Source organism: Theropithecus gelada, chromosome 1 (genome assembly GCF_003255815.1).
Source record: "Theropithecus gelada isolate Dixy chromosome 1, Tgel_1.0, whole genome shotgun sequence".
Classification (NCBI taxonomy): domain Eukaryota; kingdom Metazoa; phylum Chordata; class Mammalia; order Primates; family Cercopithecidae; genus Theropithecus; species Theropithecus gelada.
The window spans coordinates 41869053-42157410 of record NC_037668.1 but is presented as its reverse complement, the minus strand read 5'-3'; the positions used below and the strand labels follow the sequence as shown (position 1 = coordinate 42157410).

General features: G+C 43.6%; 1 protein-coding gene and 1 non-coding gene across 3 annotated transcripts; one reads left to right on the top strand and one right to left on the bottom strand.

The window, feature by feature from the left end:
• Window positions 1–87780: 87780 nt before the first annotated feature.
• Window positions 87781–214583, bottom strand: PRDM2 (PR/SET domain 2). Of its 2 annotated transcripts, XM_025402686.1 has the most exons (10): window positions 214504–214583; window positions 199569–199642; window positions 184084–184201; window positions 182288–182391; window positions 170242–170394; window positions 162403–162529; window positions 137749–137859; window positions 128146–132535; window positions 94255–94398; window positions 87781–87868 (listed from the first exon to the last, which is right to left on the bottom strand). In XM_025402686.1, exons 2-9 carry the CDS (start codon window positions 199575–199577, stop codon window positions 94278–94280), a joined length of 5133 nt encoding a protein of 1710 aa, XP_025258471.1. In that variant the 5' UTR covers window positions 199578–199642; window positions 214504–214583; the 3' UTR covers window positions 87781–87868; window positions 94255–94277. The 2 variants fall into 2 exon arrangements, with proteins under 2 accessions (XP_025258471.1, XP_025258481.1); XM_025402696.1 differs by lacking the exons at window positions 87781–87868; window positions 94255–94398; window positions 214504–214583 and adding exons at window positions 123196–124757; window positions 209154–210194.
• Window positions 214584–218316: 3733 nt separating this feature from the next.
• LOC112616190 lies at window positions 218317–218462 on the top strand. Its single transcript, XR_003117589.1, has one exon.
• Window positions 218463–288358: the final 69896 nt, after the last annotated feature.

The following is a 288358-nucleotide window of genomic DNA, read 5'->3' as shown; positions in this document are numbered from 1 at the left end:
ACCAAATCAAACTTGTACCCTGACTATTCCTACTGGGATTTGGTTCTCCAGTCCTGTGAGCTTGAAATTCCTTCAGCATGTCTTCAGTTGTTGCAAACCGTAGCACACTGGTTTTCAAGCCTTAGTCAGGACAGAATGTGCTGAAACTCAGATAACCGGGCCTCACCCTCAGAGTCTCTGAGCAGGTCTCGGCTGAGGCCTGAGAATATGCATTTCTAACAAGTTCCCAGGTGATGCTGGTCCAAGGATCCCAGTTCAAGACCCACTGCACTAGTTTAATGATTCTCAAACCACCTGAAGCAGGAGCTCTAGGGGTCCTTGTTGAATAAACAGGCCTGCAGTGAGACCCAGTAATCAGAATTCCTGTGGCGGGGCTGAGAGCCTGTGTTTTAAACCACCTTCCAAAGAATTATGAAACACTGAAGTAAGAAAACCACTTCAAAAAGGATCATCCCCTCCAAGGTTTCTTGTTTGGCCTACAAGAATTGGAAAAGTCTAGGAAATCCTAGCTAAGAGGAGAGCTGAGAGCAGAGCCATGCAACAACATAGCTTTATCTCCCCTGAGGCCTGAAGGAAACCAGATTTGCAAAGATGTAAGAATTGCCTTGCTGGAGAATAAGGAGCCCTTGGGAAGAATGGAGCTGCGTAATCAGTTCCTGACCTTACAGGGCTCAAAACTCTCCCACCATCCAGCCAAGCCCTTTCACGTTGGCAGAGGCAACTCTGGGAGGCAGCCGGTGACTGTCTCTAGCTCCACCACAGGCCTGGAAGCCTGAGATTCCTACCCCAAAATACCAAATCCACAGCGCAAAGTATCTGGAAAGATCCATTGCAAGACCCACCACCTCCCACAAGTCTCCTCTGCTTGACCAGACAGAGGTCACACAGAACATACCACCAGTTTATACCAAAATGATTCCTCTGTAGTTTCTCTCTAACTTGCTGGCATCCTCTACTTCTTCCTGATGTCAGTCTATCTGAGCTGGCAAGGGCTAGACTTCTGCCTCTCCTGTATGCCCTAGAACACCTTGTCTTGGGGGAAATTAGTAGGTGCTTAGTTAAGTGCCTCTTGCAGTTCAGTATTAACATTAGGAGAGGTTCCAGTGCCCCAATCCCAGCCCCATGACCCAGCAAGATGATAAAGGAGAGTTGCAGTTTCATCTAAGCCAGTCTTCTTAGGGGCCATGCAGGATGCAGCTCCTGGTCCCCGCCCAGGTGTTCCTTTGGTTTATTTACACTGTACAGCCAGCAGGTAAATCTTGCACAGAATTATAGAATTTGCATTAGGTCTGAGCAGAGTGGCTCATGCCTGTAATCCCAGCACTTTGGGAGGCCGAAGTGGGTGGATCACCTGAGATCAGGAGTTCAAGACCACCCTGGCCAACACAGTGAAACCCCATCTCTGCAAAAAATTAGCCAGGTGTGGTGATGCACCCCTGTAATCCCAGCTACTTGGGAGGCTGAGGTGGGAGAACTGCTCGAACCTGGGAGGCAGAGGCTGCAGTGAGCCAAGATTGTGCCACTGCACTCCAGCCTGGGCAACAGAGTAAGACCCCATCTCAAAAAAAAAAAAAAAAAAGACTTTGCATTAGGTAGGATTTCATTTTTACAGATATAAAAACTCAATCAACACTTTATCAATTTTATCATCTGATCTATTTTTTAAGTGGGTATCAACACGAGCTCTTCCCCTGGTCTCAGCCTCTTCCTTTAGACCTTGAAGGAAGAGAAGCCCAGCCCTGGTCCTGGGAGTTGAGTGGACTGGAGTATCTTCAATGGCACTTATTGATCCCACCAAGCAGCACACGGTTTCATGTGGCCTTTTATCTTAAGTGTGTGCTCACAAGCAGATCGGACAAATCACCAACTCAGCAGAGGCCAGATAAAGCAGTTTCAGTAAGAAACTGCCGTGGACTCATTAGGCACAGGAGGAAAGACGGGGGTTCTCTTCTGACCTGAACAGACACTCTACAGTGCTTACCAGGAATAAGATTTGACCTGTGTGCTGGGTAAAGGGGGTGACCAAGGCAGCCCAGTGCTCGGCTGGGAAGCTGCCTTTGATCGTGAGCACTGGTCTTTGCGTTACTCCAAGCACATGGTCCTCTAGCATTTTCCATGCATTTTAATATAATCCTTATAGTTCCTACCTTAGAGACTTGCCATCTCCACTTCACATAAAAAGCCGTGGTTCAGACAGATTTAAAACAACGGCAATGGGGAAAAAGAAACTTGTCCAAAGTAACATGACAATAAACAGCCAAGCACAGCCAGAATGCAAATCTGACACCAAACCCATATCCTTCACTTCTAAGAACCACCTAGAAGGGACTTCTGGGGGCCCAAACCCAACTCCAACTTCCAGCAGATAACCGTCCTCATCAATCACATCTTTCCTTTCTGCCAAGCTGCATCGTGCCTTATGACATTTTTTTATTTAAGGACTAAGGATATAATACATTAAGCAGTATCACATAACAAACTCAAACTGCTTCTGTCTGGCCTACCAGGTGATGTATGTTGTGAATGAAAATTTTTAAAGTAGGACAATGTATATAGACCTCAAAGGAAGTGATGTCTTCCTTCGGCATCGGAAAGGAGGAGAATCTCATTTCTTCTGGCTCAATCATGATGGATTATAATAGTTTCTCCTGATATCGTCTGGATACTTGTCCCCACCCAAATCTCATGCTGAATTGCGGTCCCCAGTGCTGAAGGTGGGGCGTGGTGACAGGTGTTTGGGTCATGGGGACAGATTCCTCATGGCTTGGTGCTGACTTCAGGATCCTGACAGTGAGTGGGTTCTCCAAGATCTGGTTGTTTATTAAGTGTGTGGCACCAGCCAGGCGCAGTGGCTCACACTTGTAATCCCAGCACTTTGGGAGGCTGAGGCAGGTGAACTACCTGAGGTCAGGAGTTCAAGATCAGCCTGGCCCACATGGTGAAACCCCGTCTCTACCAAAAATACAAAAATTAGCCATGCATGGTGGTGGGCACCTGTAATTCCAGCTACTTGGGAGGCTGAGGCAGGAGGATTGCTTGAACCTGGGAGGCGGAGGTTACAGTAAGCTGAGATGGCACCATTGCACTCCAGCCTAGGGACAGAGTGAGACTCCATCTCCAAAAAAAACAAAACAAAACAGAAGTGTGTGGCATTTCCTCCACCTCTCTCGTTCTTGTTTTCCCCAGGTGATGCACCTCCTTCCCCTTTGCCTTCCATCATGATTGGAAGCTTTCTGGGGCTTCCCAGAAACAGATGACGCCACGCTTCCTGTACAGCTTGCAGAACCATGAGCCAATAAAACCCCTTTTCTTTATAAATTACCCCATCTCAGGTATTTTTTTGTAGCAGTGCAAGAACAGCTAAATATACCTACATATCTCTTATTATTATGGAAAAGCACCTGGAAATTGGGTGGGAGTTAGGCCCTGTATTAGTCTGTTTTCACATTACTATAAAAAAAAAAAAATCTGAGACTGAGCAATTTATAAAGAAAAGGAGTTTAATTGGCTCATGGTTCTGTAGACTATACAGGAAGCATGATGCTAGCATCTGCTCCACTTCGGGGGAAGCCTCAGGAAACTCACAATTGTGGCGGAAGGCAAACAGGGAGCCAGGCACTTTATATGGTGAGGCAGGAGCAAGAGGCGGTGTGGGGCAAGGGAGGGGGCGTGTCACATAGTTTTTTTTTTTTAGACAGAGTCTCGCTCTGTTGCCAGGCTGGAGTGCGGTGGCACGATCTCGGCTCACTGCAACCTCCGACTCCCTGGTTCAAGCGATTCTCCTGCCTCAGCCTCCCAAGTAGCTGGGATTACAGGCACATGCCACCACGCCCAGCTCATTTTTTGTATTTTTAGTAGAGATGGGGTTTCACCATGTCGGCCAGGATGGTCTCCATCTCCTGACTTCGTGATCTCCCTGCCTCAGCCTCCCAAAGTGCTGGGATTACAGGCATCAGTCACCACGCTGGTCCTGTGTCACATACTTCTAAACAATCAGATCTCATGAGAATTCACTATCGCCACAACAGCATCGAGGAGGATAGTGTTAAACCACCAGAACTTGCCTTCATGATCCGATCACCTCCCACCAGGCCATACTTCCAACATTAGGGATTAGCATGCAACATGAGATTTGGACAGGGACACAGATCCAAACCATACTAGACCCCATTGAAAGTATCCAGTCCAAATGTCAGCTATTGGGAGTGGCATCTGGGCCCTTCCTGATCAGCCTTCTCCACTGAGGGATGAGACTGACCACCATCATCCAGGTTTAAACGAGGCTTCCATGAGCCTCAACATTTGAAGCGGATTCCCTGAAGCCAGCCTAGAAGAAGGGCTAGAGCTGCCTCTGGTCTCCTTTCTACATTTCCAGCCCTGTAAATTACTCATCTTATTCTCAGGGTTCAACTCAGACCAAATCTTTCCATAAGGCTGGCAGGAGGAGGACTCTGCCCTCATAAATGCTTAATTCGTCTCACTACATTTTTAAACCAGGCCTTCATCATAAGCAGCAGCCAAGAAAGACATTTTATCCTAAATAAGCCCAAGCTTATTAATAAATAAGCCCAAATCAATATTCAGTATTGATTTGCAATTCTCTGAAGAAAATGTGGGTGTAGGAACAGGTGGGTGGCAAAGCAGGGTGCAAGAAGACCATTTTGTGGGGGAAACCCTGGCTGAGACAGAACAGATCCAGGCAGATTCCTCCTTATTCACAACCTCCCCCACCTTCCAATGCTAGACGGGAGCTCTCCGCCTCACTACCTGAGAGAGAGATCTGTACCTCCCCCTCCTCACCCTCTCGCCCCTGAAAAAACAGAGTCTGTCATAGGTTTACAGATTTTTTTCTTTATTGTCAGGCATCCCAGGAAGGAGAAAGATCCACACTATTTTATCCCCTAATTGAAATCACCTCTGACGTTATCTGAACTCTGAGCTTGCAGATACATTGTTGTTACCGTGGGTATTTAAGAACCAGTGAAATTAAACGGTGTGTCTGCCGATTCCACAATTCAAGGCTGGACACTAAGACTATCAATAACCTTATATTTCCATAAGAAATGTTTATACCTAAATGCCCCCTGCCAATGCCTATCTTTTCCTCTTGCAGGGATAAGAAAGCACCTACCGACTTTCCCTGAATTGGCGGACTTCGTCTACCTGCAGGTACCAAGAAGAGAGGAGAGGAGGCAAACTTGCAAGGTCTACCTGCTTTGCAAAAACAAAAGGCAGCCCAAGAAGTAGCCTCGTACTTACTCTCTTTGGTCTCATAAAAGATGTGTTTATTTTATGTTCTCCTCCAGCTCACGGAAGTCCTTAACAGCTCTGCCATGATGCTACTTGGGGTGAACACAGGTCTTGCCACCGTGGATTTCTGCACACACAACAATTTTGCAGCTCAGCATCCTTGCTCAGGCCTGTTCCATCACCTGAGAAGTTTATGACCCTTCAAAGGGAAGCACAGGCCCCACCATGCTTTAGTTTACCAAGGGACAAGATAATAGCAAAGGGTTCTTCTGCAATGCTGAGTTCTTTTATCAGTGATCAATGCCTTCCCAAGAAAAGCTATGATGTCTCTGCGGGCTGCCATCTGGCCTCGACAGGGCTCCAAAGTTTCCATTTCCAAGTGCCAGTGTCCACAAAGGAACTTCTGTTTAAATTGGGGACAACCAGGGTGGTACCACCTGACAAACTGGATTTTTAATGAACACTTAGGACCCAGGAGAATTCGCTATTGCAGCTGGAGCTTTCTTGGCCAAAGAGCCGTCAAGGTCAAAGAGCCAAGCTTCAGCCTATAGCAGTCGCTTTGTGCAAGAAAGCCTGGACTGCTTTGAAACCCCCTAGCTTTCTCATGACCTCTCTCATTACCCTCAAAGGCAAGTGGCCGGTCCTTCATGCTAGAGCAGGCAAGAGAGTCTTTCTGAACCACAAGACGGTGTGTTGATGCTGCCCGTTTCTCATGGGCAGGCCAGCTTTCGGAATAACCCCAGCCACAGGCTTTCTGATGTAACTAAAAATAAACCGTGTCTTCAGTATGAAACAAAGTCCAGGAATTCTGTTGCAAGTAGAAAAATGGACCGCCAAAATGTGGCTGGCACTTTCTTTAAATTATTAAGTTCCTGCAGGCCAGCTGACAGCAGATGTTCCCTCTGCCTTGTCATCTATTCCGTCTCCTGCTACCACTGCGAATCGTATTATAAATGTGTGCACCAGTATTGCTGTCTTCAGACCCCAATAATTCTCAGAGAATCAGCTCTTGTTTAGCAGCAGCACGTTCTCTTTTTCTCTAGGAACTACACAGTCTTATAACCTCACCGAACAGGGGCCCAAGAAGTATCAGCCAAGCCAAAAAAAATGTTGCGGTGGGAGAAGTTACTCCCAAACCCATCCAAAAATGTCTCATGGGGAGGCCGAGCTTTCATGAGAAGCCAGTCTGAAGGTTGCCAGACTAATTCAGCCTTATGTTTCCCAGAAAATATTTTGAAACTGGGTACAAATAGCATACATTTGGTTAGGCTGTGGAAGGGCTATTGGACCAGGAGATAACATCAGTGGCTCCAGGGACTGGGTTACCTTTAGAATTTCCCCCCGGATAAGACAGCTTGGACCTGAGAGTAACAGAGACCAGCTAATGCCAGCCTCGCTCATTCCAAGACCACCCCTCCCCCACACCCAACACACACACACACACACACACACACACACACACACACACCCTCATACACACCCCTCAAAGGCCTTGCCTTAAATCCTGTCACTCCTTCTGCCAGGCCTCGGCCCATACCCCTGGGCTGGGGTCTTCTCTACCACTTCCTGCTATTAAACTGAATTTAGGTCCTAGTCCACCCTGCCAAGCATCCTGGCACAGTCCCCAGGGGCCACTCCACCTCACTATAGGGAGACATTCGCCAACCGATCCCGAATACTGCCATGAGAGGAACAAAATGTGCTTCCAGCCTTCAGTGAGACTCTAGTCTTGGAGGGGGTGCCCGGTGGTGCTGGAAGGTTCTATTGCACGGTGGAGATACCTTCTCAGGGGAAATCCAGCTGCAAACACACTTTTCATCAAGGTTTTAGCCATTCACATTAACTGAAGACAGAGACACCACATCAAAAGAGGCAGGAACAAAAATCACCCACGTAGACATTTCTTTTCTCTGAGCTAATGGAACATGAAGTCCACCATAATCACTCCACACATTACCTGGAGACACTGGGTGTTTCACTTTGCAATGGCCTTTCCACAGGCTGGAAGTCTTACTTCCCAAAGAATCCCAACAAGCATGACATAGTCTCGGTCGGTTTGCCTGAATGTTGCTAGGAATGAAGATGTGCCCCAGAATAGAATTTTCGGGAATGTATTCATCTCTCTCCCGTGGTGGCATCTGCAGCATAGCATGCTGTGTAATAAGGGTCAGTTCTGGTCCTGGCCCTGCTCTGGTTTTGGCCACGCCCAGTTGGCACAGAGTGAGTCCCTGGGAGATTCCCGGGTGAATGTCTTGTCCAGTGTCTGAGGCAAAGGGAACAATAAGAAACAGACTCAAGGTCAGTTCTAGCTGTCAGAATGGAAGACACTGACAGCTAGTGGAAGGTCAAAGGAGAGCAGTAAGCCAAAGTCAATCACACGCCTATGGAAGCCAAGAGACAAAGTTAGGCCAGAAGAATGGGAAGAGGCAGACTGGAAACCTGGGCAAGTCCAGCCCAGGCAGCAGCATCTCCTTAGCAGTAGCACAGCCTTTCTGCCCCACAAGGTTTTAGAAGCATCACTTCCTCACACCTGTAAGCACCTACGCCTCAACATCTCCAACTCCTGGCTCTCCAAAAATGAATCCCACCCCCAGGAGGCTGTGCATTTCTCTCTCCAGCCTGGAGGTTGTTTGCTCTGTTTCTTTTTCAGGGAGTTAGTATGGTAGACTGGGGGGAAAGGCTATAAAACATTTGGAAATATACTAGGCATCCTTAGAAACACAAAACTGAACTCTCAAAGTAATAGAAATCTACTGTAATGGGCTGAAAATGCCCCCTGCAAGACATTTACATCCTAATCCCTGGAACTTATAAATGTTATGCTATTTGGGAAAATGGTCTCTTGTTTCAAATAATGTGATTGAAGTTAAGAATCTAGTAATGGGGAGATTATCCCAGATTATCCGAGTGGGCTCTAATTGCCATCACAAGCGTCCTTAGAAGACAGAGTCAGAGGGAGATCACATACATAGATGAGGAGGAGGAGCTGGGTAATCATGGAGAGAGACTGGAGCCCCCGGAAGGAACTCAGGCCTTTTGAGACCTTGATTTCAGTCCAGAGATACTGATTTTGGATTTCTGGCCTCCGGAACAATGAGAGAAAACGTTGCTGTTGTTTTCAGTCACCGAGGTTGTGGTAATTTGTTATAATGGCTATAGGAAACTAATACATCCACAAAACAAACAAACAAAAAAATCACAAAACCGAAAACCAGAGTAATAGCACACACTAAGATTGGCTGTTCAGAGGCAATTGCTGATCTTGTAAAATGAATGCTAGAGTTTTATTGGTCACATAGGATAGATGGCAAGGTTTTAGGTTATGCTGAGATAGAGGAATCAGAACTGCAATACTTTCCACACACATATTCACACGCCAGCTATCTTAGAGGGCTTGTCGTCAGGGAAGATGAGACTTGGATGTGGGTCCTGAACACAGGCACAGGGAGGTAAGAAAGCTTGTCTGTCTCAGTATGAGTCCTGGATTGAGAGGGGTTGAGAGTGATCCCCCTTAATAAGTCATTACTCCAAGCTTATCCTCATATGAGTTGGGGTTCAAATTTATACTACCTGGGAGTATATGGAAGTCTCCAGCCTGGAAATTAACATTACCTATGGTAATAGTATCTCACAGATAAAATTCCAAGAATAAGCTCAAAATCCAATCTTGCAAAGTGCATAAGGTAATAAGCTATCTTAGACATGAGTCAACAGAAAAGCAGAAGAAATGTACTCAGGAGTGCCAGAATTGGATTGTAAAATTCCTTTATCAGATAAGTATTCATTTTAAATGATTAAATAAATTAAACATATGATCAAGAGCAAGAGAGACAAAGAGTACCTTAAAATAATACCTAGGAGATTTGAAAACTATTCAATGAGAACTTCTAGAGGTTAAAAAAAGACATTCAACAAAAAATGAATTGCCTGAGTTCAGCTGAAGATTAGACACAGCTAGAAAGAAAATTAATGAACCAGAAGACAGTTTTTAAAGTCATTATCCAGAATGGAACAGAGAGACAAAGATGGGAAATATGAAAAAGTTCAAATTGAGAAGTCTAACACAAGTCACAAAGGAATTTCTAAGGAAGGGATAGAAATAATGGGAATCAGTGTTCAAAGAAATAAGTAACTGAACATGAGTTACTTGCATAACTGAACATGAGTAACTGAACACGAGTTACATGATCTGCATCTGAGATGCAAATCCTCAGATCTGAGAAGCACAAACCCCAAATAGGATAAATAAAATTAGATCTACCCTAGCCACACTATGGTGAAACTACAGAGCTTCCAGGACAAAGACTTTCAAAGCAAATCCATAGAAAAGAGAGACCACCTACAAAGACATGACCCCAAAATCAAAGACCAACAACAATAGTAGAAGCCAGAAACAGAGGAACATCCTTTCCAAAATGTTGAGAGAAAATAACTCAACTTAGAAATCTATATCCAGCTGACATTATCCAGTAACAGTAGTCAAAATAAAACTAAACATTCTGGAGACCCAGCTGTGAAGGCTTTGCTGTAGCTGGTCCTGGCCTCCAGTTCAGATTGGTCCTGATCATGGATGATCATCTCAGCTGTGACTGGCCCAGTCCCTACAACCCAACTTCTCCAACCTGGGAGTTCTACCTGCAATACTTCCCACTTAACAGGCCATGGGGTATTGCCTATTAATGGAAGGGAGGAGGTGTGAGGGGTTCCCTTCCTGAGATACTATTCCTTTTCACCTGTCTTGGAAGTGGCTATTTCCTCTGGGCTGATGAAGGTGCATGCTGGTCTCCAGCATCCAAGGGCATCTCCTTGCCCTGCCTTCTGCCTCTCCATCCTCTGCTCCGCTGCTCTAGTCCTGCTTCAGATCTCTCTACCCAGCCTTTCAGACAACTGCTCCATGTTAAGCACTGATGACATTGTAGACCCTGCCTCAGTCTCCAAACAGACCTTTCCATGTTTCCTGACACATTTCTGAGTGTACCATGTCTCTGTGCCGAATGGTTCATGCCTCTCTAGAGCTTGCATCCCTTCCTGGAGACCTGGTGCTCCTGAGTGTGGCTGCAGTTACCCAGAGACTAGAGGGACCCACCACGTACATTCCTTTTTAGATTCGCTTCTCATCATGGAATCAAGGTCAAAACTTCTGTCTTTTCAAGTAGTCAAGAGCACTATCCTCTTAGAGCTGCTGCTCAAAATCTCTTTAAATCTCCCCCAGCAGTGACTGTCTTCCTCCTGCCCATCACTCCTCTAATTCCCTCGACCAGCAAAGATGAAAACATCCTCCTCCCTTTTTTCCTTTACTCCTGGTTCCCAAACCAGTTCTTTCTTTAAGTGAGCTAACTCGTCCTCACTATATGTAACTGATAATGGCTTTGGGGAGATCAAAGAGAAGATTTCAAATTTCAGGAAGTCCAGGCAAGTGGAATCTAGCCTGGCCACTCGGCCACCATCATGACATTGTCTTTGTCCTTCGATGGGAGTCCCCCACTGGCTGTCCTGCCTGACTCCATGTCTATTTCATCTAACTCATTCCTTACATCCCTAGAAAGATAGATGTGATCCGAGTTGGTCAAGGAACTAATGTCCAAAAGAAAAATGTGGTCCAAGACCATAAAGCCACAACTAGGTTATTCATCAAGGTCTGAACGTCATCGCCCAGAGAGATGGGGGTAGGGGGGTCGGAATGCCAGTACATCATTAGTATATAATTTTGTATTTTCATAGCATTTTACATCAAGACTTTTGTAATCTTCCCTACTCCAAACATCACATTGTCAGTGTTAAGACTTCAAATAACCCCTGTTGCTCTAGGGTTTCCCACTGACCTATGTGGAAACCCACCTCATTTGCTTCTTGCCTTGTGGTTCCCGTCACAGGCTGAGCCTTACTCACCCGTGGCCATATTATGGGGACCATCATAGAGGTTTTGTTCAAACTACAGTCGTTCCATTTTATTTAGGAAGAATGGGAGGGAAATCTTGTCTGGTTAAGAGCTTTTCCCTCAATTTATTTACGTAGGTATTTCAATTGATAAATAATATTTGTTCATATTTTGAGGGTGTATGCGGTATTTCGTTACATTCATATAATGTGTAATGATCAAATCAGGGTAAAAGGGAGAAACATCCATCATCTCAAACATTTGTCTTTTCTTTATGCCAGGAACATTCACATTCTTCTCCTCTAGCTATTTTGAAATATGCAATTAACTACAGTCACCCTCCAGAGCTATCAAACACTAGATCGTACTCCTTCTACCTACCTATATTTTTGCACCCATTCATCAGTCCCTTTCTATTCTCCCTCTTCCCTCTCTTCCTTCCTGCCTCTGGTAACCACCAGAGTTTGGGAACACAAATGAGAAAAATCAACTCTTAAAGTTGTTCGGAAGCTGGTTTAGGTATCCACATCAGGCCTAACGAAAACAGCCTGTGTGAAGTTAAGCTGGTTGATTACACATATGCAAGAATGAGACCAATCCTAAAGGCTAAGTATATACCCCCTACACCCTGGGAAAGACAAAGCACCTTCATGGTCCCACTCCTTATGGATTTTTGGTATCATGGAAGCCATGAGGAAGCCTTTCCTCAAACGAGGAAACCCACTAGTCATTTAATCCCAGCACTTTCAGAAGAACCAAGGGTAAAGTAGGATCCCCAAGTTATTCTCCCACAAATGGGCCATTTCTCTTCTTTCTCAAAAACACCCCCCATTGTCTCACCAAATCCAGTGACACCCCTCTTGCCCTCTGGTGCCACCATCAAGGGCAGAGAGCTAGCTCTACGGCTGAGCACCCCGGGGCTGCCTGGGGCCATGTGCATCAGCGATTCAGCTAAGGCCTTCCCTTTCTGCACTAGACAATCTCAGGTCCAAAACTGGAATGCCTCAGAGCCTTGTGGCTATGTGTTTCTTATCCACATCCCCCGCCAGGCCTTCAGGAACCCGTGACCAAGGAAAGGGAGTAAACATCAGTAGCATAAGTAAAGCACCTTTATCACAATCCTACCACATACTTCATCATACAACAAGCTAGGCAAGGATGCAAGAAGCTGACAGCTGTAGAGACACGTGTTCACACGTGGCAGAACTCAGATGCCTGTCAAACAGTGGATATCTCACGCACAAGGGTGAAACAAGAGCAAAAGGTAAGAGTATCGCTGATGCCAGAAGCGGCTTTTAAGCCAGCATGGGAGACCTGCTAATTAGAACTGAACGCTTAAACCAGAGCTTGTAACCTCGTGGCCCACTGGCAGGACACAGCTTGAGAGTTTGACCTCTGGAATTTTAAACCTTTCATTGGTAAGGCACATCCACAAATTGGAGGGCTTTATAGGAACATTGGGACTCCAGGTTTCTCTTGGAAAACATGATCTGGCAACACTGGAAATCCTAATAGAATCTCTGAGAAGTGGCATCCAGCTCACCTGACCTGTCCAGCCCACTGTTTCAGACCAAATATCCGCTTCTTCCCGTGACTGTCTTTTTAACCTTAAACTGCTTCCTCTGGGATCAGATGATCCGCATTTTGTTTAAGTAATATTGGAATTTTATTTACTCAGCTGCCTCTTATTAAGGGTGACCGTATGATTTAACATGCAAACAAAGACATGCTTGAGAATGAACGTTGATACTGTTAATTATACCAGGAAGAAACACACAAACCCCAGGCAAACTTGGTCCAATGAGGGCCCTTCTTTAAACATCCTTTTGTGATTGGAGGGGAGGGGGATGGCTGTCTTCATAACCGGTTGGTTCTTGGCCTTGGGAATCAAGAAAAAAAATGTTGAGGTTTGTTGTTTTTTTTTCCAATGATTAGCCAAGGAAAACAAGTAGCAACTTTTTTACTTGTCAGAAAGACATGACCAGAAGAAATGTTTTAATTCTTAGTGTTATTAAACTTCCTCTCATTAAATAAAATACAGCAATTGCACTAATAACAAATAGTGATAGCAAATGTTGATCTATACTAGCATTCTGTGTCAGGCACTGTGAGAAACATTTTACCTGTAGTAACTCATTGTCAAACTCATCACAACCCCATGAAGTAGTAAACTATTATTCTCCTAGTGCAAATGAGAAAAATGTGGCACAGAGAGGTTAAGGTACTTGCCCAAGGTCACACAGCTAGTGAACGGCAGAAGTGGCATTTGAACCCACTTCTGCCGTTAAGAGCCATGGAGCTCTTAAATCCATAGTAAAAATCACATGCCCCTGCCACTGACAAATAGGTCTCTGGAAAGACTGCTTCCGATGTGGGAGGCCTGTGCTGCTCACAAGCTGAGACCACTGTGTACGCTGCTTACTTCAAGGCTATGAGGATCCCACTTCACCCTGATGCTTTTTCCTGAGAAAATAAGCAACTTGTGGGAACTTCTATGAGGTCAAGTAGTGGTCCAAGGGGCATCATTGACAGTAAGTGCTCGCACCACCAGCTGCATGAGTCTCAAGGAAATCTCCAGGGGCTGGTAGGGAATACTCTACCTTGCGGCTGAGGGTGGGGGATTGGGCAGGGAGGGGCTGCTGGAGGAGAGGAATGAGAGGCTGACTCCCACCTCTTTGTCCATTATGCCTAATGTATGTCTCTTTCCCTTTAAGGCCTGGAGTTCAGAGTACTCCATCTGATCAGCCCAAGGGACTACTGGAATAAGTTGTTTTCCCCACTGACCTGGAATCCAGGTCGAGGCAAACTTGAGGACTATCAAGAAGAATTAGTCTTGAGAAAGAGAATGAACATAACTGCAATTTTGCTTTCCCAGATTCCACTAACACCATTTCATCATGCTAACAGCTACTCATAAGGATGACAGCCGCCCTGTAAAACAACTAATGATGTGGTCTAAAACAGATGCATCAATATCTTACTGATGAAAGCTGCTACATTGCCAGCACCATATGAGGCAAAGAGGATCCAAAGAAAACCAAGATAGACTGGGTGCACTTTGGGAGGCCAAGGCCGGTAGATCACCTGAGGTCAGGAGTTCAAGACCAGCCTGGCCAACATGGTGAAACCCCATCTCTACTAAAAATACAAAAATTAGCTGGGCATGGTGGCACATGCTTGTAATCCCAGCTACTCAGGAGGCTGAGGCACAAGAATCACTTGAACCCAAGAGGCGGAGGTTGCAGTGGGCCAGGATCACACCATTGCACTCCAGCCTGGGCAACAGGAGTGAAATTCCAACTCAAAAAAAAAAAAAAAAAAGACAACCAACATAATAGTTGTTGACCTCAGGAAGCTTAGAGTCTAACACAGAAGACATTAATGAACAGAAATCACAACCCAACCTAACATGTTATGAGGAGTGACTGTCACCCCAGTGTTAACAGATTCCACATTCATTCAACAAACATTCCTTTGCTGGCACAGATGTTCAAGCAACATTTCTAGAGATTTAATTTCTGGGAGGAGACAGCAGGAAGGATTCTGGAAGGAAGAACAGGAATAAATAGGGACTTGAATTTGAATCCTGGCCCAACCACTAACTAGTTAAGAGAAATATTTCTCTTTATGGGCCTCAAGTTTCCTCATCTATAAAATGGGGATGATTTCGCTTGCCTTCTGAGGATGCAACAAGGTCAAACAAGGTAATACGTAAAGCACTTAGCACAATAACCATCCCAGAATAAGTACCCAATAAGTGCCACCTATGGTTGTGCCCAATTGCCAGCAGTTCGCCATGGCGAATCTTTGCCTGGAATGTCAGAACACACCATTTCCACTGGAGAAACAGTCAGGCAAGAAACAGGTCCTACATACCACCACCCCTCAGGGACCTACAAGGAAACCTTAAAGCCGTGCTTCCATTCCCATGGACAGAACGACAGCAAGTGTGCGCTTGCTTCTTTGCTCATCTTCATCTGTTTAACTTTTGCAAAAGTCCCCAATGTGCCCAGCTCACTACGGATGCCATAAATGTTGGTTCCCTTGCCTTCTTAGTTATAAATTTGGCAAGTGGCTTCCAAATGTAGATAGGCTTCATATTCAGAAGGACCCCTATATTGTTTAAAAGGCAGGGAAAGGGGTTCAGCTGGCAGCCTTCAGAAGGAACATGATAATAAAGTCAAAAGCTGCCCATACCACAGCTGCAGGTACCAGTCTGACAGACGAGACAGCCAGACAGGCATGGCTTGCACATCTCTGAGTTTCTGCAAGGTGTGGTGCAGGGGACCAATCCCTCACTAATCATGCAAACGAGGAGCCTTGCAGGTGGCACCTGAGCTGCAGCCCAGGAACAGTGCCAAGCAGCGGCAGTCCAGGTGCTGAAGTCCTGTCACCTTCCTGTTCTCATCTCCCTTCCACCCTCCTTGAGCTGGGCCTGGATTCAGGCAGCGTCAGCAGGACATATTGGACAAAATGACTTTGGTTCCGGTGAAGCAAGGTAACTGCAGAAATGCTTTCTGCCCACATGAAATGGGTTGGAAATCAACTTCCGTGACACAGGGGCAACTTAGCAAGTCAGAACTTGGCACAACAGATGAAGTCCCCACCAGCTATGGTCTGCAAGCTGGGGGTCACCCAACCAATAGACTGCCAGGCCAGGGGATAGGGCAATAGCCCTCTGCAGAGACGCAGCCAAATGCCAGGTCAGGGGTTAGGGGGTGTCCAGTTAAATGTTTTGGAAACCCAGGAGAATATGGACAAGGGGACTTGTCCAGCTGCACTGAGGCCACTAGCATACCAGCTTGAGTCTGTACTGCCTATCCCCTCGGAGGTCCCCCCAACATCCTCAGATGTTGGACACAGCCAAACCCCTCTATGATTCTGAATATCACAATGTCAGCAGATACCCCACCTGGGAGTGTGGCCTTAAGCTCCCACCTGAAGGAGGTCAGGCAGCAAGAATGGACAATGGCAGCCTCCATCGGTCATGCCTACCTGACCAGATCAACTTCTTACCTACCATTTTGGGCTATAGCAGGGGCAAAGGCAAGTGAAAGAAATTTGGGTTGGGGGTTAGAAATAGAAGAGGATGAACTTCCTCATAGGACTATTAAGAGTGGGATGAAGGACCTGGAGAGGGAGGAGGGTGGGCAACAGCATCAAAGTCACCCCAAGATCCAGAGTGCTGCTCTCTCCTCTAAATCCTTGAGCGAGACAAGACACATTGTTTAAAACCCTTTGCAGAAGCTGTGGAATTGCCTTTTGTGAGCACAGGCTTTGGGGTTGGGCTGCCTGAAATTTAAATCCCAACTCTGTCAACATGGAAATCTCACCTGTTCACCAGGAAATCCTCCATCCACCCTTCGGGGGGCACAATAACCATCCCAGAATAACTACCCAATAAGTGCCACCTATGGTTGTGCCAAATTGCCAGCAGTCCGCCATGGCAAATCTTTATCTGGAATGTCAGAACACACTGAGGCAGATGTGATCTTGTCCAGCTCAGGTGCTATAGATTTGGGCACATGCTGAGAACTCTCTTCTTGCTAGGACTTTCAGATCTATTCTAAAAGCTCCCTGAAGCAACACCCTACATACACATATGAGGTGGTGTGTGGATGGTGGAAAAGAACATGAGAAAGCCACAGCACCACGTAGCATGAAGGGTACCGGCAAATAAGCATCTTTCAGAGCCACACTCTCAGGCTTGATCCCTTTCACACTGTCCCACACAAATTCTGTCTAACCCCATTCTGTGCTTCCTAGGCTGGTCTAGGGGAGGGGTCAGCAAAGTTTTTGTTTTTTCTGCAAAGAGCCAGATAATAAATATTGTTGGCTTTATGGCTCACATGGTTTCACTCATGACTACTTGACTCTGCCACTGCAGCACAAAAGCAGCCACAGACAAAATGTACATAAATGGGCATGGCTGTGTGTCAATAAAACTTTATGTACAAAAGCAAGTAGTGGGCCAGATTTGGCCCCAGGGCTGTAGTTTGCCAGCCTTTGGTTTGAAGTTCACACAGCCAGCAACAGCCAAACTGGGACTAAATGAGAAAGAACCACATGCTCTTCCCATGGCCCCACCAGACCTTCACGCTCCCACTACTGCTAAATGGGTCAAAGTTTTCACTGGTCTCACCCATGCCCAATTTCACCCTGCCTCCCAGAAACCTATCTCTGCTGCCCCACTAAATCCTAGGCGCCATTTAGTGCACAACCCCCTCCCATCCCCACCTCTTTAAATATCCTTACTGCTCCATTCCTGGAAATCAACTTTTTCTCCTAAGACATGAGATACTTACAGATATAAAAGATTTGCCCCAGTTGCCACTAGGGACCATTCACTTTAGAGGTGAAAGGGACAGGCCTGAGCACCAGACCAAGGCTTTCCTTCCCAAAGGGTGTGAATGTGGGCATGCAGGCAACCTCCGCGTATTTCCTTTGCCTATGGAAATTGGCTAGGGTTTTAAAAAATTACAGGAGCCTAGCATGGTGGCTCACTCCTACAATCCCAGCATTTGGGGAGGCTGAGACAGAAGGATCACTTGAGCCCAGGAGTTCAAGACCAGCCTGGCAACATAACAAGACTTCATCTCTACAAAAAAAAAATTAAAAATTAACCAGGAATGGTGGTACATGCCTGTGGTCCCAGCTACTTGGAGACTGAGATGGGAGGATCATTTGAGCCTAGGTGGTCAAGGCTGCAGTGAGCTATGATCATGCCACTGCACTACAGCCTGGCCCACCATTTGCTTTTGCAAATAAAGTTTTGTTGGCACACAGCCATGCTCATTCATATACACTTTGTCTGTGGCTGCTTTTGTGCTACAATGGCAGAGCCAAGTAGCCATAAACAAAAACATGTGGACTATAAAGCCAACAAGATTTATTATCTGGCTCTTTGCAGAAGAAACAAAACCTCTGTTAACCCCTGCCCTAGACCAGTATAGGCAGCAGGAGACTGAGGCAGGAGGACCACTTGAGCCTAGGAGGCTGAGGTTGCAGTGAGCTATGACCATGCCACTGCACTGTAGCCTGGGCAATAAAGCAAGACCCTATCTCAAAAAATAAAAAATTATAAAAATTACAGGAGCTGGTTTATGTAAAACATATAGGAAGGGTCAGAAAATGGTATCATTGAAAAGTCACATTGTGTGTAATTCTCTTTTCCTCAATATGCTTTATGTTTACACCAGCGAGACCAACATCTCCAGGAGTATCAGCCATAACTTACTCTCCAGATCCTGTGGTTCCTGGCACTGTGCATAGTAGGTACTCAGCGAGTACATGGGATCTGTAGCTACCTCTCACTTGGGACATATGTGATTAACCCAGCTGTAAACCCCTAGAGTCTGTGAATCATTTTCACATACATTTAAGATCTCATTTGTGATACTCACTGGACTGTAAATGGCAGGCTGGAGACGTATCAGTGCTGGTCTCAATCCCTTTCGCATCCTAATTGAGTGAGCTCTTTCAACTTAAGGTTAATGATTCCTCTTTGCCTTTCTTCAGGGAGAGTGTCCTCCCTGGAGACTGCTGGTCATTATTATTCCATGTTGCATTGCTCTCTTGACATAAAGGATGTTTTTTTAAGAAGAGGCAGAGGATTTCATGGCCTGATTTAGGCCTGGGTGCTTCTAAAAGAAAGTGAATGAAGCCGCAGGGGAGGTACTTTAGAAATCCGATGTGCCTTCCCACAGGAGTCTCAGAGAAGTAGAAAGGCAAGGCGAGGGAACCTCAGTCCAGGAAAGCTTCCGAGCCCTCCTACCTAATGCATTCCAGATAAAATATTCCACAGATGTAGAGAGTGGAAGATTTTCAACCTTCTGGACAAACCAAAATCAAGTTAGGAGTGCAGTGGATGGCGGACGGTGTGCATTCAGTGCTTCCATTGTCTATGACCAAAGGCAGCTGTGCCCCTCCCCACAATCCATAGAAGGATGTTTCCACACATTAACTTAATTAATCTTTACAATGACCTTATGAAGGAGTGCCTAGTATCTCCATTTCACAAAAAAGGAAACTGAGGCACAGAGAGGCTAAGTAACTTGCCTGAGATCACACAGTTTTTAATAAGTGAAACTGGGACCCCAACCCAGGCAGTCAGCTCCAGAGCCCTCACTCACCCACTCCACGAGCTGCCTCTCTGTGCAGACACATCCAAGATGTGCTTCTCTGAGCTCACAAAATCTCAGGCCTGGATGGAGCCAGCAGCCCTGAATCCAGTTCTCTTGTTTTGCAGCAGGGGATGGATACCCCAGGAAGGGGGGTGCGCTCTGCAATTTCCAAGGTCATGCAACTACCCAATGAAAGCATCAACACTGACTCAGGCCCCCAGACTCCTGATACAGTGCTCTTCTCACCATCTTCCTGAGACTCAAGCCAAAATGCACAATTAACCCTATAACACCCAGGAAAACATTGGAGGAATGTGTGGTTGTTTTCCCAGTGGGAATTAACTCCAAAAAAGCAGAGAAACAGGCATCCAATATCGTATGTGACTCCAACCCAATCATAAGCATGTCTCAAGTACCACTTGTGAGTTAGAGTACGGTGACTATTTGCACCAAGCCATCCATCCTCACCTTTTTTTTTTTCTATGCGACCACATGTGCATCCTAGCAAGACAGCTAGCATGGGTTATAAAGCCCACAGCCCATGCCAATCTTTCCCTTCCGTATAAAACGCGAGCCATTTGGAAGACAAATTCATGAGCAAAGACTAATGAGGAATCCCCACAACCAAGTCAAAGCCTGGGAGAGGCTGCTCAGAACAGACACTTACATGTACGGAAGTTACTCCAGCAGGGGCTGGTGGGGCATAGATTAAACATAACTCTTAGGAGCAGAGAGAGGCAAGCTGACAAAGGCAACCAAGCTAGGACTGGCACCTGCCCTCAAAAGATGGCCACAGTATGGCATCATCAGATCCATCCTGACGCACCCTTCTTCACCCCTCAGCTAGCCACAGAGAAAATCGATGACGAAGGACAAACAAGGCCCCTCACACATTGCAAAAGCAGCGCGTTATCTCATGGCAAGTCCTAAAAACTTTTATCTCTTACAGTGATAAATGCCAGGCAAACCTGTCACTAGCTAGTTAAGTCTTACATCCCTAATTACATCAAGAAAGAGCCGAGGCAGACAGACACACACACACACACAGACCTCTGTTTTTGGGGACCTGGGATAACGTTCCACTTCCCATTCTCTGGGCACATCACACACGACACAATTCCTACCTGCTTGCATAAGTTGGCACTGCTGACCAAAGACGTGGGAGAAGGTGACGGGGCCTGTGGCAGAACTGGATGTCGCCAACGTGGATTCCATGGCTCTTCTGGGGTCTTTGGTGTTGGTCATGTGGCAGCGTCCAGACCCTTGGAGCGTCAGAGCAAAGGATGCCGTCGCTGGCCCAGGAACTGCAGATCTGAGGCTACCTGTCACTTCCAAGAAAATGTCCACCCCAAAGTTTATAGTGTTTCTTCCTTTCGCCACCCTTTCCTTGCAGTTTTTCTCAAACACCAATCAAGTAAAAAATGAAACCCTATAAGGCTTGGCAAATCTTGCACAGCAGCAGTTCCAAGCAAAACAAAAAGCTAAGTTTCCCCCTAACTAGGAGTCGTTGCTTTTTGGCCCGGAAGGGTGGCTAGAACTTGACCCCCGGGCTGCCTCCCCTGGGGTCACCTGGAAGGGGTAGAGTCCCCAGGAGCGGCTCAGCCCTGGCCGCGTTCCAGCACCAGCTGCCGGCAAAGCGCTGTCCAGGCCCCGCGGCGTCTCCGTCCAGGGAGGCGTGCAGGGCGCAATGCTGCTCCAGGCTCCCTGGGGAGCTGGCCGTGCTGGCGCCGCCCCGCTGCCCGCAGCGCCGGCCCTGGGCTCCTGCGTCCCCGCGCAAGTGCCGCGGTCCCAGGTCCTGCGCGCGCAGAGCGTCCGACTGCTGCCAAAGGCAGAGCGCGGGAGGCGCGGGCGCGGTGCAGCTCCAGACCCGCAGGCGTCCGCCGCTCATCCTCCAGTCCGGACGCGTCGGCCTTGCAGCTCCCCACTCCTCGCGGGGCAGCAGGGAGGGACTGGGACCTGCTGCGGTGGCCCCCAGCCCGCACCGCCACCCCGTGCCGTGATGCAAAGGGGGCCGTTCCTGGGAGATATTCTGGAAGCGGAGGGAAGTGCTAACTCAGCCCAGCAGGCTCCAGGGCTGCTGTAACCTCTTCCTGCCCACAGTCAAGAAGTGCCAGGCACGGGAGACCCGACTGCCTGCGGTAAAATCCAGAGACCAAGAGAAAAGGAGAAAATGCCACACATCCCGTAGGGCGCTCCGGTGATACAGAGATCTGAGTGCTTCATCTTAGCCGACCCAGCCCTGCTGTGTATGAAGAAGGATCTGTCCACTGCTCCAAACCAAAAGGGGCCACTTCTCTGGAAGAGGAGGAGGGGGAGTACTTTTTGCATGATTCCAGCAGCTATTTCTGCCAGTGCTGGGTTTATTTCGCTAAGTTCCACCTGCTAATCATGAAGACGCTAACTCCAGAAAGGCTGCATCATCTCGGGCCAGCATTTGGGGGTACTCTGCTGGAGGATTCTGCTGCGACATTGGCACTGGCAATCACCTTGCTAGGCAGCAACACACGTGCAGGGAGAGAGAGGCTGTGCCACAATCAGCACAGCTGCAGCCGTCAAAGCACCTGCGTCTGTTTCCCTCCGGAGAACTCTGATTTAGAAAAGCCATTTGCCTCTTCTGTATTTAAGTAATGGTAGATAAACTCACAACTGATCTAGGGGCCAGAAAGACTCTCAAACGGAGCCTTTTTCCATTAGCGCCCTTGGCCAGCAAAGACATACAGCTTAGTGATGTTTTGAGGGTTCCTTGGGATGGGTAAGACAAGGCAGAGGAGCCGTGAAGTAGTTCCAAGAGTTCAAATGAAGTCTGACTTTGTTAATGCTTTCGGGTAGTTTAAGTGATTGGCATCCCTTTTCTTGTCATGTAAGAGGCTCTTCTCCACGTCATGAAACTGTAGGACACCAGGGACCATTTCTCTCTAGGGGTCTAAGGTGGTCCAGAGCTAGGGTTAGAAGACCAGATCTCTTGATATCTGCAGAAATCCCACGCAGGAAGAGAAATAGAGTGGTTTCTCAGGTCTGAGTGGAAATGGAAGTTATAATGCATCCCAGCAATGGCCTATTAGCTGCTGTTAAAAAAAGAAAGAAAGAAAAAGAAATCCAAGGTGAACCTTTATATAGTAGTTCAAGCTGCAGATGTCTTCTGTTTGGCAATCTATGTCTTCCCGCATTCTCTGTATACCCAGTCCATTGCTTCTCACTGCTACATGGTGTTTCATATATTAAATGTACCATTTTACTCTATCTGCTCCCTTAGCACCACCGGGCAACTGACTTGCTTCCGAAGCTCTCCTCCTATAAACAGCACAGCACTGGGAGCAGTGGCTCACACCTGTAATCTCAGCACTTTGGGAGGCCGAGGCGGGCGGATCACCTGAGGTTAGGAGTTGAGACCAGCCTGGCCAACATGGTGAAATGCCGTCTCTGCTAAAAATACAAAAAAAAAAAAAATTTAGCTGAGTGTGGTAGTGGGTGCCTATAATCCCAGCTGCTTGGGAGGCTGAGGCAGGAGAATCGCTTGAACCTTGGAGGCAGAGGCTGCAATGAGCCAATATCTCGCCACTGCACTCCAGCCTGGGTGACAGAGCGAGACTCGGTCTCAAAAAAAAAAAAAAAAAAAGAAAAAGAGGAAAGAAAAAAAAAGCAGCACAGTGATGATGCCATCAAGCAGTAACGTCATCAAGCAATATATTGTCCAAATCAGGACACTTTGAAAGTGAGTGGAGGTGCCACTGATAATTATACTGGGATACACGGCATAAATCAGGAGAGATGGAGAACTGCACAAGAATTTCCCTGGCTACACAACCAGGAGTAAAACTGTTCAAGGATAAATGCAAATTTGATTTCATTAAATGCTTCCAAGTACTACTCCAGAATGGCTGTGCTGGTTTACACACCCACTAGGACTACACACGGTGCTCGTACTCCCACTTTCCCACACTTTTGCCAATAACTGTTGTTGGCAGAAATTAGAAAGCTAGGAAATTTAATAGCTACAGTTCATTATAATTCATTGTTTTGATTTGCCTTTCCTTAATTACTAAGTCAAGTACTTCTTGAAAAGCTTACCAGCCATGGAGGCTTCCTCCTCAGGAAATTTCCTGTTCATAGTCTTTGCCCATTTTTTCAGTCATTTTACTATTTTCCAGCATTCTTGTTGATTCATTAGAGTTCATTGGTTTTGCTAGATATTAACCTCTAATCTACTTACATTTTACAAGTTATCTTTTCCCAGTTGGTCATCCAACTGATAACTACCCATGGTGTCTTTCCTTGACTTGAAATAATTAATTTTAGGGTAGCCAGGTCGGTTGCTTTTTGACTTATAGTCTGATCCGGGGGTCTTGCTTAAAACATCCTTCCCTCTTGATTACAAACTTAGCCTTTTTTATAGTTTTACCTTTCATACTCAGGTCTATCTGGAGTTTACTTTTATATCCGGTATTCGGTAGGGTTCACCTTTTTCTCCTCAAGATTCTGAAACAGTTTTCCCGAAACCATCTTTTCCTTATGCAATGGACTGAATGTTTATGTTCCCCGAAAACTGCTATGTAGAAATCCTAACCCTGGATATGATACAATTAGGAGGTAAAGCCTTTGGGGGGTGATTAGATCATGAGGGTGGAGCCATTGTGAATGGGACTGCTGCCCTTATAAAAGGGATCCCAGGGAACTTTCTGTCTTTCCACCAAGTGAGGACACAGAAGCTGGCAGCCTGCAATCTGCAAGTATACCCTCACCAGAACCAGGCCATGCTGGCACCCTGGTCTCAGACTTCCAGCCTCTAGAACTGTGAGAAATACATTCCTGTGGTTTATAAACCACCCAGTCTATGGCATTCTACTATAGCAGCTCGAACTGACCAACGCCCCCTACCTACCTTTTTCCACTGTGGCACCATTAGTATTACCTATCATGTTTCCATACATATGAGTGTATTCTTGAGCGCTCTATCCTATCTACTCAAACTATGCTATCAATGTTCAAATTTTAAAGTTAGTGGCCAACATTTTAAGAAGTTTGGATTCTGACTTTTCAAGACAAGTCAGATTTGATAGGGTTGAGTCTGCATGTCTCACACCACAATAAATTGGAGCAGCAATTGCCCCCTTTATATGGAATATGCTTGCCATCCTGTTACACCCAGCATGGTCTGCGTTCATTTATAATACAAGCCTATTCCTCACAGAGAGGTGTTCAGGTATTGAAATGTCACTGGAGATAGAGGTCAAAAGAAAGTCACACAGGAGAAGTCATTAACTGATGTATAGGACTCTTGTTACATACGCATTAATAAGAATCATTTGTTTAATATCTATTTGATCCCTAACCCTATGCTAACCACAGGTAGATGGGATAGTGGTATGCATGGAAAGTGGTAGAGGGAAGGAATGAAGAGACAGTGGGAAAAGCAACACAAAATATATCTATGTATATATAATAAACACAAACAATGATTAACCACACAAGTGGAAAGACACAAAACCACACTGGGAATTATGGCCATGAAAGGTCTTGTCATTCTAATGCAGGTGACAGCTGGAGCCTTCAGGGAGAGCTTTACAGGAGGCAGTGTTAGACCTGGGTCTAAGAAGAGAAGTAGGATTTGTTTCAGCAGAAGGAAGAGGATTGGGTTGGGGAGGGAATTTGGGCAAGTCATTAGGACAAGGCTAGCACAAATATCTGTTATACTGAAAACACTTTAAGGTCTAGTTCGGGCTTTTTAGATAAGAAACAATATAAATTTGCTCTGGTTCAAATCACTAATTATCTCCTTGTTTTTAAGATTTCCTGTAGGGGATCTGTCAGAGTGGTGGGAAAAACTATAGGGAAAGAACACAAACCTTCTGAAAGGTCAGAAGATTCTACAGAGCCCTGGGGGAGAATAGCTGAAGGCAGCTGTCCTATAACCCTGAGTAGAGGGTAAGGAGTAGGTACAAGGGAGTGTGGGGGAATTTAACTTAAACAGGCTTGTTTACTTATGTTGACCAGGAACTGACCTTTGATCATCTGCCCACGACTTCCCTGAAAGGGGAACAATAAATGTTAATTACCTACAGGTTGTGTTGGCTCAGGTTTCGGCATTGTGCCTGCACTGAATAAAAGTAAGCAGCTCCAGCTTCTTGGGGCTGCTCTCTGGCCACTAGAGCCAGGCAGCCACCTAGCTGCTCTTATACTGCATACCTCTGTCTGAGTACTCATTTCATCCACCAGCCAGGGTCTGAAGGACAGACCCGGCAATCTCCTTGGTATGTTTTCAGTCTGATAGGCTTTCAATTGACTCGCCCCAAAGTGCTTCCTTGACTGTGCTCACACTCTCATACTCTCACAGAAGTTAAGAGCTGCTTGCACACACCAACCCAGGCTCAATACATCAGCTGTTATCACCTACAGTTCCCAAACGGTGCAGAATACCCCAGCCAGCTGTTATAGATAGAGATAAAATGAAGAGCAATTTAGGAAAACATGACACCAAGCTCAGAGCAACTTGTTTTATGATACTGATAATTTATTATGAGAAATAAAGTAAGTGGAGGCTGCTATATGACATGAGCTGTAGGGCATCAGGAGCTCCACAAACGTTCTTATTTAATGATAGATTCTAATGTGCCCTCTTCCGAGATGAGGAAACCTGGGCTTAGAGAAATTCATGTCCTTTGCCCAAGATTACCCAGCAGAAAAGTTACATAGCCATTCACAGTAATCTACAGGATGAATGGGCCTATAGGTTGGTCCTCTGCTTTGAAACTAGCTATTATCTATGTCCTTGAGAAATTGTGCTATTAACTTATATTCCACAAATGTTTCCAGATTGATCCAAGGTTCCTAGCAAGTCACGATGAATGTCTTTATTTTTTTAATGTTTAAGTAGCTTTATTGGAATATAATTCACATGTCATACGGTTCACCCACTTGAAGTGTACAAGTCAGTGATCTTTAGTATATGCAAATACACGCACAACCATCACCACAGTTGATGTTAGAACCCTTTCACCACCTCAGAAAGATACCTGTAACACTCTAGCTCTCACCCCTAACTCCACGACAGCCTCTCAACCCTCAACAACCACTCATCTACTTTCTATATCTATTAATCTCCATCTTCTGGATTTTCCTATGAATAGAATGATGTGATATGTGAACCTCTGTGTCTGGCTCCTTTCAATTAGCATGATCTTCTCAAGGTTTATTCAACTTGTAATATATACCAATATTTCATTTCTTTTAATGACTGAATAATATTTCATTGTATGACTATACCACATTTTGTTTATACATTCATCTGTTGATAGACATCGGGTTGTTTCAACATTTTGGCTATTACGAATAATGCCACTATAACCATTTGTGTATAATTTTTGGTGTGGGCATTTGTTTTATTTTTCTCGAGTATAGGTCAAGGAACAGAATTGCTGGGTCATATGGTAACTATGTTTAATGCTTTGAGGAACTGCCAAAGTGTTTTCCTGTGGCTTTATTATTTTACATTCCTACCAGCTGTGTATGAGGGCGCTAATGTCTTGATGCAGAGCTAAGTCCTATTATTCTCATAACCTTAAAAATGGCAGGTGCTGAAATAGTAACTGGCTCAAAAGGAGCTTCATTAGATTTCTAAAGAGACTTATTTATAAAGTTAACCCTTTCTTTGACTAGAGAAATCACTGATCAATAGATCCAGGCAAGACAGAGCTAACATTGTCTTTTATTCTGTCACAACAGAACCCATAGGAATGAATATAATACTTCTCTGGAGGAATATCATTATCATCACTCATCATTATATCATTATCCCTAAGTCTTATTTTTATAATTTCATAAATACTGTCTAGCACTGAATTTAAAATAACAAGGTATCTACTTTTCTTCCTTCCTTCCTTCCTTCCTCAATAATTCAACTCAATGCAAAACACTGGGCAAGAAAAGTAGAAATCCTTACCAAAGGAGTAGGTGGTGGAGCCCAATACTAACTCAGAAACCCAAGCAAGATAAAGGGGCATTTGTCAGGCAAATGTGATCATCACTGCACTGCAGAAACTTACAACATCTGTGATGTAAGGAGGGATGACAGAAATCCCTTAGGGTCACAGCCCAAGTAAGATAAGTAAGGCATTCACACAAGAAGCAGCAACAGCAACAGGAGATTGGTTATACGGGATGAGATTGAGCAAATAAGTAAACATATTGAGGATAATGGGAGCCAGGTCTCACTCTTAGAGACAAGGGAAAGCTAGAATGAAATCTGTGATGCTGAATAGAAATTATAAACATTGGTGTTTTTAATCTATATATAGTCACATAAATATATCTAGATTTAGATGTAGGTGTGTATCCAGCTGTGTGTATCAGAACATACATACTCTATTCCCTAATTCTGTCCACTGAGAGGGCCTGGGAACAATGATACCCCAATAGCAACGTGCTATCCTAGAAACAAGATCTATGCTCTAAATATCATTCCTCCACTAAAACGAACTAGAGCTGATTGGTCTAGGACTGATGCATGAAAAACACAAAGATATCTTGATATCTTGTTTAGCCAGGAAGTAAGGAATTTCTCCAAGATGGATGGAGACATTCCAAAAAGACATAGTAGCCAGCTTGAAGAAACTCCCACTGGCCAAATCAAGAATAATTTTTATATAAAAGTGATGATAATGAATTATAATTCATTGAATAGAAACCTATAGGTCCATATGGGTGGAAGGATGATGGATGGATGGATACATAAATATATCCACAAATAAATGCACACAGAGAAAAGTTCTTTACAGTCAAATGCCAACCAATAGATGCACAAAATGATGGACTTGGAAAATTGCCATTTGACAGCCTCTCATAGTTATAATTCAGGCAGGAAATGTCAATGAATGCTAAATCTAGTGGGTGAAAGCTTGATGAGAAACAGTAAACTTACAGCTTCAAACTCTGTTCCCACAAAATCTTTATTAATCACAAAAAGTAAAAGGAGTGACTTCACAGCGGGCAAACCTGGAAGACACTATCTTAATCAAAGTTAGTTACAAAGTTAACCTCATTAGTCATAGGATAAATCAAAACCATGTACCACCTAAAAAGGATGCAATAAGAACTCAGCATCACTTCTGCAGTATTCCTGACAAAGATCTATTACTTGCAACTAATCAGGAAAACGTTTTATAAACCCACACTGAAGAACAGCCTACAAAACAACTGTCCTATATTTTTAAGTGGCAACGTCATAAAAGTTAAGGAAAATCTGAGGAACTGTTCCAAATAGAAAGCAAGTAAAAAGGCAACAGGACTAAATGCAGCCTGTGATCCTGAATTGTTCCAATAAAACTTGAATGGAGCTTGCAAATTAGAGAGTAGTGATGGATCAATGTTAATTCCTTGAATTTGATAGTTGTGCTGTGGTAAGTAGGAGAATGTCCTTGATGTGTAGGAAACACACACTAAAACATTTGGGAATGATGGAGCATCGTGTCTACAGCAGACTCAAATGACTTGTAGGAGGAATGTTTACTATTCTTTCAGTTTTCCTACAGTTTAAGAAAAACAATTAGTTGGACAAAGACAATATGGTCAAAAGGCAAGAGAAACAGACAACAAAAAGAAAACCCCCAGGCCAGGCACAGTGTCTCACGCTTGTAATCCCAACACCTTGGGAGGCTGAGATGGATGGATTGCTGGAGCTCAGGAGTTCAAGACCAGCCTGGGCAATAAGGTGAGACCTTGTCTCTACAAAAAAAAATACAAAAATTAGCTGGACATGGTGGTGCACACCTGTAGTCCCAGCTACTGGGGAGGCTGAGGTGGGAGGACAGCTTGAGCCTGAGAGGCAGAGATTGTAGGGAGCCAAGATCACACCACTGCATTCCAGCCTGGGCAACAGAGCAAGACCCTATCAAGAAAAGAAAAAGGAGGAGGAGGGAGGGAGGGAACAAAGGGAGGGAGAGAACGAAGGAAGGAAGGAAGGAAGGAAGGAAGGAAGGAAGGAAGGAAGGAAGGAAGGAAGGAAGGAAGGAAGGAAGGAAGGAAGGAAGGGAGGAAGGGAGGGAGGGAGGGCGGGCGGGACTACTAGCTGTCCAGATATCAGACACAGACCACAGTAAGTTTGCTTAACGTGGTTAGGGAAATGGGGCAAGGTATAGGATTTGGGGGAAAAAAAACTATAAAAATTTACCAAACTGATATTAGACACAGGTGGAAAGAATTAGTGACATGGCAGATCAGTCAGAAGAAAGTCAGAGTGAAGCACAGACAACAGGATAGGAAAGACAGAGGAAAGGACGAGACATTGGGATTCAGTTAAAAGGACTGACACGGGTTTAACTGTCATCCCAGAAAGAGAGAACAAATAAGAAAGAGAGGATGAAGAAAAGTAGTAGGACAAAAGGAGTAGAAGCAATACCAACAGAAAACTGTTAATACCTGGAATGGTGAATTGTATGTGTCAACATGACAGGGTTAACACTACACAGTTCAGCAGGTCCCTTTCTGGCAGGGTTGGCAGGGACTTCGGGAGTGAACACGCATTGTGAACCTGGCACATGGGTGACAGGATTATGATGCTTCTGCAAACTCAGCTGAGCCTTTTTTAAAACATGCTCCATCCAGAGCATCTGCAAGGATGAAGGGGCAATGGGACAGACTCTAGGCAGTATCAGTGCCCTTCAGACAACAAAGGACCCAAAACACAACCCCTTTCAGTAGTCAGATCAAATCTCCTCTTGCAAGAAGCTTTTAATGGGGGGTTAAAGGATACTGAGAGAGCTGGTTACTTCTGGGTGTGTTGGTGAGGGTGGTTCCAGAAGAGGTAAGTGTCTGCATCAGCAACTGAGTAAAGAAGGTCCACCCTCACCTATGTGGGTGAACATCATCCAATATATGTTGAGGCCTGAATAGAACAAAAAAAAAAAAAAAGGAGAGAGAGAGGAAAGTCAACTCCCTCTCTGTCTTCTTGAGGAGCTGGGGCATTCATCTTTGCCTTCTCTTGGATACTGGGGCTACTGGTTCTTGGGTCTTCAGACCCCAGGACTTACACCAGCAGCCCCCACCGCAGCTCTCAGGCCTTCAACCTTGGACTGGGAGGTATAACATTAGCTCCCCTTGTTCTCAGGCCTTTGGACTCAGACTGAATGACATCACCAGCTTTCCTGGGTCCCCAGCTTGCAGACAGCAGATCGTGGAACTACTCAGCTTCTGTAATCATGCAAGCCAACACCCATTATCAATCTCCTCTTCTATGTCTATGTATATCCGATTGGCACTGTTTTTCTGAAGAACTTTGATCAACACAACTTTGCAACGGTGTAAATTAATACTTAAAAAGCTCAATGAGCCCTAAATAGGATAAATAAAAAGAAAATCATACCTAGGCTTATCATAGTAATAAGTTGAAAACCAATAACAGAGAAAGTCTTAAAAGCAGCTGTAGAAGTCAGGATGAGGAGAAAACAAAGAACCTTCGATACAACAACAGACACCCACTTAGATCTGACTTCAACACCAACTAGGGAAACCAGAAGTCAGTGAATGAGACTTTCAAAGTGCTCAAAGATAGTAACTGCCACGCAGAACTCTATACCCATTGAAAATATCCTTCAATAATGTAGGTGAAATGAAGACATTTTCAGACCAAAGAAATCTAGGAAAATTTAACACCAGCAGACACATCAAGAAGACACAAAAGGGAGTTTCTTCAGGGAGGAGAAAAATGAAGCCAAATGGAAGCTCAGAGCCATAGAAAGGAACAAAGAGCTGTGAAAAGGTTAACTGTGACTAAGTCTAAATTAAATATAACGTTGACTATGAATTCATAATTACTAATGGTTAACATTAATTTATCTTATATTAATAGATCAATGATGCACTGTGGGATTTAAAGTATATATAGAAATAAAATACAGAGCAAAAATAGCTTAGAAGTTGAAAGAAGAACAACGGAATTAAAATGTTCTAAGGTCCTTGCATTGTCCAGGGAAAAACAGATTATACCTTAATAAGTCAAGGATACACAATGTAATCTCTTGTATAACCACTGAAAGTTTATAAAAGCATACAAAATTACCATACTAATAAGGGAAAATGAGTATAAAAATAATCAATCCAAAAGATGTCAGGAGAGGAAAAAGAATTCTAAAGAAAGCTAGTATACTATGTTGCTATCAGACAAAGTAGACTTAAAGATAAAAAAACCAGTTCTAGCAACCGAAAACATCCTTCATAATAACAAAATGATCAATTTAACAAGCCTCCAAACATGAGCAAAAAATTGATAAACTGCAAAAAAATAAACTCAGAAGTGAAAAACTAAACAAAAAGCAAACAATATAGAAAAATTGAACATAATTAACATATTGACCAACAGACATATCTAATGGATCAGTTGTGCCTGCCAAGTACAGCGTATACTCTTTTAAAAAAAAAAAACACACACACACACACACACACAGAGAACATTACAAAAATTGTCCCTTTGCCAGACCTTATTCACATCTCAAAAAGTGTCACAGAATAAAGAGAATTGTTTTAATCTGATAAATAATTTGTATTAAAAAGCCTACAGAAAACATCATTCACATTCATGAAATATTGAAGGCTTCCTCTTAAGCTCAGGAATGAGGCAAGAATGCCCACTATCATTTCTATACAACATTATACTGGAAGTAAAAGAGATAAGATTTGAGGTTTGAAACAGAAAAATGGAATTGTCACTATTTGCAGTTGGCATGATTGTGGTAGAAAATCCCAAAAGTATACAGATAAATTATTAGAATAAACTTAGCAGCATTGCCACATAAGCATAAGGTATATGTTAAAATGTAAATTATATTTCTGGATGTGAAACAAAATAAACTTAAATATAACATTAACATCAAAATATATCAAAATAACAAGGAATAAATCTAACAAAAAGCCCTTAAGAGCACTCCACAGAAATCTATGAGATGGGCAGAAAGGAAAGAAACCTGAACAAATGAAGACATGCACCACTGAGTCATAATTTGATGACTCGATGTTGCAAAAACTTCAATCCTCCCAAATTAATCTACACATTTAATCAGATCAAAATTTGAGCAGATTTTCTGTAAATATTGACAAGATGATTCTAGAATATAACTGGAAAGGCAAAGGGCCGAAAGCTATTGGTGAAAGTCACCAGAAATGTAGACTTGCTCCACTAGATCCTCCAGACAGATCATTAAGCTTCAGTAGTTAGGAGAACATGGTACTGGGCTAAGAATACACAGAGAGATCAATAATGAGAATGAAGTGTCCAGAAGCTGACTCACTCATGGCATTAGGACAACACCGTCACTGCAGGGCAGCGGAGACGCTTAATGGCAGTCAATCAAGTAGAAACTCATACGGAGAAAAAGAAGTGAAACTTGACCCCCACTTGACACCATAGATCAAAGTCAGTTACATGCAGATTGTAGATTTCAATGTGAAATCAAAACAAAACTTTTTCTACTTTTCTTTTTCCAGACAGAGTCTTGCTCTGTCATCCGAGCTGGAGTGCAGTGGTACAATCTCGGCTTACTGCAAACTCCGCCTCCTGGGTTAAAGAGATTCTCCTGCCTCAGCCTCCCAAGTAGCAGGGATTACAGGCGCCCACCACCACGCCCACCTAATTTTGTATTTTCAGTAGAGACAGGGTTTCACTGTGTTGGCCAGGCTGGTCTTGAACTCCTGACCTCAAGTGATCCGCCCACCTCAGGCTCCCAAAGTGCTGGGATTACAGGTGTGAGCCACCACACCCGGCCAAAAAAAAAACGTCTTGACAATGATAGAGAATACCTCTATGGCTGTGGTAAAGGTGGGCAGGCAATACTTCTTAAATGAGACACAAAAAGCACCAACAATTAGGGAAAAGATTGATAAATTAGTTATCAAAGTTAAAAACGTCTCCCATTTCTGTGACTAGTCTTTCTACTCTCTTATTATTGTTTCTTGATGAAGGAAAGAAATTTGTAACACCTATAACCAAGAAAAGATTCATATTCTCATTATAGAAAGAACTCCCCCAAATCAATAAGGCAAAAAACTCAATTAAAACATAGACAGGACTGGATGCAGTGGCTCACGCCTGTAATCCCAACACTTTGGGAGGCCGAGGCAGGAAGATTGCTTGAGTCCAGGCGTTCGAGACCAGCCTACACAACACAGTGAAACCCTGTCTCTATAAAAAATATAAAAATTTGCCGGGCATATTGGTGTGTGCCTGTGGTCCCAGCTACTCAGGAGGCTGAAGTGGGCTGATGGCTTGAGCCCAGGAGGCTAAAGTTGCAGTGAGTCGAGATTGTGCCACTGCACTCCAGCCTAAGCAACAGAGCCAGATCCTGTCTCAAAAATCAAAAACAAAACAAACAAAAATAGACAGGAATATTTGGACAAAGCATTTCACAAAAGAAGGTATTTAAAATGGCCAATATAAAAAGATGCTCACCCCCATTATTCACGGGAAAAGCCAATTAAAACCACAATGAAATTCAAACACATACCCACCATAATAGCCAACATTGGATCGACAATTCCAAGTGTTGAAAAAGTTGTGGAACAATAGGAACTCGCAGACCCTACTGATGTAAGCATCAAGTCATGCAAACACTTTGGAAAACTGTCTGCTATGATATTTTAAAGTTGAGCATCCATCTGCTCTATGACCTAGCAATTCTACTCCCAGGTAGCTGGCCGAATGCATTCACAGGTGCACCAACATATTACCAGAATGCTCACAGATGCATTCATTATTCATAATGGCCCCCAAATGCAAATAATCCAAGTTTTCATCAACAGCAGAACAAAATGAAAGGGTATATTCATACAATGGAACCCACCCAGGAATAAAAGTGACCAAAAAATACATACAACATCGATGATTCTCAAGGTTGGAGGAAAAAGCCAGACATAAAATACATGCATAACTATATTTAGTTTTATCTTTTTGGACTTCATAGAATCATTAGCCTGAGGGATCAGGATGGTAGTCCCCTTTAAGGATGGTGGCTGGTAATCGGGAGGACCCCCCAGTGAGGCTCCTGGGGCTTGCAATGTTCTCTGGACACAGCAGCTCCATCTTACCACCATCTGTGTTCTTGCTGTTGTTATACTTCAATAAAATTTACTTTTAAAGGTCTGGGTGGATTCAAATCTAACTTAATAACTCTTACCCTAAAGCAGTAGGACAACTGAGAGCACTGCCATTATTCCCTAGAATTGTCCAAAACAAACTTGTATAGTTGTAATTTTTTAAACAATTAAACATTGAATTGGAGCAGTACATTCGCTTTCACCAAGAAGGTTTTCTATTCCCCAACCACTGTCACTGGAAAAGCCTTCACATTTGAGGAGTGGCCTATGAAATGAAGGTGAGTGCTACTTTCTCTTACTGATGTCTTTGTTTCCCCTTGTTCTACTTAAGCATTTTCCTAAGTACAATGAAAAGTATGATATCGGATCCTAGGAAGTCTTTCTGCCTGGATTTGAGAGCAGTACCTAGCACGGACATGGCCTCAAACATTAACGGATAAAGGGGCACAGTCTGAGATTTGGTGAATTGTTTTTTCGCTAGGGGTGGATTTCTCTTTTTTTTTTTTTTTTTTTTTTTTTTTTGAGACGGAGTCTCGCTCTGTCACCCAGGCTGGAGTGCAGTGGCCGGATCTCTGCTCACTGCAAGCTCCGCCTCCCGGGTTTACGCCATTCTCCTGGCTCAGCCTCCCGAGTAGCTGGGACTACAGGCGCTCGCCACCTCGCCCGGCTAGTTTTTTGTACTTTTTAGTAGAGACGGGGTTTCACCGTGTTAGCCAGGATGGTCTCGATCTCCTGGCCTTGTGATCCGCCCGTCTCGGCCTCCCAAAGTGCTAGGATTACAGGCTTGAGCCGAGCCGGCGGGGAGCTGCTCCATCAAGCATGGGCTTAGCGTTCTCAGTTTTGTGTCACTAAGGTGATCGTGTCATTTATTGCCAAACTGGGACACTAGAAGGTGAAAGGGGGTGCTATTAATAAATATGAGGTATAAACCGGGAGTGTTTTAGGCAAACTGGGATATAAGGCTACACGCCAGCTTGGTACTAAGAACTCACTTGCTACAGAAACCTCAGAATGTAAACCCAGGATCCCCCGGGATTAGAGCTGTGCTATCAACCATGTTATTAAAACAGGGTAATTGTGCTTTCTTACTTTCTACAAAACAGCTAATGCCATTAGCTCTGAAATAGAAACCTGTGCTAAATGCATCTTTTATGAGACGCAGGGCCTTTTGTACTTTTCCTGGCTGATTTGCTGGGTGCCAAATACCATTTCTGGGCAGAAGAGTACCTGGGGCATCCTTTGCCAACGTGACCGAGGCATGCCGAGACCTAACCTTCGTTCCAATTGCCTCTCTTAGGCTTTTCCAAGTCAGTAGGTGGGGGGGAATTCCGGGTTGTTAAAGGCCAGGAGACCCCAGGGCTCACAATAGGAGCTCAATAAATCTTTGTTACAGGGATCACACCACAGTGTTCTCCCCAGGCCCTCTCTTTGCTGCATTCCCTCCAAACATCCAGCTTTTGCTTCTACGTCTCTCTCGGCCTGGGATGCCCCTACCTTTTGTTCACCAGGTTAACTCCTTCCAGCCTTCAGTTCTGTCCTGACATCATGTCCTCACGAAAGGCATCTGTGATTGCCCGAGTAGGTCGACGTCTGTGTCTCACACGAAACGGACCTCCTGGGGGAATCAGGTTTTGATCTGAGATTCAGTGACTTTTGTTTTCTAGGGTAAGAATCGAGGCAGTCCCCCAGGTGCAAAAGGGAAGCGGAGACCAAACAAATCTCAATAGTCAAGAAAAGTAGTATCTTAATTCCAAATATTTCAAATTGAATGCAAAAATCAAAATTTTAAATAAAGGCAGGGTCATGAGGCAGGGCTTCAAGTCCAGATGGCTAAGCCACATCCCCAGGATTTCTGATTCCCAGGTCTGGGGTGGGGCCGGAGGATCTGCGTGTCTAACAGGCTCCCGGGAGACACTGGTGCTGCTGATGCTGACTCCACCTCCCACCCTCTGCATCAAGGTATAGGAAAGTAATTACTTCAACACCAGGAGCAGAAATGGGCAGGAAAGCACCCACTTCTAAGCAGCCATTGCACTATGAGATAAATCAACACATGTGACAGTCTAATTCCCTGTAGTAGGTTAAATAATGCCCCCTTCAAAGATGTCCATGTCCTAATACCCAGAATCTGGGCATATGTTACCTTATGTGGCCAAAGGGACTTTGCAGATGGGACTGTATGAAGGAGCCCGAGGTGGGGAGATGATCCTGCGTGCCCAGGCAGGCCTGGTTCTTCACCAGAGTCTCTGCAAGAGGAAAGGCGATGTGATGATGGAAGCAGAAATCAGAGCAATATGCTTGGAAGACAGAAGACAGGGCCGCCAGCCAGGCAGTGCAGGTGGCTAACAGAAAAGGCAAGGACATCAGTGCCGTTTCATTTCTGTGGTTTCTTCAAACACCCTGAGCTCTTTCCGCCTTCAGGGCCTTTGCATGTGCTGCTGTCTGAGCTGGAATGTCTGTGCAGGGCTTTGGTTCATGGATCTGTCCATGAACATCTCCAACAGCAAGAAAATGAGAGTACAATTCCCAGCAGGGGGCTGGGCATGGAGGCTCATGCCCGTAATCCCAGAACTCTGGGAGGCCGAGGTGGGCAGATCACTTGAGCCTAGGAGTTCAAGATCAGCCTGGGTAACTGGACCAAACCCTGTCTTTACAAAAACAACATAAAACTGGCTGGGCACGGTGGCTCACACCTGTGATCCCGGCACTTTGGGAGGCTGAGGCGGGTGGATCACCTGAAGTCAGGAGTTCAAGTCCAGCCTGGCCAATATGATGAAACCCCGTCTCTACTAAAAAGACAAAAAATTAGCTGGGCGTGGTGGCAGGCACCTACAACCCCAGCTACTCAGGAGGCTGAGGCAGGAGCATCGCTTGAACCAGGAGGTGGAGGTTGCAGTGAGCCAAGATTGTGCCATTGCACTCCACCCTGGGCAACAAGAGCAAAACTTCATCTCAAAACAAAAAAACATAAAACTTAGCCAGGTGTGCTGGTATGTGCCTTTAAGTCCCAGCTATTTGGGAGGCTGAGGTGGGAGGATTACTTGAGGCTAGGAGGCCAAGGCTGCGGTGAGCCAAGATCACGCCACTCCACTCCAGCCTGGGCAACAGAGTAAGAGCCTGTCTCAAAAACAAAAACAAAAACAGAAACAAAGACAAAAACAGTTCCTAGTAGGGCCTGAGGATGAGAAAGGAAACCCATGATGCCAGAGACTAGAACAGGACAGCCCTACGGAGATCTCTTTCAGCAATTCGGGTGTCAGGCAGATGACAGGTAACAAAACCCAACTCAAAAGGCTTGAGCAATAACTGGTCTAAAGACATTAGTCAGGCCTGGTGGAGCACACCTGTAGTCCCAGGTACTCAGAAGGCTGAAGCAAGAGGATCGCTTGAGCCCAGGAGTTGGAGGCTGCAGTGAGCTATGATCACATCACTGCACTCCAGCCTGAGCGACAGAGAAGAGACCTTGTCTCTAAAAAAATAATAATAAATAAATAAAAATAAAAAATAAGGGGATTTGTCACCCCAAAACCAGTCTCAAGGTAGATGTTATGGACTGCACTGTGTCCCCAAAAGTTTCTACGTAGAAGTCCTACCCCCTAGAACTTCAGAATGCAGCCTTGGAGATGAGGTCTCTACAGAGGTCATCAAGTTAAAACGAGGGCATTAGAGTGGCCCTGAGCCAATATGACTGATGTCCTTATTTAAAAAGGGAGATTTGGATACAGGCACACACAGAGGGAAAAAGCCACGTAGAGATGAAGACGGAGACGGGGAATGCTTTTACAGGTAAAGTGAGGCTAATGATTGCCAGAAAACCCCCCGGAAGTTGGAGAGGCATGGAACGGATTCTTCCTCACAGCCTCCAGAAAGAACCCACCCTGCCAGCACCTTGACCTCAGACATCCAGCCTCCAGAATTGAGATTCAGTAAATGTCTGTAGTTTAAGCCATCTCTTTTGTGGTACTTCGTCACCATCACGGCAGCCCTAGCAGAGACCAAGACAGTTCCGTGATGGTTAATGCCATGGCTCCACGGCATCATCTGGGACTCAGGTCCCCTCCACCCTTTGTGTGCTGCCCCCGCCACCCCTGGTGAGTCAGCATTGCCTCATCACCTCCAAATAGCTGCCACACACAGGCATGAGAAAGCCCAGGAAAAGAAGGGCTATTTCTCCCCCATGCATCTCATTAAGGGAAAAGAAACCCTTTTTAGGAGTTCTCTGGGAAACTGCGCCTTGCATCTCACTGGCCAGATAGCATTCCCTGGCTAGGCCAGGTCAGCAGCTGCGGGAATGGTTTTCCCCACTCCCGATATTCCCATGTGGCTGGTGGAAGGTCATCCTTCCCTACAGAAGGTGGTGAAGGGTGGACCCCAGTTTGACTTACCCGTGAAGCAGAGTAGGCACCAGGGCCTAGAGCCAACAACACCTTTAGAAGCCCACAGAAATGGTTTACTTCTCACAATAAGTGAGTGTCTACTTCCAACATCATTTATATAATTTTTTAATGTTTTTTGTAGAGGAATGGAGCCCCCAAGCGCAAAAGTACCCAGGACCCACAAAAGTCATCATGAGGATCCTTCGGCCAACAAAGGAGAGGGGGTAAATAGCTTTTGGGTGGGCAACCAGTGGAGTTTGCTACAACTCAACACAGGGAAGGGAAAACTTACAGCCACCAGTGATAGCAGCTCATCATGGCATCCGTGAGACTAGCTCAGCATGGCAGGGGTTTCTCAAGTAGAAATGGGGTAAGGGATGATTATATAGCTGGAAAAAGTCCTCTCCCATCACCCAACAATTGGTACTTTGTACGGAAATGTCAACAACTTCCCTCACCTTTTTGGAGTGCAAGTTTTCTCATTGTTATGGACTGAATTGTTTTTTCATGTTGAAGCCCTAACCCCCAACGTGACTGTGTTTGGAGAAGGGATCTACAAGAGGGTAAGGAGGGTTAAATGAGATCATAAGGGTGGGGCCCTAACCCAATAGGATTGGTGTCCTCCTGAGACGAGGGAGAGGCATGGGGTTGAGCAAGCAGAGAGAGCTGGAGGGAGGACACGGAGGCAACCACCTGCCCACCAGGAAGAGAGGCCTGGCCAGAAGGCAACCCTGCCTGCACCTCAGTCTTGGACTTCAGCCTGTAGAACTGTGAGAAAATAAATGTGTCACCTAAGCCCCCGCCCTGTCTGTGGCATTCTGTTATGGCAGCCTAGGCAGACTAACACATGTATCTAGTTCAATCCCCTCATTCTACGGGGGACAGTTATATCACAGAGAGCCAGTGACTTGCCCGAGTTAAAGCAGAGCTTGACCAGAATCTGATCAAACCTGGCCAGCTCCAGTCAAGCTGGCTGGGGGAAGAGGGAGGGGTCTGCCTGCCTCCCAAGTGGCACTGAAGAGCACACCCACTGTAGGTCAAGGTGCCATTCAACTCTTTAACCGTAGGCAATAACTCAGCTTCTTTCCATTCTAGGGTTGGCGCTACTGTGGGTTTTGTTTTTTTCATCTCTGGGCTCACTCCGACGGAAGGATCTTGGACTATAATTGCATGACCAAGTGCTCTCTGAATGGAAAGGAGGCCCAAACTCTTCCCCACAGCTCCCACCATCATTAGCATGGAAGGAACAACCTCCTAATGACCGAGGGGAAGGGAGGAAGCAAACTCATCGGCTTAATCAGAGAAATATAGTTTTCAGGAGAGGCGCCAATTCATCAAAGCACAGCCAACAGAGACAGTGGCTCCACTTTCATTAGCCCCATGAACACAAAACAGAAGCAACTGAGCCCAGCCCGCAAAGAACAATGAATCCTTCCAAGGAGCCCCCCGGGTGATTGTGGATTTTTCACAATGAATAAAGAGGAACTGATTAATCAAAGACAGTGAATAAAAGCCGCTGCCTATCTCCCGAGACACAAACAAGATCTAAACTGGGGACAGAGCTTACTGCCCCTTTCCCAGTTGGAGCCCCCTCTTCCGTCAGGATGAAATGTGACAAGAGCAGATGTTTGAGGAGGCAGCTGCTCGGCCATCTCTTCATTTCTTTTTCTAAATAATCGATACACGTGGATTGTGGCTGCTATAAATGTCAAGCCACAATTTGTGACTAAGGCCAGTGCGAATCAGTTCAGGCAGCTCTCAACTGGAGGTCTCCCCCACTGGAGCCAGAGAGGAGCAATAAAAATGCTCAAGGCTGCAGCGGTATTTTTTTTTTCCTATCAAGTCTCAGTGCTGGAGGTTCAAGATTTCATTTAAGCCTGCAGACTCCCTGGGAGAGACAGAGTCACAGCCTGAGGTTTTTCATGAGGCTCAGTTGACCTTGGAAAGCTCAAGGACTCTAGCGGGATGGAGGGAGCATGGACTCTGATCTTTAAAAGTACAAATCTTTGGGCAAAGTGACCCATCACTCCTACAGACCACAGGGAAGAGCTTTTATTTTACAGACAATGGTAATGCCCTTGGCCTCCAGGCCTTTGCACCTGTAATTCTCTTGGCCTGTAATGTTTTATTTCCTTCTTGCCCCTTGCCTTGGTTAACTTGACTTGTCATTCTGGTTTCAGCTTGGTTGTTTCCTCCTCCACGAAGTCTTCCCTGATCTACTAGGCTGGGTAGGGCATCTTCCTCTATGCTTCCATAATGTGTAGGACTTGCATAACCTGGTTTTCCGTGCCCAACAGCACTTACTCCTTTTTCTAACAACACAACCTCATGTCCTTTGGGAAGTCCCCTGCACTCCTGCAACAGCCTTAGCACCCTGTCAATCAAGAGTCCTGTTCTCTTCTAGCCGAAGAAGTGGACACAGGACTGAAGTCAAGCCAGATTCCCATGCTGAGGCAACCTGATATTGATCAAGTTGAGAAAAATGGGGAGAACAAATCTGTCCCAACACCATAGACTCCAGAAGAGACTGACTGTATTTCCTCTCTTTAGGTCCCCAGAGCTGCGTACCCCTGTCCTTTGTGAGCCTGGCTGCTCAGCTTCTCCTGTGAATCATTCCATAGCTTCCCTATGCACAGTCTTTGGCTGAGATCAGCCAGAATCTTCTTCTGTTGCTTACAACCAAAGAATCCTGAGATCCTCTGACATCTCACCCATCACTCTATGTAGTGATGGCCTAAGAACAGTGGCTGTCACTCACCTTCATGCCCTCAGGACCTAGTGCAGGGCTTGGTACATGGCAGCTCTTCACTGGTTTATTGAGTAGAAACTCCTTGTGCTAATCATTAAGTAATGCTGCTTTGATCTGCTGTGGCAAGAGCTGTCAAATTGACAAGCATCCTATACTGACAAAGCTGCTCAGGGGTGCCAGCACTTGGAGAGGAACATGACATAATAGAAACACATCAGGCTTCAAGGCAAGAGCTTGCAGGAAAAGCACTAATTCATCAGAGCACAGCTAACACAGAGACATTCGCTCAAGACCTACTGAAAAGCAAGTACCTGGTTACTGCAAAGAATGTTCCAGAACAATGTATATAAGCATATATACAATTCAATTAATCTGACTTCGTATCCAGCTGCCCTTTGGATCTGCCCCCTAAAAAGTGTCCCATCTCCTCCCACCTCCAGAAGAGCTTAGAAAGTCATTCTTATCTGAGAGATCAAACATTACTCTTCATCTTAGATCAGGAGTCAACGAAATTTTTGTGCAAAGGGCCAGATAGCAAATATTTTGCAAGCCATCCAGTCTCTGTTGCACTCCACTTTGCTGTCATAGCACAAAAGCAGCCATGGATGGCATGTAAACAAATCAGCATGGGTGTGTACCAATAAAACTATTTATGGACACTGAAACTTCAATGTCATGTAATTTTCATGTGTCACAAAGTAGCTTTCTTTTGATGTTTTTCTCAGCCATTTAAAAATGTAAAAACCCAGGAGCTAAATAAGAACTTAGGAACACAAAGAAGGAAAGAACAGATGCTGGGGTCTACTTGAGAGGGGAGGGTAGGAAGAGGGAAAGGAACAAAAAAGGTAACTATTGGGTACTGGGTTTAATACCTGGGTGATGAAATAATATGTACAAAAATATGTAATATGTACAACCCGTGTTTACCTATGTAAGAAACCTTCACATGTACCCCAAACCTAAAATAAAAGTTAAAAATAAATAAATTAATAAAAATGTAAAAACCATTCGAGAGCCATGGCCCATATTTGGCCAATGTGTGCTGGTCCTAGTCTAGTTGGTGGTTTACCTGTTCACCCATGACACACAATGACCATGATGCTCACTCCACCCCTTCCCAGCCAACTCCCCCCAGGAAGCAAACTGCACGTGGTCAGGAGCATGCAGAGGAAGCACAGACAGGAATCCTGTTCTAATAGGAGGTACAGGGAGCAAGGTCAACAGCTGTAGAATCAAGACCCAGGACAGAATTCTATTATTTCCTGCTCTCCATTTGTGTAGCTCCCAGCAATTTGGTGAACTTTTCTAAACCTTGATTTTAATCTTATGAAAAATGGGTGCATCCTGTCTCAGGGGGTTGTGAGGATTCCACGAAATACCCTATGCACTATAAGAAACTTAAACAAATTTACAAGAAAAAAAAACTATAAAAAAGTAAGCAAAGGACATGAACAGACATTTTTCAGAAGAACACATACATGTGGCCAAACAAGCATATGAAAAAAAGCTCAACATCACTGATCATTAGGGAAATGCAAATCAAAACCACACTACAATACCATCTAACACCAGACAAAATGGTGATTATTAAAAAGTCAAAAAATAACAGATGCTGGCAAGGTTGTGGAGAAAAAGGAACACTTACACACTGTTGGTGGGAGTGTAAATTAGTTCAGCCATTGTAGAAGACAGTGTGGTGATTCGTCAAAGACCTAAAGACAGAAATACCATTGGACCCAGCAATCCCATTACTGAGTATATACCCAAAGGAATATAAATAGTTCTGTTATAAAGACACATACACGTGTATGTTCACTGCAGCACTATTCACAATAGCAAAGATGTGGAATCAGCCTAAATGCCCATCAATGATAGACTGGATAAAGAAAATGTATTACATATACACCATGAAATACTATGCAGCCATAAAAAAGAACAAGATAACGTCCTTTGCAGGACATAGACAGAGCTGGAGGCCATTATTCTTAGTAAACTAACACAGGAACAGAAAACCAAATACTGCATGTTCTCACTGAGAAGTGGGAGCTAAATGATGAGAACCCATGGACACGTAGAGGGGAACGACATACACTGGGGCCTTTTTGAAGGGTGGAGGGTAGGAGGCAGGAGAGGATCAGGAAAAGTAGCTAATGGATACTAGGTTTAATACCTGGGTGATGAAATAATCTGTACAACAACCCCCATGACTCAAGTTTACCTATGTAACAAACCTGTACTTGCACGCCTAAACTTAAAAGTTAAAAAAAGAAAGAAAGAAATATCCTATTCAAAGCACTTATTCAGAGCCTGGCACACAGCAGTAGCTTAATGGTGCTGGCTGGTCACGCAGAGAAGGAACGGGACAGTTTCAATTTTTTTAATGCCAATTTAGATGTAACTGTGAAGAATATACGTATGTTCTATAAATGTACATTTACACAATGTACATACAGAACAATATACGTACAAAACAAGTTTGCCGTGCCCTGATATAAATGAAGAACTACGTTTGATTTCCCAGATAAGAATGACTTCTAAGCTCTTCCAGGAGGTGGGAGGAGACAAGAGAAGTTTCCTGTGGCAGATCACCAGGGCAGCTAGAATGTACCGGGTGGCCCCCTGCTGATTTTTTACTTAGCAGAAACTCAGCTGGGTTTTTCTCTTCATGCTCCTTTTCTATTCCTTCTGCTTAACTACTAAGACTTAGCTCTGCATTCAGACTAAGGGGCTCCTACGTTGCAAACAATCCTCTCTAACTTATTCCGTATCTAGAGTCTTGGTTTGCCACCATTCCACAGCCCTCTCTGCCACACTGAGCAGATGGCCCTTGGCTTTGACGGATAAATAAGTCTAAAAGCTTGGGATGATACAGCTGGTTGGGCCAGATTATCCTTGAAATGATCACTAGCAGTTTTTAAAGGATATTTCACTTTCAAGAACTGCAACAATTATCTAAGGTGAGAAAAACTCCACTTACAGATAAGTGGTGGAAAGTTCTAGAATTATCCACAAAAAGAGACTAGGAGGAGAGAATGTAGCAGATGAGATCTCAGATCCCTCCTTCCAGAAAGGGCTGGCTGCCCTGCTGCTAGTGGTACTAAAGGTCCAGCAGGATGGCCTCAGCTGCAGAGAGGCCCAAGGGTACGTCCCTCCTGCTACCACGAACCCTCCACTCCTCATATCTAAAGATGGGCCAGCCATTCTGGCTCAGTGTGGGGCACTCCAACAAGCCATTTCAGCTTCCAAGCAACCTGTGGGGTCAGCCAAGCTGTGGGGCCTGCGTGGAAATGAACTTCTCCATCTGTCCAATCCTGACTCTACCTCCTCCCTAAGGTGGACCCCAAGAGCGCTTCCCTAAAACCTCCCTTAGTATTAATTCTGACTCACAGTCTGCATCCCAGAGAACCCAAACGGTGACAGTGGGGCAGCTAAGAGCGTCATCTCCAGAGTCAAACTCCCTGGCCAGGCGAGGCTGGGCCACACAGTGGGAAACTCCGACCCTTTGCAGGTCTCGATCCCTCACCTAGAAAACAACCAGTGCCTTTTAATAATAGGGCATAAACAAAATCCAGATGCAAGGTGTGTAGGATAGTGCCCACCCTGAGAAGAGTAACTCAGTCATACCAGGATTCCAGAAGGAGGTTCCTGGAGTCATAGCCTGTTCCTCCTGGATCTGTCCCTGGGAGATGAGAAGTCTATGGGCACACTAGGGGCCAAGCAGGAAGGAACCTAAAATGGCACAGAAAAGTAGGCCACAGGGGCCTGTAGCTGCAAGGTGCATGTCCAACGCACGTGTTTTTCTACAGCGTGAGGCCTGCTCCAACCAGCCACAGGACGCTGTATAAAAAGGGAAGAGTTCCAGTACAACACAGAAAGGAGACTGAGTGCCACACATCTATCTTCCCTAGTGCTGCACAAGGTCAAGCACCAAGTGGGCCCTTGAATACCTAATGAGTGAAGAAATAACTGGGGAGATGGGGAGGTGATGGCTAAGATTAATTCCTGCAAGCATCTGTGCCAGATGTTCTTCCAGGTATAAGGGATACAGCTGTGAACAAGGTGACCCATGCCCTCATGGAGCTAATAGTCTAACAGGGTGGACATAGATTAAACAGGCAACCACAGAAGCATAATTGCAAGGGACCAGTGCATCGTCCCCACAAAGGGCATAATGAGATGACAGGGGCACCCCTGTAGACTCAGGGGTCAGAGAAGTGTTTAAATCAAGAAAGTGACATTGAAGCAAATACCTGCATGATTGGTTAATTAGCTGGTAAAGCGGTAGGCATTGGGGGTTGCGGGAGAACAGTGAGGACACGTGCTAACGAAAGGACATGCAAATGTGTCCTGGGAACCGAAAGGTGTCACTGTGGCTGGAGCACAGCCAGAGGGAGAGTGGTAGGAAGTGACGCTAGGAGAGGAGGCAGCAGCTGGACCACATAGAGCCTCACAAGCCGTAAGTCTTTGGGGTTTTCTGTAATGCACAATGGGCAGGCTTTGGAAGGGTCAATCCAAGTAGTGTCCTGATTTAAATTTCAAACAGATACCCCCAGCTGCAGAAGAGAGGATGGGCCATAGTAAGGCAATGGGGGGAGCAATGAAAGTCATTCTGATCGTAGCTCCAGCCAGGGTGGTTGGGAAGAAATGGAAAGACAGATAAATGGGATCAATGTGGGATCTGTTTCAGAGATAGAATAAAGGTGGGGGGGGGGGAAGAATATTAAGAGTGACTTCCAGGTGGTCGGGCGTGGGGGCTCACACCTGTAATCCCAGGACTTTGGGAGGCTGAGGCGGGCAGATCAAGAGGTCAGGAGATCGAGACCATCCTGGCTAACACGGTGAAACCCCGTCTCCACTAGAAATACAAAAAATTAGCCAGGCATGGTGGCGTGCGCCTGTAGTCCCAGCTCCTCAGGAGGCTGAGGCAGAAGAATGGCATGAACCCAGGAGGCGGAGCTTGCAGTGAGCAGAGATGGCGCCACTGCACTCCAGCCGGGGTGACAGAGCGAGACTCCATCTCAAAAAAAAAAAAAAAAAGTGACTTTTAGGCTTTTAAAGCTGGCAAATGAGAGGATACACGAGCTATTTAGTGAAGGGGGAACATTTGAAGGAGCTCATAGACTGGGTTGAACGGTAACCCCCAAAAAAATCCATGTCTGCCTGGAACCTGTGAATGTGACCTTATTTGGAAATAAGGTCTTTGCAGATGTAATCAGGTTAAAATGAGGTCATACTGGATTAGGGCAGGCCACATCCCCCCTACATCCAAATTAGGACGTGATGCTAACTCAATGGCTAGTGCCTTTATAAGAGGAAGGCAATCTGGACACAGGGACACACAGGAGAAAGGCCACGTGCAGATGGAGGCAGAGACTGGAGTTATGTAAGCCAAGGAGCACCAAGGATTGCTGGTCATCAGCAGCAGCTGGAAGGGACAAAGAATGACCCTCCTTTAGAGCTTTTGGAGGGAGTATGGCCCTGCTGATACCTTGATTTAGGACTTTTGACCTCCAGAATTGTGATAGAGTAAGTTTCCGCTGTTTTAAGTCCCCCAGTTTATGAAAAATTTGTCACGGTAGCCCTAGGAAACTAACATAGCCCTTGAATTCCAGAATCTGGAGCCAGCCGTTCTCTAGAGCACAAGTTTCAATGGGGCCCCCGAGCCTCCTCTACCCCATCTCCAGGCAGACCTGGCTCTCACTGATCTCTTCAACGAGGGTAGCTACAAGAGTAGCTACTACCCATGGAGACAGCAGCTGCAGGACTTTTGTGTATAAATAACATAGGGCACTACAGCTTCAAAAAGCCTCCTGCCCACCCAAGCGCACATGGGTGTAAGGAAGTGGCATTACAAATGGCACAGGGTGGTAAAGGAAGTGATGGTAAGAAGCTGGGAGTAGGATACCTAAGCACGCTTCAGAGCCATGGAGGATTCCTGGAAGAGACAATAGCAGGGAAACTTTTAGAGTGGAAAAGAAGAGGAGCTGGCTAGGTGGAAGGGAGTGATCCTGAGGAGCATAAACAAAGCTTCAAAGATGAAAAAAGAGCATGGCGGGCTAGGAGGGGCAAGTGGCGTGGAGCAGGTGGAACAGAGCAATGGGCCAAGGTCAGAGGGCCACCCAGGCCATGGTAACATGCTCAGACTCTATGCAGCTGTGATAGAAGCCTCCCAAGAATTAGCCATGAACAGGATACAGGCAGGCTTGCATTTTTAGGGCTACACACAAGATAGATTTGACTTATGTTTTCTTAATGCTCGCTATGTTGACCCCAATTGCCTGATGTGTTCTGTAGGATCCCAGGAGGGTCCAACATTAATTTTTCTTGTTTTTGTTTCAGTTTGAGGGCAGTAGTCCCCAATATCACTACGTAGCACTTCCCCTGCAAATAATACAAAATATCTTGAGTCTTGATCACTTAACAGGGTGACAGGTACCAGTTGGAGGGAACTGAGGCTCATTAAAGTGAAGGATTTTGGCTAAACTTTCAGTGCACTCATAGCTTCACCCATTACCAGAACTACAACCATTTTTAGGGCAGCAAATGAAATAAGCGCTTTCTTTTACTCATCATAGGATTAGATATGATCCTCGGTCCAGGACTGAAAGCCAATAATTCACTTAGAAGCACCACAAAATGACTGTATTTGGGTTATCGGGCAATGACATCCCAACAAGCTCAATAATACCCAAATTCATTGAGGACCCAAGATAAGCCTATCGTTCAGGCAATCCCCAGCTCAAAAATAGGTTAGTACTGAAGGATTAGTTTTTATTTTTTATTTTTATTTATTTATTTTGAGATAGAGTCTTGCTCTTTTGCCAGGCTGGAGAGTGCAGTGGTGCAATCTTGGCTCACTGAAACCCCCGCCTCCCAGGTTCAAGCAATTCTCCTGCCTCAGCCTCCCGAGTAGCTTGGGACTATAGGCATGCACCACCACACCCAGTTAATTTTTGTATTTTTAATAGAGATGAGGGTTTCACCATGTTGACCAGGATGGTCTCGATCTCTTGACCTCGTGATCCACCCACCTTGGCCTCCCAAACTGCTGGGATTACAGGCATGAGCCATTGCACCTGTCCCAAGGGCTAGTTTTTAAAAGCTTTCTTGAGCTATCATTCATATACCGTGCAAGTTACCCATCTAAACATACAATTCAATGGTTTTTAGTACATTCAGAGTTATGTGGCTATCACCACTTCTTCATTTTTAAGAAGCTCAGAATTCACAACACAATTCAATGGGTATTTTGGTGTATTGCAGACCCCTACTGGTTCCTAAAAACCAGGGACCCTCTCCTCCAAAAAGTTAGCATGCATGCCTACACACAAGAACATTTTACACACAGCTTCCCAGGGGGTTCTGGCTCCCCAGAACTAGATAAATCTCCTTAACCAAATTATAGTAGTGGACGAAGTAGTTTCTTGTTCATGTTTACGTGAAACTGCCTCCCCACCCCCACAATAATGAACTCCTCAGAGAAAAGCGCTCGAGCTTGAATGTGCCCAGTGAGAATGGATTGCCCACACTGACTCATCTTACAGGCCCATCTCCAAGCACCGGCGCCGTGCTCACTGCTGACACTTCAATGCGAACTGCCGGCTCCCGGACCAAGAACGCAGAAAACGCTCTTTGTGGCCAGTCTGCGATAAACGGCTATAAGCAGAAGGTGTACAAGTGATTTTCTCCCCTGAACATTATAATCAAGCTGATGCATCGAGAACAAATTCTCAGCCTAGAATTCAACATTTCCAAAGTTCTAAGATGCACCAATAAACAGAGTTCAGTGGGGACGATGATGCCTACCGCACTGTGGAGGGATCTTTCTGTGTAAGACACAGGCTTCCGGCTAGTGAACAAACAGAAGTTATTGGAAGGAAACTGGGAATCTGCAGAACCCACATGAAGCTAGGGAAACCTGGAGAGGAAACCAGCAGTTTGGTGGGCCTGCCCACTTCTGGCTGCATAGAATTCAAAATCAGTGGGCGGGTATGTGACCCAGTCTTGGCACACCCTCCATCCAGGGACACTTTGAATCTGCAGACAGTGGTAGAGACAAAAGGACAATTAAGGATAATCCCACTCCATTTCTACTAAAAATACAAAAAATTAGCCGGGCATGGTGGCGGGCGCCTGCAGTCCCAGCTACTCGGGAGGCTGAGGCAAGAGAATGGTGTGAACCCAGGAGGCAGAGCTTGCAGTGAGCCAAGATCGCGCCACTGCACTCCAGTCTGGGTGACAGAGACTCCATCTCAAAAAAAATAATAATAATCCCAAGGTAGCTATGGGGGTGGCTTAATGACATAGCAGCATGTGTCAGCAGCTGCAAATTTGTTCTCGTGGACTGTTTCTATTAAAATCTGATTTTCATGCTTCCTACTTCTTAACACTCTAGAGCATGTTTGGTTCATTCCCAGGTTCTAAGTCTGGTCCTTCAGCCTCCCACCAATTTCTAGTTTCCATATCCTTCCAATACATTCCTTGCTCTTACTTGAGAAAGCCACAGTCAGCACTGTAGCTTGCAACCAAAACCCTAATTGGTACAAGAACATCTAAGATACCTCTAGGGATTTGGAAGCAGAGACTGAAGAAGCCAAGTATACTTATAAGGCAGAAGTATCTGATCAGTGAACAACAGCTGAGATGCATGACTGCCAACCATTTTTTTCTGCTGTTGCATCACTCAGAATTCAAAGTCTCAAACAAGGGCATCTGACTGACACAGCTTGGGTCCCCTGCCTACTCCCAGGCTCTATTAGGATGGCATGAGGAAGGAAATGCCCTCTCAGCAACTAAACAGGATGCAAAGAACTGACCTGACTTGTCCTGGCTAAAGCACCCACATAGGGGAAGAAATAATCCCTGAAAATATCAAGAAAATGTTAGGAAGAGAATATGAGTGCTGAGCTAGCAAAATTGCCAGAGTCTATTACACACACTGAAAGTTCACCCTTTGAAAGACTATGAAGCAATTATTCTCCCTATAGTATCCAAGCAAAGACAGGTGCTATATCCTCCAGGTAACTGCGACCTGAAAATATATTTCAATAGCTACAACACATAAAAACTGACCTCACATGCACAGAGGACTCCAGACATTGATTATATCCTATGCCAGAAACAGGTTCCCAGGGGGCTAGGATAGAAAATGGAAAAGCTACAAGAAGTAGAACTCCCTAATCCATACTTGTCTTACCTTTTATGTCTCCCAGATCAGAGTCATTTCTTATCCTTCTTTTACTCTTTTCTAATGTGAAGTGACATCTTCTTCATATAGATGACAAATGACTTGCTATCACATACCAGGTACTGCACAAAGCCACCATTCTTAAATGCTCTGCCTTTCTACTGCGCCTTCTTTCTCAAGAGGTCTTCACCTGCAGGCTCAGGTCTGGATCATTGTCAGGATAGTTTCCCTCTTTTAAAAGTAGTTCTTCAGGCTGGACATGGTGGCTCATGCCTGTAATCCCAGCACTTTGAGAGGCTGAGGTGGGAGGATTGCTTGAAGATAGGAGTTTGAGACCAGCCTGGGCAACATAGCAAGATCTCACCTCTACCAAAAAAAAAAACTTAAAAATTAGCCGGGCATGTTGGCACACACCTGTAGCGACTTGGGAGGCTGAGGTGGGAGGATCGCTTGAGCCTGGGAGGTCGAGGCTGCAGTGAGCCATAATTACTCCATTGCACTCCAGCCTGGATAACACAGCAAGACCCTGTCTCAAAAATAAATAAATAAATAGTTTAAATGTGATAGATTAAACATACATTTATAATAGTCTCTTCCCATAACTCCAATAGAATGATCCATTCTTTGATACAGAGTCTCACTTTGTCACGCAGGCTGTAGTACAATGGCGTGATCTCGGCGTGATGGTGCTCATTGAACACCTCCTGGGTTCAAGCGATTCTCCTGTCTCATCCTCCCAAGTAGCTGGGATTACAGGCACCTGTCATCATGCCCAGCTAATTTTTGTATTTTTGTAGAGACAGGGTTTTACCGTGTTGGCCAGGCTGGTCTTGAACTCCTGACCTCAGGTGATCCGCCTGCCTCAGCCTCCCAAAGTGCTGGGATTACAGGTGTGAGTCACCACACCTGGGCAGAATGATAATTTTTTAAATAAAAAGGTAGAAACCCACTGAGGCAACAAGGAGAAGGGAGATGGGAGAAGCAAAATGTCAATAAACATTGAGAGCTGGAAGGGAGATATCTAAGGGATGATCATCAAAAGGCAGAGAAATATGAAAGTGGAGTTGGATGGCAAGGAGGAGTGAAGGGCAGTCAACAGAAAGCTGCAACACACACCATAGAAATCCAGAAAGACTCAGAACTAGAGGCAGAGGGCATTTCTAAAGGTAGGTATTGGAAGAGGGCTGAAAAATAGGAAGATGAATTGAAAATGTATAAGGAACACTTAGATTGCCCATCCCCCCTTCCCGCAATGTGATTTTTTTTAACGGTAAGGACACTGCAGAGAGTAGCTGAGCCAGGAAGTCCCAGGACTCATGAACGCCAAGCACAGCTAAAGGCAAGAGCAAGGCTGTAATAAAGACAGGGAAATTAAGAAAAATCCTATATATTGTATTTCTCCACTCAGCAATCAGAATGCTAAAGCCAGTTCTTTATCACCCGGATACATCTCCTTTCAGGACACTCCTGAGATACTGACATTTAGGAGTCCCTGCTGAATGTCCAGGTCTCTACCCAAACACCCTGTGAGAGGCTCACCAGTAGACAAGCATCACCCATGCATACAAGGCTTCCTGTCAGCATTGTGTCTCTCAAAGTATGACAAAACAGCCCACTCTGACATGACTGACCCCTGAGAGAAGCATGTAGCTCCTAGTTATTGTGGCTAAGAGCATGGGCTCCAGAGTCAAAGGCCTGGGTTCAAATCCCAGCTCTGCCATCTGCGATCTGTGGGACTTGAACAAATGACTTTGGATCACTTCATAATACCTTCCTCAGAAGTGGTAGATTATAAAATAAGTAAATACTTGTAAAACCACCTAGAATAGTTACTGGAATACAAAAGAACTATATAATTTAAATAAAAGCTGAAACAAGAAGCTCTCTAGAAATAGTCAATGTATTATGTATCAGATGACTGCAAAAAAGATGATTTAGAGATGATTTCGTACCCATGAAATTGTGAGATGCTAATACCAAGGAATAACAAAATAGACATCTTAAAAAGTAAAAATGAGACCAGGCATGGTGGTTCATGCCTGTAATCTCAGCACTCTGGGAGGCCGAGGTGAGTTGATCACTTGAGATCAGGAGTTCGAGACCAGCCCAGCCAACATGGTGAAACCCCATCTCTACTAAAAATACAAAAATTAGCCAGGCATGGTGGCAGATGCCTGTAATTCCAGCTACTGGGGAGGCTGAGGCAGGAAAATAGCTTGAACCCAGGAGATAGAGGTTGCAGTGAGCCGAGATTGCGCCATTACACTCCAGCCTTGGTGACAAGAGTGAAACTCTGTCTCAAAAAACAAAAAAAAAAGGCAAAAATGATTTAATTTTTAAGAGACTTGAAGTGTAATATTGAGAAAGTCTCACAAAAAAATATAGAACAAATGAATCCAGAGCAAAACAAATAGATCATTCCAGGAGCTAAATGTCTAAATAATAAATGTTCCAGAAAGAGAAATGAAATACTTCTTTCATAATATTCAAGAATTATAACATTTCAGAATCCCAGCAGTGCACCCACCAAGTACTGCAAATGTAAAGGCACTCATACCTAGCCATACTGTGAAGTTTCTGTCTGAACATCAGTGATCAAGAGAAGATCCTAAAAGCTTCTGAAGAAAAACAGGTATGGCATCCAGCATACTGGATTTCTTGACAGCAAGAACATTGGAGGCTGAAAAAGGATGAAACAAAGTCCTTAAAAATGTAATTTTCAACTTAGAATTCTACTGGGTTAAGTTATAAAAGAAGCACGAAAGTACAAAAAAAAAAAACCTTCAGATTAGTAGAGACTCAAATTTCATTCCCATGCACCCTTTTCAGGAAGCAACTAAAAGGTAGAATTCAATAAAGAAAGGGAATAAACCAAGAAAGGTGGCCCCATGGAACTCCTGCTTCTGAGATCCTAACACAAGAGGATATGACATGAATCCTTGAAATGATAGTGAAAGGAAGACCAAGGAGAGTGGCAGCTGTTGAGTCACTAAGGGTGACCAGTCTAGTTGATAACAAAAGGATTAGGACTCTAGGGGTAATATCTCAGAGTGTGAGACAGTGAGCAAGAACAAGAAAGCAAGAGAACCAGTTTGACCACATTGAGGTGTTTTACAGCTCTGGCGAACACTCTGGGGATGGGCACAGAAAATAAGGCAAAAAAATAACTAAGCAAATAAAACAAAATGCTGGGGTGGAGAAGTTAAAAAAAAAAGCAATCACAATGTATTACTGGCTCAGCATAGAACATGTTTGCATCATCACAACAAAGACTGACTATTGACTATTAATTCAATGCAAAATTGTAATTTATGGGTTATAGTGGGAGAGGATGGTATGGAAGTTTAATCCTCATTTTCTCTTACAGATGTGTACAGTCAGCCCTCTGTATCCATGATGGATCAGTTCCAGGATTCTCTGTGGATACCAAATTCTGGGGATCCTCCAGTCCCTTATGTAAAATGGTATAGTACAGTCAACCCTTCATATCTGCAGGTTTTTATCTACAGTTGGTTGAATCCACAGATATAAAACCCATGGATATGCAGGACCAACTATAATAGATAATATTCATTGATTTTGCCAATTTTAGGCGACATTAGCATACCATATATAAATGGGTAATACCAGAAGCAACTAAAAATATTAAAAGTGGTTTCTTCTGGAAATGAAAATTTGGGGTAAAAAGGCTGGCAAGAGTTCTGCTATTTTGTTATCAGACACGATGATTTAACTTTTAAACTATGAATGCATATTACTTTATTTTTTTAAAAAATTAAGTTTAATAATGGCAGCCTAGGTAGTAAGAAACAGAACTTTAAGTTTCAAAAAATACAGGTAGAAATTTCTACCAAGAGAAAATAGTAGAGTTACTAAGTATTGAGCACTTACTATGTTCCAGAAAATAGGCTAGAAGCTTTACATGCATTCTCCATTAATCCTTAATCCCACAAAATAATATGCAATCATCATCTACAGTTCAAATACAGAAAGAGGCAATATATAACTCATTCAGGGAAACAGAACTAGATAGCAGAGGAATCAAGATTCAAACATAGGTCTGACTTCAAAAATTGTGTTTGTCCCTACCACTTTTAATTCTGATTCAACACATTTTCTAAACACTAATTTGATGTCTAATCGATTAGACCAGGCTGCATATGGGGTTCTCGTACTGTGTGTACATTACTACCATATTTTCCATTTTTCCTTCCAAGATTCATGATAGGAGTGCATTTCCCCTTATGATTGCATAAGACCAGGCAACTAGTCCTTGCCAATGAGTTAGGAATGGAAGTAAGATGCATTAGTCTATGGTAGAGCATTTAGTTGCAGATGTAAAACCCTCCAGAGTCCCCTTTTTCTCTGCATTAGTGATTAGCAAAATTCAAGATTGTAGCTACATGCCCATTGAAAACACTGATTATAGTCTATTCAACATAGTATTAGAAGTCCTAGGCAGAGTAATCAGGCAATCAGAGAAAGAAATAAAGAACATCCAAATAGGAAGAGAGGAAGTCGAACTATCTCTGTTGCAGACGATATATATTTCTAGATATATAATTCTATATCTAGAAAACTTCATAGTCTTAGCCCAAAATCTCCTTCAGCTGATAAACAACTTCAGCAAAGTTGCAGGATACAAAAATCAATGTACAAAAATCACTAGCATTCCTATACACCAACAACAGTCAAACCAAGAGTCAAATCAGAAAGGTAATCTCATTTATAATTGCCACACACACAAAATACCTAGAAATATAGCTAACCAGGGAAGTAAAATATCTCTACAATGAGAATTACAAAACACTGCTCAAAAAAAATCAGAGATGACACAAATAAAAAAAAAAAAAATTCCAGGCTCATGGATAGCAAAACTCAGTATCATTAAAATGGCTATACTGCCCAAAGCAATTTACAGATTCAATGCTATTCCTGTCAAACTACCAATAACATTTTTCACAGAACTACAAAAAAATATTTTTAAATGTATATGGAACCAAAATAGAGCATGAATAGCCCAGGCAATCCCAAGCAAAAAAAACAAAGCTGTAGGCATCACGTTACCTGACTTCAAACTATACTACAAGGCTACAGTAACCAAAACAGCATGGTAATGGTACAAAAACAGGCACATAGACCAATGGAAAAGAATAGAGAGCCCTGAAATAAGGTTACACATCTATGACCATCTGATCTTTGACAAAGGTGAAAAAAACAATGGGAAAAAGACTCCCTATTCAATAAATGGTGCCAGGATAACTGGTTAACCATATGAAGAAGATTGAAGCTAGACCCTTTTCTTATACCATATACAAAAGTTAACTCATGATGGATTAAATACTTAAATGTAAAACCCAAAACTACAAAAACCCTGGAAGGCAACCTAGGCAACAGCATCCTGGACGTAGGATTTGGCAAAGATTTAATGACAAGAACACCAAAAGCAATTGTAACTAAAGCAAAAATTGACAAGTAGAATCTAAATAAATGTAAGAGCTTCTGCATAGCAAAAGAAACTATCAACAGAGTAAACAGACAACCTACAGAATGGAAGAAAATATTTGCAAACTATGCATCTGACAAAGATCCAATATCCAACATCTATAAGGAACTTGAACAAATGTACAAGAAAAAAACAGTCTCAGTCTCATCTGAGACAAGGCAAGTCCCCATTAAAATGTGGCAAAGGCATGAACAGACATTTCTCAAAGGAAGACATACATGCAGCCAACAAGCATATGACAAAAAGCTCAATATCACTGATTATTAGAGAAATGCAAATCAAAACCACAATGAGATATCATCTCACACCAATCAGAATGCCTGTTATTAAAATGTCAAAAAATAACAGATGCTGATGAAGTTGTAAAGAAAAGGGAACACTTATACTCTGTTGGTGGGAATGTAAAATTAGTTCAACCATTGGGGAAAGCAGTATGGCAAGTCCTCGAAGAGCTAAAAGCAGAACTACCATTTAACCCAGCAATTCCATTACTGGATATTTACCCAGAATATAAAGCATTCTAGCATAAAGATGCATGCACACAAATGTTCACTGCAGCACTATTTACAGTAGCAAAGACATGGAATAACCTAAATACCCATCAATGACAGACTGGATAAAGAAAATGTGGTATATACACACCATGGAATATTATGCAGCCATAAAAGACTGAGATTGTATCTTTTGTGGGAACATGGATGGAGCAGGAGGCTATCACCTTTAGCAAAGTAACTGTATTAGTCCATACACTGCTATAAAGATGCTACCTGAGACTGGGTAAAGAGGCTTAATTGGCTCACAGTTCCACAGAGCTGGGAAGACCTTAGCAAACTTACAATCATGGCAGAAGGCAAAAGAGAAGCAAGCACCTTCTTGCGTGGTGGTGGGGAGAGGGAGAGGGAGAGGGAGAGGGGGAGGGGGAGGGGAAAACTGCCACTTTTAAACAATCAGATCTCATAGGAACTGCCTCACTATCACAAGAATAGCATGGGGAAAACCACCCCCATGATCCAATCACCTCCCGTCAGGTCCCTCTCTCGACATGTGGGCATTACAAGTCGAGATGAGATTTGGGTGGAAACACAAAGCTAAACCATGTCATTCCACCACAGCCCCTCCCAAATCTCATGTCCTTTTCACATTTCAAAACCAATCTTGCCTTCCCAACAGTTCCCCAAAGTCTTCTAGCATTAACTCAAAAGTCCAAGTCCAAAGTCTCACCTGAGACAAGGCATGTCCCTTCTGCCTATAAGCTTATAAAATAAAAAAGAAATTAGTTACTTCCAAGATACAATGCGAGTACAACAAGCATTAGACAAATGTTCCCACGGCAAATGGGAGAAATTGGCCAAATCAAAGGGCCCCAGGCCCCATGCAAGTCCAAAACCCAGCAGGACATTCATTAAATCTTAGAGCTCCAAAATAATCTCCTTTGACTCCATGTCTCACATCCAGGACACACCGATGCAAAGGGTGGGCTCCCAAGGCCAAGGACAGTTCTGCCCCGGTGGCTCTGCAGGGCATAGCTCCCAAGGGTGTTTTCATGGGCTGGCATTGAGTGCCTACAGCTTTTTCAGGTGCACAGTGCAAGCTATCAGTAGATCTACCATTCTGGGGACTGGAGAATTGTGGCCATCTTCTCACAGCTCCATGAGGCAGTCCCCCAGTGGAGACCCTGTGTGGAAGCTCCAACTCCACACTTCCCCTCTGCATTGTCCTAGTAGAGGTTCTCCATGAGGACTCCACCCCTGCAGCAGACTTCTGCCTTGACGTCCAGACATTTCCATAAATCCTCTGAAATCTAGGCAGAGGTTCTCAAACCTCACCTCTTGTCTTCTGCACACTCACAGGCCCAACACCACATGGAAGCCACCTAGCTTGGGGCTTGCACCAACTGCAGCAATGGCCTGAGCTGTACAGTGGCCCCTTTTAGCTATGACTGGAGCCAGAGTGGCTGGGACACAGGGCACCAAGTTCCCAGGCTGCACAGAGAAGCAGGGCCCTGGGACCAGCCCACAAAACCATTTTCTCCTCCTAGGCCTTTCAGCCTGTGATGGGAGGGGCTGCCATGAAGATCTCGGAAATGCCCTGGAGACATTTTCCCCCACTGTCTTGGGGATTAACATTCTGTTCCTCGTACTTATGCACGTTTCTGCAGGTGGCTTGAATTTCTCCGCAGAAAATGGGTTTTTCTTTTCTATCTCATGGTCAGGCTGCAAATTTTTCAGACTTTTATGCTCTGCTTCTCTTTTAAATAAAAGTTCCAGTTTCAGATCATCTCTTTGTGAGCACATATGACTGAATATTTTCTGAATCAGCCAGGTTACCTCTTGAATGCTTTTCTGCTTAGAAATTTCTTCCACCAGATACCCTAAATCATCTCTCTTATGTTCAAAGTTCCACAGATCTCTAGGGCAGGGGCAAAATGCCACCAGTCTTTTTGCTAAAGCATAGTAAGAGTGACATTTGTTCCAGTTTCTAAGAAATTCCTCATCTCCATCTGAGACCACCTAAGCCTGGACTTCACTGTCCATACTACTATCAGCATTTTGATCAAAACTATTCAACAAGTTTCTAGGAACTTTCAAACTTTCACACATCTTTCTGTATTCTTGTGAGTTCTCCAAACTGTTCCAACCTCTGCCCATTACTCAGTTCCAAAGTCACTTCCACATTTTCAGGTTATCTTTAGAGCATACCCCTCTCCTGGTACCAATTTTCTGCATTAGTCTGTTTTCATATTGCTATAGAGACACTACTTGAAACTGTAATTTATAAAGAAAAGTGGCTTAATTGACACACAGTTCCACATGGCTGTGGAGGCCACAGGAAACTTACAATCATGGTGGAAGACTAAGGAGAAGCAAGCACCTTCATACATGGCAGCAGGAGAGAAACAGCATGCAGGGGAAATTGTCACTTTTAAAATATGAGATCTCACAAGAACTCCCTCACTATCACAAGAACAGCATGGGAGAAACCTCCCCCATGATCCAATCACCTCCCACCAAGTCCCTCCCTCAATACATGGGGTTACAATTAAAGATGAAATTTGGGTGGGGAAACAAAGCCAAACAATATCACTAATGCAGGAGCAGAAAACCAATTACTGCATGTTCTCACTTATAAGTGGGAGCTAAATGATAAGAACCTGTGAACACAAAGAAGAAAACAACAGACACTGGGCTTTATTTGAAGGGGGAGGGTGGGAGGAAGAAGAGGAGCCAAAAAGACAACTATTGGGTACTGGGCTTAATACCTGGGTAATGAAATAATATGTACAACAAACCCCTGTGACATGTGTTTACCTATGTAAAAAACCTTTACGTGTACCCCAAAACCTAAAATAAATTCTTTTTTAAAAAATGAACAACAACAACAAAAAAAAAAAAACAGAGAAAACATTGGTTGTATTCCACGCCCAGTGGCAAGGAGCATTCCCTAGTACCCAATTGTCACTGTGAAGCAACATTCCTCATTAGAAGAAACCAGGGTTTCTTGGAGAAATGGCTGATTCCAGGTGTGTCTAGGGCAGAAAATGTACAAAAAGTACCTGGGCACATCAGATAGCAAGGAAACTATACCCAGTGGGGGAAAAGCAATTTGTAAGACAGGGAGTTTTTCATGCAGAAACCATAGATGCCAGAAAGGAGTGACAAAGTTTTCAACCACTGAAAGAAAAGAACTGTCAACTTAGAATCCTACAGCCAATGAAAATATCCTTGAGGAATAAAGGGCAAACCAAGACATTCTCAGATGAAGGAAAAGTAGGAGAATTTGTCACCAGTAATCTACCCTTTCTCTGGTAAAAGTTCTCTAAACAGAAAGGAAATGAAAAAAAGATTACACTTGGAATATCATTGTGGTAAAAAGAATGGCCTCCCAAAGATGTCTGCATCCTAATCCTAGGAACCTGCGAACATGTTACTTTACATAATACAGAGAACTTTTCAGATGTAATTAAATTAAGGACATTGATATAAGATTATCCTGGATTGCCCAGATGGGCTTAACATAATTACAGAGGTCCCTTTAGGAGGGAGGCAGGAGAGAGAGAATAGAAAAGACTGCGACAATGAAAGCAGAAAGAAAGTGGAGGATTTAAAGATGCTACACTGATGGCTTTCAGATGGAAGAAGGGATCATAAACCATGGAATACAGGTGGCCACCAAAAACTAGAAAAGGCAAGAGAACAGATGTGCTCCATTACAACAATCAGCAAAGGAGCAGATACTCTCTTAAATTCTTCAAAAGAAATGTACCCCTGCCAACCCATTTTAGACTTCTGACCTCCAAAACTATAAGATAATAAAAAATTGCTGTGTCTTAAGCCATCAACTTTGGGGTAATCTGTTACAGCAGCAACTAATACAACCAGAAATAAAGAAAAAAAGGGTAAACAAAATTATGAGTAAATATAATAGGCTTTCCTCATTTTGAGTTTTCTAAGCTATATTTGATCGATAAAGCAAACATAACACTGTCGGATCCGGTTCTAAATGTATATAAGGGAAATATCTAATGTAATTATGTTATAAATAGGGAAAGGTAAAGAGCATAAGGTAGGTAAAATTTTGACACTTCACTTGAAGTCATAAAATGATAGTTGTGTAGGTTGTGTATGTAGGCTCTGATAGTTGTGTATGTATAATATAATGCCTAGAGCAACCACTAAAAGACCTGTAAAAAGATACAAAAAGATACACTCAAAAACACTACCAATAGATTAAAATTGAATTTTTAAATGGTCAATTAACTCACAGAAAGGTAAATAAAACAAATAAAAGACGGAAAGAAAAAAAATTTAAATTATGGACTTAACCTCCAACATAACAATTGCATTAAATGTAAATAATCTAATTATATTAATTAAAAGGCATAAATTGGCAAAGTATTTTTTACATGGCCCATAGAAATCCTAAGCATGTATATACCAAATAACAGAACTCCAAATATGTGAAATACAACTGATACAACTGGATAGAGTAATAGATCCATAAAAATAGTTGGAAACTTTAACACCCTTCTTTCAACAACTGATAAAATAACAAGAAATCAGCTAACACATGTAAAATCAAAACACTATTGGTATTAGTCCGTTCTCATATTACTATAAAGAACGGCCTGAGACTGGGTAATTTATAAAGAAAAGAGATTTAATTGACTTACAGTTCCACATTGCTGGGGAGGCTTCAGGAAACTTACAATCATGGTGGAAGGCAAAGGAGAAGCAGGAACATTCTTCACAGAGTGGCAGGACAGAGTGAGTGCAAGCAGGGGAAATGCCAGACACTTATAAACCGTCAGATCTCATGAGAATCACTCATTATCATGAGAACAGCATGAGGGAAACTGCCCCCATGATTCAATCACCTCCTCCTGGTCCTGCCCTTAACAAGTAGAAATTAGGGGGATTTATTAGTCCCTGTTCAGGCTGCTGATAAAGACATACCCAAGACTGGGCAATTTACAAAAGACAGAGGTTTAACTGGCCTCACAGTTCCACATGTCTGGGGAGGCCTCACAATCATGGCAAAAGGCAAGGTGGAGCAAGTCACATCTTATGTGGATGGTGGCAGGCAAAGAGAGAGCCTGTGCAGAGAAACTTCCATTTTTAAAACCACCAGATGTCATAAGACTCATTTACTATCATGAGAACAGTGCAGGAAACACCTGCCCCCCTAGTTCAATCACCTCCCATCAGGTTCCTCCCACAACATGTGGGAATTGTGAAAGTTACAATCAAGATGAACCAAACCGTATCATTCCACCCTGGCCCCTCCCAAATCTCGTATCTTCACATTTCAAAACCAATCATGCCTTCCCAACAGTCCCCCAAAGTCTCATTTCAGCATTAAGTCAAAAGTCCACAGTCCAAAGTCTCATCTGAGACAAGGCATGTCCCTTCTGCGTATGAGCTTGTAAAATTAACCAAGTTAATTACTTCCTAGATAAAATGGAGGTACAGGCATCAGATAAATGCTCCTAGTCCAAATGGGAGAAATTGGCCAAAACAAAGGGGCTACAGGCCCCATGCAAGTCCAAAATTCAACAGGGCAGTCATTAAAGCTTAAAGTTCCAAAATGATCTCCTTTGACTCCATGTCTCACATCCACGTTAAGCTGATGCAAGAGGTGGGCTCCCATGGTCTTGGGCCAGTTCTGCCCCTGTAGCTTTACAGGATACAGCCCCCTCCCATCTACTTTCATGGGCTTGTGTTAAGTGTCTGGCTTTTTCAGGAGTACAGTGCAAACTGTCGGTGGATCTACCATTCTGGGGTCTGGAGGATGGTGGCCCTCTTCTCACAGCTCTGCTAGGCAATACTCTCGTGGGGGTTCTATGTGAGGACCCTGACCCCATATTTCCCTTCCGCATTGCCCTAACAGAGGTTCTCCCTGAGGGCTCTGCCCCTGGAGCAAACATTTGCCTGGACATCCAGGCATTTCCATATACCCTCTGAAAGCTAGGCACAGGTTCCCAAACCTGAATTCTTGACTTCTGTGCACCTGGAGGCCCAACACCACATATAGGCTGCCAAGACTTAGGGCTTGCACCCTCTGAAGCAATGGCCTGAGCTGTATGTCGGCCCTTTTTTAGCCACAGTTGGAATGCAGGGCATCAAGTCCCAAGACTGCACAAAGCATCAAGGCCCTGGGCCTGGTTCATGAAATGATTTTTCCCTTCAAGGCCTCTGGGTCTGTGATGGAAGGGGCTGCCTGAAGACCTCTGACATGCGCTGGAGACATTTTCCCCATTGTCTTGATGATTAACACTTGGCTTCTTATTGCGTATGCAAATTTCAGCAGCTGGCTGGAATTTCTCCCCAGAAAACAGGTTTTTCTTTTCTACATCACAGCCAGGCTGCAAATTTTCCAAACTTTTATGCTTTGCTCCCTCTTGAACGCTTTGCTTCTTAGAAATTTCTTCCACCAGATACCCTAAATCATCTCTATCAAGTTAAAAGTTTCACAGATCTCTAGGGCAGGGGCTAAATGCCACCGGTCTCTTTGTTAAAGCATAGGAAGAGTCATCTTTACTCCCAAGTTTCTCCTCTCCATCTGAGACCACCTCCACCTGAACTTCATTGTCCATATCACTATCAGCATTTTGGTCAAAGCCATTCAACAATTCTCTAGGATGTTCCAAACTTTCCCGCATATTTCTGTCTTCTATTGAGCCCTCCAAACTGTTCCAACCTCTGCCTATTACCCAGTTACAAAGTCACTTATAAGTGGGAGCTATTATCCAGTTACAAAGTCACTTCCACGTTTTCAGATATCTAAGTAGCCAGCACCCCACTCTCTGAAGTAGCAATTTACTGTATTAGTCTGTTTTCCTGCTTCTACAAAGAACTGCCCAAGACTGGATAATTTATAAAGGAAAGAGGTTTAATTGACTCACAGTTCCACATTGCTGGGGAGGCCTGAGGAAACTTACAATCATGGTGGAAGGCAAAGGAGAAATAAGCACCTTCTTCACAGATGGCAGGACACAGTGAGTGCAAGCAGGGAAAATGCCAGATGCTTATAAAACCATCAGATCTCATGAGACTCACTCATTATCACGAGCACAGCACGGGGAAAAACCACCCCCATGATTTAATTACCTTTACCTGGTCATGCCCTTGACAAGCGGGGATTATGGGCATTACAACTGAAGGTGAGATCTGGGTGGGGACACAGAGCCAAATCATATCAACTACAAACAAGTAAGTTCTAACTGACATTTTTACAACACTCACCCCAACAACAGAATACACACTCTTCGCAAGTGCCCACCGAACATACACCAAGATATGCTATGCCCTGCGCCATAAAACAAACCTCAACAGTTTTTAAAAATAAAATCATACAGAATATGTATATGGTCAGAGGAACAAAAACAGAAGATGAGAGGAAAACTTCTAAATACTTAGAAACTAAGCAACATACATCTAAATAATCCATAAACCAAAACGAAAGTCTCAAGAAAAATTAAAAATACATTAAGCTGAATGAAAGTGAAAATACAACATAACAAAATTTCTGGGACTCAGCTAAAACTGAAAAGGAAATTTATAGCACTAAATGCATATATCTGAAGAAAAACTCTCAAGTAAATAACCTTTTATCTCAAGAACCTAGAAAAGGAAGAAGAAACCCAAAGCAAGAGAAGGAGTGAAATAATAAAGATAACATTTTAAAAATCAATGAAATTTAAAACAGAAAATAATATAGACAATTAATGAAAAGAGTTGGTTGGTTCTTTGACAAGATCAGAAAATAGATAAACACAACCAGACTGACAGAACCAGAAACATCAGAAATAATACAGGGGATTGAAAGGAGAATAACAGAATACTGTCAATACATACATACATTTGACAACTTTGAGGAAGTGATCTATTTCATCTAAAAACATGTACTACCACAACTCATCCAATATGAAATAGATTATTTTCAATAGCCCTGTAACTATTAAATAAAATTCATAATGTTAAAAAAAAAAACTCCCAAAAAGAAAATCTCCAGGTCCAACAGTTTTACTTGAGAATTCTACCAAACATTTAAAGAAGAATTAACACTAATTCCAATCTCTTCCAAAAAAACAGAAAAGGAGAGCATACTCCCAATTGAATGTATAAAGATAGTTCACCTTGATACCAAAGCCAAACAGATAGTACAAAAAAAGACAACTGTAGGTTAGTATTCTTTCTGAATATAGACAAAAAAATTAAAAAACCAAATATTAGCAAACATATTAAAATAATTATACAACATAACCAAGTGGGGTTTATCCCAGGAATGCAAGGCAGATTTCTGATTCAAAAATTAATCAATGTGATATACCATATTAACAGGCTAAAAAGTAAGTCACATGATGGTATCAATTGATGCAGGAAAAGGCATTTGACAAAAGTCAACATCCACTTACAACAAAAAACTCTCAGAAAGTAGGAAGAACAGGAACTTCCTCAACTTGATAAAGAACATCTACAAAAGACCTACAGCTGACATTATACTTAATTGCAAAAGACTGAATGCTTTTCCCCTAAGGTTGGAAACAAGGCAAGAATATATGCTCTCACAGCTCTTATTCAACATAGTTCTGGAAGTTCTAGACAGCGCAATAAGGCCAAAAAAAAAAAAGCATATATAAAAGAAAGAAAGAAAGAAAAAGAGAAGAAAAGAAAGAAGAAAAGAAAGGAAGGGAGGAAGGGAGGGAGGGAGGAAGCTGTTTCTATTTGCAGATTAACGTGGTTTCATATAATATATAGAAAATCCAAAAAAAATTAATAAAAACTCTTAGAACTACTGAGTTTATCAAAGTCACAAGATACTAGATCTATACCCCAAAATCACTGCATTTTCTATACTCACACGGAACACATGGACATCAACATTTAAAATATAATACTGAGAGGTGACAGCGTGCTGGCAGCCCTTGCTCGCTCTCAGCGACTCCTCGGCCGCGGCTTCCACTCTGGCCGCGCTTGAGGAGCCCTTCAGTCCGCGGCTACACTGCGCAAGCCCCTCTGTGGGCATGGGCTCCGCGGGCCCATCCCCCTCCCCCTCAGAGCGGCCGGTAGGCGCCGCCAGCCCCGGGGCCCCAGGACAGTGAAGGGCTCAGCACCCGGGCCTGCAGCTGCAGAGGGTGCGCAGGGTCACCCAGGACTGCCGGCCCGCCAACACTGCGCTCAAATTCTCACCGGGCCTCGGCTGCCTCCCCACGGGGCAGGGCTTGGGACGTGGACTCCTGCGCAGCCTGAGCCTCCAGGACGAGCACCGCCCCCTGCTCCGTGGTGCCGGGTCCCATCATCCACCCAAGGGCTGAGGAGTGCAGGCTCCGGGCAGGGCACTGGCCGGCAGCTATGCCCCCGGCCCTGCTGCGGAATCCTGTAGGTGAAGCCAGCTGGGCTCCTGAGTCTAGTGGGGACTTGGAGAATCTTTATGTCTAGCTAAGGGATTGTAAATACACCAATCAGCACTCTGTGTCTAGCTCAAAGTTTGTAAATGCACCAATCAGTGCTCTGTATCTAGCTAATCTAGTGGGGACTTGGAGACCTTTTCCGTCTAGCACGCTGTGTCTAGCTAAAGGATTGTAAATTCACCAATCAGCACTCTGTTTAAATGGACCAATCAGCTCTCTGGAAAACGGACCAATCAGCTCTCTGGAAAATGGACCAATCAGCAGGATGTGGGTGGGGTCAGATAAGGGAACAAAAGCAGGCTGCCAGAGCCTGCAGTGTCAACCCGTTTGGAATGCCTTGCATGCTTTGGAAGTTTTATCTTTACGCTGTCTATGATCAGTCTTGTTGCTGCACACTGTTTGGGTCCATGCTGCCTTTATGAGCTGTAACTCACTGGAAAGGTCTGCAGTTTCACTCCTGAAGCCAGCAAGACCATGAATCCACCTGAAGAAACTCCAAACACATCTGAACATCTGAAGGAACAGATTTGCAACACACCATCTTTAGAAACTGTAACACCCACTGCGAGGGTCCGTGGCTTCATTTTTGAAGTCAGCAAGACCAAGAACTCACTAGTTCCAGACATAATACCCTTTACAATCATTTAGACTTACATGTAAGTATTACATTTTGTGAGTCTATATTGGACTTTTATTCTGAAAACTACACAACATTTATGAAAGAAATCAAAGAATATCTAGATAAATGAAGAGATGCCATGTTCACAGATTGGAAAACTCGACATAGTAAAGATGAAAATTCTTCCTAAGTTGATGTATAGGTTTTTACACGATTTCAGTCAAAACCCCAGCAAGATTCTTTATACATATAAACAAAATTATTCCAAAGTTTTATAGTAATGCAAAGGAACTGTAATAGTTAAAATAATCCTTGGAAAAAAGAATAAAGCTGGAGGAATTAAGACATTGTAGACCAGTGTCAAGATGGTGGACTAGAACCTGTTCTTGTGTGTTGCTGTCATGGAGTGTAAACAAAAGGGTTTGTGAACACTGACCCTACAGGTCAGTGAGAAACCATGGTGGGTTACATCAAAGCAGCAGGGGAACACAAAGCAGCGAAGAATAAAGCTGGGCACCAGTATCTCTGGGCTCAGCACAGAGCCATGAGAACCTATCCATATAGGAAAGGGTGAGTGAGTGAGACCTCTCCCCTCCCCACCCAGGGTCCACGTAGGGGATCAATCAGTGTGGTTGGAAAAAATTATAGATATAGTAATAGGGAATAGACACAAATCTTCTTGGAAGGACGGGGTTTGCATAGCTTCAGTAACAAATTTGGTTGAAGGCAGGTTAATCCTCTTTACCTTTAGTTGATAGCAAAAAAGCAAACAACAAGGGGATGTGGGGAGTTTATCTAAATAGCTTTTTTATTCATGTGGTCTTAAGACCAACCTTTGATCAACCATGGGTGCATAATTGCTCTCTACTCAGGGAGTCAGTAATGTTAATTACCCTCTAATAGTGTTTACTCGAGACCATTGTCATTTAATCTGTACTAAATAAATGCAAACTTTGCCAGCTTATGGAGGCGGATGCTCCAGACGCAGAGCAGAGCCTCTTAGCCAGACTGACAGGCAGAATATCTGTCAATGTACATCTGTCATCCATCGCTGGGTCAGCGTCTGTGGGTTGGACCCCCACAGGTCCAAATGAAAGAAAAAATGTTAAAAGAGACCTAGAGAGAAGGGGCAGGTCACCTACAAAGGGACCCCCAATCAAGCCAACAGTGGCCCTTTCAGCAGAAATTCTATAAGCCAAAAGAGATTGGAGGCCTATATTTAGCATTCTTAAAGAAAAAAAATTCCAGCCAAGAATTTCATATCCAGCTAAACTAAGCATCATAAATGAAAGAAATAAGACCTTTTTATATTTGTTACCACCAGACCTGCCTTACAAGAGGTCCTGAAGGGAACACTAAATATGGAAAGGAAACACCATTACCAGGCACTACAAAACACACTTAAGTACACTGACCAGTGACACACTAAAGGTACCGCACAAAGATATCTGCATAATAACCAGCTAACAACATTGTGACAGGATCAAATTCATACATATCAATACCAACCCTGGATGTAAACAAGCTAAATGCCCCGATTAAGAGGTATAGAATGGCAAGCTGGATAAAGAATCAAGACCCAATGGCATGCTCTCTTCAAGAGGCCCATCTCACATGTTATGAACAATGACATTCATAGGCTCAAAATAAGAAATGGAAAACAACTACCAAGAAAATAGAAAACAGAAAAAGCCGGGGTTACAATCCTAATTTCAGGAAAAAAAAAATGGACTTTACACCAACATAGATTAAAAAAAAGATAAAGAATGGCATTATATAATGGTAAAGTGTTCAATTCATGAGGAAGACCCAACTATCCTAAATATATATACACCCAACACAGAAGCACCCAGATTCATAAAGCAAATTTCTTACAAAGAAACTTAAGAGTCCCACACAATATTAGAGACTTTAACACTCCATTGACAGTATTAGACAGATTATTGAGGCAGAAAATTAACAAGGGTGTTCAGGACCCGAACTCAGCATTTGTTCAAATGGACCTAATAGACATCTACAGAATCCTCCACCCCAAAACAACAGAATATGCATTCTTTTCATTGCCACATGGCACATACTCCAAATCAACTACACAATTGGACATAAAACAGTACTTAGAAAATTCAAAAAAATGAAGTCAGATCAACCACACTATCAGACCACAGCACAATAAAAATAGAAATCAATACTAAGAAAATCACTCAAAACCACACAATTAAGTGAAAATTAAACAACTTGCTCCTGAGTAATTTGGGGGTAAACAATGAAATCAAGGAATTCTTTGAAACTAATGAGCAAAAGATACAACATACAACTAAGGCAGTATTAAGAAGGAGTTTATAGCTCTAAATGCCTATATCAAAAAATTAGAAAGATCTCAAATTAACAACCTAACATCACAACTAGAAGAACTAGAGGAGCAAGAGCAAACCAACTCTAAAGCTAGCAGAAGACAAGAAATAACCAAAATCAGAGCTGAACTGAAGAAAATTGAGACATGAAAAACCATACAAAAGATCAATGAATACAGAAGGTGGTTCTTTGAAAAAGATTAGACTGCTAGCTAGACTAATAAAGAAAAATGAGAGAATATCCAAATAAACACAACTAGAAGCGACAAAGAGGGCACTACCACTGATCCCAGAGGAAACAAAAAATCAGAGACTACTATGAACACCCCTATGCACACAAACTAAAAAATCTAGAAGAAATTGATAATTTCCTAGATAATACAACCTCCCAAGACTGAACCAGGAGGAAACTGAATCCAATAATGAGTTCCAAAATTGAATCAGTAATAAAAAGCTTACCAACTAATAAAAAGTCTGGGACCAAATGGATTCACAGCCAAATTATACCCGATGTACAAAGAAGAGCTGAGACCATTCCTATTGTAACTATTCCAAAAAGTTGAGAAGGAGTGATATGGTTTGTCTCTGTGACCCCAACCAAATCTCATCTCAAACTGTAATCCCCATAATGCCCATATGTCAAGGGAGGGACCTGATGGGAGATGATTGGATCATGGGGGCAGTTTCCCCCATGCTGTTCTCATGTTAGTGAGTGAATTCTCACGAGATCTGAGGGTTGTAGAAATGTTTGACAATTCCTCCTTCACACACTTTCTCTCTCTCTTGCAGCCTTGTGAAGAAGGTGCCTGCTTCCCCTCCCGCCATGACTGTAAATTTCCAGAGGCCTCCCCAGCCACGTAGAACTGTGAGTAAATTAAACCTCCTCCGTTATAAATTACCTAGCCTCAGCTATGTCTATAGCAGTGTGACAATGGACTAATACAAGAAGAGACTCCTCCCCACCTCATTCTATAAGGATAGTGTCATCCCAATACCAATCCCTGGCAGAGACCCAAAAAAAGAAACGTTTAGGCCAATATCCTTGATGAACATAGATGCAAAAGTTCTCAGCAAAACACTACAAACTGAATCCAGCAGCACATGAAAAAGCTTATCCACTATAGTCAAGTAGGCTTTATCTTTGAGATACAAGGTTGGCTCAACATGTGCAAATCAGTAAATGTAATTCACATAAACAGAAGTAAAAACAAAAAACACACAATTAACAGATGCAGAAAAGGCTTTTGATAAAACCCAACATCCCTTCATGTTAAAAACCCTCAATAAACTAAGTATTGAAGGAACATACTTTAAAATATTAAGAACCACCTATCACAAACCAACAGCCAGCATCATACTAAATGGGCATAAGCCAGAAGCACAAGAACCCTTGAAAACCAGCACAAGACAAGGATGCCCTCTCTCACCGCTCCTATTCAAAATAGTATTAGAAGTCGTGGCCAAAGAAATCAGACAAGAGAAAGAAATAAAAAGCATTCAAATAGGAATAGAGAAAGTCAAACTATCTCTGTTTGTAAATGAATGATTCTATATCTAGAAAACTCCATATTCTCTGCCCAAAAGCTCCTTGAGCTGGTAATAACTTCAGCAAGTTTCAGGATACCAAATCAACGTACAAAAATCAGTAGCCTTCCTATACACCAACAACATCCATGCTGAGAGCCAAATCAAGAATGTAATTCCATTCATAATTGTCACAAAAAGAATAAAATACATAGGAATATAGCTAACCAGGGAGTTGAAAAATCTCTACAACAACAATTACAAAACACTTGTCAAAGAAATCAGAGATGACACAAACAAATGAAAAAGCAGTCCATGCTCATCAATAGGAAGAATTGATATCATAAAAATGGTCATACTCCCCAAAGCAATTTACAGGTTGGATGCTATTTCTATCAAACTACCAATGATATTCTTCACAGAATTAGAAAAAAACTATTAAAAAATTCATATGGAGTCAAAAAAGAGCCTGAATAACCAATGCAATCCTAAGCAAAAAGAACGAAGCTGGAGGCATCATGTTACCTGCCTTCAAATTATACTACAGGGCTACAGTAACCAAAACAGCATGGTACTGGTACAAAATAAGACACATAGACCATCGGAAGAGAATATAAAGCCCAGAAATAATGCTGCACACCTACAACCATCTGTTCTTCAACAAAGCTTCAAACACAAGCCATGGGGGAAGGACTCCCCCATCAATAAATGGTGCAGGGATAACTGGCTAGCCATATGCAGAATATTGAAACTGGACACCTACCTAACACCACATACAAAAATCAACTCAAGATGGGTTAAAAACTTAAATATAAAACCTGAAACTATAAGAACCGTGGAAGATAATCTAGGAAATACCATTCTGGACATAGGTCTTGGTGAAGATTTCACAACAAAAATGGCAAAAGCAACTGCAACAAAACACATGTTGACAAATGGATCTAATTAAACTAAAGACTTTCTGTACAGCAAAAGAAACTATCAACAGAGTAAACAGACATCCTATAGGATGGGAGAAAATATTTGCAAACTATGCATCTGGCAAATATCTAATATCCAGAATCTATAAGGAACTTAAACAAATTTATGACAACCCCATTAAAAAGTGGGCAAAGAACATGAACAGACGTTTTTCAAAAGAAGATATACATGTGGCCAATAAGCATATAAAAAATGCTTGACATCACTAATCATTAAAGGAATGCAAATCAAAACCACAATGAGAGACCATCTCTCACAAGCCAGAATGGCTATTGTTAAAACATCAAAAATTAACAGATGCTGGCAAAATTGTGAAGAAAAGAGAACACTTATACACTTCTGGTAAGACTGTAAATTAGTTCAGCTATTGTGAAAAGCAGTGTGGCAATTTCTCAAAGAACTTAAAACAGATCTACCATTCAACCAGCAATCCCATTATTGGGTATATACCCAAAGAAATAGAAATCATTCTGCCATGAAGATACATGCACCTGCATGTTCATTGCAGTACTATCCACAATATCAAAGATATGAAAGTAACCTAGATGCCCATCAACAGTAGGCTGGATAAAGGAAATGTGGTACATATACACCATGGAATACTATGCAGCCACAAAAAAGAACAACATCATGTTCTCTGCAGTAACATAGATAGAGCTGGAGGCCATTATCCTTAGTGAACTAACACAGGAACAGAAAATCAAATACTGCATTTTCTCACTCATAAGTGGGAGCTAAAAAACAGAACATATGGATACTAGGAGTGGAACAACAGATGCTGGGGCCTAGTTGAGGGTAGAAGGTGGTAGGAGGGAGAGGATCAGAAAAAATACCTGTCCAGTGCTATGCTTATTACCCAGATGATGAAATTCAACATCCATTCATGTTAAGGGATCTGTACACCAGACCCTTGTGATAAACAGTTTACTTGTATAACAAACTTGCACATGTATCCATGAACCTAAAATAAAAGTTTTTTTTTAAGAAGGACTTATTGTAAGGCTGGCTGCAGTGGCTCACACCTGTAATCCTAGCACTTTGGGAGGCCAAGGCGGGTGGATCACCTGAGGTCAGGAGTTCGAGACCAGCCTCACCAACATGATGAAACCCCATCTCTACTAAAAATACAAAAAATTAGCCCGGTGTAGTGGCAGGCACCTGTAATCCCAGCTATTCAGGAGGCTGAGGCAGTAGAATCGCTTGAACCCGGAAGGCAGAGGTTGCAGTGAGCTGAGATCATGCCAGTTCACTCCAGCCTGGACAACACAGTGAGATTTCAAAAGAAAAGAAAAGAAAGGAAAGAAAGGAAGAAGGAAGGAAGGAAGGAAGGAAGGAAGGAAGGAAGGAAGGAAGGAAGGAAGGAAGGAAAGAAGGAAAAAAAGAAAAGAATGAAACACTTAATGTATAGCTACGGTAATTAAGACTGATATTAATTACTACGGTAATTAAGCATGATATTGGCATACAGTCAATTTCCAAGTGCCATAAGAAGGCAAAAGAAAAGACAATCTATGAAACAAAATAGGGAATACAGAAATAGACCCACCCACACATATATGCCCAACTGATTTTTGACAAGATGCAAAAGTATTTCAATGGAAGAAACATGGCCTTTTTGACAAATGATGCTGGAGTAAGTGGATATTTATAGGTGGAAAAAAAAAAACAACCTTGACCTAAGTCTTACACATTACACAAAATTAATTCAAAATGGATCATGGGCTTAAATGTAAAACTATAAATCATGTAGGAAAAAAACATAGGAAAACCCTAGGGCTGGAGGGAATGATAGACAACACCAAAAGCATGATCCATAAAAGCATAAATTGATAAATCAGATTTCATCAAAATTCAAAATGCTTGCTTCATGAAAAACCCTGCTAAAAAGATAAAAAGACAGGCTGTAGACTAGAAACGTATATATACAAACCACATATCCAACAAAGAACTGGTATGTAGACTATATAAAGAATTATCAAAACTCAATAGTGAGAAAACAATTCAATCAAAACATGGGCAAAAACATGAGCCAGCATTTTACTGAGAAGGAGATACAGATGACAAATAATCACATGAAAAATAATCACATGGCTATGCACCCTTAGCCATGAGGGAACTGCAAATTAAAACCACAATGGCAAAAAAAAAATAGTGACAACACCAAGTACTGTCAAGAATGCAGAGAAACTGAATCCCTTGCGCATTGCTGATGGGAGCATTAAATGGTACAACCACTCTGAAACAGTTTGGCCATTTCTATAAAGGAAGGAAAGAAGGAAGGGAGGGAGGGAGGGCGGGAGAAGGAGAGAAAGGAAAGAAAGGGGCGGGAGGCGTTATCCAGTCTCCCATTGATGGGCATCTAGGTTAATTTCATGTCTTTACTATTGTAAATAGTGCTGCAATACTGATCATAGCCAAAAACTGGAAATAAATGCCTTTCATCAGGTAAATGGCTAAACAAATTGTGGAACATCTGTAACATGAAACACTACTTAGCAATAAAAAGGAACAAACTATTGATACACACCACAACCTTGAAGAATCCCCAGGGAATGATGCTGAGTTAAAAAGCCAACCCCAGCCGGGCACAGTGGCTCATACCTATAATCTCAACACTTTGGGAGGCTGAGGTGGGAGGATCACTTGAACCCAGGAGTTCAAGACCAGCCTGAGCAACATAGGGAGACACCATCTCTACAAAAAAAAAAAAAATTTAATTAACGAGTGTGGTGGCAGGCACCTGTAGCCCCAGCTACTCAGGAGGCTGAGGTAAGAGGATCAATTGAGCCCAGGAGGGTGAGGCTGCAGTGAGTCATGATCCTGTCACTGCACTTCAGCCTGGGTGACAGAGTAAGACCCTGTCTCAAAAAAAAAAAAAAAAAAAAAAAAACAGCAAACCCAGAAAGGATACATACTGTATGATTAGAGAAATGAAGAATTGATTACTGGTTGTCAGGGGTTCAGGGGAAGGTGGGGTGAGAGGGAAGTTGGTGTGGCCATAAAGGGGCAACATGAGGGATCCTTGTGATGCTGGGAATGTCATGTATCTTGACTTCATCACTGTCAATATCCTGGTTGTAATGTTGGATTATGTCTATCACTGGGGGAAGCTGGACAAAGGTACACAGAACCTCTGCATTATTTCTTAAATTAGATGTGAAAAATTCAATTAGAATATGGGCAAAGAAATGTAAGACATTTCTTGCAACTACATGCAAATCTATTATCATCCTAAAATAAAAAAGTTTAATTTAAAAAATACAAGGAAGTGATCCCCATGAAAGTTAGGACAGCAGTTACTTCTGGAGGGAAAGTGGGAGCTGTGATTGGGAATGAGTAGCTGGTAACATTCCCTTCCTGACCTGGAGGTAGTTACCAGGGAGTTTCTGTAATTTACCAAAGTATACATTTGTTTTGTGTGGTTTTCTGTACCTGTGTTTGGTTTTACAATACGTTTAAAAAAAAAAAAAAAAAGCTACTTCATCTGTCTAGATCCTGAAGTTAGCAAATATGAGAAAGGATTCCTAGTCAGTCCACAATTGACATGTATTATGAGCAAGAACTAAGCATTTATCATCAGCAACTAAGATTCTGTTGTTTGTTACAGCAGCGTAATCAGCACATCCCGACTGATACTTATGCAGTAGGACAGTTTATAGATAAGTTGTCTGAATTCCAGGGCCCATTGGTTCACTTAGAACCAGTGAATCTAGCAAGGAATGGCAGTGTGCCCTTGGCGGTGGCGGGTAGAAAGGACTGTTTGATAATGTTAAGTAAGTAACAACTAAGACAAATTCCCTGCATAGGTTTCAGACTAAATCGTGCCCTACTCCTCCAACTTTATCTGTTGAAATCCCAACTCCCAATACACCTCAGAACATGATCATATTTGGAGATAGGGCCTTTAAAGAAGTAATTAAGGCTATTGATGAGATTGTACAGATGGGTCTTAATCCAATAGGATGGGTCCCCATATGAGAAGAGGGAGAGACACCAGGATGTGTCTTCACACAGAAGAAAGACCATGTCAGGACACAGTGAGAAGGCAGCCATCTGCCAGCCAAGGAGAGAGAACTCAGGAGAGACCATGCCTTCTGACACTTTGATTTTAGGTTTCCAAAACTCCAAGGTATTTCACTGTGGTGACCAGAGCAGACTAGTACACCCCAGGACACAAATTGTCCACTAAAACATCAGATGACGATCTTACACCAATAGGAACAGATCATTTCATTCAGCCGCACCACCCATCCATTGCAGATTGCTGCCTACCTATGCCCAGCACATTACAGAGTGGAGGTGGAGATAAACAGGAAGCCTGGAACCAGCATTGAGCATAAGCATGGTTTCAATAGGGGCAGGACTAGGGATTTCGGTGTGGTGGCAGCTCCATCAGCAGAGAACACACCTCTGCCATCACTGTCTCATCTCCCTGAACCTCTACCCTCACCTGCAAGGGATACGGCCGCTTCCAACAGGGATGATGAGCAGGTGCACAAATCAGCCACTTTGGTCCACGTGGGCAGTGTCAGAGGGTGGCTGGCTGCGTGTGTCTCTTGTCCAGCAGCAGCCTGCATGGTGCTACCACCTTCCAAACAGATGAGATTCCAGGAGAGCGCTCTTCTAGAGTGGGGGTCACCCAGCTTGCTCTGGCAAGTTTCAAGCATTCTTAAATCTACAAGGGACTCTTCAGGTCTACCAAGGTCTGGGGAGGATGGTCCAGGACACAGTCTCCTGCTGTGAACACGGGAAGAACAGTTTTCCCAGCCCGCAAGTGTCCTCCTGGATTCACAAGGGACTCCTCACGTCCCCATCCTATCCCCCAAAGCAATCATCCAGCTCTTGTCATTTGTCTGTATGGAGAATGCAAGCACACCTTTACAAAGAGGTCATTTCACTTTTCATAGGGTTGAATGCATCCCAAATATAAGACATTGGCAACAGACGGTGAAAGAAAAATAAATCTTGGGGCTCCCAAATCACTAGTCTAAAGGGAAAAGTCAAGCTGAGAACTGCTTAGGGCAAACCTGCCTCTCATTCTATTCGAAGTCATCCCTCTGCTCGCTGAGATAAACGCATATCTGATTGCCTCCTTTGAAAACGCTAATCAGAAACGTAAAAGAATACAACCATTTGTCTCTTATCTCCCTATGACCTGGAAACCCCCTCCCCACTTCTAGTTGTCCTGCTCTTGCTTTGAGTTGTCTCGCCTTTCTGGACAAAACCAGCGTTCATCTTACATATATCGATTGATGTCTCATGTCTCCCTAAAATGTACAAAACCAAGCTGTGCCCGGACTACCTTGAGCACGTGTCGTCAGGACCTCCTGAGGCTGTGTCATGGGTGCATGTCCTTAACTTTGGTGAAATAAACTTCCTCAATTGACTGAGACCTGTTTCAGATTTTTGGGGTTCACAAAGCATATGCTAAAGGAGCCCGGTTTAGGAAAAATCGGCAAAACACAAAAGGCTGAAAAGAAAAGCAAAGCTGCTGTTGGATCCCTCCTCGTTGCTGCAGAAAGACCCAGAAAGACTGCAGAAAGACTATAGGCGGCGGCTCACGCCTCTAATCGCAGCACTTTGGGAGGCCAAGGCAGGTGGATCACCTGAGGTCAGGAGTTCGACACCAGCCTGGCCAACATGGTGAAACCCCATCTCTACAAAAAAAAAATACAAAAATTAGCCAGGCATGGTGATGGGTGCCTGTAATCCCAGCTACTGGGGAGGCTGAGGCAGGAGATTCACTTGGGCCTGGAGGTGGAGGTTGCAGTGAGCAGAGATCGTGCCATTGCACTCCAGCCTGGGCGACAGAGAGAGACACACTGTCTCAAAAAAAAAAAAAAAAAAAAAAGTAATCAAGCCTTCACTTAGGCTAATCTGTTCCCTTGTATCTTCCATGCCACAGGTCATCGCTCTGTCCCGAGGCCACACATTGGGGTCCTGAATTGGGAGAAAACATGATAAGCATTTGGGGACAATGACACCCTCATATTGCCCCCTGCCCATCCCCTCTCTTCCTGTGCACACAACCTCACACTCCCCAGGTTAAAAAGATCTTCCTCCTCTTAAGGAAAAGGGCTGCGCACTGGGGCTGCTCCTGCATGGGCCGACGGCATCCACTGGGGACCCAGGGAGGGATGGTGTTCAGAAGAGACAGACATACCAGAGAATAGGCCTCATGTCAAGAAGAGGGGATGGAGCCCCCAAGGAGCTGTACCCAGCCCAGGCCCCATCTAGTTGGCAGGAATGGTGAAACTAGAGTCCCCTCCCAACCACTGGCTCAGCAGGTGCAGTGTGGAGCACATACCTGTTCCCAGCTTGCACACGCGTGGAAAAGCACACACATGCTCCACCAGAAGCAGTGAGTAGGTGTATGATGTTGGAAAGGGCAGGGTAGGGGGAAGCTGGAATAAGCAAACAAAGCTGACCCTGGCCATCCAAGGTACAGCTTTTCAGCAGCGCTGATGGCAACTTCTGCCACTCCCTTCCTTCTTCGCATCCCTCCTGCCTGAGGATCCTGCTCCCTGCAGGTGCCTTCGCAGGAATGCTGTGCCGCAAGATTTAGATTTGACCTTCAGGAGCAGCAGGGGCTGTGCAGAACAGACGTACCCGGAGCTGGTGCTAGATAAGCCCACCTAGAATGCCCGGCTCGGAAGGACCATGTTAAGAAATGATTGGCCCTTTCCCAGCACAATGAATGGGAAATGAGGGGACGGCCCCCGATCGAGTCGCCCAGCATCATCTCTACCTATGTCCTGCTTGGACAACAGCCTCTCCCTCAAGTCCACGGCTTCAGGATGCCGCAGTGGGCAGCACCTAGTCACAGAAATCAGGCTCTTTGGTTTCATATTAGTTGTGCATCATTAAAGATCTAAATACAAAGCAAACAAACAAACCAGAAAGGGAAAGATTGCCCATGCTTGCCCTCTGCCTACAAATCCTCCCCATGCCTCTCTTCCACATGGCTGTGCCCAGAAGACAAAGGGCACATTGGTAAAAATGTAATTTCCACAAGACAGTGGAATCCAGCTGAGCAGGCCTCAGGGTAGCTGGTTTGCACCTGGATCCCTACGTGTGCCGGAAGGGCTTTGCTCTTGGACACTCTCCGAGTTTCTCCTACCCTGCTCTCCAAGCAGGAGCCCTGCAGTGTCTCCTAATTTAGAGGAGATGGACCTGGAGCGGCATCAGGCAAACCACAGAGCCTTAAGAGGCCTTGGACCACAGACGGCTGCAGCCATTGGAGGATGCTCCACTGGGATCTGAGCATGGGGCATCTTCCACCTTCAAGAACCAGACCAGTGGTTTGCTCCACCATTTGTGACCTCAGGGGAGGTCAATCCATTTGAGCCTGTTTCCTCTTCCATAAATATAGGAGCAATAATGGAGCCCACCTCCAAGGGGGTTGCCTAAGGCAAACACGTCCAGTGCAAGGCACATGGTGTGTATCCAGTAAGATTGATCTGTCATTGCTTCTTGACACAGCCATGTCACTCCCTCAGCAAATGATCATACTGTGAGCAAACATGTACCAAACTGTCAGTGTCTGTGTGAAAACAGAAGTAACCTAAATTCTGCCTATATTATGTACCCCCACAAACATCACCATTAAAGGTAATGCAGAAGTAATAATCATCTTAAAGTTTAAAAGCCCAGTGTGATTAACATCATAACTAACACTTTCCAGTTCCGAAGCCAGGCACTAAGTGTTTTGACGTAACAAACAATTTTCCTAATAACCCTATGAGGAAGGAACTATGATCATGCCCACTTTACAGATGAGAAAACTGAGGCATGAGGAGGTTCGACAACTTCTTGAGGTCACACAGCCCGTTGATGTCACAGCCAGTTGCTAATATTTATATCATAAAAACCTGAGGGATTATGCACTAAAGGGTCCATCAGGCCAGGCGTGGTGGCTCACACCTATAATCCCAGCACTTTGGGAGGCCAAGGTGGGTGGATCACCTGAGGTCAGGAGTTCGAGACCAGCCTGGCCAACATGGTGACACCTCGTCTCTACTAAAAATACAAAATTAGCTGGGCATGGTGGCAGGCACCTGTAATCCCAGCTACTTGGGAGGCTGAGGCAGGAGAATTGCTTGAACCTGGGAGGAGGAGGTTGCAGTGAGCCGAGATCGCACCACTGCACTCCAACCTGGGCAACAAGAAGGAAACTCCATCAAAAAAAAAAAAAAAGCCATCAGGGGCAGGATTTCTTTGGATTTTCTCTATTTTTATGGCGTTAATAACCATGTACATTTTCTAATTAGAAAATAAAAAGTTTTGTGTTTAAGCAATCACACGCAAGAATTTCCCCATGCCTCAGTGCTGAGGTAGGACATACATGTTATGAGTTCCTTAGGGCACACCCCAGGCCTAAGAGGTCACAGAGGGAGAGACGGCTTCTAGTGGAGGCCTCCCTGTCCTGGGCTTCAGGGTGGGCATTGGTGTGTGCCAGGCCCCTGCCTCCCCTCCACTCTCAGCCTTAGCCTTCTGCTGCTAGCATCTCATGGCACGTGGGTAAGACAGACATATATAGACCACTCCAGTGCCCAAATTTCCACAACAGCTGGTTTGGAAGTGCTCGCCCAGCATGGCCCTGGGAAGGGGCAGGGGACCAAAGCCGCAGATGCCCAAAAATGATGTTATTTTGCGAAATCCTACCAGTTGATGCCAAAATCAGTCTACTTGTTTGCCTTTCTGTCATGCAATCTTTCACATCTGATGGCAAGAAAGGGAGGCTGCTTGTTTAAAAAATTTTTTTTTGTAATTTTATGCATCATAAGGATCAGAGCCACAATCCCAAGATATAGGCAGGCGCCAGGAGCCACTTGAACACTCTTTAGAGTCCTCAGGGCCCCACTTGACATTTGGCGACCTTCACATCCAAGGCGTGAGCTGCTGTTAAGAGCAGAGGAAGCCGCTGCCTGGCTGCCGGGCAGAGGGCCAGGACTGGCTGAGAGCTTTCAGAGTGACCAGCTGGAACCCCTCAAGATGACCAAGAAGAGAAGGGCATCGCTGAGGGTCCTGGCCCTCTGAATAGGGTTGCCAGATTTAGCAAATAACACAACAGAATTCTCAGTTACATTTGAATTTCAAATAAACAACCTTTTTTATTTTTTATTTTTAGTATACATGTGTCCCATACAATACTGGGGACATATTTGTACTTTAAAAACTGTTTGTTATCTGAAATTCAAATTGAACTGGGCATCCCATACCCCACCTCTGAAGCAGTGATGTTTAAAACAAAATTTCTCTCATTTTTCCCCCTGGCCCTGAAGGTGGACAGGAGAGACCCACAAAGAGAAGCAGGCCATGGTTGAGAATTGGACAGAGTGCTCTGCCCATCCTGGAAGCTGCAAACCAGCTACTTTCATACAACTGTATTGGATCTCCGAGTCAGCAAGGGCTCCTCTGAGGTCGATTTCTCTGAGGGAAGACTCCCAGTGTACCCCATAATGAATCCCGAGGACCTACTGACAGGTAGGTCCCCAGTGACAGGTGCTGGGTGCTGTCACTGGCACCAGATACAGCATTGAACAAGACAGATGTGGTCCCTCTGCTTGCTCTCATGGGATCGACATTCAGGAGAAGCCAGGAGACCAGAAAGTCTCAGGTAATGATAAGTGGGAAGAATAAACCAATAGGCCCAAATGAGACGTGATGAGCTACTTTGGACTCTGTGTTCAGGGAAGGATGCTGAGAAGAGGACATTCAAGCTGAAAGCCACGTGACTAAGCAGGGACAGTCATTGCAGGCAGAGGAATTAGTTTGTGCAAAGGCCCTGTGGCAGAAGAGAGTTTATGTAGCCCAGGAGCAGAAAGATGACTACTGTGACTGCAGTGAAGAGGGTAATGGGGGTGGGGGGAAGGGTGCAGGGTGAGGCTAGGGGTGCATCTAAACCAGAAAGGGCAGTTGAATTTTATTCTAAGTGCATGGGAAGGCTTTGGAGCATCTTTAGAATGACTTGATTGGATTCAGAGATATGCACACAGCCCAAAGAAACACACAGCATCCTAAGCTGCCAGGACCAGAACTGGGGGCAGACAAGTAAGGTGGTCAGGGTGGGAAATGCAAGGAGACCCTCAATCTCAGATCTGTCTATGTGCTGACTTTTACTGGCCCTCAGTCCCCTCTCCCAAACCCTGCACAGAAGCCACCTAATGACTGAATCACACGACCAGTCTCACCCTCTCAGCAAACCCGCCCTCCCTGTCTCACCTGCTTTGGACTAGGAGGAAGGATCGGGAGGGCATGGGAGAACTTTACTCTGCACCCGGCCCATCGGGGACCAGCTGAAGGTCTTGTTTGCTGTGGGTTGGCCCCCTGGCCCCTCCCCACCAGCCTATTGTAACGAAGGAGAGACTCCAGGCCAGGCTCTCATCTTGGGCACAGGCTTCCTAGAGCTGGGGGTCAGCAGTTCTGTCTTCTCAGCCGAGCCATGGCCAGCAAAGCTGTCAGGACAGTTTGAGTTTCTGGTCCTCCAGCCCAGTGGACTCTCACCCTCAGCTGGGCGCCCCACCTCACATCACTGCATCTCGCCCCTTATCTCACGCCAGAGGGGGACCCCAAGCCTGCCTCTTTGAAGCAGGGAGCTCAGGGACTGCTTCCCACCCCCTCGGCTGAGCAGCTTTGTGGCCCCCAAGTCTCCTTATACCTTCAGCCATAACCAGGAGCACTGGGCTCACCTACTTGACCTACCCCTGCCTGGGCAAAAGCCGGATATCCTGGGGCCTGGACTTGAGGGAGGTCCCCATCTGCTGGCGAGAGGTGGCATCACAGCCTCAGGTGAGCTGCCCCGCTCCCACCTGCAGTACCCAAGAAGCCTCTGTCCCAGCCACAGCTGATGTGTTTGGTGAGCTGTGTGTGTGGCCTCCTCGGGTTCCCTTGGTGGACACACGCACAGTCCTGGTCACTCAGCAGGTTGCCAAATCCCAGACCTCACCGAAGTAGTAGATCTCCCATTGCAATCCCCACTGGGTTCCCTCTAACCTGACCCAAGGAAGTCGAGGCTGTCCGCATTCTGCATGCTGCTACCGCAGAGGTCTGTGGGGGCTCCCTGTTTCCCGACCCCTGTCTCAGTACCGCTGTCCTGTTTCTCCACTGGAGACAGGTGGTCAGGTTCAGCAGGCTCTGTGAGGCACCTGGAGGCGTTGCCAGAGCCAGTCCTCCCCTCTCCTAGGAGTAGCCCAGTGCAATGTTCTAAAAAGTCACCAGAGACGCTGTTGAATGCAAACTCCAGAGCCTCTGGCAACCTCGATTTGTTGTTCTGCTGGAGGCTGGAATGCCATTTTCAATCATTGCTATGGCCATAATCCTCAAACAGCGGGCATTCAACTTGGTGGAACATGCCACGCTTGTTGACAACAACCCGAACCCCATTCTGATTCAACACCTGCTGGGGTGGAAACCAAGAATCTCTCTTTTAACAATAGGACCAGGTGATCCCAGAAACAGGTAAGTTTACTTACCCTAAAGAGCCCCAGTAGTAGGTAATTTTATCCTCACTGAAATGTAGGAAGGTGGAAGTGACTACCATCCCCCTGTACAAACAAGGAACCAAGCTGAGACCAATGACCAGCCCAGAGTCATAGCCAGTATGGAGCAGAGCTGAGATTAACCTGGGGATGATGCTCCAACACCTTTTAAACCTGTGCGTCTTGTATGGGTACAAATCTGAGCAAAGCAAAAGCCCAAGGAGCTGATTGCTGTACCCTGGGAGTCAGGGACTGACCTCTGTTATAATGTTTCCACTTTCAAGGTGGCTCGAGATCATGAGGAATTGCTGAAACAGTGGTAAAGGGTGCAGTGAGGGACAAGGATGGGTGAGTAGGACATCTTGGCCTTGGGGCCCTGAAAGTCCTGCGTCCAATACCTGGCCCACATCTACCAGCTATGTGACCCTGGTCAAATCATCAAACATCTCTGAGCCTCACATTTTTCATCTGTGAAACAGCTATCGAGATACTCACACTGCTGGGTTGTGAGATGAGAGGGGATGTGGTAAAGGGCACAGTAAAGGGCAGTAAAGGGCACTACTCAGTAAAGGGCACCTGTATGAGAATAGCAGCCCTGGTCTTGGAGGCAAAGGCTGGCTTGGCTCTGGGTTGATGCTGAGTAGGTGTGACCTGGAAGAGTCACCCAGTTCACTGAGCAACATCAGTGCAGAACACACATTAGACCCGCCCTGCCCACCTTAAAGCCCATTGGAAGAATGGGATGGAATTATGTGTGAGAATATCTAATGAAGCTGAAAAGTAGTCCACTGATGGATGTCATCATTTTCATTTTAATTCCAGGCTACTTGCCATACTAAGAAAACCTCTCTTCCCTTCATGAATCTTTCTAAAGCCTAATGTGGAGGTTAGGTGGGGAGACCTCACTGGGATCTGGGTCCCCTGGGCCCCCTCCTCCTTCAGAAAGCTTTCCCGGATGCCCCGGGCTGGATTTGAGGTCCAATTGCTATGCTCTCAATGCATCCAGGATTGGCCTCCACACTTTCCATTCCCTTAAATTCTTTACTTTCTCCTCCATCTACTCACCCCACCTCCCCCAGCCATCACCACCCCCTGTGAGTTCCCCCTTAGCAAGGCCCGTGTGAAATTCATCTCTGTCTGCCCAGACTAGGGGACCAGCCAGTGCTGATGAGTTGCATGCCTGGATTTCACCTCACTGGGAGTCTACTCTGTTTACTTTCTAGATAACTGTCCTTCAAAGAGTGGATCGTTCATTGTATGTGTCAACTTGAATTGACCCTGGGGTACCCAGATTAAATGTTATTTCTGAGTGTATCTGTGAGGGTGTTTCCAGATGAGATTTGCATTTAAGTCTGCGGACTCAGTAGATGGCCCTCCCCAGTGTGGGTGGCATCGTCCAATCCATTAAGGACCCGGAGAGAGCAAAAAGTGGAAGGAGTAACTCACCCCTTTTCCCCTGCCCCCCTGTCGAGCTGGGACATCTCATCTCATCTTCTGCCCTCAGACGGGGATTTATATCAACTCCCCTGGTTCTCAGACCTTTGGACTTGGACTCAGTTACACCACTGGCTTTCCTGGGTCTCCAGCTTGCAGACAGCAGATCTGGGAACTTCTCAGCCTTTACACATCATGTGAGCCAATTCATCATAATAAATCATATATATATATATCCTTCTGGTTCTGTTTCTCTGGAGAACTCTAACACATTGCCTCTTCTCTTTTTTAGAGGAAGTGTTTAAGTGAAAAGCTAGAACTTTGGGTTCTTCCTCCTACTTTTCTGCAATATTTGGATGTGGACAAAGATCATTTTGGGGTCTCCTTCCACCCAAACCCAAGAATACACTTGTCTTTCACTCCCCATCAGAATCCCCTGTACCCATCCCCATCCTCTTGGGACTCAGATATCTAACTCTGCCAGGATTTGTCATCAGAGGGATGGTTATTCCTTCAAAGAATTCATTTACATTCACACCCAGTAGGGTGGCTAAATTTTTAAAAAGACAGTGCCAAGTGCTGACAAGAATGTGGGGAAACTGGAATCCTTATGGGTGGGGATGTGAAATAGTGCAGCTACTTTGGAAAACAGTTTGGCAGTTCCTCAAAATGTGAAATATAGAGTTGCCATATGACCCAGTTCCCTCCTAGCTATATATCCAAGAAGATCTATGTCCACACAAAAACTGTCACAGGAATGTTCATAGCAGCAACATTCTTAATAGCCAAAAAGCAGAACCAGCACCAAAGTAAATCACCTGAAGAATGAGTGAGCGAAATACGGTCTATTCCTACAACGGAACATTTGGCCATAAACAGGAATGAAGTACTAACATGCGCTGCAACCTAGACAAACCTTGAAAACATTATGCTAAGTAAAAGACGCCAGTCACAAAAGACCACATATTATCTAGTTCAGTTCGACTTCTGTGAAATGTCCAGAATAGATAAATCTACGGGAACACAAAGTAGATCTGTGGTTGCCTAAGGGTAGGGGCTGTGGGAGAAATGGGGAGTAACTGCTAATGGGCCTGTGGTTTCTTTTTAGGGGTGATGGAAATGTTCTGAAATTGATTGTGGAGATGGCTGCATGACACTGAATATACTAAAAGCCACTGATGTGTACGCTTAAGTGGGTAAGTGGTATGATCTGTGGATTAGCTCTCAATCAAGCTGTTTAAAGACGAGAATATATTTGCAATGATGTGGTTCAAGTGACTGGCTGGCAGGTGGCAGAGTAGCCTTGCTTACCAGGCGGGATGTTTCCAGAGCGAGCTTCCTTGAGCCCTTGGTTCCTCCTGTTGCTGGGAGGGAGCATTCAGGGACCCGCACCCCACTCCCACCGAAACCACCACCACAGAAGACAGAGCACAGAAACCAAAATGATCACTCCCACGCTTGTTCCTCACAATCGCTCTTCACACTTTTATTGTTATTTCTCTTCACATGGCAGATACAGAGCTGTCGTCTTGAAGACCACCACTGACCAGGAAACGCCACTTTTACAAAGCCATCCCCCCTTTTCAGGATTGGAACAGTTTTCCTGACCATCTGGGAGCACTGAAGGGTGACCAGCACATTTGCACATGCAAAAAAGGAGTGACCCCAAGGCCTCAGCCACACTTCCCAGCGCTCACCATGGGCTGCAGGTGACTTGCCAGGTTTGGGGTTTGTGAGCTTTCCTCGCTGCTGAAGGGGGAGCCCCTCCAGAACTGAGAGGCCGGGGTATGGCTCATGAGTGTTGACATTTACGGGACAAAAGCGTATCATTAGGATAAGGAACAGCCACAGCACTTCATGCTTGTGAGGGTTAACTGTAGGAGCCAGTGAAAGGATTACAGTTTATGAAAATTTAAAGCGAACAACGGTTTTTAGCGGGGTGGGAAACAGGAAAACTGTGATGTCGGCCAATGATCGCCATTTTTCTGCCCATGTGAGGGTCCGCATGAGACCCTTTTTCTAGATCCTTATCAGACCCCATACTGCAGCCGATTGACTGACTCATTAAATAACACAAGTTATAAAACTTTAAAAATGGGGCATTTACAGTCAGGGACATAAATACGTGCTTTTAAAAGTGTCTACATACATATTTACAGAGTTGCAAGATCAACCATAGTAGCCCTGAAAAAAAAAAAAAAATCCCTTTATTGTGTGACAAATCGTGCTCATCAGAGCTCCCTCCTTCCGCTCTGGGTTTGATAGCTCACTATTGAAATTGGAGCTGAGAAAACAGCACCCAAATGGTTTCAGACATCCTTGTCTGGGGTCTGCCCCAAAGGCACAAAACCCAAGAACCTCACTGAACTGGGTTCAAACGCCAAGCTCAGCTCACCCGTTTCTCCGAGACATGGACTGACTGTCCTCCAGACAGCAGGAGTCAGCCCCGTCCGCCCCTGGCAGGATGGCCTCCGAAATCTCTTCTTCTTCCCCCTGTGCTTTTTAATCTTCCCTTTTTTTTTTTTTTTTTTTCATTTCCCAATTTGTTTGCTTCCTATTGCAGCTAATTTGAGAAGCTCAGACACTAAAGGTGTTCATGGTCCCACCAAGTGTGGCAATGAAGGGCACAGGAGATCCCTCCCCTCCATACACCATCCCCATTCCCTGCCCTTCCCAAGGGAGGAAATAGATCTGTAAGTGGGGACAAAGTCTTTCTCCCAGGTGCACCTGATTTGAGGTTCTCTGCAAAGACTCAAGAGCAATGGACTGATGAGAATTTCAAGTCTGGAAATGACTCAAGAGCCAGAAACTCAAGACACCTTAGGCAAGGAAGGGGATTTTCCATGTGCCGGGGCCAAGGGGAATGTTCGGGCTTGGCTCCAACGTGTCAATATGCTATTGATTCCCAGAGATGTTGCGGGGAGAGGGAAGGTGGGGAGACAGGGGTGGTACTGAAGGGGAACTCGGCCTCCTCCTGAAGGCCTTCCTAAGGCTGACCCCTGGGTCAGACAAAAGTCCCCATAATGGCAAAAGACAACTCAAGAAGCTAAAAGCAGGGTCAAGGAGCTCTTGAAAAATTGCATAGTAGGAGAGGCCCCACCCCAACAGGAAGGCTGAGCTGCAAAACACGGTCCCAAGAGCTGCATCCAAGTATCATCCCAAAGGACAGCGTGGAGTCGGCCGCCTTCCTGCCGCCTCGGGGTTCAGGACCCTTGTTTGAAGACCACTCGCGCACCCGCACGAGAACACGTGAACACACACGCACGCACACATGCACACACGCACACATGCACGCACGCACACATGCACGCACGCACATGCACTCCCTTTCTCTCGCAGGCTCACACAACTGGGATAGGTCGGTACTCCCTGCAGGGCAGACTGCCAGTCCCTTTGGCTTCACTGATTCCAGGTCACTTCAGGTGCTGAGGAGAAAAAGAAAATAAAAATAATAACGGTGAGCGCATATTCAGTGCCGATCACGGTGGTCCACGCGTTATTGCGCTTAATTTTGTAATTAAACTGTTTATTGAAACATACCGTACATACAGCAAAAAGCGCAGCTTGATGAATTTTCACAGTGAATACATCTGCAGAGCTGGCACCCAGATGAAGAACCAGAACATGACAGTTGTTCATCAGCCCCCAAACCGTGACCCATACATGAACCCTCCTGCCCTCCGGAAGAACCACTGTCCTCACCTCTAACACCGTAGACTGATTTCACCCATTTTTTAAGTTAAATAAATAGGGTCAATCAGTACATCTCCTCCTGTGTCTGGCTTTTTCCACTGAGTGTTTGTGAGAGTCACCCATTCTGCACGTGTGGTTGATGTTTTCAACCTTGTTGTTGTGTAGTGTGCTACTATAGAAATACACCACCTCTATCCATCTACTACTCTGCTGATCCACTACTGGGAACTTCCAGTTTGGTGCCATGTGAGTCATGCTGCTAGAACATTCTTGTATGTGTCTAGAAGACACGTATGGTACATATATGTATGCATTTCTGCTGAGCGGAAGTGCTGGGTCATAGGACGTTCATAGATAATATATCAGCATTCTTGTAGGTGTTTCCTGGTGCACGTGGGTACATATCTGCTGAATGTGTCCCCAGCAGTGGGACTGCTGGGTCCTGAGGCACCCACGTGTTCAGCATCAGTTGGCACTGCCAAACAGTCTTCCAAAGTGATGGTACTCCTGCTTAATTTCCTTTGGATGTTCACAACAACCCTCATGCCAGGCAACACAGATCCCCATTTTATATGAAAGAAATGGAGGCTCAGAGAGGAGAAATAACTTGTACAAGTCTGCCGATGATGAGCAGCAGAGGTGAGGCTTGAACCCAGGTCAGGCTCATTCACTCCAGCATCTGTGTGCTCTTCCAGTCGGGAGGGGATGGCTGTTCCCGCATGGTTCCTCCGCAGAAACCACATTTACAGTGCTTAGTCCAGAGCTGAAAATATGGGTGAACCTTTAGTAATGTTCACTAAAGACCAGGTGCAGTGGCTCATGCCTGTAATCCTAGCACTTTGGGAGGCTGAGGTGGGCAGATCATTGGAGGTCAGGAGTTTGAGACCAGCCTGGCCAACATGGTGAAACCCCAACTCTACTAAAAATACAAAACTTAGCCAGGTGTGGTGGTGGGCGCCTGTAATCCCAGCTACTCAGGAGGCTGAGGCAGGAGAACCCCTTGAACCCGGGAGGCAGAGGTTGCAGTGAGCCAAGACTGCACCACTGCACTCCAGCCTGGGCGACAGAATGAGACCCTGTCTCAAAATAAATAAACAAATAATGTTCACTGCATTGGGTTGAATTGGCTGGGCCAAGTTCAGGGATACAGTTCTCTTGCCCAGTGGACCTGGTCACTACTGCTAAAAATAACTACTGCTATTATTGTTACTACAGTTAATAATGTAACATTTCAATAATAATAAAACCAGTTTTTTATGGAAGGCTTATTGCATACCAGGCACTTTGCTAAGGGCTTTTCATTCACTAAGCTATGCAATCCTCTCAACAAACCCATGACAGAGGTATTATTATTATTAACCCATTTCGCAGATGCGTGAATTGAAACACAAAGGAGTGAAGTAGCCACTGAACGCATAGCTCCAGACACTGTGCACCTAACCACTACGCTATGTTCATTTCAATTCCCCAAAATGTCTCGATGGGGCTGGAAAGGGCTGTTTGCAGGGAGTGGGACACTGTGCACCGAACCACTACGCTATGTTCATTTCAATTCCTTGAAATGTCTCCATGGGACTGGAAAGGGTTGTTTGTGGGGAGTGGGATGTCTTCAAGAGAGGGCGTGTCCCTTCCCAGAGGACGCCCGCTTATGCAGCAGACTGGCCTGTCTGCCTGTGCCTATGAGCCAGGGCAGGGGGAAGAAAAGGAAGCAGAGGCGGGGCCAGCTATGGAGTGGCTGCATTCCCTTGGCCTGGCGTAGCCAGCAAGTGTGGGTCTCCCCTGGGTCATGTGGGATCCATTAAAGAAGCTATCTTGCCAGTCCCCCACCGAGAGGGCAGCCCTCTGGGGAGGTCACAGCCACAGGAGCTGGGGGCTGGACCTGAGGTGGAGGGGAGCTCTCATACCAGGGAGATGGGCCAGGATGGCCAACCTCCACATACCCCACTCCCAGGACCCCAGGAGAGAGCCCCGGTCAGAAATCCTGCCCACAGAGGGCCCTGAGGCTGCCGGTCTTAGCCAAAGGAGCAGCAACAGCCGAGAGAAGGATCACAATGGTGGCCAGACAGGTGAGAGGCTGTCCCTTCCCTGGGCCTCTCGCTGAACCCCTGGGGTGGGAAAGACGCAGGGTGAAGACAGGATGTGCAAAGGAAGCCTCCCTACAGACGAGGCAGTGCGGCACTTTTCTGCACTTAAAAGTGAACAGAAACCTCTTGGCTTTGTGTGAGCCACAGTAAAGGGGGTGCCGCAGAGACTGGTGAAAGGCAGTGCTGGCCAGAGATCACGCTTCTCCGTGTTCATTCTTCCTGCATTCAGACCGTCCGGGAGACGGGTGACGAAGCCTTGAATTCGGAATGGGCAAGAGCAGGCAAAGCAGCCAAGGCCGTGAGTCCTTCAAGAAGGTCAATCTTTTCTCTGAACAAAACCCACACGCACACACAGTTTTGCATGAAGGAGGCACGGTCCACTTAAAGGTCCAGGATCCGTCCAGGGAATCAGGAGACCAGAGTGTTGATACCAGTTCTGCCACACGCTCCTTCATGTCAGTTTCCGTCTCTGTAAAATGAGGGCTTGACCTGCACACCTTCCTGAGCTAAAAGACTTGGCTGTGGCATTTTGATAAATCTGGAACTGTGTTAAACAGTGCTATGGACTGAACTGTGTCCCCCTAAAACCCTGATGCTGAAGCCCCAACCCCGCCATGTGATGGTATTTGGAGGTGGGGCCTTTGGGAGGTGATTAGGGTTAGATGAGATCATGAAGCAGGGCTCATGATGAGATGAGTGGACTTCGAAGAAGAGACACCAGAGAGCTTGCTCTCCCCCAGGCCCCGGCCACGTGAGGACACCACAGTAAGGTGGCCGTCTGCAAGCCAGGAAGCAGGCCCTCACCAGAACCGGGCTATAGTGGCACCCTGACCTGGTACTTCCAGCCTCAAGAACCATCAGGAAATAAATTTCTGTTTAATATTTAAAGCCACGCAGTCAGTGGTATTTTGTGATGGCAGCCTGAGCTAACTAAGGCAAACAGTATAAAGAAGATTTTTTTTTAAATTATTTTAAAAATAATAAAAGTAGCACATGCTTGGTGTAAGTACCAATTTATAAAATGGAAAAAAAGCTACCTAAGATTTTAAGGAGCAAGTTTCAGTCACTTAGACATGAAACTGCTCAGTTTGGAGCCTTCGTTGTTGGTGAGCAAACAGAGACTGTAAGATGCAGGGGCAAACGACGTTAGGTCTCTCTTCATTTGATTGCTTAGCTTGGGAAACTGTATGCGTTTTTAGAGAAGGAAAAAGAAGGCCACCACCTAGGACAGTGCCTGGCCCTGGGGCACAGCCTAAATTCATAAGGCTTGGCAAATGCTACATACATTTCATCTTCGTCATGGCCAAGCCTGCAGTGGCCAACAGAAATGGCCCAGTCTGTTTCGGAAGGAAGCCAGCCCAGTTGCACCTGGCTCTCCCTCCAGCTGCAGAGAACACCTGCTCTGGGGTGGAAGCAATTCCCCGGTGCCCATCAACATAGAAGGTTCATGCAGCAGCCTTGGCCACAAAGAGGATGCTGGACACAAATGGTTCCCAGAGTTGGAATTGCTCATCCTGGCATGGTCTCTCATTTTCCAGAAGACTCTAGCCACGTCCTATGTCTCTTCTCTTGGGGCATCAATTTTTCCATCTATAAAATGGGAGGTTCATCTCCCAGGGCCTCCGAGTTCTGTACTATCTTAGAGACCATTTCAACGCTGTTCCATGAGACTCCAGCTCAGGGTCTAGTCTCCAGGTTCCCCTGTCAGGGAGCAGCTGGCCCCAGAGAGACAGGTTCAGTTCCAGCAGCAGACAACAGACTCTCTGGGGAAGAGTGGATTTTATTTTTGCTCCCCTCCCCAAACCCCAGAGGAATAAAGCCAAGCCAGAAACTCCAACTGCTTTAGAAAGAGAGAAGTAAACAGCCAGGCGCAGTGGTTCATGCCTGTAATCCCAACACTTTGGGAGGCAGAGGCGGGCAGATCACAAGGTCAGGAGATCAAGACCATCCTGGCCAACATGGTGAAACCCCGTCTCTACTAAAATACAAAAAAAAAAAAAAATTAGCCGGGCGTAGTTGCGGGTGCTTGTAGTTCCAGCTACTCAGGAGGCTGAGGCAGGGGAATCTCTTGAACCTGAGAGGTGGAGGTTGCAGTGAGCCAAGATCGTGCCACTGCGCTCCAGCCTGGCAACAGAGCGAGACTCCATCTCAAAAAAAAAAAAAAAAGTGAGGTCTTGGGGAGGGAGGGCAGGGAGAAGGAAGAAAGGGTCTTCTCTTCCTGGCATAACACAAAAGACCTCAGAGTTTCAGAATTCAGCCCATTCTTGCCTTGAACTACACTCATTCCAAACGACCCTGGCTTGTTTTAACCCCTGCCTTGTGTTAAGCAGGCATCCCCAAACCTAAGTGTGTCCCAGAACCCAGGGGGTCATCTGCTAGTGCACGTTCCCTGGTCACACCCACTAGGATGGGCCCGTGAAAACAATACCCACCCACAAATACAAGCAGGGCTGTGGGGGGTGGTGGCCAGTCCCCTCTCCCATTAACCCTGTATTCAGCGTCTGTGCTGTGCCAACCACTTCCATGCTGGGTATCTCACCGGGCTGATGTGACTTCCCACAGAGATGTGAACTCGGGATTTTTTTTTTTTTTTTTTTTTTTTTGAGATGAAGTCTCGCTCTGTCACCCAGGCTGGAGTCCAGTGGTGTAATCTTGGCTCACTGCAAGCTCCACCTCCCGGGTTCAAGCCATTCTCCTGCCTCAGCCTCCCACGTAGCTGGGACTACAGGCGCCAGCCACCACGCCTGGCTAATTTTTTTGTATTTTTAGTAGAGACGGGGGTTTCACTGTGTTAGCCAGGATGGTCTCCATCTCCTGGCCTCGTGATCCGCCCACCTCGGCCTCCCAAAGTGCTGAGATTACAGGCGTGAGCCACCGCGCCTGGCCGAATTCGGGATTTTTTAACGGGGTTTGGCTCTACTCATACTATAGTCCAGTAATTGGGATTTGAGCCTTTTTGGCCATTTTGTATACTTGGAACTGGACTCTGAGATCTGTATTTATAACAGCATCTTAGATCTTCTGATGTGTGAGGTCCTCTGATCACACTTTGAGATGCTGGCCTTGGAGACACAATGAATGCAGTCGTGTGGTGTCACCAACAGGGAGGGCCAAGCCTGCTCATCGGTCACCAGCAGAACCCAGGTACTCCACAAATGAAAAGTCTGGTTTCCACGTTTTTATCCAACAGAAATCTTAGAGTGACTCCACGCTTTTACTATCAGAAAACCTAGGAAGAGATGGTTTTGGTCCAAAAGAAATCTGAGTTTTCTATTTCATGGATTAGGACAGATTACATATCCCTTATCTGAAATGCTTGAGACCCAAAATTTTTTGGATTTGGGATTTTTTTTGGATTTTGGAATATTTGCATATACACTTACTGGTTCAGCATCCCTAATCCAAAAATCTGAAATCTGAAATGCTCCAATGAGCATTTCCTTCGAGTGTCATGTCCTTACTCCAGTTTCAGATTTTGGGGCACTCCAGATTTTGGATTTTTGGATTAGGGTTACTCAGCCTGTATTATTTTTACTTTCAAATACACTGTGAGAATAGGAACTCTGCCATCTTTTCTGGGCATAAGGCCTCTGAGGCAATTGAGATCTGAGTATAATTAGTATTTTTATCATTATTACTCCAGTAATGACTTACCTAGTGCTTACTATGTGGCTGGCACTCTTCTAGGTGCTTTGCACATTTGACACTGGTAATTCTCACAAACACCCTATAAAGTAGGTACTATTGTAGTGCCCACTGTACAAATGTGGAAACTGAGGCTCAGAAAGACTAAGTAATTCGCTTGAAGTTCGCAGCCAGGAAGTGGCAGAGCTGGGATATGAAACAGGTGGTCCAGAGTCGGCACTCAGCCACGTGCCCTCCTGGAGGGAGACCCTGCACCGTGCCTGGTACACACAAGCAATCACGCCCACCCCTTTCTCTCCTTCCCTCCCCACCCAAGACTCAAGTCCACACCCCCTCGACACCCAGACCCACCCACACAGTGCCAGAAGCTGTTCCGTCCTGCCTCGTACCTGTCAGGGAGCAGGCAGAGTGTCTACTCTTTGAAGAATGGTCCCTGGAACTGGGCTGCAGCCGGGGCTTTGGCCTTCCTACACTGCCTGGTGATGTACGGGGCCGCTGGTGGAGAGCATCGGGATGCCAAGCGGAGGCTGTAGCTGTGTAGGAAGAGGAACAACACACATTGTCATCAGGAGCCCAGCCCAGTGCCCTAGACATTGCTGGGGGGCTTCCTTAGTGCTGGTCACCACTTCCCAGGCCTGGGCAGGACTGCACTTCCTGGACGCCTTGAGGCCAGGTGCCTGGCGTCAGCTAACAGGACATGGGCTTAAACCACCAATGTGTACTTCTCCATGTCCGATCCACCAATTCTCTCCCCTCGGAGGTGACTGCAGAAGCACGGGCAAGAGGAGTGCCCACTGGGCTGGTTCTGAGACACCATGTTGGGCAGCGCCGTCTGGTGACCCCCAGTGGATATGCAGGTGAGCCAGAATGATTCCGATTGCATCAGAACAACGGCTTTGCCCTTCTCTGATTCTATTTCCCCATGGGCCTCCCTGTTCTCCCCTCCTGCCAGGCCCCAACACCCATAAGGCAGAAAGCATCTGGGGAGGTTACTGTTATCAAAGTACAAACACACCTGCACATGGGCTGGGTTGTGGGGGATGGAGGCAGGTTCCCTCCCTGCCCTTAACCCCACCCTCCACATCTATCCTGTGCCAAGCACTTCCATGCTGAGTATCTCACGGGGGTGACGTGGCTTCCCAAAGAGGTGAATCTAGGATTTTGGGGGGGCATGGTTTTGCCCTATTTGTACAAAAAAAGCTCCCCCACCCCACCCCAATAAATGGGATTTGATTTTTTCAGAAGGGCCTTTAAAAAATTTATTTGAAAGATAGATGATTCACACCATTATTCCTCTCCTTTCCTCACTCAGCTAACTCGTCCTTCTGTCCCATATCCCAACTGGGATGTTACCTCCTCCAGGAAGCTTTCCTTCTTTAACTCCTGGGTGGGGTGTTCCTCCAACAGGCCCCTTACGTGTCCCCATCCCAGCACTTGTTACACTGAATTAAAAGCCCAGAATAAGGTGTCTGCCTTTCTCATGAGCCCTGAGATCCCAAGGTCAGGATCTTTGTCTCGTTCATTGTTGTATCCCCAGCTTGGCACAATAAAAATAAACATCCGGCCAGGTGCGGTGGCTCATGCCTGTAATCCCAGCACTTTGAGAGGCTGAGGTGGGTGGATCACCTGAGGTCAGGGGTTCAAGACCAGCCTGGCCAACATGGTGAAACCCTGTCTCTACTAAAAATACAAAAATTAGCCAGGCGTGGTGGTGGATGCCTGTAATCACAGCTACTTGGGAAGCGGAGACAGGAGAATCGCTTGAACCCAGGAGGCAGAGGCTTCAGTGAGCTGAAATTGTTCCATTGTACTCCAGCCTGGGCAACAGAGCAAGACTCCATCTCAAATAAATAAATAAACAAACAAACATCCACTGAGTAAGAGTGATACATACAGGCTCACTGCGTGTCCAGAACTGTGCTAGGCATTTTCCACAGACAAACAATCTAACTCTTCACACAACCTACCCAGGTGGATACTGTTATTATCCTTCATTTACAGATGAGGAAACTGAGGCACAGAGAGCCTGTCACCTGTCTGCCTCTCTAGATGGAAGAATGGAAAGTGAGGGGGGCCTCTGGACAAGGCGGCCCAGGTCAGAGGAGGTGGGAGGCCAGGCAGGTAGGAAAGCAGGAGGGACAAACACGCCCAGAACCCCACCTGCTCTGGTTGTTTGCAGAGCCAGCTCTGCCTGAGGGAACAGGAGATGGGAATGGAGTCCAGCTCAAAGCTGGCACATGGTAGAGCTCACATCAGTGGCTCCCAATCAGGGCACACACTTGGTAATGTCTGGAGACACTGTTGGCTTTCACACCTGAGAGAAGGGTGCTGCTACTGACATCTGGAGGGTAAGGCCAGGGGTGCTGCTAAACCTCCTACAGTGACCAGGACAGGCCCCCGCAACAAAGATTTAACCAGCCCCAAATGCTGATAGTGCCAATGTTGGCAAGGGAGCCCTCAATCAATATTAAAATACGCAAATGTATCAACAGATGAGCAAATGTAGAAGGTGCCGGAGAAAAGCCTTAGACAAGACGAAGAGACCTGCTGTGACGGGGGAGACGAGTGAGCCTCCCCCGAGGGCCTGGCTCTCCGTCAAGGTCAGGGCTGCCCCTGTTTGAATTCCTCCCCCGTGCTGTGCAGCCAAGGCCCACGGTCAGCTCAGTCTACTCGCCTGTGCAGGAGTTAAGGAAGAAACGGAGGCCCCACGCTTCATGCAACTGTGCTCCTGACGGGCCACCAAGGCCCATGAGGGGGCCTGAGGTGGGGGGCTGTCTCTGCAGCTAGTGGCCACCCCCCACCCCCATTCTAGCTGGCTGTGCCCCAGGAGACCCAACCTGGGAGAAGACAGCCAGCTGGGAGGCTGCTGGAGACATGGACTCCTATGTCCTGTTGGGGAATAAGAAACAGAGCTGGCAAAGAGCAGGTCCCCTCCCTACGACGTCACCCTTCCTAGGGAAATGTCTACAGTGGTGTAGCAAGACCAGCAGAAGCTTTGGAGGCAGACATGCCCTGCACCATCAGCACCCAGCTTCTCCTTCTCTCTGTTATTAAATATCCAAAAGCCAATCACACAAAAATAACACCCCGACCTCCCAGGCCTCTCTAGCCAGCCAGTGCGTCTCCGCTCCCTTTGGCTCCTGCGAATGCAGCAACCACAGTGTCTCCACCAGGGGGCGCGCCTCCTCCCCCGGCTCATGGCGTCCACCTGGGTGGAGGGAGTGGGTCGGGGCAAAACCCCTGAAGGCAGAGGCCCCTCTGCCACCCCTCATCCACTGCCTGCCCTAATGGAGGACCACGCCAGCCAACATGAACATGGCCTCCATGACTCCTAAGGACTTTCTCAGCTTTCTCTCTGAACCCTCCCAGCAGCCCAGGAAATAGGAAGAACAAGTGCTTTTATACCCCTTTCACGGATGAGAAAACTGAGGCTTAGACGGATATGGAGACTTTCCCAGGGGAGCAGAGCGCAGGCCTTTCAGCTCCCGGGGCCACAATTTCGAGGAAACACCAGGTCACCAATTGGGTGTTTCCTATTAGGATGGGGACAGGATGTCCTGGGGGATTGTCCTTCCTGATCAAGAAGCACTTCACTGTCAAAGAACTCATGAGAGCACAGCACCCCAAGCCTGGAGATGTTAAATACCGAGGACCAAAGCTCCGGAGTTGGGTGCTTCTCCAAGGCACAGGAGCAGTTAGCGCAGAGCCTCATGATTCTTGGTTACCACCCACTAGCTGTGTGACCTCAGCAAGTCGTGGACCTGTCTGAGCTCCAGGTTGATCTTCTGCAAAGCAGGAAGACCAATTTGGGGTTACAGTAATGATTAACTTTGGAGAAGGGTCTCCGTGCAGGGCACCCTGGCCCTCCAGTAAGTATCAGCACAGTGTTGTGACTGTGGCAGTTGCGGGTGGTGGACACATATGGAGAAGTCATCATCCCAGGAGGATGCAGTATGGCCACCTGGGGGTGGCCTCCGATCCTCATTCTCATTGACTGTATGGCTCAGGGTAAGCCCCTCCCTGTCTCTCGGCCTCGGAGCCTCAGTTTCCCCCTCTGTAAAATGGAGACAGTCCCTGCCAGTCTGCCAACAGAGAGCAGGGCTGGAAGCATTTTGGTGACCAGGATTGGGAGCATTTTGCTTTCTGGTAAGAATCCGGCACATGTGAGATGCTGCTACTGGGCATGACCCCAGGAAGCATCGGAGCAGGAGGTGAGCCAAGGTCCTGACCGGTCCTTAAAGACTGAATGTCAAGTAAGACCTCTGTGTCAATGCTTTAGTCAGACTTTTGGCTCAAACTCCTGTGCAGGACTCCACACTGGCACATCCACTGCCTGCTCGGCCCCTCGACTTGGATGTCTAATGAGTGTCTCACTTTAACACGGCAAAGTGGCACATCCTAGGGTCCCACCTTGCTCGCGCCCCTACTAGGCTCCAGCCACACTGGACGCTTGTCACTCTTCTCAGGAAATGGCAATGCCAAACGTGTTGTTGTTACAACTAAAGCCCGGTAGCCCTTTTCTTCCTCTTCTATTCATTTTGCTGCTCCGGATTGGCCATAGACCTAGAAACCACACTCATTTGAAGCAGGTGCACTGTCAGGGCAGTGTGCTGTGATCATGGGGCCTGTGAGACCCCCGCTGTGCCCACCCCCAAGCTGATCCATCTCCGGGTTCCTTAACTCTGCCTCCAAGTCCACACCACCTCTCTCCACTCCCACTGCCACCACCCAGCTCAACCTGTGGCATCAGCGCCTTCCACGGAGACTGTGGCAATTGCCACTGCACTGTCCCCACTTTGATGCTGCCTCCCCCCGCCCACCAATCCATTCGCCACTAAGCAACAAGAGAAGCCTTTATAAGGACCATTGGACGTGACCACAACACTGGACCACGTCACTGCCCAGTGCAAAAGTGGCCCAAGCCTTCCCACACTATTAGTGCACTGTGTGCCTGCCCGCCACCCTCCCGGTCCCCTCACGCACTCTGTGTTTGCCCTGTGCACTGGTCTCTCAGCCAGGCCAAGCTCTTCTTACCTGGTTGCTCCCCACTTGACTTTGCCCTGCCCTGCCCTCCTCTGCCTGCAGCTCCCTCCCTCCCACCTTTTGGGTCTCAGCTTAAGTGTCTTCTGAAAGAGGCCTTCTTTGACCTCCCCGTGTTAGCGGCCACCCCAGCCCTGTTCTCATAGCCTCTGGAGTTTCCTTTCTGTCTTCCTTCTGTCCTTCTGTGACTTTTGCTCACAGCTCTTCCCACAGCAATCCCCTTGCCTGTCGAGTTGCTGATTCCTTCACCACTAAAAGAGGATGTCTTTGAGGGCAGGGACTGAGTCTTGCTGACAGTGGAATCCCCTGTGTCGCCAGGCACGGGACCTGGCACAGGAAATGTTGAGTGGTGGGTAGAGGCAGCCATGAGGGATGCCCCTGGTTTGCAGGTGGAGGAAACATGGTCTCAGGACCACACACCCTCCCCCGGCCCGGCCCCTGCCCAGGGACAGCAGAGCCCAGAGTCTCCAGCACAAGGACAGCCTGTGCGCTCCCAGCACTGCCTCCAGTTACAAGGGGATGCCCCGTCAGCCAGCAGGGGGCGAGCACAATGTCACAGGATGCTTCCTGTAGGTTATGGTGATGGCATCGTCGCTGTGCAAGTAAGTGTTCACGAGTCAGTGCCTGCCTTATCCAGAGGCCCGTGAACCTTCACAATCCCAAGAACAGCCTAGAACGTTGTGGAAAGTCTGAGTCGTCCACAACCAGTGCCCACTGATCTGTAAACTCTTTTTTTTTTTCTTTTGAAATGGAGTCTCACTCTGTCACTCAGGCTGGAATGCAGTGGAGCTTTCTTGGTTCACTGCAATCTCCGCCTCCCAGATTCAAGCGATTCTCCCGCCTCAGCCTCCTGAGCACCTAGGACTACAGGCACCCGCCACCACGCCCGGATAATTTTTGTATTTTTAGTAGAGACAGGGTTTCACCATGTTGGCCAGGTTGGCCTCAACTCCTGACAGCGGGTGATCCACCCACCTCAGCCTCCCAAAGTGCTGGGATTATAAGCGTGAGCTACCACGCCCGGCCCCTGATCTGTAAACTTTGACAGAAGCTCACTGCATGCAGGCACTAAGATTCACACCTGGGCCTGCAGCCTGTCCCTAAGGAGCAAAGTCACACAGAACTCAAGCTTTTGGCCGGGCGCGGTGGCTCACGCCTATAATCCCAGCTCTTTGGGAGACTGAGGCGGGCGGATCACAAGGTCAGGAGATCGAGACCTTGGCTAACATGGTGAAACCCCATCTCTACTAAAAATACAAAAAATTAGCTGGGCGTGGTGGCCGGCGCCTGTAGTCCCAGCTACTCCGGAGGCTGAGGAAGGAGAATGGCATGAACCCGGGAGGCGGAGCTTACAGTGAGCCAAGAAAGCGCTACTGCACTCCAACTGGGGCGACAGAGGGAGTGTAATCCCAGCACTTTGGGAGGCCGAGATGGGCGGATCACGAGGTCAGGAGATCGAGACCATCCTGGCTAACACGGTGAAACCCCGTCTCTACTAAGAAATACAAAAAATAGCCGGGCGAGGTGGCGGGCGCCTGTAGTCCCAGCTACTCGGGAGGCTGAGGCCGGAGAATGGCGTGAACCCGGGAGGCGGAGCTTGCAGTGAGCTGAGATCCGGCCACTGCACTCCAGCCTGGGCTACAGAGCGAGACTCCGTCTCAAAAAAAAAAAAAAAAAAAAAAAAAAGAAGAGCCCAAGCTTTCATGTTCAGTGCATGCTGCTCTTACTGTACACACAATCCAAACGAATATGGCCGATGGCTTCCAAGTCCACGGCCAATCAGAAGCAGCAAAATGAATAGAAGAGGAAGAAAAGAGCCATTAGATTGAAGCAAATACAGAGTCTGTAGCAGACAGCAGTCACTTCCCTGGAAGCGGGAAACGAGGGCAAGTTCAAGGGCAGGGAAAAACGATGTGCTAGGCCATGTATGTGCCGTGATGCTCCAGGTCCATGCACGCTTAATTTTGTCCTTGGGGAACCTGAGAGGTCAACAGACTTGAGAGAGGTTAACTAATGTTACAGATGGAACGTTTGTGTCGCCTGCATCCCATTCATGTGCTGAAGCCCTAACCCCCAGTGTGATCGTATTTAGAGGTGGGACCTTCGGGAAGTGACTGGGCTTAATGAGGCATGAGGATGGGACATTCATGACGCAATTAGTGCATGTGCCTTGTAAGAAGATGCGTGTGCCCGAGAAAGGTCAGGAGAGGACACAGACAGAAGGTGGCAGTCTGTGAACCAGGAAGAGAGCCCCGACCAGAACCAAAGCATGCGGCACCCTAATCTTGAACTTCCAGTCTCCAGAACTGTGAAAAAAATAAATTTCTGTCATTTAAGCCACCTAGTCCATGGTATTTTGTTATGGCAGCCCAAATTTTGTTAAGACAACTTGCCCAGAGTCATGCTTGGTGAGATTAGGGTCTGGACCACAGCCTGTCATCTCTGCACACGACTCCCTGCCTAGGGGATGCATCCATGGCTTTGGCGTGCATGGCCAGCCTCACACAGATGACCCACCGGCGCCCACGCCCAGCCCACATCTGGCCTTTGAACTCCATTCATGCGTTGACATGACATCTCTTGGACATCTAGAAGGCCCCTTAAATCAGGTCCTGAATTATGACCCTGCCTCACACCTGCCACCCCACCCTGCTCTGTTCTTGGTGAATAGCACTGCATTTGTGTCCTGAAAGCCAGAGACCTGGGAGTCAACGTGGTCCCTCTGTCACCCTGTCCTGCTACACATCACCTGCCACTGGCTCCATCTAGTCCGCCTTCCTTCCTCTTCTACCACTATCGGGGACCACCTCTAGCCTGGAGTCCTGCAAGGTGCCTTCCTCACTGGACTTCTCCCTTCCACATGGCTCCCCTCCCATCTGTTCCACAGAAGCGTGACCATCTTCCCAAAAGGCAAAATGGACCACGACACGCCTGTGCTGCAACCTATCAAAACTCCATGATTCCCAGGACACAGTCCAAGTTCCTTAATACATCAAGTCCAGCCTGCACTGCCCTGCCAGCCCATCTCTCCCCTTCCGTTCTTGTTACTCCAGCTAATCTGGGTAGAACCCATTTCCCGGTGGCCTCTAGTCCCGGTTCCTCACTAGATTCACCCAGAGAGGCCTGGGCTGCACGCCAGGCCATGACATCAGGATCTCTGGGGCAGGATTGGGCAGTGGTATTTTTAAGCTCTTTAGTGATTCCAACATGCAGCTGGGTTGAGAATCACTGCTCTAGAAATGCTTCTGGGCCACCCTCTTGAGGCAACATGGCCCTGGTCAGGTTCCCACGGCACCTGCCCCCTCACGGGCAGTTTCTCAGGCATCTGTGACTGTCTGATAAATGCAGGTATCCCCAGGGACCGTAAGGTCTCTGATGGCAGAGCTTGGCTGAGTTTTGCTCATCATTGTATTCTTAGTACCTAATTGTGAGTGAGTGAATAATAGACCCTCAACATGTAAGGAAAGAAGAGGCCGGGCGCGGTGGCTCAAGCCTGTAATCCCAGCACTTTGGGAGGCCGAGACGGGCGGATCACGAGGTCAGGAGATCGAGACCATCCTGGCTAACACGGTGAAACCCCGTCTCTATTAAATACAAAAAAAAAAAAACTAGCCGGGCGAGGTGGCGGGCGCCTGTAGAGTCCCAGCTACTTGGGAGGCTGAGGCCGGAGAATGGCGTGAACCCGGGAGGCGGAGCTTGCAGTGAGCTGAGATCCGGCCACTGCACTCCAGCCTGGGTGACAGAGCGAGACTCCGTCTCAAAAAAAAAAAACAAAGAAGAAATGAGCGATTCAAGACTCCGTGATATTCCCACTGCACAGCTGTTCTCAGACACCAAGAAATCTGCACCCATTCAGTGCAGGGGAGGGAAAATGGACTTACTATGCTCCCAAAGATGTTCCTCCATAAAATCCTGGCAAAATGAATGAGATACGTAGTCCTAAATTCCAGACATCAAGAAAGGGTTGAAGAAGTTCAGCATTAAGTTTTTTTTTTTTTTTTTTTTTTTTTGGAGAAGGAGTCTCACTCTGTTGCCAGGCTGGAGTGCAGTGGCACGATCTCCGCTCACTGCAAGCTCTGCCTCCTGGGTTCACACCATTCTCTTGCCTCAGCCCCCTGAGTAGCTGGGACTATAGGTGAGTGCCACCACACCCAGCTAATTTGTTGTATTTTTAGTAGAGACGGGGTTTCACCATGTTAGCCAGGATGGTCTTGATCTCCTGACCTCGTGATCCGCCTGCCTCGGCCTCCCAAAGTGTTGGGATTACACATGAGCTACCACGTCCGGCCCAGCATCAACTGTTTTTAGAAAGCAGGGCGGTGTAGCATTACCTTGGTAAGATTTTCAAACACAGTGGTTGAACATTTTAAACATAGTGGCAGGGTTGGGAGGAACCTGCTGTGTGTCCCACACAGACTTTGCCCGGAAGTGTCTTGCCCCTGGCAAAGTGCTCCACTGCCTACCCTAGGAGGGAAATTTCTGGACATTTTACTTAGAACAAAAACTAATGGACTTTGAAAGCACAAGGGGATGTCATACGCTATCCAATCTGTACAGTCGGGGAAGGATTGGGCAGAGGACAGATCTCAGACACCTGGGCCACTCCTGGCTCATAGGAAGGCTCAGAAATGGTGCTTCAGAGCATCGTCTCCTGTGGATCCTAATTTCTTACTTGTCAGAATCCCATGCTAGTCTGAAGACAAAGCAAGGGCATTGTCTATACAATAGAACGTATAATAGAACATGTCTAGAAATAGAACATCTGTTCCATTCCTGGCCTCAAGGACACATTCATTCTTTCAATCAGTCATTCAGATTTCCAGTGGCCCATTCTTGCATCAGGGACTCGGCACAGGCTGTTCCTGGAACGCTGTTCCCCCAGGTGGTCTTGTGGCTCACCCCCGAGCCCCCTTTCAGGTTTCTGTTCAAATGTCTCCTTCCCAGTGAGCCTCACTTAACAACTCTGAAATCGCAAATCCCCCTGACACTCCCCATCTCGACTCCCTTTTACTTTCTCAGTTGTGCTTATCCCCATCAACCTACGTTTACTGGTTATTGTTCACTGTCTGTCTAGTAGGCTCCATGAGGGGGTGCACTGGAGGCTGGTTTGTCACAGAGGCACCCCGAGTACCCCGGCCACTGGCTGGCACACAGTAGGCGTTCATCCACTATTTGTCGGGCGAGCCGTGTGTCTATTCTGTGCCAGGTGCTTTGCCAGTGCGAGTTTTGGTGAATAAAACAAGTCAAGTTCTCTACATATAGCGTAGTTTTACGTGTCACTTAGCGTAGCCTAGAGAGGAAACGTACTCATTTCAGAAGGAGTTTGATCCCCGTACGAGGCCGAGACTCAGGCCTCCTGGCTCCCAAATGAGCACGTTTTTATTCAGCCTTCAGTGGTTTTGGATAAGGGAGAAATCCAGACACACTGAAGTATACAAGAGAAACTGAAGAAACAGAGGTGAAGGTGAGAGTGGAGCAGAAGACAGGGAAAGGTGACATGGGAAACGGCAGCGCATGGGCTACGACCTGGGGTGGGGGGATCAATCCGCCCGGATACCTGCGCCTTGTGCGTTCCAGGAAGTGGGGACAGGAAGTGCAAAGGCCCTGAGGTGAGACCCACCAGGAATGCCAGAGGTGATGTGGGCAGAGGGGAGGGTCTCATAGGCCTTCAAGTGAGGTGGCAGCCAGCCTGTCCTTCTGGGCAGAGGAATGTCAGGACCCAAAGTGGCTGCTGTGCTGGGCACAGACCGTGGTTGACAGGGAAGGAATCGGGGACACCAGCAAGGAGGTGGCTGCCACCACCCAGGGAGATGATGGTGGCCTGGACCTCAGGGCAGCTGAGGAGGCCGAGCTGGGAGAAGCTGTGGATTCCGGGTGCATTTGGGGATGTGGGGATGGAGGAAGAGGTTTGAGTCTAGCTGGTAGCTGGACTCCAAGCAGGACCGTTTCCATTCAGCCCACACAGGGAGGACGGCAGGGGAGGGAGGCTTCATGGAGAGACAGTTTCATTTTGGAAAGATTCAATTTAAATCGAGACACTCAAGGGAGATGTCAGGTGGGCGGCTGATTGGAGATTCTAATGAGAGTGGAAACCTGGGATTGGTCAGCATCCGGGTGGTATTTAACACGTGTGACTGGATGAGATCACCAAGGGAGAGCAGAGATGGAGCGAGGGGACAGAGCCTAGGGACAGAGGCAGGATGAGGGGGAGCAGCCAGTAATGCGCGGAGACCAGGAAAGGGTGGTGTCCAGGTGGAGAGCATTTCAAGGAAGAGGAGGATTAACAGCGTCCACCGCCGCAGATGGGCCAAGGGGGATGGGACTGGAAACCAACCACGGCATTGAGCATCCTGGGGGCTGCTGGTAACCTTGGTTTGATGGCTCCTGAAGAAGAGCCAAATCCCTGAAAGTGCGTTCGAGAGAGAGGGGGAGGAGAGACACTGGAGGCAGGGACCCAGAGGATGCTTCAAGAAGGATGGAGGGAAAGGAATTTGGGAAGGAAGGAGCTGCCGGCTTTTGGAGGACATGGGCGCTGCAGGGCTCCAGGGTCCCCATCTGGCCACGGTGCTCTTCCAAGCTCCCTGCCAGACTTCCGTGGGCATCCTGGGTTGGGACTCCTGCCTGCCCTGGTCCCTCCTTGTACCTTTTTCTTGCAGTCTTCAGGAGGGATCTCTTGGGACAACCATATAGAAAGCTGGTTAGGCCACATCGCTGGCCACAGAAGTCTTACACAACTCTCTCTAAATTCTCAGAGTGCAATTCATTTGAAGTCAGTGTCTGATGTTCTGCACTTTTGCTGAAGGTAGGGGAGAGGCAGAGGGTGGGGAGATGGTGCAAAGGCAAGACAAGCCTGTGATCATGCTGATTCTCCCTGGAGGCCGGGTGAGGGCCCACAGGTGGGACCTGTGGGAGCCACCGGCCCTCAACCACTTCCGGGAACAGTCGACATCCACTATAGGACCCACCTTCCCCAAGTGGGAAGGCCCACGTGCTCCAGGGGGCCCCCGCCCATTCAAATGAAGCCCCCAGCCTGGGGGAGGGACTGAGAAGACAGAAAAGAAAGAAGCAGGGCAGGAACCCAAAGGAGGATGGGGTGGGGATTCTAGAGCCCAGAGCTGGAATCCTAGCTCCATGACTGACTTGCTGTGTGGCCACTGGAAAATGCCTCGACCTCGCTGAGCCACAGGAGTATTGCCTGTAAAGTGAGGATGTCAAGCAAGAGGAAAAAAAAAAAAAACATAACCGCATCATCCACTGAGCACTTTCTATGCACCAGGAGCTACTTTGGGTAGCTTTTGGGAGCTCCTCAAATTCCCAGCAGTCCTGTAAGGCTGGGCCTGTGATGGTCCCGGTTTACAGAGGAGGGTGCTGAGGCTCAGAGAAATAAAGAAGCTGGACACTCAAGTTCCCTCGGCTAATTAGAGAAGCAGCCAAGATTTGAATCCAGGACCATTAGATACCAAAGCCCATGCCCCACTCCCTGACACAGTTCCCACAGTAGTGACGATTGAAGAATTGTTTCCAATATCCCAAAGCCAGGTGTGGGTGAGCCTTTGCCCACAGAGCAGCTGCACTGACCACCTACGACTCTGGCAGTCTGTTTCGGGCTGGACCCACCTTCGCTCAGAGGGCACCGGAACAAAGAACCTCAACCTCTGGTGCTCGCTGCAGTCCCCGGGGATACCAAACCGATCCTGATGCCTGCTTTCTATCCCAACAAGTTCTGATTTCGTTGGTTTCAGGTACAGCCCAGGCATCAGGAATGTTAAAAGGTGCCTTTGCAGGCCACTGGTCTAGATCCCTGTACTCACAGTGTGGTCCCCAGACCAGCGGCATCATTTTCCCACGGGAGCTTGTCGGTAATGCAGACTCTCAGCTCCCACCCACTCCGAGTCAGAATCTGCAGTTTAAGAAGATCCCTGGGAGAGGCATCCGCATGCGGGCACCACAGGATCACGGGGCTGGAGAACTCCTTCGGCGGAGTCTCGAGTGTGGGCAGCCTGCTAGGCTGCAGTGGGCAGCAGGGGCCCGTTCTGAACCCTGGTGAGGAGCTGCTGCTTGGTGAAGTTCTGTAGACAAAGTCTCCAAATGAGGGGGCCGAAGGGGAGAGAACGAAAGTAGGCCTTGGGAGGCAGTGGTAAAGGTGTGACGCCACGGGCCCAACGAGTCGCTGGGGTGCCTTCAGGTGAGACAGAGCCCTTGAGTACCACCGGTGGGGATGGTGGGGACACCAGAGCTGACCGTGAGGAATTAGTACACGCCTGCCCATGCGCTGTCTTCATGTCATCCTCCCTTTAGCCCCGGGAGATGGGCTGTTATACCCTTTTTATGGCAGAGGGGACGGCAACACAGAGAGGTTAAGTAACTCGTGTACTTAAGAAGTGTGAATAGAAGGACAAAGGGAAGATTCATACCCAGATCTGATTCCAGGGCTGGAGTCAGCCTCAGCAGACACATTTTTCTTCCTTCTCATCAGCCCACCGCTGAGCCCCCAATGTGGCCTCCACGCTCCCAAAAGATCGATCACGCCCCTGCTTTGTGGAGCTTCTAAGCCAGGTTCTGAGGTCTTCATGAATTCCCCAAACCTGTTTGGGTTGAACTCTAAATACCCAGCATGTGACAAGCTCGTAACACCTGACCCAGCTGACAGGGAGGCTGGCCCGCCCTGGCCTGAGGTGACCTCGGCCCGGGAAACCTGCCGGCGGGGGAAAGCCCGGCTGTGGCTGCCTCCTTTGTTGCCAAGACCCAAGAAGTGCAGGGGACCCCAGAGGCCGCAGGGAGCAGCCCTTCCCTTCCAGATGAGGAAACCGAGGAGAGCGAGCAAGGCACTCGCTCACAGTCACACGCCAGGTTGTTCCTTGGGAGCGGTGAGGGGACAGGACTAGGCTCACTGCTTATTTGGGGGCATTGATGATGGGAAGAAGGGTAGTTGAAGCCCCTGAGGACTCGCTGAGGGCACTCAGATCTCTATAACTGGCTCTACCTGCCTGGCTCCCCCACTGGACTGGGAGCACCAGGAGAGCATGGTTGGAGTCTATTCACTTCTCACCCATTGAACCTGCCATGGGGCCTAGTACAGGTAGGTGCTCAGAGAACGTTTGCTGAGCAAACGGATGGCAAAGCCAGGCTCCTGGTGCAGTTCAACCCTGAAATGTGCCCTCCATGCTGCTCAAAAACCAAACCCTCCCAGAATGGCTTCCCATAAGGTTTCTCTCATTGCCAAGCTCCTGCCCGAACCCTGGGCAGGACAAGTTCTCCATTTTTATGACAGTTCTGTGAACCTAACCCTACAGCCCTCAGGCCTCCCCAGCCCACCTTCCCCACTCCATTCAGCGCAGGGGTTCAAGTCTGGAGAATGTCACCTCAGCTGGAAACACCGTCACTGCCTGTGACATGACCAGCCCGGGTGAGAGAAGCCCAGCAGGGTGGAGGAGCGGCTCCTCCAGCTTCACAGTTTCCTCCCTCCTCTGCCTTCACACCTCCTAACACATGCTCCCCTGCAGCCACCCAGCTCTAGGCTGCCCCAAATCCTGTCCCTTCTTTCCTCTCCAGTGGAGCTGAAACAGATTGCTTTCTTCAAAAGGCAGCTTCTAAGAGTAGGAGGGAAGCCAAAAAGAAAACACGAGCGCAAAGTGCGTGAAGACTGATGAACATAGAAAAAGCAGATTCCCAACTTGGGAAGCAAGAGATGATGGTCCCTTATGAGATCCAGCAGAAGAGCCCTTTTTAGACGGTAAGATTCTGTAAGGACACTAAGACTCCGTTACTGTCACCACTCCGTCTTTTAAAGATGATCTAGGTCAAAGAAGTCAAAAGGATCACATAAACCCCAAGGATGAAGAAAAGAAGAGCTCACCCTGTGTGTGGTTTGGAGTTGCTGGGGCTGAGAGTCTCAGAAGCCTCATGTGGCATCTGCCCTGGACCGAGAATTTCTAGAACATGATGATGATGCCTGCACCGGACCCGGAGCCGGTCCAGGGATGCTAACAATGAGAGGCAGCTGCCCCCTGCGGTGCTCTCTGCTCCTGCCTCGATGCTCAAGAAGCCTGTGGGAGCTGGGGGTTCTTGGCTACCCAAGAGGTCAAAACCAGCTTGTCTCGGGGCGCCTGGGTGTGCCTGGCTGGCAGGGCGTCCCAGATGCAGGGCTGGCACTGTCACGGGAAAGCCACACTCACTTGGTGTCTGAACGGGTGTTGGTCAACATGGGGATGACGCTGCCCGAAGGGCAAGGGCACCGTGGGCTGTGGGGCTGGAGGTCTCATCCTCAGAATGTGCCCAGGGTGCAGGGTTGAATAGTAAAGTCAGCTCTCGTGCCTTCTCCCTTTCTGTTCGTGATCCCCAAAGTCCTCAAACAGGCTGGAAGGTGGCCAGGACAGGACAACTCAATCTCCCTTACACCTGAGGAGCCTATGGGGGCCTGCAGGTGTCAGATGACTCTGATCCCGGCCGTCTGGCCCCACCCTGGACTGCTCAGACCTTCCCAGGATCCTGCACTCCACTCAGGTTGAGAACTGCTCCAACGGACACCCAGCCCAGCCAGGCACTATTTGGGGAGACCACGGAATGATGGCCAGGTGGCGCATGTGGAATGAAAAGTCTCCCAATGTTTCTTACACGTTACCAGCATTTCCCAAAACCAGGTTCAGTGGAACTGGTTCCCACAGACGCTGTATGTGTCCTCATAATCATTTGCGTAATTGCAGCTAACATTTCCTGCTTACTGTGTGCCAAGAACTGTGCCAAGTGTTTGATACGGAATAATGACTTTAATCTTCCCAAGAACCTTATGAGACGGGCACTACTGCATTTTACGGATGAGGAACTAAGGCACAGAGAAGTTAGGCAACTTGCCCAAGAACACACAGCTGGCAGGCAGCAGAACTGGGATGGAAGCCCGAGCCATTTACCTCCAGAGCACAGGCTTGTGAAACCAAATGGGCGTGTCTCTGCAGAATTTCTGGGCCTTTCATGTCCTGACAGGCAGTGTAAATTCCTAAGAAGAGGAGACATGTTGTCATCTACCCCAAACTTACTTCCTGTAGTTATCTGATAGCCACTGACCGCTCACTCTGCCAGTTACTGTGGGTTACAGTGCTGAGTCAAGCAAACACACGCTCTGAACGCACAAGGGGAATTCTGCAAGGGATGGCTTTGTCAAAGCCTATCCCTACTCAGTTCCAGGAGAGTGGCTTCCCATACACAAGGGCCCTGGCCCGAACCGTCCCCTTGCCCCCTCCATAGGATGTCACTTCAGTCCTCGCTCACGTCGATGCCCGTGCCTGCAGTGCCCTCCCCAGCATGGCCTCCTCTCCAGCCCCAGGGGGGCACTACGGGAACACTAGGCACATGGAGCCTTTTGACCCATCTGGTTTGATCTGGTGCTCCTGGAGAGGCAGAGACCATGAGGTAAGTCTGACAGTCCTAACTCCGCCACCAGCAGCCTGAGCGGGTCACCTGCCCCCTCAGTACAGTTTCCTTTATGAAATGAGCCTAATGCCAACTTTGTACGGCTGGGGAAGCTTTCCCAACTCTGCCTGCATGGTGCCTGGAACAGAGCAGGAGCTCAATGGACCTCAATCCAGAGAGGCTCTTACAAGAGGAGACCCCTCCAACCCTCCTTCAGAGAGAGCTGGCCCAGCAGACCAAAGCAGGGAATCAGTAAATCAGCATGGGTACGTTCCTTAAGCATTTCTTAATTAGAAATAGAGGGATGTGTGTGTGTTCACCAACCTTTTTGATGGAGAAAAACACACAAACATGCTGCCTGACCACATTTTAAATTCATGACCGCAAAACTCCGGTGGGCTCCCAGCGCATATGCCTCCTGGCAGCCCTTGTCTGTTCCCTGGTGCCGTTCCCTTGATTACCCACATGGCTGCTGTTCACCGTCTCCCCTCTTCCTCCACATCTCCCCATCCTCACTCACCTCCAACGATTTCGCTCCCTATGGCACACACTGATGGTGGAACAAGACTCCCACAGTTTGTGCCCTGCCTCCCTTCCCAGCTGCCTTCTTCCTTGTAAGGTGGGATGCCCTCTCCTGAGCCCCACTCCTCCCAAGGGTGCCAGGCCCCATCCTCTTTCAGGCAGTCAAGGCACTCCCCATTTCCACTCCAGAAGTCTCTAGTCCCGCATCCATGTTTTATTTCTCTCCCTAGCATTTATCATCTGACATGCTATTTACTTGCTTTCCTGTCTCCACCAACTATAACATAAATTACATGGAGTAGGACATTGTGTCAGTTTTGTTCACTGCTATATCCCCTGGTACCTAGAACAGTGCCAGGCATGTAACAGCAGGTGTAGGCCCCACATTTATGAATGAATGAATGAATGAATGAATGGCCAAGATCTGCACTAACTTTCTGGACTAAATCACACCCACATTACATCATCTGTAACTTCCAGTTTTTGTTAAAAGTGAGGAGAGAACCTAAAACACTTATAAAGGGAATCTGAGTACAAAATCTTCCTATGCCTTTATGATCTCTGTCCTGGTCCCTGCACATTTTTAATTTTCTCACCCATACCTAGCTGGACCGCAATTTTTAAGCGAATTCCTATGAGCCTTTCTAAGCATTCAACTTGTTTTTCATAAAGAGCTCTATGCTATTCATCGGCTTGTATAATATTTAATTCGATTGTGCAAGTGTGATAATAAATACAAGTGGCATAAACAGGTTTGGGAACCAATGCAACTGACCTTTGGCATGCATTTCACTTGGCTGCTGGGAATGGAAGCACATGGACTCTCTCCATGAGCGGTAGTCAGGATTTCCAGAGGCAATGAAGAGCATGCATTAATATGGTGGGTTGGTCAAACTAAAGTCAGTTGGGCTTCAACTGTATGTTTTATCCACAGTTGGCGTTCCAACAAAAGTTCAGAAGGATTTCTCGTCCCATTCCATTCTCCAAGGCCCTGTGCTTTGCAAAATGTTCTTTTTTTTTTTTTTTTTTTTTAATAGATGGAATTTCGCTCTTGTTGCCCAGGCTGGAGTGCAATGGTGCGATCTCAGCTCACTGCAACCTCCGCCTCCCGGGTTCAAAGACAGGATTATCCTGTCTCAATCTCCTGAGTAGCTGGGAGTACCGATGCCCGCCACTACACCCAGCTAATTTTTGGTGTTTTTAGTAGAGACGGAGTTTCACCATGTTGGCCAGGCTGGTCTCGAACTCCTGACCTCAGGTGATCTGCCTGCCTTGGCCTCCCAAAGTGATAGGATTACAGGCATGAGCCACCGCGCCGCCCTCACAATTCTTAATTCTCTGTTCTTCGTTAGGCAAGGGTGAACATGCTCGACTTGGTGACTAAGTAAGTGGAGGAGACCTCTGTGTTTGCTTGGAGTGTTTGTGACTCATGAGGGTGAAGGAGAAATGTCCAAGGCAAGCGATACTGTGTTGCAGATCCGGTTTTTGGAACAGCTTTGTTAACACAGCCCATTCAAATGCATATGGCACCATGAAACCCGTCAGTGTTTAAACCCTAAGAAGATGATTCATTATTTTGAGCAAAAGTCAGAAAATGTGCAAGGAAAGTCATCCATGGCTATGTATTTTGGGAGGCTCTACTACGGAAGGATCTCCCCATTCCCATCCCTTAGGAGGTCAAGTGTCAGGAGATGGAAATTCAAGCTTGGTACCACAGAAAGGGTCACCCTATCTTCTGGTCCAAAAACAGGAATAAAAGAACCTAGAAATCTGAAGGAACAGTTGAATAGTTTACCCCCATGAAGTTCAGGATGTTCAGTTATCGTCAAACATAGCCTGTGAGGACTTGTATCGTTGGTGTGTGTACCAGTGTAGACTGGGAGGGGAGACTATAATTCCACCAGTTCCTTTGAATTAATAAACTGTGCTGTCCTGGGTTTCTAGCAGTTTTTTGCTGGTCTCTATGGGTTACTGATTGGCTTTCATCATGCATTTTTAACCTTAAGGACTATGCCCAGAGACAGTAACACTAATTTTAATTAGCTATCACCAGCCATTTTTTTCGGCTTGATTTTAATGGATCATTTACCCATGAACGGGACATTCTCTGTTCAATCACCAGCAGTTAGTTGCCCCAACATTCACATTTTAAACCAAGAGGTCACAAGTTAGGGTCACATAAGTAGGTCAGTGAAGCGGAGCGGTAGCTTTGACTCTATTACCCTTGAGGATTTTTCTTCTTCTTCCACAAATACTGAGTTCCTACCACATGCTCAGGGCTATGGTGGGTGGAGGTGAACACACACACGCAGGGCGCTGTGTTGGCAAACCCCCAATTCTCTCTTACCTACGACACTCAGAAACGTCCCCAGCTCCTGAGCTGCCCCTGACGCATCTATTACGGGGTTGTTGTAAGAATTAAGGAAAAACATAATTGAAAGTGTTCTGAGAGTTGAAACGCGCTGTAAGTATATCAGAGATGGTAAACAAGCAAAGGAAAAGAATTTAAAATTAAAATCAGAAGAAATTCAGTGATGAGGGATACCATGCCATTAAAAATTTAAAAATTTTAAAAAAAAAGAAAAACTTTAAAAGCCCTCTGAAGTCCGGGTAAGACTCATTTGACAAGCTGATAAAAATGAAGATTTCAAAGTCCCACCCCCAGAGATTATGGTTTAGTAGGTCTGAAACTTTAATCACCCAGGTGATTTTTTAATGTAGGTGGTCCACTGAGCAAACATCCTGGGCAGATAATCCAAACTAGTGCTCCATCACACACCCAGGAACACAGGCAGGAAACAGCACTTAGAGCTGTAATTAACAATGCAAACCAAACCACAAAATGCTCTTACCTCGCCATGTGCCACACACAACTCGGAACAACACCTTAATAAAACACCTGCTGTTAGCTGGCACTCACAGGCTGTGTCTGTAATTTAAAAAAAATACTTTCAAAGGATATAAACCTATCATTAATTACAGGGTTGAAATAACCTGGCACGGCATATATTTCAACTACAATATCTGACACCAGTTCATTGAGGCCTATCAAATGCTTGGCTCCTACATGAAGTTTGTAAAGTTAACACAGATTTGTTTTCACTAAACTCACTTGTAAAATTCAATCACAGGAGCCTAACATAAGCATGAAGACATTAAGAGTATAAAACTCACACCTGTTAACATATACACTGGCTATGAGAGAAATTCCAAAACAATTCCAGAGAAACATCCTGAATCCATAAGAGAAATCCGTTTCATGGGCAGGTCCATCAGTCTCTGCTAAAGGTAGTGAACTACAGGTACTTCCATGAGTTTGTAAGGACCAGCTCTTTAAAACTATCAAGATTCGACCACTTGGCACCAAATAGATTATTTATTGTAAACATAAATTAAAGGACACAGGATGGTAAAGAGAAGGAAACTCTTGTTTCACCTGGCAACAAATATTTGCTGAGAAAGGAACTGACTGCACTTTTACCCAAACTTTTGTTTCATTCTCTCCACAAATCATTTCTTTAACTCATGTGTTTTGGGAGCTTAAAAGGAAAAAAGCAGTCCATTATATGTGTGTTATACGTAATACTCTCCTATCTAGGTCACTTGTCCCAGCAACATCACTTACCAGCACAGATCAAAAGCCAAAGTCTATTATGTTTTGGTTTTTGGCTTTTTTGGAGACAGGGTCTCGCTCTGTTGCCCAGGCAAGAACATAGTGGTGCAATCAGAGCTCACTGTAGCCTTGGCTTCCTGGGCTTAAACACTCCTCCCATCTCAGCCTCCTGAGTAGCTAGGACTACAGGTGTGTGCCACTGTACCTGGCTTTTTTATTTTTTGTAGAGATGGGGGTCTCACTGTGTTGCCCAGGCTGGTCTTGAACTCCTGAGTTCAAATGATCCTCCTGCCTCAGCCTCCCAAAGAGCTGGGATTACAGGTGTGAGCCTCCGCATCTGGTCAAGACCTATTGTTAATGAGTGAGCAAACTGTGTCCAAAAATCCATGTTCTGGAATTAATGCACTTGTAAGGGAGGTCCTTGGGAGATCTCTCAGGGCCTACCATCTCTTTGTTGACATATGATAATTAACAGGACCACAATCTAGCTTCCCAGCCCACAGTTAACAGAAGCATAACTAAAGGATGCCAGGAAGCACAGATAATATCCATGAGTGACAGATGGAAAAGGAGATCTTGAGGAGTACGCTCTTCTCAAAAGTCACATCTCAAGCTTCTGGATCCTCTAGTGTGGGGTCAGGATCTCCTATATGCCAGAATCATCTTTTCTACAACAAAGTACTAATTGATGGTTACCTTGAACCCTCAAAGAAGGGTGAAATTGAGTCCGGTGTAGTTTTAAAAAACAGCAAAGTAGCAGACACGAGATCACAGGCAGCAAATACGTGGCACTCCAGAATCACTTCACCTTTGTGCATACAAGGCAGACACGGGTCACTTAGCCAGCCCTCTTCCCCTGAGTGTGAACCCAGCGTCAGAATCCAGTTCTATGCAGCACCCTGGGCAACTGCTCCCCCTACACAAATGGAAACCTGCTTGTCAACTGTGGCTTGGAAAGACTTCTGTGAAAATAGAAGGGGGAGAAGTTGACCCCAGAGAGTAGGCTCATCCATCCTCTGGGCTGGTCAGTATCTAAATCTGCTTCTTCTCTAACAGAGCTGGAGGGATGAGGCTCCATCCCTGGAAAACAAGCAAACGAGGCCTGGCCAAAACGTCAGACATGCTGGTTTCCCAAGAACATACAAAATGGGTTCATCCCGGGAAGAACTAAGACATCCATTCACCTGCAACACACTTTTAAGCTCCTTCAAATCTGCTGGTGCTTCTTGTCCTGCAGACAAGGTGCTTACTAAGTCACATTGTCTGCTGCTTGATGGCGATGCCACTAAAAGGCGGCACAGGGGCGTGACCAGGGGCCCCCTTCTGCCTCCTCACTCCCAGACCCACAGACGAGAGGTAGAACAGACTCGCGATTAAAAAACGAGCCGGACTGCCTGGACTTGACTCCTGGCTCACCTCCTACCATCTGTGACTTCAGGCAAATTGCTTGACTTCTCCGTGCTTCAGTTCCCCCATTTGTAAAATGGGAGAACATAAAAGTATTCACAGGGCTCTTTTGAAGATTAAATGAGGTAATACATGGAAAGCCCTTAATATCGTGGCCAGCAAGCATTGGTGATCATCCTTACATTATTATTGTTTCAGCAAATCGAGGTTATTTGGCTTTCATGGTTTTACAGAGCTAATGAAATGCTTTCTTCTGAACTTACCTTTTAAAAACTGACATTTGGTTTTGAAATTCAAAACCAAGAGAAATAGAAAGTTACAGGGAGGAGGTGATAGAATAAGAATGAATCATCTTTTTTTCTCACTTTGAATTGAAAAATGATTTCCTGTCTTACAGCTCAAGTCTCTTTAGTTCTGATGGGTAGGAGAACCTGCTATAAAAAGGAAGTGGCTCTGGTCCACACAGGAACTCCTCTGGCCTGGCAAAGACTCAGCTAAGGTCCTCGGTGTCACTGGTGGCCAAACCAGGAGTTACAGGCCACTTGAGAGCTTTCTCTCTGGGCAGATGCAGGAGATGAGGGAATGTTCTGGCTACTACAACTCACGCTGTCATGAAATCTTATACATGGCATGCCAGGCTCAACTTTTCATCAGATTCAAACTGAGATTAGAGAGGACATCATTCAGTCATAATAGTGATGCTGACAGCAGCTGACGTTGACAGCACTCACTGGGGTGAACAGCATCTGTGGTCCTTCCAGGCTGCTCTCAAGTTGTCTTCGCAGCAATTCTTTGTGGTCAGATTGATTACCTCCCTTCCACAGAAAGGAAAACTGGGGCTCAGAGAGGTTGAGTGACTTGCATAGATGAAGCTTACAGAACTATACGTGATAAAGCCAGAATTCAAATATTTTATTCAACAAATATTTATTGAACAGCTACTACATGCCAGGCTCCGTTCTATTAATAGATGCTGGGAATGCAGCAGTGAAGAAAACGAAGTTCCTGCCTGGGTAGAACGCTCATCTAAGAAGGGGAGACATAGAGTAAACAAACATAATGAGTCCATAAACAGAATGTACAGAAGGCTTAAGGGTCTTGAACAGTAAAGCACAGCAAGGAAAGGGATGAGGGACCAGGTAGTGTGACAGATCGATGGTCAGGAAAGGCTTCTTGGAGGAGGTGCCAGCTGAGCAGCCTTCCAGGTCCAGAGCCAATGCCTGTACCTACATTCCGCTGCCTGTCATGAAAACAGTAGAACCTCAACCCTGGCTAGCGCTGGCCTGCACCTCACCATCTTTTGTGGAATGCAAGTGGCCTTCAGGAAATTCTGAACTTTGAATTTCCATTTCTATGTAATCACGGCAGACCAGGCTGAACTGAAGCTCTGTCTCAACTTGCATTGCTCCCACGAGGGGCCCTGGTCTCAGACTGAGAAAGGCTCCGGCGATCCTAGGAGACTGAATGTCCAGAGCTCCCCAGGTACCAAGCTTGTCCGACCTGCAGCCCACAAGCCACATACAGCCCAACACAAATTCATACACTTTCTTAAAACATTATGAGGGTTTGTGGTATTTTTTTTTTTTTTTTTAGTTCATCAGCTATCATGTTACTGTATTTTATGTGTGACCTTTCTTCCAACGTGGGCCAGGAAAGGCAAAAGATTGGACATCCCTGCTCTCTACTCTCCATGAACCCCATGGCTCAATCGCTCCGCACTTACCTAGACAGAGAAGAACACATCATTCTAGGAGCCTTTAGGAGTGTTTTAAAAATTCTGACAAAGCTCTAGCCTCACCAAAGGATAGAACCACCTACTCATGAAATTAATAGAAACTTATGCTTCTCAGTTTCCACGAAGGACTTTTTTTCTCTTTCAGGGCTTTTGAAAAGTGAGTCGTTCTGGCAACAGCCTCTTCCTCAAGTTCTTTAGTGATCACCATCATCGAAGGTCCCCACATGCTGCCCCTTTCCACCCGGGGCCGGCTACTAAGACCTGGCAGTTTCCTTAGCAGTGCCTCCCTAGGTCTGTTTTTGTGAGGACTTGGGCACCTGGCGCCGATTAAGCGTCCGCTGTCATCACCAGCACCACCACAGCCATCAGCCACTGGATCCTCACTGGGAGCACACACTGCCTTCTGTAATGTGCACGGCACATGGTAGGTGGGGGGCACAGAGCTCCACCGCAGGCCAGGACGCTGGGATGCCGCTGGCAGCGTGCCCTGCCTTTCAGTAACTACCAACACCCAGGTAAGGAACACCCAGATGGGTAGGCATTCAACGTCCATGTTTTTCCCATGATCCTATACACTCTCTCTGTGGTAGAACTGCTCTCTGGCCATCAGCATCTCATATGGGGCACACAACAGCTATGTACCTGCAAGTCTCTCCAAAACCCAAAGGCACAGTGATTAGGTGGTTTCAAATTGTAGTTGAACTTGGCCCTGGAACCAGATGGCTGGGTTTGGAGTCCCCACTTGTAGCTATGGGAAATATTTCAAGTGACGTTGCCTATCTCAGACTCGGTTGATCTATCTGTAAATGAGAATACCATCTCCGTCAGGTGTGAGAGAGCTCAAAATGTAAAGAACTCAGAAAACTGCCCCCAAGCATTGGAAAGGCCAGTGATACTCCAGGTGCATCCTCACCTGCCTCCATGGTGGTTAGCTACACCCTGAGGGTGCTCTTAGAGTCCTAGGACAAAGTCCTCCAGGTCTATAGCCTGAGACCTTGATGATTCAGATTGGCTGTTGAAAGATGTTTTCTGAATGGCTGGCTGACTGAATCACAACAGGAGAATGTGCCTGAATTCACAAGTCCAATAATAGCCTGGAAATAGAAGCCATCTGAAAATGTTCTAAACTTTAGCTGGGTTGGCAAGGACTGGATGCGATTATAAAAAGCAAGTGAGAAGAGAATGTTACTGCAAGGAAAATTGAATCCATGAGTTTTAAATAACTTCATTCCAATAAAAAAATATTAAAATACATTTTGGGCCAATAATTATTGCTATGACAAATGCAACCACTGTACATTGAAATTCTGTTAAGTTAAAAAATTAAAATAGCCACAACTGTCTCCTAAGGCCTAAATGCCCTTTTGTTAACTTACCTGTGTAACAAATTCCAGATTTTTTAAAAGTGAGTCCTATTTTAAATGTACATTTACATTTAATGCTAAGACTCAGGAGATACGTAAGCAGGATTCCAGATTATATCATAGGCTCCTGTTTAAACATGAATAAGGAAATATTTTTAGCTTAGGTATGTTCTGAATCAGAACACAAACCTGGGCTTTAAAATCCACCTGTAGCTTTCTGTGGTTGCTGAAATGACACTCCAGTTCTCTCCCCTCACTGAGTAACTCAGGTGGTACCTATGAAAAGATGTTCAGAAACATGGCTTGTTCTGTTGACTTCCTGTCATGGTTTATTAGCTGGACATGGGAAGGCACATTTAGGCACCAGTCTTCCGTAAAATGTTTATGGTTTCCAGAATGTCCACCTGAATTTCTATTGTAAAAAAGTGTTGAAAAGAAATCCAGCTGGCATAAAGGAGGCAGAAATGCAAGCATGTGCAAATCCTATTACCCGCAACAGGTCGACAAGTTTACTCTAATAAGTATTTCTGGGTTACCTTTTAATGATTCACAATTGAATGTGATTTTTGCAACTGCAAGTAATTTAATGCAGAGTCATGATGGTTTTCTCAATTCTTAATGTAGAAAACTAAATGAAATCTACATACCCGCTCCAGGTTGTAATCCTGTACTTTAAAAATAACCTATCAGCAGAACGCAAATACCTATTTGTTTTGCATGTAACGCACTATTTGCTGAAGTTGGGAGGCAGCCTAGACCAACTTTCTTTTTGGGTTAATGGCCAGCAGCTCAAGGTTCTCCGCTGGTATCTGAGGAGATGCTTGAGGATCCCTGGGCCTTGAGAATCATCTCCAAAATCAAAGGGTATTACTATAATGAGCTTGGCTTCTGTTAAACAGTCACATTGCCGTTGATGAAGCAGATGGCTCTATAAAGCCAGCTTGATTGACCTGAACTAATTGGTCTGTGATGGGGGTAGAAGTTTATTCCACAGTGAGAGGGAAACTAAAAGCAAATGGGGCCAGGAGCAACTCCTGACTAAAAGTCTTGGTGCACCAGGAAGATTTCCTTACCCACAAATGACTGTTCTACTTGCTCACTAATGCTTCCAAAAGCTTTTACGGAGAAGGGACTGCATCCTGTTTTCTACATTTAGATGAAATAAAATTCCTTAAAAAACAAACCAAAAAAAGAAACCTACCTATAAAAATGATGGACTGCACACTGCAGCTTGGAGTTCAAATCCCAACTTGTCACCTTAGAGTTGTGTGCCCTTGGAACAACATCACTTTCCCCAAATCTATTTCTCCATCGGTAAATGACACCAACCTCAGGCTGTCATTGCCAAGACTTGTTTTGTACATGCTCAGCAGAGTACCCAGCGCACAGCAAGCGTTGGAAAGCCACGCTAAGTCCACCCTAAAGCTTCTCAGATCATTCCACCACCACTCAGAGGAAGTGGCACAAGGGCAGAAGGCGGGGAGGGAGGAAGTGACGTGACCCTGTGTAGATGGCAACAAGGATCGGGCCTGGGGCCTGGGGCTGCAGCACAGAGATCCATGGCACCACCAAGGAGCAGTTTCGCACTTTTTTCCCTACATGCCACCCACTCAAACCTCAAACTGTATTCAATTTCTATTTTGACATTAGATGTTTGGTCTAAAATCTTAATGTCCACATGTCACCATTCTCACCAATCTGGACCTTTATTTTTCTTATCCCATAATACTGCGTATTCAAGGTTCTGCTTGTGAGGCAAACCCTTCAGGAAAGGTCAAGCCACCAGAAGGGCAGGGCCCAATGGGGCTTGGGCCTTGGAATCAACATAAGCCAGAGAGAAACTATACATTAGGCCCGTGGTTCCTTCACCCTCAAGGCCTACCACCTCCTCTTTCCACCGAGTGGACACGGCTCAGGATTGGCTTCAGAATAACCAATGCAATAATGCCAGCTGCACGCCCCCGCCAGCCTGAGGAAGAATGGGAAAACAACACTGCCCACTTTGCAGGATGATTATAAGGATGACACGTGGCACTGCAAGGCCTAAAGCGCACACAATTCTCTAGCAATTGAGAGCTACCCTCATCTTATTTCTTCCCATATTAAATTCAGAAATTCTCCTGTGCCCTTAATTTACCTGGGGTCTTTAAAGTACATATTACCCAGGTAGGTCCCAGACCTAAATGGACTCATTGGAAAGTCCACTTGTAGGGCCTTGGAACTAGTAGTTTTGACAAGCTCCCCAGGTGAAGTGTGGAACCCACAGTGTTGAAGGGCAGGGCTTGTGGCTCCCCATTTTGTTAAGTCTAGCAGAATGGCCCATCCACACCTCCAACGCCCTCGAACATACGCTCAACAGCAGTGCTTTACCAGCACCTTCACTGAGGCTGCCCGAAGCGGCAGCTGCAGGGGTGGTGCCATCAGGCAGGAAAGAGGCCATGACAGCTGGGCCTGTAAAGACTGATGGGGAATGACAAACCATTTTCTGTAGCTATCAGCCTGGTCTTTGAAGCACTTTAAATGTGGCCTTTATATCCGAGTCAACCCTTTTCTCATCCGCCTGTGCTCTAATCCACTTTCAAGGTAAATTGCCCTTTATGATTTTTTTTTATGGATTCATGTCAATATATTCAAAGCGAGGTTCAATATCAAATCAAAATCCACATGAATAAAATATCAAATGCATTAAGTGAGCGATAATTTTAGTAGAGTCATTTTAACGTAAGTATTAAAAGCCGGGAGTCATCTAGATTATCGGCACTCAGATATTAAGCCAGAAGCATCTCCTTGACCACCTAGCCTTTGGGGAATTGTGACAGCGACGAGGTCTGGAATGTGAAGTATAAAGTGGGGAAAAAAGCCACTATGACCCACAGAGGTCAGGATTTTTGTCCATTTTGTTCAGTGATGTATCCTAAGCACCTAGAACACAGCCAGGCATACACTAAGTACTCAATAAATTAAGTTGATTTTGTAAAATATCTTGCTAGAAAGTACTTGTAACAACTGAGACGAGACAGCCAGCCTAGCAAGGCATTTACCAGAAACACTGTGAAATGCTTCAATGGTAACAGGGACGGAAGGCTTTAATTAGCTTTTGATTTTTTAAAAAATGTTTAACTCTATCATAAAAGAGTCAAAGCAACCCAAACAAGGCAGCTTCGCCCTTGGTGAGATGGATGTGACGTGGTTCCTTGGTGACTCCTCCAGTAAACATCTGAGTCCCTGTCGTGTTCCAGGCAGAGCCAGGGACACCGTGGAGACCAAACCATCACCCCACCCTTTCAGTCCAGTGCTTGTGTCTGACAGCATCCAGATCCAGGAAAAAATATCTCCTCCTCAAAGGCACACTCAGAAACCAGCCAGTCCACTCCCCACTTTTTGCAGGCTGGGAACTATGATCCAGAATGTAAAGGAACTTGCCCAAGGCTAAAACACCAAAGACACAGCCATGGAGGGCGCTTGTTGGAGGCCCGTTTACTGAAGGTACAGGAAGGGATGAACGGCCGGCAGATGGGTTCGGATGGAAACCCAGTTCTCCCCCAAGACCATGCTCTTTCTCACAACGTTCAGCTCCTCACAGGGCACTGCTGCGTGTTCAATCCTCATTTGTTTACAACTCCTAATATCAAAGACCACTTCTAGATTCCCACCAACCTCTCTCCTCCTCCGTGTTTTTCTAAGGGAGATATATCGTATGCCAGAAACGTGAGCATCTGGCCAAGGGAAGCTGGCTATCCCTTCACCACCTTTCCCTGAGGAGTGACAGACAGATGTGGTTAGCAAACTGCTATGATGATAAACTATAGGAAATCGCTTATAGTCAGCCATTTTTAATCTTAAAAAACCCCGGCAATTTCATATAAACTGAGTATGTCACAATTTTTTGGTTGCATTCCTTGGAAATCCATAGAAATAAACATCAATCTACAAATTAAACTGTCAGGAAGCACAGAGACCCCACAGATGAAATTATTTTATATTTTACTCTTACCCGAGTGAGTTCACAAGGTACTTCTTGGCATCGTTGCCTGACTACATGTCCACCCTCTACAAAGAATTCCAGCTGGAATGAGCACATGTTCAGTTACTGTCAAATAGAAACAAGTGAACAGACGCCAGGTGCACTGAGCAGACGCCGCACTTTTAAATTAGAGCGCGGCCTTTGAATAGTCCTCCACACACCTTGTTTTATCCCCTAACTGCTCCCAATTACGTACAAAATGCAGTCCTTTCACAGATGTTTAGAAAGTTTTTTATTGGTTACAATAATATAAAATGCGTTGTTTAAATTCTCCTCTAGTTATTAAGTGTTTGCAGCAATAGCACAAAAAAATCTTTTTTTAATACATCTGACGAGCCCCAGTGATTTCAATGCTGGAGGGAAAAACAGCAAACAGCACTCTTGTCTATCTATAATTAACCTCTCTCTCTCTCAATGCTACATTGGTTAAAATCAATGGACAACCCCTTTTGGTATGTCAAATTGTAAATTTTAATGTTTTCATTAGAATAGTCTTTTATAGCACTCTCCAAAAAGAAGCAATAAAATAACTAACAGCAAAGTTCAATACAGGAGCACTCTCCGGGTTAACAACGCCAACAAAAAAAGTGAAATGTAAATCACATATAATACAATTGAAGCGTCCAAAACAATTTAAATAATTTTAAATATTTTATTTTTAAACTGCTACAAATGCTTTATACAATATTTCAACATAAAGTCCCCATAACAGAAATGTAACAAAATGGGAATGATAGTGGAAGGATTAAAGTGGCACAAATTCACCAAACAAATATTAAACTACAAATTTTTAAGAGGTAGATTACTTTTGAAGTCGAGAACAAAAAACAGTATGAATAAAACCTAGCCGCTTTCCACCAACTCAGTCATTAATTTAGGGGGAGGCATAAAATGCAAGGACAAATGGTATTAATATACTTAGGAAGAGGCCAATTTGTTGTTTTTAATCTCTATTAGAGATGCAAGTGTAAAACCTGGTATGCAAATTCATTTATACTTACGTGTAGACATACATCTGTACAGGCCTGGGATGCGCCTGTGCATTGATATATTGCTAAATAGTCTCTGATAATATAATAGTTATAAATTAGTGCCAGATAAGAATCTGAGAGGATAATGTCCATTTGGATACACAAACGCAACACCAGAATAGGCATAAAAAAGAGTCCATATCCAATCTGGTTTCCTCTCCATTAAGCTGGCAATCTACTTCTGATTTAAAAAAACAAAAACAACAAAAAAACAAGAAATACCAGGGTAAGAGATCAGCTAAATGCCTCTCTCTGTCTATAATTAATTTAAAAGAAAGGCATCAAGAGCTGATATGTGACCAAAACGTTTTAAATGAGTGCATCCAAATTTGTCATCCCTGAAACCTACAACAAACTACTGCTAAAACAGAGAACTTGCTTTGCAAGGTTAAGTTCAAATCATTCCTTTCTCCACTACGTGCCAAAAACAAGGGTCATGCTCACATCTGAGGTACCAGTCCCATGACGAGGAGCCAGTTCATCTGGCCCGTCTTAGAGTGCCCTTCTCTTTGGATCTCAATCACCTGGGCGCCCAGCATGCGCGTTGGGCCCCACCGAAGCAGCAGATGCCTGACTCTAAGCCTGCCGGCAATCAGTTGAATGTTAGGATTTTTGAGTCAGCTTCAACTGGTCTTGCAAGCTTGGTAGATTTCGTATCCTTTGCCGTAGTGCTTATCCTAAGTTGAGCATGCAATACCTTTTAGTCAATTAAGGTTTGTTTTGTTTGGGGGGCTTTTCTACAGGAAGTTCCTAGAAAATAAGAAAACTGAAGATAAATGACAACATAACATAACCTTACATGAATTGACCATGTTAAAGAAAAAGGTGAATAGACCGTAAGACAAATGTTATTAAGACGACAACACACACATGACTGAAGGTATTTAGGAACGAGCGTCCTACCCAGAAGATACACCCTGCAAGGAACTACACGCATTTATTTCCAAGGGGTGTAGCAGAGATGGAGGAGAAATTAGCACTTTATTTTTTTTAATCAATTCCTGGTAAATGGAAAAACTTGGTCTAGAATTTCATTTTGCTTCTCTACCTTTAAGTTTTCTTGACTGACTGCGACAGGAACTCAGTTTGAAAAGAAAAAAGTAGCTCTAAAAGAAGTATTAAAGAACCCAAAAACACCACGGGGTTCACAAAGGTGAAAGATGGGTAGGAGGTGAGTAGAGAATGTACCTCTTTCCTTCCCTTTCTGTTTTATTGGAGCCCCTGGAAATGATCCCTTAGCAACAGATTTAAACTCGGCACTACAGAAAGCCATGGTGACGGGTGGGGGGTAGGTCACTGTAGTAAGAGCTGCAGCAGGAGAACCTGAATGACTGTGGCATGCCTGCTTTCCTGTGTTTTGTCCTAAGAAAAATATTTGGAGCACATGGCTTTTTGACACCTTGTCTGGCACCATGGCTTATGTTCCAGGAAATGACTCTCAGTGTTAAGTAGAAAACTCATGGAAAAATCACATGGCTGATTGCAAGCATATACTTGAAAAACTGTGGAATCCTAAAGTGGCATTGAAATGTAAAATATCTGAGTATCGAAAACTAGCTCTTAATCACAGCTTGTTGTAAAGATATACACAGGACAAGGATGTGCTGCCTGTTCTATAAGTCATCCCTGTGTATCCAACAGGGTAAGTAAAGCAAGCTGCAAACAGAGTGAAAGTGAGTATTCCTAGACATGTAATAGATGTGATGATTCCTTGTGTCAGGAATCATCCCTACACAAAACTTACAAGTAGAACTATACTTAAACAGGAAGACGACTGTAGTTCAAACAACTCCTTATTAGTGTAATGCAACAAATATGCACTGAGGCTGAGGCCGCCTCTGTAAGAGCCCTGGGCGACACGTTAATGACAATCATCATATTACCCAGGTCTAAGTTTACGAATTCCAGTTTTGTGCTAAACTAACTACAAAGTACTAAGACCAAAACAAACACTTCAAAGAAATGCCCACTTTTGTGTCCAGATAGTCAAAATATATCTTGATGAATATTTGTTTTCTAATTCCCAAGAACACTTCTCAGGTTTATGGTGAGTTGGTAAGTGGACCCTTGGATCACATTCCTGACCTACAGATGTGTCCACAGCACAGTTCCAGCACCTCACACAGAGCTGCCACCAATGCCTGTCATTACCGTCCACGGTTAGGACCATACAATGTTTTCTTATCTGATTCTTCTGTGCTTCCTTTTAGGCCAAATTTCACTCCAGCAAGGTAACCCACTGTTAACTATCAAACAAAGCAAAATAATGAAAATTAACTGGAGCAAAGAAGAGACATGATTTTTAAGGCACTTTAGTCCTCTGTAGTCTTAAAGGTTACTCAAAAGACACTGGGTAGAGGCTATTTGAATAGACTTGATAAATTTATAGTCACTCTGACAGCTATTCTTTGCAGAAATTAATTTTTCCAAATCAACTTTAACCCTGAACTGTGTAAGTGGGGCCCAGTACAAAACAAGCACTTCTTTTAGATAACACTGAAGACAAAAAGGATAGAAACAGTACATTCTAAAGCATCAACCACCTGAGAGGTGTTTTATAGTACAATCTGTGAAAATGAAGGCACATTCTGTCTGTTGAAGATATAAGCAACTGGAAAAGGATTCAATTTGATCATGTCCTATTGGTGTGGCACCTCCAGAACACAGACTGAGCGCAAACAGGTGCACAATTCAATTACTAATGGCAAGCAGTTTTGACAACTGATAACACAGGTGCTTATTTTCAGCAGAGCTAACCTCCAAGATGCTACCTATGTATGTGCCGTGGCCAGAGACCAAGTGTTGGTCAGACCTATGGCAACTAAATATTTAACACATTTATGAAGTAGTTTTTTAAAAATCTGATCCATTAATCCTACAGTAAATCATTCAAATCAGCCTGAGTTAATGATTCTTCTCTATCTTTAGCTGTGATTTAAGGCACACCAGCATTAAAAATTCTACCTGATCAATTATGCAGAGCTAATGGCACCTGTGTCCTCGTGACCTCTACAGAATGGCAGTCGCGTCCACACTTAGGATCCCTAATTCCGCTTGCTTAAAACACCAAAGAATGTTCAGATACCAAAAGCTATAGCATGAAGGCCTAGAGTCAGGTGGCATACCGTGAAAAGACAAGATTTACAAGTATTTTGCAGAAATGCTATCTGATGAGTAATTTTCACAAGACTGAACTATTCAGAAAGAAACAGCAGGAATTCCAATACACATCCACTTCGGACAAAGGACTTAGAAAGTCTGAGAATCCAATGTAACAAATTCAACCACTGCCCTCTCTCTTCATCTGTCACTGAGAACAGTTCTTAATATAGGAAGCACAGGCAATAAAGCAGTAAAGTCACTTCAAATCTAAGACAAATCCTTCTATCATTAATGAGGAGACAAAGGTACTGACAAACGAGGCTGCCATGCCCTGGGTATCACACCGGCCTGAAAGAGCCGCCAAGGGTCCTGCTTGGAGTTTCAAGCACGTCTCTCCTACTCTGCTTCCCAACCAGAACCTGACTTGTTTACTGTCCTATGGCTGAGCTCAGGAGGTGGCGGACAGGACTAAGGCCTTTTTAAAGGACTATGTTTTGTTTTGACCGATGCAATCAGTTGTTAATATTTAAGCATTGGCAATGAAAGAAAGTCTCAGGTACTAGATCTATACTGAAGTCACAGAAATATTAAACAAGATTGTAACAAGGTTTACTAATGAACTTAGTGACCCGTCTTAACCTAAGAAATGGCCTATGATCGGGAAATAAGACACGTGACACTGAGCTATTACCCAAGACATAAAGGAAGTTTGAGAGGATTTCATATTTTCTTAAGAGTACTTTTGAGAGCTTTTCTATAGTTTCGAATTCAATTTACAACTGGCCATATTAAAGAAGTGGCACCACTTTGTGAGTCCTAAGTCTGAAATTAAAACTATTTATTCATCTCTAAAAGCAGCCAAAGCAGTGACCCTTCATGCCTTTAACTTATGCAACAGCTATTTCCTTTCAGTGTTTAGGTCGAAATTTTACAGGGAGGGGAAAAAAAAAAAAAGCAACAAGAAACCAAAAACCGCCCATAGGCAAGGATACTGTCGCCTTCCCAGTCTTTCCCTCCCACCAGCTCCTGGGCTTACCTGAAGTCCTTCAGCTCCTGCTTGGCGCTGCCGTCCTCTCTCTTGTTCTCACTCAAGTCAGCAGCAGCTGCCAGCTGAAGGCTTCGGGTGACTGGCCCCCCGCTCCGCTCTCTAGATTTTATATTGAACCGGTCTGTTCTTCTCTTACTCGCCAAGGTGGATTTGCTTTGTAAAACGGCTTTGCTTTTCTGTACCCTCACGTGCAGGCTCCGCGATGTTTTGCTGGAAAGCTGAGCAGAATGATTTTTGGCCACAGCTTTAGGTTTCTTCCCCTCAACATGAGTTATTTTGGCCATTCTTATCGGGCTGGAGTTCCTTAAAGAGGAGGAGCTTGGTTTTTTGGATTTCACCGAAGCTGCAAACTTGACGTTCTGCTTGGACCTGAAGGAGGAGGAGGGGAGCGGGACTTGGGTGGGGCCTGAGCTGCGGGCTCTGGTCTTGCCCAACGGAGTCTGCATGCTTTGCATTTTAATCTCCGCATCCGCTGTCCGTCTGCGGTGGTTGCTGTTGCTGTTTTTGTCACTACTTGCAGGTGATGAGTGTCCACCTTTCTTAGATGAATGAGAAACTTTTTTTTTGGGAGGGGAAAGGGGTTTCTTGGGACAGCTGAAAGCGGCATGTTTATTCAGGCTTCCAATGTAAGTGAACTCTCGATTACAGTAAGGGCAGATGTGAGAGGATGACTCACAAGCATTTTTCAAGTCAGCCTTCTGCTTTGCAGATTTGTTTTTCTGAAGAATTGCTTTCTGTACAAGCTGATTTTTTTTCTTCAATGCATTTAATTTGAGCTTATTCGAGGACATTTTGCTGAGCTCAACACTAAAGTTTAGCCTTTTGGGCTGTCCCATTCGTCGGAAGGCATTTTTCCCAGAGTTATCTAAAACCACCACGCCATTTTTGGGTTGCACAGTTTGTTTTAATGGTACTGGGTTCTTCTTAGGCGTGTACCTCTTCTTGTCACTTGCAGAAGCACACGCCAGGATATGTTTGTGCAACTCCGGCATGTTGTCGACACCTTTTCCACACTTGGTGCAGCGAATGGCAGTAGTAAAAGTCTGTGGAATATTGTGTGTAGTGAAATTTGTGGCTGTCACACCAATCCCCATGGGGTTACGGTGATGGTACTGAAATGGAGGTGGTTTAAAGCTTGGGTAATGCTGATTGAGGCCTAATCGAACATCTGGATCTTTTGTCTTTATTCCAGAAGCCATTATTTTTATAGTCGTGTAAAGCTCTTCAGAGGAATCATTTAACTCCTCTTCTTCTTTCGAAGTTTCTAAAGGATCTTCTGGCAAGCTCTGCATATGCTCTACATGGGCCTTGCTGGGATCTGTAAAGTTTTGGGGCCTCAGAGTCCCGCTTTCAAACTGGTGATGTGTGCACACCTTATCTGGGTGGAGATCTCGCTGGTGCTGCTGCAAATTGCACAAAAAAGCAAATTCTTTTTTACAAACAGAACACACAAAGATATTCCCAACTCCATGAAGCAAAAAGCGATGTTCTGACAAGTCCGTTTTATCCTTAAAAAGCTGCACACAAAATTCACATTTGAAGGGCCATTCTTCAGCATGAATAGATAAATGTTTGGTTAGATCTTTAATGGAAAGAAAAGGTGATTCACAGACATTGCAAACAAAGTTTTTGTTGAATGTTTCCTGAACAACATCCTGTTCAGCAGCAGACTGGGGCTCTTCCCTGGGTTTCAGACCTTCATTCTCCAATTCCTCCTGTTTGAAAGATATCATGGGGAGAGAAGCCTCCAGATTATCACCAGAGGAAACAACAGATGAGATCGCGGAGAGAGGAGGTGGAGAAGGAGAAGAGGAGGAAGATGAAGAAGAAAATGAAGAGGAGGAGGAAGATGAAGAGGAGGAAGAAGAAAGTGTTGGAGGCCCGGGTGATGCGGCAGACATCAGGGACTCCACAGGAGGAATGGGAGAGGGAGAGGGGGACACTGTTGGGGACAGAATTGGAAGTGGGGACTGTGCAGTGGCATTTGAGAGTGGAGAAGGGCATGGATGTGGAGATGCACTGGAAGAGGGGGCTGGAAGAGGTACGGTAGGAAGGAGGGGAGGGGGCGGAGTGGCAACAGTTAATACCGGGGGACAGGGTGGAGGGGAAGAGGGATCTGTGGGGATCAAGAGAGGAGGCAGCTGACCAGATGAAAGGGAGGGTGTCTGCAGGGCAGGTGATGAAGGACAAACATCAGGTGGGGACTCAACAGTAGGGGCAGGGAAACCAGAGTCCGGACCGAGGTCAGGATCTGGCTGAGCTTCTAGGGATTTACAAGGACTTGGGCTCCTGGTCATATCTGCAGGGTTTTCTACAGGTAAATCGATGCCATTATATTCATTGAGAAGAACCTTCTGCAGCATGCAGGTGGTTGGTTTCCTTTTCTTTACAGCACTACATGTAGGCTGCACTGAATGATTCTCTTTGAATTCCTTGCCTTCAGAGTCACTACAAGGCTTTTTATGCACACTGAGATCTAAGACAGATTCCCACTGGACTGGAGTCTTGCCTGTACCCTCAGTCTTCTGTTTGACACCGCTGGATAAATCCAGTGGCTGCTGGTTGCACACACTGCTAAAAGCAGAACTGGCTGTCCACTCTTTAGACATTTTATATTCATCAAAGCATGGAGGGCTCACAGTTTCTCTCTCATCTCTCCCAGACAAACTCCATGCTGGTGAGTCACTATGACTTTCTAATTTGGATTTTTTGGAAGTCAGCACTGCATCGGTCCACGCTGCTTTCCCATCACTTGGCTTTCCAAAGTCTCGAACGGCAGGACTGTGCTGTGGAGAACTGGGAGGAGAGCTGGTCCGCCTCTTAAACCTACTTGAGGTCACAGGCAACATTGATGCAGGAGCAGACACACAAACAGGACCTAATTTAGCTATTTCAGTTGCTGAAATCCCTGCAGGAGGAGTTAGTTTATCTTGGGTTTGAAGAAGTTGCTTGAGCTTTGATGACAAATAAACACTTTTCTCTTTATGGAAAGACACCGCCTCCGTTGTTGATATGCTAAGAGGAAGACTTAAGGAGCAGGAGGGGGCCATGGGGTCAGAATCTGCTTCGGCCTTAATTTTGGGCAGTGCAGGCGGGCTCGCCGTTCTCCGTTTCTTGGCCTCACTATTTGTGCTGCCCGAAGGCTCTTTAGGAAGATCTTCTGTTACAGGGACCTGTGTGGTCTTTATATTTTGAGTAATTTCCACCGTAACTGGAGTAAGCAGACAATTTATACCATACAAATCTGCCGAAGCAGACTCCATCTCAATCACATCACAGTTACTAGTGTTGTTATTAGTTTGAATTTTACCATCAATATAGTAATTTAAGTTTTCAGAGATATTGCTAGAAATGTCCATGATGTACACGTCATCTGCTTCCCCTTCCTCCTCTGGCTCTGTGCTTGGTACATAGACGTTCTGGGTGGCCTGGGCCTGTTCTGCTGGAGGCTGGGGCTCTTCAAGGCCTCCTTTTCGCCGTACACCTTTGGGAATCAGATGGCGTTCGTGAACTCTACGCTGATGCCGTCTCATATTAGTATGAGTTCCAAAAACCTTTTTACAATATTTGCACGGATGAAGTTCTTTAACTTCCCCATTCTCTTCTACAACAGAAGAATTTACTGTGTCTTGGGAAGCCTTCTCTGAATTCATGATCAGACAGTCTGGCCCAAGACTGGGAGGACTCAACTCATCTTTTGAAGTAACGTTTTCTCCAGATGCTTTGCCATCAGCCAGGTCCTCTGACGGCTGTAGTGTTTGGCTGGGTTTCCGCTTTAACCCTGCTTCGTGGCGCCGCTCATGCCGCCGCCGGTTAATCTGTGTGCCAAAGGCTTTCCCACAGTACTTACATTTGAAAGCATGATTGATGGTGGATATATGGATATGCATGTGACGCTCAAGCCCCTGTTTGGTTGTAAACTTCCTTTCACAATGCTGACATGGAAACATAAACGTTTCAAATACATCACCATTGGCCTCTTCTTTAGTTCTGGGGATTTGCATGGCAGGTGCTACCTCTGAGAAGTCTTCAAGAGTTTCTTCTGAAGTTGTTTTTGGTTCCTCTAATAAATCTTCTGGCTTCTCATCACACCGTATTTCTGGCTCTTTCACAGAACTTTCATTTGGCATGCTGGCTTCTTCTTCCCCCTCTTCTTCCAACTCATCATCATCTTCTTCTTCTTCATCCTCCTCCTCTTCCTCCTCCTCCTCTTCCCCCAAATCATTCACCTCACAATCTGCTGCTTCTAATCGCTCGTCTGGTTCTGGCTGTGGCTCCCAGGCAGGGGCAGGGGTTGCTAGTTCTGGAGGAATCTCCTGGAGGGTGGCCGGCTGCTCAAGTGCTGAGGCTGAAGGCTTCTCTTCGTCTTCTTTAGGACCTAGAAAGCACATGGAAGCAGAAGCATGGGAAACCAGCTACTTGGTGAATAATTTATATGATTCAAGTGATTTCTCTTACCACCTAAAACATGAGGGAGATGATGAGGAACAATAAATTACTTCTATTTTATATACTTAATTGATAAAGTTGTATTGGATATGAATCCATTTCATTCATCCATTCATTCAACAAGTATTCAGAGTACCAGCTACATACCAGGCAATATTCCCAGCAGTGAGGATACATACACGAACGCAATAGACAAGGATGTCCATGTGGAGCTGGGGTTTTGTGTTTAGTTGCACATACACACAACTCTGTTTACAGAAACTGCAGTGTTTAAAATTGTGTTGGAGTAAACTACATTTTAGGAGAGTAGTTGTAAATTCTAATTTCTCATGATTCCAAACTGGAAATAGTTCATTACCAGACATATCACCAGGTTAGATCCTTGTGAGTCTGTCTGGAGTAAATGATCCTCTCTCCTTCTTAACTAAAACGTTATATTCAGAAGCTAGCACATTTTCCAGAATCATGTAATCAGAAGTTTTTCAAGCTAGATAATCTTTGGAGATCATCTCTTCTAAGCCTAGCCAAGTTATTAAGAACTCAGGAGCATCTCACTGAAGGGAACAGAAATCTGCAGTCACTTTGGAGTCCCCAGGCCAAGCCCACCTGAGGTGGGTGGTAGAAGGCGGTCATGGAAGGACTTGCTTAGAAGGTGACAGTGGAGGAGAGACCTAAGGAAAATGAGGCATGCAAATACTGGGGCGGGGGGGGGGGGAGCCCTACTCGATAGAGGAACCCTCAAAATGCATAAGCACTGAGTCAAGAACATACTAGATGCGTTCAAAGAACAGCAAAGACGTCAGTGAGGTGAGGTGGGGAAGCTGGGGAAAGTGAGGGCAGGAGATAAGACTGGAGATGCAAACAGGGGCCTACTTACACAAGCCCCTGCAGGCTGCTGGCCTTTACTCTGAGTGAAAACGGCAGGCTACCAGATAGAAATATATAATCTGATTTGTATTCAAGAGAATCACTCTGGTTACTACAAGGAAGATAGTGAACCCTAGGTGACAAGGGTGGAGGCAGATGGACAAGACGGGGCCCACTGCATCCTCCAGGAGAGGCAGGATGGTGGCACAGGGGTGGCAGCAGGGCGGGACTACAAGTGCTCTGGATATACTTTGGTGATGAAGTTGACAATGCGCCTGCTGACTGGTCGTGGTGACAGAGAAGACAACATTCCACAGAACTGCGATAATCCTGGCTAATAAAATGTTGAAGACCACAAGAGAAGCAACTATGGTCTGTGTGCATGTGCATGTGCATGTTGTGGGGGAAATCAAGAGCTTACTTCAGACGTGCTAGAGTTTAAGGTACCTGAATACATTAAGTAGACAGCTTTATATGAATCTGGAATTCAATAAAGAGGCTGGCCTAGAAATTTCAAAATCCTAGAGAAGGCCAGAGAAGGTATCGGACTGGATGAGGTCACCTGGCAAGTGAACACAGGCAGAAGAGGGATGAGACGACTGCGTCCCAGATGACTCCACAACTGAGGCTGGGGGAAAGGCCAGTGAGGTAACTGGAGAAGCAAGAGAGTGGTGGCCCTTCGGCTAAGTAAACAAACTGCTTCACGGAGGGAATGATCAGCTGTGTTCAGAACTCCTGCTGGGTTGGATAAGGACTGAGAATGGAACATTCCATCTGCCAAGGCAGAGGTCTGGTGATTGCGACAGCAAGTGGAGTGGTGGGGACAAATGCCTAACAGAGTTCCTAGGAGAATGGAAGGAGACAGGAGAGACAGGGAAACTATTAGCAACTCTTTCAAATTTAGCTGTAAAGAAAAAGAAATGCAGAAGAGACTGGAAGAAAACACAGGGACAACAGGATTCTTAAAGACAGAAGCTATAATCATGGTTTCGTGCTAGTAGGAATGGTCCCCAATGCTGCTGTCGTGACAGTCCCACTTCCTGCACTGCAGAACCGGGCCCCTCTACTGCAGGCACTAGGAGAGTTAAGAAAGGCTCCGTGGAGCAGGCAGAGCTATTCTGACTTCTTCTCCAGGCTACATTACCTGGCTGTTCCCCCAGGCACTTGCAAATACTGACTTAGCACCCACTATCTGCCAGTACTAGGTAAACAAGACTGTCAAGATCCTTACCCACAAACAGCTTCACTTTCATAGAAGCCACACACAAGCAGGAAGGCAACGAAACTATAGAACATTAATGGCTGTGTTTATGGAAGTAAGTGTGGTACGGAAGCATGTCACACGGGCTTGATTAATCAGGAAAGGATTCTTAGAGAAAGGGCTAAGCAGACTGAACCTGAAGGATACAAGAATTAAGGACAGAACAGGAAAAGCAAGCAGAGAAGAATCAAAACATAGAGAACATTATAAATTAATGTGGACTTATCTGGGGACAGTGGGGAGCCGCTGAAGGTATTTGAAAGCAGGAGAGTGCCATCTGGGAGATTCAGCTGCAGGGTGGGTGAAAGGATGGGGGAAGGTCATCACTGGAGGCTGAGGAGCAAGACTGGCCGAGCGGAATGAGAATGGAGATGCTGGCTGCTGTGCTAAGAAGGAAAGGCAAAGAAGCAGTGGAGGCAGAAAAGAGCAGCCAGACCCTCATGATCCGAGAGGCCTGCTACTGGACACGTGGACTGTGTGGACACAGTGGGGAAGAGGTCAATGCCAGGTACTATTCATACAAGCTCACTTATTCAGTCCTAGCCCCCTTGCTGTTTCCCAGGAATATGGGGAACTAATTTTTCCCATCTGCTACTACATTTACTAGCAATGAGGTTTCTGTTTCCAAACAGAAACAGCCTTCTCTCCCCCTAGACTAATTTCATAAATTCCATGAGCTTTCCACAAACTGGGCAACCAGTCATTCGATGGTAGTAATGTATTTCAAATTAGGAGCTACCTCTCTTTTCAAAGACATTTTCAATAGAGACCCAGAATACTGCCAAAAGAGTTGAAATGAGACAACAGAAAATGCAATTCTAAGGCTCAGAAATTTCCTAATACACTTCATTTTCAGTCAAAATCTATGGCTTCTTTTGATGGGGAAAAAATGTCTTTCCCCATGACTGGTAAACAATCCCAGATTTAAAACTGTCCAAAGTAATATAAACCAAAGACCAACCAGCTCTATTAACAAGTACGGCCCATGCCAGAGTGGGTCCACGCACTTGATGTGATCTGTGGAGTTTTAACATAAAGGGAGGTTTGGGAGCACAAAGAAGAGTCTGAACTGTTGGCTCATGATACAGACCATTAGCTGAGGACAATGCAGAACATTCAGGGGAAGCCTACGACCCCACTTTGACCAGCTGTGCCACATACTGGGGGATAAAGAGCAAGTGTCATTTTTCTTTTCTTTTCTTTTCTTTTTTTTTTTTTTTGAGACGGAGTCTCGCTCTGTCTCCCAGGCTGGATTGCAGGGACGCGATCTCAGCTCACTGCAAGCTCCACCTCCCAGGTTCACGCTATTCTCCTGTCTCAGCCTCCCAAGTAGCTGGGACTACAGGCGCCCACCACCACGCCCGGCTAATTTTTTGTATTTTTAGTAGAGACGGGATTTCACCGTGTTAGCCAGGATGGTCTCGAGCTCCTGACCTTGTGATCCACCTGCCTCAGCCTCCCAAAGTGCTAGGATTACAGGCGTGAGCCACCGCGCCGGGCCAGCAAGTGTCATTTTTCATGGGACCTGATGTTGCATCAGGAGAAAAATAATTGTCTTGAATTACTCAAGGGGAGTAGACGACTGTTGAACCTGTTTTCTAATTCTGCCACCAAAGGTAGTAAGGTTCCTTTCTAATTTTTGTTGTTCAAAAAAAACTCTCGGCAAATCTGCAATAAGGAGGCAGAACTTAGTTTTAAGACTCTGGGAAATGAATTTGACTATTCTTGCTTCATAAAATGGCACAGAAAATTATAATCTTTTATGAATGTTATCATCACAAACAGTGCTTAAAAATGGTTATGAAAGGCATCCAAAATATTTTGGTTATTTTCCTCTACAAATATTTCTTAAAGAGTCACAAATCTGTCTTCTGAAATTTGCCTACTTGGGTCACTATAAACAACTCGAGTAAGCTCCGATCTGCGAAAATTTGCCCATGGCAAATTAAGACACACCTCCTTCCCTTCTGTATTAATAGTCTCAATATGGTGGCCCAACTGCAATGAGCACAGGGCAAGCTGTCTTTCTGACTTTCATTCCATGCCTCTTGGTTGGATTCTTACGTCACAGCAGGCCTAGAATATTAATCAGCAGAGGGACTATAAAGGAGAAAATTTTAAGGGGAGAAACACGAAGAGAGAAAATAAGAATTTAAATTCTAACAAAAAACAGAAACACACTTCATTCTGTACACTTTTTGTTCTGTTATACAAAAATCAAAGATCTTTGATATTTTAAGTAAATGCTTAATTTGCAGTATAAAACATCCATGTATTAAAGTGTACAAATAGTTAAGTATATATACAGCAAGATAAAATGTTCACTAAATATATATACCCATGTGACCATTCCACAGATGAGTAACAGAAAACAACAAGCACCTCAGGAGCCTCCTCATGTCCTTTTGCTATCACTATTTTTTGATGGTTTTGAACTTTATGCTATTTTTAAATGCAATCATATGTTTCATTTTATTATCATTTTTATTTTTTTTAGAGACAGAGTCTCACTCTGTTACCCAGGCTGGAGTACAGTGAGGGGGATCACAGCTCAATAGCCTCAAACTCCTGGGCACCAGTGATCCCCCCGCCTGTAGCCAGGACTACAGGCACATGCCATCATCTTAGTGAATGTTCTTATTTCATTTTCTTTTCTAGAAACAGGGTCTCACTATGTTGCCCAAGCTGGTCTCAAACTCCTGGCCTCAAGAGATTCTTCTGGCTCAGCCTCCCAAAGAGCTGGGATTACAGGCGTAAGCCACCACACTTGGTCTCATTTTATTTTAACAAGGGAACAAGTTCATTTTTAAGAAGAAAAGTCTTTCATAATTGTTTGAAGGGAAGGTAGCATATAGAAGGCTCAGCTTACCATATTAAATTTAGGCAGCTTTTTTGCTGTTTAACCTCGTAAAGATCCTAAATGATTCTCAGAAGGACAACACAAGGAGACACAAAGTTAAATTCACTGGGTACATATATACTCAATTCAGACCAGGCCAATATCACAAGCTTACCTTCTGCAGAATCTCTCATATTTGCAGAGGTGAAATCTGGCTCACTTGTCTTCAGTTGTATGTCTTGGATTTTGTTTCCTTTGTTTTTATTTTCCTGGGATTTTTTCTTCCCTGAAACACAATTTTTATTTATTTATTCATTTATTCTTTCATTCGCTCATGTGTTATTCTGAATTACTGAAGAAGACAATTATTAATCCAATCAAGCACACTGTATATTCCTGGGCAATTATCACTTTGGATTCCTAAAGAAAGGAATGAATCATGACTATAAATACTATGTTATACAGGTAAATGATGACAGAGGGGAAAAGAAAGAAACCCATCAATCTTGTATTTTTGAGAATCTTGGGCATTAGTTCCCTTCATAGCTATAATGACCATCAAATTATGAGGTAAGGTATTCTCAAAAAGTTACTATTGATGTCAAAGGAAAATTAGTAATAGCATTGAATTTCAATGCCACATAGTTAATAGGGACTGACTATTTGTAAGAAGCATATTAGAGAAAAACAATGTTATAACCTGGGGCCCTTTTAACTAAGACATGATTACCCATAATTGTTGGAAGCAAAACAAGAGAAGCAGAGATTCTGCTGAATTTCAAAAGATACACATTCACAATGGCTTAAATACCAAATTCAGAGTAATTATGAATAATTCACCGTCCACCAGCATGGCACTCTGAGAGCCCTGAGGGATCTGACTAGGTCCAGCCCAGGTCAATATTTCATTAACAATTCAGAGGATGGAATTCAGAAACACTGACTGCATTCCAAGTGATACCATACGTTTAGAAGGTAAGATTAAATTGCAACATCATTCTGATAAGCTGGAACAACGAACTCAAGTCATGAAGATAAGAAACAATTATCTATAGGAGTAATTATACTGAAGAAGTCAGAAGCCCAGTTTCTTTAGGATTTAACCAGAATTTTTAACCTTTCTTTTACATTTTTTAATTACCAGATTTCTATTTTTCTGGAAGCTGGTGTTTCACAGTCTTCAGATCCAGACAGATCCCCATTCTTCCCTAACAATCCTTTTTCTCCACTGCTCTCCCCCAGACAAACCTCCACCAGCTTCCAAAACTACAAGCCTCTGACACTTTTTATCTCTGCATCAGTAAAATCAAACTAAAAACGACTTAAAGCTGCTATACACACATAAAGTTATATTCTCCATAACAGAGAATCACTACCAGGAAGCATAATTAGCTAAAACTGTAAACAAACAAAAATGAGGTCAGAGACATAAAACAGCATCATTGAAAACATCTAGATTAAAAGTAGACACATCAAGTACAATACAAAGTAAAAACAAACCCTAAAAAACACCACCAGATTTTGATAAAAAATTTGAAAAATAACCTTAACAGTCATTTTGCTTGTTAGTCTTAAAACGCAAATTCTAAAACACCATTTTAAACACATATTTTTTTTTTTTTTGAGACGGAGTCTTACTCTGTCGCCCAGGCTGGAGTGCAGTGGTACGATCTCAGCTCACTGCAAGCTCCACCTCGCAAGTTCACGCCATTCTCCTGCCTCAGCCTCCCGAGTAGCTGGGAACTACAGGCACCTGCCACTACACCCGGCTAATTTTCTGTATTATTAATAGAGACGAGGTTTCACCGTGTTAGCCAGGATGGTCTCAATCTCCTGGCCTCATGATCTGCCTGCTTCGGCCTCCCAAAGCGCTGGGATTACAGGCGTGAGCCACCGCGCTCGGCCTAAACACCTAATTCTTCAGCCCATAGGAAATCCGATTTTTTTGCCACTACATTTATAAGGGTTTGAGCAAATACATTCCTGATAGCCTGTCTATCCATTCACTTCCAAAGGCACTTAAAATGGAACGCAAGAAACAAACACACACTTTACTGGGACCACACTCCCGTGGTAACAAGAGTGAAGGATCTGCACAGAGCTGACTAACACGTGTCTCCAGGTGAGGAATTATAAGCCAATCTCCCTCCATAAGGGGCACAAACATCTAAGCACCTTTCCACAGGCATAACCTCCTCTTGTGATTCTTTCTCCCTCTGTCAACTTAACAGCACTTTGTCTAAATCAGATAATGACAAAGGTTCTTCAGGGATCCAGTTTTAAGGGAATTTGGATTCTACCTCCTTTCCATCAGTTCTCTTACACTTATGACATAAGCTAGTTCTGTCTGTGTGTAATGCTCAGCCCATATTAGATTACTGATAGCAAACAAAATGCTCATTGCCCAAACACATCCATAATACAAATATAAATGACTACTGACATAACTTCTCTGTGCTGCAACTGATGTGTGAGGAAATCCATGGCTTCTTTTATGACCATGTGAAGAAAGAGTTCCTGGCGTAGCCCACAGATTCAAAAATCATATTCAGAAACTTTTTCCCTGAATCCAATGACATTTTTATAAGACATACCCCCTCAGGCGCCCCAAACAGGCCAAGGAATGTGCCCTTTTTTTTACTGATCATTTCCTTAGTACTTAGTATGAGCTTTTACAATAAATTAAAAGAGAGGTGTAATGTAAACCTTCACTCCTCGCATAAACCTTACACACATTTAAAGAAGGGCCACACTGTAAAATTTAATAGAAAAACAGATGTCAATTTGCTGTAATACAATCACTTGCAAAAGAAATGCAAAGATTTTTCCACAACCTCCCAAGTGCTGTACAAACCCAGTCTGTAGGTCATATAAACAGCAAAGTACACTGTTCTATATGTAAACAGAGTATTAAATAAGTAAAATGTCTAGATGAAATCTTAACAAAAGGAAGTACAATCTTAATACCATTAAGATGCACTCGAAATCACATACTATCTAAAAGGTAAAGTGCTATTTTAAGTTTTATAACAAGAACGTTAGAGCACCTAGCTGACTCTAAATGTCAAATTCCTTTTTTGGACAACCAAAACTAATCAGTGAGAACTCCCTTTTCTCTCCCCAGGTGTCCTCTTTAAAAGTCATGACCCTGGAAACCTAATCCACTATGAGTAGAAGCCATTTGTAGTAGGTACATCTCCTGTATCCTATCAGAGGACTAAGGAAGGTATCCCGCCACAGACCGCTACGGGTGCCTCAACCACACCACGAACGACATCTGGGCCAGATAATCAATCCTTGGCTGTGGGGTGGGCTGTCTGATGCACTGGAAGATGTTTAACAGCACCTGTAGCCTCTATTTAGTAGATGCTAGTGGTACCCCGCTTCTAATTGTGACAATCCAAAGTCTCTAGACATGGCCAGATGTCCCCTGGGGAGATTTCCTCAGGTTAAGAACCACTGGGCTAGACCAATGCATTTCTGTGTCACTAAAGACCTGTGAAACTTAACAGTCTATATACGTATTAAAAATTACAAAAAGTGCTTGAATAACACTAATAAGCCAATTCTAAAATGAAGCAATAAAGATCTAAATTTACCACCAAACTAAATTTGGTGAACACCAACAGACTTAGTTTATCAAGGAACTGAGTGTATCACGAGTCTATCATGGAATTGAGATTATCTGACACCTGAAACAATGTTCTCAATCTTCATGAGAACCATCTGTTAAGTTACTTCTCGTCATGACAGCCTTAGACTAGGATAAAGGAACTATGGAAATCACCTGTCCTGCCTTCAATTTCGTGGGAGAAAGTGAAGGCCAGGGCCAGAGGGGGACTAATTAGTCTATGGCAGAACAGAAAGCAGAACCAGGGGTCCTGCCCACACATACACATGCTTGGTGTCCCTCACAACCTCCAAATATTGCAGCAACAGGTGGTGGAACCTGCCACATTTCCTTAAACCAGTACTGATTTCTTCTGACACCTGATTTCTGTCCTATATGTCATCAAATTAAAAGAAAAAAACTAAACCCATAAGGACATTTACAAAGAGGAGATGGAATTTGTGAGCTTCTCTCTGTGAAGCAGAGGAGCAGGAGCCACTGGGAGCCTGGCAAGCACACAAGTGCACTTACCATCGGGTCCTGGGGGTCCTACAGGGTGCTACTGCCAGCTGGCTGCTCCGCTTGTTCTAGACAAGAAAGACAGAGGAATGAAACACAAGGAAAGTGAAATGGAAATGATGACAAGAACAGCAGAGGGACAGAACACCACCATGTGCATGAGGAAAAGAAAGGAATACATCAAGATGAGAGACTGAATGCAACAGAAGGAAAACAGCAGTTACCTACTGCATCAAGTTGCTCACATACCAAAATTAATGTTTAACTGTGTACTTAGTTGCTGAGAGTAAGACCAATGTAGTGTATTCATTCTTGGGCCTGTACTGTGCCCTTATTCTAAAACTGATGCCCCTACCACTTAATGGATCCATTTTGCTAGAAGCCCCCAAAGTCCCAATGCATAAATCACTTTACAAGGGAGACACCCAAAGAGCAGAGATGTGAAATAATCTGCCCAATGCCACACGACTACAGTAGCTGTAAAGCCAGAATGAAAACTCAAGGGCCGGGAGCAGTGGGTCACACCTGTAATCCTAGCACTTTGGGAGGCCGAGGCAGGCAGATCACCTGAGGTTAGGAGTTCGAGACCAGCCTAGCCAACACAGTGGGTGAAACCCCATCTCTACTAAAAATACAAAAATTAGCCAGCCATGGTGGAGGGCACCTGTAATCCCAGCTACTTGGGAGGCTGAGGCAGGAGAATCACTTGAACCCGGGAGGTGGAGGTTGCGGTGAGCCAAGATAATGCCACTGCATTCCAGCCTGAATGACAAGAGCAAAACTCCATCTTAACAAAAAAAAAAAGAAGGCCAGGCATGGTGGCTCACGCCTGTAATCCCAGCACTTTGGGAGGCCGAGGCAGGTGGATCACAAAGTCAGGAGATCAAGACCATCCCGGCTAATGCAGTGAAACCCATTCTCTACTAAAACTACAAAAAACCAGCCAGGTGTGGTGGCGGGTGCCCGCAGTCTAGTCCCAGCTACTTGGGAGGCCGAGGCAGGAGAATGGCGTGAACCTGGGAGGTGGAGCTTGCAGTGAGCCAAGATGGCGCCACTGGACTCCAGCCTGGGCAACAGAGTGAGACTCCGTCTAAAACAAACAAACAAACAAACAAAAAACTCAAGGACAAAATGTTAAAAATGATCTTTCTCTTACAGTTAATTCTTAATATCAATAATGACTTAATATGCATACTTTTTTTTTTCTTTTGAGACAGGGTCTTACTCTGTCTCTCACTCTGTCATCCAGGCTAGAGTGCAATGGCACAATCTCGATTCACTGCAGCCTCGACTTCCTGGGCTCAGGTGCTCCTTCCTGCCTCAAGCCTCCTATGTAGCTGAAACTACAGGAATGTGATACCATGCCTGCCTAAATTTTGTTTCTTTTTTGCAGAGACAAGAACTTGCTGTGTTGCCCAGGCTGGTCTCGAACTCCTGGACGTAGCAATCCTCTTGCCTTGGCCTCTCAAAGTGCTGGGATTACAGGTGTAGCCACAGCATCCAGCAGCATACCTTACTTTACAAAGCATTTTACATCCATTATTTCACTGGTTTCAAGGGCAAGTGAAAAAAGTTGCATGAAGACTTGCTTGGCCAGGCACAGTGGCTCATGCCTGTAATCCTAGCACTTTGGGAGGCCAAGGTAGGCAGATTGCTTAAGCTTAGGGGCTCAAGACCAGCCTGGGCAACACTGTGAGACTCCCGTATCTATCAAAAAAGAAAAAATTAGCTGTGCATGGTGGTGTATGCCTATGGTGCCAGCTACTTGGGAGGCTGAGGTGGGAGGATCACTTGAGCCCAGAAGGTCAAGGCTGCAGTTAGCCATGATCATGCCACTGCACTCCAGCATGGGCGACAGAGATTGTCTCAAAAACAAAACGAAGATTTAAACTGCATTTATAGTTGTTTTTTGTTTTGTTTTGTTTTTTTTTAAGCAACAATCAAATTGGAACGCTTTTTTTTTTTTTAAATTTCTATTTTATCTTGTGCCAGAAACAAGTCAATAGCATGGAACCCTGATCTGAACAAGTATGATTCACCACTGAATAGTATCAACAAAACTGGATTTTGTAATGAAATAGCTACCAAAGACATTCAACAGCCATAATGACTATTTTCTAAGACAATGTATAGCATTATACTGCTGATGCCTGTGATATGAGTTATAAAACCAAAATTGCCTAAAGCATCGCATGCAAAATTTAACCTAGGTCTGGACTATGTTCTACTATCCTAATAAACTGGACAGACACACTAGGAAATTCTAGAGAATAACGTTTCACTTTAAAATGTTCAGGCAGTAGAGAGAATGCAAAATTCTGGGAGGCCTGCTCAAGTTACAAGAAAAATTAATCACAACAGTGAAGGCTCATGCATTTGGTGATTTAAATGAATTAAATTTAAAACTATATGTAACTCTACATGTGCTGCCTCCTCACTGGGGAGCTATCCAACTCTGAAGGATAAAATCAGAATTAAGTATCTGTGCACAGAAGCTAGGTCCATCCAATCTTCACTCGGGGAGCTCATCCTCTTACTCAGACACACAGTTGGTTCCAAATCAGATAAGACTCCAACTGGGAGATTTCCACAGCTGTACCATGAATGGTCATCAAGGACATGGGCTTCCCAACAGTGCTGATACCAACTCACCAAGGTGGGCTGTGCCTGCTGCCTCCAGTTCCTCTGCCCTCCATCAGTCCTTCATCCTTGCAACTGAACTTCCACCCTCTCTACAGGAATCCAATTCCCATGGTTACCACTAATACCATAATTACAAAACCCAACAGTTCTTCGGGCTTTATTTGCCCCAAGTTTCTCCTTCACATTTGACAACTTGGTATTCTTTCGTTCTTAGAATTCCTCCTTCCAGCCTTAAGACACTACCATCTAGAATCTCACCCTTTTGCAGAGTCTTAACCTCTTCTTCCTCCCCCGGGATAAGACGGCCCTTCCTAGGAAACTGAAGACTGGAACCATGCTTTCACATTAGGTTGAAGAAAGGCTTTGATGAAAGCATATGACTAAGTTGAGGGCACAGACCCTAGGCAACAGGGTAAATGTTGAACTCACTATGCTCAAGGCTCAGAGAAGAACCAGAACACTCTGGAGCAAAAAAAGCCTTGAAGGTCATCTCCGTCACCTGCATTTCAGTAAGAATGAGCAATACATTATAATATCCAGCCTCTCAAATTTTTCAAAGTCAAAAGTGTCTTCTGTGACAGCAGGCCAGCTGTGGCACTAGTATCACTTAGGATACATCTGGTTTGGAGAAAAGTTAGAGTTCTCAAAGCAAGTTGAAAAGGCTTAACTGGGAGGAGAAAAGTATAAAGTACATGTGAAATGACTCCTATAAAAGTTTTAAAAATCACAATCTGTAATAGATTGTGTTGGTAAGGAAGGGAAATCGATGGATAATGGCAAAGTTGTTATCTTAAGAATGGCCAAGTGCCGACCAGGCACAGTGGCTCATGCCTGTAATCCCAACACTTTGGGAGGCCGAGGCAGGCAGATCACAAGGTCAGGAGTTCGAGACCAGCCTGACCAACATGGTGAAACCCCATCTCTACTAAAAATACAAAAATTAGCCAGGCTCGGTGGCATGCCTGTAATCCCAGCTACTCAGGAGGCTGAGACAGGATAATCACATGAACCCAGGAGGCGGAGGCTGCAGTGAGCCTAGATCATGCCACTGCACTCCAGTCAGGGCGACAGAGCAAGACTCCATCTCAAAAAAAAAAAAAAGAACAGCCAAGTGATGCTATGTGTGAGATGGGGAAGGTCGACTGGAATTAGACCTGAGCTCTGCTGCATATGTGCCTAGTAGTTTAACATTCTGCAGTTGGGTTGATGACAGGAAGAGAGAAGCTGGAAATGGATACCTAAAACTAAGCTTTCCATAAGGAATTAACAGTTCATTTCAATATTCTTAATGCATGCTTTAATGTAAGAGAATGACTTGGTACTCTGGAAGTCATCAAATGTCATTAACAAAAGAACTAGGAGACTTGGGCAGAAGGACTGATGGGGGCCAGTGTGCCTCAACCAGAAATGCTTTCAGAAAGGTCAGCAGGGGGGTGGGGGTGGTTATCAGAGGATCACAAGTGGCTGTTACAACTGGTCACTGTGCGATCAGTGGCACAGCAAGCCCCATAGATCTGAAGTAGTAAGATGCTGCAACAGTTAGTTTTTATAAAAGTAACATGCCATGCATTTTCTATAGTTTCCTTTTTCACTTAAAATAACTTTGAAACTTATCTGACAGTAAAAAATTCTGTTAAGCTCCTTTGGCATAATTTCAAGTCTTTTTCTGCAATTAAACTCACCAAGAACTATCTGTAATCCTGGAGGCAAATTATAAAAATAAAACCTCTCTGATTTTAAGTAGCTCATGGTATTAAAACACAACTCTAGGTTTTGCTTCCAACAGAAACAATGGAAAAGTTTTAGATTTTGCAGTTCTGCAGACTGCAGTATAAATTCCTGAAATGCTTGCTTCCCACCGGGGGGCTGCTGCACAGCCTCTGCAGCTGTGGAGGCCGCGGGCTCCCCTAACTCTTCCAAATGTCAGGCTGATGGGAGAACAGCAAAGATCCATCGGAAGGGAGTCGGAGCTTTTATGTTGTTAGAAAAAGGCTTTCAGTGGTTTTGACTGGATAATTCCAAATCTTAAGAAAGGGCTTCCCAAATAAACTACACCAAATTCAAGATAAGAAAGCATTAAGTGTCCTCACCTTCTTTGGAGCCTCAAAAAGTGTTGTGGCATGAACAAAACGATGTGGGAGAATAATTAAATATAAACAAGCTGCTGACCTATTCTACTTTATAATCAATTTCTAGGTTTCTTTCTCATGTTTTTTTAGTAGCCTGAAAAATGTACCTAAAATCTGAAAACCTTAAATAATGAAGAGGCAACTACAAAATAAAGAACCTAATTCAAGTTACGGACTCAGCCCCCTGTGGCTGAAAAAAACCAAAGCAGGAGGTGTTGTAGAAGAGGTGTGTTTCCAGTGCCTGGCAACCCTGAAAACCGAGGAGAAGGCCACACCCTCGAGAACTGCTTACTCTCAGCTAAGAAGAAAATCATGTTTCCCCCTTTAAAGCCCATGACAAATTTTACAATACTGCATCCTGATGAAGTAACTACAACATCATTTTAAAATATTTTCAAGGAGTAAAAATCTGACATAAATATGCAACAAGATACAATGAAAACACTCAAAATTCATTCTTCACATTTGGTTACAGAAATGCCCATACGAACAATGGCCAAGCCACATGACTAATTAATCAAACCAGGCTATGCTGTACCCACAGAGATACATTTAAGGAACATCAAGAGGATATACATTCAGATTTTGGCAGGTGGCTCCCAGTGAGACAGTACTGATAAGAGTATGGTATCTCTACCTGCTAGTATTCTGTCAGATGAGCACTTGGTTATATTACACAAAAAAATAAAAACACATGAGTTTTCATAAAGAAAATACCAACAGAAGTAAAATTAATGAGATAACTGAAAATGTTTTTATTGGTTGAGATAAAATATAACATTTAAAAATTTTGTAAAATTTGCAGTTTTACAAGTGCTATTTGGAAAAAGCCTCTACTTGGCCTGGATGGCAAAAAGTACTGCTCAAGTGTTGTCTACTGCCTACCCATACGACTCAGGAAAACCATTCAAGAAAAAACCACGATCCCCAGTAACATCAAACCCACAATGGACACACAGTTATAAAGACTTTAAAGGGATTAAAAATACAACAGATACTATTAAATAGCCATAAATGCTCAGCATTCAAATTACCCCTGTTAACCTTTTGGTAGACATCTTTTAACTGTATGCAACACATCACTTCAAACAAAAAAATAAATGTTTCCTCTTTCCAAACAGTCACATACCCCATATTCTTTTTTTCCTGTTCACTGCACTTGGTTATTATACCCATCATTATTTAAATCAAATATCTAATTTAAACAATCATGTTGAGTGCCTGCCGGTATTAACCTAAGGGTGGATGTCTTGGCAGTTGGCTGGGATAATCATTCTTTATTTCCGCTTTATATTTTACTTCTCTTAAAAATGCAAAGACTAAGCAACGGCATTTGAATATGCCACATTTTAGCAGAGGTTTATAAAAACAAGAGCATTTACGGAGGTATTAAGCTACCTAATCACTCGGCCTACCATGAAATGAGGCACTTTTATTCCAGCACAGGTTTTCAGACTCAGCCCCATTGTAGCTGATCAACCAGATCCCACCACTGTGGAAGATCTCAACTGTGCCCAGCCACCTCCCGCCGGCAGCTGAGCCTCTATCAGCACTTACGGACCGACACACCATCCACATAATCGCTCCAAGGAAAAAGACCTGGGACCTCTTCAGGCTTCCGCATGCACACTGGCTGGCACAAACCGTTCCCCTCTGGTAAACTCAGAGCTGCCAAGGCTGTCCTTCAGATTGAAGAGCAGGATGAAACTAAAACATACTCTCCTCATAAACTCTTTTAAATCACAAGTTACATTTAAATTCAAATCTAGATTTTTTTTTTTTGGAGACAGAGTCTTGCTCTGTCACTCAGGCTGGGGTGCAGCGGTGCAATCTCAGCTGACTGCAACCTCTGCCTCCCGGGCTCAGGCGATTCTCCTGCCTCAGCCTCCCAAGATGCTGGGATTACAGGCATGAGCCACCATGGCCCGGCTAATTTTGTATTTTTAATAGAGCGGGTTTCACCATGTTGGTCAGGAGTTTGCTGACCCCAGGTGATCTGCCCACCTGGACCTCCCAAAGTGCTGGGATTATAGACGTGAGCCACCACACCCAGCTTAAATCCAGATTTTTAAAATAGATCTCCACCTAAATACAAAATTCTACTAGCCTATTCAGCAACATGTATCTCATTCTCAGATGTGCTAGCTATTCAGGCTATATCAGACTACTATTCAAATTTAGCCCAAACTTATTATTCTTGATAGATTTTTTAAAAATTTCTTGAGTACTCTGTAAAGTTTCTGGAATTATGGTAAAGAAGTATTCTGATAATTTTCTTTGGCTGCTTATTAGCTATACAACACTCATGAGCTAAAGGGAATACAAATATGTATTACTACAAAGATGTCTATAATGAAAGAATTTAAAATTGGTGTTACATACCTGTTTAACTTTGCAAAAAACAAGCCCCTCTGCAGAAACGCCCTACTAATGTTAACAAGAAGCAAATTTTGAGTGGAAAAGATCTTCCAGAGAATCTGTATTTCATTAAAAATAGAGAAAAAAGAAGGGAGGGACAGTGAAAGCAGCAAGGAGTCAGGAGAGAAAGAGAAGGAGAAGAGAGGGAGGAGGGGAGGATGAAAAGTACTATCCACCAAGGGAGCCAGGTAAAGCTGGGAAGCCTGAGGAGCACATGCTGTGGACCTGGCCTTGATAACAGGCTCTGGCACTGAGAATGGAGCCTTTCAGAAGCACACAATCTTCCCTGGTGCTGGTCTCCAAGGATTATCCCACATTGTCCCCGAGCTGATGCTTTTCTATTTTTTGCCAATATAGGCGTAAAATAATGCCCACAGGGAACAAATTGAGCCTGGGAGGAAGGCTCACAGAGGACCACGGCCTGAATCAGACTTGAGTCCTTCCTAGACCAGTATCCATGGCTGGTGGAAAGAGTCTCTCAACCTACACACTCATTTCACCTGCTCCCAGCAGGTTCCTGTGTCTCCAAGGTTACCCGTGCTCCCTGCAAAGAGCTGACCCTAACTGAGGTGAGACAGTGGCTAGGCTCTTGTCCCCTTCCCCAGTGTGGTGGTGGCACTCAGAATAAAGTAGGTCCTCAAGATAAGTTTGGTCTTCATAAACAGAAACCCATAAAAGTGAAATAGCATGAAATGCTGCTCCGCAGCCCTTGGACCATGACTTGCTTAACGAGAAATAATCCCATTCGAAGCAAATGGGAACCAGCTCTAATATATACTGGTAATACCGATCTGATACTGTCGTCAAAGAGAAGTAAATGAGGTAATGCACAAAATGACTGCCACATAGTGCCTGGCACAGACTCAATAAATGGAATCGATTATAAGGAGTATCCACAGATTCTACTAAACAAATCACAGAAAGTGCACGCCTACAAATCTAAATTGTCGGCATATGTTCCTTCATATGAAGACAATGGCATTCTGCTTCCACTAACAAATCCTAATTCATCCATTTGTTTTGTTCATTTGTTCTCCACTGATTCACATGATCCCACCCAGGTATTATTATAAAAATGTACAAGTCCAATGCGGACAGAAGTTTGAGAGAATTCTGTCACTCACTCACTCATGTCCACATCAGTATATATTAATGCTCTAACAGTGTAAGCTGTGAGTGTATTTCGTTTTTAAAGTCTGTAACCTACTGATTGTATTGCTTCTGTCTCTGCTTGAATTTGAAAAGTGAACATACAGGTTCACTGTGGTGGTTCTTAATCTTTCGGAAAGGAGACTTCAGACCCCTCTGAGTATCAAGTAACACCTAAGGCCCTTCTCCCCAGACATTCACAAATGGACGTAAACACAACATTTGGTAGACAACATCGGGGGTCAGGGACTCCTATGTTATTACAAAGTTAAGCTGTGAGTTTGTACAAGCATTGTGTATTAATAGAAAGAATGTACCTGTGTGATCCCTGAAAAAGAACTCCAACTCTTCAGAATACCCAGTCAAGATGCTGCTCAGATCATCAGGGCATTTCTTGCCAGAAAACTGATTATCATCAAATTAATTAGCACCTTCTAAGAAAATGGTTATTTCACCCATTTGGTTTTTTCCTGATTTCACCCCCAGAAAGACTATTTAAAAAATCTGGCATATACAGTCCTGAAACTGCTCCCACACAATTACTTTCAGGGCTGTCTGATAATTTAATACCTAAGAAAATGTTAAGAAAAATTCATTCACATAAAATCCTCTTATAACTGTCATGAGTGCTTTGGACCACAGAAAGGTAAGACAAGCAAACAGTGAGATGTGTTTGCTTCTGCCCAGGCAAATGGAACAAAATAAATTCCAAGAGTTACCTAATGCACCAACCTATGTCACCACAGATGTCCTCATTTGGGTAACAGTGAAACAAGACAGCTTTTAAGAGACAAGCGGGTTTCTTGCACATAAAGAATTCCTTAATGCCACGATGTATCTAGTTGCGGATCCAAAGAGGCCCTTTACTCTTATCTAATTTGAAATCAACTGAATTCACTCCACGATCCGAAAGGAAAACGTACGGATTTTAAGAGAACATGTTACACAAGATGGCAAAACTGTTCATTTTTTTGTTTTAGAAGTGTGCCAACCGGCCAGAGAACGGCAGTTACCACGGAATGAATTTTGCTGGTGCCCACCATTACAACGGGATGAACCAAAGGTCAGTGTGCCAGGAATATTCCTGTAACGTTCTCGCTTAATGCTCACAGCAACCCTGTAGGGTAGGTAGCTCATATTCCCGTTTTATAGACAGGCAAATTAAAGACCCAAATTAAAGACCCAAACATTGTAACCCACCTGAAGTCACAATGCTATTAACTGGTGGAGCTGGTGCTTGAATCTGGTCTCTTAATTCCAAGGCTAGGTTCTGGTGTATCACAATAAATTCTGCATACTGCACATCTCCTAACACTCAAGGTATACCCGGTATACCTGGGTCAGCAATTTTTCCCCTTTTCCCTCCACCCAACATACACGCACACTTCTGGCTCATTTTAAACAAGCTATCCATTTTCAAAGTACTGATCAATCTGCATCTAATGCAAAAGCAACAGTGAAGGCCAAGCAGTATATTCCCACCCACTAAAAAAAAATTTTAGGTAGGTTTTTTTTTTCTTTAATGTGCTTAACATAGAAACTGAAGAGTAGGGGGAAGCACAAGAATAATTCGCTATGAAAACAAAGTTCACCAATTCCATGTCTTTTTGACAATCACCCATGAGATTTATAAGACCCTGTCTTTAAAACTTAAAAGGATCAGACAGAAATTCAAGTATCACTTTTTCTTGATTTAGTGTTTTCTGCACTCTACTACAACCCCAAATTTTATCTTGGCATACAGACAGTAATTTACATTCTCTTCTATCCTGAATTCCTGGATTTATAGTAACTAAAAATAGATATTATGCTTACCAAAGTCGATCTTATTATCAAACACGCCCATGACCCATCTAACAAGGGAAGGACACTGTGGATCACACCTTCAGCAATTAACAAAATTCCTAAAATCAAGTAGATTTGGAATCTTCAACCCCTGGTCCAAAAGTCCAAGATTGAGACTACTGACAACATATGATATTTATTATTATTATTATTGATACTTTTTACTTATTTTCTTGGATACCAGAGGGAAATTGTAATTTCAACATTAGCGCTAATCCTACAAAAATTACAGTCCATCGTGTGTAAATAGTCTAGGAGATTGTTCCACGTGTAAAAGATCAAAACTACAACTATTATCACCATGGTGCTGCTCACAGCGTAAACCTGCCATAGAAGGTTAGAAGACTTAGGACCCAGCTATTACCAACATTAACATCCTCACAGCAAAAGTAGCAAGGCAAGAGGTGGACAGCAGGAACCCTGATTTCTCATAGGCCCTTAGACATTCTGCTTATGGCCAGTAATCTCTTTATTCCAGAGAAGCAGGCTCTGATAATCCCATACATGAAAGACGAAAATGTAGTCAACAGAACCAGAAAGGCATATCCTACATCTCAAACTGGCAAGAGAATGAGAACTGAACCTGAGAGGCCAAATGGTAAAAAGAATAACAAAAGGCTCAGAAATTGCATTGTTGCCCATTCTGAATGGCAGTGCAACTTCAAACATTGCACATATTCCGTTTTGGGGTTCTAAACATGGGTGAACAAACCAGTTTGCCTTCATTTTTGTGGCATGTGGTGTCTCAGGAAATCTACAAAAGACTGCCCCAAGAGGTAGGATTATAAATACAAGAAAAAAGATTGCTTATCGCTGTAGTTTTAATTAAAAAAAAAAAAAAGAGTGCAGGCGAATTTTAGCCTAAGCAATGCTGTATTAGTTTTCTTTTTAACTGGTCAATCCTTTGCTACTGTCCATAACTGGTAACAGACAGCTAATTCATTGAGAGTGCAATTAGTTTTTCATCTTTCAGACACTGATTAATAAGAACATATAAAACTGAAAGTTATCTAAGTATCAAACTAGCAGTATTTTAGATGTTATATTTTTATCTTATAAACTGTGTTATTTTTTATACCACACACACAATTATCTTATTCATTAGAATAAATCTCTTGCCTCTGAAACTATTCAAATATTCTCATATTAAAAATAAAAATAGTATGTACTTTTAATATATAAGCATCTAAAATAACTACACATTGACTAGATTATTAAAACTTTCATCGAAATATTTTTAAATTTCAGGATCATGGCCACAGAAGCAGGAAATAGCAAGCAGCTACAATAAATGCTCCAGAACACAGAATTTTCTAGTCTCTTACCCAGAATCCCTCAGAATACTTTAATACACGCACCAAGTTTTAACCTTTTAAACAAAGTTACCTTCTCCTGTTTTTCAAAGAACAGGTTAGAACAGAAAGAAAAATGCTAAAGAACTTTGAAAAATGAAAGTATAGATTACAAACTGCAGTTTTGCCTTGCCTACAGTATGTTTGGGGGGTTGGGGAGGTGTTAACTACTTACTACGTCTTTTTTTTTTTGAGACAAAGTCTCACTCTGTCGCCCAGGCTGGAGTGCAGTGGTGCAATCTCAGCTCACGGCAACCTCCGCCTCCCAAGTTCAAGCGATTCTCGTGCCTCAGCCTCCAGAGTAGCTAGGATTACAGGTACCAGCCACCACCACGCCCAGCTAATTTTTGTATTTTTAGTAGAGACGGGGTTTCACCATGTTGTCCAGGATGTTCTCTTACTCCTGACCTCAGGTGATCCACCTACCTCCGCCTCCCAAAGTGCTGGGATTACAGGTGTGAGCCAACGCGCCTGGCCACTACTTACGAAGTCTTTAAGGAACGATCGAATAAAGTACTCTCAGTAAAAGTTCCAAGTAGAAAAAGCCATATTACGTTTGGCTACAAACTCAAGCAGCTTTAAAAATTTTATATAGACACACATATTCTAAGAATCTATTGTGTGATAAAGACAATGAGGAAATCCACGCGTGCCCCTTCTTAGGAAAATTCAGGAGTACACACGGATAGGTTATAGGGTGACTGTTCTCACCTTCTGGTCTCCTTTAATGGTTCTCCTCTGGAATGAGTCAAGCAGCTAGAACAGGAAAGCTTTATCAGCAAACAAAACCTCTGAAGAAGGTACTGCTTCAAATAGTTCATGTGCATTTCTCTTAAATGAAAAAGTAAAAAAAAAAAAAAAAAAAAATTCTACCCCCCTCTGCAAATAAACATTTTGGCAAAACAAATAAACAAAATGTCACCACCCAAAACTGAAAAACAAGCAGGATATAACTCAATTATATCCACAAACAAATCAGAATTGCACTTACAGTTTCTGTAATTAATCTTTAGAGTACACGTTAATTAAAGCATGTTCATCATCTGTTAACATTCAACTTAAGAAAACTTTAAAATGTGTATTTTTATTGGTGGAACAGTCAGACTGTTAAGCCAGTCTCAACACAAGGCCAGTGCTGCAGAGCTGGAAGCTGAAGCTTCTCATCAATAAGACAAAATGAAAGAGCTCTAGAATCCTAGACTCTGCACTGCAGAGGGAGTTAGGCAAAAGCAATGTCTCACTGTGCTCTTTTGGTTTCAAAACTAATGCCAAAATAACATAAAACCCAAGAGAAAGAAAATATTCATTAGAAACTTAAACCAACAAATATGTCATTTAAAAAATACTTGATAGACAACAGCTGGAAAGGGGTGAAAATGCAATCTGTGTTTTAAAAAACTGTTTATTTGGGGTGCTCAAAATACAATATACCTCTGCAATCCATAAATCTCCAAAGCAAAAACATCTGAAGGTGTCGCCATGACTGGGCTTTCCTACACCAAACACTTCACTTAACCATAGTCTTGGTATTTAGGATTAAAGTGGGCACTTCTTACAGTGAGCAGTGAAAATACACCTTGGCCAGTTAGTAAAGCAAATAAAACATGGCAACTTACACAGTATAACTGTCCTACTTACAAACGTTATGCATAAAAACTGGATTTAGAGAGACAGAGCCTTTTATTTAGGACCCTGTGTGAACTTGGCCGAAGTATGAAGCCCCACGAAGCATCGGTTTCCTCTTCTACAAATAAGGATACGGATCTTAACTTTGCAGGGTTATTGGGAGGATTAGCTATGGTATACACAGGGCAACCAGCACAATACTAGAAACAAGTGTAATTGTCACCATGATGGTGAAACAAGTGTCATTGTCACCATCAATAGAAATGAGTGATTCACAGCATAATGACATGATGTGCAAATAAGTGTCAAGTCATGACATATGTCCATATCAAAATACACTGTAATAAATGAATTCAGCCAAGAACTCTTGTATGAAAACTGGTTTAATCTGAGTGGCAAAAAAAAAACAGCTACTTTCAGTATTTCTCTTTTCCACTTAGAGAAACAATAGCATTTTCAAGTAACTTTTGCTTCTCCAGGTCATTCAGCTCCTCTAAACTATTTCAACCAAATTATGAACACTAATGAAACACTCTGAGCCAGATGGATGGCCAAAATAAAACTTTAGGCCTGTACTTGGCAGCACGTGAAATATAAACAAGCCATCTGAATGCCAACAAAGTACCACGCCAGTCCACCTGAAACTTCAACTTCAGTTCTCCATACAACCTTTAACTAAAAGAAATGTCTATTTTTAACCTCGACAATGGTGTTCTTGGGATATTTATCCAATTTCTCAATTCTTTTTTGAGAATGAGTCTCTCTCTGTCGCCTGGGCTGCAGTGCAGTGGAGCGATCTCAGCTCACTGCAAGCTCCGCCTCCCGGGTTCATGCCCTTCTCCTGCCTCAGCCTCCCAAGTAGCTGGGACTACAGGGGCCCGCCACCATGCTTGGCTCATTTTTTTGTATTTTTTTTTTTTAGTAGAGATGGGGTTTCACCATGTTAGCCAGGATCGTCTTGATCTCCTGACCTTGTGATCCACCCGCCTCGGCCCCCCAAAGTGCTGGGATTACAGGCATGAGCCACCGCGCCCGGCCTCCAATTCCTCAATTCTTTAGAGGCAACTTTAAATACAAAGCTACACCGTGTGCATGCCTGTAATACCAACTATTAGGGAGGCTAAGGTAGGAAGACAGCTTGAGCTCAGGGGTTCGAGTCCAACCTGAGTAACACAGAAAGACTGTCTCTACAAAATAAATAAATAAACTTTAAAAGTTATTTTATTTAAAAATAAAGTAACTACACCCTCCTCTCTATAATGCTCCCACGAATATTAAGTTTGAATATCGTAACAGCTATCTGTAAACTGGAACATGAAATTGCCTAGGGAAAAAAAAAACACTTCAAGAATTTAAAAAAAAATAAAAATTCATCATTTAGAAAAATAACCTAGTGTTCATATTTAAGGAAAACACAGGAAACTGAGTTTTTTACTTTCAAATTATAAGTGGATTTGTTAAAATCAACTAAACTATTTTGAACCAACTATAAGGGTCTTGTTACCTCTTTTATATTGTTTAGAAAATTTAATCATAATCAAACCTTTTTTCTGTATTAGGCAAGTCTCACCTTCCAATTTACATATGGACAAGAGAACCAAAATAACAATCTAAAAATAGGGCACAGCATGGTTCCCAATACACTCAATTATGATATTTAAAACTTTTAAATCATGGATGTTAGGATTTTTGCAAATTCACCCACTAAAATACAGTTGAAAAATTTGCAAAATGCTTTGAAAAATTTAAGTTAATCCACATAATTTCCCTGTAAACAAGGATAGACATAAGAATCAAAGGCACGAAACGAAAATACTGACCAACATTTTCATCTAAATTTGGAGCAATTTAGTAGCAGCAGCAGAACTGCAAATTTTTTTACAATTCCCTAACTCCTACTGTTGAAAAAGTACTAATTAAAACCATACTGAGCTCTTAAAAACAGACCACAACAGCAGCAGAGAGCTCATCCTGGCAGACAACCACTAGAGATGGAACATTCAATGCTCAGCAAAAGGCACCCTCAGCTAGGAGGCAGCCAGAAAGCTACAGCAGAGACAGGCCCCTCTAAGACTGACCAACCCGGAAACAGCTCATTTGTGTCTAATGCCACAAGCTTGCCAGCATAAAGCCGGACACAGGAACACACTGCCATGTCCAAGCACTCCACATCCTGCTCCAGCACCTGCAAACAGGAACTACAGGCCAGTGCCCTGTAAGTCAGCGGGCACAGGACCTGCCCACCAGGCACCCAGTAGGCATAGGGCCCATCTATCATCATCCTCAGACACCAGAGTCAGGCCTCTGTCATTCAGCTTGGAGCCTGAAACACAGCTGCTGGCTGCTACGAAAGGTTAGGAGATCAAACTCCACAGAAGCCCGTCCACTCTCTGCGTTTATTAAATGTATTCTCTAATTTCAACTTTAAATGGAACCAATGTTGTCACTTCTGTAGTTGTCAACTGCATGTAGAAGTGGACAAAAAGCTCCATATCATATAGAAGAAAAGGCATGGGAAACCTGGTTCAAATTCCGACTGTGACACTCATTGGTAGGGCGATCTTGGACAAGTTATCCAATTTTGCAAAGTGTCCATTTCCTTCTCTCCCACATCAACCAGAACACCTACTAAGTCTGACCTGCGCATGGCTGTCATGAAACAGACTGGAGACTCCGCACTGGAGGAGGATGGTGCCTGCCGTAGTCATCTCTCTCATCTCCCCCAACAACCAACCCAGCCACTTGGTGCGGCGCCTGGCAGAAAAAGGGCCAATATATGTCCATTTGCAGAACTGAGTTTCATAATCCAAAAATACTCATGTAGGCTTCTATGTGAGTAGAACTGCTAAAAGAACTGGGTCCCTCTTCCCGGAGCCCTCAGCCCCTAGAATGCCTGTGTCATTTATGTCACAACCTCAGAATGGTCACCCCTGACCTCCCACCTCCAGTCAGGCCATACCTCCCCCACCCACCCTACAAAACACTATTGACAAGGTTTACCTACTTCATCTGTTGGCCTGTACTCCCCACTCTCCAGAATGTGATTCCATGTGAACAGGGACCCTTGTCATTTTAGTTCTTTGCTGAAACTCCAGCACCCAGAATAGTGCCTGACACAGACACAGGAATACTTGTTAAATAACAGAGAGGAAGACCATCCAGACAGTTACAACTTCTCAGGCCCCAAGGTTCCTCCTGATGTCCTTCTCCTTCCTCTCTCTGTTTTGAAATGTCCCCATCCTGCCACCCTTTCTACATAAAGGCTCCCTGGCCAGCCCAGCTCAGCATCCCTTTTTCCTTCTCTTAGGGAGGGCCAATAGTCCTTACTGCCTATACAATCCGTGTTGCACTTTTTTTTAGACTACCTTAGACTGAGTTATCTTTGCATGTGGCTCTCTTACCTCCCTATATTTTAAGTTTCTAAAGACTTGTTATTTAGCACCTTTACAGAAGAATTTCAAATATATACAATTTCAAAAAACTTGAGTGTTCTTCACAGTACCAAGATTTTTAATTTAAATTCTGATCGTAGAGACAGATAAAATATTACTTTGCTAAGCTGATTATAATAACTGTTCTGTGGTGACTAAACGTCGCTGAGACAAATACTTATAAACTAGTTGATATTCTCAGGTACTACTTATGGTTTTTAGGAAGGACTATCTGAACCTACTAACTGACCTTAAGGAACTTGTTCTTTATAATTCATTACTGATTTTGTTATAAACCTTCTGTCTTCTTCTCTGTCCAGCTTTCAGGTATAAAACTTCTTGCTGCTATAAATATAAACTCTTCTCTCTCAATCTGCTGTGAACAGCGAGGTCAATAGGTTAGAACCTAGGCCTAAAACAAGGGTGAATCAGCACAGAATAGGGCTGTGACGTAGGAAGGAAGAGGGAAAGAAGAGACCCAGTGCTTATTTTGAGCTTACACAGGTGCTCCATAAATCCCCATTGATTAAATGAGTCACCAACTCAGTCGTTCCTCCACAAGTAGCAGGGAAGTAAACGCCAGCCATGTTGGGAGAGTTGGTACTTACAGTTCCCAAGAGCCCACAGCTTCACAGAGCATGTTTCTATTATCTCACTTGCTCTTGACAACTTTGTGAGGTTAGGTGGCACAAGCATCATCGATATGATGATATTCCTTTTTCAGGCTAGGGAAACTTCATCTCAGAAAGGTGACATGAGTTGTCCAAAGTCGCACACCTGGTAAATGCCCAGGCATCCCGTCTTTTTCATTCCTTCCACCAAGCCCATTTGTAGAAAGCCACTGTTGTTTCTCCAGGTAAAAGAACTTCAGGTAAGGCTCTTATGTAACTGATAGAGCAAACACTGCTATTATAATCTACACTCTGGAAGAGCATTTGCCAACAGTCATTGCTTACTGCTAACAAGCAAATTCAATTTCTCATTTGTCTCCAAAACAAACAGGGGACAGAGATCAAGAAGATGAGAAATACTTCTAAATTTGGCTGTTTCAATGCTATTTTATAATTGTAATTTTTCTGTGGTTCACATTAAAATAGCCTGAAACACTGGACACTAAAAACCCTCCTTGCTTTCTACCTGAAAGCTTAATCTATTCCATCTAAGGAACTTATTTTTCATTGCATAGAGGCTGCTCAGATGTGTAAACAGTGAAGAAGCTCAATTACAAAACTGGGAATCCAAATTAAACTCCAGTTTAAAATGCCTGATGTATATCCATCTTTGGCCCATGGTAAAATTGCATGCTCCATGGTCGGAGCCAATATGAACTGTGTTCTCACCGCACTGCATTCTTTTCCTTTCTAAAACATTTGTGTGAGTCCTTGTCAATCAATTAATATTTATTGAGGGCCTACTACATGCCAACCATCAGCTATTTACTGATTTAATGTTTGTCTTCCCCACTAGACTACAGGCACCATGAGAAGAGTTACCACTGCTTTTTCGCTCATCACTGTGTGCTACAACCCAGCAGGGAGCCTAATACACAGCAGGGGCTCAATAAACATTAGATGAATGAATGAATATGGGGAGGGGAGGGAAGGAGAAAGGAGACGTGGGGAGGGGAGGAGAAAGGAGACGTGGGGAGGGGAGAGAGGAGAGGCCACTACTTTGTATGTAAAGAAACCAGGGCTTTGCTCTGCCCAAACACGCCTTATGATCCACCAGCGATCTGATGAATTCTGAAAGGCACCACATGCAATGCACAGCTGTAAGTACAGCAGCTGTCATGCAAAGGAGCTGAAGTCCAGAACTATGAAGAATTCAACCCTTTGTTTTTCTCTCTGTCTCATAATGAAAATGAAGTCAAGCCCACTGTCAATCTACCTGTCGGCTCTATGTATTCAACATGCGGCTTTCAGCAATACTAAGTTAACATTGCCTCTGAATGACATTTATGTTGATTCGCTCTCTGACATCACTGCCTGAAAAGATACTACTTAAATGTTTGAGGTCACACATAAGACCTAAATAGAACTGAGTTAATACTTAAAAAAAAAAAAAAAAAAAGACTCCATTTCAGGTCTTTGAAAGCTATAAATTGGTTTTAACTGAGTATTTAAAAGTAAAAAAGGTTTGACTCATTATTTAAACTGTCCAAAGCTTAAGTCTTAGAGAGCAAGCAGATCTCTTTACCAGCAAGCTGTTAAACACAGACTGTAAGTTCCAAGAGAGAGCTTTGCAAAAGCGTAAGTCTTTTAATTAATTAAAACCTAGGATTCTGGGTTATAGGCTGCCCAGAGTAGTACAAAATAATAGGATAATAATAAATATGAACTATTTAAGTCAATACGAAACACCAACAGTCTACGCAGGTATAAAAATGCAGATATTAAGTTCATATATCACTAATAAAACAGAAAGTATATGTTCAAGTTTTCCCCCAAATCCGACTAAGAGAAAAATAAACAGATAAAAAAGCAAAAGAGTAATAACATATGTTCTAAACATGCACACCAAAGTATGCCAAACAGAGAAAAGCGTTAAAGTAAGGTTGCTATTAAACTACAAATCTATTTAAGTATAGTAGTTAGTTATGATTAGTGGCACAGTAAAGAGAGTCCTGTCCTCCCCATCTGCAGCCCCCTACAAATAACAACTTACCTGGAAGGCTGGTAACATTAGTTGTAAACAAAAGGAATACTAAATAAAGGAACAAGTTGAATTACATAAAAAGTTTTCACTGCAAACAATTAAGCACTAAGCCCAATATTAACAAAATCCCAGAACTCAGTTAAAAGTTAAAAAAAATAAATAAAATTAAAAACCTGGGAATTTTCTAGACTCTGATCATCTGATTCAGGATCAAAAGCATTGAACGCTCTAAAGCAGTGACTAAATCACATTCAATAAATAGACAATGCATATTCAGTAAAAGGCCTACTAACTGTCTCACGGGGAAATTAATTGTATTTCCATTTTGTGGTGATACACAAAGAATACATACTTGAAAAATCAGAACCGACTTCTTGCCTACATTCCTTAAAGTCGATTTTAACATTTTCCTAAATCGAGTTTACGACATGATTTTATTTACAGTATGACTTCCACAACTCGCTTTGCAATGTTCTGGGTAAAGAATAGACTCGTTCGTTCAGATGACTAAAAAAATCTACTCAACACCTCAGGCGAGCAAAAAAAAAAAAAAAAAAAACCCACAAATCTGTATTTGTATCAATAAGAAACTATCATACTGTGCTTTGGCATATTTTCAAACTGGGAATCTATGAACGATTCCTGAATTCACATTAAAATTCTTCATTAAAAAAAAAAATCCCAACGTGTCAGTATGCCAGCTGGAAATATGATACAGCCAACCAAACTATTTTCCTACCCAGAAACTATCCCCTTCCTTTTTAAGTGTGACTACACTTTTACCTTTTGTTCGAAATCATCAGAAGTCGTAAAACTATGAGAATTGAGTCAAAACGACAAAACCACACGCTCTCTAACTTCCACATCCCCCTGGGCATCCTTTCGGAAGCCCACCGCGCCCGCTGTCTCCCTGCCCTCCCCGCCGCCTCCTGTCTCTGTCTCTCTCTGTCTCTGCCTCCCCCACTCCCCCACCCCGACTCCGCCGCCGACGCGGCCCGCGTCCTGCGCGGCGGGCCCGAGTCTGCGGAGCCGGGGCTGTCACGCCAGCCGCGAGAGGACTAGAGCGCCCGCCGTGAGCGCAACTGCGGAGCGCGGCTCGGGGTGCCAGCGGGAGAATGTCCGGCCCCGGAGCGGCGTCCGCGCACTTTCCGCCGCCCGGGAGCTAAGTCACAAGTTAGGAAACAGCCGGAGCGCGCGGCGGCCGTGATTCAGCAGCGGGGCCGGTCGGCAGGGCGGGACGGCGGCGATCGCAGGGCCTGAGCGGGACCGCGGGGCGGGAGCGGGGCCGGGGCCCGGCCGAGTCCGGAAAAGGTCACCGAGACGCCGCGGGCGCCGCCGCCCGAGCCCGCGACCCGCCTCGCGGTCGGGCCAGCAGCGGCGGGGGCGGCAGGGCGGCGTCCCAGACGGGCGTGGCGCCGGGACCGGGCGGGCGGGCGGGCCGGGGGCTCCTACCTTTCCGGCTCTTGGGGGAGCTCCGCTTGCTCCGGGCGCTGGCTCGCTCTTCCTCAATCGCAGCTGCTATCTCAGGGTTGTCTTCCCCATTGTACCAGACCAGGAGCTCCTCGCCCGGCGCGATTGGCTGCGGGGAGAAAAGAGACAAGCGCCGGGCCAATCAGAGCGGCGGTTGTTGGCGGGGGCGGGGCGCGCACCGGGACGCGGGCGGGAGCGGCGCCGATGGCAAACAGCTGTCGGCGGCGTCGCGCGCACCCGGCCGGCAGGAAGGGCTCCCGGCCCCGTGCGGGCCGCGCCGGCGCCCGGAACCCTCTGCTGGAGGGAGGACCGCACCCGCGGCGCGGAGCGAGGGGCGCGGAAGGCCAGGTGACGAGCAGCGGAGCCCGGGTGCTGTCACAGCTTCCTCTTTAAAGCCTCACGACGGCCCACGCACGAGAAAAAATAAAACATGGGACTATTTTAAAAGCTAACGAAATCTAAGTCGAGGAGAAATATAAAGCATAACTGAAAAGCGTGCGGCGTGGAAAGCGGAGTGCTGAAAGATAACGACCAGCGCGCATTCCAAACCAAGAGCAACTTTAACAGGACAACGAGGAGGAACCACGCGCAAGCACTTACAAATGCGCCGCGGTTTCTATCCCAGAGCCGCCAACGGGAGGCCTCCCGGGGCCACCAACCTGCTCGGGTCCAGGGAGGTCAGTGCCTCGCCCTTCGGACCGGACATCAAACTTCCACATTTTAACTTTTAAATACAGCAGGAAGTATTTCCCATGTATTGTACTCCTAAACCATCACATTCTTAAGCCACGTATGGCTGGAAGCAGTGAGGGCCACCATCAAATTGATTCCACCCAGAACAAGATCCCGAAGATCCACTGAGTGCAAAGTTCACACCCCTAGAATTTGGGGAAACAGCTTATTGGTTTCTCTCACAGCGATTGATCTGTGAGAAAAGTTTCAAGGCTATCAATACAAGTAAAATTCTATCTAAAATCCACTGAATACAGTAAGAATCCATGAGTCCAGCCTGATGTGAATGAATGCAGGAATGACCAAGTAAATAAAAAGGAAAGCTCTTCCTTAAAGGAGATCCCAACTGATCAGTAAAAAAGAAATGTTGGAATTAGAAAATCGTCATTTGGCAATCATCACAGTAATGATTAATTCAGGCAAGAATCATAAATGGATGCTAAAAGTAGGTAAAAGTTTGAGGAGTAACAAAATACATAGCCTCAGAATATCTCCCCATAAAATATTACAAAAGAAAAAAACAACACTTTTGTAGTAAGACATATCAACATCATATGTCTCCTGATATAATGCACAGAAAACAGAGCATCACTTCTGGTAGATTTCTGCCCAAAATGCATACATCGAATAAGAGAAGCTCAAACTTTGGGACATTCTACAAAATAACCAACCAGTTCTCAAAACTGAAAGGTTGTCAAAAAACAAAGACTAAGGTACCAGCCAAACACATGAGACATGACAATCCAATGTGAAAACGTTTTCTTTTCCTACAAAGAGATGACTGGAACAATTGACAGAATTTGAGTCAGGTGTACATATTACCTAATAAAACAATGTGTTGCTGTTAGCTTCCTGATTTGGATCTTTGCACAATGGTTATCTAAGAGAGTGATCCTGCTTTTTTTTTTTTCTTTTTTTTTGCCGGGAGGGAAATTCCACCTACAGTTTAGAAACAAAATAGTTCCTCACTTCAACATACCTTCTAGTCTAGATAAAGCCCCTAGAAGTAAATATTACTTGGTTTAATTCACTGCAGAACTGTTTCTATAGTCCAAATTTTAAAATATTCTAAATTATTTAAAAGAAAAGGCAGCTGTTTCCTTGGCTCTCCCCCACCCCTAAGAAGGCTAAAATCTGCCTTTTTCTTACTTTTGAACCAATACATGATTTCCCTTCTTGAATCAGTTAAATCTAACCAAAAAACTTACTTTAATATATAAGATATTAATGAGTTAAAACAGCCATCACAAACACCGTTTGGCATTCTGATGAGCTAATCTGTTGAAACAGCAGGCTTATGTTAAAGTAAACTGTTTCTAGATTATATAAATTCCAAATGTACAGTTTCTCTATTTTTTGTTATAAGTCACATATTTAAGAAATGGTGCTGTCAACTAATACTTGAAATGACTAGAGTTCTCAGAAATATGTAAAGTCTTAAAACCAATGCAAAAAAGAATATGGGAAGGAGTGAAAACAAATGCACTCCCCATTAATTCCCCACTGAAATGACATAACCAGAGAACTGGCTAGAAGATACCACCGGACATTTTCAAGATACCTCTAAGAATAAGAACTTAAGTTTCCCTGTTCACTCCACTGCAGTTGTCAGTGAAGTGATAACTGAACTAGCAACTTGGTGAGGGCGCTCATAAACTCTACTTGGGAGGGCACTCATGTCCTAAGATACTCTTGTTGCTGCAAAACACACAAAGTAAAAACACACCAGAATCTGTATCACAAATCAAATATAAAATTTCTAGCACTGGTGAAGTGTTAGATCAAGAGGAACATATTTGTTAGCTGCTAAACAGCCTTCAAAATTATTAGTGGGCATAGTGGCTCAGGGCTGCAATTCCAGAACTTTGGGAGGCCACGGTGGGCAAACTGCTTGAGCACAGGAGTTTGAGACCAGCCTGGGCAACATGGCGAAACTCTGTCTCTACTAAAAATACAAAAACTAGCCAGGCATGGTGGTGTGTGCCTGCAGTCACAGCAATTCGGGAGGCTGAAGTGGGAGATCACTTGAGCTTGGGAGGCGGAGGCTGCGTAAGCCAAGATTGTGTCACTGCACTCCAGCCTAGGAGACAGAGCGAGACCCTATCTTAAAAATAAATAAATAAAAATAAACAAGTAGTAGAAAACAAAACACCACAAAAATTATTAGTAACTTCAAATGGTTATATTACGGAGCTATATATGCTTCGCAACTTTATATTAAAACAGCTACACCAATAGACCCTATGAAGAGGAAAATAATAATTTTTTTTTAAACCAAGGCTTGTTTTCTTCCATACTATATTGTGTTTTTTTCTTCTTCTGTACAGGTTAGCATTTTTAAGTCAAATTCAGAAGAAAAGAAAAATTAATCCCTTCAACAATGGAACTATAAATCCACATTAAAAAAATAAAGTCAAAAGACCAAACAACCTCTTTTTAAATATATTTTGATATTAAAGAAAAAATTAACAACAACAAAGATTTTAAACTCTTCCCACTTTCTCTTTGGGTTCAGATAGGTATAAAACCAAGAATCTGCTCTATATTCTCTTGTTTAAACATCAGCATATATAAATAAACTTGAAAGTTTACCAAACAAATTGGGAAGAAGCAAGGGTTCTAATATTCCTTATACTGGATAAGGAATAATAGAAAAATGTGTCAGAAATATTAGAAAATTAGAGAAGTATTCCAGAATCACTCAAAAACACAAAGTGCATCCAGTCATACCCACCTACAATCCAGTCCCCAGCTCGGTCTTTTAAAAAGTCATCGGTCAGCTCTCGGCCTCAACTCTCCAATGGGTGAACAGCACTTACGCCTAAAACTCACCCATAGCCGGGCGTGGTGGCTCATGCCTGTAATCCCAGCACTTTGGGAGGCCGAGGCGGGCGGATCACCTGAGGTCGGGAGTTCGAGACCAGCCTGACCAACATGGAGAAACCCTGTCTCTACTAAAAAAATACAAAATTAGCCGGGCATGGTGGTGCATGCCTGTAATCCCAACTACTTGGGAGGCTGAGGCAGGAGAATCGCTTGAGCTGAGGAAGCAGAGGTTGCTGGGAGCTGAGATCGTGCCATTGCACTCCAGCCTGGGCAACAAGAGAGAAACTCCGTCTCAAAAAAAAAAAAAAAAAAAAAAAACCTCACACATCCCTGTGGACCTCACCAGCCTCATCTCCTAAGATTCCTCTCCTCCTCCCTCCAGCCACATGGGCTTTTGTTCTTTCCTTTAAAATAAAAAACAAAAGCGGTGGCTCACGCCTGTAGTCCCAGCACTTTGGGAGGCCAAGGTGGGCAGATCACGAGGTCAGGAGTTGGAGACCAGCCTGACCAATGTGGTGAAACTCCGTCTCTACTGAAAATACAAAAATTAGCTGGGTGTGGTGGCACACGCCCGTAGTCCCACCTACTCAGGAGGCTGGGGCAGAAGAATCGCTTGAACCCAGGAGGCGGAGGTTGCAATGAGCCGAGATTGCGCCATTGCACTCCAGCCTGGGTGACAGAGCACGACTACATCTCAAAAAAAAAAAAAAAAAAAACCATTAGCTTATACTTACTCCAAAGCCTTTGCTCCTACCACTCCTCTTCCTGGATTGCTCTTCCAGCAGACCTTTGCGTAGCCAGCTCCTTCCTATCCAAGGAGTGGGGTTCAAACGTCTTTCCTCAGGAAGGCCTTCCCTGACTCACTGGAGACAAAGCAGCCCTCTCCTACCTAGCTAGTCTCTTATCACATTTTACTGTCTTAACACACTAATCGCTACCGGAAATTACTTTCTTATTTACTTACTATCTGCCCCTTCCCCTGTAACACGGAACATCCACCAGACCAGAAACTTTGTCTGTCCTGTTCACTACCATAGGAGAGAACTCGGTACACGGCAGACTCTCAATAAATATTCACCAAACTAACGAACAGAGGAATGAATAGATAGCAGACTTAACAGCTAACTTTCAGGAATTTTAAATCGTTTTTAATCATATTACAAACAAAACCAGTGCTGAGATTTCCCAATTATCTGGGTGTAACAATAAGCTGAGAAGATACAGAGCCCACAGAGCATCACATGGAATTTCTTTAGAAAACCTAACCCACGGAACACTTAATCTAGAAGAATAGAGTTAAGATAATCACTAGTAAAAAATCTGAGAGGCCGTGTACATACTTGAGCAAATATCAAAGATCAAGACTGGGGGAGGTCTTCAAAAATCAGAACTATGTTATTTCGGACAAAGGTAAAAATAATAGTACTAGTATAGCTAGTTAACACTTGAGGACTTACACTGAACTAACAACTGTTCACAGAACCTTATATATATATTGGCTTGTTTAACCTTCACAACAAACCATGAAGCAGTTTTATTATTACCTCCATTTTATGGATGAGAAAACTAAGACACAGAGAGATCCTTCGCATGGTCACATATCTAGAAGCCAAAATTTGCTCACAAGACAGTCTGCTCCAGAGTCCCCACTCCTGACCGTGACACCATACCACCTTGTGAAAAATAACAGCAATCATTTATTAGCACTTACTAGGTGCTGGAGCTCTATCTGTATTCACCCATGCAATCATCACAACAACCCTATGAGGTCAATACCGTAATTACCGGTATCTTACAATGAGGGAATTGAGGCACAAAGAGGGACTTAGCTAAGGTTACAAAGCTAGTCAGGTCACACCTGCTTGCCTTGGGTCACTGCAAGTCAAGATCTAAAACAGGCAGTCTGGCCTCAGAGTTCACTCTCCCAACCACTATTCTATCTTGCTTCTCAGTGTTTCTGTGAATTTGCATCAGAGATGAACACATTTTAACTTGAAGTATAATGAAGGAATTGCAGTGTCCTAATATCCACATGAGCTTGCATGCCTTCAAAACTTCCTTCCTGCCGGGTACGGTGGCTCAAGGCTGTAATCCCAGCACTTTGGGAGGCCAAGGCGGATGGATCACGAGGTCAGGAGATTGAGACCATCCTGGCTAACATGGTGAAACCCCATCTCTACTAAAAATACAAAAAATTAGCCGGGCGTGGTGGCGGGCGCCTGTAGTCCCAGCTACTTGGGAGGCTGAGGCAGGGGAATGGCGTGAACCCAGGAGGTAGAGCTTGTAGTGAGCCAAGATCATGCCACTGCACTCCAGCCTGGGTGACACAGCGACACTCGTGTAAAAAAAAAAAAAAAAAATCTTCCTTCCTATTACCTTGTTGTCTCATATTCATCCCCTAGTGAGTATTTCTTCTCCACTAAGATTCTACCTCACTGATTCAACTATATGTATTTCTCACTTTAAATACTTTTGAGAAACAGAATGCATTCTTGAATCCAACTTCAAACTCCAATATAAGAAAATTGTAGAGTAATACCTACTAGAAAAGCATGCTACTATGATCTAGCAGAATAAAAATTGAAAACAGGTTTTTAAAGTCCTAAATAAGAAAGTGTAACAAAAAATCTGCAGGGATTGGACACAAGGACCTGGGTATAAACGTGGTAAAAGTCAGTCTAGTTGGCTAACAATGTCAGGAAAGATGCAGCAAAATTAAACAGCTACAGGTTAACTAAACTTCCAGAAGGCCTGCTGCCACTCCACTAACAAAACACAGCACACTGCAAAGCTGGCCACAATTTGAAATATGTGCTCATCAGAAGTGTTCAACTCCATGGAGATCATTTTTCTCGTAGACTATTCTCCAACGTATGACATTTTTAATGGAAGTGAATAAAGAGAAATTTGCCTTATAGCAATTTTGCCTATCTCATGCAAAAAGCAACAACCATCCATCTTAACAGGCTTGAAATTTTGCCTTAGAACATCTCCATGTATAATGTGAGGATCTGTCTTCTTTTTTTTTTTTTGAGACGGAGTCTTGCTCTGTCACCCAGGCTAGACTGCAGTGGCATGATCTCGGCTCACTGCAACCTCTGCCTCCCGGGTTCACGCCCTTCTCCTGCCTCAGCCTCCCGAGAAGCTGGGACTACAGGCGCCCGCCACCATGCCTGGCTTATTTTTTGTTTTTAGTAGAGATGGGGTTTCACCGTATTAGCCAGGATGGTCTTGATCTCCTGACCTCATAATCTGCCCACCTGGGCCTCCCAAAAGTGCTGGGATTACAGGCGTGAGCCACCAAGTCTGGCCAGATTTGTCTTCTTAAAGAATGTGACCCATGAAAATGAGGGAGACATGGCCTTTGCTCCACGAAGAAATGCAGCAACACTCCACGTTTCCTCACATTCATGTCCCTGAATGTACTCCATAACCTCATTACCAATCCTAAAACATGACTTTCTTCTTTTCAACAATTAATATCTCCAAGGAAAAATTTGGCAGAAGGAAGAAACATGTTCTGTTCAATTTCTATTCTCAGTAAAATTTAGGGAAAAGAAAAGCTAATCCAAGGCTGCATTAATATCAAAGACTAACAATGTGTATTCAGTTAACACAGACCCACCATATCTACTGATAGTTTCTTACAGTTGGATAAATCTGCCAGACAGTTCCCAATGCCTCTGTGTCATCGGAGGAGGGAAGCAGCTGCCACATGCTTAACTCATCAGTATCTTTAAAGATGCACTGTGTAATTACTTAACACGATCTTCATGCTTTAGCTCCCTGACACACACAGCAACCATATATTAAAACACAGAATATTGAGAGTGTGGATGAAGCACTTCCAAATATAATCCTTTCCAGGTCTGCAAAATCATTGTCAGTCACAACTAAGGACAGCATTAGAAAAACATAAGCAAGCCCAGGCATTGTGGCTTGTGCCAGTAATCCCAGCACTTTGGGAGGCTAAGGCAGGTAAATCGCTGAGCCCAGCAGTTTGAGACCAGCCTGGATAACATAGCAAAGCTCTGTCTTTACAAAAAATTCAAAACTTAGCCAGGTGTGGTGGCATGTGCCCATAGTCCTGGCTACTCAGGAGGTTGAAGTCCGAGGATCACCCAAGCCTGGGGAGGCTTAGGCTGCAGTGAGCTGTGATGGAGCCCCTGCACTCCAGCCTGGGCAACAGAATGAGACTGTCTCAAAAAAAAAAGGAAAACATAAGCAGTGAAACTAACAGTAAATTAATTCTAACACTGTTACCTTTAAAGTTTTATAGTAAATGGCTCTGTTGATTTCCAGTGGGAATAAATTTTGCTCTTCTCCTGAGCAAGCCCAATTCACATATCGCAGCCAGTTTCCCTTCTCTGGATCAGTGGCATCAATGCACATCCATCCCAAATTTGGGTAATATACCTTGAAAATGGAGAAAAATAAAAAACTTTTGTTAACATAGGAGTATCTTTAAAATGTTTCCATTTTTAACTTTTAAGGATAATTCTTTTTCATTATATGCAAGTACTCTATATAAAGCATTTCATAAAAACAAAACAAGCGACAGAGAAAAGACAAATTCAAGGTGAAAACTGGAATTCAAAAGTGTAATTCTCACTATTTTTCTACTTAGGCTTGTTTCCACCCGCCCCACCACCCCTGCACACACACACACACTCTTAAAGGGCTACAGTTAACATGCTTGGTATCTCCAAATGCTTTACAAATATGTACACAGAGACAAATGACAACCATGCTCCGTAAAGTGTGACTTAGAAAGGAAAACAGCTTGCAGTGGTGTTCAGCAGCACAAAGATCCCAAGCTTTCTGGGCTGCTCCGCTAATCGAGTATGGCACCTGGCCCCGCCACGCTATACAATTCAGCAGGTCCCTTTCTGGCAGGGTTGACAGGGACTTCAGGAGTGAACAAGCACTGTGAACCAGGCACATGGGTGACAGGATATGATGCTTCTGCAAACTCAGCTGACCCTTAAAATAGACTCCATCCAAAGCATCTGCAAGGACGAAGGGGCAATGGAACAGACTCTGGGAAATATCAGTGGCCTTCAAAAAGAAAAGGACCAAAACTTCAACCCCTTTCAGGAGTCAAATCAAATCTCCTCTTGCAAGAAGCCTTCCCTTCTCACCCACACCAATTCCTCCCACAGAGGCTTCCAGCACTTATTTATCATCCTTCATTTTAAAAGAACATCTATTTGGCAACTATTTTTAACTTTAATTTTGTGTATACATGCATATATATATATACACATTTTCCCAAAACCAGTCTACAAAACACTCGAGTAGGCACTGAAACAGAACTGCAGAATCAACTGGCTGACAGACGTGCTGGGCAAAAGAAATGAGTCTTTTACTTTATTTTTAGGAAGAAAGGATATAATCTAGATGTTTCCATTTTTTCCTCATTATTCCCATCATTCATGCCTTCATCCCTCCCCTCCCCACATTAATCACCTTTCTTCACTGCACCTTTCCTTCTGGAACAAAGTTCCCACTCTGCCCACTGATAGTGAGGATGCTGCTCTTCTGGGCATGCCTGGGTGTCTAGGCCTGTGATTGCCAAGCGGCAGCATCCACCTTACCAGGCCCTAACACTGCCTTCTTCCTCTGGAAAGTCAAACATCAGGCATAATGCTACATGCCTGACATATTATCTCATTTAACCCTATGTAGCAGGCTTATTAGCTCTCCTTTCAACATGTGAAAATTGAGGCTCAAAAGTTAAATAACTTTCCCAAAGTCACCTGTTTAACTGTCATAAAGAAGGGCTTCAACTCAGATCTGCTTGTCTTCTATTTATCACTGCCTTCCTTGACCACCCTGGTTAACTGAACTACCAACATCTAATGAGCATCTACTGTGTAACAGGTACCATGCTACAAGGTGCATTGTAGTTACTTTAATCACCATAGGCACCAAGGAGAGTATCTGTACACAGTAACTTACACAGACATTATTCCCCCATCTGCAATATCAGCTGCCCCTGGGCTCAGGGATAGTAAGTTTCACTTTAATTTACTGCAGTGATGACAGAGTCCCACTCACTCCTCACCCGAATACTGGCACAGCTACCAAGACTGATGAGACTGCAGAGACAAACACAGAGAGAGTTGCCAAGAAAACCACACAGTTCACAAGGTAGCTGGAGTCTATCTACCTGCCTCGGGATAAAAATACAGGTTGTGCCAGAACTTCCTGGCTCTCAGGTCAATACAGCCATATGCAAAAAGCAAAGTGTTACAGTTGAGTAAATTTTTTATTCATACGTAACTCATTTTGTTTCAGAGGAGACTAAGGCATCTTCTAAGTCATACTGACTGATGTACAAAAAGGGAATAGTTGTTTTTGTAGAAAAAGATGACACTTCAATTTTTAGAAATAGGCCAAGAAGTAATTCACAAACGAATACACGTAGCCAAAACCTCGTAATAGTAAACTCAGTTAATAAAAAATAACTTGAAAGTTAAAACAGTTTTAACCTTTTAAATGGGCACACACAAAAAATTTTTCTTAAAGATAGGAAAGGGTGTGGAAAAAAACAGATATTCCCCCAAACACTGCTGATCAGAAAACACATTGATTTTGGAAAGAATTTAGCAGTACCTGACCAAAAAAAAAAAAAAAAATCTTTAAAATATACACACACTAACCAGCACATACACTTGTAGGAATTCATTCTAATGAGATCATTGGACAACTGTACCCAGATGTATATACAAAAATGTTCACAGCAGTGTGGTTTAGTGTAAATTGCTTCTAATTCATGGCTAAATGGAAAACAATATGGAATTAACTCAGTAAATTATGGTCCATCCATATAGCTGAAACCTAAGACACTAAAAAGTACTGTGGTACAAATGATTAATTAGATTATATGGCAAGATTTATTTCCTATTAGATATACCGATATACTTGAAAACTTTTTCCAATAAACATGCATTATTTCTGTAATTAGAAGAGAGCAAAGATAACCAGATGTTGTGGAAATACATTTATCAGCATAAAGGCATTCACAATACATTTGATTGAATAAAGCATTTATAGGCCAGTCATGGTGGCTCATGCCTTTAATCCCAGCACTTTGGGAGGCCGAGACAGGTGGATTATGAGGTCAGGAGATCGAAACCATCCTGGCTAACACGGCGAAACCCCGTCTCTACTAAAAATACAAAAAAATTAGCCAGGTGTGGTGGCAGGCACCTGTAGTCCCAGCTACTTGGGAGACTGAGGCAGGAGAATGGCGTGAACCCGGGGGGTGGAGCTTGCAGTGAACCGAGATCTCGCCACTGCACTCCAGCCTGGGCAACAGAGTGAAACTCTGTCTCAAAAAAAATAAATAAATAAAAAATAAATAAAAAAGCATTTATAAAAAGTATTTTTAAAGTATGTCATTTTTGTTTTAAGTATATGAACACATGAATATGAAAAGAAAAATAATCTGAAACTAAATACATTAAAATGTCAGCAATGGTTTTCTCTGAGAAGGGGGATAATCCGTAATTTTTATTTTCTTTAATTTTCTACCTTTCCCCCACTGATTTGGTATATTCTACATGGTAAAAATGGGAGGAAGGTGGGAAAAGCAAGTTAGTCTTCTGAATGAAAACCTAAGTTTGAATGAAGGTAGCCAAAGGTCTGAATGGTCTGCTGAATGCTAAGCTAAAATCCTCCTCATCTTCCTCTTCCTCCACAGATATTTCTAAAAATCTTATAGCTTTCACATTTTTATTGAGAGTTCAACTTATGTTTAAGAAACTGAGATTAAAATGTGTTTTCATACAATTCCCATCTTACTTGGTCAAACCTTTGTTTCCAATCAAATTAATTTCAGTGATTGACACACTGACCCTATCTCCAAAATGTGACATAATTTTGCTTCCTCTAACTATCAATGAATAACTAATTTCCAGATCTTTATAAGGGCCAACAAATATTCAACTGACTTGATCCCAGAGAAATACTACCTTATAATCAATTATCTTTTTATTGATTTAGTCTATAAAACAGTCCTTTTTAAAAAGGCAAAGGTATCTAATTATGTACCATGAAAAATGAATTTTGACAAGTTAACTAACTTTCAAATTCAAACTCCCTACTTCGAAAGAACGAAGAAAGAGAGGGACCACTGAACCAAGCAGTGGGCTAGATGACTTACACGTTATTTAACTCTTTTAAGAATTTATAAAATAGGCCTGGCGTGATGCCTATAATCCCAGCACTTTGGGAGGCCGAGGCGGGTCGATCACCTGAGGTCAAGAGTTCGAGACCAGCCTGGCCAACATGGTGAAATCCTGTCTCTACTAAAAATACAAAAAAGTAGCTGGGCATGGTGACAGGCACCTGTAATCCCAGCTACGCAGGAGGCTGATGCAGGACAATAGCTTGAACCTAGGAGGCGGGGGTTGCAGTGAGCTGAGATCGCCCCATTGCACTACAGCCTGGGCAACAAGAGCAAAAGCTCCGTCTCAAAAAAAAAAAAAAAAAAAAAATTTATAAAATAACTATGAAATATCACTAAGCTCCTTTATAAGTAAACAAACTTATGGAAGGTTGGTAACTTCAACAGGACAATTAAGTCACTAAAAATCACAGCCAGGATTCAAACCTGATCCCCTCATTTCTTCCTATGCCAAAATAAAACAGATATGCAGACAGGCAAGGAGTTCTCAGCTTGCCTTTCTATTTTCCCTCTTTCCAGACCCTTCTTTCCATCCCTAATCTCCCACAAGTTAGTCAAGCCCTACCTCCTTTCTGCCTCTACCACCTAACAGAGACTGAGTAGTAATTCTTGTCAAGCAGAATGTAATTTTCATACCACTCAATTTCCATTCCATTTAATCCAGTTATAAAATAGCTATAAAATAATCTAAATTCAAATTTTAGTGCACGTGCCAATTTAAATACACATTCAAAATTAAATATTTTATGCTATATAGAGAAAGGTTTGCAAAGAACAAACCAAATTATTAGTTACCTCAGGGGATAGGAGTGAGGGTTATAACTTATAGCCTTCCTTATCATCTACCTATTACATGTATTAACTCAAATTTATAAATTAAAAAAAATTTCTGATTCAACTATTGCAAACATACCATCATTGGAATCCTCAACTGTTCACCTATAAGCACCTCACTCAATCAAAACTTACAGTAACCAGCTTATTTTGATAGAAACCACTCAGGAATTAGGACAAGGCAATGAAGAAACCTCCTCATACTATAGCAACTCCCATGTTGAGAGAAAATTTCTCTTCACTCAAACCAGCTCTCCAAAGTTAGAGTCTACAGCAATAAAACCGTTTCTGCTGGCTGTTCTCTGGATTTCCCTTCCACTGCACGTAACCTGGGGCTCTAACACATGGAGACATAATCTCTCTTGGAGACCTGAGCTCCCATTTCAGTGGGCCTTTGTCCACACCTCCTGAGGCTCCTTTTCACATTTTCATTTTTCTGGGGATCTAGCTTGTTGAATTTCCAATGTTATAATCTACACCCTGCTTTGCACTTCCCTTGTCTGTTCCCAAAAGATAGGCAGGAGATTCACATTTAACCTCCAATGAGTGCCCGTCGGTAAACCTTGACTCGGAGAACTTTTGGATGTCAGTTCTGGAATCTACACCCTTACCCATTATTATTCTCATTTTCTTGGTTCAAAATACAGCCCATATCCTCTAACATTAGGGGAAAAAGCGATTCTAGGCAATAATTAAGAGATTACTGAATTGGTAATCTTTTTCTATTTCAACTCATATTTGTTAATGAGGAAAATATCTATAGCATCTATTTTAAAAAATCATTGATATGCAATAATTGTACTTACGGAGTACATGTGTTATTCTGATACATGCATAGCATGTGTAATAATCAAATTAGGGTATTTAAGGATATTCATCACCTCATTTAATGGGTACAAACATCCAGGTAGATAGAAGGAATAAGGTCTACTTGGTTATATTTTTAAAAGAACTCTACAAAAAAAAAAAATCATCATCATCCAATCCAAGTGTTTTTCTTTGGTGTTCAGGTTCAACTAACATTAACTGAGCCAGAGACGTCTATATCAACTAATTTCATATATATTATCTAATTTGTAGTAAAACAAATCTGGTAGGAACTTACCCTCATTTAAAAGTAGGAATAAAGAAAAAAAAGATAATCTCACTTTGGTAAAAAAGTGTTTCAATGAAAGCCTTTTTTAAATAAAGGATTTTATTGACATTGCTAGCTAGAAAATACTATACCTTCTTGGTATGTTCAAATTCCAGTTGTTTTTCAGTTACAGAATTAGACACCTGAAGGGTTTGCTGAAGATTATAAAACTGACATCCTACAAAATTAACTTCCTGGTGACCACAGACAAAAATGGGTCTTCAGTATCAACTACTTCACTGCTCAGATGACTGTAGGAGATCCGAGAGTTATTTTAAGAACTATTCTAATACATCATTGTATTCTAAAATGTTCTGAAAATTCTAGAATAAGGGAAATAAAAGAGAATCTAACAGGTGACAGCACATTTTATTTCAATAAGCACACTTGTCAGAGCACATTTCCCAATATACAAGTGACTTTTATAGAGATCCTAAAACACAAATTTAAAAAATAAATAGCTTGGCCTCTCAAGCCCTTGAAGCCGCACTAACAGAGCCTCTCTTTTAAAATTAGACTGACTAGATTTTATACTACAAGTAGACAAATATTCTGGAAAATCTCCCGACAACAAATGCACAATGAATGTTAACTGGTTCACAGTAGGCACCCAATGAACAGCCACTGGACAAATAATTTATTTTCACTCTTAAATCAGAAGTTCTATCTATGAACCATAGATGTTTAAGAATCCCATATAATCCGATAGGTAACATGCAAAATTTTGTGTACATATGTGCATTTGTGTGTTTTCTGGGGAGATTCTCAAAAGGGTCCACAACACAAAAAAGTGTAAGTCTCTGGGCTTTGCTAACAGGAAGAAGACTGAATAATCAACCAAGAAACGGGCTCCTGGCCTGATTCCAGGACTAATATTCTAAGAATATTATTTTTAAAAAGGCCTTTATTTTAAAAAGGCTTTCACTGAAACACTTTTTTACCAAAGTGAGATCATCTTTTTAAAATTTATTCCTACTTTTAAATGACAGTAAGTTCCTAACAGATTTGTTAGGAACTTCATGAAGGCACGTAGAACTCAGATTTCTCTCCTGTGGAAAGATCTAGGTCATTTCTAGTATTCCTTTATTCCACAAATAAAAATTTCCGTGAGGTATTACCAGTAGTTTATAACACCACAAACATTTTATGCCCAGCATGGTGTTGAAGAACTTAGGACAGTGCCTGGTAAGTGCTAAAAGTTTAATAGGGGTTAAATGAATGAATAAACAAACTCTCAAAGAGAATTTTTTTTTTTTTTGCACCAGACCAAGCTGCCAATCTGAGTACAAGTTAACCTGTTCAAAAAGATCACTTAATTCTCTGTACTTCAATGTCCTCATCTGTCCTGCAGTTCCTGAGAGAAGAGGAATGTAATTGACTCATCTGTTTCTATGACAACCAATTCTACAGCCATCCCACCTTTAATTACTTTGTTCAAAACCTATGCACTGCTATTAACCACTCAGCTTCTCAGCAAACCTGAAACCAGACATCACCACATTCACTCCTACTGCTACTCTTTCCGACACATCAAGACCAAGGCTGAGCAAACTTTCTGTAAAGGGCCACACACAAATATCTGCAGTTTTGCAGGCCATTTGGTTTCCATCACCACTGCTCAACTCTGCAATTATGGGGCAAAAGAAGCCGTACGTAATATTTAGATGAATGACCATAGCTGTGTTCCAATAAAACTTTACTCATGAACTGAAATTTGAATTTCATATAATTTTCATATGTCACAAAACGTTTTTATTTTTCCAACCATTTAAAAATGTAAAAACCATTCTTAGCTCCAGCGCTGAAATAAACAGGTGGCAGGTTGGATTTCCTTAGTGATCCAAACCTTTCCCCACTGCTAGAAAGCAGCACTGAGAGCTGAAAAGTACTTTCTGAGAAAAGGTTCTGCAGAATCAGCTGGCTGACTTCTCTCTCTTCTTCTTGCTTGCAATTTTAACTTACAAATAATTTGAAATCAGAAGAACTGAGATAGCGAGGACTATAAAACTCACCTGTTAATATTTAATCATAGCAGCGCTGACTGATAAAAAATGTTTACATATCTTTTAAAAATTACATTAAAGTCTTCTCATTATACAGAGACAATTTCTCTATCAATCTTAACTGACATGCAATTTTACTTTCTTCCCTCTATCCTCCTGACCTCAAAATTTGTTGCCTGAATGAATAAAATGCAAATATTAATAGAAGCAGTGACCACTGGTCTTCCTCTATAAAAATTGATATTTTTAACTATATAATATTAAAAAGATTAACAATACTGGATTTTAAAAGGCTGGCAAGAAACATATACCCTTGGTGGTTGTATAAATAATTAATAGTACAATCCTTCTGGAGGGAAAACGTTTGGCAAAATTTATAAAAAGTTAAAATGTATATAACTTTTTGACAACATTTATACTTCTAGAAATTTAAGAAAACAGACAAGTAAACACATATTTATATACAGTGAGTTTTATACTTTGAAGAATTATTTATAATCATAAAAACATTAAAATAATTTAAACGTCCAACATAAGGCTTGGTTAAATAAATCATGAATGGTATACAATGAAATTCTGGGTAGGCGTAGGAATAATGATGTAAATAAGCCAGGTGCAGTGGCTCGCACCTGTAATCCCAGCACTTTGGAAGGCTGAGACGGGCAGATCGCTTGAGCCCATGAGCCCGTGAGTTCAAGAACAGCCTGGGCAATATGGTGAAACCCCATCTCTACCAAAAATACAAAAATTAGCTGAGCATAGTGGCACAGGCCTGTCCCAGCTACTCAGGAGGCTGAGGCAGAAAGACCACTTGAGCCCAGGAGGTAGAGGATGAGCTGTGAACATGCCACTGCATTTCAGCCTGGGCAACAGAGCAAGACCCTGTCTCAAAAAAAAAAAAAGGAAGGAAGGAAGGGAGGGAGGGAGGGAGAGAGGGAAAGAAACAATAACGTAAATAAGTAGTCCACATAGATATGTCCACAAGATACTGAAAGCAAAAAAAGCATTATAAACTGCATGTACTGTTTGATCTCAATTGTAAAAATTTCTACATACGGGTTGTAAATGTACCAGTGTATATGTGAGGCTGAAAACAGAGAAGCAGCGAAGCAAGGAGTTAAAAGAACGTTCAGGAAGATGTTCACAGTGGTTGCGCCTGGATGGTAGGCGTTTCAATGATTTTTATGTTCTTGTATATATTTTTCTGTATTGTTTCTATTATGTTGCAGTGAGCATGTATTAATTTTAAATTTTAAAAGATTTATTAGAACATATAACACAAAGAGTGACCGCTAATGTAAACTGTGGACTTTGGGTAATAACGACGTGTCAATGCGGGTTCATAGGCTGACAAAGGCCCCACTCTGCCGCAGGAGGTTGATAGTGGGGAAGGCAGTGCATGTGTGGGGACAGCGGGTATTTGGGAACTATCTGTACTGTTTGCTCAATTTTGCCGTGAACCTAAAACTGCACCAAAAAAAAAGAAGTGTATTTAAAAAAAAAACAAAGCTTACTAAAATAATTCTTATCCAAGCAATTCTAAAGTTCTGTTAATTAGAAGCAATTTGAGTCCCATAAAAGTACATCTAAAAGGCTTTTATCAGAGGTGGTTTTAAAATACGGCAGATTCCTCGGCACGGATGGGGAGAGTCAAGAGAACGAAAACACCAAGTCCCGAGCGCCAGCTAGCTGGTGGCTCCCTGCCAGAAACCCATCGAAGAACGCGCTCTCCTTGTGAGAACCTATTTTGTGCATTCACCCTGAGGATACTCTACTGTTCCTCTCCTGTTATTTCTGATTTAACAGAATGTTTTCAGTGAAAGCTTAGAGAACTTAAGACTGGGTTAGATAATCAAGGGCTCAAGGAGAGCAATTTAACACTTTGTCTTAGATTAGCTTTAAGATGGAATTCTGGCTGGGGTCTAAGACCCTGCTGCTAAAAGATAAGATGGTCTTAGGGGATTTGATGGAAGAACAAATACCCAAGATGAGATTCTGATGATAAGCCATTCCTGTTACATTAATACAAGGCATTCTGATGCAGGTCTGAGGGTAAGAGCAGAGATGGAATAAATTAATGGGAAACTACTAAGTCTTACCTCAATGTTCATTTTATTCTTTCTAAGAAATATTTACATTATAATTTATACTTCCTTTGCCATATACACACTTACACATGTATGTCACATCTATTGACTTTTATTTTAACAGAGCAAAAGGCTTACAGGTTTCTATAGCAAATGTATACTTTGTAGTCAGAACTACTTGAATGAGTTTTTTTTTAATTGCAGGAAGACAAAAGCCACCCTTGATAAGAACTAGGATTCTTATCAAGGATTTGCAAACTCTAGTAGTAGAGTATATAAGAAGTATCTTACATTAACAATGGGATGTTAACAGGTTTATAGAAGAAATTCTAATAAGTCATGGTTCCAAATTCTCAGCAACTATCAAGTCATACTATGTATGAATCTCAATGCAAATGAAGCTTAATTTACAAAAAGGACTATTAATAAATGATACGATATGCCCAACAATATCAAGTTGTTACATGGGATAAAACAGGTACTACTAACTTAAGTTTAATATTGATGGCACTTGTTCAAGATCAGCGTTATAAACACAGCACTAGAGTAAGCAGTTTCTGGTTCCTTGACATTATTCTCACTAAACGTAGTGCTAAACCTGGTGAGCAAATTTGTTACTTTCCCTTGGGAAACATCTAAAATTTAAAATGCAGTTTATTTGGGAGAATAATTTTGTGTTCAAGACATTTTTAATCACGCAGGCATTATCTTAACATTTTTTGGCCAGGCAGCTTTTCTACAAACACAGAACTCTTACACCTCAAAAGTGGTGAAATAACAGAATGCAATGACTCTTGTGGTAAATCCTCATTTCCTAAGACACTCCCCTTTAAGAGTCAGAAGATACATTATAACAAATTCATAAGAAACAAAGAACTCAAAATTATTGGGAGAAACTGTCGGATTTTTTGAGTTGGAAACAGCTTAGAGCATGAAGAAAAATAGCAGCGTACCTCAACCATACAAATGCCACAGAACTTCTTGATGAAAAGTGTCCACACATTTCCTAGCCATATTTTATTTTTAGGCTTTTATATGTTAATGTGTAAAAAACAGATGTGATTCCATTTCAGACAATCTAATAGGAATGCTTTTCCTCACCAGCCAAAAACTTAACTTGTTTTGAAAAGGAGTCACACCATGGAGCTCCTTTAAGAATTCAGGGGGCTTCCAGGGGGCACTGACTTGAACTAAATTCATCACAAATGCTGAATTCCTATGCAATACCCCAGGGAACAACAAAAGCAACAATGACAAATTTGATCTTCACAACTATCCTAGGAGATATCTTTTATCTCTGTTTTTTAAATTGAGGGTTTTCTAGCCCAGAGGTTATATACCCTGCTCCAAGTCACGAAGCTAGAGGCAGGATTTGAACTCAGGCAATGCAATGAAAACCTTAACTGCCTCCAGTGAGGCAGGGAGAGATGCATTCTAGTTCTGCATCTACAGGCCTCTCGAGTGGAGCCCCACAGAGAAGGAGAGCTCAGCTCTGTCTCCTGACTGCTTCCCCTCTCAAAGGAGCGTGCAGATGCCCTGCTGTCTTCCAGGATTGCTCAGAAAACATGAAATTAATAGATGAAAAACTCCTGAAAAATTACAAGCGCTATATATGAGCCATATGCTAAATATATCCAACTCTGAATCTCCTAGCAACACCGAAATTACTTTCTAAAATATAGAGAAGAACCTAACAGTGCTTTCTTTGCAGCCACCATAGTGTCTTTTATGGGGTTTATCTGGAAGCCTGTGAAGTGACAAACCATCGAACAGGAAGTCAAAGTCTTAGTTGCAAAGCAAAACACCTTGGACACGGCAATATAAAACATGGATTTGACATTTATTGTTGAGGACAGCCAAGCAGTTTCAAAATACAAAAGCATATATAAATAGCAGTCTGTATCCAGGGAAACACATTTTCTCTTTAATAAAAATATTCTTGATTTTAAAGAACACATTAAAATGATTGTTTTAATTTCAAAATGTCAAATTCTGAGAGAACAGAATAATTATTTCATAAAACTCTGAAAAACAAAGAATCAGAATTACTTCTTACCTCCCACATGTATACATTATTCTTAACCTGAGATCTTTTTTTCTTATCACCAACAAATGGCCCAAATTTTTTGCCTTTTAAAATTGGTTTAGTGGCCCAGACACCTAGAAAATAAAATCAGTATTTTTATAATGTATCATGGTTATTTTAAAGATTGAAACCATTAAAATCAATTAAGTTTCACAAAATAGGTAAAAGGCCAGACTGCCTAAATCAAGCTAATGTTAAATAGCCTGAGATCAACTTAAATTAAGTCAAGTCCTCAATGGGGATTTTTATTTTTCTTCTTTATACTCTTCTGTTCTATAAAGAACCTACATTGTTTTATAATTAGAAAAAAATGTTGTATATATTTTTAAACGTTTTACATGTAACACTACCCATACAGTAGGATCACAAATACTTGAATAACAGTCACAACAACTGAAGAGAAAAAATATTGGAATGGAGTGAAACTACAACTGATTTTTAAACTCCTCTGTCTGCTTGTCTGTAAAGTTCAAATTGTCCCTAATGAACATGACTTGTTCTTTTAAAGGGTTAGAAATATAGTTTTATGAATAAATATTTTTGAAGTTCATTTGCTTAAAGTGGAAAACGCTTTCCTGCCTAACTAAGCTTCCTGAAAACTTAGCTACTGGAACGGCTCACTTTTCAGTTTCTAACAGCCAAAATAGCTGTTCATCCACAGTATTCTTAGGGTGATTTCTATTTACTATGCACTGACCATAACAGAAAGAGATTTAATGAGCAAGCAGGCAGTGAAATGGCAGGAGTCTGGCCCAGCAGTCAACAAACTGGCACACAGCAGCACCTCAGATCGGTTCCCTCACCTTTTGGCTTCAGTTTCCTCATGTACGGAATGGGGGGTAAAGGCTGGGCCGGTCCTATCCTGCTAGGATGTACAAATCCCACTTTTCTGTAAGTCTGCTATGAACTGCATTTGACAACAACACTAACAATCAATTAGTTGAGCTATAAAATCAACCACTTTCATTTGAACAATATATTCAAACTGCTCAATGAATAAGTTTCCAATGAGAATTTTTAAAAGCATGTGTTAAAATTTTTTCACACACGTGTACATATAAATTGGAGTATCGGAAGTACATCTAAAAAAAAGAAACAGGGATATAAATATGATGTATTCCAAGACTGTATTTTGACTAAAGTTTTACAATTCACTTCCTTAGCCTTCTGTCTAAAGATTAGGCCACAAAAAGACCAAACACACACAAGCTTGGTTTGTGTTCAAGGAGAAATCCCAGCCAGAAGAATTTAGATACACTCACAGCATGTCATTCATTCAAGTATCTACTGAGGGTCCACAAAGTGTCTGGTACTGGAGGCACAAAGATACATAAGAAATAAAGGCACAAGAAACAACAGGGCCAAGTGTAAAAATAATTACAAAACAATGAAGTGAATATAATGGCACAATCACGCTCATCATGGTGAAATCAGAGAGAAGGGAACAACACATTCTGTGGGGCGAGGTTCAGCAACGAGACTCATAGGAGGAGGACACTTGGGCAAGTAAGGATGGGACGTGTGTGTGTGTGTGTGTGTGTGTGTGTGTGGGCGCGTGTGTGTGTGTTTTCCCAGTTTTATTTTTACAACCCATGTCCAACCTGGATTCTTGACTGGAAAATGCATCAACACCATAAAATCTTCTAAGTCAAGGGTAAATCCGCTGCTTTTATGGTGTGCTCCCTACCTGACATGCCCCTGCAGGAAGCCGCACTGCCACCTGCTCTTTACTGCCTGACTTGCTCCGGGACAGGAGGAGTACTCACCAATCCGGGTCTTGTCAACAGCAGAAGGGAAAAGCCTCACTTCCTCCGGAAGTCCTCGCAGCACATGTTCGGGTACCTCAGCCAGGGTCTCGGTGGCCACCGCAGGCTCAGTAGTGTTCTGCAAGTCAAGAAATAGAAGGATCATAGCAAAAGAAAGAAAACCCAAATCGTGGGGTTGTTTTTTTTTCTGGTTCAATAAGCAAATATGCAAAAATGTAATCGAAACCTGAAGCTGGCAAGCCAGACCAAAACGATGATGTCAAGCATTTGAGGAGCTGCTTTGATGCTTGTTTGTAACTGTCCAAAGGAAACCACTGCAGCCTTCAAGCATGTCTGTGTTACTCTATTTTGTTCCAGCCACCTGTGGCCATTTGCAAAACATGATAATCTCTGGCACCATACTGCTTTAAACTCAAATAGAATCTGGCAGCAAAATATAGCATAAGCTTACTTCTAAATCAAAGGCTACCATCAGTACCTTAGCACATTTAAAAAATAAAAACCAACACTGCCCACTTCAATGAATGCTTTCAGCACACACCACAAAGGCTACTGGGGCCCTCCAACCCTGCCCCATCCATGTTGCCCTCCAGCAACAACCCCTAACTGGATGGGGCCTGAATATTCCATTCCAGAACACGACAACTTATTGTGGTCCCTCACTGCAAGTGCCACCTCTCCAGGAAACAGTAATTTACCGCTGTTCACCAAGTCACTAAACAGCAAAATCACCAGGATATCACCGAGTTGCTAAGAAACAGAGAATTTTTTTAAATTACTTTTCAAAGTTTATGCTGGAATTCATAATCTTAAGAAAAGATTACTATTAGGTATCTATGTAAGGGAGGGAGAGATTTGAGCCAACTGGTAGAATATGACTGTTATTTTTTGATAACTTTCAAATCAAAGGAACACCAAGGGTCTAGTAACCAGTACATTATATATCCTACGGAGCTGATGTGCTTATCCAGTCTAACTGATGTGCGTATCACGGCACTGCTAAGAATGATAGGCTTTGTAGTCCGAGTGTGTTTCATTTCACTGCACAGGGAAACATTTCTCCAGGACTTTTAAAGGAATCAACACAAGCAAAAGTAAACCCCCAAACAAAAAAGATCAATTTTTCCCACAACAATGAAGCTCTTGTCATCCTCAAGAATATATGTACAAAGAAAAGAATAGCATCCAAACTGGTATACTCTCAGCATTTCAATTTTTGGTTTATTAATTATCAACAGTCTACTTCAAGAGAAATAAATCTCACAGTCACAACCATGGTCATCTACTTTCTGGCCTGCTTCAAGCTGGAGAGCCCAAGACAGGGCAGCTAGAGACAGGTTCGTCTCTCGTGCAGAGCCGAGCCAAATGAGCCTACATTTCAGACACATAAATGCTTTGTTCCTGCTTGATTTACACCTTTGTCCCAACAATATCCCCGAAACATTTTCAAAACATAAGATAGCCAATTAGCCCCAGAAAATGGTCTTACTGGTACTTCCAATTAGCTAAAGTGTGAATAAATTAACTACAGACATTTTTCACTTCTAAATATAGTGTCCCCGTTTTTAAATTCTTAATCTATTAGCTGGATTTTTGGAAATGTGAACAATTTATTTCCAAAGAGGGAAAAGGTATTACATTGGTAGTTGCCATTGGCATCCTAAGCTACATAATGATTATTTCCTAACACTGATAAAGTAAGTGACATTAACAAATATTAGCCAGAGTGATGTCCTATCAGTACTGGCCATTTAGTAAAGTAAAAGGGGGTCTTCTTCTTCCGTCTCAGTTGGGACCCTAGGCAAACACGCAGCACCATTTATTCTCCCCAGAAGCACAGCCGATTTCAAAAGTCACCGTGTCTGCTAACCTAAACGGATACTTCCAGGCACTTTCACAGTGATTCTAACGACAACTTCGTATTTACTGAGAACTTCCTTGCTCAAGGCACTGTGCTGTCTTACGTGCTGGGGAGAATTTACTCCAAATAGCCCAAGAAACAGGTGTTATCAGTGTCTCCCCCTCTCCACACAGAGCAGGGAATTGGAGCTTACGGACGTTGCTTAAATGGCTCAAAGCCTGGATCTGAACCCGTATCTGTCCGATCTGAGTGCCTATGGTCAGTCCTAACCATCATGGAGTTTTCACTTAAGATTCTGCTGGAATATCATCTAAGAACCTCTGCCCTAAAACTTCCAGATTTCCATGGAAATGTCAGCAGGAGATGGTGCTTAAGGCAGGAATGGTCATTCCCATAGGAAATGTGTAACTTCAAGTTGGAGAGCACGTGTATTAAAATTTCTGAAGCACCCGAGAACATAAAGGACCTCAGCAGAGAGGCCATGGGAAAAAGAAATACCAAAAAATCCTATGCATTTGTTTATCTGTTTTAAGTCAACCCATTATTTTTTGTCTTTTTTTTTCTTTTAAATTACTCTTTTATTCCACATCTTGTCCCAGTAGACCCATTGGTTTTCCTTTTGGACTCATACACCCAGTAGAGGAAAGCTTTTTCTGTTATTGTCATATCCTTCACACTACAAAAGGACCGAACTACAAGAGGAGCACCTCAGCTCACAGCAGCACAACCCAGACACTGGGCAGCCCCAGGGCCGGCCCTCCCTTCCGCCCACACCCCCACTGGGCTTTCCATGGCCGTGGCTATGGCTGCAAACTGTCTAGAACATTTCTAGAAAATCAATGATTTGAGGAGTAGAAAGTACACTGGACTTCCTGAATAGTCCAGTCTACTAGTAAATAGTCCAGTCTACTAGAAAGTAGGCTGGACTTCCTAAATAGAACCACCCTCTTTTCTTGCTTGGTTCTCCTTCATAGCTCTTACCACAGTTTTAAATGCTTATTTGTATAGCTCTGTGTTTACTGTGTGCCTCCTCTGTGAGACTGCAGTGAAGACAGATGGTGTCTATCTTATTCAATGTTGTGTTCCCCCAGCTTAGCAGTAGATTTCAAATGTTTGTTGTCACTTAAATACTTGAATGAGTGCATGGCTCTTTGTAAGCTAACTTAAAGCTTTTTCTAAAAAGGAGGGATAGAAATAAATAAAAGAGCAGGGTCATCTATCAGGAAGTATCTTCTCCACATGAGCCTGAATTTCTTGAATTTGAGGTAGGTATTCTTCTGAATCAATATAAGAACCCTTTTTTAGAAAATGTGGTATGCCATTAATTCCAAGCAATCAATGTACAAGTAAACCTTAGGAACAAAGGAATGTTTTCAAAAAGTTCTCTCCCCTACATACTCATAAACTGGGATCTCTTCTTGGTATATATCCTGATAGGATTAGATGTAATATTATATCTAAATGGGTTCATCTTGATTCTTACACTAAAGAATCACAATTTGATCCTGGCACTATTTCCCAGATTGATCTTGTCTAAAATAAATTGCAACATCTACTCTATATATTTATTTATATATTTCCGAATCCCTGCTATGGGCCAGGCAATGTTCTAGGCAGCACACTTGTCTCAACAAGGCATCACTCTGGTGAGAAATAGAGACAAAATTAAACACATACATACAACGGCTGATGCCCTGTAGAAAACTCAAGCACAAAAGAGGGGACACATGCCTTCTGATCAATGGCGAATAAAAAAAAGAGGGGAATGTCAGGTGCAATGGCTCACGCCTGTGATCCCAACACTTTGGAAGGCCAAGGCAGGCAGATTACCTGAGGTCAGGAGTTCGAGACCAGCCTGGCCAACATGGTGAAACCCTGTCTCTACTAAAAATACAAAAATTAGCTAGGCGTGGTGGTGGGCGCCTGTAATCCCAGCTACTCAGAAGGCTGAGGCAAGAGAACTGCTTGAGCCCGGGAGGCAGAGGTTGCAGTGAGCCGAGATCGTGCCACTGCACTCTAGCCTGGCTGACAGAGCGAGACTGTCTCAAAAAAAAAAAAAAAAAAAAAAAAAAAAACAGGAAACACAGTCACGGAGTCATGGAATAGGGATGGGGATGCCTTTTCAGACAGACAGGTGAGGCCTCTCCAGAATTAGAAAGGAAATCTGTGACAATATCGGGGAAACATGCCAGGAAAAGAAAACAGCCAGGACCAAATCTCAAATTAAGAGGAAAAGCAGTATCTGGGCAAAAAGACCAATGTGTCCAGAGCAGAGAAGTTGGGAGAAGCAGCTAGAACTGAGGCAGGAGGGGCAGGCAGGGGTACGGCCTCTGAGAAACACTCATCGCCATTCACTCGTCTACCCATTCGTGGAGTAGAAGTCATCAAGCAGAGAGCAGAGAGCAGATCGCAAGCTCTGCAAGGCACCCCAACTGCTGGCGTTCCCAGCACACCCCATCCTTGCTGCCCCTGAATAGAAGTATGTTCCTGTCTTATGGGTTTTTAACACTGATTACTGTGATATGAAAGAAACTAAAGGACTTCTCTGCTTCCCTGTTAGTTGACCTCAATGAGGACTCATTATTTGACTGCTTAATGAAGTACAGTCTTTAAACATGTATCAGTGAACAGATCTGGAACAATAAGTATTAAATTTAACATGTTAAATTTAAGTCAATTTAATGTCATTTAGTTATTAACTATTAATTGATCTCATTAATCCGATGTTTCCAACTTCCTACCTCAAACTCAAAGAAAGTCACTACTCGCTTCTCTTCCCCCAATTAATTGCCAAAGCCTCCCTCCTTCATTCAGCCCATTCGTCAGACACTAACACATACTCCCTGAGTGTCTGCTCAGAGCTAGCACCATGCTAGGTGGTAAGGATCAAGGACCCCCTCCTCATGAAGTCCACTGGCTAGAGAAAGAACTTCTCTGTTCCTGCTCCCTGAGATAAGAAACCTTAGAGAGATTTTGATTCATGAGGTTTGACCTTGCTAGGGAGCCTCTGAAGGGCCTTTCTACTGCTTTCCTGATACATTTCCTCTGACCCAGGATGACCTTCCCATGCTGGACGGGGTGAGGAGCTTAGGGAGTACAACATGTATTCCATCCTCCGGGCCAAGATCTGTGCTAAGCACTTTACATGCATTACCTCATTTAATCCTCACAACAATAACAATCACAACTAACACAGATGGAGCGTTGGAGATACGTCAGACACAATTCCAAGCACTTATCACCTCACTTAATCTGCACACTACCAATTGCTATAGGTACTTTTATGATCCCCATGTTACAGATGAAACTAAACCTTGCCCATAGTCACAGCCAGCAGGTGGCAGAGCTAGGTAATTTCAATCCAGACAATCTGGCTTCAGGGTCTGGATTCTCAAATACCATGCCACAGAGCAGCCCTGCTGAGTAACTTTCCCAAGCTACATAGTTTTAAAGTAGTGGAGCCAAGATAAAATCCAGACAGATTCCAGAGTCTACATTCTAACCACCAACCCAGTGGTGTCTCATACCTCACAGTCCGTGGACACCTGAGAATTCCCTTTCTGGGGCCCACAAGGTCAGAGCTATTGCTATAACAACACTAAAATGCTGTCTGCCTTTTTCACTGTCAGGTGTGTAGAGTGGAGTTTTCTGGAGGCTATTGTATGTGAAAATGTCATCATTCTGGTGGTTCATGAGATGTGTGATTGCTTAATCTTATGTTTTAATTTTTTCTGATTTATCAATAAGGCCTGTAGTCTAACTAGCATTATTATACCAAATCAATTCCCCAGCTTTCATATTGTCCTAAAGCTTTGTAAGATGTTACTGCTAGAAACAGCTGGGTAAAGAGTACACAGGACTTGGGCCGGGCGCGGTGGCTCATGCCTGTAATCCCAGCACTTTGGGAGGCCGAGGCGGGCAGATCACTTGAGGTCAGGAGTTCGAGACCAGCCTGGCCAACATGGTGAAACCCTATCTCTACTAAAAAAACAAAAACTAGCCGAGCGTGGTGGCACACGCCTGTAATCCCAGCTAATCAGGAGGCTGAGGCAGGAGAATCACTTGAACCTGGGAGGCGGAAGTTGCAGTGAGCTGAGGTTATGCCACTGCACTCCAGCCTGGGGGATAGAGCAAGACTCCTCAAAAATAAATAAGAGTACACAGGACTCTCTACACTATTCTTACAACTTCATGTGGATCTATAACGATTTCAAAATAATTTATTATAATTTCCAATATGGTAAACATCCATAGATACAACAAACATCATCAAAAAGCTCGAGCTGCTGCTGCACTAAGACCGCCTCCAGTCTTCCATCGTACCTCCCCTCTCAGGGCTGAGAAGCAGAAGCTAGGACCGATTCCTAGAGACCAAACCTACAAGAGTGGAGGGAGGCAGCGGGGGCTTAATCCACACATTCACGTTCTACGTTCTCCCCTTCCTGGGCACCTCCCCCACTTCCTGAGTACAACTGTTAACATTAAAAACTACAAGAGTTACAACTATAAGCTTTCTCCCCTCTTTCTCCTCGTTCCTTTTTCTCCCTCTATGCCCTGCAATATCTTTTTCTTCCATACTTTGTTATACGTATTTTCCCTCAAAAATAAGCCATGAACTTTGGAAGGTAGAGGCGGGTGGATCACGAGGTCAGGAGATCGAGATCATCCTGGCCAACATGGTGAAACCCCGTCTCTACTAAAAATACAAAATTTAGCGGAGCATGGTGGTGCACGCCTGTAGTCTCAGCTACTCGGGGGGCTGAGGCAGGAGAATCGCTTGAACCCAGGAGGCGGAGGTTGCAGTGAGCCGAGATCGCGCCACTGCACTTCAACCTGGGCGACAGAGCGAGACTGTCTAAAAAATAAAAATAATAATTTTAAAAAAGCCATGAAAAGGAATTTCTATAACTTTCTACATCAATGCACATTTGAAAAGAGAGTGAGCAGTGTCAAGTATGCAAAGTTGGGGACAAGACATGGCTGTGACATTTGCTCTCTCCAAACAGGCACAAGAGTCTTTTCCATTTGAAGGGTTTCACTGCTAATCTCTAAAGGAGAAAAAGCAAAACATACCAGAATAAACTGAGATAAGTTGCAATATCTTCAGAGTATTAAACACAACAACTTACTGTGAATGCCCATTTGGGCTCCTGCAGGGAATGGAGGAAAAAGCAGAAGAAAGTTCCAGATGCTTTAAACCCCAGGGTGGTGAAGCTGAGACCCCAGCAAGGTGAGGTTACCAAAAGGGGCCAATTTGCATTTGTATTCCAGGCCTCGGGCTCTACCCAGAGTACACTTTGGCCTCCTAGAAGCCAGTCCCCACTATCCTAACCTAGTAGGATTTCCCCTATGGCTCAGTTACAACACTCTCCACAACTTGCAACAGTGTGCCCTGTGTATTGTGAAAGCCCTTCCTGGTTGGCTTGTTAATCACCTCTCCAGAGAGGCAAATTTAGGGGTGTAGACAGGCAGGCTCTGCTTCACTCACCTCGATAAAACCTGGCACAGAGTACCCAGCTCAGAGCAGTGGTCACTGCAAACAAGCAAACAAATGCCTGGCAATCAACTGCCCAGAGGTTTGGGCACAGAGAGATGGCTGTAAGAGCAGTAGGGCCCAGCTGGCCATGGAGTGCACGGAAGTGGATGAGAGGCCTCCATGGAAAGCAGAGAAGGAGAGACTAGCCAAAAACAAAGCCCTCAGAATGCCCTTATCAAAGAATGAAACGGAAGAAAAAGTGCAGCAAATGAGTCCCAGTCCTAGAAGTCATCGCAGAGCCAAAGAGGCACCAAGCGCACAGCATCACCAAAGCCGGGGAAGACTCCGGGACATGAGGTGGTCAACAGAGCCAAACCCTGCTGCTGATCCTTCAAAATCTGTCACGTCCGATCCCTTTCTCCAGTTCCCATTGCCACTGACATCTTCCAACCTGAAGCTATTCAGGAATCTCCAATCGTCCTGCACATATTGGCAGCAAGTGTCCGTGTGCTGGAGCAGTGCTACCTGGGGAACGCAGCAACCAAGAGAAGGGCAGGTCCTGCCCACCTGCACCCCAAGCTAATGTGGCAGACTAGGGGTGCTCAATGTCTCAGTGACCTAAAGAGTGATGTAAGAGAGATGAGGAGGGGACAGTGCCTTGCTTTAGTTAGGATGGCAGGGGGAGGTCTCTCAGAGATGTCACACAGGGACTTGGACTTGAGAGATGAAAATGAGTCATGTATTAAGAACTGAGGAGTTGAGGAGAGAAGGGCCTTGGGCTGTTCAGGAACAAAAAGAGGCCACTGTGGCTGCACCAGAGTAGAGCCAGGAAAAAAGCAGAGGCGGCCGCCACTGGAACCTGCAAAACCAAGGCAGGAAACAGAGCTGGACTGCATTCAGAAAGCAGTGGGATGACACAAGAGGGTTTGGGCAGGAGAGTGACGAGATGGGGTGAGGCTTTCTGGCTTCTAGTCTACTCTATATTCAACTTCTCTGAACCTTTTGTCTTCTTGAATAAGCAATCTACAAAGCATCTGATTCAAACCGCTTTTTAAACTTTCTAAATAAAATCTAGTAGTTCATCTGCTGGCTTTAGAGACTGTCAATGTTCAAGAGAAGCAAAGAAAATAAGACACCTGAGGGCTCATCCCCTCCTCTTGTCCAGACGATTCTAATACAGAATAGGAATAGGCGAGAGTGGGGACAGGTAGTCGGTAAGCAGGAGAAGGAGCTTTCTACTGCCTCCCATTGAGGCTGTTACTGATGAGACTGAGTTTCAACTTCTCAAACTATCTTCATCCAAAGCAGCAAACTGTGGGCTACAGCCTTTCATCTCAGATGCGGTTTGTTTGGTCTATCCATGGATTTAAAAAAAAAAAAAAATCTATTGGAAGAAATCACAGAAAAATCCCCATTTTACTCTTAGAGGTCATCCCTGGCCCCTACAGGCATCTGGGTTCCTGGCACACCCTCTGGCCCCTCCTACCTTCACCATACTAGGTCCCCTTCCTACTCTGGGCCTTTCTCAATTTAGGCTTTCACCTGGCCCTCAATTCTTCTGATGGTCAATATCCTCCACACCCTTCCAGGTCAAGTGCAAATCCCAGCTCCTCCACGAAAGCGTTCCCAACAACTCACGATGACTGCTGGCTTTTCTGATTTCCCAGACGGTGAGCTGCACGTTCTGTAAGGCCTGCGGAGAATGGTCCCGCAGGAAGGAAAACTGCTGGTGAGGAAATCAATCAGGAGCTTTCGTAATAGCCCAGACAAGGGATGGCTGGGTCTGAATTCAAGCAGTAATAGTAATCAAACTATTTTACAGGACAGAATCAGCACGTGGTTACCGGCTGAAAAATAACAGTAATAAATAACAACTTACGGTGTTTCCTATATGTCAGACACTAGCCTAAGGGCTTTATGTCCAGTAACTCATTTACTATTGACTGCAACCACATGGCACATGGGGTGGGCACCATTACTGTCCCCACTGAACAGATAAGAAAGCGAACACAAATAAGCCGAGGACTTGCCCAAGGTCACACAGCTGGAATGGCATTGCCAGAACTGACCAAGGAGAGTGAGTTAGAGGGTATCAAAGGAGAGGCAGAGAAAACCAGTCCCACAGCTTCCTTCTCTGCCAAAGTGTTACCATCCTAATGTAAAAGAAAAGGCTTCTTGCCACAAGCTTGTTCCAGTGACTTAAGGAAATGCTATTCAGGTTGTTAATTTTTTTCTGAATTTCAGAAATAATATTTTCATTCAGAAAGACAAGGTCCCAGATTTTCTAAAAATTGCTAATTTACCTAGTAGAATACACGATTCAAAATGAGATTTCAAGTGCCACCATTATTCATTCAGCATGCTAATTTCCGAAACTACACATTTATTAATTGAGGTTTAAGTCAAAACATAGGAACCACCTTACTTAGAAGTCTTTTTTAAAAGTGAAAAAGTCAGATTCATATTTATAATTATCTACAAAAAATATACTTCTATATTAATAATGATAAAACAGTGAAAGTGGTTTCAACTTTTTATATCCTATGTATTTTTAGAATTAGAAAAAAGGGGGAGATATAACTAAGATGAAAAGATAGAAAGCTATCCCAGGGTTTCACTCTTTGGAATTAAGATTATGATAGACCTATCTAGATGGTCAGATGGTCTCCCATAAAACAGCTCCTGTAAAGAAATGAACTACTGGCCGGGCGCGGTGGCTCAAACCTGTAATCCCAGCACTTTGGGAGGCCGAGACGGGCGAATCATGAGGTCAGGAGATCGAGACCATCCTGGCTAACATGGTGAAACCCCGTCTCTACTAAAAATACAAAAAAATAAGCCGGGCGAGGTGGCGGCGCCTGTAGTCCCAGCTGCTCGGGAGGCTGAGGCAGCAGAATTGCGTGAACCCGGGAGGCAGAGCTTGCAGTGAGCGGAGATCTGGCCACTGCACTGCAGCCTGGGCGACAGAGCGAGACTCCGTCTCAAAAAAAAAAAAAAAAAGAAAAGAAATGAACTACTGATACATGCAACAATATGGCTGAATCTCAGAAACAGTATGCAGACCAAAACAAGACAAACGCCAAAAGGCAAGGGCTGTATGATTCCACTCCCATGAAACCCCAGAAGAGGAAAAACCAGTGTGTAGAACAGAAAGTCGATCAGTAGTGACCTTGGGCAGGGAAAGACTAACTTCAGAGCAGCAGAAAAGAACTTTTTGGGGTGACGGACATGTCCTATGACTCGACAGCGGTTAAGAGTTACACGGGTGTGAAACTTGTACTATACAGTTAAAGCAGTTACCTTTTACTGTATGCAGATTGTACCTCAGAGTTGATTTTTAAAGTCAAATAACTAAACAGGTCAATAAATCCTAAATTCCCATCTTTAAATCATGTTAAAATGAAACTTTAATGCACCAAGAAAATATTTTCAATTGTGTTCACTTTCTTATCTGTCAAATAGGGATAGTAATGGTGCCCACCTCATGCAGCTGCAGTCAATAGTAAACTTACTGAACTTCTGTAAAGCATTTAGGCTAGTGCCTGACATATAGGAAACACTGTAAGTTAATATTTTTTATTATTATTATTTTCAACCAAGTCCTGGTTCTGCCCTGTAGAATAGTTTCATTATTTGTATTTATAAGAATTTTTTAACTCAACTCTAACAGTCCTCTACTCAAAACCCCCCGAAGTTTCCCCACCTCACTGGCAAAGTCTACTCTGGTCCTTCTGGCGACCCAAGAGCTGAGCCCACACTTCTTTGACCATTTACTCCACCCTCCTCAGGTCTGCTCCAGGTACATGAACCACAGAACCAACCTCCTCCACTCTCCCTGCCCAGCCCTTCTCTCCATACTCTTTAGACAAATGTGGACTGTAATCAGCAAGGTAACTCTGCTCTAGGGCATAACACTGGCATTGGCTGCTGTTACATAAAGCTGCATGCACCATCTCACATGGTCAACACGTACTAATGTTTTTATTTTTAAAAATATATAAGAATAAGCAAATTTTATTGGTGTTTCATTTAAATTTATATAAGTAACTCCTTTTATATGCTTTGCCCAGAGAATTATCAGCAATTATGCTATCAGTTTAATCCATTTAAAGCACCTAGTTTCTTAAATACTGACTTGATCAAAACTAACTGGAAAGTGACAGCAATACGTGATGGAATACATTAGACCCAATTTTCCTTAATATTAAGGACAATTCATAATATATTCATACTAAAATATGTATTACTGCTACAATAGACTAATCATCATCATCAAAGTAATTGTTACAAGCAAAAAACAGCTTAGAATCACACAGTATTAAAATTTCTAAAATTCTATGAACAACCCATTTTTGTATAGATTTGCAAACAAGAATCTAAGCTACTATGCTGGAACAAACGATGCGAAAAAAAAATCAAACAAGCTTCAGTTTACTGAAATGGCATTAAATTATATTTGGTTAAGAAATGAGCAGGACTGCTATAACAATAAACAGATGAAAACACAAACCAAGAAACACTTATACACCACTTTTGAAAAAGAACAGGAGTCAAATTAGCTCTGAAATACAAAAAAGTACCCTCTTTCAAAAAGCTGTCAGGTCCACTAAGTTGTCCAACTGAAGAAACTGTCCTAAAGCCTGGTGCTAATCTCAGTAGTGAACACACATTATCACCACACTCCTGCTCCCTTACAATCCGGTTTCCCTAGCATAGTGGGGAGGATATCCTAAAAATGGAAATCAGCTTGTGTCACTGTCCAGTAGCCCTACAGGCCCTATAAACCTTAGCTCTCACACCAATGTCCTCTTATCCCAGAGCCCCTGATGGGGCCAAGCTCCAGACCATGGCTTGCTCTCTGTTCTGTGAACTACCACGCTCATTTCCACTCCAGGGCCTTTGTACTACTATGGGTTCACTCTGCCTGGAATTTTCTTTTTCCAGATCTTCATATGTCTATGTGGCTCCCGGTTATTACCTAAGTTTCAGTTCTACTAGCAATCACCTCCACAGAATAGTCTTCTCTGACCATGTAATCCAAAGACCACCTTTCACCTCCAGCCATCATCCTTTATAACAAGATCTTGTTTAATTGTCTTCACAGCACTGTTCACTATCTGAAATTACCTTGCTTGTCTTCCTGCTTTTTTAACCGTCTCCCTCTTGGAGTATGTTACTGGCAGAGCCCTTGCCCACCTAGTTCACTGTAGAACCCATAACATACTGGGGTACAGTCTGTGCCTGATGAAAGAGGGAAGGAATGAATGAATGTTAGGGACAACTGAGATAATGGACCCATTCCCGAGATAAAGCCATTCCTAGATAAGTCTAGGAAAATAAGAAGGAAAACAGTGGAACATCTCAAAAGTTAAGTATCAGGATGGGTGTGCAATTGAAGCAAGTAGGATACCGATGATCTGAGAATGCTGCCTCAATAGTTAGTGCTGAAAATACTGGCAGGCTGTGGACTCTATTGCTTCTTCTAAAGGAATCAATAACAAACAATATGATATGCCCATGACGAGGATCCCGCAGTCCCTGAAACTCAACTGTCAGGCATATATAAACAAATTATTCTATGCTATTGTCTTCAAGACCATACACATCATAAGAAACAGAACTGACAACTAAAATCCATCAAAGCAATGCTGATCCGTTCCCAGAGAATAACCTAACCCTAAAATAACCGTCAGGATTGTATGTATAAGTATTTATAAGTCAATCTTGTTCAAGTTCAAACTTTTTTATATTTGAATTTTGTTGTGTGGTTATTTCTCAGTTTTTCGAGCACTTACTGCTCATTTTCACTGTCTGAAAATGAGAGCAATAAATACGAGAAGGGAAAACTGTAAATTATCCTGAAATAAGTCTTAATCCTTAAAAATTACTGGGGTGATTGTTGAAAAACACTGATAGATTTCATGCCATAACAATAAGGTCTAAACAGCATATAACTAATATTCTTCTAATAATGAAAATACAACAAAAGATGCTAAAAATTTTTCTCATAAAAAGTGGGCAATTTTTATAATACAAGTAAAAGTTTCATTACTACCAGACCATTTAAATTACACCCAAATCAGAAATGTGTTAACCATTAGAAACATAAGAGGAGCCGGCCGGGCGCGGTGGCTCAAGCCTGTAATCCCAGCACTTTGGGAGGCCGAGACGGGCGAATCACAAGGTCAGGAGATCGAGACCATCCTGGCTAACCCGGTGAAACCCCGTCTCTACTAAAAAGTACAGAAAACCAGCCGGGCGAGGTGGCGGGCGCCTGTAGTCCCAGCTACTCGGGAGACTGAGGCAGGAGAATGGCGTAAACCCGGGAGGCGGAGCTTGTAGTGAGCTGAGATCTGGCCACTGCACTCCAACCTGGGCAACAGAGCGAGACTCCGTCTCAAAAAAAAAAAAAAAAAAAAAAAGAAACATAAGAGGACACTTTTCCACTGATACTTGGCATTTAGGATCAAAGGCAGTCTTCTGCAAATCTGATATTAAAACTTGTCAAAAGCAAAATCAAATTGTAAAAGAGCCCCAAAAAAAAAAAAAAAGAAGTAGTTATTGCTACCACTTTTTGACTGGCATGCAGACTTTTTTAAACACAAGTTTGATATAATTGAAATATAAAGCAAAAGTTTGAAGTGTCAAGTCTAATACACTAGAAATATTACAAGCCTAATACTGTACAAGAATTAAGGCATAATTAATCATAAGGTTAAAGCTGTAGACACATCAAATAAATGATTCTGAATAGCAATGCAACAAGAACAGTATCAACATTTAGATTCCACTTTGGAAGAACTCACAACCATTCTAGCACTGGATCAAGACTCCTCCAACAAAACAGTTCCTAGACGATAGAAAACTGAGCTCCTTTGAGTGACCAGGTTCATATTAAGAATCAATCTTAAAATAGGAAAATAAATGAAATCTATGAAATATATATGAGCATAACTTTGATGGACGATGACTGTGAAATCCACTTTGTTCTCTTTTCCCTCCCCCACCTCACCATTTCAAAAATAATTTGCCTTCAAAAGCATGTCAATAAATCTGCAAGTTTTAAAATAATAGAAAGCATGTGCCCCATGTGTTGGCCAGATTCATTTTTTATGATATACGTCCTCTGCATTAAAATAAACATTTCTGATAAAGAAAGTAATGAAAAGAAATCAAAAGGATCCATTTCAAAAATTTTACATCTCTCAATGCAACACAGGACTGAATTTATTAAACTTGGCCCCGCTAATTAAATTGAACTTGTGATCTCTAGTTAGAATCACCTGTAAATGATAAAAAGGTGTCCGAAGTTTCAGTTGATGAGGGATACAAAATGTTCTCAAGTCTGAGAGTTTTAAGCTAAGGACTTAAAAAAAAATTACATACTTCATATTTTTGGTTTTGTCCTTCTTATTTTAAAAATAAGTGCTTATGAAGATTTTAAAAAGAGAACATTTCTGACACCCACGAATTTCTATAACTACAAGTGAGATGATATTGAAACCAGAAAATAAGAATCCTACTCTAGAATATATTATTAGATCCACATAACTGGTTCTACTTATCAGAACACCCTTGAGGCTATGAAAATATCCATAGCAGAATAATTTAATCACCAGGTAATCCCACATCTCCTGTAAAGAGAAACACATCTTACATTTCAATATCTGCCCTCTTGTTTTTATTCTGAGAACAGGTTTTTCAAGGACAAAATGCTTAAAGTTTCTTCTTTGAACATTTGCGGTCTCTATAAATAACTTTTAATCCTCTCTTTTCAACCAACAGATAATCACAAAATAAAAAATGCCAAAAATGAAAGCTTAATAAGCTTCAAAACAAACACACACAAAAAACTCACACTAGAGTGTGGAAAGGGAGAATTCAAAAAGAAAGTCTTAATGAAAATCCCTAAGAATGAGTCCTCTACTCAGGGAACCACAGAAACGCCATCCCACGCCCCAACAACGCACATTCCATCCACTGCACGAACAAATGCACAGTATGAACGCAATGAACTAATTAATGGTATTAAGAAACAAAAATGAGAATCCAGGAGAAATGAATGTGTGTGCTACTATCTTGTAAAAATCAAGAGCTGGTCTAACATCTAGGTCATGTATTTGTATAAATTCTGATTTTTAAACTCACCTGATTCATTTTCAATTCCTGTTGTGTTCTGTAAAGATACACACAACAAAGAAACTTCTTTGATTACATGAACCCTAAAAAGAAAAACAGACAATTGTAATATGTACCTGCCTACAAATTTACAGGGATTTAAAACCACATACAGAACTGTAGAGTTTGCTCAAAGGGCTATTTATAAAGCAACTCTATGCCAAATCAACTTCAATCTATGCTGAGAGCTTCCTTGTCAGATTTATTATCTCCAGTAAAATAGATTTCTTACTCCTCTTTACTAGGGCTTCACTGTACTCTACAACTGAAAGCAGACTCATTAGGATGACATCAAATCTTTACTTTGGAACTGCATCATTCCTAAGAAGAAATAAATTAGCTTTGTTAATAGAAATACAAAGCATTATTGAGTACCTTATTATGCAATATAAGTGTCCTTCTTTTTCTTTTACCAATACTGTGTTGAATGTAAACACCATTAGACCCCATTACATTATTCTGTTTTTCAAGTTCCTGAATTAGAAAGGTGAATTTACTAACATTGGCCACCGGGAGGTCTCTCTGAGGAAAAGAACAAAAAACTGGCAGTAAAATGCAAATGTTTTAATAAAAGATGTTTGGAAACAGCTACACTGTCCCTTTTAAAACCCGTGTTCAATGTATTCATAGTACAGTAAATTAAGAAGACAAAATTATTTCTTGTAAGTGCATATGACATGTTTGTTTCTAAATAATAATCTCTGAAAATGGTCCTTTCTACAATGTATGCCTTAAGAGTCATATGATGTAATTCAAAATATATTAAATCACGACACTTTAAGTAGAACTTCCACTGTAAGGTTCTAAACATTTCCCACAAGTTTATATACATACACCATTAGGCATAATTCTCCTATTTCTTTATGTACTTGTTTATAACCTATCTTTCCTTCCTTGACTCACAAGCCTCTGCTTACATTGTAACATTATGTTCTAATTGTTAATAACCCAAAGAATACATTCTTCCTACTGCCTACCCACTGTTTTGATATTTTACCCTTGTTTTTTAATAAGGTAGTTGGATTTTTCTTTCCTTTTCTTGATCTATTTAACCACTCACCTGATCACCCTTAACCACCAAAAGCACTATATTTAAGTTAGGGCCTGGCCGTCTGAACTACTTTTATTCATCATTGGCATAAGGATATATTCCATGAGATTGCATCTTGTTAGTGAGCGCACTGCTAGCCAAACCAATATAAACTCTTGGTAAGCAAGTACTCAGAAGAAAAAAAAAAAAAAAAAAAAAGCCAGAGAATTGAAAGTTAAACCATGAAGTCCATTCCTTTACATTTTAATACTGAGCATCTTTCTCATCTGTATTTACATGTCCTGCCTTAGTAAACATCATATATTGAACATAATCAACCCTCTTCTCTAAGACTTAAGATTGTTATCAAGCTAAAAATGTGTATTTTGGTATTAAATAGTGATGAGGTTAGTCATCTCTCAGATGTGCACACCTGACCCTTGACCAGAAATGCCTACTGACTACTATCCAATTCCATGTGGTGGCCCTGCATGACACCTTATTCCCCCAGGTGAATAAGATGTTAGGGGTTTCACTTGTCCTCTTACAAAGCTTTTATGGGTAGATGTATTAACACTGGCTCAGGGGAGTTCTCTTTGAGGAACAGAACAAAATACCTCTGCGGTAAAATGCAAATGTTTTAATAAAAGATGTTTGGAAAGAGCTATAATGCTTTACCATTTCCCTTTGTTTGCCTTTTCCCTCTCACAAGAATCATCAGTATTATGATCACACTATCATTTACGAAGCTTCTTCCAAGGACCAGCAGGCACTGTGCTGCCTTCAGTGAACCAGCTCAGGTCCCCTTCACCAAAATAAGCACAGCACCAGCATCCTCAATTAACAGGAGCTTAAGATAATTCGGTCAAGGTCTCATAATTTTGGTTTCTGCTAAAGCACCTAAACTACATTTCACCCATTTTTTACTCCTGCCTCCCAATGAGCACCCACTATGTGTCAAGCACTGCCCTTGAGCAGTGGAAAGGAGGAAGATCCCTGCCCTTTTGGGGAAGACAGCTACAGTAAATACATAAGTAAAATATGTGGCATGCCAGAAAATGAAAGTGCTTTAGAAAAAAATAAAGAGTTACGGAGAGGGAGATAGTTATCACAATCTGTCTCTACCTCTATGTGTGCAAATTCAACAATGTGGTCAGAGAAGGACTCAGAAGGGGCAGTCTACATAAAAGCCAGGAAAGGGACGAGCTTCGAATAGGAAAGTATGGGGAGAAATGTTATATGGAGGTGGAGGTGGAAGTGAAAGCGAGAAGCCTCACAAGGCTGCGAGCCTGGGGAAGCAGAGAGGGAGCCACGATGTTGGTGTGGCTGGTACACAGTCGGTGAGGGGCACATGAAGAAGCAATGTGGGAGGCTGATGCCCAATCTAACCAAGAGACGATGGGGGCATGGCTCAGGCAGTAGAAGAGATATGAGAAGTAACTGGATCCTGGATGGACGGACGGAGGGAGGGATGGATAGAATTTTTATTTTATTTTATTTATTTTTTTGAGATGGAGTCTCGTTCTGTCACCAGGCTAGAGTGCAGTGGTGTGATCTCGGTTCACTGCAAGCTCCGCCTCCCGGGTTCAAGCAACTCTCCTGCCTCAGCCTCCCAAGTAGCTAGTACTACAGGTGTGCGCCACCATGCCCAGTCAATATTTTTGTATTCTTAGTAGAGACAGAGTTTCACCATGTTGACCATGATGGTCTCGAGCACCCAAGATGTACTGCAGTTTTAGATCTTAGGCATGAAAGAAAGAAAGGAAGTCAGGGATGGCACTGAGGTTTTTGTCCTGAGGGCATGGGAGGATGGAGCTGCTGTTTTGAGACGCTGCCTTCTTCTCACCATCTGCTTTTCATGTTTTCCCTCTTTAACACTTCTTTTCCTCACCTTTTGTCATTGCTAGCTCATAGGCACAATTCAGACAGCTGAGATATCCTAACATCTGATACTGAATAACTAAAATAGTACTTAAAACATTGTATTCTTTATTATCTCAATGAATCTCATGTTTTTCTTTTTTTCTGGAGACGGGGTAGTACTCTGTCACCCAGGTTGGAATGCAGTGACACAATCACAGCTCAGTGCAGCCTCGAACTCCTGGGCTCAAATGATCCTCCCACCTCAGCCTCCTAAGTAACTAAGACAACAGGCTTGCACCACCATGCCCGGCTGATTTTTTTTTTTTTTTTTTTTTTTTTTTTGGCAAAGACGGAGTCTCACCTTGTTGCCCAGGCTATCATCTTTTTCTTTTCTTTTCTTTTCTTTTTTTTTTTTTTTGTTGAAACAGAGTCTTGCTCTGTCACCCAGGCTGGAGTGCAGTGGCGCAATCTCAGCTCACTGCAAGCTCCGCCTCCCGGGTTCATGCCATTCTCCTGTCTCAGCCTCCTGAGTAGCTGGGACTACAGGTACCCGCCACTACGTCCGGCTAATTTCTTTTTGTATTTTTAGTAGAGACAGGGTTTCACCTTGTCAGCCAGGATGGTCTCGATCTCCTGACCTCGTGATCCGCCCGCCTAGGTTTCCCAAAGTGCTGGGATTACAGGCGTGAGCAGCCAGCCTGCCCAGGCTATCATCTTTTCTTAATTAAAAAAAGGTTAGAATATAATTCAGATTGTTACATAATTAATAATCTTTTCTTTCTACACTACCTGTTTCCTCTCTGTCCAAATGAGAATGCACTTATTATTTCTTTCAGAGAAAAGAAAAATCATAACATCTTTTTCTTAAAGATTCACTATATATCTGTGTGGGGAGAGCCTCCTCCCTATTACTTCCAATAGCTAATTGCTAAAAACCAGACCCTCATTTTTTCCTCTCTGCCTCTTGGACTCACAAAATTGTCAATCTATATACATAAAATACTGTACAACAACAAAAACACTGTAAATCTGACAGTGAATTCTCAAATGTTATTTTAAAAACTTAATTCTTTATTCAACTATATCAGAAACAAGGGGTATTAAAGGCAAAGAAGACCTGGGCAGAGTCTCTCAACAGAAGAACCCTGCATTTTGGACTGGCCAACTCCTTGAGCAAGACAGTCCCTTTCCTTATGGGCATTTAACATTGCTCTGAGCAATCAACACTAGCAGTGCCTCCAATAATTCTGACAATCGAAAATACCTACACACATTCTCAAATACCCTTCCAACTGAGAACTTCTGAATGTGGTAACCATGTGATGAGCTGCAACAGGATAATAATGTATTTTAAGGCAACTACAGCATCTAAAAATGTTTGGAATAACTTCCTTAAGATTTCTCCAGCACTGCTCAAAACCCCCATGGAAGTGTCATGGCAATCCTACATAACTTTCATATTCAGTGTTGACTTCAACAGTCCTGTCTTTACACGCCCATGTAACTAACACACGGTGTCTCCAGGCCAAGGTTTTATCAAATGTGAGAACCTGAATGATCAATCCAGCAGTGCAGAGGCAGAGAGAAATCTTTCCAAGTGTATCACCGAAACCTTAACAATTCTGCCAAACACTCTTTTTTAAAGCGCTAAACAATTAAGTGCCTCTGCTTTGCTAACGGCAGATACTGAAAATCTTTAAATCCCTAGGACTTCTCCAACCTTGGCTTATGCCTTAGTTTCTTTTCTGGATTTCCATGTCTGATCAAACCTTCTTGAATATTTCTACAGCACCCCTTGAATAAGTCTAACATATCCCTTCTATCCCACCTTAATATTTATCAGTCCTATAAGAGCATACACTCTTAGAAAATAAGAGTTTGATCTCTATTTTACATATCTAAGATTTTAATATGAGTAGATGCACTTAACTTTTCAAGATATCGCTTTCGAGTTCTAGACAAATCAGTCTTAGAAACATTTATTAATAGCATAAAGATGATTTGATCATTAATGATCAGTATCAATATAACAACAATAAAATAATTTGAGTCATTTTTAAGATACTAGTCCCATAAAGTGTCAACACAACCTCGACAACTGTTAAGCTGCTGTCTTCTGACATGGAAGTCCAGAGACCAGAAAATCTAGACACATGTGGGACAGCCCTTTCCCTGGGTCATACCAGCCCTGCAGCCCCAGCACTCTCTATTACCAATCCTCTGAAATTAAGCAGGTTTATCTAAACAAAGACACCAACTAGCATTAATATAATACATGTTACACTTAAACTGTCTTCATATCTGCCCTTTACGGACTTCTAAAAATCTACAAATCTATATGAAAGGCAAAGTAGGAGCAACAGATTTTTTTTTAATTAGTTTAAGTCTGTGGGGGAAGGGACAGAATTGGGAAAATACATATTTGATTTGTACATTCACCTTTAAATCACTGATATAATTTTTTACAATTTTCTTTAGGATCACTTTAGATCTCTGGCAGGGAGGGAAGAGTATCTGGAAAATAATTAACTTTGCAATAGTCACATAGAAGTCACTGATATTATTTTACAATTATTTTAAGTTACAAAAAATTCTACATTGTGACATCAAGAATCAGAAAAAAACTAACTTTTATGATTCAGGAAGTTTATGGATAAAGAGTAAAACAGAAATAAGTAAGAGAATATGTTTTTATCGAATTTAAAAGACCAGAATGAAAACATGGACTAGACACAAGAAAAAAAGTTGCCATTTTGGGAAAGGAGTCTTAGAAAGTTCACGGCCAACATAAAAAAAAATTCTAAAGCTAATCACCACATAAAGAAGATCTCAAGGCAAATAAATACTGTAGCAAATACAGAGATGATTCAGCTTTTAGCAGACTAGATTTGTAGTGTCGTCTAACACTGACCTTAACTTACTCTGACCAAAAGATTCTTGCAATCCTGAAACTTCTAGAAAAATAATAAAAATGTCTGAAATACGCCTTCTCAAAAACAGTTTTTACTGATTTCAAAATGCTATTAAAGTATTCACTGTCATAGAAAACTACCACGTATAACTCCTAAATTACAATCTTTGAACTTTTCTTTCTTCAGAAAATCTCCACAACTAGAATCTGTAAACTTCAGATATCAATATGAAAACACGTAGCACCCACTTGTTAGATTAAACAAAAGCACAGATATTGAATCTGCCCAGGAATTTGGTAAATGAAAATTCATCAGTTTTCCTTTTCTAAAACAATACAATTTCACAAGAGTAATCATCTAGCTTCATACTAAAAAATATAGCCCCAACCTTGGTATTAAAATGCAGACTATATTACCAAATTAAATAAAGTGAAAAATCAAATCTGATACTTTAAGAATGAGGAGATTCCATGTGTGTGGAGAGAGAGAGACTGCGCAGACAGGAAAGGTGTGGCAAGCTGCTGAACCAGAGGCAATGAATTCCTTCTGCTTGAAACCACTCACGCCTCTCACCCCGGGAAGGATTTCTCCCAAGACCAAAAGACAATGGTTAACACAGAGTATACCACATACAGCAATTTCCCTACCTACAAATATATAAGAAGAGATACAAGAATAGAATGTTCACAAATAAACCAGTCATTTCTCCCATTTCACTGATCAGTTTCCTCAGTGAGGCCCAGAAAATGCAGACAACTATCGCAGGCCCCAATTCCCCGAATGCATAGAGCAGAGAAACCTAAATAGCCAAGCGGAGTGTAGCGGCTTTACTCCTGGTGGGACGATCTGATACTAATAACACAGATTCCATGGAACAGATCAGAAAAAAGCAAGGGTCTGCTCTTCTCAGTGGCTTTAGAGCCGCAGAGCTCCAATGAGAAAATGAGGCTGATTCAAGCTTTTGTTTGAAATATCTAAGTTTATAGAGCTCTGAGGTCAACAGCCCTCCGGCTCCAATGGGCCCCAAGCAATTAAATAACACCATATCAAAATGTCAAATAAGGGACCTGCTGATATGCTAGGAAAGGACTATAAATCCACATTTAGATTGTGGCATTCCAGGGTTTTTTCCCTGTCAGAATATCTCTTCCTTTACTTGGGGAAAAAAAAAAAAGATTAAAGGGGAAATTTTCAAAAGCTACTGCTCCAAGCATCCATTAATAATGAGCCAGCTCGGAAGCAAACGTATGGCAGTTGCTGATTATTTATTCTTTATTATTGATTGCTGTTATTGACAGCTATTAATATATGCTCTCCCTCATACTTTTGATTAAATTTATACACCTAAGTCATATTCCACTGAACATGTAATTTATTACATCACAAATCTCAAGCTTTGTTTAGGGTTCCTACAATAATTCCCTATAACCCCCTTATTAAAAATACCCAGTTTCTCTAAAGAAATTAAAACATATTATCTTAGCTCTCACTATAGGATATTCCTCCCCTCCAATGGTACAAAAAAAAAACAAAAAACAAAGAATTATTGTCAATTTTCCTGCATGAAGTAACTCCATCCAATCAAAGCACTCTTGAATTAAAATGTTAATTTCCTTTCCTTATTTTCAAGACTAATTGCCAAGAAACACAAATGTAAAAATCTGGGGGCAGGTCAGAATACAAGTTTTCCAATCAGTCCCTGCTCTCTGATGAGAACTATGCTGCAGATTCAAGGCCATTATTACCTCCTGCAAAACAGTATTAAAGTAACAGAAGCTTCCATGAAAGATTCTTTTCTGACATTTTCCCTACATTAGATGTATAAAAACTTTAACTTAGAAAAGGAAAATTAAATCAATTCTTTACTAACGTTCAAATGCCAAGCTTCTAACTCAAGACAAAATTTCTAAAGCAAGATGCCATATGATAGCTCATTTCACAACTCCCAAAACAAAATGAATCCTCAGTTGACCCCTGTGAGTTACCGTTTTTCCACTGGAGTTGCCAATGCAGATGTTACTTTTCAAATTAAGAGATGTCTAGGAATCCTGCAAAATACTTGTGAATTTCCTGAAAAGCGAAAGAACGCTATAGCAGCACGGACAGGGTAGTGGTCCTTGCACCCAGGTCTTCATTTCTCACATGAAGACTCTCTAAGCAATACAGACATCTTACAAGGAGCTGCTCGGAGCTCTCTTCATCTTCCATACAACCTGCACATAAATGATGGGGAGGCTTCCTGAATCCACAGGTGAATAACCTAAAGCAAAATCAGAAGTCATAACAGATACAATGACAACTTAAACTCTTTTGCTACAGTGTCAGGCACACTTATATTACTACAAGATTCTATAGGTCTTCTCCCAAGATTTTACTAAGTTGTTTTTTTCTTTCTTTCTTTTTTTTTTTTTTTGGTAGAAAGTGACTCTTTTATTTTAAATAATTTGAGCTTTGGGGTTTATTCTCTAAATATGTTACTACTTCTCTAGAGTATTTAAAAATAATGGCAATGCCTGCTGTTTGCAGAGCAAAGTGTGTGCACTGTTCTACAGTTTAAGAGGTCCTTAAAACTACACACATGAGCTTTTTTTGGGGGAAAAAAAGTATATTTCCTCAAAATAAATCGTTAGTAGTTCTTGTTTCAAGGTGAAGATAAATAAATGCCTAACCATTTATGATAAAAAAAAAAAAAAAAGATGAAAGACTGTCTTTTTATGTTTGTCTGCTTTAGTCCGCAAAACAGTGCAACTCAAGTGGGCATCAGTGCAGAGCAAGGACAGAAGAGATGGGCGGTTCTAGGGGGCTCTGAGTTCCATGCTAAATCGAAACTTGACCTTGTGGTAGAGTTCCCAGATACCGTGTGAGGGGTTACTATCCTATTCCACACCCTATTCCAAAAGGTCTGCGGAGAAGGATGGAAGAGGAATGACTGAGAAGCAGAGCCTACGATCACCTGTAAGAGGAGCCTGGTTTCATGGCAGCCCATCAGGAAGGCAGCGTTGGCACCTGGGATGGGCAAAGAGGAGTTCTGGACTAGAAGGCACCATCGACAAGACAAAATTGAATATTTCAGGAAGATAAAGTTGACAGAAAAGAATGAGGAAGTAGCTGAGGAGAGGGCAGCCAGAAAGACTGGGGCCAGGCAAGTCGGTTCAGAATCCAAGAGAACAGGCAATTAGGGTTTGAACTGCAGTCAAGAGCTGAAACAAAAAATATGATTGACACTGCAGAGGGAAGGAATGGGCAGAATGTTAGCTAACTGAACAGGAGGTAAAAAAGAAATGGCAAAGATGAATCCCAAAATTGGAATGTGAGTGACTGCAGGAATGGTGGTTTGAATATATTTTAAAGAGCAGTCAGGAGTAGGAACAATATTTAAGTGAAAGGTGGTGAGCTCCATTTTTTTTTTTTTTTTGAGACGGAGTCTCACTTTGTCTCCCAGGCTGGAGTGCAGTGGCGCAATCTCGGCTCACTGCAACCTCCGCCTCCCAGGTTCAAGCAATTCTCCTGCCTCAGCCTCCTGAGTAGCTGGATTACAGGTGTCCACCACCACACCCAGCTAATTTTTGTGTTTTCAGTAGAGATGGGGTTTCACCATGTTGGCCAGGCTGGTCTTGAACTCCTGACCTCGTGATCCACCAGCCTCGGCCTCCCAAAGTGCTGGGATTACAGGCATGAGCCACCGCACCTGGCCAGTGAGCTCCATTTTACTAACTCTAAGGAGATGCCCAACCTTCCCAGGAAGTGTACATCAGTCTCAAGTGGAAGAACAGGTCGAAGCACAAACAGGCCATCAACATCGGGATGGAGATTCAGAAGTCCCAAGTGGGTGCCTCAGGAAAGGAAATTGCCAAGCGGAAAAATATCCACAAAGAAGGGCAGACGGTGAAGGATGTGGCTTTGTGAAAGGCACGGAAGGAGCTAGAAAAAATAGTGGCCCCTTCCACCAAGTTCTGTAAGAGTGGGAGGGAAGGTCAAAACGCCTAAGGACCCAATAGATAACTGGGAAGGTTTTTCTCTCAACAATAACTGCCATGTTATTTCACAACACTCATTGTATTAGGAGAAATATCTAAGAAAAAATGTTACTAATGTTCATGAAAAACCTGAAGTATCTCAAATTGCCTGCCTATTCTTTATTCATCTCAAAACATTCTGATGAGAAAGAAAGGTAATCACAGTCTTCACCTTACAAATAGGAAGAGATAACAGGGGACAAGTGACCCACCTACCCCCACCACAGCCGAAAATCACTTGTACTCCATGCTTGATCTGCGATACTGTCATTCTGTACATTGAGGTAGGGCTCCATTAAATTACTCGAGAGTTGCATTCATACATTTATCTCCCCAAGCAGGTGAGCTGACCTGCCTTCTAACAAGTGGTAACAGAGCTTCACAATTAAGAATCTAAATTTATCCCAAGAGCCATCCTTTTGAAAACTCCTACTTTCAGATGTACTGTAAAACTAAGTCTTTCAGAATTATAGCAAAGTCCCTAAAAAATAAGTCTCACAGCATGAGGAACATTTAGAATGTCACTTTTACACTGATACTCCAGATTATATTTAATTTATATTCTCTTAACAAGGTCTTGGGCAATGTACAGGATTCATAGTGAAGTATACTAGGGTTTAGTGAATCTTACAATTTAAATTTTGATGGCATCATTTAAATTATTTGAAAGTGCCACAGAATTATCCCACTAGAGTTTAACATAGGTCTCAGAACTACACATAAGCACATATAAAATGTGTGGGTTTTACCAATTTCCAGACAGACTGCCCCTATAATCAAACTAACAGTTGCACTTAGCTTTACATATTTCAGACAAGCTGTTCCAAGAAGTAATTCAGCTCTTTCAAAGCAAAACCCAGAGTATGATTTATTGCAAGAGCTACAAAATATTCTTTTCACCAAAATGGCTGGAAAATAATAACTATTCAGTAAAATCTCCTTTATTGCATGTTCCAAAGGACTAATAAATGAAAACACAGTATAGGCATGACATGAATCAAGACTCTAAGAATAAATACTACACAGTACTAAGAAAAATATTGTAAGTATATTTCATTCCAAATGAGCCAGATTTACTACATACAATAATTCTAATTCATGCCTCAGGAAGGTGGGGGTGGGGAATGAAAGGCATTCTCTTTAAGAAAGAATATTTAAACGACACATGCATTCATTCCAGTGAAATTATACAGATGTTCTGTAATTCAGAAAACCACCCCTACCAAATGTGGCTCCAAAAGCACATCTCTTTTCATATGTTTTATTTATCAATACATTCTGATTAAAGATGACGTATGCCACAATAAAACTTCAATCAATACTATCTATACTTAAAAGATTACAAATAAGGATTTGGCAACTTATACTTTTCCTCCTAGAGGAAAGCTGCCTTAATGCTACATGTTTTCCACAAAGATCAATGAACTATCTTTAAATTATAAAATATTAAGTTAAAGTTAGGTAAGCACTTCAAAAGTAAGCCTTACTGCCTCAGGGCAAATTCACCATTTCTGTGCATAACCTCAAATTGGTTGTTTTAAAAAAAACAGGTTTCGGAAAAACTACAGCATAACCTCTACCAATCTTCAAGGGGTTGCTGGACCAAGTTGTTTTTCTAGAAGACAACTGTTTCTGCGCTGTTCAGCATAATGGTCTACGTGCTTAAATTATTTACCACGCATCAACTCTATGCAAATTTATTCAAATTCATAATTGAATCTGTATACTAAGACTGCTGATTCCATGTCATAAAAACTCCTTCATGATCTCCAGGACACCTCACATTGCTTTACCTTATGCCACAAAACTGACGCCGAAGCGAAAGTGCTGAAACTGACCATTTAATGAAGTCAAAAAACCAAAGGTGGAAAGGAACGTGGACAGACCTGGAAGTCCATTTCTTGGCTTCAAGGTGTAAACCATCTAGTCTATCCTTACAGTTCTTAAAGAGATTCAATAATCTGTTTCAATAATTCAACCATACAGTTAGATGAGCCTTCCTTCACTGCAGCGGTTCAAATGGTATTTGGAAATGTCTGGAGATTTTATTGGCTGTCACACTGGAAGGAGGTGCTACTGGCATCTCCTTGATAGAGGACAGGGATGCTGCTAAACATCCTACAATGTACAGGACAGTCCTCCACAACAGAGAATTATCCAACCCAGATGTCAGTACGTGCAGAAGTTGAGAAACCCTGCTTTAATGGAGGCTAAGTATTGTTTTCAGTAATGGAGTCCACAGCTTTCAGACACTCCATGATGGTGGTTTTTACAGCTCTAACTAGAAACTTGTAGCTTCAAAAATAGAGAGATGGACTACCACCCCAGGCCTCTAACCAAATGTTGTCACCATAGGTGACAGCATAGCTGATGATCAGCGCACAAACCATGAAGCCCTAGACACAGGGCGGCAGTTATCTGTGGTAAGGATGGTCAGGTGATGTCCCTTATCATCTGGAAACTCCCTTAGCTACCCATCGTCATGCAAGTTTGACGATTTTCCCCCATCCATCAACCTACTCCTCTTCCAATCCCCATTATGGAGTTTTCCAGTAGAAGTCCACTGTTTTGGTTTTTTTTCTGTATGGGTATTAAAAGTAACATGAAAAGCTACTCAGAAGACACGAAAATAGTAAATAACCTAAGGTGCTTTCCATCCTGGAAAGTCTATGATTTAACAGGACTTAAAAAGGGTTTGTAAATCAGATTTGGAACTTGAAAAGAGACAGCCTGCTTAAAGAAACAGTCCCATGAATAAATAAACATCTAACGTAAAATAATCATCAAAAGAATGTGTGCAGATATATATACATAACTGCACAGCCACAGCCGAGAAGGGAAGAAAGGAAGCTGAAATTGTTACTTCTTATGAATGCACCAGCAAGAAAAATGCGTATTTAGATGCTAAAAAGCAGAATTTACATTTTTCACTGTAATCTCAAAAGATTACAGAACTTTAAAACTCACAATTTGAAAAAAACACTTTCAAACAAATCTTACTGAAAAGAAAACTCAGGCTTGGGAAACCTTACAGATCAATATGGACTTGATTGATAACTTACAGCCCATCCACTATTAAATAGCCATTAAACATAATATTGACTAGTTAGTGGCATGGATACATGCTCACCATATCATAAGGCAAGACGGGTTACAAACAATATATACACTATATTATCGATCCTGTATAAAATGTAAATATATATACGTGAATGAATTGTAAAATAAGGAAAGAAATACGCATATCCACACCAAGAGAGACAGGAAGATCTGCCAAATGTTAACAATGGTTATCTGAAGAGGGGAAGGCTATGCCCAATTTCTCTTTCTTCTTTGTGCTTTTCTCTACTTTCCAATTTTCTACAGTGAGAATCTTTTGTTATGTTTTGTGCTTACAAAACTAATACATTCTTACAGATTTAAACTGTACTGTTTCAGACCCTGTCCACAAAATAAGGAAAAAACAAATCTGAACACATCAACCTTTCAATTAAAGAAACCACCTTCAGAATCAACAAAAGCAAACATTTACTGAGCAGTATTATCATGTTCTGGCACTTTTCTAAGCACTTAAAATGTATTGACTTATTTCAATCAAACCAAAACAGATGTGTTGAGCTCTTTTTAGAGCCCTGGAATCACAGAAAATGTAAATGAGTTTTAGTTCCACTATGAATTTTGATTTGTTTCCATAGCTCGAAATGAGAGGGTTTAATAAAAATGACCTTTAAAGGTCATCTCAAGGCTAAACTAAGATTCTACATGTAAAAATTTGGCCAATAAGTGTTAGTCTGGAAGCCTCTAGAGTGATGGGGCAGCTTGGACCATCTCAAAAACACAGAACCCTACTAAAAAAGAACGTATGACTATATGTCTCAGTTCCTCCTTCTTAATATATGTAAATTTCCTATCATGTTTTTTTTTTTTAAAGGCCTACATTTTTCTGATAATTGGACACAACCGATCAAACCGAGGCGAAGTCTGTACCATTGTAAAAGAAATCATTGAAGGCTTCCATTTGTTGTTAAAAGTTTCGGTCACTTTTAATAAACCTGGAGTAAACAAAAACTTAAAGAAATATTTTAGTCGAGTTCTGGGGTAAAAATGATTGTTCTGGTATCTGGTTAAAGGGATCTAAGGACTTCCTGGGATTCAGCAAAAGACGTTCCACGTCTCAAACACACCCAAAATCTCAATACAACACTGAAAGAAAAGTGAGGGGCCAACACGAAATTTCTATTAGGGGAAATTTCAGCTGCGTAGTTCAGGAAATCAGGACTTCCCGGTTAACTGTGGGGTCGTTGCCGCAGCTCACAACCCGACACAAGGCTACAAGACTGGAGGGTCGGTGGCTCACGCGTGGATCGAAGGAACCACGAAGGTCTGGGGAATAACACTGACCTGTTAGGTTTACTTCATGTCTCACTTGCCACCATCAAAAGAGGTTCATTGATAGCTTTATTAGCAAAATTAGTAACATAGAGTTGCAAGTCTGTAACACACACACGCACACACACACACACACACCCGTGGGTCTGTGGGAACACTGAGGGAGACAATCTCCAGGTTAAAACCACACAAAAACTATTTGGGAAACACAAAGACGCAAGACAAAAAACAAATTAGGAGTGCAAATGTGCAAGACACACTCAGTAGGAACACAAAAGAGAAAAGCACAGCGTCCTGACAATTGGGACGGCGCCCGGCCCCACGTGGGGTCCCAGGTGGCCCCGCCGCCGTCGACACCCGGCCAGTCTCTGCAGCCCGCACGCGTCCCCCGCGGGGCGCGCGGCTCTTCAGAGCGACAAAGCGAATCCCGAACTTCGCCGCGGGGACCCCACGGCCGACAGGGAGTGGCCCTGCGCCGCCACCCACCCGCGGGACCACCGACCCGGAGGCCCGCGCCTCGTCCCGGGGTCCCCGGCGCGCCCGGGACCTCTGAGGGGGCGCGTCCGCCGGCCCGGACATCCCTACGGCGCCGGGTCCCCAGCGTATCGCCGCCGCCGTCGCCGCCGCGCTCCTCGCGGGGAGGGACCAGCATCCCGGCGCCAGCCCAGAGGCCGCCCACCCGCGCCGCTCCTTACCCGCGCCCGCCGCGCCCGCGCCTCAGAGCGCCGAGGGCCGCCGCCGCCACTGCTGTTCCGCCGGCCCCGGCGCCCGCGGCAGCGCCGCCGCCATCTTGGCTCCAGTCGGAAGTGACGTCGGGCGGCGCGGCAGTGGCCTGCGGGGCTGCGGGGCTGCGGGGCTCCGGGACCCCCGGCCTCGCCACGACCCCCGGAGCCCGGGCCTTGACCCTGCGCCTTCGCCCAACGGCCACCAGCCGGCCGCCGCCCCTCGTAGGTCACCGCGGATCCCATGGCGGCGCCTCGGGAAGGATCCCCGGCGGCTGGCGTCGCGGCAGGTCCGACCGCACCCTAGGGCTAGGATCCTGCGTGGTTCAAAGGTTCTCAAAGAATTAAAAACACTGGAGGAGGTGTTGGGGGGGCACGTCTGTCATTGAAGGGCATTAAGTATCTGACAAGTACATAAACGTAGACCTTATACTTCGCTGGTGTCAGAAGGACCAGTACACCCTCGCCCAAAAGGTTCAACTCCAGGCAGGCAGACGCAGCTGCTGGGTTTATCTGCTGCCCTGGTACCCAGGAGGAGTGACCGACGCTCCCCTGTGCCCGCGCTGTTCCAGTGCAGCGCCTCTGACAGCGTGGTAGTAGCCCTGCCCTTAAGGAGTTTACTGTTCCCAAGCAGGCAAACAAATGGACTGCAGAGACGACTACTCATAGATGCTCTGATGAAGATGAACTGGGTGGAACTGGAGATGGCTCTTCGACATCCAAGGATGGAGGCCTAGCACGTGGTTGAAAATGAGTTGAGTCAGGGAGAAGCACAGCCTGGAGATGAGCTGGAAAGTTGGGAGTTGTCGTTATAGATGGTGCCTGGAGCCTTGAGCACTTCAAGATAAAGTAATCCTCTGAGAATGAAGTCAGGAAGAATCCGAATGTGATGGCAACTTTGGCCCTCTGCAGAAAGCACCCAATCCAAAGACAGGATATTAAAGGCAGATGTGCTTCCAAAAATTATGAACGATCATTTATGTAATGGGTTTGATCTTAAGAAAATGTGTTGGCCAGGAGCGGTGGCTCACACCTATAATCCCAACACTTTGGGAGGCCGAGGCGGGTGGATCACGAGGTCAGGAGTTCGAGACCAGCCTGGCTAACACGGTGAAACCCCGTCTCTACTAAAAATACAAAAAATTAGCCAGGCGAGGTGGTGGGCGCCTGTAGTCCCAGCTACACGGGAAGGTGAGGCAGGAGAATGGCATGAACCTGGGAGGCGGAGCTTGCAGTGAGCCCAGATAGGGCCACTGCACTCCAACCTGGGCCACAGAGACAGACTCTGTCTCAAAAAAAAAAAAAAGAAGAAGAAGAAAACGTGTTGTATCAACATATATAATGTTATCTTACTGTAAAAGAATGAAGCTATAGCTGATGATCTAGTCAGTTATAGTAAACAAATGAAGATCACCTCGTCAGAGTAAATTTTATTAAGGCCTTGAGAAGTGACAGAGCATAAGAAAATAAGGAAAAAAAGGAAATCAAAGCTCAAGGTTTTGCTTATTTCCTCCGCTATTCAAGGAAAAGAGATCCTAGATCTGGGAGATAACCACATGCATATCATCAAAGTAGTATTCTTTGTTGTGGAGCAAAGTCATCAGACTTCTGCACCCCTTACCTAGATTAATACCTTCCAACTGGATCCATGCATCAAAATTATCTGGGGTATCTATGAAGAAAATAGGGAGACGCCACTGTTCCATCCACCATCAAAACACTGACATAGAAATCAACATTTTAAGAGAAAAGCTACGGGCTACCTGGCACTTAATAGAAGGCAAAAGGAAAATAAAGGACGTTAAATCCAAAGTGGCATGGTGAACCAGAATGTATACTAGATGGTTGGTTAAGAGAGTAGCCATTGTCTTTCCGGTCATTAATTCGTTAATCCAAAGAGACTGGCTATGTTAGTTTCTTGTGGCTGCTGTAACAAATTATCCCAAACCTGACAGCTTAAAACAACAAAAGTTTATTCTCTCACAACTCTAGAGGCTAGTAGTCCAAAATCAGTATCACTAGGCCAAAATTAAGGTGGCAGCAGGGCCAGGCTCTCTCTGGAGTCTCTAGCAGAGAATTCCTCCTTCCCTTTTCCAGCTTCTGGTGGCTGCCAGCATGCCTTGGCTTGTGACTGCATCACTCTATCTTCAAAGCCAGTATCTTCAAATCTCCGTCTGCATCTTCATATCATCTTCTCTGTATGTGGTCAAATTCCCTCTGCCTCCCTCTTACAATGACACATGTGATTGCATTTAGGACCCACCCGGATAACCTGGCCATCTCAAGATCCTTCACTTAATCACATCTGCAAGACTACACATGAAGTAGCATTTGCAGATTCTGGACGTTAGGGATGTGGACTTAGCTATGGGGTCATTATTTAGCCTACCACACTGGGTGTCTCCTCAGCGTTTCTGAGGTCACCCCACTGTTAATCTGCAGTTGTGTGTTTTTTATATGTGTATTTCTTGAACATATGTCTATTTGTCAACCTGTGCTATTTCTCAGGGTAAATAATTTGTTTAATCCAAAAAAGATCAGAGCCATCAAGAATACAGTAGTTTAATGAGCACTTATTATCCATGTGATATGTTAAATATCACTCTTTTGCCTCTTTGAAAAGGTGAAATGTATTGTTTAGCCTACCACACTGAGTGTCTCCTCAGCGTTTCTGAGATCCCCCCACCCTTAATCAGCCATTGTGTGGTTTTTGTCTGTGTATTTCTTGAACATATGTCTGTTTTTCAACCTGTGCTATTTCTCAGGGTAAATAATTATGTATAATTTATGTAATCCAAAAAAGATGAGAGCTATCAAGAATACAATTTAATGAGCACTTACTATCCATGTGATATGTTAAATATCAATCTTTTGCCCCTTTGAAAAGGTGAAATGTATTGCAGGCCGTTTCTGTATGGGGATGGAAGTATAAAAATATACTCTTTGTCCAAATTGACAACATGAATGAAACTCCACTCTACCCCCGTACACCTGGTACCGGTTCTGGCCGGTTTTGTACCTTGCCGCGGCAGTACCGTGATGGAAGACATGATGGAAGACAGCATCCCACTACCCATAAGAGTGTCTGGCACACGATAAGTGCTAAATAGATATTTTTAATTGGGAAAAAGTCTTCTCCATGGCCCTCTCAATGTGGAGGTATTACAGCAAATATGTTGTAGACCACAGCCTGTGATGTAAATGACAGCATATTATTCACATTGTTATAATAGAAACCACAGCACTCCTGCCCTGCATAGCAGCTGGAATACCTGTAGCACAGCCTCCAAAACGATTACAGATCTTACAGCTGAGATCTAAGAGTTTATAATACATTGCCAATGAGAATGTAAGTGGACTTCAAATTCCCCAAATGATAACAATACTTATTCTCTGCTGGGCTCTGTTCTAGGTATTTAACATGCACTCTCTCACTCATCCTCATAACCTGTGTGATAAGCACTATCCTCATTTACAGTTGAGGATTCTGAAGCTAGGAAGGATTCAAGAACTTGCCTTGGCCGGGCACAGTGGCTCATGCCTATAATCCCAGCACTTTGGGAGGCCAAGGTGGGTGGATCACTTGAGGTCAGGAGTTGGAGACCAGCCTGGCCAACATGGTGAAACCCTGTCTCTACTAAAAATACAAAAAATTAGCCGGGTGTGGTGGTGCACACCTGTAATCCCAGTTACGAGGCTGAGACAGGAGAATTGCTGGACCACGGGAGGTGGAGGTTGCAGTGAGCTGAGATTGTGCCATTGCACTCCAGCCTGGGTGACAGAGCGAGGCTTTGTCTCAAAAAGGACTTGCCTCATTAGTAATACAAACAAGCTAATAAGGTAGTTTGGCAGGACACACAGCCATCTCCCTTTCAGCTTAGGAAGGCCGTCGTAAGAATAGGACTAGCTCTGCAAGGCAAGAGAAGGACAATTTAAGATGGAAAAAAAAATAATAGAACCAGGTTTTGAACCTAGACCATTTAGCTCCCTAATAAGCAACCTCCCCACCCCCAGAGCATGCATGCACACAGACATGCAGACACACATGCCTGAGCGCTAGACCAGGAAATGGTACACACACCCAGGCTACTACATGTGCCTAACTAGTCATTCCTCCACCGACATACTCGGGGTAGGGGCTGGGAAGAATTTTTTTTACAATGTTTTTAATTCATTGCCAGAATTATTAGAAAACATTGGATGCATAAAACCGCCATTCTAAATTCTGTCCCTGGACTGTCAGGCAAGAACAGCTATTAAAAGATCATAGACATGGGCAGAGGAAGAGAATCTAGTGCAGCTGAATCAAATGAACTCACCTTTTGTTCAGATAACACATCGCTTACCTTTAACAACAAAAAAAAAAAGTCCCTTTTCTTGTGACTGCAAATCGTGTTCCATGAGATCCAGCGTCTCTTCTCTGTTACATCACCTCACTCTCCCCACCCGCCATCCCTCTGCCACGTCATTTACCTGAGCAAGGAATGACATCCAAGCAAGCACGCCAGCAACCAAAAGATCTGAAGCTTGCATGCTTCACGCATGAAGTCCAGACATAGCAACTCTGGAGGCTAAAGATACATCTTATCGCGTCATAGGCACTTTTGGCTGTGTAGTTTCTGTGAGAAAAACCCCACAGCCTCAAACATATAGGCAGATCTTGGCAGTGGTGAAATGTAGTTATGTGAGAAAGGGAAAGGGGGTGACCTTTACTGAGCCCCGAGTCTGAGTCGGCACTTTATACTATGTTGTCTTTTCATCCTCTCGACAGCGACAACAGCTGCTAATTTTGCAGATGAAGAAACTGAAGCTCAGATTGTTGAGAGACACAGCTGGCCGGTATGAGAGGCAGGATTCAAGGACTTATCTGATGTCAAAGTCCATGATGAGTCACTGTTCATTCTGTTTCTGGTCATCAAGATGCTCTTAGGCACTAGAGGCAAAGATGCCCCCCTGTCCTCCCAAGAACTTAGGATCCAGTGGAGGAGACAGGACTTAAAAAGCATGCTAGCCCTAGTGTGAAGCGGGAACCACATTCCTGTGCTCCCAGCGTGCTCCGTGATGGCTCGCTCCCCAAACCTTTTTCCTTTTCGGTATTACTCTTTTTTTTTTTTTTTTTTTTTTTGAGACGGAGTCTTGCTCTGTGCCCCAGGCTGGAGTGCAGAGGCGCGATCTCGGCTCACTGCAAGCTCCGCCCCCCCGGGTTCACGCCATTCTCCTGCCTCAGCCTCCCGAGTAGCTGGGACTACAGGCGCCCACCACCTCGCCCGGCTAATTTTCTTGTATTTTTAGTAGAGACGGGGTTTCACCCTGTTAGCCAGGATGGTCTCGATCTCCTGACCTCGTGATCCGCCCGTCTCGGCCTCCCAAAGTGCTGGGATTACAGGCTTGAGCCACCGCGCCCGGCCCCTTTTCGGTATTACTCTTAAGAAAAAAAAAAAAAAGGCCAGGCACGGTGGCTCACGCCTGTAATCTCAGCACTTTGGGAGGTCAAGGCAGGAGGATCATGAGGTCAGGAGATAGAGACCATCCTGGCTAATACAGTGAAAACCCATCTCTACTAAAAAATACAAAAAAATTAGCCAGACGTGGTGGCGAGCGCCTGTAGTCCCAGCTACTCGGGAGGCTGAGGCAGGAGAATGGCATGAACCCAGGAGGTGGAGCTTGCAGTGAGCTGAGATCACGCCACTGCACTCCAGCCTGGGCGACAGAGTGAGACTCCGTCTCAAAAAAAAAAAAAAGAAAGAAAAAGAAAAAAAGAAAGAAAGAAAAGAAAACTGACTCGAAGATGTTAACATTTCTTTTTTTCTCTTTTTTGAGACAGAGTCTCATTCTGTCATTCTGTCACACATGCTGGAGTGTAGGAGTGCAGTAGTGCAATCACAGCTCACTGCAGCCTTGACCTCGTAGGCTCAAGCAGTCCTCCTGCCTACAGAGTAGCTGGGACCACAGGCACGTGCCACCACGCCCGGCTAATTTTTGAATTTTTAGTAGAGATGAGTTTTTGCCATGTTGCCCAAGCTGGTCTCAAACTCCTGGACTCAAGTGATCCGCCTGCCTCGGCCTCCCGAAGTGCTGGAATTACAGGCATGAGCCACCACACTTGGCCTATGATGCTAAAATTTCTGACCAATTCAAATATGTGACTCTAGAGATAACTTCATTCTGCAAAAATAATCCAGAGTACTGTTTCTAGGTTTTTCTATTACATTTCTTATATCACATTTTTTAGAACCAAACATGTTAATAAATCAGTTGAAAAGTTCAGAATTTCCCAAACAGATGTCACTCCTTTCAAAACTTTTAGTGTAACAAGCTCAAAGGCCCATGTAGTTTGTTCCAGAGAATACAAAGGGAAGTTTAAGTCTTCCTTGAAGGCAGAATGAATTCACTAATACACCACCCTGAGAGCATGAATAAAACATAAACATTGACAGCAAAGACATAAAGTGAAAATATTTTTCATCTGGAAATAGCAAGCAGCATGAGAAGGAATAGAAAATAAATCAGGTCCAGAAATGAGCAGATTGCACGGAGATAGTAAAATCCTAAGCCTGGATTTCTTTCCCCAGATTCGAAGCTGTGGTGTGTTGCCTTACAGGGGCATCTGTAGATGAGATGACCCATCCTACCTACTCAGTCAGTGCTCACTCATCACCAAGGCGAACCATCTCTTACGCTGGATCTGTGCTTCTCACCATCCCTATCTGCATTCTAGAAATGTCATGCTCTTCATTTTTCTTCACCCCGCTTTTTGTCTAAGATTCACTTCTCACCCCTTCTCTCCTGCATCCAAATTTTGCCTTTCCTCAGAAGCCAGCTTTTTTATGAAATCTTCCCATAGTTGCAGTAGTTTCCTAGGGCTGCTGTAACCAAGTGCCGCAAAACAAATTTAATGGTTTGAAACAGGGGTCCTCAACCCCCAGGCCACAAACCAATACCCTGTTAGAAACTGGGCAACACAGCAAGATGTGGGCAGTGGGCGAGTCAGGGAAGCTTCATCTGTATTTATGAAGCCGCTCCCCATCGCTGGTATTACCGCCTGAGCTCCGCCTCCTGTCAGATCAGTGGCAGCATTAGATTCTCATAGGACCGTGAACCCTATTGTGAACTGTGCATACAAGGGATCTAGGTTGTGAGCTCCTTATGAGAATCTAATGCCTGATGATCTGTCACTGTCTCCCATCACCCCTAGATGGGACCATCTAGTTACAGGAAAACAAGCTCAGGGCTCCCACACATTCTTTTATGTTGGTGCAAAAGTAACTGTGGTTTTTGCTATCTTTTTAATGGCAAAAACCACAATGACTTTTGCACCAGCCTAATACATTATGGTGAGTTGTATAATTATTTCATTATATATTGTCATGTAATAATAGAAATAAAGTACACAATAAATGTAATGTGCTTGAATCATCCCAAAACCATCCCTCCATCCCTGCCACCTCACCCCTCCCCAGCATTCGGTGGAGAAATTTTTTTCCATGAAACCAGTCCCTGTTGCCCAAAAGGTTGAGGACCTCTGGTTTAAAACAACAGAAATGTGTTCTTTTACAGGCTCAGAGGTGTCTCAGGGTTGGTTCCTTCTGCAGAGTCTGAGGGACAATCTGTTTCATGCCTCTCTCCCAGATTCTGGTGGTTGCCTTGACATTCTGTGACTTGTAGATAAATTATTCCAATTTGCCCCTGTCTTCATCTGGCCATCTTCTCTCTGTGTCTCTCTGTCTTCACATGGCTTTCTTTATAAGAATATTTAGTCATTAGATTTAAGGCCCACCGTAGTCCAGTATGACCTCATCTTTTATGTTGTTGTTTTTTTAAATAGAGACAGGGTTTTGCCATGTCGCCCAGGCTGGCCTCAAACTCCTGGGCTCAGGAGATCTACCCACCTTGGCATCCCAAAGTGCTGAGAGTATAGGCATGAGCCACTGCGACCACAGCTCATTCTCATCTTAACTAATAACATCGCAAAGACACTATTTCTGAATAAGTTCACATTCTGAGACTCCAGGAGGACATGGATTTTGGGAGGACAGTGTTCAATCCAGTACAGGAGTGGAGCCCACATCCATTCTTTCCTCATTTTAGGAATCCAAGTATAACCTCCGTCAGCAATTGTCCATATACTGTGTCCCCTTGGAGTCTGATTGCTGTGTATGTGTATCTTTTTTAATTTTTCTTCTTTTTTTATTTTTTTATTTTTGGACAGGATCTCACTCTGTCGCCCAGGCTGGAGTACAGTGGTGCCATCTTGGCTCACTGCAGCCTCAACCTTCCAGGCACAAGCCATTCTCCCACCTCCGCCTCCCAAGTAGCTAGGATTACAAACATACACCACCATGCCCACATAATTTTTGTATTTTTTGTAGAGACAAGGTTTCGCCATGTTGCCCAGGCTGATCTCAAACTCCTGAGCTCAAGCGATCCCCCCACCTCGAATCGACCTCCCAAAGTGTGGGATTTCAGGCCTGAGCCACCAAGCCCAGTCTGTATGTGTGTATCTTAAGTCCCAAACAGAACTTAAGCCCCTGAGAGTGTGAACAGAATTGTGCACATCTCCGCTATCCAAACAGTGGTAAGTACAAGTCTTTCCTCCATCAATAATGCTGATTGATAACAACCATTTTATAATTTAAATATGATCTCTGAAATTGAAACACATTAGCCATAGCTAAGTAAGAACTCAGGGCCTGCATTTTGAATTCATTTTTCTTCCAATTTAACTTGACTAAGTGTTTCCCTCCTCCACCCCTCCCTAAGAATTCAAACTGTATTGTCATTATAAGATGTTTTGGCTAACAGTAGAATAACAGTACCTTTCCAAAGCTGCACAAACAGGGTCAAAAACGCATGGCATTCCTCTGTCACATTTAAGTCATCATTTAAACAACATAAGGGAACCATGCAGGTGTCACAACCAAGACAAACACCTGCCAACACCTGCCAGGGCTGAGACACCTGAGCTAGGTTCATAAGCCTGCTAACCAACCTATATGAGCCTCTACTTGAAACTCATTCATTGGCCAAGTTGTGGTTAACTTTAACTGGAGAGCAGTGGCCCCCAAGGGAACATTCTGAACTATCTGGAGAGCGCTGGGCACGGTGGCTCACGCGTGTAATCCCAGCACTTTGTGTGGCCAAGGCAGGTGGATCACAAGGTCAGGAGTTCGAGAGCAGCCTGGCCAATATGGTAAAACCCCGTCTCTACTAAAAATACAAAAATTAGTTGGGTGTGGTGGCAGACTCCTGTAGTCCCTGCTACTCTGGAAGCTGAGGCTGGAGAATTGCTTGAACCCAAGAGGCAGAGTTTGCAGTGAGCCGAGATCATGCCATTGCACTCCAGCCTGGGTGACAGAGTGAGACTTTGTCTCAAAAACAAAAACAAAAACAAAAAAATCTGGAGATAGTCTGAGTGGTCCTAATTGGGTGGGGGCTACTACTAGCCTCTGGCAGATAGAGACCAGAAATGCCACTGAATATTCTAGAATACACAGGACAGTCCCTTTCCACAACACAAAATTATTCAACCCCAGATATCAAAAATGTCTTTTTTTTTTTTTTTTTTTTTTTGAGGTGGAAGTGCTGCTTCCAAATAATCCCAGCTCCCAAAGTGCTGGGATTACAGGCGTGAGCCACCACACCCGACCAAAAATGTCTTTTTTAAAACCCTGCTATCGATTATTCAGTATGTGACTTTCAAGTCTCACCTTTAGACATTTGTGTACTCAGTTGGAGTACGGACTGCAGACTCATCAAGGAAAGGAAGTATATCTCTCTTCTTCCCTTCCCTTCCCTCCCCAGGAACTTCTTTAGACAGTTTTTCCCTAATTGCTCCTCCTGCTGCCATGAACTTTGAGTATCATAGATGTACTGTATATCTGTTTATGTACTGTATAAATATCTGATATGGTTTGGCTGTGTTCCCACTCAGATGTCATCTTGAATTGTAGCTCCACAATTCCCCCATGTTGTGGGAGGGACCCTGTGGGAGGTCATTAAATAATGGGGGCTGGTCTTTCCCGTGCTATTCTTGTGATAGTGAATAAGTCTCATGAGATCTGATGGTTTTATAAAGGCGAGTTTCCCTGCACAAGTTCTCTTCTCTCGTCTGCTGCCATGTGGAACATGCCTTTCACCTTCTGCCGTGATTGTGAGGTCTCCCCAGCCATGTAGAACTGTGAGCCCATAAACCTCTTTCTTTTGTAAATTGCCCAGTATCAGGTATGTCTTTATCAGCAGCATGAAAACAGACCAATAGAATATCTGTGCTTTAGACACCTTAGTGAGGTATAATGGCTACAGTTACTGGAGAGCAAACATATTGTAGCAGGCAACAAGCTAATCTTTTATGTAAGATTATAAAGAGCTTTTTTAAAAAAAAAAATTATGGCAAAAATACATGTCATGTAAAGTTTACAGTCTAAGTCATTTTTAAGTGTACAGTTTAGTGGCATTTAAGTACAGCCACATTGTTGTACAACCATCCCACCATCCATCTCTAGAATTCTTTTCATCTTCCAAAACCGAACTTTTTTTGAGACGCAGTCTTGCTCTGTCGCCTGAGTTGGAGTGCAGTGGCATGATCTCAGTTCACTGCAGCTTCGACCTCCCAGGCTCAAGTGATCCTCTCACTTTAGCCTCCCAAGTATCTGGGACTACAGGAGCGTGCCACCATACCCAGCTAATTTTTGTTTATTTTTTGTAGAGACAGGGTCTCACTATGTTGCCCAGGCTGGTCTCAAACTCCTGGACTCAAGCAATCCTACTATCTTGGCCTCCTAAAATGTTGGGATTACAAGCGTGAGCCCCCGTATCCAGCCCAAAACTGAAAATGTATACCCATTAAACAATAGTTTCCCATTCCCCCTTCCCTCGATCCCTGCCAACCATCATTCTACTTTCTATTTCCATGAATTTGATGAGTTACCTCATATAAGTGGAATTATATAGTAGTTGTCTCTTTGGGACTGGCTTATTTCACCTAGCATAGTGCCTTCAAGGTTCATCTGTGCTGTAGCATGTGTCAGAATTTTCTTCCTTTTAAAGACTGAATAGCATTACATTGCATGTATACTCCATAGTTTATTTATCCATTCATTGGCCCATGGACACTGGAGTTGCTTCCACCTTTTTGCTATTGTAAATAATGCTGCTGTGCACATGAGTGTACAAATAATACCTTCAAGACCCTGCTTTCAATGTTTTGGGATATATACCCAGGTGTGGAATTGATGAATCGTATGATAATTATATTTTTAATTTTTTGAGAAACTGCCATACTATTTTCTGTAGTGACTGCACCTTATTTATTTATTTATTTATTTATTTATTTATTTATTTTAGAGATGGGGGTCTCGCTCTGTTTCCTGGGCTGGACTCAAACTACTAGACTGAAGTGATCCTCACACTTCAGGCTTCCAGTAGCTGGGACTACAGGTATGTGCCACCATGCCTGGGTTTGCACCATTTTTACATTCTTACCAAAAGTGCACAAAGGTTCCGGTTTCTCCATATCCTCGATAATGCTTATTTTCTGGTTTTGATGGTAGCCATCCTAATAGGTGTGAGATGCGATTGCATTGTGGTTTTGATTTTCATTTCCCTAATGGTCTGTAATGTTGAGTATCTTTTTATGTGCTTACTGGTCATTTGTATATATTCTTTGAGACAGGTCTATTCAAGTCTGTTGCTCATTTTTTAATCGGGTTGTTTTTGTTATTGTTGGATTGTAGGATTCTTTATTAATCCTTTATCAGATATATGATTTGCAAATATTTTCTCCTATTCTGTGGGCTGCCTTTTCACTCTGGTGATTGTGTCCTTTGATGCACAGAAGATTTTAACTTTGATCTGGACCAGTGTATCTATAATTTCTTTTGTTGCCAGTGATTTTATTCTTATATCCAAGAGATTATTGCCAAATCTAGTGCCATGAAGTTTTTAAGAGTTTTGTACTTTTGGCTGGGTGCGGTGGCTCACGCCTGTAATCCCAGTGCTTTGGGAAGCTGAGGTGGGCAGATCACAGGGTCAGGAGACTAAGACCATCCTGGCTAACATGGTGAAATCCCGTCTCTACTAAAAATACAAAAAAAAATTAGCTGGGTGTGGTGGCAGGCGCCTGTAGCCCCAGTTACTTGGGAGGCTGAGGCAGGAGAATGGTGTGAACTCAGGAGGCGGAGCTTGCAGTGAGCTGAGATCGCGCCACTGCACTCCAGCCTGGGCGACAGAGACAGATTCCGTCTCAAAAAAAAAGAAAAAAAGAATTTAGTTAACTTTGGTTTATGATGTAAGGTAAGAGTCCAGCTTCATTCCTTTACAGGTGGATATCCAGTTTTCCCAACCGCATCTGTCGAAAAAACGGTCTTTTCCCCATTGAATGATCCTGATATCCTTGTTGAACATCATTTGATCATATATAGGTGGGTTTACTTCTGGACTTATAAACAGTTTTAAAATATAAATTTAGCTCCTATGCTTCTGGTTAAAATATCTTTTTCAGGCGTTGACAACTTTTTGGTGTTTGGTTTTTTTTTTTTTTTTTTTGAGACGGAGTCTGGCTCTGTCGCCCAGGCTGGAGTGCAGTGGCCGGATCTCAGCTCACTGCAAGCTCCACCTCCTGGGTTCACTCCGTTCTCCTGCCTCAGCCTCCCGAGTAGCTGGGACTACAGGCGCCCGCCACCTCGCCCGGCTAAGTTTTCGTATTTTTTAGTAGAGACGGGGTTTCACTGTGTCAGCCAGGATAGTCTCGATCTCCTGACCTCGTGATCCGCCCGTCTCGGCCTCCCAAAGTGCTGGGATTACAGGCTTGAGCCACCGCGCCCGGCCTTGGTTTTTATTATGAGAATTTATGGCCAGGAATTTTTTACTGTTTTATGGTTAAGATTTTGTGCCCCTCAAGAACCAGTTTTTGCCCCCGTTGAAAGTGCATGACCTCTAATCAATAACATTCTGATTAAGGGAGGAAACAGCTGATAAGTGCAAAGGTTAAATACATTTGTCAAAATGGGGATGTTGTAGTTTATTTTCCTGTATTATATCATTTTCTCATTATTCTTAATAATGAATGTTCTTCATGCCACCTGGCTCCTCATTATAAAATCCGTGAAGACTGTGCTTAGCAGAGCCAAAGAGGCAGCATGCCCGGCAACCAACTAAAACCCCCTTACAATGAGAAAACCAGAGCTTCACTTCCGCATACTGCGGGTACCTGATCTAAAAATATCGACAAACTCATGCTCCAAGCAGACTGGAGAGGGACCTTGTCTCCTTCTAGATTGATTTCACAATGCAATGCATAATAATGGCACTATGGAAAGCTAAATATTAATAATACTCTTTTTATGCATGCTATTCTGAGAGCAAATGTCAAAAAAATTTACTAGCAAGACTGAAGCATCATTAACATTCTCTTATGCCAGTCAGGATTATGTCTACTTTCAGAGAGAGAAACCAGCGCCAGAGGAAGCCACACTCCCTGGACAATGTTGTTAAACTTTCCTTCTTCTGACATGATTAAAATTAGCAATAGGCATTCTTATGAATTTTTTCTTATATCCCACATGACTTGACAAATCACAATACCTCAACTGCTTTTTATAGTTGACCATGGTGAAACGTTATGGCTATAGTGAGATGAGAGCAAACAAATATTTTAGCAAGGAATAAACCCATCTTTGATGTAACATTATAAATGACTCTTACCTGTAAAATGGACTCCTGTGTTTCTTTTTAAAACATTTTTTTCAGCCTCTAAAAACTTTTTTAGTGTTTTTTGTTTTTAAGAATTTTGTGGTTTAAGAATTTGTATGGGCTGGGCTCGGTGGCTCACGCCTGTAATCCCAGCACTTTGGGAGGCCGAGGCGGGTGGATCATGAGGTCAGGAGATCGAGACCATCCTGGCTAACACAGTGAAACCCCGTCTCTACTAAAAAAAATACAAAAAATTAGCCGGGCGAGGTGGCGGGCGCCTGTAGTCCCAGCTACTCGGGAGGCTGAGGCAGGAGAATGGCGTGAACCCGGGAGGCGGAGCTTGCAGTGAGCGGAGATCCGGCCACCGCACTCCAGCCTGGGTGACAGAGCGAGACTCCGTCTCAAAAAAAAAAAAAAAAAAGAATTTGTATGATTTTAATTATCATACCTAACATCTCTGGGCCTGATTTTTATATGTGACAAATTAAGAAGCTAGACTAGGCTGGGCGCGGTGGCTCAAGCCTGTAATCCCAGCACTTTGGGAGGCCGAGACGGGCGGATCACGAGGTCAGGAGATCGAGACCATGCTGGCTAACACGGTGAAACCCCGTCTCTACTAAAAAAAATACAAAAAACTAGCCGGGCGAGGTGGCGAGCGCCTGTAGTCCCAGCTACTTGGGAGGCTGAGGCAGGAGAACGGCGTGAACCCGGGAGGCGGAGCTTGCAGTGAGCTGAGATCCGGCCACTGCACTCCAGCCCGGGCGACAGAGCAAGACTCCGTCTCAAAAAAAAAAAAAAAAAAAAAAGAAGAAGCTAGACTAAACCCCTATGATCCCTTCCAGTTCTAAAATCTATTATTCTGGTTGTATTTATATAAATTACCCCAGGACTGTTTTATAATTGAAAACTAAACCAGCAATATTTGACAATGAGAGGCATTTTGAGTTAGAAATAGAATAGTAGTTAGGCTGTCTCTTTCATTATGAGAAACACTCTAAAATACACATTTTATACACATTTCTGAAAACTTTTGGTAATTTTCAACAAAACTACTAAAGTAGAAATCACATGTAATTCAGCTTTATCACAGGTGACATATGGGGGACGATGCAAAATGAAGAAAACCACAATTATATAACTTGAGACTTCATGTTGAATCCTCTTAAGATGTCTCTATGAAATTTTAACTACATTTGCAGTTAAATGAGGATGTTCTTTCAATGACAAAAAAACAAAATTAATTACTTTATATGTATAGGGATATAAAAAAATATATATATATAAATACGTATTATGTAAAATACAAAATAAAAGCATATAAATATAATATGAAAGTATATGAAATAGGCAACTATATTTATATAATGTAAAATATATAGTTATATATGTCACTATTTTGAATCATAGTTCAAAAGTACTGTCACTTATAACATCCTTTTTAATTCAAAAAATTCATATTCTCTCCCCGACTTGGAAGATTACTAAATAATAGAACAAAAGTTGACTTGAAAACAGAAAAAAAAAATCTTCTGTAGATCTGTAATGTATATTTAACAAGCAGTTACAATACAGAAAGCCTGAATATAATTATAAGAATGGTATGTATGAGGCTAGTCAATATCATAATGGTGTCAATCAATTTTGCTAGTTTCACTGAAAATTTTCTGCTAAGATTTCTGAACCTAATGTATAAAGGAAAAGTCATTAATACATTCATTTGGGTTTTTTTTCCTATTCCACCTAATTCCTAAAATAACCTGGCTGGCTGACACACATACATACAGTATGATAGGGTAAAAATAGGTAAAGAAAGCAAAATGGAAGAAAAAAAGAAGTGAATACAACAGATGTTTCTATACCATTGTCTGCATATACTGTGTGTCCTACACCTGATTTTTGTAACCTCCCCCAGCTGGAGCATAACAACAGAGTTAAGATCAGAGAACGCAGTTCTGCCAAGGGCTACCATTAAAATCACATCAACATTGCTACTCAATGATATTGTGGGATGGAGAAGAGCCATTCCTGGTTCTTCCTCATCCCACAGTGTGGAGAAATTCCTCCCAGCTCTAAACTCTCTGTTCTTCCTAGAGCTCATCAGTCCTCTTTGATCACATTTAGAACTTTCTGCCTTATAATTTCATGACCGATGCTCCTTGACTTATCATGAGGTTACATCCTGCTAAACCCATTTTAAGTTGAAAGTATCATAAATACAAAATGCATTTAATGCACCTACCTACTGAACATTAGAGCTTAGCCTAGCCTTCTTTAAACATGTTCAAATAAATAAAAATTAAAAAGATTGTATTAGCGCTTTCCAGAGAAACAGAATCAATGGGATAATATATATGTATATATGCTAATTGCACACAGGCTCATGCGATTGTGGAGGCTGCCAAGTCCAAAATCTGCAGTATGGGCTGGGAGTTTGAAATCTAGGAAAGCTGATAGTCCAGTTCCAGTCCAAAGGCTGGCAGACTGGAGACCCAGGAGAGCTGAGGGTGCAGGTGAAGTCTGAAAACAGTGTGCTGGAGAATGCTCTCTTGCTTGTGGAAGCCATTTGTTGTTTGTTTGTTTGTTCTAGTCAGGCCTTCAACTGACTGGATGAGGCCCACACACATTATGGAAGACGATCTGCTTTACCCTAAATTTGTCAATTTAGGTGTTGATTTCATGCAAAAACACCCTCCAAGTTGATACATAAAATAAACCAACACAGGCTGGGCACAGTGGCTCACGCTTGTAATCCCAGCACTTTGAGAGGCCGAGGTGGGCGGATCACCTGAGGTCAGAAGTTCGAGACCAGCCTGGCCAACGTGACGAAACCCTGTCTCTATTAAAAATACAAAAATTAGCCTGGTGTGGTGGTGCGCACCTGTAATTCCAGCTACTTGGGAGGCTGAGGCAGGAGAATAGCTTGAACCCAGGAGACAAGGTTGCAGTAAGCCGAGATCATGCCACTGCACTCCAGCCTGGGCAACAGAAAAAGACTCCATCTCAAAATAAATAAATAAATATATAAACCAAAACAAAGATAGAGTAATACTAAATGACATCTGATATATACCTGCTATCAATGATTTCTGTATTAGAGGCCATGCTTGTGGATAAAGTTGGTTTTACAGATCTACAATATTTCATCTGAAAGGGTAGCACTACATACTTGCTGTCAAATCTGCATTTGGTTGTACTTTGTTCTTTTCCTGTGTGTGTAAAATTTCCAGTAAAGATTCTTACTATGAAACAAAATTCATTACTGTGAAGACAAGTGTGATCATGTTTACAGATATTTTAGTATTTTCATGTCTTTAGCTGCAGATTACTGTGTGGCATTCAGATGAGTCTTTTTCTTTCTTTTTTTTTTTTTTTTTGAGACAGAGTTTCACTGTTGTTGCCTGAGCTGGTGTGCAATGGTGCGATCTCAGCTCACTGCAACCTCTGCCTCCTGGGTTCAAGCAATTCTCCTGCCTCAGCCTCCCAAGTAGCTGAGATTACAGGGGCCCGCCACCACGCCTGGCTAATTTTTGTATTTTTAGTAGAGACAGGGTTTCACCATGTTGGCCAGGCTGGTCTCAAACCCCTGATGTCAGGTGATTCACCTGCCTTAGCCTCCCAAAGGGTTGGAATTACAGGCGTGAGTCACCATGCCCGGCCTCAGATGAGTCTTGACATGAGGTCTAGTGAAATTTTTGTTAATGCTTCAGTACTATAACATATTTATTTTTAATATAAACACCTTTTAAAACATTATCAACCAATAGACAGAAATGTATTTGTATATACAAATACATTTACAAATGTAAATGTAATTACATATACTAATGTAAATATATTTACATATACAAATATGCACATACATTTCTTATTGGTTGATAATGTTTTTAAAGGATATACATATTTGTGTTAGAAATATGTATAAGTATATTTCTCACACAAAATATGCTTATGTTCTAGTGCACACACACGTACACACACATGGCATTTATTGGAAAAAATTTATAATGATGTTACTAAAAGCAAAAAGAAGAATGCAAATGTAACATCATCAAGTGTCAAAATTATTATTTCTCCTAAATAACCTTTTTCTCTTGAGGTTTCTAGAGGAACAGAATCTGCTGCTTTCCTTCCACCTTGCATCCTTTACCTATTTTTACCTCACTGTTCAGGTTTAGATGAATTGAGCCAGAGTTGTGAAAAAACATTGCTGTGGGTATCACTAAATTAACTAGGTGTCAAAGTGAGATTCAATTATTCCAGATTCATTCATTCATTCAGCATAGATTTATTGAGCACCGTGCAAGGTTTGGGAGATTTACTGTGAGCAAGACAGACCTTGGCCCTGCCTTTATGGGACTGGGATTTACAATCTGCTGATTAAGGCGGTGTATTCCGCCTGGAAGTCAAGGCCTTGCACGCCATCACATTAACTTACCTTTCAGCTCCATCTGCCTTTATTCCCTTCAGTCATCCCCGCGTCTGGCATATGACTTCTCTTCCTAACTCCCTGTTTCCAGGGAAGCCCTTCTCCTTGTCTATGAGTTCACATTCTCTTCACTCTTCAAGACCCTGCCCACCTGCCTCTTTGTGAGCCATTCCTTGTTCTTCCTCACCCCACAGTGTGGAGAAATGCGCCCCTCCCCCCATTTCTAAACTGTCTGTTCTTCTTAGAGCTCATCAGCCCTCTGTGATCACATTTAGAACTTTCTGCCTTATAATTTCATTATGAATGCTCCTTAACTCATCATGGGGTTACATGCTGATAAGCCCATTTTAAGCTGAAAATACGATAAATAGAAAATGCATTTAATGCACCTAACCTACAGAACATCAGAACTTGGCCTAGCCTAGCTTAAACAGGTTCAGCACACACTTTAGTCTGCAGTTGGGCAAAATCATCTAACACAAAGTTTATTTTATAATGAAGTGAATAAAGTGAAACATAGTGATAGCCTGGGAAAATATAAAAATTCAAAATTTGAAATATGGTTTCTACTAAATGCTTATTGCTTTTGCACCATTATAAAGTCAAAAATCATAAATCGCACCACTGTAAGTGGGGGACCAGCTGTATTTGCATGCCTGACTTACCTCCACCACTAGACGGTTAATTCCCTTAAGACAGGATCCAAGGCTATTTATTCCTGTAACTGTACCTGTCACAGCACCCTGCATGTGATAGATGCTTATGGGACAAATACATTAATGAATGGGTATGGGCAAATCACTTAACCTCATTTAGTCTGATTTGAAAAGTGAGCTGGGGCGCAAACATCAACATTCCAGTTCTAGAAACATTTGCAATGACAACTTTCCATCCTACTTCCCCTTAAATATTGAAGGATATGATTAATATCTCAACCTTATATAGAAATCTGGATCCATAACCTTGATTTTAAAGGGTGTAGAGAAACCTTTTCTGGCCCTCAGTCCCTGCCTTCTTCAGACCCAACGGATCTTCAGTCAGACAATATCAGACTTGACAGTCATCTTCCTCTTGAGCAAAAATCTGTTCCTCCCATTTCCCTTCCCTCACATCTCAAATCACCCCTCTGATGCTTTCCTAATCCTTTTGTGATCTCTCCACAGATCTATTTTGCCTCTCGGTTAAGACTTAATGCCTTACACATCCAGATGCATCAAGTTCCAGTTCACACTTTTCCTGTAACCCATCACAAACTTGCATAACTTTGCTCAAAATATGCTCCTAAGAATGTATTTTCCTCTATTTCTGCTTCCTAAATATGTTCTCAGCCTTTACAATTCAATTTACTGCCTTTTGCTTTGAGAAACCTTTCCTGACCTCCCAGGTGGAAGCCCTCCTTCTTGGGTCTCCTGCAATGGGCATCTCTTTAAAGCACTTTTTAATTAGTACCTTATATAGTTTGGCTGTGTCCCCACCCAAATCTCATCTTGAATTGTAGTTCATGTGTCATAGGAGGGACCCGGTGGGCAGTAATTGGATCATGGGGGCAGTTTCCCCCTTGCTGGTCTCGTGATAGTGAATTAATTCTCATGAAAGCTGATGGTTTTATAGGGGGCTTTTCCCCTTTTGTTTGGCACTCCTCTCTCCTGCCGTCTTGTGAAGAAGGATGTGTTTGCTTCCCCTTCCACCATGATTGTAAATTTCCTAAGGCCTCACCGGCCATGCAGAACTGTGAGTCAATTAAATCTCTTTCCTTTATAAATTACCCAGTCTTGGATATTTCTCCATAGCAGTGTGAAAATCAGCTTTACACTCTGCACTTAGTAGTCTTGGGTTTAAATTCTGCCTCCACCACTTGCTAACTGTGTGACCTTGGACAAGTCACTAAACATTTCTAGCTCTCCATGAATAACAATGATAATGCCAATGGTTTAATAATAATAGTAATAATATTATTATTGTAAATAATTATTAACTTGCCTCAGTGGGAAGTTATGAAGTTAGAGACAATGCATATAAAAATAAGCCATTTATGATGAAATCTCTGTCACATAGTAGGACATGGTGGTATGTGTTCATTAAAGAGGGATATTGCCTCTACCTCTGCCACAGTGCCTTACTCATAGCGGGTACTCAACATGTTTGTGGATTGAATACGTGACGGGTAAGTTTATGAGTTCAGTGTGCTGTAAAAATTGTATCTCCTTGGCAGGGCGCGGTGGCTCACTCCTGTAATCCCAGTGCTTTGGGAGGCCGAGGCGGGGGGTCACGAGGTCAGGAAATCGAGACCATCCTGGCTAACACGGTGAAACACTGTCTCTACTAAAAATATAAAAAAGTAGCTGGGCAGGATGGTGCACGCCTGTAGTCCCAGTTACTAGGGAGGCTGAGACAGGAGAATGGCGTGAACCCAGGAGGTGGAGCTTGCATTGAGCCGAGATCGCACCACCATACTCCAGCCTGGGTGACAGAGCGAGACTCCATCTTAAAAAAAAAAAAAAAAATTGTGTCTCCTTGAATATGAAAGTGAAGAGTGCCCCTCACTTTGGCACAGAGCCAGAAGCCAGAACAAGGTTGAAGCTGAGCTGAATCTTGCCAAGATAATAAAAATACATGAAAGTATCTCACGTTATTACTTCTCTCAGCATTTCAGAGATAAAACTATGTTAAAGGTAAAAAAAAAAAAAAAAAAAAAAAAACTCCATTGCCCAAGCTGGAGTACAGTGGCATAATCATGGCTCACTGCAGCCTTGATTTTCCAGGCTCAAGCAATCCTCCCACCTCAGCCGCCTGGGTAGCTGAGACCACAAGCACACGCCTGGCTGATTTGTTCTATTTTTTGTAGAGATGGGTTTTTGCCATGTTGCCCAGTCTGGTCTCAAACTCCTGAGCTTAAGACATCCTCCCATATCGGCCTCCCAAAGTGCTGGGATTCAGGCATAAACCACCATGCTTGGACTAAAATTCTTTAAAAAGGAAAAAAATTTTTAAAAATCAAAATCAAAGGCCAGGCGCGGTGGCTCACATCTGTAATCCCAGCACTTTGGGAGGCCAAGGCAGGTGGATCAAGAGGTCAAGAGATCAAGACCATCCTGGCCAATGTGGTGAAACCCTGTCTCTACTAAAATACAAAAAATTAGCTGGGCATGGTGGTGGGCGCCTATAATCCCAGCTACTCAGAAAGCTGAGGCAGGGGAATCACTTGAACCTAGAAGGCAGAGATTGCAGTGAGCCAAGATCGCACCATTGCACTCCAGCCTGGCAACAAAGTGAGACGCCGTCTTAAAAAAAAAAAAAAAAAAAAAAAATCAACATCAAATTGCCAGTGTTCCCAATACCATGACTCTCTTTTCCATTTAGAAATCAGGCAGGAAAATTCCATGCAACACTGGCAATTTATGAATGATACTGAAAGTCAGACTAGAAAGTGGAGTTTTGTTTTTGCAAGGATCAAGTTATATCCAAGAGCTCTGAGGTACTGATGCTGGAAGAGACTGAGATGAGAGGTTAAACCATTTGTAATTCAAACAAACCCATGGAAAGTATGCAGGAAAATGAAACTGACGCCATCCTTGGCAGAGAAAATGATTTCCGCAGAAGCTGTTTTTCCAATTAGAAGAAAATGAATTTGGTGGCAATAAAGTTGGGAAGAAAGCAGTCACCGTAATATGGCTATGGGGTAGAGAGGGACCAGTCTGTGGGAAGATATGGTGTCACATGCCGGCAGAATGAACTAGAGATGGAGAAGTTGGTTATCAAAGCTAAACTCTGTGCCTAACCTTAGTAAGATCTAGAAAGCAAGCTATACCTGCCATCAACTTTTTACTAAGGAACCAGGGTCTGTATGAACTTACAGATTAATGATATAACGTTAAATCACAGATCCAGTTAGAAACACCAAAAAAAGATACAATGTGGAGACACTTTAGCTCTGGCCCCTTGATTCTATTTTCTTGTCTGCATTAGAAGTTACATTCCAACATAACCACTGCAGGAAACCTGAGAAAGAAGTTAGGATCTTCAGTTATATGAGATCTGCCTGTTGTCCATGGGAACCCCAAAACTCATCAATGAAGCTTTGTTACCACCAGTCAGATGACCTCCACCATCATGAGTTCTGTGTTAGCCGCTAGGGATATGAAGATGAATTGAATGAATAACCCTGCTTCTATAAGTAGAGAAACACCAACAGAAAGAAGTTTGGAATTAGATGGAGCAGACTCTGTTGTTTGTCTGCCCAGGGTGCCTTCACTTTTTTCGCTTACATAACAGAAGCCATATTTTGTTCAGTTGTCCTCCCCAAGAGGATATCCAGACTTGGAGGTGGAGCTGGAGTAGGCTAATCTAATCATGATAATCACATTCCTTTTTCTATAATAGATGGGAAAATCAGAATGCAGCCAATCAGTGTGTGCCTCATACGGCTTTGCTGTGTCCCCACCCAAATCTCATCTTGAATTGTAGCTCCCATAATTCCCACGTGTTGTGGGAGGGACCTGGTGGGATGTAATTGAATCATGGGGTGGGTCTTTCCTGTGCTGTTCTCATGATAGTGAATAAGTCTCATGAGATCTGATGGTTTTATAAAGGGCAGTTCCCCTACACACGCTGTCTCTTGCCTGCCACCATGTAAGATGTGACTTTGCTCCTACTTTGCCTTCCACCATGATTGTGAGGCCTCCCCAGCCATTTGGAACTGTGAGTCCATTAAACCTCTTTCCTTTATAAATTACCCAGTCTCAGGTATGTCTTTATTAGCAGTATGAGAACAGACTAATACAGTGCCATTCTCCTGGAAGCTGTTATTGGACTGGGATTGGACGTATGATTATTTCTGGAGACAATTCAAGGGAAGAGCTGAAATCCCATAGTCAATAGTCTCTTTTTCTCTCTTCCTCTTTCCTGTTAGACATGAACAAAAAATCTTGTTGCCCCAATTTTACCTGCATTGTGACATTACATGAAAAGGCTTGAGCATAACACTTACACAGAAAAGAGAGAAGGGCCGAGAGAATCACAAAAGATCCCAGCCCTGAACATCCAATCCCAGGAATCTGCCCTACCTCAGATCAGTGCTGTCCAATCAAAATAGAATGTGAGCCATATACATAATCTTAAATTTTCTAGTGGTAATTACTAAAAGAGTAAAACGAAACAGATATCATTGTAATCCATGCTGTCTGCATGAAATATTCAAATATCAAATATTGATGCAACAATCTCAAAAAAGAAGAACAAAGGTACAGGATTCATACTTGGTTACTTAGTTTCAAAAGTTACTTGGTTGCTTGGTTTTAAAAGTTACTACAAAGCTACAGCAATCAAGAGTGCAGTATTGGAAACAACCTAAGTGTCCATTGATGGATGACTGGATAATGATTTGTGGCATATATAGGCAATGGAATATTATTCAACCATAAGAAGGAGATCCTGCCATTTGTAATAACATGGATGAAACTGGAAGACATTATGTTAAGTGAAATAAGCCAGATACAGAGAGAAAAATATTGTATGGTCTCTCACATATGTGGAACCTTTTTTTAAAAAGTCAAACACGTAGAAACAGTAAAACAGTGGTTACCAAAGGTGGAATTTGAGGGAAAGAATGGAGAGATACAAGTCAAAGGACACACAGCTGCAGTTATGAATATAAGTCTAGAGATCTAATGTATACCATGAGTACTACAGTAAATATTTTTGTATTATATATACTGAGAATTTGCTAAGAGAGACAATTTTAGGTGCTCTTACCATAAAAAGAAAGTTAACTATGTGAGATGATGGATATGTTAATTGGCTTGATTGTAGTAATCCTTTCTTGACTATAGTGATCATTTTACTATGTATATGTATATCAAAACATCATATTGTACACCTTAAATATATACAATTTGAAAATAAAAGCTGGGCACAGTGGTGCATACTTGTAGTCTCAACCACTTAGGAGGCTGAGGTGGGAAAGTTACTTGGATCCAGGAGTTCGATTCCAGCCTGGGCAATATAGTAAGACCCAATCTCAAAAAGAAACTGTGATGGTGGCATAGGAACAGACATACATCAATGGAATAGAATCCAGAGACCAGAAATAAACCCATACAGTTATGGTCAATTGATTTTTGACAACATTGCCAAGAAAATTCAAGGGAGAAAGAATAGTTTTTCTGACACATGGTGCTAGAACAACTGCATAGCCACATGCAAAAAGTGAGGTTGGACCCCCAACTGATATGGTTTGGATGCTTGTCCCCTCCAAATCTCATGTTAAAATGTAATCCCCAGTGTCGGAGGTGGGGCTGGTGGGAGGTGTTGTGTCTTGGGGGTGGATCCCTCATGAATGGCTTGGTGCCATCCTTATGGTAGTGTGTGAGTTCTTGCTCTGAGTTCACAGGAGATCTGGCTGTTTAAGAGTGGGGCACTATCCTCCAACAACCGCCTTCTCTTGCCCTGTGATGCACCTGCTCCCTCTTCACCTTCCACCATGAGTGGAAGCTTTCTGAACTCCTCACCAGAAGCAGATGCTGGTGCCATGCTTCCTATACAGCCTGCAGAACCATGAGCCAAATAAACCTCTTTTCTTGATAAATTACCCAGCCTCAGGTATTCCTTTATAGTAATGCAAAATGGAACAACACACCTACTTTTCACACTGGGATCAACATGGAGAAACCTTGTCTCTACTAAAAATACAAAATTAGCTGGGGGTAGTGCCGCATGCCTGTAATCCCAGCTATGCAGGAGGCTGAGGCAGAAGAACTGCTTGAACCCAGAAGGCAGAGGCTGCAGTGATCACGCCATTGTACTCCACACTCTAGCCTGGGCTACAAGAGCAAAACTCCATCTCAAAAAAAAAAAAAAAAAAATTAAAATACTTAAATGTAAAAGATAATACCATCAAACTTGTAGAAGAAAACAGAGGAGTAAATCTCTATAGCATTTGGTAGGCAATGGTGTCTTAGATGTGATAACAAAAGCAAAAACAACTAAAGAAAAAAAAAATAACTCGAACTTCATCAAAATTAAAAACTCTTGTCTGGGAGCAGTGGCTCAGGCCTGTAATCCCAGCAGTTTTGAGGGCTGAGGCAGGTGGATTGCTTGAGCTCAGGAGTTCAAACCTGGGCAACATGGCAAAACCCCATCTTCACAAAAAATACAAAAATTAGCCAGGCATGGTGGTGGGTGCCTACAGTCCCAGCTACTCGGGAGGCTGAGGTAGGAGGATCAATTGAGCCTGGGAGGCAGAGGTTGCAGTGGGCCGAGATTGCACCACTGCACTTCAACCTGGGCAACAGAGCGAGACCCTAGTCCAAAAAAGAAATGAAAACTCCTGTGCATCAAAGGACATTATTAAGAAAGTACAAAGCAACCCAGACAATGGGAGAAAATATTTATAAATCATATATCTGATAAGGGTCCAATATCCAGAATATATAAAGAACTGTTACAAATCAACAATAAAAAGAATAATAGCCCCATTTTATTTTATTTATTTATTTTTTGAGACGGAGTCTCGCTCTGTCTCCCAGGCTGGAGTGCAGTGGCGTGATCTCGGCTCATTGCAAGCTCCACCTCCTGGGTTCACGCCATTCTCCTGCCTCAGCCTCCCGAGTAGCTGGGACTACAGGCACCCACCACCATGCCTGGCTAATTTTTTTTTTTTTTTTTGTATTTTTAGTAGAGACGGGGTTTCACCATGTTAGCCAGCATGGGACTTGATCTCCTGACCTTGTGATCCTCCAGCCTCAGCCTCCCAAAGTGCTGGGATTACAGGCGTGAGCCTCTGCGTCCGGCCAATAGCCCCATTTTTAAAAGGGCCAAGGATTTGTATAGACATTTCTCCAAAGAAGATATACAAATGACTAATAAACACATGAAAAAATGTTCAATTTCATTTGTCTTTAGGGATATGCAAATCAAAACCGCTGTAAGATACCGCTGCACACCACTGACATGGCTATCATCAAAAAGGCAGACAATAGCAAATGTCGACAACGATGTGGGAAATTGGAGCCTTCACTCATTGCTGATGGGAATGTAAAATAACGCAGCTGCTTCGGAAAATAGTCTGGCAGGTCCTCAAAAAGTTAAACATAGAGTTTCTGTGTGACCCAGCAATTCCACTTCTAGATACATATCCAAGAAAATTGAAAACATGTGCTCACACAAAAATTTGCACACAAAGATTCAGTACAGCATCATTTCTAATAGCCCAAAAATGCAAATTATTTAGTTGTAAAACAGAATGAAGCACCAATAGTCAGTAAGAATGAATCTTGAAAACATTATACTAGTGAAAGAAGCCAGACACAAAAGGCCACATATTGTATGATTTCATGTATACAAATTAGCCAAAATACCAAATCAAATCCATAGAGACAGAAAATAGACTTGTGATTGCCAGGGCTGAGGACAGAAAGAAATGACTGCAAATGGAGTGATGAACATTTTCTGCAATTCTTTTGGGGTGATGAAAATTTTCTGCAATTTGGTGATGGCTGTCCAACTTTGTGCATATGCTCAAGATCACTGGATTGTATAGCTTAATGGAGTGATTTTATGATATGCCAACTCTACCTTCATTTTAAAAATGGCAAAGATAATCAAATCTCTATCACTGAATTACATATTTTGAGCATGTGGTGCAATAAAATAAGCTGTAAGTACAGTTTGAATACGTAGGCTGAGAAGGAAAGCACCGCAGATGACTGAAGGAAAAACTAAGTGAACACTTTTTTTTTTTTTTTTTTTGGATGCACAGGTAATTTTTCTGATTTGTGTCAAAATGGCAAACCAGTGCTGGTTGCAGTTTCCTTCGCCCCAAAATCAACCTTAGAGAAATGATTATTTTTTCTATTTTTTTAAAATCTGTGTGTGTGTGTGTGTGAGATGGAGTTTCACTCTTATTGCCCAGGCTGGAGTGCAAGGGCACCATCTCAGCTCACCGCAATCTCCACCTCCCAAGTTCAAGCGATTCTCCTGCCTCAGCCTCCTGCGAGAAATGATTTTTTTAAAAACAGAGACTATGGTCTCCAAAAACAAACAAAAACAGGAACTGAAGTTAGACGTCCTAACTGAAGCTGCCCAGGAGGGCTTGTGGGATATTGGTGATTCCAGCTGGGGCAGAGGCAGCTGGCGGGTGGCATGAAGAGCTCAGACTGGGGGAAAGATCTTAAGTCCTGCTCTTGCTTCTTCCCCCAAGTGACTTTGGCACCATTATTAGCTCCCTCTTCACCGCAGAAATCCCAGGTCACTGGTGTCTGAGGGCAGTGCAAATGTCTGCTGGGCAGAGGACTTGATGAAACAGATGTGGGCCAACTGGCTACTTTCTGGTCATCTCAACAGTACCCTCTGCCTCCAGATTCCCAGGGTTCATGGGTCTCAGCCCAGAGACACTGCCTCCTCTTCATCCTGCTTCTCACTGAGAGTGTACAGTTGTAAGCATACATGCTGCTAACTCTATGGCTCAAACATTTATCAAGCAATGAGTAATGAGTTTTAAAACATAGATGAATCAAGAGGCATCATTAGAGATGTCAACAAACCTTCATAGAAACTCATAGGACAAGGAGATAAAAAATACAGATAAAAGCTGGGCATGGTGGTGCCCACCTCTAGTCCCAGCTACTCTGGAGACTGAGGCAGGAGGATCATTTGAGTTCAGGAGTTTGAGTCCAGCAAGACCCATAGTCTCTTCAAAAGAAAAACAAAAACTTCTCTTTGGGAAAAAAACACAGATAGCAAAGATCTAAAAAATATAATTAATAAATTCAAGCTACATAAATATGCATATACAAACATATGTACTCATGCATATGTTTATCTAGAACACATATTACTTATATTAATATACGTTTGTATATATAATATGTATGTATACTTTTGTGAGAGGGAGAAGAAACTCTATATACGAAAGAACAGAATATACCTTTTTTTTTTTTTCCTGAGACGGAGTCTCACACTGTTACCCAGGCTGAAGTGCAGTGGTGTGATCTCAGCTCACCGCAACCTCTGCCTCTGCCTCCTAGGCTCAAGCCATCTTCCCACCTCAGCCTCCTGAGTAGCTGGGACCACAGGCACGTGCCACCAAGCCTGGCTAATTTTTTTATGAATACTTTTTGTAGAGATGGGATTTTGCTGTTACCCAGGCTGGTCTTGAACTCCGGAGCTCAAGCAATCCTCCTGCCTTGACCTCCCGAAGTGCTGGGATTACAGGCATGAGCCACCGTGCCTGGCCAGAATACATCATCTTTTTCGGCACATTTTTGAGTACATATGGAAAAAATATTAGTGAAAAATAGACCATAAATTAGGCCATAAAAGAAACCTCAATAAATTCCAAGGGAACAGGATCATACACACCATATTGACCAGGTTTTTCAGCTACAATGCAATAAAATTAGGATTTAATAACAAAAGATGACCACAGAAATACCACATGTCTGGAAAACTAAATAACTTTAAGGAACAACTTGGCCGGATGCGGTGGCTCATTCCTGTAATCCCAGCACTTTGGGAGGCCGAGGCAGGCAGATCACCTGAGGTCGGGAGTTCGACCAGCCAGACCAATATGGAGAAACCCCGTCTCTACTAAAAATACAAAATTAACCGGGCATGGTGGCACATGCCTGTAATCCCAGCTACTCGGGAGGGTGAGGCAGGAGAATCGCTTGAACCCAGGAGGTGGTGGAGGTTACAGTGAGCCAAGATCGTGCTGTTGCACTCCAGCCTGGGCAGCAAGAGCGAAACTCCATCTCAAAAAAAAAAAAAAGAAAAGAAGAAAGAAACAACTCATAGATTGTAGAGGAAACAAAAAGGAAACTAAAAAATTCTCAACACTGAATGATAATAAAAGTATTTCTTTCTTGCTCTGATAATGCAATCAGAACGACTTCTATCAAGACTGGTGCTGTGTGTGTTAAGTTTCACAGCCAACCTGAGCCTCCTACTCAAGGGATCACACTGCATGATTTTAGCACTGAAGCTATAAGAAGTTCAGATTTACTTTGGGAGGCTGAGACGGGTGGATCACGAGGTCAGGAGATCGAGACCATCCTGGCTAACACGGGGAAACCCCGTCTCTACTAAAAAATACAAAAAACTAGCCGGGCATGGTGGCGGGTGCCTGCAGTCCCAGCTACTCGGGAGGCTGAGGCAGGAGAATGGTGTGAACCCAGGAGGCGGAGCTTGAGGTGAGCCGAGATCCGACCACTGCACTCCAGCCTGGGTGACAGAGCGAGACTCCGTCTCAAAAAAAAAAAAAAGAAGTTCAGATTTTTTTTTTCTTTTTTTTCCGAGATGGAGTCTCGCTCTGTCGCCCAGACTGGAGTGCAGTGGTGTGATCTCGGCCTCCCAGGTTCACGCCACTTGCTCACTGCAAGCTCCGCCTCTCAGGTTCACACCATTTTCCTGCCTAAGCCTCCCAAGTAACTGGGACTACAGGCGCCCACCACCATGCCGGGCTAAGTTTTTGTATTTTTAGTGGAGATGGGGTTTCACCGTGTTAACCAGGATGGTCTCGATTTCCTGACCTTGTGATCCACCTGCCTCGGCCTCCCAAAGTGCTGGGATTACAGGCATGAGCCACTGCACCCTGCCAAGAGGTTCAGATTTTTAAGATCAAACTGTGATGCACCTGGTCATAAAGAGTCTGATTTCTTCTTCCTTCAAAATCAGTAATGTTCGGGCTGGGTGCAGTGGCTCACACCTGTAATCCCAGCACTTTGGAAGACTAAGGCAGGCAGATCACCTGAGCTCAGGAGTTCGAGAGCAGCCTGGCCAACATGATGAAACCCTGTCTCTCCCAAAAATACAAAAATTAGCTGGGTGCAGTGGCATGCATCTGTAGTCCCAGCTACCTGGGAGGCTGAGGTAGAAGAATTGCTTGAACCTGGGAGGCGGAGGTTGCAGTGAGCTGAGGTCGCACCACTGCACTACAGCCTGGGCGACAAAACGAGACACTGTCTCACAAAAACAAACAAACAAACAAACAAACAAAAACAAACAAACAAAAAACAAACAAAAACACAGCAATGTTCTATACTCCATGAAGAAATAACTCAATGAAGTATTGTTGGAAATAATCTTAGTAACACATTCAAATGCAACACACCAAAAAGGAATGCTTACCTGACAATGGCAGCCAAAGAGGAGAGAGGAATTCACAGTCGACTACCTCCCAAATGGACACAGAATCTTCCAGCTTCAAATGGACTTGCTGATTGGGTAAGCCTGGGAAGGAGCTGACTTTCCCGAAAGATCTGTCTGTGATTTCTAGTCCTTGTTCTAGCTGCATCTTCAGAACTGCCTGGGAGAGCCACCAAATGCTTGCTGCCATTCTCAGTGTCACAAATTATGAATTAGGAACTTTTAAGTTAGTATATGAAGTAGACAAGTGTTGTTTTTCACTTACCAGGCATTATGTCCCACTTTTTTTTTTTTTTTTTTTGAGATGGAGTCTTGCTCTGTTGCCCAGGCTGGAGTGCAATGGCACGATCTCTGCTCACTACAACCTCTGCCTCCCGAGTTCAAGCCATTCTCCTGCTTCATCCTCCCAAGTAGCTGGGATTACAGGCGCCCATCACCACACCTGGCTAATTTTTGTATTTTCAGTAGAGACAGAGTTTCACCATGTTGGCCAGGCTGGTCTCAAACTCCTGACCTCAGGAGATCCGCCCACCTTGGCCTCCCAAAGTGTGGGGATTGCAGGCATGACCCACCACGCCCAGACATGCCCCACTTTTTTGATAGCAGCATCCTACATTTTTCTTGGGAAATCACCCCTCCCTGCTTCCAGGCTGTGTGGTCCATGTAGACACCTTCCCGTGCTTGAGGAATGGCTACCTGTCAGATGAGACCAGCATTTCTAGGGCACGGCGATGGCTTTACATCTGGGAAGATGGATCAGTGATTCATCTGCCCCGTGGGAGATTTTTGCAGGGTTGTTTTTTGTTGTTGTTGTTGTTTTGAGAAGGGGTTTCGCTCTTGTTGTGCAGGCTGGAGGGCAATGGTGCGACCTCGGCTCACTGCAAATTCCGCCTGCTGGGTTCAAGCGATTCTCTTGCCTCAGCCTCTCAAGTAGCTGGGATTACAGGCATGCACCACCACGCCCGGCTAATTTTGTATTTTTAGTAGAGATGGGGTTTCTCCATATGGGTCGGGCTGGTCTCGAACTCCCCATCTCAGATGATCTGCCCACTTTGGCCTCCCAAAGTGCTGGGATTACAGGCGTGAGCCACCACGCCCGGCTGCAGGGGTTTTTGTGAAAGGAACACTCTTTGTTGTTTTCAGAGCATAGGCAGTAGGGCAAGTAAGTCTGGAGCAGTTTGGGGTCATCTTTGCCATCACGTGAACAGAGGCCTACAATAAAGGCAACACCGAAAACAAAAACAAAAACAGGAAGTCAAGAGATGAAGAGGGAGCCTTTCTTGATGACATCGTGCCTGAAGTTAGATGTTTGCCTTAACTTTCTGATTACACGAGTCAATGAATTCCTTTTTTAAAAATTAAGCTAATTTGAGGTTTATCACTTGCAACAGAAAGCAGACTGACCAATATAGCAACTAGTAAGAAATACTAGACAAAACCAATTGGATTTGGAACGAGATTTTGGTTCAACCTATCCATCATCAATGAAAGATGTAGGCCTTCTTGATTATTAAAAATTAGGAAACAACAGATGCTGGCGAGGCTGTGGAGAAATAGGAATGCTTTTACACTGTTGGTGGGAGTGTAAATTAGTTCAACCATTGTGGAAGACAGACAGTGTGGGGATTCCTCAAGAATCAGAACCAGAAATACCATTTGACCTAACAATCCCATTCCTAGGTATATACCCAGAGGATTATAAATCATTCTACTATAAAGACACATGCACACGTATGTTTATTGCAGTACTATTCACAATAGCAAAGACTTGGAACCAGCCCAAATGCCCATCAATGAGAGACAGGATAAAGAAAATGTGGCACATATACACCATGGAATACTACACAGCCATAAAAAAGAATGAGTTCATGTCCTTTGCAGGGACAGGATGAAGCTAGAAATCGTCATTCTCAGCAAACTAACACAGGAACAGAAAACCCAACACCGCATGTTCTCACTCATAAGTGGGAGTTGAACAATGAGAACACATGGACACAGGGAGGGGAACATCATCCACCAGGGCCTGTCAGGGGGTGGGGGGCAAAGGGAAGAAAAGCATTAGGACAAATACCTAATGCATGTGGGACTTAAAACCTAGATGACGGGTCGATAGGTGCAGCAAACCACCACGACACGTGTATACCTACGTAACAAACCTGCACGTTCTGCACGTGTATTCTAGAACTTAAAGTAAAACTTAACAATAAATAAATAAAATAAACTTTATGTTTTAACTAGAAAGCAAAAAACAAACAAAAAGATGGATGCCTTCTTAAAAGAGAAGAGACAATATTATCCTGGTCACTAATATAAACAAGTATTATTCTTAATTTTAAAATGCACCTTTGTTATAGTGCTTGAATATCAAAGAACTATAATGAAGTTTAAAATATGTTGACCAAAATGCAGACAGCGGGCTGTACAGCAAAACTCCATTGAGTACTCTACAGATGCAGCTAATTTGAGAAACGCTGATCAAGGTTTTCGTGTTGCCACCCTTCTGTCCGTGGTGGCTTCACAACATTCCCTCCGTTTCTATATGGAAGTGTGTGTGTTAGACATCGGTATGTTCAACTCTGTTTTTTCACAAGTCTGGTGAAAAAAACTTTAACCAGACAGAAAAACAATGAGATCTTCACTGATGTAAACATATTGGCTCTTTCATTGATTTATCGGCAAGTTTTTGGGGTGCTCTTTAGAGTTGCCTTCTTGAAATTAGCCACAATGCACACCCTCTGCCTTCCCAGGAGGGCATTATAAAGAAAAGAGGCCAGGAACAGTGGCACGTGCCTGTAATCCCAGCTATGTGGGAGGTTGAGGCAGGAAGATGACTTGAACTTGGAAGTTTGAGACCAGCCTGGGCCACAAAGTGAGACCCCATCTCAAAACAGAAAGAAAAGAATACAGGGTCTACCTAGGAAAGGAACCAAGATCATATGTATAAAAACCTGACCATGGGTCGGGTACAGTGGCTCACTCCTGTAATCCCAGCACTTTGGGAGGCCGAGGTGGGTGGATCACGAGGTCAGGAGTTAGAGACCGCCTGACCAACATGGTGAAACCCCGTCTCTACTAAAAATACAAAAAATTAGCCAGGCGTGGTGGCGGGTGCCTGTAGTCCCAGCTACTCGGGAGGCTGAGGCAGGAGAATGGTGTGAACCCTGGAGGCGGAGCTTGCAGTGAGCCAAGATCGTGCCACTGCATGCCAGCCTGGGTGACAGAGTGAGACTCCATCTCAAAAACAAACAAACAAACAAAAAAAACCTAAGCATGAGTCAAGTGCAGTGGCTCACTCCTGTAATCCCAGCACTTTGGGAGGCCGAGGCGGGTTGATCACAAGGTCAGGAGTTAGAGACCAGCCTGACCAACATGGTGAAACACCGTCTTTACTAAAAATACAAAAATTAGCCAGGCGTGGTGGTGCACACCTGTAGTCCCAGCTACTCGGGAGGCTGAGGCAGGAGAATCACTTGAACCCGGGAGGTAGAGGTTGCAGTGAGCTGAGATCATGCCACTGCACTCCAGCCTGGGTAACAGAGCAAGACTCTGTCTCAAAAAAACAAAACAGGCCAGGCGCGGTGGCTCGAGCCTGTAATCCCAGCACTCTGGGAGGCCGAGACGGGCGGATCTCGAGGTCAGGAGATCGAGACCATCCTGGCTAACCCGGTGAAACCCCGTCTTTACTAAAAAATACAAAAAACTAGCCGGGCGAGGTAGTGGGCACCTGTAGTCCCAGCTACTCGGGAGGCTGAGGCAGGAGAATGGCGTAAACCCGGGAGGCGGAGCTTGCAGTGAGCCGAGATCCGGCCACTGCACTCCAGCCTGGTCGACAGAGGGAGACTCCATCTCAAAAAAACAAAAACAAAAACAAAACAAAACAAAACAAAAAAACCTGAGCATGTTTGTATGCATCAATGCTTTTTGACAGGGCAAACCCAGATTACATACCAATATTTACATTAAAAGAGCAAAAGTGCCCTCCAACCCAATGAGAATTTTAAACCTCTTCTTGCTGTCACTCTCATTTGCACTTGAAAAGAACTGTCAGTCAAATAACTTTTTTTTTTCTTACTGGAGAGATGGTTCTCTTGGAAGACTATGTTTTTCTTTTTTAGGCTACAACATGCTTCATGACTTAGAAGTGCTCATCTTCTTGAAATCACGTGGGCTTTCTTTTTCTTTTTCTTTTTCTTTTTAAGATGGAGTCTCGCTCTGTCACCCAGGCTGGAGTGCAGTGGCACGATCTCGGCTCACTGCAAGCTCTGCCTCCCGGGTTCATGCCATTCTCCTGCCTCAGCCTCCCGAGTAGCTGGGATTACAGGCGCCCGCCACCACGCCCGGCTAATTTTTTGTATTTTTAGTGGAGACGGGGTTTCACCGTGTTAGCCAGGATGGTCTTGATCTCCTGACCTCGTGATCCGCCTGCCTCAGCCTCCCAAAGTGCTGGGATTACAGGCGTGAGCCACCACACCCGGCCTATTTTTCAAGTCTTGAATTAGAGAGATGTTATCTGGATAAAAATACGCCCATGGGGAAAGCATTGTTTGCAACTCAGAAATGATAACCTCGTTCATTTGGTGGCGGCCCAGCAAGCGAGGGCTGATACAGTGATCCAACGTATAGGTTGTTTTGTTTTGTTTTTTTGAGACAGAGTCTCACTCTGTCGCTCAGACTGGAGTGCAGTGGCATGATCTCGGCTCACTGCAACCTCTGCCTCCCGGGTTCAAGCGATTCTCCTGCCTCAGGCTCCCAAGTAGGTGGGACTACAGGCGCCCACCACCACGTTCAGCTAATTTTTGTAATTTTAGTAGAGGCGGGGTTTCACCATGTTGGCCAGGCTGGTCTTGAACTCCCGACCTCAAGCGATCCACCCCCGACCTTGGCCTCCCAAAGTCCTGGGATTACAGGCATGAGCCACCAGACCCGGCCGGCCTAACTATGGTTTAAAAACCATAGTTGTTTTGGTTAAAGTAATACAGAAAGGAGTCCTTTTCCTGACAGTTCAGCAGGGCTTCCAAGTGTGATTGTCAAAATGGTAGGGACTGACTAAAAAACCAACCAAACAAACAAACAAACAAAAAGAAAAAAAAAAAAATTCTATGTCATAAAGTGAAACCCAATGCTGAACTTTTCTCCAAAAAAGAAGAAAGTGAGAACAAGCAAACCCCAGGGCTGCTGGGCCCACCTGTAAGGTGTGAAAAGCAGCAGAGGAGTCTAAATCAAACTGAATTTCAAGATTTCGGTTCTAAGAGAAGTTCCCCACTCAATTATCCCAACCCTTTCTAGAATGTTGTGTGTTCTCTGCACTGACCCCAGGGTGAACACATATCATGGCTCATTCATAGAATTACCATGTTCCTCCTTTTTCTTTGCTTTAACAACAACTGGCAGTACCCTTTCTTTTTATGGGTACTCTTGGCACTTTGGTTCTTAATTTAGTTAGGGCTGATTCTGTCCATTTCTTTTGGCAGGTGGCAGTTACAGGTGGCCTGGAGCCTGGGGCACACACAGTCCCACCTGTTTCCCTTAAGGACTCCCTGGTTAGTGCTGAGGCCTAATAGCCTTGAACTCTCTGCCTGCATCCCATCTGCTGTGTGCTCTGAGCTCCCTGAGATGGGGCAGCCATGGTGGCCGCTGCTGTCAGCTGTCTTAGAGTTGGGAATTTACAAGGGCTGGTCGTCCCTGCCTCCCCATTACTCTCTTGCTCCTGTTGATGTCCACACTGAGAAGAGATGCCCTTGCACGCCCACCCCCATTCCTGCTCTTTATCGTGGCTGTTGACCAAATTCCCCTTCAGGCATTGGGTCCACATCCACCCTCCCTTGCCCACACCTACAGCCCTAAGCCCGGGGAACAGCTTGTAACGCTCTCATTTCACTGTTCTTTGAAATAACGAGGTGATGTGGTACAGTGGAAAGACTGCGGTCTTTGAAGTTTGATGGTTTTGTGACCTTAGGCCACTCACCAGCGGTTCCCACTTTGCAAGGTTCTGGTGAGGATCTGGAATAAAGGCTATTCCTGGAACATGAATGGAGAACCCATTTCATAAGCAATGTTTTCTGTTTGTTAACAGAGGCAGAAGTGACATTGATGTAGCCATCTTCTTTTACTTCTGCTGTGAGGCAGTGACCGTCAGAGCTGTCTTGATTGCTCCTAATCCGGAATGTTCTGTTCCTTTGGGCACAGCAGGGCTGTTTATGTGGAAGAAGGAGCCCTCTGCTGGTCATCAGGAAGCATTGCAGTTAATTTGCAATTTGCTTGTCTCATTCAAGTGGTTTGCTCTGTTTTTTTGGTTTTAAGACGCACAATCACTTGTTGACCTGGATGCTGGGAGGTGTGTTCAGAGAGCGTTGAGGCTACAAGAGATGAGATATGGAGGTGGCTTTCAGGGAGTTAAGGTATCCCACTCCTTCGTTTTGCTGAGGACCAAAAGATTGCCTGGGACCTCCTTCAGTGCTAAAATCCAGGTCTTGGACCAATCTAGACAAGTTGGTTTAGGGCTATCCCATTCACTGTGATGCTGGGCAGAAACCAGGCCTCTAAGGGTTGAAGCTCGGGGCTGACGGTTTAAATGGGAGCAAGGGGCCGCGTTCGGTGGCTCATGCCTGTAATCCCAGCACTTTGGGAGGCCGAGGCGGGTGGATCACCTGAGATCAGGAGTTCAAGACCAGCCTGGTCAACATGGCGTAACCCCGTCACTACTAAAAATACAGAAATTATCGGGGTGTGGTGGCAGGCACCTGTAATCCCAGCTACTCAGGAGGCTGAGGCAGGAGAATCACTTGAACCCGGGAGGTGGAGGTTGCAGTGAGCCGAGATCATACCACTGCACTTCAGCCTGGGTGACACAGTGAGACTCCATCTCAAAATAAACAAACAAAATAAATGGTAGCAAGGATTGAGCAAAGGCTGGAAGGCGAATCAATTTCCTGCAAGGATGGCGTGTACGGTGCCCATCAGATTAGAGACATGGGTGGGAGGGGAAATGGGGAACACTGCGTTCTTCAACTGTGTCTAAATTCTGTGATCAAGCTTCATCTCCATTCCTCTAGGAATTGGTCTTCATCAAAAGAAAGCCCTATGCTTTCAAATTTATGAAATATCGGCTAATCCGTTTTTCTCTTTTGGCAAGATAATTTCAAGGAGGTTTCTCTCTCCACCAAGGATTTGACGGGTGCACTGTTACATCCCTTGGGGAAGAAAAGGGAAACCCAAGTTGTCCTTTGCTTCCCCTAGTGCTTTGCTGATTTAAAATTAATATTTCCTAACTAATCACTAGAAGAGACTAACGATGGCTTAGTCATCAGGTATGAAACAGGAAGTAAAGAAAAGCACCATGCCCTACAGAAATTGGAGGGAAGACTAACAACAGAAGACTGCAATCACCTGGGCTGGAAATTGGCCAGGACCACACAGCTAACTCTTACCACTTAGGCGCAGATGTTTTCATGAGCGGAACACAGCAGCCTTCCAACCTGCTTAATATCGCTTTCCAAATAACTCAAATGCCACCATTATTGCTCCTTGGAAGTTGCCTTTGCAAAGACTTGCCCAGTTCAGTCCCTGCCCAGTGATTCAAAGCTGATCATATTCCATGGTAAAAAGGTCCTACTATTTACTCCAAGACTTTTGACTCTCCTTTCTGTGGTAATGCTGTGCAGAGGAAATTTCTCAGGTTATTGTTAGAGAACAGTGGTTTTCAACTGGGGGTGATTTTACTCCCCCTTGCTGCTTCCAGGGATATGCGGCAATGTCTGGAGACATTTTGGTTTTCACAACTTGGTGAGCGCTACTGGCATCACTGCCCGTAATGGGTAGAAGCCAGGGAGACTGCTCACCATCCTGCATTGACAGGATAGCCCCACAAGGAAGTGTCCAGCCCCAAACGTCAGTCGTGCTGAGGTTGAGAAATCCCGCAGGAAGCCGTGGATCTTTTAGTAGGGTTGTGCAATCATCACTGCAGTCTAATTTAGAACATTTTTATCCCCCTAAGAGAAACTTTTTACTCGTTAGTAGTCAGTCCTTATTTCCATATTCTCATCTCCCCCCCAGCACCATCCCTTGGCCCTAAAAAACCACTAATCCACTTTCCATACATTAAAATTTCCATACCTTAAAGGATGGTACAGGTTCTTACTTCATAGAGTAGTATCACCCCTATTTACAGATAGGGCAACTGAGACCCAGAGAGGTGAATGTCTTACCGCTATTAAAAAGTGGACTCTATTACTCCATCTAAGGCAAGAACAGAGGTGACAACAAACTTTTTCTGTAAAGAGTCAGATAGCAAATATTTTAAGCTTTATGGACCATATAGTCTCCATTGCAGCTACTCATTTCTGCTGTTGTAGAGGGAGTGTCGGGATAGACAGTACGTAAACAAATTGATGTGTCTGTGTTCAAATAAAACTTTGTTTATCGCCTGTAATCCCAGCACTTTGGGAGGCCGAGTTGGGTGGATCACGAGGTCAGGAGTTCAAGACCAGCCTCACCAAAGAGACCAGCCTGGCCAACATGATGAAACCCTGTCCCTACTATAAATACAAAAATTAGCCGGGCATGGTGGAGGGTGTCTGTAACCCCAGCCACTTGGGAGGCTGAGGCAGAAGAATTGCTTGAACCTGGGAGGTGGAGGTTGCAGTGAGGTGAGATCACACCATTGCACTCCAGCCTGGGCAACAGAGCGAGAATCCAGGTCAAACAAAACAAACAAACAAAAAAAAACCCACTTTATTTACAAAAACAGTTGAAGGGCCAGATTTGGCCTGCAGGCTCTAGCTTGTCAATCCTGGAATTAAACCATTACCGAAAGTCTCACATTTACCTGGACAACCCCCACCCCTAATTCCTTCTTCTGCTTCCCTAGATCCATCCCCGGAGATGGTCATTACCCTGAAGTTTGTCTTTATTGCTCTCTGACTTAAAAAAATTTTTTTTGCTTACCTAAGCTGTGTGTTGTCAAAACAATGTGTAATCTTCTTTTACTGGGTTTGAGCTTTCAAAATATCATCATACGGTGTGTGGTCTTGGGCTTTTAAAAATCCAGTCTTGGCTGGGCACGGTGGCTCATGCCTGTAATCCCAGCACTTTGGGAGGCCAAGGCGAGTGGATCATGAGGTCAAGAGATCAAGACCATCCTTGCCAACATGGTGAAACTCCGTCTCTACTAAAAATACAAAAAATTAGCTGGGCGTGGTGGTAGGCGCCTGTAATCCCAGCTACTTGGGAGGCTGAGGAAGGAGAATCGCTTGAACCCATGAGGCAGAGGTTGCAGTGAGCCAAGATCGTGCCACTGCACTCCAGACTGAGCAAAAAAACCGAAACTCCATCTCAAAAAAAAAAAAAATCAGTCTTATGTTTCTAACATTTATGAATGTGGCCATCGTGCTTCATTTTCATCACTGTGTGTAAAATACTTCACGCGGTGAGTATACTACAATCCTGTAAACACTCTCTCCTTGATGGACATGTAGGACAATTTATTTGCCATTATAAACAATTATAAACAATTCCTCTAGAAGCAGAATTGCTAGGTTAGAGGATTAAAAAGCTTTTTATTTATTTATTTATTTATTTTCGAGACGGGATTGCCTAGGCTGGTCTCGAACTCCTGGGCTCAAGCAATCCTCCCACTGAGACCTCTCAAAATGCTGGGATTACAGACATGAGACACTGGCACCTGGCCTTTTTTTTTTTTCTTTTAAAGATGCCTGAGACATGTAAGTTACACAGAGTCTGGAGTGAGCATGACTTCCTGGTAATTTTCACCATTTCTAGCTTTGTCATCTTGGGCAAATTGCTATGTCTGTTGCTGAATCCTCTTTTCTTTGCGGGGGTGGGGTGCCTATGTGAAATGAAGATAATAATGGTATCCACCTCCTCATGTTGTTGTGAGGATTAAATGAGATAATCCCTATAAATCTGTTATTAGCACATTGGTAGCGCAGTTTAGGAATTTAAGGAGTTTTTTCCTCACTCTGTATTTGTCACGTGACTTCTCCCCACTAGGGCTGCAAAGTCAGTAACGGCAGTGCTAAAAGAAAAACCTGGGAGGGGGGAGGGATTGCATTGGGAGTTATACCTGATGTAAATGATGAGTTGATGGGTGCTGACGAGTTGATGGGTGCAGCATGCCAACATGGTGCAAGTATACATATGTAACAAACCTGCACGTTATGCACAGGTACCCTAGAACTTAAAGTATAATAATAATTAAAGAAAAAAAAGAAAAAAGAAAAACTTAAGCCGAATTAATTTAAAATGAGTTTAATTGAACAATGCATGATTCGCCACTCAGGCAGCCCCCAGAATCACAGCAGATTTAGAGGGACTCTGGGGATGCCCCCTGGTCAGAACAAATGTATAGACAAAGAAAGGGAAGTGCCGTACAGAAATCAGCAGTGAGGTACAGAAACAGCTGGATTGGTTACAGGCTGGTGTTTGCCTTATTTGAACACAGTTTGAACACTTAGCAGTCTCTGAGTGGTTGAAGTATGGCCACTGGGATTGGCCAAGACTCAACTATGGTAATTGTTACAGGTGCATGCTCCTAAATTAGGTTTTCAACCTTGTCTGCCTGTTAAGCTAGGTTACAGTTGGTCCACAGGGACTCAAATATAGAAGTATGGAGTCCTTCTCAGGCCGTATTTAGTTTGCATTAACAACAAACTGGGTACTTTATCTCAGAAACATCAGTATCCACCATATGTCAGTTTTCAAATAAGGGTATACGAATGAATGAAATGATGAATGAAGGAATTGGGTGAATGTGATCAGAACTGTGGCCCTGCCAGCTGCAGACACAGGTGTCAATGACCTGGGTATCATGGTTTTGAGCATCAGGGTGAGGAAGGTGGGGAGGCAGCAGCCACCGTAGGCCTCCCTCTGATTGGGTGGAGTGACTGCTTTGGGTCTGACCACATTAGTCATAAGTAATTCCCTGGACTTCTGCCTTGGAGGAAGCCATGCAGGTTTGCTGAGGGAGGCCCTGACAGTCTGACTCTTGGATATGGAGAGTCTGTGAGCTGCTTCTTTCCACTTGTGAGTAGCAGGTGAGCTGCAGAAGAACTAACCTGTATTAGTCCGTTCTCACACTGCTATGAGAAATACCCAAGACTGGTAATTTATAAAGGAAAGAGGTTTAATTGACTCACAGTTCCACATTTCTGGGGACGCCTCAGGAAACTTATAATCACGGCAGAAGGCAAAGGAGAAGCAGGCACCTTCTTCACAGGGTGACCGGATGGAGTGAGTGCCAGATGATTATGTAACCATCAGATCTCGTGAAAAACCATTATCACGAGAATAGCATGGGGGAAAGCACTCCCATGATCCAATTACCTCCACCTGGTCCCCTTGACACGTAGTGATTATGGGAATCATGTGGATTACAACTCAAGATGATATTTTGGGTGGGGATACAACCAAACTGTATCACTCACTATCACAAAGGAACACAGCAAGACACCTGCTACTCACTTGCAGGTCACATAAGCCACTATCATTAAAGTACATTGTCACTAAAGGCCAATTACCATTGAGTCAATTACTTTTCAGAGGCCACAGCACATCAGTAGGAACTTCGTTGTGTCTTGGGATTTTATAAACGTATCCAGATAGACACACGTATATAATTTCTTGATACAAACACATTACTCTGTGGGTTTGTATGTCTCTTTTTAAAATTTATGTCCGATCTTAGAAATACTATAGAACAAAATGTTCTACCAGTAAAGTTTTAATATTTTGATAATGACCTTTTAAAATGCAGGTTTTAACTTTAACAAGATAATTCTGTTTCCTGGGATTTTCGTTTTAAAAGTACAACCAGCCGGCTGGGCGCAGTGACTCACGCCTGTAATCCCAGCACTTTGGGAGGCTGAGGCGGGAGGATCACAAGGTCAGGAGATCGAGACCATCCTGGCTAACACGGTGAAACCCCATCTCTACTAAAAATACAAAAAATTAGCCGGGCATGGTGGCGGGCGCCTGTAGTCCCAGCTACTTGGAAGGCTGAGGCAGAAGAATGGCGTGAACCTGGGAGGCGGAGCTTGCAGTGAACCGAGATCACACCACTGCGCTCCAGCCTGGGCAACAGAGAGAGACTCCGTCTCAAAAAGTAAATAAATAAAAGTGCAACCAGCCTAGGAGGAAACTGTACACCATGGTCTTCCAGATGGGTGACTGATGACTTTGTATAGCTGGTGCATGCTTTAATATTTGCCTATAGCCCGGCAGCAAGGCAGTTGGGGTGGGGAGTACTTTTTTTACCCTGCCAGTTATAGCATTATGATTCTTTCTGGGCACTGGCATTTTGTGAAACTCTCAAGGGAAGGTGATGCAGGGGAGAAAATGTGAATTAAATTACATAGATGAGTGTTTTTATGTATTCTACCCCTTTCCTAGAACTAGTCCAACTCTTAACTGTGCCAGGCCCCAGTTCACCAGCTTTGTATCCAGTCGTCATCTCATTCAAGTATGGCTTTACTTAGTGACACTGGCCATAGCTAAGTTACTTGGCATGTTTGACTTTTGACAATAACAAAAATGGTTTTGGATTTTGTTTTTTTCCAAAAAATGGATACAATGTCAGAACTTCACATTTTATAGACTAGTATCTGGCTATTAGTATTTTACAGGAACCATAATTCTTGGTGACTATATATATATATATTTTTTTTTTCTGTAAACTAAGTGCCATTTCAATGTTGCAATTATTTTTAGAGTTATTGTAATCAATGTGAATATCATGTTTTTTCAAATCTGTTCTGAGCTTATAGTGTTTGCTTTCTGAATGTAAGTGTATTGTATATATTCTGTATAGTTATATTGTACTGAAATATGAGCTTGTTTGATATAAGGAAAGTATGTATTGAGTACCTTTTTGCTAACCTGATTGCTTAATTTTTTTAAAAAAAGGTTTACACTTTTTAAAAAATCTTCAAACTGGCCTTTATTACATAGTCACAAAGTTGCAGCTAGGAGAGGGATGGGCAGGAAAGAAACTAGTTTTGAGTGTCTTTAGTTAGAAACATGAGCCTAAGGTTTGGTTTTGTTGGGGTGATCAGACCCAACACCAGGTCGTGGGGGCAAGGAAGTCCAAAGGGGTCAAAGGAATGAGAAAAAGACAGTTTGAGAGAGAAAGTGGGACGAAGGGGCCATCGCGAGTGTGGATGCCGCCTGAAGGCCCAGAGCTCTGGGAGCCCACACAATTTATTGGTGATCAAACAAAGAAACAGGTGGTGAGGATGCGGGCATTGAAAGGAAACAGTGTATCAAGTGAATGAGAAACATATGGCTGCTTGAGATAATGGGCGTGCTAGAAGCAAGGAGCCTTGTTGGCAGACATGCAAGCCCTGCCTCAGTTTCTCTCCCAACCCTCAGCTTTTCTCCCAACAGGTTTCGTTTTTGTTTTCTCATTAAAATATCTTAAGCTTTATGGAATAAAACTTACTGCTGTTGTTAAAAAATAAAAATAAACCTTTCTTGGATAATAAGTGCATTTTCCAATCCTTTTCTTTATAGCCACAAAAAATAGCTATTGATATTGCATCCAGTTTAATCCTACCTCATAATCATCATGAACTAATAATGCTGGGTGTACTTGTCTCAACTCATTAGATATCCTGGGTGTGTAAACAGTAACAATGGCAAAGCAGGTTAGCTACCAACATAGCCACCAATGTCAACTACACCATAGAAGTCCTTAATTTTCTGTCTGTATAGAGCCAGCAAGACGTTGTCAGAGCTGGCTCATAGACTGTGATTGGTGAGTCTGTTTGAAATTCCAGCTTTTCCATCATAGTATTAGATGTGATAAATGGGCTGGGGTCTGATGGTTAATAGCAGCCACCAAGGACAGCTAGAGTATCCTTCAGGCTGAATTAGGGTGAAATACTGAGAAACTGCAATGTGCTAACAAGATCTGTGAAAGCTACACAGATTAAAGGGCAGTTTTTTTGTTTGTTTGTTTATTTCTTTCTTTCCAAATACGAGGACCTTTTATTTCCTTCGTTACCCACCCCATCCTCAACTATCCTCCCAGGATTCTGACAACCGTGCCACTCAAGTTGCTCATTGGTTTTTCAGGTGAACAGCATCCTTCACCATTTTAAATGACGATGTCTGTATTATTTAGTCAAGAGGGTAAAAATTATGTACTGTGAAAGGCACCTAAAAAGAGGTTAAGGCATTGAGATACAAGATTTCCCTAAGACAAATGTTCTCTTTATTTTTCCTGGCAAATAATATCTTCATTAATTCTCGCTACTAGCTGGTGCTAGGCTACCATTTAGTAAGCATGCAGTGACATTGAACTGGCCACGATTTGTCAACCTGCGTGGGTCGTTCCTCTTTGTTTGGCATAATGCCCTTAAATCATGTCCACGGTCTGGCTTATCAATAGAGAGGCAGCAGTTCTCACATTCCTGCCCAGGTGTTTGCAGCCTGTAGCTTCACTTACAAACACCGAAGAGAGGTCGTTTTGAATGGGATGCTCTTTAAACTCTCTTTCGACACTAGAATTTTCTGTTTTTCCTATCGTTTCCACCTCGAATACATAAACTTATTTTTTTATTAGTCTTGAATTTTATAATATAAATGGTACCTATTTTTGACTAGAGAGTTTAAAGACAAAGGTATCTGAATAAAAATACTAACCCTCCCCCACAAAACAAAATAAATAAATAAATAACAAAAATACTAATCCCCAAATTTGTGCTGTTAAATTCCTCCCTAAAAAAAGTAACAGAACTGGCTGGGCACGGTGGCTCACACCTCTAATCCCAGCAGTTGGGGAGGCTGAGGTGGGCAGATCACGAGGTCAGGAAATCGAGACCATCCTGGCCAACATGGTGAAACCCCGTCTCTACTAAAAATACAAAACTTAGCTGAGCGTGGCAGGGCATGCCTGTAATCCCAGCTACTCGGGAGGCTGAGGCAGAAGAATCGCTTGAACCCGGGAGGCGGAGGTTGCAGTGAGCCAAGACCGCACCATAGAAACTCCAGCCTGACGACAGAGCTAGACTCTGTCAAAAAACAAAACAAAACAACAGAACTAGCTAGCCAGAGCTCTCTTTTACTGCTTACTATTCACCACTATTTATTATTTTGCATTGTGATATTTACATGATACATTTTCTGATAAATGTATTATTACACCCTCAGGTAGATACAAGTTCTTCTCTTCCTCTGTTGCCTATTTATATTTTCCAAAATAAAAAACTTTGTTTTATTTTTCTTATCTTACTGTATTTTCTTGGCCTCCTTTACAATGATGAATGTGATGGTGATAGACAGCAGCGATCTTTGTCCTGTTCCAGATAGCAAAGGAAGTGTTTTTGCCACTAATGTGTTTGGTGTAGGTTTTTATTTTGCTAAGCTTTCTCGTAAATGTGGGTGAAATTTCATCAAATACTTCTTTTGCCTCTATTGAAGCAAGCATATGATATCTTTCCTTTAATTTCTGAATATTGTGAATAACATTAACGAAATTTTTAAATGATAAAACAATCTGGCATTCCTGGTATAAACCCAACACATAGCTTATCCATTTTATTTAATGCTGGATCTGATTTGTTAATTTTTCTATCAGGACTTTTGACGCCATGTTCACAAGTGAGATTGACTGCTTATTTTTTCTTTCTTGGCTATCTTGTTTTGGTATAGAATTGAGGTTATGCTAACTTCACAAAAAGAGTTGAGAAATCTCTTTTCTGTGAAACACTATGTGTGACACTAGAATAACGTCTCGTACGAATGTTTGGTGAAAACCACCGGTAAAGTCATCTAGATCTGGATTTCTTTCTTTCTCTCTCTCATTTTCTCTCTTAGTTTCTTTCTCTTTTTTTTTCTTTTGAGGCAGGATTTCGCTTGGCTACCCATGTGAGAGTGCAGTGGTACTATCACTGCGCATTGCAGCCTCTATTTCCCACGCTCAAGCGATCCTCCCACTTCATTTTTAAAAAATTGGGCTGGGCACGGTGGTTCACATCTCTAGTCCCAGCACTCTGGGAGGCCGAGGCGGGCAGATCACAAAGTCAGGAGATCAAGACTGTCCTGGCTAACACGGTGAAACCCCATCTCTACTAAAAATACAAAAAAAAATTACCCGGGCATGGTGGTGGATGCCTATAGTCCCAGCTACTCGGGAGGCTGAGACAGGAGAATTGCTTGAACCCAGGAGGCAGAAGTTGCAGTGAGCTGAGATCACACCACTGCACTCCAGCCTGGGCTACAGAGCAAGACTCCATTTCAAAAAAAAAAAAAATGTGGGTGGGCGTGGTGGCTCACGCCTATAATCTCAGCACTTTGAGAGGCGGAGGCTGGTGGATCACCTGAGGTCAGGAGTTCGAGACCAGCCTGACCAACATGGAGAAACCCTGTCTCTACTAAAAATACAAAATTAGCAAGACGTGATGGTGCATGCCTGTAATCCCAGCTACTCGGGAGGCTGATGCAGCAGACTCACTTGAACCTGGGAGGTGGAGGTTGCGGTGAGCTGAGATCACACCATTGCACTCCAGCCTAGGCAACAAGAGTAAAATTCCGTATCAAAAAAAAAAAAAATTTTTTTTTAGAGATGAGGTCTCACTATATTGCCCAGGCTGGTCTTGAACTCCTGGGCTCAAGTGATCCTCCTGCCTTGGCCTCCTAAAATGCTGGGATCATAGGTGTGAGCCACCATGTGGAGGTTGGCTGGAATTTTAATGGAAATCTTTTGAAATTACTGATTCAGTTTCTTCAATAGGGTTAGACTTAGACTTACCCTACTGATGAAACCTTAGAATTTTTAGATGTTTTATTTCTTCTGAAATCAGTTTTGCTAAGTCATTTTTTTCGTGAGAATTTGTCCATTTGGTTTAAATTTTCAAATTCATTATCATACAGTTGTCGATAATATTTTATTTTCTTTTGAATGACTGTGGCACCTATAATGATACTCCTTTTTTCATTCCTGGCGTTAATGACTTGTGAATTCTCTCTCTGATTTGAATCACAGCAGTTTGTCAATGTTATAATGTCAAAGACCTAACTTTTTGGCTTTATTGATTCTCTCTAGTGTATAGTTATTTCCTCTTATTTCTGTTCTTTATTATTATTTTCTTCTGCATGATTTTTTTGTGTGGTTATCTTTCTACCTCATCACTAATGCCTACTTACGATTTGATTGACATTTAAATAGTGATCAGTTTCCTGGTAATAGATAATAGTTGCTTAACTGTAATTCTAGTTAGAATACAGCTGGTTTGGTTGACTAGAGTATACCACTAATTAGGCTAAAGTCAAAATTTTGATTCTTTCTTGGTCTGGTGCAGTTCCTTTGAGCCTAAGGCTACAGTCAGCCACTTTACAGAGGTCAAAGAAAATACTGCTATAGCTTTGGAGCATTGTAAGTATTTCACCATTACTGAAGAGAAAAAAATACAGAAGTTTACATTCTACTACCTTTTGGCCACTTCTGTTATCTTCAACAAGTGAAAGACAGAAGATTTTATAATCAAAAATCACAGAAGAAAAGGTTTATCTGTTGGTAAAAATATCCTGATAATTCTATTTCTGTTTGAGCTTCATATGTATTATTACCCATCAAAATACTTAAGAATTTTTCAAAAATTGAGTTTTGTTTTATTATACTATTGTGATTATACATTCTGCTTTAAAAATTATTAAAATAGGTCAGAGATATCACTATTTGCAATGTGCGTAATTAATTCACCTAAAGTGTCAGCAATGGCATTTCTAAGAGTTACTTAGAGTGGTTCGCTTTGGTAGCGATCAGAGACAGAACGTGTTCCCATGGGCAATGTTTTGTGATGCATGTGAGTTATTGTTTTTGGTCAATAGCAAGTGTTAGATTCTCCTATCCCTCATGGTATCTGGTATATAATATGCATCAGAAATGGAGAGGGCAGCTGGGCGTGGTGGCTCATACCTGTAATCCCAGCACTTTGGGAGGCCGAGGCAGGCGGATCACGACGTCAGGAATTCGAGACCAGCCTGGTCAATATGGTGAAACTCTGTTTCTACTAAAACTACAAAAATTAGCTGAGCGGGGCGACGGGTGCCTATAATCCCAGCTACTCGGGAGGCTGAGGCAGGAGAATTGATTGAATGCGGGAGGCAGAGGTTGCCGTGAGCTGAGATTGCGCCATTGCACTCCAGCCTGGGCGACAGAGTGAGACTCCTACTCAAAAAATAAAATTAAATTAAAAAAGAAATGGAGCTTGACTTGTCAGCTTGACTCACTATTTAAATGTCAATCATATCATAAGTAGGCATTAGTGGTGGGGTAGAAAGATAACCACACAAGAAAATCATGAATATACTCTTCCTAGTTTCCTGTATAACATTACATACCACACTGATATGGAGAGAGGAATGTGAGTGGTGTAGTTAAGAGAACTCCAAAACAACAGGGCTGAAAGAAAGTAACAACAATTTCCTATGATGTTGACTTGTGACCTTTAGAAAATTCTTCAGTGTTAGCCTGTCAATCATAATGTGCTGAAAATTTGAAAAAGATAATATTTTACTTTCACTAAAGATATTAATGATGTGAATATCAATCCTTTTAATTATCTGATCCAAAAGCACAATCATAGATTTTTAGAAAAAAGGAAAAAAATTATCTGTCAATCACACAGCAAGTCAAGATGATTTTCAGACCAAAGATCTAAATGTTATTAATTAAATTACATAATAGCAGAAAAAAGGTCATTTGTAGTCTAGGAGTGGGAAAAAATCTTATAATGACTTGAAATCTAGAAGGAATTTTTTAAAAGATTGTAAATTGAACTACCAAACAATAACAACAATGTCTTCCGAATAGTCAAAATACTATAGGCAAAGACAAAAGGCAAATAACAAACGGGGAAAAATATTTGCCACATATGTTAAAGAATTTATAGAGAGGGTTCCTAAAAGTTGAGAAAAGACTGATTTTTTACAAAAGGGATGGAGGTTGTAATTCACAGAAAATGGAAAGCAAATTGTCTTTAAAGATATGAAAAGGTACTCAGCCTCACTCACAGGAGAAATGAAGAAATTACATTAAGACACTCTTTCAGACTCTAATAGACTGACAAAAATTCAAAACTTTGACGTCAAATGCCTGGAGTGAGGCTGTGGAGGAAACAGGAACCCTCATAAATTGTTACTGGTCATACAAAATAATATAAACTCTTTAGAGGAGAATTTGGCAATATCTGGCAAAACTCCATATGCATTTATCCTTTGATCTGGCAATTCTATTTCTAGGACTGTAATCCGGTGATACATTTACAAACAAACAAAAACCACAAGAAAATGACATATTTGTGTTATACATTCCAACATTATTTGTAGTGACAAAAGATTAGAAACCACCCAAACATCCATCAGTAAGAAATGGTTGACTAAAGTATAAAATAATTTACATAATGGAGCACAATGAAACTGTAAAAAAAAAAAAAAAAAAAAAAAAAAAGAAGAAGAAATCTGCATAGACACTGATGTGGAGTGATATCCAGAATACATCAGTAAGGCCGGGAGCGGTGACTCAAGCCTGTAATCCCAGCACTTTGGGAGGCCGAGGCCAGTGGATCATCTGAGGTCAGGAGTTCAAGACCAGCCTGGCCAACATGATGAAACCCCATCTCTACGAAAAACACAAAAGTTAGCTGGGCATGGTGGCACACACCTGTAGTCCCAGCTACTCAGGAGGTTGAGGCAGGAGAATCGCTTGAACCCAGAGGGCAGAGGTTACAGTGAGCCGAGACTGCACCATTGCACTCCAGCCTGGGTAACACAGCAAGACTCTGCCTCAAAAAAAAAAAAAAAAAGAAACAAAAAAAGAGTATATCAGTAAAAGGAAATAAAACATCACCTGCAAAACAGTGTATATAGTGCACCACCTTGTCAGTAAAAAAGAGGGGAAATACACACACACACAATTTGCTCATAGTTTCAAATGAAAACACAAGAAGGATAAACCGGTGGGAGAAATATTGGGAGAGGCCGGGCGCGGTGGCTCAAGCCTGTAATCCCAGCACTTTGGGAGGCCGAGACGGGCGGATCACGAGGTCAGGAGATCGAGACCATCCTGGCTAACACGGTGAAACCCCGTCTCTACTAAAAAATACAAAAAACTAGCCGGGCGAGGTGGCGGGCGCCTGTAGTCCCAGCTACTCGGGAGGCTGAGGCAGGAGAATGGCGGGAACCCGGGAGGCGGAGCTTGCAGTGAGCTGAGATCCGGCCACAGCACTCCAGCCTGGGCGACGGGCGAACGCGCCCCCTCCAAATAAAAAAAAAAAAAAAAAAGAAATATTGGGAGAAGGCAGGAAAGAGTGAGAGGCAGAAACAGTAATGGAAATGAGACCGCTCTGAATGTATCTTGCTCTAAAGCTTTGACTTCTAAATCATTTAAATATTTTATATATTCAAAAATTAAATTAAATCAAAAGATAGGAAATAAAACATTTCCTAAAACTTGAAAATGAATCCAAATAGGTACTAAATTATGTATCAAATCGATGGTGTCCCACAAAGATAAAAGAGCTAGTTCATGTTACTTTTGGAAGCTGCATTTGGACTGTACATCATTAGTAGAATGTATTCTGAGGTCAAAAAAAGAACTGCAAAAATATGTACATTCATTCAGTAGTCTTTCTGTTAGTAGCAATGTTGGTGCTATAATTTTGAAATTATTATATACATTTTGAAGATTAATACATTATTATAGCAATAAAAACTATTGTTAGAAATCAAGATTTTTGTGTGTGTAACAGAAAAGACACATACATATAAAATAAAAGAAGTTAAATCAAACCGGGCATGGTGGCTCATGCCTGTAATCCCAGCATTTTGGGAGGCTGAGGCGGGCAAATCACCTGAGGTCAGCAGTTCGAGACTAGCCTGGCCAACATGATGAAACCCTGTCTCTACTAAAATTACAAAAATTAGTTGGGCATGGTGGCAGGCACCTGTAATCCCAGTAATTGGGAGGCTGAGGCAGGGGAGTTGCTTGAACCTGGGAGGTGGAGGTTGCAGTGAGCCGAGACCATGCCATTGCACTCCAGCCTGGGCGACAAGAGTGAAACTCCATCTCAAAAAAAAACAAAACAAACAAACAAACAAAAACACAAGTTCAGTCAAAACTTAATGATGTCAGATTTGAAATGGAGATATTATCATTAACTTTTGAGGCTTTAAAAATACTCATTTTCTAGGTTAGTCAACAGAAGCAGTAACAACAGCAATGAATACACCATTCCCCACTAAAACAAGCCAGGGCTCCTTAGAGAAATGGCTAAGCACAAACTGGAGGCAGGCAAAGTACGAGTTGATCTTGGGGCTTCTTGTACTAGAAAGCAAGGCTGCTATCAAAGACTAATGGGAGTCACATCAAAAAGCCAACTTGTGAGGCTCCCTCGGCCTAAGATAAAACAATTAGAGCATCAAAAAGAAAAATGACTGTAATTGACTAAAACATAGCAAGTATCTAAAAATCAATATATTTATAATGATAACTGAGGTGAGATTGAGAAAGAAATTGAAACAGAGACAGAAACAATAGCAGCTAAAAAAAAAAAAAAAAGTCACAGGGCTCTATTGAAGGCAGCTAGAGAACCAACTGCTTACTCTGAGAATTGGTAATTTAAGAAAAAGAATGTAACATTTATCCTGCCTGTTACATCTGAACTGTATTTCCAGGTTACTAAAAAGCCCCACTTGATCAGGGAAAGTTCTTCTTTACAGGAGAAATCCAGCTAATATACTTAGAAGGAATAATAGAACAAAAATGGTTAAAAATCATCTTTTTCAAGCCCTTATTGAATAATAGGTCCAGAGATGAGATTAACGCAAAACCTAATGGAAAATGGTTGACAGGGAAATTTACAGTGGAAGGATTGGACTGGTATCACCTGAACCAAATGACTCATCTCACCTCACTAAATGTATGCACCAGATTATGCACTGTTTGATGCATAAATAGGATATTTCATGACATGCGCTCGTCAAAGAGGTTAAACCAAATCTAATTCAGCCTTTAGACCTCACTTTCAGATTATGAGAGAAACAAGGGACAAACCAGCAAGTTAAAGTAATCAAACAAATGCAGAATGTGGGACATTCTATAGCAAAACGGATCCAATTTTCAAAAGTCAAGGACATAAGGAAAACGGGGCAAAAGAAGTGGGGGATGTTCTTGCTTATAAAAAGACTTAAGAGCCATAATAATCAAACACAATGAGTGGAGGAATATGACTATAAACTGACTAATCATTCTTACTTAGGATTTTTTAATGTAAGTTACACGTGATAATGATATGAGAAATGGCCTTATTTTTTAGAAAATTTTGAGGTGAATGGAATACTATATAGCCATAAAAAAAGAATGAGGTCATGTCTTTTGTGGGAACATGGATGGAACTGGAGGCTACTATCCTCAGCAAACTAATGCAGGAAGAGAAAACCAAATACCACATGTTCTCATGAGTGGGAGCTAAATGATGAGAACTCATGAACACAAAGAAGAAAACAACAGGCCGGGCGCGGTGTCTCACGCCTGTAATCCCAGCACTTTGGGAGGCCGAGGTGGGCAGATCACAAGGTCAGGAGATTGAGACCATCCTGGTTAATACAGTGAAACCCCGTCTCTACTAAAAATAGAAAAAATTAGTCTGGCGTGGTGGCGGGCGCCTGTATTCCCAGCTACTGGGGAGGCTGAGGCAGGAGAATGGCATGAACCTGGGAGGCAGAGCTTGCAGTGAGCCGAGATCGCGCCACTGCACTCCAGCCTGGGCGACAGAGCGAGACTCCATCTCAAAAAAAAAGAAGAGAAGAACAGACACTGGGGTTTACTTGAAGGAAGAAAATAACTATTGGGTACTAGATTTAATACCTGAGTGATGAAATAATCTGTACAACAAACCTTCATGACACAAGTTTACGTATATAACAAACCTTCACATGTGCCCCCAAACCTAAAATAAAAGTTTTTAAAAGCAATTTAAACAAACAAAGGCATAAATATTTTGAGGTGAAGTAGTATTTTGAGGTGAAATGACAAGGTGTCAAAGATGCACCTTAAATGACAAAGAAAGAAAACAAAGAGAGAAAGGCAGGGAAAGAGAAAGAGATAAAGAATGGTTAGATCAAGCCGTATGATGAAAATCAAAACAATGAAACTGTTCAATTTGAGAAATGGGTCTGCAGGGGTTAATTATCCTACTTACTATATTTTTGTGATGAAAATATTTATAATAATTTTTTTTTTTTTTTTTTTTTGAGACAGGGTCTCGCTCTGTCACCAGGCTGGAGGGCAGTGGCGTGATCTTGGCTCACTGCAACCTTCGCTTCCCAGGTTCAAACAATTCCCCAGCCTTGGCCTCCTGAGTAGCTGGGACTACAGGCGCCCACCACACCTGGCTAATTTATTTTTTTGTATTTTAGTAGAGATAGGGTTTCACCATGTTGGCCAGGATGGTCTCAATCTCCTGACCTCGTGATCCCCCCACCTCTGCCTCCCAGAGTGCTAGGATTACAGGCTTGAGCCACTGCGCCCGGCAGATAAATTTTTTTTTTTTTTTTTTGAGACGGAATCTCGCTCTGTCGCCCAGGCTGGAGTGCAGTGGCCGGATCTCAGCTCACTGCAAGCTCTGCCTCCTGGGTTCACGCCATTCTCCTGCCTCAGCCTCCCTAGTAGCTGGGACTACAGACGCCCGTCACCACTCTCGTCTAGTTTTTTTGTATCTTTGGGAGGCGGAGACAGGCGGATCACAAGGTCAGGAGGTGGAGACCATCCTGGCTAACACGGTGAAACCCCGTCTCTACTAAAATGGTTTTTAAAAGTCAATCATTGGCTGGTCATGGTGGCTCATGCCTGTAATCCCAGCACTTTGGGAGGCCAAGGTGGGCGGATCATTTGAGGTCAGGAGTTCAAGACCAGCTTGACCAACATGTCTACTAAAAACCCCCATCTCTACTAAAAATACAAAAATTAGCCGGGCATGGTGGTGGGTGCCTGTAGTCCCAGCTACTCAGGAGGGTGAGGCAGGAGAATCGCTTGAACCCAGAAAGGTGGAGGTTGCAGTGAGCGGAGATGACATCACTGCACTCTAGCCTGGACAACAGAGTGAGACTGCCTCTCAAAAAAAAAAAAAAAAAACGGAAAACAAAAAGAAAGTCAACCGTTATGGCACTTTGCCAAAAATATTTCAGATGATCAATATATCACCTCTGGATGGACCATCTGGTCACCTCTGTGCTGATAATGGCTTTTCCACACAGGCCAAAAAAAGAGGCACACACTAAGAGTCAGTGAGAGGGGCTCTTGTGGAACTGCTCTGTCTTCATTATGTACTAAAGAAACATTTTATTTCCAAACCCTCCTTTACTTCAATGGAACAGGATGATGCAATTCATTTAGCAAATGTGTCCCATAGTCCCCAGACTTGCCTGGACTGCCTAAAATATATAGAGCAAAACCAAGCAATTTGGTTTGCTCATTCCCAGAAAGAAGTATTTCTTTAGTGCAAGCACATCAAAAGACATGTTTTTATGATCTGGACTCAAAAAAAAGTGAACGTAAGAAAACTGGTGAGCACATTGGGTTGGGAATAAGAAGAGCTGAGCTGTGCCAATCACAGACTGTGTGGCCTACAGCAAGTTGCTTCATGGTGCGTGAGAGGGCACTGAGGGGATTCCCAACTTGGCTGCTTCTTTGAACACATCCCTCTCATGCAGCAGGGAGTTTCTCCTTCCAAGAGATTCGTGAACAGAACATGAGCTATGAGGTCATTTGTTGGTTCCCTTTCACTCTGAGACCTTCTGATTTTCTGACTCAGTTGTCAGTTTAACGCATGCATTGACCATCGAAAGGTCAAATGTATGTTTCAAGCCAAAGTACATGACAGAGGCATGTTCACAAATAAAAACTCCGTAGGCTGACAGGTGTCCTGTCTGCGACTAAATCAGCCATCGTACCTCTTCTTTTGTTTTTTTTTGTTTTTTTTTTTTGAGACGGAGTCTCGCTCTGTGCCCAGGCTGGAGTGCAGTGACGCAATCTCGGCTCACTGCAACCTCTGCCTCCCGGGTTCAAGCGATTCTCCTGCCTCAGCCCCCCTAGTAGCTGGGACTACAGGCGCACGCCACCACGCCCAGAAAATTTTTGTATTTTAAGTAGAGACGGAGTTTCGCCATGTTGGCCAGGATGGTCTTGATGTCTTGACCTCATGATCCGCCAGCCTCGGCCTCCCAAAGTGCTGGGATTACAGGCGTGAGCTACCCCACCTGGCCCATCATAATTCTTCTCTCTGGAGTACTTACTTTCCAGAAAAGACAGTAGCTTGTTTCTGGATCGATTGATCAGCGTTTGGTTTTCTACAGCAGTGATTCCAGAGCACACTAGAAAGGCTGGTCCAAGAAATGTTTGTGTGTAAAGTAAATGTTTGCATGTAACATGAGATCATGTTACAGAAGCAAAGCACCTTCTTCTTATGCATGACACTTAATCCTTGCAACAGCTCTCTAGGAAAGACACAGATGAAGAAATGGAGTCCCGAGAAGGGAACCTAGGACTTGCTTTCCCTTTTCCAACCTATCTGTGTGAGGCAAGATTTTCTTCATATACTTTAACCAAAAGCTGACTAATTGAACGCAGAAGCAGATATGAGAATCCTGCTATCCCCTATCATGCCAGACACGGAGGAGGTTTGCAAAAATGTCAGACAATGCCACTCTTCTCACAAATTGTTTTTGTTTTGGAAGAGGTAGTTATTTTTCATAAAACGCATTATGTTAATATACAATGGGTTTATTATTGTCATTTCAAAATGGATAGACAGATACATATTTTTAATTTTCTCAGTTTTAACTTCTAGTATATTAGCTATTGGCAAATATGCCACATAGACAAAAGCTCTCTCTGTGGGCTTAATAATATTTGTGTATAAAGAGGTCCAGGCTGGGTGTGGTGGCTTACGCCTGTAATCCCAGCACTTTGGGAGGCCAAGGTAGGTGGATCACGAGGTCAGGAGATCGAGACCATCCTGGCTAACACGGTGAAACCCCGTCTCTACTAAACATACAAAAAATAGCCAGGCGTGGTGGCATGCGCCTGTAGTCCCAGCCACTTGGGAGGCTGAGGCAGGAGAATCGCTTGAACCCTGGAGGCAGAGGTTGCAGTGGCTGAGATCACGCCACTGCACTACATCCTGGGTGACAGAGGGAGACTCCATCTCAAAAGAAAAAAAAAAAAAAAGTCCTGAGGTCATGTCAAGTAAAACATCTTCATAAGCATGACACTTAATCTTCGCAACAGCTCTTTAGGGAAGATGCAGATGAAAAACTGGCCTCTCAGAGAAATAAAGCTCCCTTTTTCAGGGACACACAAAGAGTAAGTGGCAGAACCAGAGTTCAATCCAGGCCAGCCTGATTGCATGGCTTCACCTATTAACCACCAGGCAATGCTGGCCACCAAAACGGCCAAAGCTCCTCTTCCCAAGGATGCGTTTTAGTGACTCGATCTGATTACGTGAAAACACACTAAAGAACCCTGGCTGAAACCCATCCAAACTTAACCTGTGATCAGAACTGAAATCCTTGCTTGTTCTCCACATACCAAGTTGATTCAACGGATTCCCCCGCATTTCAGTCGTTTGCTAAAGCAGTAAGAAATTCGCATGGTGTATCAGTTACCAGGTCTTCAGTTGCAAGGAACAACAGTGCTATAGTTTAGATGTTTGCCACCCAAATCTCGTGTTGAAATTTGATTCCCAGTGTTGGAGGCGGGACCTAAGGGGAGGAGTTTGGGTCTCTCATGAATAGATTAATGCCCACCCTGCAGGGGTTGGGGTGAGAGTGAGCTCTCACTCTGTTAGTTCCTGAGAGATCTGGTTGTTAACAGGTGAGTGCAAAAGCAGTTACAGTTTTCACATTGTTGGAATTTGCCGTTTTATATTGGAATACATTCTTAAAAATAAATGTGGTGATGTTATACATCATTTTAATGGGCATCTCTCGCTTTATTTATTTATTTATTTTTTTGCTGATGACTTATTACTTGCTGTTTAGTTTATGTTTATTTTAGGTCATGGAAATATTAGACAAAAAGCAAATTTGAGCAGTTTTCTTATTCAAGTCCAAAATGGGCCATAAAGCAGCAGAAACAACTCGCAACATCAGCAACGCATTTTGCCCAGGACCTGCTAACGAACGTACAGTGCCATGGTGGTTCAGGAAGATTTGCAAAGGAGATGAGGACCTTGAAGATGAGAAGCATAGTGGCTGGCCATCGAAAGTTGACAGTGACCAATTGAGAGCCATCCTGAAAGCTGATCTTCTTACAACTAGACGAGAAGTTGCGAAAGAACTCAACATCAACCATTCTATGATTGTTCGGCATTTGAAGCAAATTGGAAAGGTGAAAAAGCTTGATAAATGGGTGCCTCATGAGCTGACCAAAAATCAAGAAAATCATCGTTTTGAAGGGTCATATTCTCTTATTCCACACAACAGCAAACCATTTCTCAATTGGGCTGTGACGTGCAATGAAAAGTAGATTTTAAGGCCGGGCGCAGTGGCTCACACCTGTAATCCCAGCACTTTGGGAGGCTGAGGTGGGTGGATCACGAGGTCAGGAGATCGAGACCATCCTGGTTAACACGGTGAAACCCTGTCTCTACTAAAAATACAAAAAATTAGCTAGGCGTGGTGGCGGGCACCTGTAGTCCCAGCTACTTGGGAGGCTGAGGCAGGAGAATGGCATGAACCCGGGAGGTGGAGCTTGCAGTGAGCCGAGATCGTGCTACTGCACTCCAGCCTGGGTGACAGAGTGAGACACTGTCTCAAAAAAAAAAAAAAAGAAAAGAAAAGAAAAGAAAAGTGAATTTTATATGACAACCAGTGATGACCAGCTCAGTGGCTGGACTGAGAAGAAGCCCTAAAGTACTTCCCAAAGCCAAATTTGCACCAGAAATTGTCATGGTCCCTGTGTGGTGGTCTGCTGTCAGTTTGATCCTCTACAGCTTTCTGAATCCTGGTGAAACTATTACACTTGAGAAGTATGCTCAGCAAATCGGTGAAATGCACCAAAAACTGCAATGCCTTGGGAGGCCGAGACGGGCAGATCACGAGGTCAGGAGATCGAGACCATCCTGGTTAACATGGTGAAATCCCGTCTCTACTAAAAAATACAAAAAACTAGCCGGGAGAGGTGGTGGGCACCTGTAGTCCCAGCTACCCGGGAGGCTGAGGCAGGAGAATGGTGTAAACCCCGGAGGCGGAGCTTGCAGTGAGCTGAGATCCTAGCACTGCACTCCTGCCTGGGTGACAGAGCGAGACTCTGTCTCAAAAAAAAAAAACAAAAAAAAAACCTGCAATGCCTGCAGCTGGCATTGTTGAACAGAAAGGACCCAACTCTTCTCCACAACAATGCCTGACTGCACGTTGCACAATCAATGCTTCAAAAGTTGAATGAATTGGGCTACAAAGTTTTGCCTCATCTGCTGTATTCACCTGACCTCTTGCCAACCGACTACCACTTCTTCAAACATCTCGACAACGTTTTGCCGGGAAAATGCTTCCACAACCGGCAGGATGCAGAAAACAGTTTCCAAGAGTTTGTTGAATCCTGAGGCATGAATTTTTACACTATAGAAACGTACAAACTTATTTCTCATTGGCAAAAATGTGTTGATTGTAATGGTTTCTATTTTGATTAATAGAGATGTATTTGAGCCTAGTTATAATGATTTAAAATTCATGGTTTGAAACCGCAATTACGTTTGCACCAACCTATAAAAAGAGCCTGGCACCTCCCTTCTGTCTCACTTACTCTCTTGCCATGTGATCTCTGCACATGCCTGTCCTGCTTCTTTGCCCTCTGCTGTGAACGAAAACAGCCTGAGGCTTTCACCAGATGCTCAATCCTCCAGCCGGCAGAACCATGAGCCAAATAAACCTTTTTTCTTTATAAATTACCCAGCCTCAGGTATTCCTTTATAGCAACACAAATGGACTAAGACAAACATAAGGGAATGAATTCTCCTACATAGCAAGAAGCCCACAGGTAAGGCAGGCTGCAGGCTTAGTCTGTTGTGGCTCTGGCCTTATTTCTCTGTCTCTCTCGTCTCTTCTGTTTTTGGCTGAGCCTCTGTCCCATGGCTGGATGCCAGATGGGAGCAGTAGTTCCAGGTAGCACACTCAGAAATAACCACTTCTAAAATGAAAAAATCCATCTTTTTCTTGGGCCTCTTTTTAGGAATAAGAAAACCTTTCCCAGAGGCTCCTACCCACAACAGAATTCTCTTCTCTTCTCCATAGTCACGATTAGTCCCCGTGCGTCTTCTAAATCAATCACTGGCAATGGAAATGAGATCCAGATTGAATTAGATTAACTGCTTGGGAGTAATGGATGTTGGGGAGTTGACCACAGATTGTCACCTCTCTTTATGAATGACAAGTCTGTACAGCAATAATGGCTAGAGACAGGTGCAGCATCTCACTGTGGATTAGACCATTCTCACTGAATAGCAAAATTCATTCCATGATTTCAGCTCTCAGTGGTTGGAGTCTATCACCAGGCTTGCTGGGCACAGGTACGGCAGCCTCAGGGCCCTATAGAGCAGGCTCAGTGTCCCTCTTCTTCCTTTGACAGCCAGGTTTGGTACTTTAATGACTGCTGGACATGTCAAAGTCCTTTTAATACAATTCTGATAGATGTCTTCATGGTGTTGCCCTGGCCTCCAAATGTATAGCTGTTGACTGTCCCCACAACAGAACGAAACGTAATTTTCCAGAGAAACAGTTCAGTTGAAAAAATGATCATGTTTGTATTTCCTGAATGCATGTTCAGAGGTAAGAAAACTGTGTTTGCTTTGAAGAAAAATTAGCAGTAATCATAGGTTATGTGAAAAGTCATCTGACAAATTTAGGAAGGTCAGTACATGCAAATATTTGTTCAGGTTTTCAGGCCTGAATGCAAGGCTGGAGACACTTAGCCTTTATTCTAAAGGAGCCTCTTTAAACTGTGGATAAATGGACTGAATTTCATCCAAAGCTCAAGCTGGAGCAATGCTGCCAGACCACAAATTGACTCCTTGCAGTGTTATTTCTGGGGCAGCTGTGGTGTGGATAACTCAGAGCATGCACTGATCTATAACCAAAGGCAAATGGGCGTCCTTTGGGCACCAGCTTCTACCATCATCAACTAACACTCTTCTCATTTTGAGGACTTGGCCAATGGTCTGTGTGGATGTGTTACCTTGTTAGGAAAACACACAAAAACAAATTGGAGAGTCAATAAGAAGGGATTTAAATTGATATTACAGAGGTGCAATAGCAGAATCGGGATCATCAGCCTTCCCACTGACACTAAGGTCAAGACCCAAATCCTTCACATGACCATGAGGCTGGGCATGACCTGACTCCACTCACTAGCCCGGCTGCCTCTCCCGCTGCTCCCCTTGGTCTCTGCACTACAGCCACGTTGGCCTTCCTTGGCTCCTTCCTGCCTGAGGGCCTGGCCACGTACTATTTCCTCTGCTGAGAATGCTCCTCCATCTGTCCTGTCTTGGTCTGACTCCTGCTAGCCACTCAGACCCCATTTAAACATCACTTCCTCAGGGAGAACTCTATGACCCTCCCAAACTAGCTTTCATGTCCTTGTGCACTATGCTTTGAATGTGTATGTCCCCCCAAAATTCATATGGTGGAACTTAAACCCCTAGGTTTAAGAGGTAAGGACTTTTGGGAAGTGATTAAAAGTCACGAGTGCTCCACTCTCATGAATGGGATTAACGCTCTTGAAAAAGAGGCTTCAGAGAGCTGCCTGACCCTTCTATTTCCTCTGCCATGTGAGCACACAACATTTGTCCCTTTTACCCTCTTGCCTTTGGCCACGTGAGGACAGAGCAGCAAGGCACCATCTTAAAAGCAGAGAGCAAGCTTTCACCAGACATTGAATCTGCCAGTTCCTGGATCTTGGACTTCCCAGCTTCCAGAACAGTGAGAAAATAAATTTCTGTTCTTCATAAATTACTCAGTCTTGGGCATTTTGTTATGGCAGCAGGAACAGACTAAGACACTGGGGTGTTGTTTTACCTCCTTCTCCTTCCATGTACCCACCCCACTGCACCATCTAGTTGTTGGTGTGATTATTTGATTGCTGTTAGTCTTCTTGTCCCATGACAGAGATATTCGAACGAACAGGAGCGAAATTGGTATTTCCTGCTTGATTTCCAGTACTTATTCCAGCACTTGGCACAGAGTTAGCTACCAATAATTTTTTTTTTTTTCTCTGTCGCCCAGGCTGGACATGGCGGTGGCGCAACGAGATTGCGGTGGCGCAACGAGATTGCGGTGGCGCGATCTCGGCTCACTGCAAGCTCCGCCTTCAGGGTTCAGGCCATTCTCCTGCCTCAGCCTCCCCAGTAGCTGGGACTACGGGTGCCCGCCACCACGCCCAGCTAATTTTTTGTATTTTGTTTAGTAGAGACAGTGTTTCACCGTGTTAGCCAGGATGGTGTCGATCTCCTGAGCTCGTGATCCACCCACCTTGGCCTCCCAAAATGCTGGGAATATAGGCTTGAGCCACCACACCTGGCCAAATATTTCTTGAATGGATGAATGAGGTCAGCTTCACAGTTCTCCTGTCTTATTTCAGAAAAACTGATTAGTCTTTTTTCAGAGATTGCTTATAATGGGAAATAGATCTTCACTGAGTTGTCCCAAGTATTTTGTGTGTGATAGCCAAAGTAAGCATTCTCCTCCACCGTCCTTAATGCATATCTCATCCTGCTTTGTAGGACTCTCACTAGTAAGGGTTGAGCTTAGTGCACTTTTCTGAACACTCACTGTTCATCTTTACCTTCGTGTACCAGAAAACTTTCCTTTTAGGATCTCCTTATCCTCCAACTGCGCTGATAAACTAGTCTCCAAGATTCAGAACTGTTCCCCATATTAACTTATCTGTTGTTGCATAATGTTACTATGAAATTATATTTCATATTTGTTATTTTTATAATTTGTCTCTACCACAACAAAGAGGGTAAGGACCATCTCTGAAGTGTTCCCCGCTCTAGCCCCAGTGAGGCTCTAGCCTCAACTGCTATTTGCTGAATAATACGTTACTCCAAAGTTTAGCATCTTAAAAGAACAATAACTTCTTATTTTCTTATAGTTTCTGTTAGTTAGGAATTCTGGAGTGACTTAGCTGGGTGTTTCTGGCTCAAGGTACCCCATGAGGTTGCAGTCAAGATGTCAGCCTGAGCTGTGGTCAGCTGAAGGCTTGACTGGGGCCAGACAATCCACTTCAAGGTGGCATCACTTACATGACTGGCTAGTCAGTGGTGGTTGTGCTTAGGAGGCCTCAGTTCTTTATTATGTGCATGTCTCCATATGGCTGCTTGAGCATCCTCACAATATGGCAGCTGACTTCCCCTAGGCCAAATGATCTAAAAACGAAAGCAAAAAGGAAACCATGATGTCTTTTATGAACTAGGCTTCAAAGTCACACGCCTTCATTTCTGCAATATTTTGTTGGTTACAGAGATTGGACCTATTTAATGTTGAAGAGGTCTCCATGAGGGTGTGACCATCACCAGGTGAGAGTCACTGCGGTCATTCCCATAAACTTGCTCAACTTGAACCGGACCCAACCTCTTTTTTTTTTTTTTGCATGTCAAAAATTCACTTTCCTGCCTTCAAATCCCCATTAGCTTCCCATAACACATAGAAGAAAGTCTAAAGTACTTACCAAACTTCTTGCCTCAATGCCCGATGTGATCCAGCCCCTCCTTAGCAACCTATCCTCATCTCTCAACTCCCCTCTCTCTCAGTCACTCACTCCAGCTACATTGGCTTTATTCTCTTTCTCAAAGACACCAAATTCATTCCTCTCCAGGGCTTTTGCATTTGCTGCTTTCTCAATCTGGATCTTTCTTCTGCCAGGCACCTGCATGACTCCCTGCCACCTTTCATTTTGTGGCTCAGCTTAGATGTTCACCTCTTCTACCTCCTTAGAGAGCCCTTCCATCCCCATTGTGTTTTGGACTAGCACTCAATTCCACCCCTTCACTCTCTATTACTTTGCTCAGCCTGGTGTTTCTGAATAGCAATTTTCACAACCTAAAATTATATTGCATATTTTTACAACCTAAAATTATATTCTATAATTTGTCTCCACCACAACAAAGAGGGTAGGGACCATCTCTGAAGTGTTCCCTGCTCTATCCCCAGTGTTTAGAACAATGCCTGGTAGATGCTTGATACAGTTAGCCTCTGTGTCCCCACCCAAATCTCATGTTGAATTGTAACCTTCACTGTTGGAGAAGGGGCCTGGGTGGGAGGTGACTGAATCATGGAGGCAGACTCCCCACTTGCTGTTCTCGTGACAGAGTTCTCACGAGATTTGGTTGTTTGAAAGTGTAGTGCTTTCCCTTCTCTCTCTCTCCTGCCAGCCATGTGAAGTGTACCTGCTTCCCCTTTGCCTTCCACCATGATTGTAAGTTTCCAGAGGCCTCCCCAGAAGCAGAAGCCTGTACAGCCTGCAGAACCATGAGTCAATTAAACCTCTTTTCTTTACAAATTACCAAGTCCCAGGTATGTCTTTATAGCAGTGTGAGAATGGACTAATACTGCTATTTGCTGAATAAATGAATGATTAAATAAATAAATCTGCAAAAAAAGGAGAGGTTGGACTAGATCAGTTTGTAGACTGATGCTGTCCTAAGAACTGTTTGTTACTCATTCAAGACCTAAAAGTACAGAAATTGGGGCCAGGTGTGGTAGCTCACACCTGTAATCCCAGCGCTTCAGGAGGCCAAGGTGGGTGGATCACCTGAGGTCAGGAGTTTGAGACTGGCCTGGCCAACATGGTGAAACTCTGTCTCTATTAAAAATACAAAAATTAGCCGGGTGTGGTGGTGGGTGCTTGTAATCCCAGCTACTTGGGAGGCTGAGGCAGGAGGATCTCTTGAACCCAGGAGGGGAAGGTTGCAGTGAGCTGAGACCATGCCATTGCACTCCAGCCTGGGCAACGAGAGCAAAACTCTGTCTCAAAAAAAAAAGAAAAGAAAAAAGAAAAGAAAAGTACAGAAATCGAGAATAGACATTGAGAAAATTGTATAGCACTTTGACATTACTGTGACATCCAAGCTCATAAGCAGTGACTGATCTTATTGAAGTCAGTAAAAAGTCTCCATTATACACCAGTTTGGGTGTGTTGAACTTGTATGGTGAACCACGTGCAGCACGTCCCACAAACTAGTCATCCATAATTTTTCAATGGCAGAAATGGAATCTAGATACAATTTTGGATCAAAGCTGACAAACTAACTTTAAAATATCACCCATTTTAAAGTTGCCTGTCAGCTTTGATCCAAAAGTGTATCAAATCCAGATCCTATTTCTGCCATTGAAAAAAATTGTTTAAATGCAATTATAGCTTTTCAGGATAAATGATGACTGATGAAGGATTAAAGACAAATTCTGAAATTACAGCATTACTTCCTTCATCTTAGTTAAAATGAGTATCCCAAGTTTGTATTCTGTGTCCTCTGCAATGTATACCCTGACTCTCAAGGTTTAGGTCAAGACTTCTTTCTTTTCAGATAATGAGGTGGCATGACTCTTATGTAAGAGAGTCATGGGGCTGGGCACAGTGGCTCATTCCTGTAATCCCAGGACTTTGGGAGGTCGAGATAGGCAGATCACCTGAGGTCAGGAGTTTGAGATCAGCCTGGCAAACATGGTGAAACCTCATCTCTACTAAAAATACAAAAATCAGTCAGTTGTGATGGCACGTGCCTGTAATCCCAGCTACTCTGGAGGCTGAGGCAGGCGAATCGCTTGAACCCAGGAGGCAGAGGTTGCAGTGAGCTGATGTCATGCCATTGCACTCTAGTCTGGGCGGCACAGTGAGACCCTGTCAAAAAAAAAAAAAAAAAAAAAAAAACAAAGAAAAGCCAGAGAGCCCAGAATTCAAAGCTCAAATTTCAGTATTGTGCCAGAATAAATCATGTGCCATCAAAAGAGATTTTGAGGTGTTCTCTGGACTATAGTATTTGGGTGCAAAATTGTATTTTCTCAAGCAGCTATCTAAAACGAGATCCCACTGGACGTATGTAATGTTTTAAACAGAAATTTAAGTATTTTTGAAGCTGCCAAAGAGTGCACTCTTTATACTGTAATTGTTCATTTTTATTGAATTTCTACCTTAGAAATTCCAGAAGTCATCATTAATGTGAAACGAGCTATTTATGGTGGCTCCTGCCTGAAGTTCACAAAGCAGTGAACAGATTGTTCATTCACATTCTCCGCTGCTGCCTTTCTTTCCTTATGGGTGCTGAATGCTCTGCTTCTTGCTTCTCTATTCCTATTCAGAGCCTCAAATAACCTGAGCGCTGTCTCCGTTAGGGTCGTAGCCCAGATCAGATCCTGGAGTCCAGCTCAGATCCTGTAGTCCAGCTCAGATCCCGGAGTCCAGCTCAGATCTTGGAGTCCAGCTCAGATCCCGGAGTCCAGCTCAGATCTTGGAGTCCAGCTCAGATCCCGGAGTCCAGCTCAGATCCTGGGCTTTTAATTTCCACAAGTTTTCACAGCAAATTTTCTAGCAAACAAAACCTCACTGAAGCTTTGAAGAAGAAAGTGAATTAGCTTGGAGAGTTCTGTTGAAGGAAGCTGGGATTGAGGAAGAGATGACAGTCCCTGTGTGCTTTTGAAGATGGAAACCATTTGGAGGGCAAGTGGTGGGGGGTACAAACCCATGTCTCTGAAGGAATTCTGTATACCCGATCAGGCACAGGGTTCAGATCACTCACACTACACATAAATTCTGGCTTCCCTCCAGTCACGACAAAGTGATCCTGGAAGTCTTAAAGGACCCGGGACTTTCTCTCCAGCAGATCTTTGCTTTCCATATCAAGGTGTCTGAAAGATGCATTCGATGTGATAAGATATTTTCATTTCAACAACCACAGGGGATTGGTGCTTTAAGCATATTACCTCTTTACTGAATGCAGAGAACCTTCTTGATTCAATTTAAAAAACACCAGCTCCTCTTCCCCCATGCTCATTCCCACTCCATGCCCAGGATGCTCCGTCCCCATGAGGGACAGCCTCCAGGCAGAAGTGATGGGAACGATTCCCTTGGACCTTGGAAACATACGCCAGCAAAGGTATGAAACAGAAATGCCCTCAAATGTGATTTGCACAGGGGTTTAACTCTCTCCTCAGCATCGAGATCTTAACAAGCAAAAGTTTGTTATCGAGAGGGGTCTGTAAGATTGGTTCCATGCCTAAATCCACAGATGCAAAGGGACACATAGCTGGTGTGATGCGAGGTTCATTTACTGAGTGGGCTCTGCTGCAGCTGGAGGGCAGCCCAAGGCTGTGATTTAGATCCTTGCTGCTACCAGCACCCGCTCTGATGGTTCCCCATCCCCCAGCTGCGTGTCCCCTCTTCATCTTGTTGCCGACCGTGGAAGTCCTTCATGAACCGCAGATTGATTCCCAAGGTGGGCTGGGATTAGCTGGAGCTGATTTCAGAGCTCGGATTACGGAGCATGGCCTGACCCCTGAGTGGGCTGCCTGGTGGCAAAGCTGTTCCCCCATGAACAGTCATGCTCTGGTGCAAAGCACTGGGGAACAGGAAGAGCAGGCTCCATCAGGGGCTTGAATGTGATGCTAAGACGGTTGCATCTGGAGGGTCTTCTGTGGGCTGGATTGGAGCTGTTCAAAGATAGAGCTCCTCTCTCCCCCACCCAGTTTTGCATTAATGGATGATCTTTGCAAGAGGATTGAAGGGCATCTGCCTACAGTACTAGTTTCCTGAGGTGCCATAACAAGGTACCACAAGTGCAGTGGCCTGACACAACAGAAATCTAATCTCTCATGGCTCTGGAGACCAGAAGTCTGAAATGAAGGTGTGCACTGCCTCTGGAGACTCTAGCAAATAATCCATTCCTGCCTGTCCCAGCTTCTGGTGGCTGCTGGTCATTACTTGGCTTGTGGCAGCATCACTTTAGTCTCTGCCTCCATGGTTACACGGCCCCCTCCTCTTTCGCTTGTGTCTTGTCCTTAGAAGGACACTTGTCTTTAGATTTATGGCCTACCTAGGTAATCCAGGATGATCTCCCCACCTCAAGGTCCTTGACTTAATTACATCCACAAAGACCCTTTTTCCAAATAAAGTCAGTCACATTTAAGGGGTCTAGGGACTTGGAGGTGGACATAGCTTTTGGGGTGGCCACCGTGGAACCCATTATAGCCAGACACATTCTCTTCTATGCTCTGAGTCCAAGAATATTAGGGAGCAGAATGTGGGGAAAACAAATCTAATTGCTATCTATCCTGCCAGATAGGGTTTTCCAGAAAGGGGCTCTGTTCTGGCTGTGTTTATGTTGGTGAGTGGTTGGCTGGCCCTAAGGATATTGACATGCAATTGCCATCATCCCTCAGCCTACCACCCTTTCACGCCTCTGTGATTAGGTTCTGCTGTTTTCAGGAAGTCCCTCCACTGGACAAAGGCAATTCCATCCATTCTGAAGGCTCAGCTCAAATATCCCTCTTTCATGTCATAGCGCCCATGGCACTCCTACATCTGCAGCAGTGGTCTCCAGCATGGAGGGCACACACCATGGTTCTTTGGAATACAAGAAGATATGAGAATTTTTTTTTTTTTTTTTTTTTTTTTTTGAGACAGGGTCTTGCTGTGTCACCCAGGCTGGAGTGCAGTTTCACAATCATAGCTCACTGCAGCCTTGGCTTCCCTGGCTCAAGCAATCCTCCCACCTCAGCTTCTCTAGTAGCTGGGACTACAGGTGTGTGCCAACATTCCTGGCTAACAGTTTTTAATTTTTTGTAGAGATGCGGTTTCACTATATTGTCCAGGTTGGTCTCAAACTCCTGGCCTCAAGTGATTCTCCCGCCTTGGTCCCCCAAAGTGTTGAGATTACAGGTGTGAGCCACCATGCACAGACAAGAATTCTTGATATTTAGTTTGTATCTTTATGAAAGAAAGAAATTACGCCTTTCTAATATTCAACAGGAAAATTAGCAGCGGTCCATGTATTTACAATTTAGAAACATATATTGGATTGGACAATATGGAATTGACATTGTTGGACTTTTTTTTTCACCCCACAAAAATGGCAATTTCATATGGTTCAACCTAACAGCATATTAGGAGCGAGTGCTCACAGAGCTTTTACTCCTAGGGACATGTGGTCAAAAGTTTGTTGGTTTGTTTGTTTGTTTGTTTTATCAGAGCCTGGGCAACATGGAAAAACTCCATCCCTACAAAAAATAGAAATATTAGCTGGGCATGGTGGTGCATGCCTGCAGTCCCAGCTACTCAGGAGACTGAGGTTGCAGGATCATCTAAGCCTGGGATGCAGTGGTGGCATTGAGCTGAGATTGCGCCACTGCACTCCAGCCTGAGCCACAAAGTGAGACCCTGTCTCAATTTTTTTAAAAAGTTTTTGATTAGTATAATCAAATTTAAATTTTTTTTAGAGATGGGGTCTTGCTCTGTTGCCCAGGCTGGGGTGCAGTGGCACCATCATAGCTCACTGTAGCCCAGAACTCCTGGGCTCAAGTGATCTTCCCAGCTCTGCCTCCTGTGTAGCTGGGACTACAGGCTTGAGCCACCATGCTTGGCTAATCAAACTTGACACTCATACCTAGTTTAGCCCAGAGCACATGTCAAAGCTCAATAAGTTTGTGTTTTGCTTCTTGCAAGTCTCTTGGAGACTTGGAAAATATGGATTATCATGATTTTGGGCACTGAGCTGGGAATGGATGATTTGGGGAATAGAATCTGACCCCAAACCTAGCAAAGTGAGCCCTCCTCCCCAGAATTTCTCTTGTCCCCTCCTTACCACCTGCCATGCTCTTTGTCAGACCCTTCCCTGGAAGAACCATGCCACACCCACTAAATAAGAAAAATTGGAACATTCTAAAGGCACTCTAAAAGCTCCACCCGACTTTAAGAGACCAAGTGTGCATGGCATGCTACAGATATATGCTCTGGATAGCTGCTGTGTGCTGGGGTGTGAGTGATGAGCAGGGACACTCCTCTGTGTGTCCTGCTGTGGTACCTGCCTGAAGCTTTATGGCTGCACAATACACATTCACTATAGCAATGACTTAACTTTCATAAATGGGAGAGATGGCAGCGGTGGACTGGGCTGCAATAAAAAGTAAGACTGCATTAAACCGTATCCCAGCTCTGACATAGACATCAAGTGTATACAGAGGGCAGGTGGCCACTTCCATGCCATAAAATCGGTGACTCTGGCAAGGCCTCTTTTATTTTTTTTCTTTTCTTTCCTTTTTTTTTTTTTGTGAGACAGAGTCTTGCTCTGTCACCAGGCTGGAGTGCAGTGGCACGATCTCGACTCACTGCAACTTCTGCCTCCCGGGTTCAAGCAGTTCTCCTGTGTCAGCCTCCTGAGTAGCTGGGACTACAGGCATGCTACACCACACCTGGCTAATTTTTGCGTTTTTAGTAGAGACAGGGTTTCACCACGTTGGTCAGGCTAATCTTGAACTCCTGACCTCGGCCTCCCAAATTGCTGGTATTACAGGCATGAGCCACCACATCCGGCAGGGCCTCTTTTTTTTTTTTTTCTTTGAGACAGAGTCTCACTCTGTTGCCCAGGCTGGTGTGCAGTGGCACGATCTGGGCTCACTGCAAGCTCCGCCTCCCAGGTTCACGCCATTCTCCTGCCTCAGCCTCCTGAGTAGCTGGGACTACAGGCGTCCGCCACCATGCCCGGCTAATTTTTTGTATTTTTAGTAGAGACGGGGTTTCACCGTGTTAGCCAGGATGGTCTCGATCTCCTGACCTCGTGATCCACCTGCCTCGTCCTCCCAAAGCTGGGATTACAGCAGTGAGTCACCACGTCCAGCAAGACCTCTTTTAAAAAGATATTTTACTACCCGTCCCAGTGCCTGAAATTCCACCATTGGTGATATTCCTTTGATTCTTGGATTTTTAAAACAATTTATTTCTCTAGACTAGACGTAGTAGTTCATCTGAGTGAGCCTCTGAGGATATAATACCTTATATTGGGGACACAGCGGCATAGTTGAAGGCCCAGCCCCTCTACCTGCTATTGGGTGGCCTTGGTAATTCAACCATTCCAACTCTTGGTTTCCTCACCTGAAGAAGGACAAAAATGATACCCACATTTCAGGATTGCTATAAGAATCAGAGGCAATGTGTGTAGAGAATGCATGGTGCCTGGACATGATGGTTGCCAAACAGTAGCTCGTGTTGCTGCTGTGTGTTGCTTTATAATACACAAAACATTTACAAGCACTATCTGTTTGCTCCAGATGCAGTCTTCTGAGCTAGACCGGACTGTGTTATTATGTCTGTTTTACAGATAAAGAAACAGGTAATATTCTGTACGTGAACTGCAAATCAGGTCTTCTCACACTTGACTGCTTCTACTGCATGGTTTTTTCTTCTTAGGAGATCAGTTGTCAGCCTGCTGAGGGTAGACCTCATGGGAATAGGGCAGAGACTAGGAGTCTGGGGAGAGGGGCAAAAAAACGGGAGGTGGGCAGGTGGCAAAGAAGCCCTTGATTTTGAAACTATGCTGCTGTGTGGTTGGCTGCCTAAGTGTAATCTGCAAACAGCATCAATAATGTACGTTAGTCCCACTAACGTGCTCCATAATGAACAATACTCCCAGACCAAACAATTTCTCCTTTAGCAACAGACCCAAAGGAATATTTTTACTGGCATGCTTTATGGATTATTACGGTCCTTTTTTTTTTTTTTTTTTTTTTTTGAGATGCAGTCTCACCCTGTTGCCCAGGGCTAGAGTGCAGGGGCATGATCTCAGCTCACTACAACCTCTGCCCCCTGGGTTCAAGTGATTCTCCTGCCTCAGCCTCCCGAGCAGCTGGGATTACAGGTGCCCACCATCTTGCCTGCCTGATTTTTGTATTTCTGGTAGAGACAGGGTTTCACCATGTTAGCCAGGCTGATCTCGAACTCCTGACCTCAGGTGACCGCCCACCTCGGCCTCCCAAAGTGTTGGGATTACAGGCGTGAGCCACCGCGCCTGGCCTAGAGTACCTTCATCTCAATGTTAACATCTACGGCATAGCGCCTAACTTAGAGGAGACACTTAGTGAACATCTGTTGAATGCTCACTAAATGGATATTGGAATTTAATACATTAAAGCGTTTCTGGCCACTGAAGGTGAATGTTGGGTAAGGAAGTTATTCAGGATTAGTCATCATGGAGTGGAGGAATTAACGCAGCGAGGTCTGCCTGTGTGTTCCGCTCGTCATGCAAGGGTGGGCTCTGCCTATTGTTCTCGGCCACATTTCTTTCACCATGGATTCCTCCAGCATGAGTGACAAATTGGAATGACGGTATGGAAGGATCTGGTAACATCTGTCTGCCACAAAGGAAGCACGGTGGCTGCCAATCCATTGTTTGGAAGGATCAAGGGAATGGCGCCGGGTCAGAGTGCAAAGGTCAGTGCTGCTTTCCATCTGGGATGGGCTGGATGGGTAGTGGGAAGCTGCCCTCACAGATGGTTGCTTGGAAGCCACATTCATTTCCTAGGGCAGCTGTGACAAATGACCACAAATTGGGTGGCTTAAAACAACAGGAACACATTTTTGCATTGAGTTTGAAATCAAGGTGTCAGTAGAGCCATCTCCTTCTGAAGGTTCTAGCGGGGGCTTCTGACCTCCTCCAGCTTCTAGGGGTGCCAGGTGTTCCTTGGCTTGTGGCAGCATCACTCCAGTCTCTGCCTCTGTCTTAGTGTGGCCTTCTCCCTGTGTTTCTCCTCCCCTGTTTGTGTCTCTTCTTCTTATGAGAACACTTGTTATTGGACTTAGAGCCCACCCGGTTAAGCCAGGATGATCTCATCTCAAAATTCTTAACTTAATTGCATTTGTAAAGGCCCTTTTTTCAAATAAAGTCAACTTCCCAGGGACCAGGGGTACGGACTTGGACCTGTCTTTCTGGGCACCACCATTCAACCCATTACAAGTGGGGTTGGCTCCAGTTACTTTCTGAAAGTGATGGTGATCAAATGATACGTGTCAAGGGGATGGATATCCTAGTTACCTTGACTTGATCTTTACACATTATATGAATGTATTCAATGAGGTATTCAAAGATCGATGTATTCAATGTACTGCAAAAACTATGTACATCTACCATTCACCAATAAAAAGTAAGTAAAATAAAATGAATAAAATGTCATGTGGAGAAATTCCCAATCAACATCAAGAATATTCCTTTCCTATTTGAAAAAAGAAAAGGCCGGGCATGGTGACTCATGCCTGTAATCCCAGCACTTTGGGAGGCAGAGGCAGGCGGATCCCTTGAGGTCAGGAGTTTGAGACCAGCCTGGTCAACATGGCAAAACCCTGTCTCTACTAAAAATACAAAAATTAGCCAGGCATGGTGGTGCATGCCTGTAATCCCAGCTATTTGGGAGGCTAAGGCACAAGAATCGCTTGAACCTGGGAGGCAGAGGTTACAGTGAGCAGAGATCTCAACACTGCACTCCAGCCTGGGAAACAGAGCAAGACTGTCAAAAAAAAAAAAAAGAGAGAGAGAGAAAGAGAAAGACAGAAAGAGAAAGAAGAAAGAAAGAGAAAGAAAGAAAGAAAGAAAGAAAGAAAGAAAGAAAGAAAGAAAGAAAGAAAGAAAGAAAAAAGAAAGAGAAAAAGAAAGAAAGAAAGAAAGAAAGAAAGAAAGAAAGAAAGAAAGAAAGAAAGAAAGAAAGAAAGAAGAAAGAAAGAAAAGAGAGAGGAAGGGGAAAGAAAGATGTTGAATTAATTTTGTGTGCCTAGCAATTCTTTTTCATTTCAGAGAAGGTGCCTATTATGAAATCCCTCCATTTTTGACATATTTCTCATAAATCTTTTTGGACTCTGGTGACCAGAAGGATTTCTCTCAGGGCCAATTTCACATCTTCAAGTTCTTTTTCTTTTACATATTAAGCAAATCTCTTCCAACATCTGATAAATCACCTTGTATTTAACAACAACAAAAAAATCACCTTATACTATAAAAACTGCTGACTTTGCACTAAGTCATGTTCCCATTAGAAATAATTAACTAGCTCCACAAATGTTTTCATGGAATGTAGATGAGACATTTCTATCATTCTGAAAAGAAATAATAAACATTTTATTCACATGCTTTCACATAGAAAAAAGCCAGATCAGGTGGTCATGTGAGGGAAAATAGATGGATAGAGACAAGGATCATTGTGAAGTTATTGACCACTTAAATCCAATTAATTTAAAGCACCTTTCTATATGAGCGTCACTTTTCTTTTTCTTTCTTTTTTTTCTTTTTCTTTTTTTTTTTTTTTTTTTTTTGAGACAGGGTTTTGCTTCGTTGCCCAGGCTGAAGTGCAGTGGCGCAATCTTGGCTCACTGAAACCTCCACTTCCTAGATTCAATAGATTCTCATGCCTCAGTCTCGCAAGCAGCTGGAATTACACGCACGAGCCACCACACCTGGCTAACTCTTTGTAGAGACAGGGTTTCGCTATGTTGCCCAGGCTGGTCTCAAACTTCTAGGCTCAAACAATTTGCCT

Excerpts from the sequence above, each read along its gene's own strand:
- PRDM2 (XM_025402686.1), bottom strand. Across the intron at positions 170,395-182,287 it reads ATAATGTATACATGTGGGAG|GTATATTACCCAAATTTGGG; the intron begins GTAAGAAGTAAT and ends TCCATTTTCAAG. Across the intron at positions 137,860-162,402 it reads CTCCCCCAAGAGCCGGAAAG|GGAAGAAAAAATCCCAGGAA; the intron begins GTAGGAGCCCCC and ends ATTGTGTTTCAG.